This window comes from Lissotriton helveticus, chromosome 4_1 (assembly GCF_964261635.1).
Source record: "Lissotriton helveticus chromosome 4_1, aLisHel1.1, whole genome shotgun sequence".
In the NCBI taxonomy this organism is placed as follows: domain Eukaryota; kingdom Metazoa; phylum Chordata; class Amphibia; order Caudata; family Salamandridae; genus Lissotriton; species Lissotriton helveticus.
In genome coordinates, this window is record NC_136063.1 from 941123784 (window position 1) to 941412141 (window position 288358).

A 288358-nucleotide genomic window follows, 5' to 3' on the forward strand; every position below is an offset into this window, starting at 1 on the left:
GTAACTGGGCCGCAGTACGAGAATCTACTCATCACCTCCTCTCTGGTAAGGACCAAGATGCATTCCCTTCTCTGCGCAATCATTGAGGCGCGACACATCATTTCCCCTGAAGAAAGGATTCAACGCATCTCCAACTCTGCGAGCCTTTTGTTTGTTTTGCGTTACGAATCCAGGTACTTTTGAGAGAACAATGTCACATTTATCATCAACTTGAACAAAATGACTTCTACCATCTTTAAGTCTATTTTAAGTACAGTATTGTGGATTTTTGTCGTTTGTGGTCTTGTGTTAAGCTTATATAAAGAATACTTATTTTTTATAAAAACTGTGTTGTGTCCATCTGTATTGTTTTCACTGTATTACTGTGTGTGTTCCCAAATGCTTAACACACGGCCTCTGAGATAAGCCTGTCTGCTCGTGCCAAGCTACCAAGGGGGTGAGTAGGGGTTATCCAGTAGTGTAATCCCCTTTCTCTGACTTAGAAGCAAGGGTCCCTATTTGGTCAAAGGTGTATACCATTGCCAACTAGAGACCCCAGATCTAACATTGGTGGTCAGCGGCGAGGATTTAGACTTGCATTTGTGACTCATATAGAGTGAATGGTGTAAACTACTACTGAGTGCAGTCCAAACGCAACCACATACTATTTTGGTAGAATTTTTTATTCCATGTACTGTTATTTTCACTGAGAACTGTCAATTCTTACTGCCATGAGCAAAACAGCATCTGTTGCATCTATGGATCTAGATTTTGAGGAAGAGAGGTTGGAAACCTACAATTTGAAACAGCTCAAGCATCTCTGCAGAAAATTAACATTTGCTACCATAGGCATTTCCAAAAAGGATAACTACCAAAAGGCGCTGAAGGCCTGGGTAGAAGCAAGAAATGCCCCTGAACTGGTGGTGGAGCCAGTGGGGGATGCAGATGTGCAGCTGGATAGGCCAGTGTTTCCAGCTAAGGAAGGGGTACCGTCCCCACCTGGCAGTAGCGTCTCTTCCAAAGACCTGTCCCACAGAGAGCTGGAAGACAGGGAGAGAAAAAGGATGCACAAGCTGGAGATGGCTAAGCTTAAGATGGAGAGTCAGAGGGAATTAGAGAATAACAGGTTGTCCTTGGAAGGAGGGAGAATGAGAATGGAGCATGAGAGAATGTTGAGGGAGTTAGAGATCAAGGCAAAGGGCTTAGAGATCAATCCCTCTGGTGGCAGCGCACCATCTGTGCCCTCAGAAGGCAGGGTATATATATCCCCAAAGATGTCATCAAAGATTTTCATAAACATGAGGATATTGAGCAGTAGTTTGCAGCCTATGAGATAGCAATGTTGGCCCACCTGGTCCCTGAGAAGGAATGGGGAGCTGGGTTGTGGGGCTGCTTTGTGAGTGAGGGGAGGTATACTTTGTTAGACATACCCAGTGAAAATAGGATGTCTTATGCCCACATGAAGGAAGCCCTGATGACAAGGTATGGTTTGACCTCAGAACTCTATAGACAGAGATTCAGGAATTGTAAGAAGCTGGAGGGAACCACTTGGGTAGAATATGTATCCTTCTTTTGCAGAGCTATTGATGGTTGGGTGAAGGGTAGCAAAGTGGATACTTTTGAAGCGCTCTATGATTTGCTTGCATGGGAGCACTTGTCTGCTAATTGTTTCCCAGAGCTATGCCAGCACCTTATTGAAAGCAAGTTGACTAACCCTAGGAAGCTTGATGAGGAGGCGGACGGCTGGGTCAGTACCAGGGTCCACAAGGGTCATGTGGGAGACACCGCCAAAGGTGGCCCGGGTCCCAAGCAGAAGAGTGGGGAGACAAGAGTAAACAGAAGGAGCTCCAGAAAGGGCCTCAAAGTAATTTTCCAAGGGAAGGGTTCCCAGCCTCCCCCTTAGAAGAAGCAAGCGGCCCGACCGGTAAACCTGTTCATAGGGGCCCCTTCAAGTGCTTTACGTGTGATCAAGTGGGCTACCGTTGGTATGATGCACAGTGTCCCCTGAAGGATTCCAAAGCACCACCATGTACACCACCCCTTCAGATGGCGAGTGTAGCCCTGGGGGGACGAGATGGGTGCCCAACGTTGGTGGGGTCCCGCAGAAATGTCCCTTGTCTCTTTAGGAGACTTTGAGACGGTCCCTAAAGCTCAGCTGCTTGATAACACTAAAAAAATAGCAGAGGGTGACCATGAATGGCCATAGAGTGGAGGCTCTTAGAGACAGCCAGTGTGACAGCTGTCAGGTGTCACTTGGTGTTTGAAGAGCAGGTGGTCCCCAATGCATTCTTCCCATTTGTTGCAGCTGACAACACAGAGATCCACTGCAAGGTTGCTCAGGTTCCCTTTGAGTGGGGAGGTCTCCAAGTAGCTGTGAGGCAAGCCATGCCTGTTGATTGTCTGTTGGGCAATGGTTTAGAAAGCTCCCCTTGGGATAAGGTTGAGAAAAAGGCTCATTTGGAGATATTGGGGGTGTGTAACCACTCGGTCTATGGCAGCAAGTAAGGTGGTGCACGAGATCCTGGAGCTTGAAAGTATGGCCCAGGTACATGCCTTAACGAGAAGAGATAGGGGGGCAGGAAACCAGCCCACATTGTTCCCACGGCCCAGGAGGAGGTAGACCTTGAGGGGATAACCTGGAACCTACAGGGGAGAAAGTTGCTGAACTGAGGGACCTGCCTGAGCTGACCCATTGGCAGCAAGAAGGAGGTCCCTCCAGGGAGGAGTTTGGTGCTGAGAAGAGGAAGTGCCCTTCTCTTGAGGGTTTGTGGCGACAGGCCACAAACCAGGCAGCAGGTGATCAGTCTGGATCACATTGGATCTACTGAGAGAACGACCTTCTATATAGTGAGCCTAAGGTTGCTGAGCCTGGGTCAGAATGTGTAAAATCCGTTACGTTTGCGGAATTTGCGGATTTTTGGCAATTTAGCGGTCCGTGAATCCCGCAAATTTGCCCAATAATCCATAAATTCGCAAGCTGGCGGATTTTTTTGCTTGGTCGCGCTTGAAAAATACAATATCGCGCGCGCGGCATTAACTTACCGTGATTCTTTGTTCGGCGAGTTGTTTTTCTCCCGGTTTGCATGTGCTGCGCCATTTTGTATCTTGCGGCGTGATCGCGCGAGAGTTTTTCGACCGCGTTTACGTCATCGCGGCCCGCTATCTTGCACAGCGAGAGTTTGACAACGCGAGTACGTGATAAGGGCCCGCGATCACGCGTCGTAGGGGAAAACAATTCCAAACACGTAGATGCGGCACGCAGCAGACTTCCAGCGGGAGATTGAAACAGCTCTCTTTCCCGAACTTGCAAAAATTGCAATTCTGCACATGAAATCCACAACAGGCAGCATAAACCTCCTCAGATTGACATTTGGCGGTACTTTTTGGTGCAAGGAGTCCATTTTTGGGGGGGTGGGAGGAAGGAAGTGCCCCAGAGTCTCAGACTTCCTGTTCCTGTCCAGCAGACTCCTCCCAGTGCTTTGTCCATGTCCTGGTCACTTTTGATTTGGATCTGGAGCTGGAAGGATTACTTTTTGTGGCTGCTGCTGGATATTTGTATTTGAGGACTTTTTGGACTTTGGAGTTTGGATCACTTTTGGATTTGAGAGTTATCAAGTAAGTTGGTGTTGTTTGTTTGGGGCATTGCAAGTGCTGCAACTACAATTTTAAATCTTTTTTCAAAACTTTAACAAAAATATATTGTGGGTAGCCACAGTATCCAGTAGGCCCAGGGTTAGTCATGGGTGCATGACACAACTGTTTCTGTGAGTTTTTGTTTAACTTAAATCTCATTTATGTCATGGAATTTTAGCCCACTGTTATATTTGGATTTTATTTTTAATTTTGGGGTGCCTGTAAAGCCTCACTAGCCAGTATGCCCAGGGGTAGTGAGTGGTGCATAGACCAAGTCTTTCTGTGGGGTGTCTTGAATTTAAACACCATTGAGGGCATGGATGGCATTGGATTGTGGTGATTTTTGTGTGTTTTTGACTTTTTGCGATGTTGTTGGGGCCTGGCCATGTGGGTGGGGTCCATTTTGAGGCATGGTCCAGGCAGGGCCTGGTCATGTGGTGGGGGTCAAGGGGCCATTTTGAAGCAAGGCAGTGTGCTCAGGCCTGCACCCAGTTTGCCTTGATTTCAACCATTATGCCCAGGGGTACTCAGTGGTCCATGGACCTAGTCTTTTTGTGGGGTGTCTTGAATTTAAACATCAGTGAGGGCATGGATGGCATTGGATTGTGGAGATGTGTGTGTGTTTTTTTACTTTTTGGGTGCTGTTGGGGCCTGACCATGTGGGTGGGGGCCATTTTGAGGCCTGGTCCAGGCAGGGCCTGGCCATGTGGTGGGGGTCAGGGGGCCATTTTGAAGCCAGGCAGTGTGCTCAGGCCTGCGCCCAGTTTGCCTTGCTTTCAACCATTATGCCCATGAGTACTCAGTGGTCCATGGACCTAGTCTTTCTGTGGGGTGTCTTGAATTTAAACATCATTGAGGGCATGGATGACATTGGATTGTGGTGATTTTTGTGTGTTTTTCGACTTTTTGTGTGCTGTTGGGGCCTGACCATGTGGGTGGGGGCCATTTTGAGGCCTGGTCCAGGCAGGGCCCGCGCAGAGTGCTCAGGGCCCGCGCCCAGCGCCAGACCCCCTGGCCCTCGTACCACCCTCCTCACCCGCATTACATACGTCGCCTCCACCCTCCTAGCCCTAAACCCCGGTCGACTCCCCAACTGCGCCCAAGCCGCTCCTGGACACATCCATGGACCCTTCACATGCACCTTCTGCAAGTATGACGGCACCAAGACCAACTCCTCACCCACTAACACCAAACAGAGATCTGACACCAACCACCTAAAATGCATCCTGCTCAACACCCGCTCGGTCCACAAACACGCCATCGACCTTTGGAACCTACTAGACACCATCTCTCCGGACGTCGCCTTCCTAACAGAAACATGGATGAACGATTCCTCAGCCCCAGACATCACCATTGCCATCCCGGAAGGCTACAAGATCATCCGAAAAGACCGCACCAAGCAAACAGGAGGAGGCATCGCCATCGTTCATAAGAACACCATCCGCGTCTCAACCAGCTCAGATGACAACCTCGCTATCGCCGAACACCTCCACTTCCAGATCCACACCGACCCCAAGACCACACTCAGAGGCACCCTCCTCTACAGGCCACCAGGACCCCGTGCACAATTCAGTGAAGACATCACTGACTTTATCACCCCACACGCCCTCCCCTCCGAGGACTACATTCTATTGGGAGACCTCAATTTTCACCTGGAAAAGAGCAACGACAGCAACGCCACCACCCTTCTGGACAATCTCGCCAACCTCGGACTCAAACAACTTGTCAATACCCCCACTCACTACGCAGGTCACACACTCGACCCTATCTTCACCTCCAGCAAACATATCTCCTTCAGTCACACCACAGTTCTCCATTGGACGGACCACAGTTGCGTTCACTTTATCTACAAAAAGACCACAACCCACAACCATCCTCAACCTACTCTGCGAAGAAACTGGAACAAAATCACCATCGACCAGATCTCCTCATCACTTCTTCAAAACCCCCCTGCCCACTCTTCGAACCCCAACCAAGCAGCCATTAACCTCACTCAATGGCTAACCAACAGCGCCGACAACCTAGCACCTTTGAAAAAACGTCAAATCAAACTAGGCAGCAAAAACGCCCCCTGGTTCAACGATGATCTTAAGAAATCCAAGAAACTCTGTCGCTCCCTTGAGAGGGCATGGAAAAAAGACCCAAACACCAGCACCAGAGACGCCTTCAAAAACGCCACCCGCATACACCACCAACTAATCCGGACTGCCAAGAAAGCCGCACTCCAAGACCGACTAGACAACAACGCCCACAACAGCAAGGAATTATTCAACATCATCAAAGAGTTTACCAACCCCACTGCCAACTCCAACAACATCACGCCCTCTCAAACCCTTTGCGACTCCCTAGCTTCGTTCTTCCACGAAAAAATCGCAGACATCCACAACAGCTTCGACAACCAACCCGGAGACCTACCCACCCAACCTTCTATCGCACCTTCACCCCCCTTGAACATCCTTAATGACTGGAACCCAATCTCCACTGAGGACACCATCCGCCTAATGACCTCCATCCACTCAGGATCCCCCACTGACCCATGCCCTCACCACATCTTCAACAAAGCAGACTCCATCATAGCACCACACCTCCGAGACGTCATCAACTGCTCCCTCAACTCCGCCACCTTCCCGGAAAGCTGGAAACACGCCGAACTCAGCGCCCTTCTGAAAAAACCCACAGCTGACCCCACCGAGCTCAAAAACTACCGCCCCATCTCGCTCCTTCCATTCCCGGCCAAAGTCATTGAGAAAGCTGTCAACAACCAACTCGCCACCTTCCTTGAAACCAACGAATCCCTCGACTCCTCACAATCCAGCTTCCGAGCCAAACACAGCACTGAGACCGCACTCATCGCAGCAACAGACGACATTCGAACGCTACTGGATAATGGAGACACAGTCGCCCTCATCCTCCTCGACCTCTCCGCTGCCTTCGACACAGTCTGTCATAGCACCCTGTTACAACGCCTCAGAAACATCGGAATCCAAGGAAAAGCACTGGAATGGATCACCTCGTTCCTTGCCGGAAGAACTCAGAGAGTCCGCCTTCCCCCCTTCAAATCAGAGGCCACCGAAGTCATCTGCGGCGTGCCACAAGGATCTTCACTCAGCCCCACCCTCTTCAACATATACATGAGCCCCCTCGCGACCATCGCACGCCAACACAACCTCAACATCATCTCCTACGCTGATGATACTCAACTGATCCTCTCACTCACCAAAGACCCTCACACCGCCAAAACCAACCTACATGAAGGAATGAAAGAAGTTGCCGAGTGGATGAAGCACAGCCGCCTGAAACTGAATTCAGACAAAACAGAAGTCCTTATCTTAGGTACCTCTCCCTCCGCCTGGGACGACTCTTGGTGGCCAGAGTCCCTTGGAAAAGCACCCATCCCGACGGACCACGCACGGAACCTGGGCGTCATCCTGGACTCCTCACTCTCGATGACCAGACAAGTCAACGCCGTTTCATCATCTTGCTTCAACATTCTTCGCATGCTCAAAAAAACATTTTGCTGGATCCCCACCGAAACTAGAAAAACGGTCACCCACGCACTGGTTACAAGCCGCCTGGACTACGGAAACACCCTATATGCCGGTACCACTGCCAAACTTCAGAAAAAACTCCAACGCATCCAGAACGCATCAGCCAGACTCATACTAGACATCCCGCGTAATGACCACATTTCTGGTCACCTGAAAAACCTCCACTGGCTCCCCGTCAACAAGAGGATAACATTCCGCCTCCTAACCCACGCACACAAAGCACTTTACGAACTTGGACCCGAATGCCTCAACACACGACTTTCCTTTTACACCCCCTCCCGCCAGCTACGCTCTTCCAACCAAGCCCTAGCCGCTGTACCTCGCATCAACAAAACCACCATTGGAGGAAGATCCTTCTCCTACCTGGCGGCTAAAACCTGGAACTCACTTCCCAATCACCTTCGCCTCACCCAGAACCACCTAGCATTCAGAAAGCAACTTAAAACCTGGATATTCGACAAGTAATTCCCCACCCATCTTCAAGCGCCTTGAGACCCTCTGGGTATGTAGCGCGCTATATAAATTAATTGACTTGACTTGACTTGACAGGGGCTGGCCATGTGATGGGGTTCAAGGGGCCCTTTTAAGGCCAGGCAGTGTGCTCAGGCCTGCACCCAGTTTGCCTTGCTTTCAACCATTATGCCCAGGAGTACTCAGTGGTCCATGGACCTAGTCTTTCTGTGGGGTGTCTTGAATTTAAACATCATTGAGGGCATGGATGGCATTGGATTGTGGTGATTTTTGTGTGTTTTTCGACTTTATGGGGTGTTTAACTGATGTTTCTCTGGCTTCCTTTGCTTTTAGGTGCACAAGAGAACCACCAGTGCCAGGAAGAAGTCCTGCAGCGGTGTGTGCAGCACAACGGCACGTGACGTCACGTGTGGCCACAGACAACTCTGCAACTCGTGTAACTGCGGCCTGCTGTTCTGACATCTGAAGAAAATGGGCCCAAAGAAAGGTGGCTTTTTTTTGGGGTGCCTGTAAAGCCTCACTAGCCAGTAGGCCCAGGGGTAGTGAGTGGTGCATGGACCAAGTCTTTCTGTGGGGTGTCTTGAATTTAAACATCATTGAGGGCATAGATGGCATTGGATTATGGTGATTTTTGTGTGTTTTTCGACTTTTTGGGTGCTGTTGGGGCCTGACCATGTGGGTGGGGGCCATTTTGAGGCCTGGTTTTGGCAGGGCCAGGGCATGTGGTGGGGGTCAAGGGGCGATTGTGAAGCCAGGCAGTGTGCTCAGGCCTGCACCCAGTTTGCATTGCTTTCAACCATTATGCCCAGGAGTACTCAGTGGTCCATGGACCTAGTCTTTCTGTGGGGTGCCTTGAATTTAAACATCATTGAGGGCATGGATGGCATTGGATTGTGGTGATTTCTGCGTGTTTTTCGACTTTTTGGGTGCTGTTGGGGCCTGACCATGTGGGTTGGGGCCATTTTGAGGCCTGGTCCAGGTAGGTCCTGGCCATGTGGTGGGGGTCAAGGGGCGATTTTGAAGCCAGGCAGTGTGCTCAGGCCTGCACCCAGTTTGCCTTGCTTTCAACCATTATGCCCAGGAGTACTCAGTGGTCCATGGACCTAGTCTTTCTGTGGGGTGTCTTGAATTTAAACATCATTGAGGGCATGTATGGCATTGGATTGTGGTGATTTTTGTGTGTTTTTCGACTTTTTGGGTGCTGTTGGGGCCTGACCATGTGGGTGGGGGCCATTTTGAGGCCTGGTCCAGGCAGGGCCTGGCCATGTGGTGGGGGTCAAGGGGCGATTTTGAAGCCAGGCAGTGTGCTCAGGCCTGCACCCAGTTTGCCTTGCTTTCAACCATTATGCCGAGGAGTACTCAGTGGTCCACGGACCTAGTCTTTCTGTGGGTGTCTTGAATTTAAACATCATTGAGGGCATGGTTGGCATTAGATTGTTGTGATTTGTGTGTGTTTTTCGACTTTTTGGGTCCTGGTGGGGCCTGACCATGTGGGTGGGGGCCATTTTGAGGCCTGGTTCAGGCACGGCCTGGCCATGTGGTGGGAGTCAAGTGGCCATTTTTAAACCAGGCAGTGTGCTCAGGCCTGCACCCAGTTTGCCTTGCTTTCAACCATTATGCCCAGAAGTACTCAGTGGTCCATGGACCTAGTCTTTCTGTGGGGTGTCTTGAATTTAAACATCATTGAGGGCATGTATGGCATTGGATTGTGGTGATTTTTGTGTGTTTATCGACTTTTTGGGGTGTTTAACTGATGTTCCTCTGGCTTCCTTTGCTTTTAGGTGCACAAGAGAACCACCAGTGCCAGGAAGAAGTCCTGCAGCGGTGTGTGCAGCACAACATCACATGACGTCACGTGTGGCCACAGACAACTCTGCAACTCGTGCAACTGCGGCCTGCTGTTCTGACATCTGAAGAAGATGGGCCCAAAGAAAGGTGGCCGTAGCTCCTCTACAAAGAAAGTTGCCAGTGTCACTGCCAGTAAGAAGGAGCAGAAGAAGCAAGTGGTGCCACTTACTAAGGAGACTGGTGTGCTCACAAGTAGGGGCACATCAGGAAATCGAGATTCAAGCGGAGGTATCATCTGAGGAAGCCACTCCTCCTGAGGATGATCCATTGTCTTCCAGATCCCCAGCAAGAAAAAGGTCAAGGAGGGCTACTACACGTTCTTCTTCAAGCCCCCTTCCTTCTGATGATCTTGATCTTGATTAGAACCCACCAATGCAGTCTGAGAGGGAGGCACGTCATGAGCCGACAAAGGTAGCTAAGCCTAAAAGGAAGGTTACCGCAAGGCTTTCAGTTATGGGTGATTACGATGAACAAGAAGTGGTGTATTCTGCTGCTGATGAACAGTCTGACAACGACCCAGTCATCACAGTCATCACTCCAGCCCCAGCGGGCATGCAGCAGACAGACATTTTGACCCTATCACGAATGGCTGCTGAGCGGGATGTGGGCGGCGTGGCACTGGTACCACCACCAATGCAGTTAACTACAACACCAACATGACCTACAGCTTCCATATTTTCTCGTCAGAAGGGCCGTCAGGGACCTCCATCCAGCTCGACCTCCATTACCTCAAGTAGTGGTGCTGTAAGTGCACAACAGAGTTGAATTCAGCCACGCCCATCCTCCACTTCATCTGGCAATGAAACTGAAAGTAGCACCTCCACCACCAGCAGACATTTCCAGTCCCCAGTTTGGGGCTTCTTTAGTGTTAGACGAAAGGCAGAAAACATGGTTTTTTGTTCAATTTGTAAAAGTTTAGTTAGTCGGGTTAAGGTTGGTACCAACTATGGTACCGGAGGCCAGAGAGGTCATCTCCAAAAACACCACATCATTTGGGAGGCGCACCTAAAGAAGATCCAGGGAGCCAAAAGTACAACAAATCCAAATGTATACATTCATATTGCATCTGATGATGACGAGGGGCTGATCATGCAGGGAGGAAGTGAAGAAGTGACAGACATTTTTTCGGGTACACCCAGTACCCCTGGCAGCAGCACTGCAGTGGTAGCACCCACTTCCTCTACCCCTGCAACATGTATCAGGCACACTAAGAGTCTGTGAGAGACACCAATGCGAAAAAGTACATCAATGAGCCTAACTGGTTTGAAGAAGTCTGCATCATCATCATCACGTAAAATGGTCCAGCCCACCATTAGAAGCATGTTTTGGTCGGATGCGCCATTTGAACGCAACCACCCAACGGCACGTCTGTATATCACAAAGCTGGCTAAAATGCTAGCGCTGGACCTTCTCCCTTTTTCTTTCGTGGAAGGGGTGGGTTTTCTAGAATTTGTGTCAACAGTCTGCCCTAAATGGAAGGTTCCTAGCCGGTACTATTTTTTTCAGAGTTGCTGTTCCAGCACTACATCAAGATGTGCTGGAGGTGATTGGAGCAGCTATTCAGAAGAGTGCTGTTCACACTATCCACCTGGCAACAGACGTGTGGACCAGTTGCCAAGCCCTTGATTACATGTGCATCACTGCACACTGGGTCTCTTTTGCAGGGGTTAAAGACAAGTTAAAAGCAGGTGTTGATGCGGACACAGTTTTTCAAGCTACTCGGAAACATGCAACAGTATCCATGTTTGCCATGGAGAAATCTCATACTGCACCTAACTTTTTGGAGGAGTTTGACAGGAGGGTCTATGAATGGCTGCATCTAAGAAATCGCATGATTGGTTATGTTTCCACGGATAATGGCAGTAATATAGTTAAGGCCATGCATCAAGGTGGCTATTTCAGAGTGCCGTGTTTGGCGCACAGTATTATCATTGTTGTGCAAGATTTCTTGAAAAAAAAAATCATAGTCAGCAAGTTACTGACCACCTGCCGAAGAATCTGCACACATTTCAGCCATTCTTTTAAGGCCCCCGAGAAGCTGAGGAGCATGCAACATGAACGTAGACTGCCAGTCAAAGGACTCATCCAGGAGGTGGCAACACGTTGGAACTCAACCTTCTACATGCTTGAGCGTCTGTCTGAGCAGTGGGGGGTAATCAATGAGTATGTCTATGAACTGGGTTCTACTATGAAAGACATGAGGCAAGAGTTGGAAGAATGGAAGCTAGTTGCAAGCCTGACAGACATGCTTCGTCCTTTTGAGGTCTTCATGCGTGAAGTCAGCAGGGAGGACTGTTCTTTGGGCAAAGCTATCCCATTGTCGCGCATGCTAGAGCACCAACTGAAGGCGGCGTCTTTAACGTTCCGAGATGATGCTGAAAAGTAAGACGCATATCAGTTGGCGGAGAGGTTATTAAGCCGCCTAGTTGCCAATGAAAGGCTTAAAAACATACATACAGAACAACATTACATTTATGCCACTATTCTGGATCCACGGTACAAAAAGGCAGTGGCCAGCAAAGCATTCATTCCTTTTGATGAAGCAGATGTTTCAAAGTACAAACATTGGCTAGCTCTGTCAGCCACTCGGTTCGAAAAAGAGCGGCAAAAAATTGAAGGAGCCGGCAGAAGTACTACTGAATCAGCAGGCCATCCGGTATCAAGTTCCACTTCTGAATCTGTGGCCGAAGGGAGTCACTTTCCCTCACAGCCATTAACGACACCAGCAACCGTATCATCATCCTCACCTACACCAGGCCCAGCCATAATATTGTCGGAAGCGGATTGGCTAACTCATCAAGGGTTTGCTCGGTCCAGTTTTGCAAAGGCCACAGATGGTACGCAAAGTGGAGCAACCCTGGAGAACCTTGAGTCGATGGTGCAGGCCTATCTGGATGACTCAACAGAGGTCTTTGTCAATCAGAACCCATTGCTGTATTGGTATGGGAAAAGGCCTCTATGGCGACTGATCACCAACCTGGCTCTAAATTATTTGTCTTGCCCACTCGCAAGCGTGTCTTCTGAACGTGTTTTCAGTGCTGCTGGTGCCATTGTAACTTCAAAAAGGACCTGCCTCTCGCCCAAAAAAGTAGAGAGATTGACACTGATCAAGATGAATCAGCATTTCATACCACCAGATTACAAAATACGTGAATGCACATAGGAAGAAGAGGACACCGACTTAGGTGCCGGAAGTTCTTCTCTGTTAGCTGACCTACTCCCATTTCAATTCATAGAGTTTGAGGACGAGCTCTACTGCCCTGACACCGAGGCCTGAAAATTACTTCCTTTTTTCGTCCTTATTCACTTTTATTCCTGTGTGTCTTTTTTGTTTTGCAACTTTTACCACAACAAAACTCTAATCACCTAATCACAACAAGTCCATCAGCAGCACTGTCTTCATCTTATTTCCTTATTTATTTGAAGGTGCCACAGTCTGCATTCCTGAGGTTCACAAGTTCACAACTCAATCATGCTCCTCTATCCTCCTCCTCCAGACTCCCCCTATCCATTTCCCTCAAGGCAGATGGCTGGATTACGCAGAATAAAGAAACGTTGTCTTCGTAGACGAGTCCCCTCAAGTGGGACTGGAATTACTGACTACATGCTTGCTGATTACTGATAGTTACTTCTGAAATTGACAGGCAAGGCTGCCCTGTGGGCCCTCACTTTCAGAAGAAGATGCAGACAAAAAGTGGAACAGGTAATGAATAATGAGAATAAGATGGCATGCAGTGGACAGCAATGGCTGTCTGGCTCTGATGAAAGCAATTGCTGTTTGTTTGTTGTGCATGAAATGAATCATATGTCTTCTGTTATTATTTAATCTTTTACACGCTAAATGTAACTACTCTGCTATTTTTTTACCTTGTATAATTCAAATTGTACTTCAACTGCAGGCGCCACTACGTTGCATTTTCCAATATGCAAAATGTCCTTGGACTTACTGTTTGCCAATATCCCACGATGATTGTCTTGATTAAATAATATATCTTTTTTCTTTACAGTCACTCACTGGGATGGATGGATCATCAGCGTCGGTTTACGGAAGAACTATGGCCAATTCGTGAGTGGCAAACAGGTAAACCAGTCTACAACAACTACTACAGCAGAACTACATGTCTGTCTAGTCGTGGTATGGAGTGGTCGAGGCAGTGTAGTGTTGTTATGCCAGGCAGAGTCCAGACAGCAGTTCATGTAAAATTGGGGCTATGTGGCTTGCTGCATACAGTTAGATATGCTTTGTCTGTCTGTGACAAAGAGCCTAGGTATGCTACATCAGGTTGCTTCACTCAGAGGTGCCTGCCTTGACTGCCTGCATGGCCCTGCCGCAAGCATGGGCCAAAAATCCATTCCGCTCGCAAAATTTGCTGTTTTTCAGCGGCAAATTTGCAATTCACGAATCTCGCAAAATTGCAGAAAATTTGCAAATTCTTGAGCGTAACGGATTTTTGGCCCATCATTGCGGCAGGGCCATGCAGACGGTCAAGGCAGGCACCACTGAGTGAAGCAACCTGATGTAGCATACCTAGGCTCTTTGACACAGACAGACAAAGCATATCTAGGGTTTAGGGTTCAGTGGTTTTACATGGGTTTTTGGGTTTAATTCGGTAGGGTTTCCGCGGAGTCTAGGGCTCAGGGTCCAATGCAGGCTCGTTCATAATGATGGTGGCAAGGTTTTAGGGGGTTTGGTGTTTTTTGGTCCAGAATTGGCCGAATTTTGGCCTTTTTTGGTGTTATGCAGGTGCGTGTGTTTGGGTGAAAACTAGTCGTACACCTTCCAGTGGATCGATTTTGTTCTGCCTTGCTGAGATTCTTGGGAATCGCTGGAACAAGTGTCCTGGTAGGTTTCAAGAGGATCGAAGTAGTGGAAGTGCTGAAAACAGCAATTTTTTGTCAAGGCGCGATTTGCCATGTTTTGGGAATAGCAGTATTTCATGTTTTTGGGGGCTGCTTGGGGGTGTTCTACATTTTTGGGGGTGGGTTGAGGGGTCTGGGAGCACTGCTGGGAAGGTCTAATTTTGATTGCAAGTGGTTTGAAGAAAATCCATGGTGGAAAAGGTGGGTTCGGGCCTAGTTGCAGACAGCGTTTTGGCACGATTTTAAGTTAGGCCTAGCAGTATTGCATGTTTATGGGGGGCTGTTTGGGGTGTTCTAGATGTTCGGGAGTGGGTTTATGGGTCTGGAAGCACTGCTGGGAAGGTCTAATTTTGATTGCAAGTGGTTTGAAGAAAATCCATGGAGCAAAAGGGGGGTTTGGGCCTAGTTGCAGACAGCGTTTTGGCACGATTTAAACTGAGGCCTAGCAGTATTGCAGGTTTTTGGGGGGCTGCTTGGGGTGGTTCTACATTCTTGGGGGTGGGTTGAGGGGTCTGGGAGCACTTCTGGGAAGGTCTAATGTTGATTACAAGTGGTTTGAAGAAATTCCAGGGTGGAAAAGGGGAGTTTGGTCCTAGTTGCAGACGCGTTTTGGCACGATTTAAAGTGAGGCCTAGCAGTATTGCATGTTTGTGGGGGGCTGTTTGGGGGTTCTAGATGTTTGGGAGTGGGTTTATGGGTCTGGGAGCACTGCTGGAAAGGTCTAATTTTGATTGCAAGTGGTTTGAAGAAAATCCATGGTGGAAAAGGGGGGTTTGGGCCTAGTTGCAGACAGCATTTTGGCACAATTTAAACTGAGGCCTAGCAGTATTGCATGTTTTTGGGGGGCTGCTTGGGGGTGTTCTACATTTTTGGGGGTGGGTTAAGGAGTTTTTTTTGGCAGTATTGCATGTTTTTGGGGGGCTGTTTGGGAGGGTTTCAAGATGTTTGGGAGTGGGTTTATGTGTCTGGGAGCACTGATGGGAAGGTCTAATTTTGATTGCAAGTGGTTTGAAGAAAATCCATGGTGGAAAAGGGGGGTTTGGGCCTAGTTGCAGACAGCGTTTTGGCACGATTTTAAGTTAGGCCTAGCAGTATTGCATGTTTGTGGGGGGCTGTTTGGGGGGTTCTAGATGTTTGGGAGTGGGTTTATGGGTCTGGGAGCACTGCTGGAAAGGTCTAATTTTCATTGCAAGTGGTTTGAAGAAAATCCATGGTGGAAAAGGGGGGTTTGGGCCTAGTTGCAGACAGCATTTTGGCACAATTTAAACTGAGGCCTAGCAGTATTGCTTTTGGAGGGCTGCTTGGGGGTCTTCTACATTTTTGGGAGTGGGTTAAGGAGTTTTTTTTTTGGCGGTATTGCATGTTTTTGGGGGGCTGTTTGGGGGGGTTCAAGATGTTTGGGAGTGGGTTTATGGGTCTGGGAGCACTGATGGGAAGGTCTAATTTTGATTGCAAGTGGTTTGAAGAAAATCCATGGTGGAAAAGGGGGGTTTGGGCCTAGTTGCAGACAGCGTTTTGGCACAAGTTAAACTGAGGCCTAGCAGTATTGCATGTTTTTGGGGGGCTGCTTGGGGGTGTGCTACATTTTTGGGGGTGGGTTGAGGGGTCTGGGAACACTGCTGGGAAGGTCTAATTTTGATTGCAAGTGGTTTGAAGAAAATCCATGGTGGAAAAGGGGGGTTTGGGCCTAGTTGCAGACAGCGTTTTGGCACGAAAGTCCAATTGGTCGCACACTGCTTGTCCTACCAGCGTGTTGCCCCAAAGCATTGTGGTCCATGAAGTAAGCATCAGCGGGTGCGCCTCTGCCAGAGTCTTGAGCAAAAATCACTGTCGCGTTGGCCATCCCTGGACACGTGTTTCGAGGTTCTTACCTCTCGTCAGCAGGACACGATCCGCAAAAATCACCCATAGTTACTAATTACTATCCTTGAAAAGGAGACTCAGAGTACGCACTTTCGAAATGATGATTATATGTAATACTGTCACCTCTGAGACTGAAAGTGTTATTTTTGCACTACACAGCGTACCTTATATTCTTTTCACCGTGGTGTTTTAATATCACTTCCTGTTTTTCCATCAACAATTACAGGCCGGCTTTTACCCTGTGCAATGGAACAAACGATTAACTCAGGCTTACCATTAGCGATCCACAATTCTACATCAGGCAGGCAGTGGACAGTGTGTCTGGTCACCAAGATTGATCGACGGAGCGTCAGATGGAATGGAGGAGTAGCGCGAATAAGAGGAATGGCTGGATGCATGCAACTTCACAAATTCAACAGGACAACTACAACATACAGTTACAGTATCCTCTTAACTTCTGCTTATCTTTTAAATGTTATTGTTGTGAACTTGAACTTCTACGAGTGTGAGTCTGTGAGTTTGTTTGCTCTCTGCTTCAAATTCTCCCTCCAGCTATTTGATGAGTTTCTTTGCTATTTTTAAAACTAATTTAATGTACTATAAGTGTTTATTCTCTCTGAGGGCAGAGAGGCAAATGAAATTGCGTAATTATAATTATTACTGCAGCCCTGTATTGTCAAATTGTTTCTTCATAGTTACTAGTAAGTTGTAGTAAGTACTACTTTTCAGTAACCTAACCATCCATTTACCGAACAACTTCATGCATGCAATAGTGCACTTCCTTTATGTCCCTTAAAAGACTTATGGATATCTTTGAATCCAAGATTTGTTTTTCTTCATTTGTTGTTTGTACATGCTGTGTTTTTTTCCCTCTCTCCACAAAACTTTCCCAAAAAACCCCATTCCTATCCAATTTTCAAACCCTTCCCCCGGGCTGTGTGGTTTTTCATTGAGGTGTGACTAAATGACAACAATAAATTCCACACACTTGCTGGGGAGGATAAGGTCAAAGCAACAGAAAAATCATTCTAATCAGAATTTCATGTGCGCCATCGTGGATTGATCATCAACAACATCCTCCTCCTACACGTGACAAATCGAATTCCTAATGCTTACTTTGCTTTGTCCTTTGCCTTAATACTATTTCTTATAGTAGCCATACTCCACGCAACTAGTACTTAGTTATCTTTTGAATACTTTAGCACTGCTTAGGCTACAATTTATGGCACTGTTCTCTACCGTACTATCTATCGTACTGTTTCTAATGCTACGCTCAGGCCACTCAATGTTTCTTTTCCTTTTTTTTCATATGCTGCTACTGCCAGTGTGTACCTTTACTACTACCAGCACAACGATGATATTTCAACAATCCAGGATTCAAGTCAACACCCAACCTTAATCGCCATTTGCCATGCAGCCAGCCCTGTGCCTAGCCCTATTGTCAAACACGAATCAGAGGTAAGATAAGCATTTTGGGGAGGTAGAATAATGAGCTAGGACTCGGAGGAGAGGAGAGACTGATAGTGCCACAGTAGTAGTAGTAAAGTACTAGTAGAGCAATTAAATTCACTAACTCTGTTAGTGGCACTTTTGTACATGTTTGGACGTTTAGATAATTCATGCTGGTAAGTTTGAAGAAAGCAAACGTACAGTAACCCCCTCCCACCACCACACAAAATAATATGAACGCGTATGCTATGTTTAATTATGTAAAATAAATGAATATATTTCCGCTAACAAAAATAAACTAAAGCAACTCACCCCCCTCCCTAACCACAACCAATGTCCAAATGTCCTTCAAGTCCCTTTCCCCAATGCCCAATTCCCACCCCCCCAACAGTCTTTAAAAAAGGGGCAAGAGAAAGTCACTTCCTCTGGCGGTGTCCACCTGTGGACAGGTTCCCCACCTCTTTGCGGTGGTCCCGGAGATGGCGCTGTTGCTTCTCTGCCAATCGCTCCAGGTAGTCCACTCGCTTTCAGAGGTGGCGCAAACGTGCCATCCAGGCTCTGGGGGGGGCTAGCTGTTGTTCTTGCTGCTGTGCAGCGGCGTTGGGAGGCTGTCGGGCCACGGCGCCATTTCGCTGGAGGCTGCTGGCTGGTGGACCCGGGGGCAATGGAGGAGGATGCAGTAGTTGCCGTCTCCTCCTGCTCCGGAGCCCACAGCCGTCGATATTCGACGCAAATGGCCTCCAGCTTACGTGCCCTGGCCCGGACAGCCATCTCCTTGTGGGTGAGCTTTTTTGGAGCATCTATATGAAGAAACAAAGAAAAATACTGTAGCCAATAGTCTTTAACATTAAGTCAAAATAATTCAACAGAAAGTTGTCTCACAGTAACACTAGCAACTTGCAAGCACAGTATAACATTTTGGCATGTATCTTTCCGCAGTCCTTGTAGGCCTGTGACATTAGTGGGAGTTTCAGGAATTCTACTAGCAGCACTATGGACTCACTACTACATAGTCAGAGAGTCAGAGACTACACCAGTCTTCTTCTTTTTTTCTCTTGTTTTGCAAAAGAAATTACTTGTACGTGAACTTGTGGTAGCCGGCATAATGCCAGCTCACTCAGCTTGCACCCAAGAAAAACAGACACAAGCTATGATGACGCAGACTCACATTACTTTAAGCAGTATATGCAGGTGGGGATCGGAAGCTCTTACTTTTCTATAGGGGTGGCACTGGCCATACTCGGTTACATCAAGGGCTACTGGTCAATGTAATTTATATTTTGCACTGTCCCCCCAGGCCTTGACTACTACAAAAGTAAAATGAAGATTAATCATTTCTGATCATATATCCTGCCGATCACATGATCTTTGCTTATATGATGGATGACTTTAGGTGCTTTGTTTTGATAGATTGAGTGAACAACAGCAATAGTCCACCACGGACACAGCTGAAAGAAAATTATTAACATAGGGAGTGCGTGTGGTACCCATAATTGCCGGAGGCAGGGACTTGACTTGATAATGTCAGCTATACAATACATACACAATATATGCTGTGCTTGCAAAGTAAACTACTGTACCGTTAGTCAAGGGAGTATTTAAATGTTATGAACAATCACAACTTCTAGTATTTGGATTTCCTCAGCTTTGCTATTCTGGCACGGACATGCTGTTCAAAGTAACACTGTTCATCCTTTGAGCGTCTGCTCTACTACATACACCTCTGCTATCTATGAGGATGAAGAAGATACCATCCAGGCTTCCAAAGTAAATCATAAATGTTACGACTCGCTCGTCCTTCCTTTCACCCCTTCTTTCCCCTTTCGTTCTTCACATCCCTCAAGATCATCTGATATGACTTGCCTTCACGATAAAAGTTTCCCAGCTGAGTTGAAGTCAAATAGAGGGTACCATTGCTTACCCGAGAACTACAGCCGCTAATGCTATTACTAAGTCAAGGTTGACTGTCTTCTCCATGATTGGCAAAAATGTAGTTCTAAATTAGTAACTGTTCTTAACAGTACAGTGTACTTGTACTAGTGTACTGTCTACTGTACAGTACATCATACACTCCTTTGCATGCCTACTCTAAAATGTCAATAAGTAAGGAGTATAATAACTTACCACCGTCCGCCGCTGCTGAGCCATCCCCCTCAGCTCCTCCTGGTGGCACTTGTGGCACTGCCGCATACGCCCCTGGAGTGGACCCTCCGCGCTGATGGCCCCAGCACTGGTGGTGGGTAGTGCCACATCCGATGTTGTGACGCCTAGAAAAAACATGTCATATTTTTAGATGCCATACACCACCCCCTATTTCATCTCGTAATGGAAGAGAACATGTTAATACATATACAATTTTTAGTTATTGGGACTGAAGAAAAGTCATGGTTTTGGGGAGAGTGTTAACTTATATGCTTAACCATAACATGCAACACTTTTTGGCACAACTGATGAATGCTTGCTTTTTAACGTGCAACATTTTTCTAATTACAGACAAAACCAACTACTCCTCATCACCACTAGGAGGACTTGAAGTTCCAATAAGGTGAGGGCTCTCGAGTCCAATACAGTTACTTCTGACTGAGGTATGTGGAAAGTCGAACTGCACCTATCATCAACAATGTCCTATTTCTCTTGTCCATACTTCTGTATGTGCAGAATAGTCCCTGAAACACTAGCAGTATGGTATGTACTACTATCAAATCAAAAAGCCTACTATTAGCTTATTCTTGGTTGACATTGACATTTTGTTGTTGGAAATTGTCAAAGCACTAACATTAAGAAGACTGGAATACACAGCAAGGGCAACCCAGAGGACTGCACTCAGTGCCTCTAGAGCTATTGCTGGATCAGAGTTTTATTTAACACCGTTTGCCGACTGGGCAAGCTTAGCTACCTACACAGACCGACTCATAATAATAGTAAATAGTAGTAGCACAGAGAGTGATGGTAGAGAGGCAGGATAAGAATGTAGAAATAGACTACAAGAAGATCAAAGACTATTTTGTTAAAAATAGAATTAGGAAACAGTTTGGAATGAATAGGAGCTGTAAAAGTTAGGGAAATATAATTATATTAACAACAGAACAACTTACTGGGGCCAGCAGAAGAGCCTGCAGAGGACCGTTCCTGCCCACTTTGTTCCGCCGGAGTCTCAGTAGTCTTCTTGCCCCTGGGAGGTGCTGATGATCATGAAATAAACACAAACATGGATGATTGTTTTTTTGAAATATTTGATTTCTTTGACCACAATCTAAAATTATCTCGGGGAAACTAATTACCAACAATTGCTCTACATGTATTGACCTATCTGATCTGGTCAACTAGAAGGATAATATTACAGTATTGCTGGATTCGCAGACCGTCTACTTGGAAAGTTATGTAAATCACTAACTAAACCAACAACAAAAAGGTTCCACTATGACTGCCAGCACTCAGCAGCACGCAACGTGACAGACACAGTCCGTCATCATGATTGCAGACCACTAAAAAATGTCCTACTACTAATAACAAGTCATAATATACTCAAACTATCAATCCAACACTATCTCTTCTTCTTAGTGGCAGCAGGAGTACAACGGAAGGACTAGACTTGAGTCTCTAGCCTCTCTAGCATTACGCAGTTCTGTAAAGTACTACTACTCACCAAGGCCAGGGATCTCCACACCTAGCAGGTGGACCAGGTCCTGCTCACGGTCAAGGACGTCTGCCCACCGGTGCGTCGCTTGGTCATAGGTGCGCCGGACCCCCGACTCCCTACGCATGGCCCGGCACACCTTATCCCACAGCTGGCGATGCTCCCGGAGACCATACCCTTGACCGGGCCTGCCCCCTGCTGCCACGGTCTTCGGGAGGTGGCGCTGAACATAAAATATGAGGGCGGCCACCTCCACCGCGCTGAAAACCTCCCTCGCCACTGTATCCTCCCCCTCAATCGCCCGCAAGGGACCTGGGTATGGGGTGCGGGACCCTTCCCCTTGCTCTTCCCGGCTCCCTTTGCCATGGTCCTGGACAGCTGAAAAAAAATAGGAAAGAATAGGAAAAAAGAAAAGAAAAGAGTTAAAAAAAGTAGCTTGAAAGTAACCAAAAGTAGAAAAAAAAAACCAAAATATAGATGTAGAAAAAGAGAGGGATAGTTAATGAGTAAAAAAGATCCCAAAAAAGTTAAAAGAAACAAAGGATTGCAAAGATTAGGGGAGGATTGAAAAAGCATGTCCAGAACCATAGCAATGAATGAAAAACAAGATGGCCTCGCCCATTGAGGAATGCGTGGGTAAGTTTGCGCGATATTTCCCCGCGAGCATGCAAAAACGCACACGAACACATGAGCTTGAAAATAGCGCCCGGAAACGGCAATACGCAACGTGGACAAGAAGGCCGCTCCCATGTACGACCACATGGGTAACTTCGCGGTCGATGCGCTGCAAGCGGACCGCGAACACGCACCAAAAAAATCCGCAAATTCACACAATTTGCGATTATGTGGAACGCGAATTCGCTTTCGCGCGAATTCGCGTACCGCAAGTTCGTGCATTTTGCCCATGTGGTACCCCAGCGCTTCAGAGCCTTCCTTCTGGGTTTGGCTCATGATGTGCCTTTAGATGGACATCTGGGGCAGGACAAGACCTTTGAAAGGCTTGTCACCCACTTTTATTGGCCCCAGATGCAGACGAGTTGTAGGACATGCCAAACTTGCCAGGCAAGTGGGAAAAGTGGAAAGAAGCAAAAGGCTCCTCTCCAACCTTTCCCTGTAGTCAATACCCCCTTTGAACGGGTGGGCATTGATATTGTGGGGCCACTGGACCCCAAGACAGCCATGAGCAACAGGTTTATCCTGGTCTTGGTGGACCATGCTACCTGGTAACCGGAAGCCATCCCACTCAGGACAGTGACGGCCCCCCTGGTGGGATGTGCATTGATGGGGATTTTCTCCCATGTGGGGTTCCCCAGAGAGGTGGTGTCAGACCGTGATACCAACTTCATGTCTTATTATATGAAGTCCCTGTGTCAGGAGTGCAGTGTAACATACAAGTTCACCACTCCTTACCACCCCCAAGGTAATGGGCTGGTTGAGAGATTCAACCGGACCCTTAAAGGCATGATTATGGGTCTTGAGTAACCTATGAGGCGTAAGTGGGACGTCATCTTGCCATGTCTTCTTTTTGCTTACTGTGAGGTGCCACAGAAGTCCCCAGGGTTCAGCCCCTTTGAACGGCTGTATGGATACCCAGTAAGAGGACCTTTGAGACTGGTCAAGTAATGATGTAAATGTAAATGTAATTTGTACTTGTAAAGCGCACTAATACCTATGGGTGTCCAGGCGCTGTAACGCATACCGCCGTGGAACCCTTCCTGGCTTTTCCCTGTGAAATGTCCACTCCTGGGCACCCCCAAGGTGAAGCCAGGCATCCCAGCACTGTTGGGGCCGTTGTGGAGATTAAGCAAGCTATTGCCCAGAGTTGCAGAGTGGGACCCATGATTAGAATAGGCACCAAGGCGAGAATGATCAGGTCCGAGGAAATTGAGCCCAAGACCCGCCGAGGCGGGAATTGAACCCTGGTCCCGGGCCAGACCTTTGCATCAGGGTCTGCCGCTCTAACCATTGAGCCACACTTCTCCACGATGATGATGGCTCCATGATGGGAGCAATCTCCCAGGAAACATCCCCAGGATGTACATAGTTACATGCTGGCCTTCAGGAACCAGACACGGCGATTCAGACAACTTGCCCAGGTGAATCTGGCAACCAGCCAGGAGGAAATGAAGCGGTGGTACGATCAGAATGCCACTCTGATTGAGCTTTAACCTGGACTGAAAGTTTGGGTCATTGCCCCTGTACAGCCTTGTGCGCTCCAGGACAGGTGGACCGGACCATTTGAGGTGCTGAGCGCAAGAGTGAGTTCACCTATTTGGCGAACTTGCGGTCTCCTTGGAACCCTTTGCGGGTCCTGCATGTTAACCGCCTGAAGTCCCACTTAGAAAGGTCCGAAGTGGGCATGCTCCTAGCTACAGATGATGGAATGGAGGAGGAGACCGAGCCTCTTCCTGACCTCCTGTCTGCAACAGAGCAAGATGGGTCAGTGGATGGTGTCAGCCTCTCTGCCACACTGACCCCTGAACAGCAGCAAGATTGTCGCCAACTGTTGGGGCAATTCTCTGATTTGTTTTCCCTGGTTCCTGGTGTCACTGAGTGGTGTGTCCATGATGTGGACACTGGGGACAGTCCTCTTGTGAAACACAAGGCTTACAGAGTGACTGACAGAGTCAGAGCTTATATCAAGGAGGAGGTCTCCAAGATGTTTGCCTTAGGGGTGGTTGAGTCCTCTAACAGTCCTTGTGCCAGCCCAGTGGTCTTGGTCCCAAAGGCTGCCGTGCCTGGTGCCACACCTAAACTCTGGTTCTGTGTGGACTACAAAGGACTCAATTCAGTCACCAGGGCTGACGTGCACCCCATCCCCAGAGCTGATGAGCTCATTGATCGGTTAGGGGATGCACAGTACCTCAGCACATTTGTCTTGATGTCTGGGTACTGGCAGATCGCCTTAACTGATGGGGGCCCCGAGAGGTCAGCATATCCACACCAGATGGGCACTACCAATTCCAGGTTATGCCCTTTGGGATGAAGAATGCCCCTGCCACCTTTCAGAGGTTGGTCAACCAGGTGTTGGCTGGACTGGAGTATTTCAGTGCCGCCTACCTGGATGACATGGATAAACAAAAAAAAATGGCCAGGTACATACATTCAAAATATTAACATTTACACCACACCTAGCCAATAATCCTAAGGGGGCAACGTTTTTCTTTCTGATAGTTTTTTACTTATTTACATATTTTTTCAATTAAAAAATGTGCGAAAAAGAGACACTGTTGTCAAAAACATTAGACACCATCAACATATGTTACAAACAATAAACACATGAATAAATTAAATACATTCATATAACAACCAATGGAAACATAATGCAAAAACATTCATATAGACACCATATATAAACACAAGGGAGGGGGAAAATGCCTCCAAATTTTACATTTATGGGGCATCAGTCCTAATATCATATATAAAGAAAGACAAGCGGCCAATTAATAATTTTCATGGGCCTGCCTGTCAGCTACACTGGAAAACGGTTCTTTTATCAGGGTCTCATTTGCAAGAAAAAATTATTTAGACTGTATTTCTGCAACACCCATAAAAATTTTTATTCCAGCGTAGAGTCAACGCGTTTCGAACCCTCACAACATTCAGGGGTTCTCCTCAAGACAGGGACTGGAGGCGGCCTGTGTATCTTTATGTCTTCCTTTCAGTGCTGTTGTATTCAGAGAAGGGGCTGGACACCCTATGGCTTAAATCCTTGCTTTGTGTCGGGGTCCCTTCTCTCGTTAGTCGGTCGCATTATGTTTTGCACATGGTAGCTCTGCGCTTGTAACTTCTCATGTCGCCAAGTTCAAAAGGCAGAATGTGGCAGGTATACCTCCAATTTAAGGTGTACAGCAAATTTCTTCAATTATTTCGAGGGTAGCCGAGCTTGCTCTAACTTCCGTGTTCACTTTCAACGGCAACGCGCATCACGTGCCGTTGGAAGTGAACACTGGAGTATTTCAGTGCCGCCTACCTGGATGACATGGCAGTGTTCGGTACCAGTTGGAAAGAACACCTCTGGGAAGTGTTGATGGCACTGCGAAAGGCAGGCATCACGACCAAGGCGAGTAAGTGGTAGATTTGGCTGGGTTCCGTGGTGTACTTGGGGCACCGGGTAGGGAGCATCCAGGTGGCACCCCTACAACCCAAGATTGATACCTTCATGGCATGGGAACCCCCAAAGACTTAGACGCAGGTGAGAGCCTATTTAGGATTCACGGGGTATTACAGGCTGTTTGTCAAGGGGTATGGCAACATTATTGCACCCTTGACTGAGCTGACTTCCAGGAAGCAGCCCAAGAAAGTGAACTGGACTGACACCTGTCAGAAGGCTATTGATACATTGAAGACTGCCATGTGCACAGCACCGGTGCTTCAGGCCCCCAACTTCTCAAAGGAATTCATTGTTCAAACAGACGCTTTAGGGCATGGGGGCTATTCTTTCACAGATTAATGAGGAGGGCCTAGACCAACCTGTAGCCTTCATCAGTTAGAAGTTACTTCCACTGGAAACTTGAGGGGGGAAACATGGCGGCAGCGAGCTGAGCTGCCATGGTGCTCCGAGCTTGAGCTCCCGCTGTAGGGTATTTTCCAGCCCTTTTAGCTGCTAGAGATGTAATCTTTGAGGTCACTCTGTCTTTGGAGTTTGGGGGGACGATTTGTTGGTTTTGGAAGAGCCTTTAAGTGAATGTTATAAACATTTAGTTTTTCAACTTCATGGAAGTCGGCGTCTGTCTTCTGTTTCCATGTGTTTGAAGGTGTGTGGGTTTTCACCCGAACGCCTGCAGTCGGCGTTGCTGAATTTTCCGACTCCTCCGCCGAGACTGCCACCGGCCCCGTTGGGTCTCCGGCTTTGGTCCCAAGCCGCCCTGGAGCTTAGGAGAGGTAGAAGGCTCCGAAGTCTCCCACATGATTCCCGTTGCCTCACAACCGTGGAAGCTTTGGCAGCAACGGAGGTGAAGAAGGTACCCTCGTTCCGGCGGCCAGAGGATCTTATCAACTACGAGTTTCACAATGGTGAGGCTATTGTTTCTTCTGTCTCTCCTTTTGTTTCGGCGTTATCACCTCTGCCGTCTCTGCACGCAAAAAAAAAGGTAAGCGCGGGCATAAAAGGAAGGACGTTAGAGGGGTTGGAAAAAACAATATTGTTCCCACTTCAGACTTGGGCGTTAAGACTGAGTCTCTGAGGCCAACTCTGAGTGTAAGTCCTGACTCTGGAGTTGTGAAGAAAAAAACCTCTACATTTCTGTGTGCAGAAGTTAAAGCGAAACGCGCAAAAAATTGTAAAGCAGCTAAGGGTACAATACTGCTGCTAATCTTGGGTCTAAAATTCGCCATCTCTTTGGTCGTATTTTAAAGTTATACCACAAGTACTACATCTTTCAGAGGATCGGGTCGCAACTAAATCTGGTCTTTTGAGTTCTTCCTCTACCCCTGTGGTTTCCGAGTTACTCTCTCTACCACTTAAGACTACTTTGGATAATATTTTGGATGTACTTTCTCCTGAAGTTGGAGCAGGAGCTGTTGAAGGGTGTTCATTGCCTTCGGGTTCGGTGCCAGACATGTTGCCTCCGCAATTAGCTCCACAGGTTCCCCTGTTGCTGGATGAGTTAAGTAAGGTGCATGGTGAGATATCAAATATGGTAGCTGTAGAGCTAGTGGTGGTGGAGGAGTCACAGGGGTTACAGGTGGCACAAGGTCTACAAGGAGAGATCTTGCAGGGAAACACGACTATCCTCCTCAATATGTCCACAGAGAGTGCTAATACTGGCGATAATATTGACCCGATGACCACCTCCCCACAACTTATGTTTTCCGCCTTGTCCACTGACATCAAAAAAGGTTTTGACGTATCCACTGCAAACCAGTTGGAGATTAGGAATTTCTGTGAATCTCTCGACAACAAAATTGATGGTCTCACCTCTAGAACGGCGGAGGAGGCTGTCTTTTCTTTGCATTTAAATCAGGCCAGGGAGGATATACTAAGCTCAGGAGGGAAGATCTTATGCTGTCCGAAAGGATGGAAACATTGGAAAACAATGCTAGGCGCAGTAACATCCGCATTCTTAATGTTCCTGAGGGGAGTGAAGGTACTGATATTAAACAATATGTAATCAATATGTAATGCCGCCTTCCTCGAGACGAACGGACCCCTCGACCCCTCGCAGTCCGGTTTCCGAGCCAACCACAGCACAGAGACCGCCCTCATCGCAGCCACTGACAACATCAGATCCCTGCTAGACAACGGGGAAACAGCGGCCCTCATCCTCCTGGACCTCTCTGCAGCTTTCGACACTGTCTACCACCGCACCCTAGTACAGCGCCTCAACAACATCGGAATCAAGAGAAGGCACTGGAGTGGATCATCTCGTTCCTCGCCGGAAGAACCCAGAGAGTCCGCCTCCCCCCGTTCAGATCCGAGACCACCGAAGTCATCTGCGGCGTACCACAAGGATCATCACTCAGCCCAACCCTCTTCAACGTCTACATGAGCCCTCTTGCAGCCATCGCATGCAAACACAACCTCAACATCATCTCCTACGCCGACGACACCCAGCTGATCCTCTCCCTCACCAACGACCCCGCCACCGCCAGAACCAGCCTACACGAAGGGATGAAAGACGTCGCCGAATGGATGAAGAAAAGCCGCCTGAAACTGAACTCAGACAAGACGGAAATCCTCATCCTGGGATCATCGCCCTCTGCCTGGGACGACTCCTGGTGGCCCCCTGCCATAGGCACCACTCCCAAACCAACGGACCACGCACACAACCTGGGCTTCATCCTGGACTCCTCCCTCTCGATGACCAGACAAGTCAACGCCGTCTCATCATCATGCTTCAACACCCTGCGCATGCTCCACAAGATCTTCCATTGTAGAGTCAATCTAATTAAGATGACTATTTTACCTAAAGTTTCTTTTTTATTTAATATTATTCCTCTCTTCTTTGACCCGTTATCTTTATCAAAATTACAGGGAGAAATTACATCTTTTATTTGGGATAAACATATTCCAAGGATCGCATGGAAAAAACTCAGGCGACGCAGTGAGTAAGGAGGTTTAGCAGCTCCAGATCTGCAAAATTACGCATGGGCCTTTCAACTTTCCCATGCTCGCTTGTTACTAATGATGCCCACAGACTTTGGTATTGGAAGCATGTTTTCAGCTTTGCTTAAAGGGGAAGGAGTAGCTTAGTCGGATTTCCTGTTTAAATGTGGAGATCCCAAATTTTTTAAGAAAATCAAATTGGAGGTTTTGCAGGAGACGGCAACAATGTGGGCTAAGCTGAGGAACTCAATAAAGCTGGGAAACTTTTCTAGTAGGTCCCCTTTGTGGGGGGCACCTGGGAGCCCTGGGTGGCTGGAAGATAGCTTAGCAGCACCTTTGAGGGAGGCAGGGTTGGAGGTTTGGGGAGACCTGTGGAAGGGTGTCTGCTGCCATGGGAAATCCTAAAAGAAAAAATTGGGCCAAACTTTTCCAAATTTAAATACATTCAGATTGTTAGTTGGGTGCATTCTTATACCTCACAAGCTTCTTTCCGTAGTAGATTTCCAGTAGGTGGTGGCAGTCAGCTGGAGTCCCTACTGCTTGACAAACCCCCGGCCAAAAAGGAGATCTCCTTATGGTACAGCTTGATCTAAGAAGAATCGGACGGTGAATTTCAGCTGCCAGAGTTGCTGTGGGGCCCCTCCCTTGTTTGTCATAATGTGCAAGAGCTGTGGCTTACATCATTCAAGGTTTTATGGGATATCGTTAAGCCCGCCTGGCTACGAAGGAACCATGTTTTTACTCTACACAGAGCATATTATTCCCCACAGAGTTTGGCAAAATTCGCTCATGGCACCGCAGTGGCATGCGCCAGACATGACTTAGCAGCTGCCTCTGACGCTCATATGTTCTTTGAATGTCCCCTCTTGACTGTGTTTTGGGTCTCTATTAGTAGTTTACTAACGTCCTCATTGGGTTTCGAAATTTCGATCGATCTCCCCCTTGCAATCTTTGGAGTAATGGATGGAGTCCGGAGTCCTGCTAAAAACCTTCTTTTCTACTCCATCTTATTGGCCAGAAGGGAAATCTGGAAAAGATGGAAAGATCCTATACCACCTTCCCTTATGGAGTGGCGTGCTTCTGTGTTGCAAGTATCAAAGCTTTATCTGATTAGGGCAGGGAACCAAGATAAAAGAGCTTATTGGTACCTGCTGAAATGGGACAAATAACGTGACCGGGGTTCCCCCCCCCTGTCATGGCTCCAAAGCTACAGACTCACTGCACGGCCGCCGGGCATGCACGCATCGTCTTCACCTCGTCGCATCGAGGGAGCCATCTTATCACATCGCACCGGATTGTCGCATTGCATCTAGGCGCCATCTTGTCGCATCGTATCCGGGCCGCAGGAACAAGAATCTACGCATCACCTCCTCTCCAGTAAGGATCAAGATTCATCCCCTACTCTGCACAAGCATTGAGGCGCAACACATCGTCTCCCCTGAAGCAAGGAACCAACGCATCTCCAACTCTGTGTTACGCATCCGGGTACTTTAGTGAGAACTGTGTCGCATTTATCATCAACTTCAACTAAGTGACTTCTACAATCTTTAAGTCTTTTTCAAGTACAGTACAGACCCGGATGTAATCACAGCTAGTGTCGTTACCAAAGCCCTTCCTATGCTAGAAACATGCCTAAACTTGCACTCCACTGTCGATGATATTTTAACTAGTTTTATTAATATTGCTGAAGTAATTAGAAAATAGCTGCTTCGTAAGCAAAAGCAGACTGGGTCCCAGGAAAAAGGGTGGTTCAATTCTGAATGTCGTAAAGCCCTTTCAAATTTAAAAAGGGCTCTGCACAAATCCGAGAGGGATCAGCCCGAAATTAGGAAGCTGAGAAAACTCTATAATTTGGCAAAAATAGAATGCAGGAAGGAAAGGAAAAAAGATCTGTGGGCAAAGCTACATGAGAGCTGCAACGGAAAGGATAGTAAAATGTTCTGGAAAGTGGTCAACTCACCCTTCTTGAATGATGTGAACACCGGTCCTCGTATAGAGGTTGCAATTAATGCACATGGATGGGTTTCTTACTTTTCTAAAATATTTCTAGCAGAAGCTGTTAACCCAAGTGCAAGTACAAATATATCACCATACCCTATTGATTTAACCTTTAGCCTTGAAGAAGTAACTGAAGCTCTGACATCCTCGAAGTCTGGTAAAGCCCCGGGGCCGGACGGCGTACCGCTAGATATTTATACGCGCACACCCAAGAACTCTGGGCACCAGTATTAACCAGAGTAATTGAAGCAGCACTAAAAGGGGGCCTCGTAAAATCTTGGTCAACTTCTATCCTACTTCCCATTTTTAAGAAGGGTGATCGTAACAACCCGTTTGCTACAGGCCCATTTCCCTCCTGGATTCTCTTGGCAAAGTTGCAGGTCGTTTGATCCTAGATAGACTATGGATCTGGTCAGAGGATAACAACATTCTGACAGACCTGCAATATGGTTTCCGGGAGGGGCTTGGTACTGTGGAGCAGGCTCTGAACCTCTCCCTTCTACTTGGGAAGTATGTTCAGGCCAAGAAAGGTAATCTTCACCTGATCTATGTGGATTTGACCGCAGCCTTTAACTGTGTTTCCCATTCAAGGCTGTGGTCAATCCTAATAGAACTAGGTGTAGACCTCCCGATTGTATCCTTCTTACGCGAGTTGTACCAGGGAGCAATGGCCAGGGTCAGATTCGGGATGAATGGGGTGCTTACCCCCCCTTCACAGTTACAGAGGGGGTCAGACAGGGATGTGTCCTGGCTCCCTTCTTATTTAACCTTTATACAAATGGGCTTGAGAAGGCCATGTTAGAGGGGAGTCAGGACTTACCTGCTATTGCCCGTCGTCCTATTCCTGCGTTACTTTACGCGGACGACGCGGTGATCATGGCGCGAACCCCACTACAACTTCAAATACAGTTAAATTCCTACTGTAACTTTATGGCCTCATTGGATCTAAAGGTTAATATTAAAAAAACATTTGTTATGCACTTTGGGAAAAAAACAGCTAAGACAAAAGCGATATTTATTAAAGACTCTAAGTTGGAATGTACCAAGACATACCCCTACTTAGCCATTCTATTCGATGGTGATTCTTCGTGGAAACCGGCTATCGTTAGCAGGCACCTTCTATTCTCAAGAGCAACATCCGCCCTAATTGCTTTTTCGCGCAAAGTAGGGAAGCCTCCCCCAAAAGTACTTTTGCAAATATATTATGCGAAATGACTTAGCGTAGCTGTCTATGGCGCCGGGGTGTGGGGCTATGTACCAGTGGACAACTTGCAGAGGGTGGAGAATATTTTGATTTGTTATCTGTTGGCCGTTTCACAGCGTTCTCCAACATTTGCAAGTCATATTGAATTGGGTATGGATTATATAGCCGACTACATAAAAATTCAGCCAATCTTAATGTGGCACCGTATTTGGACAACAGAACAATGTAGTTTAACTCGTGCGTTAATTTTAGACTGCTTGGGCCTAGACAATTGGTCAAATATTCCGTGGCTGTCCTTTGTACATGATTTTCTCAGGGATTTGAATCTTTCTTTATATTTTAATGAACCCACGCTATTAAATACTGTTACTAGAAAGACCCTGAGATCAACATGCCTGTCACATTTAAGAGAGCTACGCATAGCCCAAGAAATTAATAAAGTCTCAAATCGACACATTTTAAATATCCAATGTATCCAGGGCATTCAACCGTATCTAACTTACTGTTTGACCAACTATGAAAAATATATGTTGACACGGTTTAGATTTAATACATTCTTTCGTCTGGTTACTTTTCCAAGGAGACAAGATTGGTCCTCCTTAATCACCCAGTGCCCTTGCGATGGTATTTCAGAACAGTCTAATATTCATGTAGTACTGTTCTGTAAGTTGTATGATCTACCACGCAAACGCTGGATAATTCCATTACTGTTGTCACAGGGCCTGAGAAGATGCCGCCCCGCCCTTCTGGCATTACAACATTTAGAAACAGTATCAAATGCCAAAAGTATAGCTATGTTCCTTAAAAATTGCTTAGAAATTCGAAGTTCCCCATGAATAACTATAGTCTTAATACTGTATTATAATATTCTTGCTGGAATCCGAACCATCTATAGCTTCTATGTATGTTATCATACAATTAGCTGGCTCTACTCAAACGTTTTCTCAATTGTAGCTATAAAAAGACTTTATTTGGTACTCATTTACAAACTGTTTAATACTATTTTTAGTCTATTTTTATGATTGTATAATGAAATTGTTTATTATGTATGTCGCTTTTATGATTTTATCTTGTTTTAAAATCGAATGAAGCTCTTTACTACTACTACAGTATTGTGCATTTTTGTCGTATGTGGTCTTGTGTGAAGTCTATATAAAGAATACTTACTTTCTCAAAACCTCTGTGGTGTCTATCTGTAGTGTTTTCACTGTATTACTGTGTGTGTTCACAAATGCTTAACACACTGCCTCTGAGATAAGCCTGTCTGCTCGTGCCGAGCTACCAAGGGGTTGAGCAGGGGTTATCCAGTATTGTAATCCCCTTTCCCTGAGTTAGAAGCAAGGGTCCCTATTTGGTCAAAGGTGTATACCATTGCCAATTAGAGATCCCCAGTTCTAACAGTTACATAAAACAAGTAATTGTCCATCCGCTAAAAGAGCGATAGAACACTCTTACAAGAACATTTGTTCGCTGTGACCCCCTACCCGCGTTGGTCACACAATCGCCATAGTCCACCCCTGGTACCTGAGGCTTTCTACCGCGACTTACTCCCGCATTCACACAAAATTCCCTATCACAAGTGAATCGTCAATAGCGGTACACGACACCCACAGTATTGGACAATTACAAATACTACTATCCCGGGATCTTGGACTTCTCTTGAGTCCGCTCATCAAACGTCCTGATCCGCATATGTCGAGACCAGTAAACCGATTAACCCACAATCACTCAACTTACATCCCAACTTTGCATGACATAACACCATCCATTCATCACTGCAATGTAACACACCACACAATGTCATACTCTCACTAACACCGTTTCCGCCGCACCATCAGCATCCGCCGACCTCCATCAGTCTTCGCCTTTGCCGTCGTCTACTCTGTGTCCAGAGCCCAATTGTTTTCCGAATCTACTCTAATTCCTCTTTCTCCTCTCTCTTTTAGAGCCAAACCATTCTCTGCTACCATTTGATTACGCTCAATTTTATCCTTGCCTTCCCTACTGAATCTAATACTGATGGTCTTTTATTTGCCTGCTAAAAGTGGTAGAGGGGAGCAAAACAATTTAAGATTATACTTACAAACTAGTCATGCTTTAAAGGACCACAGACTCTGGACTTCGTTTGATGAATTTATTATGAAGCCTAAAATAATTGAATATAAACATACCTTAATATCAGAGAATATAGGTACATTAAAATCAATACAGAGTCGAGTTTACAAATATAATTCATTCGGCACAGAAGGCATAATGTGATGAAGTCCAGACTCAAAATGCAACCCACAATAGAAGCTGAGTCAAATTCTCTTTTCATTGAGAAGAAAACGAAAGATATCTTTTTCTACATTGTTCTAAATGAGGGTCCTGCCTATTTTCCTTATCTCATACCCCAAAGGTGTCAGCATGTTTTGTCTTCCTAAGAAGTACTCAAGTCAAAATGGGTCTGATAGCTTAAGGCTATGGAGCTCACTCTAAGATGCTCCTTGTTCCCTGAAAAAAAAGAAGTCTCTCGAATCTGTCCCTGTGCATCATACAAAAAGGCAAAGTTCATCCCACAATACGTCACATAATGAACTTCTACATTGCAACATTTGTAAATGTCCACAGTTTTTTTAGCTCCTCTCCAGTGGCCTTGGTTCTCAGATATGCCAGACACTAAAGGCGTCCTCCCTTTTCGCTTTCCAATCTTTGTCAAAGACATTCCGGGTATCTCCTTAATCTAAGAATAACAAGGTTGAATTCCTGAACCTGCAGTAGGATGAGAACATACTGTCTTCTAATACAAAAAGGATTAATTTAATTATTTCTTGAGCAACCAATGAGAAACGAAACTCAAAACAACCCGCAGGTTGGGCCTACAATGCAGGCAACTTAAACTACACACAGTTACATTCTAGGAATATAATTTCATCATGCACATTATACATACAGGAATAATAAACTTTTCTAATACATACAAAGTCCTACGTGAATGTGAATACTACATTGCAAATGCTCCTGTGACATGAATAAATGCATTTAATAATCATGTAACACTACAAACAACAAAAATATATTTAAGTGCATTTGAACCATAAGTATAATGCACCCATACAATTTAGAGTGCTGTAAGCGCTCTATCAACAGTGATTAACCTATAGGATTTATCTATGGTTATGTTTTTATTGCATGCTTGCTATGACATATTCTTAATGGGATGGTATGTGTAGGGTGCACCTACAGGGCTCCATACACAAACCACCTGTTTGGATTTGAGGGTATCCTTAAAAACCCATTCACGACCAGCAGAGCACTTTTGAGAGGCCTCATCCCTAGAACACGTGACTTGCTGCAAAGTATCCCATCGCCTAGTATTATGAGTTCCACATAAACTCAGCCCGTAAGTGATTAAGTGGGAGACAAACAATTATTAATGTTTTTCTGTTATCTAAGTAAAGAAAAAAAGTACAGTGCACACCAATCTTTCGTCTTGACATAGTTCATCCAGTTTAAAAAATTTAAACTTGTTGCGTGCAGACATGGGTCACGTGATCCACCCTCGTTTCACGCATGTATGAATATTTACAATAGATGGAGTAAAGTAATTCTCCTCAAGCAGGTGAGCCAAATGCCCACACATAACTCTTGCGGTTTTTCAATTTCAACAATGAATGAATCCAACTAATCCAGTAAATTCCGTTTATTTATTTAATCTTCTTAATGTTACACAGGTAAGATGATAGTGTATTAAACAAAGTTTCTCATGGGACAGATATGCCCATCCGGGCCTTTTTCTGGGCACGCTAGAAATTACCAAACATCCTCAGTTATGAATGATATCATGCCCAATGCATTTCGAGCCATTAGTGGCTCTTCGTCAGGGGTTTACTTCGGATAAAAAAACAATGCTATTAGATTTATGATTCAAATTACTACTGTCTTCACAAACAGTTGCAGATATTATACATAAACCCAAGTCATGCTTTTGCAAATCACTGCACACTGCATTTTCCCTCTAAGAGTATAGTTATAGCCTCAAACGATTTACCCTGAGAATGCCTCAACTCCGCTCCATCTCGCTTTCTGAATTAACTTTCCCACAACTGCATGTGTCCAAGGTTATAATTACCCTCATCCCTGTACTGCCAACCTCTGAATGCTAGCGTGCCCAGAAAAAGGCCCGGATGGGCATATCTGCCGCAAGAGAAACGTTGTTGAATCTGTTATCGACTCAGAAAATTAAAGGTATCAAAAGTGCACAATTTGAAAAGTTTCTGTGAGCTAATTTATTCACATTTGTGTTAAACGCAGCTACAATGGCAATACCTTTTCATAGTAGTTTTGCCAAATTCCTTCTACTTTTAAACGCTGCCATTCAAACTGCAAAGCTTGTTTTTTAGGGGCATATTTATGTAGCTTTCATGCAGCACAGCGCACTACTATGCTGCAGCGAGTTAAAGGGAAAGGGTAGGAAAGCACGTATTTAACACAATATGGCACATTCCTGTCCTTTTCTTGCGCTGGCACCATTTTGGCTGCCTAGCCCCAACACAGGGGCCCTTGCACCATGGTGTAAAAGTGCCTGTCTTGTAAGCAGGATTGTTTTTGTGCAGGAAGGGGCTCCTTCCTGCACAAGAACAACCCCCTGAGGCATTTTCCTCTTTCTATATAGAAAGAGGAAGTAACAAGGAGAAATAAAGATATTTCTCCTCGTTTTGCCTCCCCTGGGGAGGGGTAGCATTTAACGCATTCCCACTGTTGGAGAATCTGGGAATGCACCAAAATCCACTGGTAGGTGCATGGGAACACACATGATCCACCCATGGAACACTCCCAGGGGCAGAATAATGCAACACAGTGATTTGCACTGCCTTATGTTACTCTAGATTTGGGACTTGATAAATCTAATTTAAGATTTGCGTTGTTGGGGGCATGGCTTGCACGCCATAGAGCGATGGTGGACCTTGAGTGAGCTCTGCAGCGTCGCGGAACTCTTCGTCGTCTCCCGAATCTCACTTGCCACCTACGACGCACTGAAGGATATGCAGCACCCTCTAATGATGTGCTGAACCAGATAAAAAGGTTTCTGGAAGCGCTTTCCTCTTTTTACAGCAACTTTGGGCTACCGGTAATTTCACCTGACTCGAGTCGCGGGTGGCCGCCATTTTATGGTCGTTGAGCCCGCGTCTCCTCCTACTGCTCCACCTTCATTACCGGTATGCCTCCTCTCTTTCTAAATGCTGCAATGCCTCTTAATACCTAGCTGCCTGCATGAAGAATATTTAACTTGCACTGTATTTCCAGTCAGAGTGTGATTAATGCTGCCTGTTTAGATGTGAGTGGCCGCCATTTTAGATTCCTCGTTCACATCGCCTCAAGAAAATTTGGCCGCCTCACGTTGCATTCAATACCGGTAGCAATTTCTTTTGTGACTTTTTCCACTTCTGCACCTGTTGACTTGCCATGTATAGTATTGAGAGCTCTGCCTAGTCTTTTTTTTTAATACTCTCTATTTTCAACATGCAATAACTTTGGAGGTTTTTTGATATTTTTTCCTGTTTGCTGGCTTTTGGAAGCACTTATATCCTCTTTATGCAACACTAGACTTCCTGTGATTATAACTGGTTTGTGACGCGGGCGGCAACCGTTTTAGGTCGCTGAGCCCACATTTCCTTCAGATGCTGCTTTTCTACCACCGGTTTGCCCCCTTTCTATGCAATTTCTTCGCTTCCTCAGACTCTAAATTTTCTACATGGAGGAGGCTTCAGTTACATTTTAATTTCAGCCAGATTTCGATGCACTGCATTCCTTGTAGGTGTGTGTGGCCACCATTTTAGGTTGCTTGCACCTGGTTTCCTCAAGGACATTTGCCTAAATATATTGCTATAAATACCACCAGCAATTTCCTCTGTGTCTATTCCTATTGCTGAGGTGCTTACTACATGCTTCTTGCGATGGCACTCTTCAAGCACATTATCCTGCTCTGCATTGGAAGTTAAACGATTATCTCTCTGGAATTTCTGTTTATCACTTAGGAATGCACCACTCTCTCACATGACCCCTTTTTTTGTCTCTCCTGTACATATGACAGCTTTCTTTACACCACTGTCTTTTTGTCATCATAACCTGTGGTGAAAAATCGATTATTCCATTGTTATGAGGCATTAATATAACTTCACATTTACTGCAACTTTACTTTTTTGAGAATCTTGGCATGCATCTTCTGATTACAATTGTCTCTCCTGTTTGGATTGGAGGCTCATATCTTACTTTTTCTACTGACTTTAACTCCTGTTCTACTATATGGTGATTTACATATTATAATTTCTGTACGCTCCACAGCTCGCCTCACATTGTTTGGTGCTTTCTGTAGTACATCAACATGGCTAATGATCCGCATTCTGCTAGATCATCAATTACCGGTACAAAATCAAAAAGGCATAAGAATGACCCGCCTTCTCCTATACATTCCTCTCAGAATCCAGTCTTGGACACTATCTTGGATGAAGTCCGTGGGTTTCAACCTTTTATGACTGCGACCAACGAAAAGCTTAACCAAATTGAAGAGAGATGGATTGTTATGGAGGGTAAAGTGGTAGACTTGGAACAGTGTGTCAGTGACCTTCAGGATGTCTCTACTAAGATACCAATGTTGGAACAAGAACTTCATAAATTAAAACTCCATGCTGAGGTCCTTGAAAATCGTAATCGACTAAACAACCTACGCCTGTATGGTTTACCAGAAAACGTTGAAGGTCCTGATATGGTATCTTTCCTACAAAAACTCCTTCCAGAACTTCTTGATATCCAGGTTTCTGCAACTCCTCTCAATATCCAGAGAGCACACAGGTGAGGTTGCCTAACAACTAATGCCTCTAAACCACGTGGTATCATGCTTTTCCTGGAATTCACTGAGTTGATGCGGGTTCTGAAAGCTGTAAAACTCAAACCTCGTCTTGTTTGGTCAGGTCATAATCTCTTCATCTCTCAAGATCTTTCCACTGCAACAAATGCACGCCGTAAAGAATTTCTTGCCTTACGTCCAAAGATGAGACTTCTCAACATCCAGTATGGTATCCTTCATCCATGCCTTTGCAAGATTACCCATAATGGTCGATCATATTCTTTTGACGATCCAGAACAACTTAGACTCTATCTTCAGGATTTGTCACCTCATGGAATGGACACTCATACCTGATCTTCTTTGTATCTCTGCAATGTCATGCTAAAATGCCTCTCTCATGCTTTTATATTTGTACTATTTTTTTTTCTCTTTCTTTCTTTACTTTTTTCTGAGGTTCCTTTCCTCTTATCTTCATTGTATTTTCTCGCTGAGGGCCGTGCCATTTGGCGTTAACATGCTTGCCATTTCTTGTTTCCGTCTTCTTTTACAGATCTGGATGTATTTCCTTGATCTGTTTACTTATTCTTCTCATCTATCCCTTTTCTTCCCTTTCTTTCTTCTATCTCTCTCTCTTTTTCTCTCCTTTTATTCCTCATTACTTATTGTTTTAACATTTACAAGTTATTATTTTCCTCACATTCTTTCTTTATGTGCTGTAATGTTCCCCAGTTTTGTGGGTTTTCTTGGCGGTTTGTCTATATATAATTTTTTTATATGGTGTGTTCTTTCTTGTAGTCTCATCCTTGAATTGTATCTAGTCCACTTGTTCTCCATCCTCCCAACCCCCCATCATGTGTAACTTTGTTACGTGGAACGTCCGTGGTCTTGGAAATCCAATTAAACGACAAAAGGTACTGTCACATTTATCTAAACTTAATTCCCAAATTGCTTTGCTTCAGGAATCCCATTGTACAGATGTGGAATCATTAAAGTTGAAAAGACAGGTACACAGTCAAAATATCGAGTTGTAAATATCGACCTACCAAAATATGGTGTTTGAAATTTCGAAGGTCATGAATATCGATGTCAAGAATATCGTTGGACAGAATATCGATCCTAAGGTAAGTAATATCGAATTTATTTATCTCGATGTAAGTAATAGCGAAGTTAGTAATATCGATAGCATATATATCGATGTAACTAATTTCGATGTCACTAATATCGATGTAACTAATTTCGATGTCACTAATATCGATATTAGTATTATTTTTATGTTTTTTATTATGTATGTGTTATATGTATTTGTTAACTATTTAAATTAATTTATATTATATGTGTATTTTTTTTTATATATTAATAAATTATTTTTTAAGTAAATTATATGTTTTAGTACCGGAGCGGGTTGTGGGTTTATAGGGGAATAGGGTGGGAAGTAATTTAATTGTAAATAATTAATGATATTTTTATGTGTAATTAATTTTTATTTTCATTATTAATTGGCAATTAATTATTTTAATTGATAAATTAATTATTTAATTGGTATTTAATGTGAATTTTTATTAAATGTTATGTTTTAGTACCGGAGCGGGTTGTGGGTTTATAGGGGAATAGGGTGGGAAGTAATTTAATTGTAAATAATTAATGATTTATTTATGTGTAAATAATTTTTTATTTAATTATTAATTGGCAATTAATTATATTAATTGATAAATTAATTATTTAATTGGTAATGAATGTTAATTTTTATTAAATGTAATTTTTTAGTATCAGAGCGGGTTGTGGGTTTATAGGGGAATAGGGTGGGAAGTGATTTTATTGTAATAAATTAATTAATTTTATGTAAAAATAAATTAGTAATTATTCATTAATTGGCAATTAATTATTGTAATTGATAAATTAATGTATTAATTGGTAATTAATGTTAATTTTTATTAAATGTTATGTTTCAGTACCAGAGTGGGTTGTGGGTTTATAGGGGAATAGGGTGGGAAGTAATTTAATTGTAAATAATTAATTTATTTGATGTATAATGTATTTTGCAATTATTTATTAATTGGAAATTAATTATTTTAATTGATAAATTAATTATTTAATTGGTAATTATTGTTAATTTTTATTAAATGTGATGTTTTAGTATTGGAGCGTGTTGTTGTTTTATAGGGGTATTGGGTGGGAAGTAATTTAATTGTAAATAATTTTATTTATTTAAACAATTTTTTTACTGATAATTAATGTATTAATTAAATATTAAATGGCAAATAATTATTTTTTCAAACATAATACATTTATTTAATTGGGAATTAATATTTTTAAATCTTAATTATTTTTTAATAACTAGAAAAAATCATTAATTAATTGGTAAACTTTTTTACAATTTTTTTATATATTGTATATTGTTTCTTACATTTTATTTGTAAATTAAATTAAATTTAATTTATTTTTTATTTTTATGATAAATAGTTATTTTTATTATTTTCATTATTTGGTGAGTAATATTTAATTATTATTATTTAATGGTGTTTGTTGTTAATTTATTGTCAATGAATTTTTTTAAATTTCATTGGTTTTATTAATTAGTAATTGTATTTTATTGATGTTGATGTATTTAAAAAATTATTTATACATTATTGCAAATATAAGAATAATTTATAAGTATGTTAAAATAAAATTCTACGCTATTAAACGCTTTCCCTGGTGTTGCACCCTCTGGAGTGTAAATAGTAATTTTTCCCCCTACCCTATCCAAATGTTTCCCTACTGTTGCACTCTTTGGAGTTGGAATAGTAATTTTACCCCTATGCTATCCAACGCTTTCCCTACTGTTGCACTCACTGGTGTGGAAATAGTAATTTTTACCCACCCGCTATCCAACGCTTTCCCTACTGTTGCACTCTCTGGAGTGGGAATAGTAATTTTTACCCACCCGCTATCCAACGCTTTCCCTACTGTTGCACTCTATGGAGTGGGAATAGTAATTTCCCCCCCTACGCTATCCAACTCTTTCCCTACTGTTGCATTCATTGGAGTGGGAATAGTAATTTTTACCTGTATGCTGTCAAACGCTTTCCCTACTGTTGCACTCACTGGAGTGGGAATAGTAATTTTTACCCACCCGCTATCCAATGCTTTCCCTACAGTTGCACCCACTGGAGTGGGAATAGTAATTTTTACCCGCTTGCTATCCAACGTTTTCCCTACTTTTGCACTCACTGGAGTGGGAATAGTAATTTTTACCCACTCGCTATCCAACGCTTTCCCTACTGTTGCACTCTTTGGAGTGGGAATAGTAATTTTTACCCACCCGCTATCCAACGCTTTCCATACTGTTGCACTCTCTGGAGTGGGAATAGTAATTTTTCCCTCTACACTATCCAACTCTTTCCTTACTGTTGCACTCTTTGGAGTTGGAATAGTAATTTTACCCCTACGCTATCCAACGCTTTCCCTACTGTTGCACCCACTGGAGTGGGAATAATAATTTTTACCCACCCGCTATCCAACGCTTTCCCTACTGTTGCACTCTTTGGAGTGGGAATAGTAATTTTTCCCCCTACGCTATCCAACTCTTTCCCTACTGTTCCACTCTTTGGAGTTGGAATAGTAATTTTATCCCTACGCTATCCAACGCTTTCACTACTGTTGCACTCTTTGGAGTTGGAATAGTAATTTTTACCCACCCGCTATCCAACGCTTTCCCTACTGTTGCACTCTCTGGAGTGGGAATAGTAATTTTTCTCCCTACGCTATCCAACTCTTTCCCTACTGTTCCACTCTTTGGAGTTGGAATAGTAATTTTACCCCTACACTATCCAACTCTTTCCCTACTGTTGCACCCTCTGGAGTTGGAATAGTAATTTTTACCCACCCGCTATCCAACGCTTTCCCTACTGTTGCACTCACTGGTGTCGGAATAGTAATTTTTACCCACCCGCTATCCAACGCTTTCCCTATTGTTGCACTCTCTGGAGTGGGAATAGTAATTTTTCACCCTACGCTATCCAACTATTTCCCTACTGTTGCACTCTTTGGAGTTGGAATAGTAATTTTAACCCTACACTATCCAACTCTTTCCCTACTGTTGCACCCTCTGGAGTTGGAATAGTAATTTTTACCCGTACGCTATCCAACGCTTTCCCTATTGTTGCACTCACTGGAGTGGGAATAGTAATGTTTACCCACCCGCTATCCAACGCTTTCCCTACTGTTGCAATCTCTGGAGTGGGAATAGTAATTTTTCCCCCTACGCTATCCATCTCTTTCCCTACTGTTCCATTCTTTGGAGTTGGAATAGTAATTTTACCCCTACACTATCCAACTCTTTCTCTACTGTTGCACCCTCTGGAGCTGGAATAGTAATTTTTACCCGTACGCTATCCAACGCTTTCCCTACTGTTGCACTCTCTGGAGTGGGAATAGTAATTTTTACCCACCCGCTATCCAACGCTTTTCCTACTGTTGCACTCACTGGAGTGGGAATAGTAATTTTTACCCACCCGCTATCCAACGCTTTCCCTATTGTTGCACCCTCGGAGTGGGAATAGTAATTTTTCACCCTACGCTATCCAACTGTTTCCCTACTGTTGCACTCTCTGGAGTTGGAATAGTAATTTTACCCCTACACTATCCAACTCTTTCCCTACTGTTGTACCCTCTGGAGTTGGAATAGTAATTTTTACCCACCCGCTATCAAACGCTTTCCCTACTGTTGCAATCTCTGGAGTGGGAATAGTAATTTTTACCCCTACGCTATCCAACGCTTTCCCTACTATTGCAGTTACTGGAGTGGGAATAGTAATTTTTACCCACCTGCTATCCAACGCTTTCCCTACTGTTGCACCGTTTGGAGTTTGAATAATAATTTTTACCCCTACGCTATCCAATATTATTTATATTTATTTATGTATTTAATATGTTACATAATGTATTTAATTAGTTTTTAAAATATTGAAAGTTTATTTAATTGTTGTTATTTATTAAATATAATTATTTATTATTATTTATGTTATTATTTTATGAGTGTTGATGTATTTTTAATTTATAGTATTTGTTAATATTTTTAAATAATTTAATAAATATATATATCTTAATTAAGTATATATTATATATTGTATGTTTAATTTTAATTAAATGTTTAATATTAAATATGTATTATTTATTCATTTTAAACATTATAATGCATTTTTAAATAAGTTTAAATTATATATAAGTATTATTTATTTAATTTTCATTTTTTTTTACTTAAAAAAAACAATATTTTTAATTACGATATTTTTAACATCGATATTTTATTTTCAATATTTTTGTACTTACCATGTTGTAGATAGGGTGTCGATATACTTGCCTTCGATATTCCAGCAACGATATTTTGTCTGTCGATATTTGCATTCTCGATATTCTGTCATAGATTCGAAAAGACAATGGGTGGGCCAAGTAGTTTTTTCTCCTGCATCTAACAAAAAAGGAGGTGTTGCCATATTGTTTCATAAAGCTTTAGCAGTTCAAATTTTGTCTTCTTAAAATTATGATGATGGTCGATGGGTAATGGCTAAGATTGTGATACAGGACAAGTCATTTGTTTTGCTTAACATCTCTGGTCCTGTTAAACCTGACCCCACAGTTTGGAGTGATGTTAAAATCCTTCTCTCTTCAATTGATTGCCCTAATACCACAGTTGCTGGTGACTTTAACTAATGGTTAGACCCTTACTCTGATAGATTGTCCAAATGCAAATTTCAGCCTGACACATCTCTCAAATATTTTCAGTTGGCCATTGCCTCTCGTCCGTTATATGATGTTTGGAAAATCTGTAACTCTGATGTGCTTGAATACACTCTTTTTTCAAATATGCATCATACTCGTTCTAGGATTGATTACATTTTGGTTAGCAAGTCCCTACTTCCCTCTATTCAAAAATCTGATATTTGCTCTATTTTTATTTCTGACCACGCACCTGTTTATGCTACTCTGGATCTTTCCCTTACTTCCTCCAAATTAAGCCGTTGGAAACTTAATACTTTCCTATTATCTGATACTGTTTTTATCAAAGATGTCACCAGTTTTATTAATGAATTCTTTACTTTTAACAATGCACTTGAAACTTCTGTTCCTAATAACTGGGATGCTTTGAAAGCCACCCTCCGTGCCTTCACCATCACCTATGTATCTATAAAGAAGAAGGTTGCCAGGAAAAAATATGAGGATCAACTACAAAAGATTAAGGGCTTAGAACATAAATATTCTACCTCTAAATCTCTGGAGTACCATCATGATTTATTTGTAGCAAATACTGAACTTAATAATTTAGCGACTATTGAAGCATGTAACATTTTGCTTAAAATTAAATCTAAATACCATGGAGGCCAAAATAAAGTGGGGAAGATGCTAGCAAACTATCTAAAAGATAAGTCTGAATGTAAATCTATTGGCCCTATTATCAATAATGCCACTAATAAATTAGTCTTGTCGGATGAAGATATTGCTGAAGTTTTTCACAACTATTATTAATCTCTTTATCTGATGATACTTTCCCCTCTACTCAAAATTTAAACACCTTTTTTTCTGGTCTCCCTTCACCGCCCTCTCTTCCTGATGAATTTGGAGCATTGAGAAAGACATTACTCTTCATGAAGTGATTAATGCCATCCACTCTTTGAAAAATTCGAAGGCACCTGGCCCTGATGGGTTACCTGTTGAATTTTACTCTACTTTTAACTCAATTTTTGCTCCCAAATTATTACAACTTTTTAATTCTTTTATTGGAGATGCTAAAGCTTCTGGGTCTTTTATGGATGCCTTAATTGTCATTATTCCTAAACCTGACAAGGACCATTCTTATTGTAAAAATGATCGTCCTATATCACTGATTAATTATGATTGCAAAATCTTTGCTAAGATTCTTGCCTCCCGCCTAGATAGCATTATCCCTTTTTTGATTAAAACTGACCAAGTAGGATTTGTGAAAGGTAGACTAGCTTCTGATAATGCTCGAATGTTTTCTAATATTATTTCCGATGGCAAAAAGTTCAGACCCCCTTGCAGCCCTCTCTTTAGATGCTGAAAAAGCTTTTGACAGTATCAACTGGAAATGTATGTTTCAAACTCTCCAATGGTTTGGTTGTGGGCCCTCTTTTATTTCTTACATTAAGCTTTTATACTCCTGTCCCCGTGCCAGTATTTTTTTAATAACCATTTTTCTAAGTATTTTTCTTTATCTAGAGGTACAAGACAAGGTTGCCCTCTTTCTCCTTTACTATTTATCCTTTGTCTTGAACCTTCTTTGGAGCGTATTCGATCCAACTCTCAAATTACTGCCTTTAAGCTTACCTCCGTTGAAACTAAAATATCTGCCTATGCAGATGATATCCTGATTTATATGTCTAATCCTGTTGACTTCCTTCCACATTTTATGAACGAAGTCCGACTTTATTCCTCTATTTTCGGTTATAAACTTAACTTATCAAAAACAGAAGTTCTACCTTTAAATTCTATTTGTTACAAATTTATGTTTAATGATACTAATTTTGCTTGGTGTCCCTCCAAAATTAAATACCTTGGCATTTGGTTTTCATCATCCCTAGCTGACACACTTAAATTCACATTTAGCGCATTATTGAAGAAAATCCAATCCCTCCTACACCTATGGTCACCCTTATATCTTTAATGGTGGCGCAGATTGGACTCTATCAAAATGATGATTACTCCTCATGTATTGTACACTGTATCTCTGCTTCCTATTAAAATCCCTAATTTCTATTTCTCTCGTGTAAATTCCATCTGTGTACATTTTTTTGGGAATAATATACACCCACGTATTGCCCTCAACAAACTTATTCGACCTAAAAACGAAGGCGGTGTTCGTTTTCCTAACTTTAAAGCTTACCACTCAGCTTTTCTGATTAAACAATCTTTTTCATTATCTTATGATTTTTTGGATACTGCTGTCCCTAGATGGATTCTTTTTGAACGTTTCCTTATTGAAAGATTTTTCTTTCCAACACATTCTTTTTATGTCTAATTGCTCCTTTTTGTCCAAAAATCCTGTTTTGAAATACTCCCAAACCTTACTCCATACTAATTTTTCTAAGGATTTTACTCCTCTTCAATGGTTTTTATCCTCTAGTGTATGGTATAATAAATTTCTTACTACAAATATTGGAAGGAAAAGGATATCTTTTTTGTCTATCAATTTCTACACTATTTTTCTAATATTCACTTTCATGAATTACAATTACACTATCAGTTACCTGATTCTTTTTTACGTGAATACAGTATTATTACTAATGTCATACAATCTCACTTATATACTTTTTCCCTACCTCCTGTTTCACCTTCTTTAACTCCCCCCACGCCTCTATACCCTTTATTTTCAACACATAGACCCAAAGCCGCCCTTGTATGTAAACTATTATTATCTACTATTACTGCTCGTTCTAAGTCAAATATTGAGATTGCTTGGGAAACTGATTTATCTGTTTCCCTACCTGTTCTAACTTGGGAGAAACTGTGGTCTAAGTTGTTTACAGTCTCTGCTGCTGCACGTATAACTCAATCTTTGTTTTTTATTTATCATAGAGCTGTTATTACTCCTGTTAGCATTTGTAAGTTTTCACCAACCTCTTCCCCACTTTGTTGGTCTTGTTCTAATGAAACGGGAACGTTAAAACATCAATTCTATGAATGCTCTTCTGTTTTATCTTTTTGGAATTCAGTTTGGAATGTTTGCATGTTAATATTTAAATTTAAAACTTCTTTATCATTATTGCATGTTTTTTTAGGATCTTTATCACCTGATATAGACGTTGAACCCTCTGTAGCACGACTGACCTTTTTATTGCTTTAGCTTTTAAAGTAATTTTATCATCTTGGAAAGGTAATTCTACACAGGAGGAAGTAAGATGGCAGACTGAAGCTGCCACTGGGGAGCAGCAGCAAGGGATCTCTCCCCCTCATGGGCATCGGCAGCGAGATGCTTTGAGTAAATACCAGTTACCAGTGTTAGCAAATGCGGTAGCTAAATAAACTAAAAAGATATTCCCACCTTTGGAGGCATTCATCGACATTTCACCGCTTCGCCGCGTCGAAGGTTTCAAGGGCTTGCTTTCCAGTTGGGGCAGGCCGGGCCTGGCCGGAGTGGAGCTGTGAGCGGGAGCCGCGAGAGCCGCAAGTGCCGCGAGCGACGTGAGGGCCGTGAGAGCTCTGTTCACGGGAGAAGGAGACGGAGACGGAGAGTGGCGCTAGAGACCGCGGACTCCCCGGATCTCTTGAGAGTCTGAATGCTGCAGGTGACGCGAGGCTGGGAGCCGCAGAAGCCTACGAACGAGAGTGTGAGGTTTGATGACACATACGGCTGGGGTGTAATGCGAGGCAGTGAATGCTCCTCATCCCTCGTTGCGCTTTCTATTAGCCGGTGCAACACTGTGGCTTCGTCTCTGAAGGGTGGGGCACAGTTTCTTCTGGCTGCCAGACTATTGTGATTATAATAGGAAACCATTCTCTTTTTTTTTGCTACATCATTTCTCTACACTACCCTGCTGAATGGCTGCATTGCTACATTGTTGCATTTTCTGACAGTCTCACTTGGCAGTAAGCAGTTTTTTTTAAATGGATAATTGATCACAATTGACAAACTCCCCTTTTTTTCTCTGGATTTCCAATCGGTGGTTGGCTAAATGTATGTATTGAGGGGATATAGAGACAGATATCCTTGGCTTGGGTCAGGCTAAATGATGGTAGGGACAGGCTAAACCGAGGGGGAGAAAATAAGCGGATGCTACGATCCAGAGGGACCCGTGTGTGGATACTTATGCGTCTGAAATACGGGTCTTTACCTAGAGACCCAGGCGGACTGGTGCGGAGCTCTATCTCTATTTCCACAGCTCAGACTCTGACCCGGACACTGACCTCTGCAGAAAATTTTACAGAGATAAGGGGTCAATATCTTCAGCATCACTGGAAAATGGCACCTACAAATCCTGCCAGAGCTACACATGCTGGCAAGATTATAGCAAATGAAGAGGTTAACAACCCTGGGAGTGAAGGGGGCATGTATGAGAAGACTGCTTATGATAAAATAGGACTGTCCTTAATTAAGCCCCCGATACTTCAGCCTCCTAAAACTACTCTACCATTAGGCAGCAAAAATGGAGCCAAAACCGATAATATTAGTAATGCTGCAACTCCAAAAAAGCAACAGAGTAATAATGAGATATTGGAGACATCTAAATGCCCATCTCACAGCGGGGTGTCTGCTCTCTCTGCTCTTGCCCCTAATCAAACTTCTGTTAATGAAGCTATTAAAGAAAATGCAGTGATCATTGTGGAACCAGCTGCAGATATAGGTGGTGCAGATACAGGCGGTGCTATATCAGGCGATGATGCCTCACTTGATGATCAGGACTCTGTGCTACTATCCACCAGGATTAATGGTGAACAATTCCCCCCGACAATCTCAAAAAAAGCTCAGCGTCAAAGGCGAGGGAAGAGATTGCGGTAGCTACAGCTATGGCTATAGATGGCACTATAATTGGTGATGACTCTCAAATTGACTCTGAACTCAACGATGATGAGTTCGGAGAAATAGAGGAGGATGTAATTATGAAAACTCATAGCATAAATAAGGACCCTGCTTTAAAGAAAACCAGAGGAAAATCAAAAAATAAAACTAAGAAAGCTATGCCCGGGATTAAAAACCAAACCAATCGCTGATAACAGCCCCTTGAGAAAATGGGTACAAGCCAAAGGCGGGGTTAAGTCAATGGTGTTAAGATTATCTGGAAATAGCCCAGGCAAAGGGAGCCGCCATTGAAAATCAGATAAACAATGTCAGCTTACCTGACAATTATACATCAACTACACCTTGCCAAAATACGCCTTTGACTATACCCAGCACTAAGAATATAACTGAAGCAATTCATAATATGGAGGGTGAAAATCTGGCTTTTAGCATGAATCAAGCAAGTGCCCCACCGCAGACTGACAACGGGGCGGAGAATGGTGCTAATAAAGAGGATGCATCACTTAACCTGATTGCTCAACTTCTGAATAGACAGAGACAGGAGTCCCAGCAACATTATACACAAATGCGTGAAGATAATGACAAAATGCAATGGTCCCTAACCACTTTAGAAAATAAACTTGGTGGCCTTACGTCAGAGATGACAGAATTGCAACAAAGGGTAGCGGATACAGAGGAGCTATCTGCACGCACAGAAATATGTGTTAATAAACATGAGACTCAGATTGCAAAGCTCCAAACTAAAGTCGAGGATATGGAGGACCGGCAAACAAGACAAAACCGCTGCGTCTTTGGTATACCAGAAGGGGCTGAAGGAGGTGATCCGGGTGCGTTCATGGTTCAGCTTTTTCAGAAGGCATTCCGAGATCTATCGGATTGGGATTGGGATTCACAGCTTCAAAGGGTGCACAGATTACCCGTAGCTCAACGGAATAAGGATAATCAGTATCCTAGACCATTCCTGATCTACTTGGGCAATTTTCTATTAAGACAGGCGGTGTCATTAAAGGCTCGACCAAGCAAACCTGTTACTATAGACTCCATAACTTTTTTTGTAAGGTCGGATCTAAGTAAGATCACTATGGATAAACGATGGAAGATGAAGCAATATATCGACCCAATCAAGGCCCTGTGGGTCCAAGCTTTTCTACAAGAGCCGGCTCGCCTTAAAGTATTTAAGACCGGTCATACATTTCTTTTTTTTGATGACCAGGAAGTGGAGAAAATGTTGAATAAATGGCAAAGAGAATCCACGGAAAAATCAATAGAGCAGTAGTATAGCGAATAATTATATAAAATGAATTTAAAATTGATATAGGTGATGTAGGTGGTGGTATTGGAATCTCTTGTATAAAGGGGGGAGGGAAGCTGCTTTTTTTATTTTGTGCTTTTTGTGCTTTTTGTTTCCCTCCTAGCTTTCCCCTTCCTTTCTTGATCTTCTTTCCTATCCTTCTTTCTCTTCTATTAGGCAAAATGAAGAAATGAAGAAATTTTACCTACAGGACTAAAGAAGTAATGACTTACTGACTTACTCTTCTTGTGCTCTATATGGCAATGTTTTGAGCTGCTTGTATTTGGGGTATCTGGGGGGGAGGGTCACTGCTGCAACTCTTCTGGCTGCCTAAACCAATGGCAGCTGGTTAAAGAGAGGAATCCTCCTCTAGGAAGAAGGGGATGGGTGGGTGTGGGGGGATGGCAAGGCTTGGGATGGGTGTTGGGGTAAGGAGCTTGGGGGCTCTGGTAGGTAAAAACAATCAAATTGACATGAGGCAAGTTCTTAGAAAGATAATGATGTGCAAGGTTTTTTCTTCACGATCTTATTTTTTTTTCTTTTGTGTAAAGGGCAAAGAAGAATGGGAAAGCAATTGTTATGGATAGAGTAAGATGTCTAGCATGGAATGTGGCAGGATTAAATAGTCGGAACAAACGGCGGTTAGTGTTTGAGGAATTAAGGATGTACAACCCACATATAGTTTTATTGACTGAGACACATATATGTTACAAGGACCGGAAAGTCCTCAAAGAATTAGGGTATAATGTTATTATAAGCTCAGATCTAAATGCATCAATCCGGGGGGTCGCTATATTACAAAATAATTTTTTTAAAGCAGGGGTGACCAAAACTTTCACAGATAAAAGCGGCTGATTGGCCATTGCCCAATTTATTATAGCAAGCAAGAAATATACGTTGTGTGTGGTCTACGGCCCAAATAATGATGATCCCACCATCATGGACAAAATTAATATGGAACTTCTTGAGTGAGAGGGAGAGCGTTTGATATTTGGCGATTTCAATTGCATCATGAATTACGATCTCGATACTACCAGACGTGGGGCATTTAGGAGGATGCGCAAAACACGTGCTGCTATCAGGGAAATAGAGCGAATCCATAACATCAAGGATGCATGGAGGGTATTATACCCTGATGTTGCTGGCTACACATATTATTCGGCTGCGCATAAATTATGCTCCCGTATAGATATGGCCTGGGCATCAGATATTATTCTGGAAACAAGCAATATGGAGATCTGCCCGCGGGTCACTTCAGATCACAACCCCATTATTCTCTCTTTCAAGACAATAACAAAGACATTAAATCACCGCTCTTTTTCATTTCCAAGATATCTATTTCTTAATGCAGACTTTATGATAAAACTGAAGACTCATATTAAAGACTTTTTACAAGTTAACCATGGATCAGCCATACATAACATGGTATGGGATTTCCGCAAAGCCAGTATTAGGGGCTTTACACAGTAATATATTTTTAGAGAAAATTTTGAGAATAAAAAGAAGACAGCTGATACTATAGCAAAAATACTATATGTAGAGGACCAACTGGCAGCTGCATTTTTACAAGGGTCTAGCTCAGCAGAAGAACTCGGCTGTACTCTAATTGATCTTAAGACCGCTTTAAAACAAACACTGAGAGAAAAGAGTTTAATTAAACTGCATAAATATCGCTTCTCTCAATATGAGGGTGGGGAAACTATAGGGAAAGTGTTAGCTTATAAGTTAGCAGAAAATCAAGCTAAAACGCTGGTTAGGACTATTAAAGGCCACGATAATGTGATATATAACAGTCCTCCTCAAATTTTGGATCAGTTTGGTAGATATTATAAAAATTTATACACCCCTGAATACTGTCCAGAAACTGGTGATATCAACCTATATCTAAAAACTAATCTAGTGAATCGTATTAGCAAGGATCAACTGGATATGCTGAATAAAGATATCACTTTAGCAGAGATCAGACTGGCAGTCTCTTCTCTACCTTCGGGTAAAGCATCGGGAGAAGACTCGATTCCAGTCGAACTTTATAAACACTGTATTGAGGAAGTAGCCCTTATACTTAGCCAGGTGATCGGACTTACGGGACAAGGGGGTAAGGCCCCAGAGTCTTAGACTATTACACAAATTATATTTTTTTTAAAGAAGGGTAAAGCGGCGGACGAGTGTGGGTCGTACCGACCAATCTCATTAATAAACACTGACGCAAAGATATTTGCTAAAATATTAGCAAATCGACTAGCTCCAATAATATCCACTCTGGTATCTTCACAGCAGCATAGCTTTGTACCAGGCAGGGACACTACAACTCATATAAATACAGCTTTGCTGCCTTTGATGTTGCCAGGGTTAGGTCCACCCCACTCGGTATGATACTACTAGATGCTGAGAAAACATTTGATCGTGTGGGGTGGGACTATCTCTGGGCTGTTTTGAACAGGATTGGCATTAAGGGTGTTGGAGGGTTTCAATGTCCTGAGGTGGCTTGACCATCCCCACCATGCCCAATCAACCAGGAGTAGCACATACACCCCCCCCCCCGCCCCCCGGAATCCCTGTGTATAGGCCTAGGTACTGCCTCAAGGTACTCTTTACGATATACTCTACTAGGCCCGTTGCTCATGAAAATAACTGCAGGGAAAATATATTTCTTTTTCGGCACAACACAGCGATACAGCTTAAGCTACCACAAAACCACAGAAACTTTCCACAGTTACAAGTACAGGTGCACCCACACAAACGGGGCCCAGCTGCTACGCCCTTGACATTTCACACGTAGTGTTCGCTTCATTTTTTACATATGCAAAAGTTCCAAGCCTCGCAGATGAGACCGCAGCAGCGCCCTGTGATGGCAACGCCTGCCTTTAAGTTTCCGGTCTCACATGTATTTTTTAGAGACAGGCCTTGACATTTGTTCCAAGCCTCGTAGATGAGACCGCAGCAGTGCCCTGTGAAGGCAACGCCTGCCGTCAAGTTCCGGTCTCACATGTATTTTTGGAGACAGGTACGCCTCGTATATCCTTTGTTTATGTTTTGCGGTCAGGCACAATAGACCACCCGCCCAAACTCTTGACACCCTGGCCTGCCACTTCAAGGTTCTCAGAACCTTAGCGCCGACACTGTAGGCGTGTGGTCATGCTGTAGGCGTGCGGTCAAGCACCTGCGCCATTACCTACGTCAGTGCGGTCTGACCATTTTTTTTAGCAGAATAGGTATAACAGGCCCGACACTGCCCAGAGCTCAGGACACTTCGACGAGTGCTCTGCACAGCGTCGTCCTCCCGGCCGGTGATTCTTATCTGACTTGGGACATCACGACTATCTCTCAGGTTGTAACTCCCAATCCAGATAACCTTTTACATTTTAGCTCTCTCTCTCTCTGACTAGTTGCAGTATTCTCATCTACACCCATTTCCTTGCATCTTTAAGGCCTCTTAGAATATAGATATATACATGTATATTAAATGTCTATTTTTACTTTAGAATGGTTTGCCTCTAGGCACTAGAATTTCATTGTGTATTAGTACCTTTTTGATTCTTTAACTAGTTCTAATTGCGCCATTTTTCCCAATTGTTCATCATTTACGCCAGTTTTATTCAAGTCTGTTTTGCAACCTTTTCAGTATTATAGAGATAAGAATGTGGCTTTTATCCTGACGGAGTGAAGTCAGGCTTCTTAATGGCTTTTGCTTAGATAGAGAAATGATATGCATTTATTGACGTGTTTTAACTTAGCAAATAAATTGCCACTTCAACATGACTCTTCGGTGTCTCACATCTTTCTTCCTTGGTTCTCAGTGAAGCGGTACTTTGGCAGCTCCCGACCACAGGTGACAGCTAATCAAAGGGCTTCAATCTCCCTTTGTCAGGTGGCAACCACGAAGTCCTCCTGCCACGACTGCTCGTGCCTGCGGTGGATCTGGAGTTCCCCGGCGGATTGTCCCGGAGAGTCCTGTCTCCTCTACTGACCACCGTGGGGTAAGTCAAGGATACATTTTCTTTTCCTTGAGTTGCCCTTGGTGTCTGATTGTGAGGTGGGGTCTCCGGGGCCTTTCTGGCCGGCTCCCGACTCGCTGTAGGCAGTCTGTCTGGCCAGGATGAGCCCTCTCTTCCTTTCTCTGGGTACTAGGTTGGCTGCTTCTAGGTTTTGTGGTTCATACTGGGTTTGTAGGTAGTGAGTTTGTAGTATTTTCTCTATGGCTTAGTCTGGAGGTGCGTCCTAAGGGTACCCCCAGGTGGGGTTTGAGTCCCCTGGTCTGTGTGGGAGAAGGGGTTCGAGTCCACCTTCTGGTCTGTAGGGGTTTGATTCCCCTGGTCTGTGTGGGAGAAGGGGTTCGAGTCCACCTTCTGGTCTGTAGGGGTTTGATTCCCCTGGTCTGTGTGGGAGAAGGGGTTCGAGTCCACCTTCTGGTCTGTAGGGGTTTGAGTCCCCTGGTCTGTATGGGAGAAGGGGTTCGAGTCCACCTTCTGGTTTGTATGGGAGGAGGGATTCGAGTCCCCTGCCCCCCCTGGTTTGTAGGAGAGGTGGTGGCTTTCCTCTCTCTGGTGCATGGGCGCTAAGGCCTTTACTAAGGCCTTTTCTTTCTATTGTGGGTTATGGTCCCATAGTTCGTTCACTGATGTGTGTTTCCACTGCGTTGTATTACGGGGTTTCAATGCCCTCCACACTTCGTTTGCTGTGCCCTTGGATCTCGTCCCTTTGACATCTTCTCCTGTTTTCATCTCCTCCTTCATGGACATCATCTTGCAAGGACTGGGTGTGACCCCATCCTATACGTTACCTTTTCTTCTATCGTTTCATATTCATTCTCTTTTTCTTTCTCTTTCCCCTTCTGGGTGTCGCTTCTCTTTTTTTTCACTACATTCTTCGCAGTCCCCAGGAGAGGAAGTACTTGTGGTCTAGTTCAGAGTCCTCCCTCCCTATCCCCCGAGGCCTCGCTGGCACAGCTGCGCCGTCACACGAGGTGCCGCTGCCTGCCACGAGAGGAGGAACTTGTGGTCTACTTCAGCGTCCCCCCTCCCTCTCCCCCGAGGCCTCGCTGCCACTCGACCGACAGCCCTTTTGCTTCATTCTCTTGCCCACGTCTTGCCCCCGTCCACCCCCCTGCTGCTACCTTGATACACTACTGAGAAATGCTGCTACCTTGTACACTACTGAGACATGCTGCTACCCTTTTTCCTGTGCCCACCTTTTTCCTCCTGTGTCTTACATTCCTGGTCGCGCCTCTCCCAGGGGTTGATCTAAGATTCCTTCCACAGTGTGCTGCCCATTCCCTGGGTTTTCTTTTTTAGTGAGATTTAATATCTAGGTCTTCTTTTTTTTTAGTGAGATTTAATATCTAGGTCTGTCTACCGTACTTTGAATTTTTTACAGATGCATCCTCTGTATTGTGTTATTATTTATTTGACACTAATATGTCCTGTTTGATATGTGTTTTTCGTGTGCCTTGTTCCCTTGTCTGCTGCCTTGCTATATTGCCTGTTGTGCTTCTGTCTGGGCTCTTGTGCATTCTATTAACACAGTGCATATTTGCCTTCACCGGATTTGCCCTGGCCCCACACCCCTCCCCTGCCTCATGGTGATCCCTGCTTCTGCACGCATCCCTTGAGCGCCTGGCCTGCCATTTCCCTGGTGCCCGGGTTGCATCCTGGTGTTCCCTCTCCACTTACTGCATCCCTGCTAGGTAGGCCTGGTGTCTGGGTTGCATCCTGGTGTTCCCTCTCCACTTACTGCATCCCTGCTAGGTAGGCCTGGTGTCTGGGTTGCATCCTGGTGTTCCCTCTCCACTTACTGCAGCCCTGCTAGGTAGGCCTGGTGTCTGGGTTGCATCCTGGTGTTCCCTCTCCACTTACTGCAGCCCTGCTAGGTAGGCCTGGTGTCCGGGTTGCATCCTGGTGTTCCCTCTCCACTTACTGCAGCCCTGCTAGGTAGGCCTGGTGTCCGGGTTGCATCCTGGTGTTCCCTCTCCACTTACTGCAGCCCTGCTAGGTAGGTACCGACTCTCTTTGTTCCGTTTGTCTACCAGTTGCCCAGGCAACTGCTAGCCAAAAGGGAAGGGTAAGAAAGACTCCATCCCCACCCCTCGCAATACACGATCACGCATCCCGTACCTCGTAGACCCCACCGCGCCCCACACCCGGGATGTCAAACACCCCCCCGCATATTGTCAATTGCACCATCCATTTTGTGTATGACACTCCTTCTGCTGTCCATAATACCACTATTAGCGAATTAACGCCCCTTACTGACGAGATCCGAGATATCCTAGCCAACGCCTGGGAAGTCCTGGGGGTCACTTTCACGCCCTATACTCAACTCCGCATATCTGCACTTTCCTTGACCGACAGATACAACACCCTCCCACATATATCTCTCACCCCACCATCTACTGACACCACCTGCCCCCACCTACTTACGCCTGACAGTACACCTAGCTCTCCCACCTTATCTATTCCCCGATCTGAGTCTCTTGAATCCCTAGGTGACCCCCACCAGTCTGCTTCCTCCTCCCCTATCCTTGTCACCGACGAGGAATCTTCATTGGATTCCACCCACTCCACCCAGTCAGTGTCTTCATCCGCAGCAGCCTCATACTCCCCCACATACCCCGATGCTCCACGTTCTCCCACACCCACTGACTCCGACTCCTATTTTTTTCACCCACATTCACAAGACCACCCAACACCCCTCTTGAGAGCACTACTGCACGACTGGTCACCAGACTCTGCAGACTACGCATCCCCGCGCGCCCTTGCCAGCCGACCTCATTGCTCTGATTCACGAAGGGTATGAACGAAAACTCTAATAGGCAAAACCCACCCCAACTCACGATATATTTACTCAACAACAACGTCGTGGGTCTCTCTGACGGTCACCCCTCATGCTTTATTTACGTAACACCCTTAACAAGTGCTGTTCTGATCACAATTTTGCAGACATTGGGCATTGACTACAGTCGTACCCGTCAAATAAGGCTCTCAATAGCACCGGCATTCTCACACCCCCGCACATCCCGAACGGGGACTTCAAAGCACAACGAAGAGAGATAACAGTATCTCCTATTACACCTCCGTGCACAAACCAAGCAGATTGTATCCACATACATATCCGCCCAGTACCCCGGGGCTTAGAAAAACCCACCGCACTTACTTCCCCTTGGCCCCAAGACTTAGTGCATGGCATATATGCTAGTGTCCCTATGAATAGGATACTGAGTTCTACTGTATATAAAACAACTACTGGCTTTCACATATATTTTATTTTACAACTTGAAAGTTGGGAAGGCCCAACAATACTATCAAGTCTTTTTCCCATAAACCCGGTCCAGTCCAAAATAGCGGTCGCCTGCTTTGGCGGCCAGCTTCAGTTCCCGGGCTGACTCCTACACAGGAACACAAATTACAAGAAGATATATATGTCCGTGTCCTTGAAGGGGTAGGAGGTGAACTCGTATCAGATCTTTAGGGAGGTGTACACGGCAACACCATCCCCCATTAATAGACCATTCCTGCATTTACACGTTCAGGTATCTCATTATGGCGACGCCCCTCCAGCACGTCCTAAAGACATTCGGTGGGCAGGAAGGACGCATACTAAAACATTGTAGGGAGCTTCACAGATTGACCAAAAATTTGAATTTTTCATGGCCCTCCGAAGGGACTTTTGACAAAACTGTTCTCGACCATATGACCACCTTCCTGGACACTAGATACTCAGGCACTAAATTACAGAAAAGGAAGGCCACCCTAGATCTCTGGCGTATCTTTAAAGACAATACACAGGAACACACCGCTACTATAGCGACTGCTCCTCCGGCGCCTCCACCATACCAGGCTAGCGGCATGTACACTGCAATACAGCCCACAATAAATGCGGAATGTGACACACCAGACTTACATTGCACCACAAATAATCAACCAGCGGCGGGATACGCCCAACTCCCACCTGACCTTTGTAACCCACCAGGCCCCCTTTCATCTACTGCAGAAGCAGCACATACTCCCCCGCAAGAGTCACTCCCATTGCCACGTGACACCGACAACGGTCCACCAATACCTGCATCCACACTAGGGCCAACTGTCCCATCTGTAGCGCCTACACCACCTGCCCTCAGTGGCAGTGGCGGTGCATTCAGCGGCAACCCAACAATACACGCCACAGTGCCAGGATTGCCAGGACAAATAGATGCGCAATTCACGCTCAAACTCACTCCCACCCCCATGGCCATCCCACCACCCGGGGAAGATAACGAAGGATCCGACAATGAATCCCTCGCATCCTCAAAGGATTCACACACACCGTCCCACCACTCGTCAGCATCATCGCACCATTCACCTCACCACTCACTTTTCCTCTACCCTGATCTCAGCAGCCTCCAGAGTACAAAAACCCCACCTGTCACCCAGGAACACAGGCCAGTTTTTGGCGCAGGCACCGACAACCAACAAATAACGTTCACCACGGTCCAACAGCAGTGTAAAGATAGGGAACTGCAAGCTCCCCTCCCCCCGGCGGTTGTCCCTATCAACTATGAGCAATGGAGGGCCACAGGCGATAACAGAAGCGTAGAAAATAGTCCAGATGGAAATACCACCTTAGACCTTTTTGGTGGTTCACTAATGCCCAACACCAACGCCGATTACATGACTCACTCACTTGGACAAGTAGCATCACCCGAGGACAATAGTGTAACTCACTCGCTGCGACGCATGTCATTAAAAATTGAGAAAATGCATGAAAAACTAACTGAGACCATCAATAATGCCATCCTTACACCATCAAAAACTCAAGCAACAACAGACACACCACAGCAAAACTCAGCACCAATAGATCCCTTTAAAGAGATCGGGAGTGAAGAACTGCACCACCCCGAACGTCCTCTATGGACTGAGGGAGCAGTCACTAAAACAAAAGCGCCCGCCCGCCACAACAGCCCAGGTCCATTTCACACCACAAGGAACGCCTCCACAAAGCACTGCCGCGGTAGATCCATTTGCCCAACACCTTCCCGCACCTACAACAGACTCTCATCATACCCCCCGGGCCCGAGGGCCGACAAATCCATTCCGTCAGGAACAGGAACGTTTTGGTGGTGCAGGAGGGAGAAGGAGGACTAGGCTGACCGAGGTAGACAGACTCAGGATATTGGGAACGCACGGGTGTCCAGATGACATCGCTTACGATGTCTCGGGCTCCGCTTCCATGCGTAGCACCCGCGCAAGCAAGAGCAATGGCATGTTTCTCAGCAGACAACACGCCCCGCCGAACAATGACCTAACGCCCAACGACATAGTGATACTAGGGGAAGATTCTGATTATGCTGTCATCCCCTTCACCGACGATTTGGCTGGTTGGACAGAGTCCCTAGCACCACAAATGCTCCCTTGGCCAAGAATAGGGTCCTTTGAACCATAGCATATGGCAACAGCAGTTGAATGTATCCTACAAGGTACAGGGGATGAGGACTGGGACTATGCCTATATGCGGGCAAGTCTGAAGATTTGGCAGAAATATGCCAGACTACATGACCTCACAAGGCCAAAAGATACAGATATAGGAGTAACGCGCCAGATGCCTCTTTTATACAAAAATGCCACTGACCCCCCAGTTTATAACTGTTGGTCTTACGCAGAGAAGGAGCACGTTAAGAAGAACCTCCCACCCCTGACGGAGGGTGCAAGTAAATGGATAGTGGCCCTGGAGAAAAGCACGACAGGTCACAACATAGGGATAGGCGATATGAAAAGTTTGCTCATCTCCCTCATGGGAGGGGAAGCAGAAGAGATTTTCAAAAGCATTAGTAGAGGGTTAATAACAATGAATAACACCAAGTACGATGGAGAACAATTTGACAAAATAAGACCAGCAGTCTGGATGAAATTACGAATGAAATACCCTGATGTCCCTGACATTGGGTCTCTCATGTCACTGACAATGCAAGCTAATGAGGATCCGATCAGCTTCATTTCCAGGATGAAAGAAAAGTGGCACCAAGAGTTAGGTGACTCTTGGAACACCACTGGAGGGAATAGCCGACTTTTCTACCATATGGTCAAGAGAGGGCTGCCAGAAGATGTCCAGGAAAGATTAGATGGAGTAGTAGCCATGGAATCTAAACCATGGCCTGAGATCCAAGACCACATCATACATTTTTGCAAAAAGAAAATAGAACAGGAAAAGAGCAGACAGCTAGCCATAGAGAACGCAGCTGCCAAATTGGTTCAACAGAAACTTAATAAGAGAAAAGACACCTTAGACACTCTCATGCTGGCTGCACCTGTCAGCCAGATGACAGCAGTTACCACGTTCCCACAGGCCGCCCAGAACGCACTGGCACCTAACACACAGCCTGTCCCTCAGCAGATGCAAACACTGCCCCAGCAGCAAATACAGCCAGCCATACAATATGTGCAGTCCCCACCCCAACAAGCCGTGCAATATGTGCAAGCTCAATCACAACCTGCCGTGCAGTATGTCCAACAGCAGCCCCCAGTACAATACATACCAGCACAACCTGCCTACAACAATGACCAACAACGACAATACATCAACTACAAAAATGATACAAGTAGAAACACAGGCATGCAGGGAAGAGGCAATGGAGTAGGACAGCAGAGGGCCCCACCACAGTGTTTTTACTGTCACAAGACGGGCCATATGCAAAGAGAATGTCGATCCAGACTCCGAGACCAAGGCCAGCAATCCATGGGTCCCGCCCACCAAGCGCAACCACGCTTCCAACAGCCGCAGCAAATGTACCCACACCAACCCCAGATGCTCTATGCCTGTGCTCAAGCTGCCCCACAGCAAGACATGCAGCTAGTGCCACTCCAACCTCCCATGATTGTCCAGACCCAGCAGTCGCCCCCACAGATGCAAGCCTCCATGCAGCCTCAACCGCAGACACCAACATACCAAATGATGCCCCAAGCCCAAAATTCTTCGCCCCAAGGCGGAGTGGTGATAGCCACCAACAACCCGTTCACACAAGGCACCATCCAGCAATACCAAGCAGGAGGATACTCTCACTAGGTCAGCCCACAGACAACCCTCGTGTGCCCGGTTTTATCATGCACCATGTGCGGTGAAGACGACCCCACCGTCCTGGTCACGATAAACAATAGAACGTACAGCTTTCTCATTGACACAGGCGCTACGTACTCCTGCATTACAGGCGGGCCTTTGCCCATTTCTGATCAGACAGCGGACACACAGGGATTCTCTGGGGCAATAGCTAGGGTCCCTTTCACTAAGCCAGTACCCATACAAATAGGAGACCGTGTGCTGGAACAGCGGCTGCTCTATTCACCACACTCTCCAGTTAATCTTTTAGGGCGCGATCTCATGGCAAAGTTGAACATGACCATTCACTTCCATGACAACGGAACAATGATCTGCTCTATACCAGGCACATCTGTGGCAAGGATGATGGCACTCACCACTGACTCTTCTTTGAAGGATCAAATAAGGGCTCGCCCTGTGGATGAGCAAGCCTTCGCCACTGCAGTGCATCTCATTGTAGCCAACACCCCAGAAGTGCGCAATCGCACTGTCCTGCTCCCAAAGGAGTTTCTCTTTCGCCCACAGTCCGAACACTCCCAGACACCAGACAAAAAGATGATCCTAGGGATACAGGCTCTTGAAATAACACCTACATACGGGGCACTTCAAGCAGGTGATGACCACATGTGCACCTGGGCCTGCGTTATTTTCATTGAGCCTGGACAACTAGTGAGGAACATTTCAGATGAGCAACTCTTTGGCGATCCTGATGAGTATGCCAAAACAGAGATCATTTACATGAACGATGTACCCCTCTCAGTGACAGTGGAAAAGAGAACGCCCACTGCCATACCAAGGTATGATTCTGTGCGTGAGGCCGATTTGGCTCAAGTCCCAGCACACCTGTGGACCACTGGCCCACACGATGTGGGCCTTATCCATTCTGCCACCCCTTTTAGAATAACATTGAAACCAGGTGCAATTTTACCCAGGATTAAACAATACCCACTATCTAAGGAAGCTGAGGAGGGCATTTCCCCCACCATACAGACCTTGTTGGATCAGGGGGTCATATACCCATGCACGTCCTGTTGCAACACATGCCTTTTTCCGGTGCGTAAGGGCAAAACAAATGAATGGCGTTTGGTACACGACCTACGTTCTATTAACAACATAGTGATACCAGAATTCCCCATCGTCCCGGACCCTTCTGTCATCCTCACAAACATTCCTCCAAGTGCAAAGTACTTTTCCGTGATCGACCTGAAAAATGCGTTTTTCAGCATCCCCCTTCACCCAGACAGTCAATACCTATTGGCATTTCAATTCCGTGGGGTCCAAATGACTTATACCAGGTTGGCACAGGGGTACTGTGAGTCCCCAAGCGTTTTTAACAGAGTCGTCAAGGACGATCTATCAAATTTCCAATGTGACAGCACCTTGCTGCAATATGTTGACGACATTCTGCTCTGCAGCACCACAGAACAAGAGTGCAGAAGAGACACGTCTCCCTGCTCACTACCTTGGCTCACAGAGGCTACAAAGTGGACAAAAACAAACTACAGTACTGCCAAACGGAGGTACAGTACCTAGGCCAGGTGATATCAGCATCAGGGAGGCGAGTCACGCCAGGCAGAGTCGAGGCTATAAAAAGCACCACAGAACCCCAAACTGTAAAAGACATGCAGAAATTCCTTGGACTAGTCAATTATGTCCGTCAATGGGTCTTTGACTTCTCCACGATAACAGCTCCCTTACTGAAAGCAGTTAAAACTGCCAAAGACAAACGCAACAAGTTAGATTGGACACCTGAAATGACAGCTTCCTTCAAACTACTTAAAGATGAAATAACAAACGCACCAGTGTTAGGCACACCTGACTACACAAAAGAATTCTACTTGTTCACCCACTGCAATGGACAGGTCATGACAGCCGTACTTACACAAAAATACCCCATGGGCCATAAGCCCATTGCCTACTTCAGCGGCATGCTAGATGCAGTCATGAAAGGTCATTACCCCTGCGAACAAGCTCTTGCTGCTGCAGCGTTTGCTGTAGAGAAAAGCACCCCCATTGTTATGGGATCCCCACTGACACTGTACACTGAGCATGCAGTCTTTGCTATAATTCAGAAAGCCAAGACAACATTAACAACACAAAGAGTATCAGGCTACGAAGTGATATTGTCATTACCCTCTCTAAAAGTTGTCAAATGCCACACAGTCAACCCTGCCACGTTCTTCGCTCATCCCATTGCCACCACAGATGATGACACACATGACTGCGCCACATACTGTCCAGATGAGTCAGGAGCAGCGAAGGAGGACCCCTTGCCAGACAGCACAGTGTATTTTGTTGATGGGTCCTCCACCATTGACCAGGAAACAGGGATAAGATACACAGGAGCCGCAGTGGTTAGAGCCCAGCAGCATGAATCCTCTGATTCCCTAAACATTGTACAACAAATTGCATTGCCCCCACATTACTCAGCCCAAGCTGCTGAGCTAGTGGCACTCATTTCCGCTTTAAACTACGGGGCAGACGACCGCATTACCGTTTACTCAGACTCCGCATATGTCACAACAACAACACACTCAAGCATCTTACGCTGGAAGAGGCGTGGGTTTCTCAAATCAGATGGAACACCTGTATGCCATAAAGAATTGCTGGAGAACTTAATTGAGGCCCTCACACTTCCAACTGAGGTAGCTGTCGTCAAGTGTGCTGCACACACAAATGGACAGGACTTTGTCTCCAGGGGTAATGCTCTGGCAGACTGGGCAGCTAAAGCCGCAGCCAGAGGCCCCCCACCTGCAACTGCACCAGAGCCTCGAGACATCCCCATCCTACTTGCGCAAGCAATGGCACCAGTAGAGCAGGCAGAAGAGGCAATAGCTCCAGCAGAACAGACAAACACGCATGAAGTTAGTGTAGCTCCAACACACAGACATGAATAACGAAATTCCAGACATGAATACTACATACTGTGTTGACAACACACAACAATACGACCACATTGCCCAACTACATCTCAGAGAAATACAAGAAAGTGCACCACATCAAGAGAAAGACCTCTGGAAGAAGAGGGGAGTACAGCAGGACCCTGCTGATTTCATTTACAGGCAAACCATGTCTGGAAAGCCTGTCATGCCACAAGCCCTACTGCAGGTGGCACTGAACCAACTCCACCTTCCCGCACACGTCTCCCGAGATAACATGTCCACAACATTGCAAACAGACTGGTTCATCCCCAATGCCCACGAACTGATACAACTTTTTGTTAATAACTGCCTCATCTGCCAACAATATTCACCAAACCCAACACTCAAAACAGTCGCCTCCACCATCCCCAAACCTTCTGGCCCCTTCAAAGAACTTCACCTTGACTACGTCGATATGATTGACCGATGCCAAAACTACCGATATCTCATCGTGGTAGTATGCCCATTTTCACGCTGGATCGAAGCTGGACCATGTGTCCATTGCGATGCCAAAGCAGCAGCCACATTCCTACTCCGTGACGTCATTTCCCGGTTTGGAATTCCCGACGCCATCAGAACTGACAACGGAACACATTTTTCAAACGCCATCTTTTCCTCCCTGACCACAATGCTAGGCATCCGACACAAGCTGACATCCGCTTACCACCCCCAAAGCAATGGTATTTGCGAGCGCCTCAACGGCCTGCTCAAAAATAAAATCAGTAAAATTAGCGCCACCATTGGTAAAAAATGGCTCTACTGTCTCCCACTTGCCCTCTTCTCATTAAGAAATTCCCCAAGCTCGGATCACCACCTCACGCCCCACCAGCTCATCACAGGAAGATCCATAAATATCACTGTCCCCTCTACCAGGCCCAAAACTGATAGTGAATCATCCTCTGAGATTGTTAAAGCTGAGCTTTATGAATTTTTGTGCACACTAACCCGCGCAGCGCAGTTCCTTTCTGCCCAGGTATCCAAGAGGAAAGGAAAGGGCCCCAACGATCCTGAGCTCCCACCGATTCGCCCAGGGACCCTGATCTTCATCCGAAAGCACGTCAGGCGCTGGAAGGACCCAAAATTTGAAGGTCCATTTGCCGTTATAGATTCATCCCCAACTGCCGTCCGGATAGCAGAAAAGAAGGCATGGATCCTTCGACGGGATGTTCGGCTCGACCCTGCGTCTTCACAGCACCAGACAATGGACTGACAGAGTACAATGCCATGCCCATGGCCCCCCTGAATGAGGACAGTGGCCTTCCTTCAACTGTGGACCAGAAAGAAGAAGAAGACACTCACGTGCGGGTCCATGAACGCACCAGCTGTAAACAAAAGATATGTATATCTACTGTATTATTGTTGTGTATCATTGTTGGAGTGGCACTAGTAACATTTAATTGGTATACTCTTTTTCTTGCTATGCTTAATTGCCATGATATAAGTAGCGAAAATGCCTTAGTATCTACCGCTCCATCCATCATACCAGCGGTCACCCACCCCCGGAAGACCATGACACGAAGCAGACTAGGACCCAGATTCCTTGATAAGAGCACTAGAGATACACACACCAGCACGTACTCCGAACCACCAGCTTCCATCCCAGATAGCAGAAATTACACACGGAATGGGACAGCTAGAAGATCAGAGCTACAAACACTTCGCCAACGGCTTCCCCACCACCATAGAGCCCGCCGATTTGCTTTTGTCCCATACAAAACAAAGCCCCGTGTCCCCCGCAAGCCTATACAAAAGACAGAGCATAAGACATTCCAACATCTCGTGGAAATTCAAGAAAGTATGGGGCCCATACTAAGCATGCAGCAGTCAGTAAGAGACCACTCGGTCCACTCATCCCTAATGCACAACTCATGGTATAGGGACATGACAACAGTAGGGAAAGCAATAACAAATGACTCCTGCTATGTATGTTCATACATCCCCCATGCGGTAGGAGCTGACAGACTAATTTTTCCTAAAGAGGTTCCACCACACATAGTGATGTGCCTACTACACCTGTATCTTTGCCGCGTGGAGGGACCAGTCCAAATAGTAGGAGGGGTGGGAATATGGATTGGATTTGTGAATACAACAGAATGGGATAACAACAAAATCATATTCAAGGTTACCTCTGACAAAGCAGAAATAGAACAGATGATACGAGAGAAGTACAAAAAAAATATACCCAACATGGATCACCGAGCGCAGCTGTTCAGGCAAATGAAATACGTTTCAATCGCAACACCACTAGCAACATGCGACACACACCCACGCCTTCATGGCCACCGCCACCCGGGGGGCCTTCCCGGCCCACACTGTCAATGCCAGAACAGAACACTCCTGGAAGTACTAGCCCGAGTATATTACAAGAATGAGTGGCTCGAAACTGGCCACATATATTGCAAAGCAGCGTCCCTAGGTCCCCCTTGGACTGGCGAAACAATGTGGGAGGAAAATATTGACTGGGATGTAGAGGATAACTGTGAACAAATTTGGAATGAGGCAGCAAGCAGATACACCTGGGGTGGGGAAAGAATGTCCGAAAGTAAAAAAGCATTTAAACTAAAAAAACCCTCTCTTTGTTTCCTAGGCAATGGCTCCGTCTCTGTTGGGCGTAACACAGACTGTAATAAAACGGTCTTCAACTTCGATATGCAGTTTGGCACCTCCGCATTAATGGACTACTACTGGGCTTGTGGAGAACGCCTCTATCCCCACCTACCTCCTCAGTGGCTCGGACTATGCTCTCTGGTGACTTTGCGTGAAGTACATCTGGTCGTGCCGGCATCAAATGCCTCTCACATACTGACACACCCCATGTCAGGAGACGTGACATTCCTTCACCGCCACCGGCGAACAGCGGAGTACTTTGCAGGCGAAGCTCTTGGTAAAGTTCCAGAAGAATTCCGCCTCTTCAACGAGGCCCAACTTTTCTTTGGAGGAGCAGTCCCAATGTTCCAAACTCAGGCTAATGCTCGCTGGCTGGAAGTGACGCGCTATGAGGTCATGAAAGCCATCAACAGCACCAGAGACGGACTAAACGCCATTAGGGAAGAACTGCGCCCATTGAGACTAATGGTTCTGGAACATCGCTACTTCCTGGACATGCTGACCGCCAAAGACGGTGGTTTGTGTCACCAAATAGGGAAGTCTTGCTGCACGTTCATACCAGGAAATGACGAGGATAACGGATCCATCTCGAGGGCCATTGAGGAGCTGACGAACTTGGGAAAAGAGATGACCGACGAAGGAGGTGCCCCTGCGAACATTATTCCTACGGACTGGTTCGATTTTGGCTGGATGCCCTCATGGCTGACAGCAATCCTGAAATTAACAATGCCAATAGTTGGCATTGTGTTGCGCCTTTCAGATGGGGAGCCATTGTATTAAGAAATTCAGTACTAAGATAGTAGGGATGAATTATACTAACACAGGGACTTGCAAAGAGGCAGACTATGAAGACATGGATCGAGCACCTGGGGATGGGACTGGGATACAATTAGAGATGAGTGAGCGAGCAACATCTACCTCCCACTACAAAATACCCACGGCTCCCCCACTTCCCCCAGGTAGAAACACCCCACGTGGGGGCCCTGTATCTGTTAGATATGAACGTCTGATTAATAAGCCAGGTGGGGAATATGCCGAAATACTCAGTGAATCAGACGGAGAGTATGTCGAACTAAAGGAAGGAAAGCAGTGCGGGCTAGAGTGCTACGTTAATGACACACCCTGCCCCCCCCGTCCCAGCCAAGAGATCTCCAAGATACTCCGTAAGGAGTGTGTTCAAAGAATGAACAAGAGGAGGGGAATGTTGGAGGGTTTCAATGTCCAGAGGTGGCTTGACCATCCCCACCATGCCCAGTCAACCAGGAGTAGCACATACACACCCCCCCAGCCCCCCGGAATCCCTGTGTATAGGCCTAGGTACTGCCTCAAGGTACTCTTTACGATATACTCTACTAGGCCCGTTGCTCATGAAAATAACTGCAGGGAAAATATATTTCTTTTTCGGCACAACACAGCGATACAGCTTAAGCTACCACAAAACCACAGAAACTTTCCACAGTTACAAGTACAGGTGCACCCACACAAACGGGGCCCAGCTGCTACGCCCTTGACATTTCACACGTAGTGTTCGCTTCATTTTTTACATATGCAAAAGTTCCAAGCCTCGCAGATGAGACCGCAGCAGCGCCCTGTGATGGCAACGCCTGCCTTTAAGTTTCCGGTCTCACATGTATTTTTTAGAGACAGGCCTTGACATTTGTTCCAAGCCTCGTAGATGAGACCGCAGCAGTGCCCTGTGAAGGCAACGCCTGCCGTCAAGTTCCGGTCTTACATGTATTTTTGGAGACAGGTACGCCTCGTATATCCTTTTTTTATGTTCTGCGGTCAGGCACAATAGACCACCCGCCCAAACTCTTGACACCCTGGCCTGCCACTTCAAGGTTCTCAGAACCTTAGCGCCGACACTGTAGGCGTGTGGTCATGCTGTAGGCGTGCGGTCAAGCACCTGCGCCATTACCTACGTCAGTACGGTCTGACCATTTTTTTTAGCAGAATAGGTATAACAGGCCCGACACTCTGCCCAGAGCTCAGGACACTTCGACGAGTGCTCTGCACAGCGTCGTCCTCCCGGCCGGTGATTCTTATCTGACTTGGGACATCACGCCTATCTCTCAGGTTGTAACTCCCAATCCAGATAACCTTTTACATTTTAGCTCTCTCTCTCTCTGACTAGTTGCAGTATTCTCATCTTCACCCATTTCCTTGCATCTTTAAGGCCTCTTAGAATATAGATATATACATGTATATTAAATGTCTATTTTTACTTTAGAATGGTTTGCCTCTAGGCACTAGAATTTCATTGTGTATTAGTACCTTTTTGATTCTTTAACTAGTTCTAATTGCGCCATTTTTTCCCAATTGTTCATCATTTACGCCAGTTTTATTCAAGTCTGTTTTGCAACCTTTTCAGTATTATAGAGATAAGAATGTGGCTTTTATCCTGACGGAGTGAAGTCAGGCTTCTTAATGGCTTTTGCTTAGATAGAGAAATGATATGCATTTATTGACGTGTTTTAACTTAGCAAATAAATTGCCACTTCAACATGACTCTTCGGTGTCTCACATCTTTCTTCCTTGGTTCTCAGTGAAGCGGTACTTTGGCAGCTCGCGACCACAGGTGACAGCTAATCAAAGGGCTTTAATCTCCCTTTGTCAAGGGCCTATTTCTACAATGGATAAAGGTTCTTTATGATAACTCTCGAGCCAAAGTATGTTATGCAGGGGCACAATCGGATATATTCTCGGTCCTGCGTGGAACCTGTCAAGGGTGTCCATTATCACCTTTATTATTTGCTTTGGCTATTGAGCCTTTTTTAGTGGCATAACAAAACAATAGAAATATAATTCCTTTTTCATCTGGTTTAGATACTCTCAAGATGATGGTATACGTAGACGATATTGCGATTTATTCTACAAATATAGATGAAGCTATGACTGGGATTACTACGGAGGCTGGGAAGTTTGGCATAGTATCTGGCTACATGCTGAATACTAATAAAACTCAAATATTAATGAATTATAAACCAAAGGACTCTATCCAGGGGGTGTGTAAAAATGCCATCTATCTGGGAGTTAAAATTTCCGCGTGTCCAGAAGAGTCAGCCACACTGAATTACAAACTATTGCTAAAGGAAACAACCATTACTTTAAAAAAGTGGCATGAGTTTCCACTTAGTTTAATAGGCAGAATTAATTTAATTAAAATGAAGATTCTTCCCAAGTTTATTTATTTATTTCGGTCTATTCCGCTGCGCATTAACAATCCTTTTTTTAAGCGTCTAGATGGTATACTAAGTAGCTTCATTTGGGGGTATTAAAAAAGCACGGCGTGCAATAGAGTTACTTAAACTACCATATGTAAATGGTGGCTTGGACTTCTCTGATTTTAAAACATACTTCTGGTCAGCATTTCTAGGGCGTATCCGTAGTTTGATACACCCTGCTAAAGAACCCTTTTTTTATTATACATTTATGTTGGGAATAGAGTCTAAAATGTTCTTATATAGTATCAATGACCCGAATTATTTTAAGCGGATCAAATTCAAGATTGCACGAGATATATCATATATATGGAAGGCTATTGTCAGTAAATTTCAAATGCCGATATATCACCCAAAACTACCATTATGGGATAATCCAATTCTCCCCGGTATTTTTCATGATAGGGCAGGGAGACAATGGGCACAATGTGGGATTAAAGACTTAGGGGTTCTATATGACAACACAAGCTTTTTAACGTTTGTCAAACTTCAACTTTTGTATAATGTCACAGAGAACATGCGTTTTAAATATTATCAAATTAGAGATTACTTTCAACGTAATCTAAAACTTACTGAACTGACTGATTCTAGTATGTGGGAATGTATTTGCTTAATAAAAGATAAATCATTGATCAGTTCTGTATATAAAAAATGTAATTCTCAAAAGGAAGGTGACTGTGGGAAATTAGCTTTACGCTGGAGTCAGAAGTTGGGGTCTACTATTTCTGCTAATTTAATATGTCTCTTATTTGATACTATTAAGGAAACAGTTCATTCCACTAGCTTAAGGTTACAATCATATAGAACTATATGCTTTCTTTATTATACCCCTGCACATATTTCAAAATGGGCAGTAACTAATTTAAATAACTCAGATAATGATAGGACTAGATGCCCAAAATGTGACCTATATGCAGCAGACTTAGAGCATATGTTTTATACGTGCCCATCATTAGTACCTTATTGGGGTGGAATAGAAAGGATTATGTCTCAGAAACTTAAAAGATCTGTTTCTTTTACGGCTATAGACATTTTACTCGGTCCACAATTTTGTAACCATAATTCTAAATTATCGTTACTCACTTGGTGGAATTTTATTTGTGATGAACATAGGATTGCTACTGTTTCTTCTTCTTCTGTTTCTCAAAAAATCAAGACTGATCTTCTTTTGCTTCCCTTCACTACTTACCTTTCCTCTAATCCTCCTTTACGTTAATTCTTTCTCTTTCTCTCTAACTTTATTATTCTTTACATCATTTTGACTCTTTCTTTCCTTTCTTTCTTTCTTCTTCTTTCCTTCTCTTCCTCATTTCTCTCTCTCTTCTCTTGCTATCTTTTCCCTTCTCCTTCTTCTACTCATCACTTTATCTTATATTATATGCCTGTATGTTTTTTTTAGGATATTCATATGTCTTAATATGGCTTTTGTTTTGTATTTGAAAATCTTAATAAAAATTTCTTAAACACAAAAAAAAGAAAAATATATTTGCGTTGTTCTTTTGCCCCGTTGTGTGGTGCAGGGCGATGCAACTGAATTATTTCGTTTAGCTACTAGAACAGCAAAGATATGTTCATGTGTGTTAGGAAACCACAGCATACTCAGGTTTTTTTTTAAACTTGTCGTTCGCTGAACTTTGAGATTTGGCTTAATGACCAGAGCGGTCGACTTTGGAACTGGCAACCAGGTTTTAGTCTTAGCATCGGCTCAACATCCTGTGTTTCTGGTCACATCACTTAATCTCCCCATGCCTATCAAAACTGAATGTGTTGTTGTGTTATGTAACTGATGCTCATGTAAAGCCCTTCAGGTCGAGTTTGTGCTATACAAAAAAACTGCAAACTTGCCATGGTCGTTAACCCTTTTCTACACAGCACAGGGCGCTTAACGTGTTCACAGCACTTTATTGTATTCAGTTCCATTTTTAAATGTCCCATACTACACTTGGGAAGCTGAGGTTTATTTTTAAACACAAAGAGCTTTTTTAGTTGCAGGAAAGGTTGAGCTGCAGCGCACTCAGGTCACTGCGTGGAAATTTGTCACAGTGCCAGGAAGCACCCCTTGGCAGCACTCCAGAGCAAACCGCTCAGCAAAGAAGACAAAATGGCGCAATTAGAATACTTTTTTCTTTTTCATAAAAAGGTCAACTCCTTGTCTTTGCAAGGAAGTTGTGGCAATACATTAAAGTAGTTTCCAATTTTGATGTTGATGAAGCGCCTTTCCATGCAATGCCCCCTCTCCTTGTCCAATCCCTTGTGGAGAATGATCCAATTAATTCAACATGGGGCTCAAAGGACAACTCTGAATGATCTTAGAAATAATTGTGGGCATTATGGTGGCGCCCTGGTAAAGTGGAGAAAAAACAAAGACCATTGACATTTATTTTAATCCATCAACTTTAAAGTGAACCCTTTTTTCCCGAGTCGGCATGAATACTTCATCTGCCTCTTACATATGAGCTCCTCCCCTGTACCTCCCACACACACCCTTCAGATCATTTCAACCAATAATGAACAAGAACTGTGCTGTCATTGGCTAGTGCCACTAACATACATGATATAAATGGATGGTTGTATAGACATGTTATCACACTTAAAGTGGCTCTGGGTAACTTTTCATATTAGTGCACAGGGTGCAGATACTGCAGATTTAAACATCTGTTAGTATATATATCTTCTTAAGTAGGACATCATTTTAAGCCTTGGTTTAAAGAGGTGCAATGTTTTCATTGCCTCGATCAGCTAGATCCTGTAAGAAATTCAGATGGGCAGACAGCTTTATGCATCATCATCCTAAATGTTTTCCCAATTTTCTGCGAAAACCTGCTAAATACTTTCCAGCACAGCTTCTGGCTGCCTTCTTCCATTCAAAGGCTTTTCATCTTCCTCAACAGTCACTTCAGAAAACCTCTGAATCCAGATGTCCAGCTCAGCATTTGCCTTTCTCTTCCCTCCCAGGTCCTGCTGACTGGCCGTGCGTGGGCAGCCTCCTAAATGTTATGTGGCATGGAGGGCTGAAAAAACAGCATGAAATTATGGTAAGTTATCTGGAACTCTTCTCCTCTTGGCACTTTAAAATAATCTATGGGTTGGCAGCATTGGGGCATTATGTGAGGCAAATGCATTTTCCTCTTTTTTCTTCTTCTTCTTCTTACTATTATTATTATTATTACTATGATGTGCTGTTTTATTGGTGTTGTATTTAGTAGTAGTGGACGAAATGGATACTCGTATTAATACCATCAGCAGTATTAATAATTTCAGTACGAGTTCCAGTATGATTAACTGCATTGTAATTGTTTCTATTTTTTACAACCATTTCCTCTAGTTTTTTCTTTGTATAATTGGTTGATAATTAAATATTAATATTATTTAAAATATCCATTGGAGAAGGACGAGGAGCTGAAATATTAGAAATTAAAATTCAATGCTAAATATTATACTGTGCCTGCAATTCTGTTTTTTTTCTATAATTCCTGCTTTGAAATTATTAATTAATTATTGTGACCATTACTGTATTTTCAGGAGTCATACTCATAAATATTTTTCTTCCTTTTCTTCCTCCTCCTCCTACTACTACTAGTGATACTGCTACTACTAATAATAATAATACATATCACTGCTACTGGTGCTATTAATAATAATAGTACTTCCATGTATATTAATACAGCCACTAATTATATTATAATAACATTAATGCCAATAATAGAAGTTTCTACCTATGTATATATTATGTATCCTTGAAGAAACCAGTGTTCTGCTAATTGATGAATAGATGAAATCTAGTGAAATGTAATTGAAGTGATTGCATTTTTTTTTAATTCACACAGTTCCAGAACCACAAGAAATATGGGAAAATATTTAGGATGAACCTGGGCACCTTTAAGTCTGTTCAAATTGCAGACCCATCTCTGGTGGAATCATTCTTTCGAAGTGAAAGCAATTATCCCAAACGACTGGAAATCAAGCCCTGGAAAATGTATCGAGACTACAGGGGTGAAGCCTACGGCCTCTTAACACTGTGAGTACAACTGGGAAATCATCATGGGACAGGGTCACAAAACACGACTGACTGGCGCTGGCTAATGTGAATCCTTTGTGGTAACTTAATGCAGTGCTTGCTCCAAACACCTTTTTCAGCAGTGTTATGAAAACAAGGGGGCATATTATCAAGAACAGGTTATAATTATCGCCACTTTAGCGGCAGGAAACTGCTGCTAAAGCGGCGATAATGGTCTTGATAATATGCCCTTGTGAATTCCCGTAGAAGCCTATTATCAAGCCCATTATCGCCGCTTTAGCAGCATTTTCCTCCCGCAAAAGCGGCAATAATTTTAACGCCGTTCTTGATACTATGCCCCAAGGTTCTGGAGATGGTAATGGATCACAGGAACGTTTGTGCATATTTCTTGTGCGCCATTCTTTGTGCTGGTGATGTGTTCTCTTATTTTTTGTGTTGCTTTACTTTTATGTTGTATTCCTGCAATGTGAGTTTGATTCTGGTGTGTTGTATTCCCGTTGTTGTATTGCATTCTCCTTTGATGTTTCTTGTGATATGCCCTGTTATGTTTTAATTGTGTTATGTTGCTCTGTGCATGCTATTGTGTTGGGTTGTTCATGCTATATCTAGTAATGCGGCTACATTTACACCCAAAAAGCAGCACGCCTCTGAAGTTCCTCTGACATACAAGTATTTAGCACTATTTCAGCTCCTTACCTCCTTAAGACACCAGTCCGTGCATAACTCAGGCAGACTCTGTGTCATAACTTAGCACCTGCAGTGTGCTCACTTTGCATAATTCACCCCCAGTGTTTAAAAAAACAAATTACAGAAAATCAAAAAACTGTTTTTGACACGAACAGTCCCACATTTCACTCGTGTGCGCTACAGACAGTTGTCCATTTTCATAATCTGAATGGCTTTTCCAGCACAACGTCCCACACAAAACGACGACACAAGGATAACGAGCGCTATATCTGACAAAACAGCGCATTCGCTGCTCCGTCACGTCGCTCGCGCGCACCTTTCCCGCTGAGCGCGAGACACGGAAGTGTTGACTTAACCCAGACCCTGCTAGTTCCCTCTGAAAGGAAACTTTCATCAAAGGCTGCGCCGTCGCTCCCAGGCTGGCGGGCTGCCTTCAACTCGTTGCTCCCTACACACTCTACAGCTGCGACACTACAACTACTACTGAGTACCAGAACTCGAACTTTAGTCAGAATATGACAGTCGGTTCGATAAACGGTGTTCAAGCACTGCGGCCTCACCGCACTAAATTGCATTCCTTACCAGAGTACTGCAGATTTCCCAAATACATGCGTTTTCTTGAGTGCGGGGTATTCCCTGGCACCACTCCAACCTCTCTACCTCAGAGGCCCAGTCAAGCACTGTCACACACTAATTAGACCCTAAAGAAGCTGCTGGAAAGTGGCAACAGCAGGTGTCTAATTATAGCACCCCACTTTGGTAGATTATAACAGGGGATCCTCCTGCAACTTTTTTGTATGGCGTGTTTATTTTGGATGCTGTGAATGCTTTTCCTGGTTTCTGCTGAATTTAGCAAATAACTATTATCTATGTGGCTGAGCGGGTTCTGTAGACTTGGCGATACTGTCAACTGCCCATTCTGCTTCACAGGTTCTTGTGTGTCGGGGAAGTGATCACACCCTGTACCGCCAGCTTTAACAATGCAAGGCTTGACCAGTTACTGACTCTGTCCAATCTCTGCTGGCATTCGAGAAACATTGCTATGTCTGGTGATTGACTGCACTGTGCCGTGCTAGCCTCTTGGAAGAATCAGCCTGAAGTGTTATTTGCTCTGTTCCCACACGACAAAACGTCCTAATGAGCAGAGTTTGTGGTTTATTCGTGCCAGGTTTTTGTACCCTTCAGAGGCACTGACATAACATGGGATCACAATTATGGGTGTGCCTAAAAGCTGCATTGTCCCATATAAATTCCCATAGTTTGTTTTTGGATAGAGTGAAGCCAAAAACTGCTAATTGAATTCGAGAGGGTGCGCCTGGGAAGTTTACTGAACATTGTGATCACTAACAGATAATGAGAGATAGTGAAATCAGTTGCACTCTCCCACTGTCAAACTTCACACACACATGAGCAACTGATTACTCTATGATGTTTCAGGGAATACATCCAGTTCCCTCTTCTTGTTAGGATGTCAGGTGTTCTCTCTGATTAGTTCTTACTTCTGAGGGGGTATCCAAAGATATTGGAGTAGACTCCTAACTCTTTTATCGTGACATGCTTCATCATCAGTGCCAATCTAAAAACCCTGGTAAGATGGTACTACCAGATCGGACTCAACCATAGATGGAAATAGGAGTTCTTGGATAAAGCAAAACTGGTTAAGTAGGGACCTAGAAAAGTGATATATTAAAAATACCTCAAGGTATACCCATAAGTTTTACTTTAGTAGAAGGTACATGAGGTATGAATATAAACGTGAATGTGGAGAGTTCTTTTGAAAGATAATAATTCAATTGTACCCTCGTCTTGATGCCCATCAACTTTTGGCTATACCTTGAGGTATTTTTAATATATCTCTTTTCTGGGTCTCTGCTTATACAGTGTTGCTTTATCTAAGAACTATCTATGGTTGAGTCCCCACTGGTATTACAATCTTACCAGGGTGTGGATAGGTGCCGATGATAAAGCATGTCACAATAAGTGAGTGAGGTGTCTACTTCAATATTTTTGGATACCCCCTCTGAAGTATGAATTAAGCAGGGAGAACACCAGACATCCTGACAAGAAGAGAGAACTGGATGTATTCTTTGAAAAATTCTATAGTAACCAGTTGCTTGTGTGTGTGTAAAGGTTACTGATCACACTGTGTACCAGAATTACTCTGTGGCCAGACCCCAAAAGGAACTCCTGATGACTGGGCCTCCGGAACCTGCGGGACAAGCACAGGGGATGCTGTGTGCTGCACTCTCTGCCCAGTAGGATCTGTGAACAGACGGAGTAGTGGCAGGTCATGGCCATACGTCATGCATCGACTGCTCCTTCGCAAAGGCAGAGGAGCATCGCTCTACTCCTTTCAGCAGTACAAAAAAGGAAAAATAAAATGATAATAACACAATGCTATTATCATTTTATTTTTCAGTGCTGAAGCCAGTTTTGGGGCAAGGCTTGGCTGTCATCACAGACACCAGGGGGAGGGGTGGTTGGTGCACTTAAGTGCACATGATGGTTTAGCCGGCTGCCTTGTGCCTGACAAACAGTCATGCGCACTTATGTTTTTACCTGGCTGTATTGCACAGCCTGGGTGGAGAAAATGCACAGGCTCCAACTCTCTGTCTGAGCACCGAACAAGGCCGCTCCGACCAAACACAATGCTGCTGTCATGCTGGTGACAGCAGTGTCATGATTTGCTAGGAGAGTTTGGAAGCCTGTGTGCTTCCATGCCGCCAGGAAGGGATTTGGACAGAGGAGATGTGGCAGCTTGTCGGCTGCAAGTAAGTAATATATACATTTTTTAACCCCATCTCCTCTCCCTGCCCCACCACTACTACCCTGGAGCAGTCAATTCTGGTTGTGGCCTCTGCGCAGATCCTGCAGGGTGACGTTTAAGTTCACGCAAAACAAGCTCTGATGACAATGGACATGTGTACAGTACATAGTCGCTGGCTACAATCTGTGCCCAGAACCCACAGGACACGGAGAAGTGAATGCCCAGCTCAATCAGGAACAAGGCTCCTACATGAAGGGCATGGCTACAGACTCGATGCTCCATGCCCTGTGCCACATGCATACAAGGTTTATATGAAGGCTGTACAAAGCAGATCCAGGGGGTAAGGAAAGTGAGCAGAGGGCATGGCTTTAGATCCTCCTTTTTGCCAGAGGGTACAAAACACAACTGAAAGACAATCCCAGTGACCTCTTGGGCAAGGGTGGTGCACAAAGGGGGCTAGATTTATCATGGTGTTTCTTCACCCTTGCGCCACTCAAGGGGTGCAAGGGCAACCCAAAACGTAAGTGAGATTTGTCAAGCCATGCAAGGCCACTTTGCATGATCCTGCATGGCTTGATAAATCTAGAGTAACGCAAGTCAGCGCAAATCACTGCCTTACATTACTCTGCCCAGGGAGGCTTTCTGTGGGTGGAGTGTGAGTGTTCCCACACACCCACCCGTGGATTTTGGAGCATTCCCAGATTTGCCATTAGTGGTAGACCTATGAATGCGTCAAAATGGTACTCCTCCCCAGGTGAGGTGTAACGAGGCAAAATATTTGTATTTCTCCTCATAGTTTTGTCTTTCTACATGCGCTGTATTCTGCAGCGTACTGAGAAAGAGGAAAATGCCTCTCAGCATTGTTTCTATGCAGGAAGGTGTCCCTTCATGCAGAACAACACTTCTGCCTACAACGCAGGCACCCATGCACCATGATGCAAGTGTGCGCGAGTTGGTGCTAAGCAGCCAAAAGTGTGCCATCACTAGGAATAATGCTAAATACGGTACATTCCCGCACTCTCCTTTTCCCTTTCACGCAGTGCAGTGCAGCAAGGCTTGCTGCATTGCACTGCGTGAAAGAATGATAAATCTGCCCCATGGTGTGGCCATGGGCTGCAGGCACATGGTATATATTTAGGTTATTGCCTGAATGCAAAACAAAACTCTGATGCCAAGGGAGCTTTGAGGTCAGGAGTATTGCGTGCAGGTTATGGCCACAGCTATCAGGGAATGGTGATAGTCCATGCCCTCCTTGCTCTGGGCCAAGGATCCTTAGGTGTGAGTGCACATAACTCTTTGTTCATTGCTGGATAGTTTGTCTATTGGGTCTGGGGGCAGTAGAAGCACGCTCTTTTAACAATCTATCCCTAAAACGTGCGTAGCAAGATCAACAAAATTTCCCAGGGGGCAGTGAGGCAGTGGGAGCTGGAACGTGTCATGATATGGCTTAAAAAGGCGTTCAGTGGTCCTGGGGGTAGTGGCTTTAAGGCTGGAGGGCAAAGGGCATGCATAGACCAAGCCTTGATCTTAAGGTCTGCTGGCCATTGCTGACCGTCATGCGAAGTAGGTTCTGCTGCTGAGGGAGAAGGTATAGGGCATGGATATTGAGACCATCGGCCATGGTTAGATATAATTCCTAGTTGTCTCTGTGGTAAAAAAAAGTGGGCTCGTGGAATGGCAATAGTTCAAGCTTTATAACGTTAGCATAAAGAGTCCGTCACCAGGTCATAACTAGGGGATACTGAACACCAGGAGACATCCCACCTACTATCCAGAAGTCTCTTCTTTGGATACGTTGTATCCAAAGTCCACAACCTTTGTCCAAGATACATAAAGGGCAGGGTGAGAGGAACAGAGAATAGTGATGCAACATGTAACATTAAGCACAGTATATAATATCGTATGTTAGACATCAGTGCAAATACAACCATTTATTTTCAATATTGTTTCTGAATATATATGTTATAGACGTCTGTCTAGACTAGTAAAAGGATGTGAGGGCTCCTGTTATTTATCAGTAGAACTACATCCTTTGCTATCCTATGCCAGTTAAATGGCTGCCTGTTGCAACCATGTAATGTCTGGGAGGTCAGAGGAGCAGCAGTCAGAGTATTCAATGTAATGTCACTGGTACTATACCCTTTTTTATATTCATTTATCTGAACGTGTCAGGTACATTAGTGATGTCTTCAATGGTCTCATTGATGCTGTGATCTATGATGCCATGTGTGAGTTTATGAGCAGAGCTTAGATGGAATTGTCATTGCATAGTTAAAGAATTTCAGCAGTTTATTGATTTTGGATTTAAAAACAAACAAACAAACATTCTACTTACCTCTGTATTGGCATTTTTATATTGTGCCTTTTGTTATGCCATTTGTACAGTACATCTGTCAACACAACATGCTGCTCATGGCCTGCGTCCATACGCAATGGCCACTCAATACAGTAAGACTTAGCCTCATTGTTAAACGGCAAACCCTGCTAGGACAGGGCAAAGAAACAAAATTACCCCTATCTAAGGACCAAGGCCATGGCCTGGGGTCAGGTTATGTGCCCGCTGCCCTCACCTGGAGTAGAAGTGCACTGCCCAGTACCGCAGCTCAGTACCACAGAGAACTGTCAGCCACACCCTTTGAACCATACACTTTTCTCCAGTACCCACTCAGCATGACCTGTCTCCATGTTCAGTACACCAGTTCCCTGTACCCACCGAGCAAAGCAGGTGGCCATGCCATCATATACCAGGCAAGCTTCATTGCTGTCTGCCACTGGCTGCACCCAATGCCTATGCTTGCAAGCCCAGATAGCCCTGTTGAGCAGATTGAACACAGTGCTCATACAGTAGTCCTTCATCTAAGTAAACGTGTGCCTGCTAGGCTATTTAAAATGGGCCTAATGGTTCTTAAACCTTATACCGATTGACAGAGCACAGCACAATAAAGTTAACAACTGACTCTACTAAGTCAGAATTTCGTTTAGTACAAATGGCACAAAACCAATAGAGAGAATGACAAAGCATATGTTGTATTCGCAGATCTTCCCCACTGTTGACACGTAGATACAACAAAAAGAAAGCTGACGTATTTCGTCGTGAGACGACTTTTTCAAGGCTCAAAGCTATGTTTGTGATGGTTACAACTTATGCTTTGTCATTCTCAATATTGGTTTTGTGTCATTTGTACTAAACGAAATTCAGACTTTGTAGAGTCAGTTGTTAACTTTAGTGTGCTGTGCTCTGTCAATCGGTATATTGTTTCATATATATAGAGGGTTCCCTTTATATAGATTAGCATTGTGGATGGCACAGTGTTAGACATTAATCACGCTGGAGAATATTTTGTCCACTTCACAAATTTGAGGCAAACTAGTACAGAGGTGCTGGCTACTGTCGTAAACCACTGCCATCAATTCTCTCTTTTTCAATGTGGTTCTTAAACCTGTTTGCAGTCTTTAAATCCTCAGGAGTCTGATGGGAACAGAGTGGGCAAAATAAAACAATTTTAGTTTAACTGTTTCAGTTTTCAGATATGTGAACTGTCCCTCTGGTTAGACAAACTTCAGAGGCGCCGAATTTAGTACTATTAGAGGTCTCATAATTTCAGAAATCCAAATATCCGTAAAATATCATCACTATATCAGGCTCTGGCGTCTGTCAGCATGGTTGTATCATTATTATTATTATTATTAGATCGGTTTTGTACAGCGCACGGTTACCCTGAGGCATCCCAGCGCTATGCCAGAAGGATTAAAGGACCAAACAGAAAAGGGGGGAAGGAGGTTAGCAGAAAAGAAGAGTTTTCAGCTGTTTCCGAAAGCGCATAATACAGGGTTCTGCGCATAGGCCTAGGGGGAGGGCATTCCAGAGGGCGGCAACATTGACGGCGAATCTCCTTCCTCCTGAGCGGGCCCTTTTTACTCTGGGGACACAGATCAGGTGTTGCTGGTCCGAGCGTAGGCTTCTGCCGGCTTTATATGGGACCGCCAACTTTTGCAGGACTGGGGGACCTTTGCCTTGTAGGATTTTGTGTGCAAGGCAAAGAGATTTAAATTTCACCCTTTCCCTTATGGGCAGCCAATGTAACGCCCTCAGAGTTGGTTTGGCCGAGCGAGACATGTGGATGTTGTATAACAGTTGTGCGGCCGCGTTCTGAATTTGTTGGAGTCTGTTCATGGTTGCCTCAGGGGCCCCAAGGTAGATTGCGTTGCTGAAGTCCAATCTGGACATGATCAGACCCTGTATTAGAAGTTTCCGGGCTAGATGAGGAATCAGGGGCAATATTTTGCGCACCGATCGGAGGAGGCCAAAGCAGAGACCGGCTAGTTTGGAGGCCTGGGTCCTAAAGGAGAGGTCCTGTTCCAACCAGATACCCAGGCTCTTGATCTCAGCCTTGGGTTCGGGAGGAGATCCTAGACAGCCAGGCCAAGCCGAACTGGGGAGGGAGGGGGATTTAGGACCCAACAGCATTATCTCCGTTTTGGACCCATTCAGTTTCAATGCTGAGTCCCCCATCCAAGAATGGATTTTGGATAGGCACGCATGAAGTGTCTGAGAGTTCTCCACGGATTGGGAGAGGGCGAACACCAGTTGGGTGTCGTCAGCGTAGCTCACGATCTTGATGTCAAAAGGGGCCACCACTTCCTCCAAAGGGGCCATGTACACGTTAAATAGTGTGGGGCTCACCACAATGGAGGTGGGTGGATATTGATCGTGAGCCTCCTTCCCAGACCTGGTAAGATCTTTCGCTGAGAAATGATCTAAGCCAATTCAGCGCAGTCCCCCTTACTCCGGCCGCTGACAGTCGCTGAAGTAACACTCGGTGGTTGACGGTGTCAAATGCTGCACTGAGGTCCAGGAGGATCACTGCCACTGATCCTCCTGAATCCAGAATGCAGCGTGCCTCCTCAGTGACTGCCAGCAAGGCGGTGTCAGTGCCTTGGCCGGGACGGAAACCTGTTTGTGACCTTTTTAGCACCCCATTGGACTCGAGGAAGTTGGACAGTTGACGGTTAACCAATTTTTCCGTGATTTTGCTGAGTCCCGGAAGGAGCGAGATGGGTCTATAATTAGCCATGTCTGAGGGGTCCAAGCTTGTTTTTTTTAAGAGAGCTTTCACTATTGCCCTCTTCCAATTGGGAGGGACAGTACCCACGCCCAATGAGGCATTGATAACTTCAGTGACAGGCTCCACGACAGAGGGGGCGATCATTTTCAAAATTCTCATTGGGACAATATCCCGAGGGGAGCAACTCTTAATAGAAAGGAGGGCTTTAAGGGCTTCATCTTGAGTAATGGGGCCAAAAGATTCCAAGATCTTCTGGGGCAAGCTCTCGTTCTCAGGGGGCTCGGGTCCTATCTTGGGTTGAGGTAGGGAGCTCAAGATTTTTTCGATTTTCAAGTGGAAGTACTTTGCCAGATTGTTACATTTATCCTCTAGATTCTTCGAGGGGGCAGACGGTGTGGGAACCCTCAGAAGTTCTTTAACCACCAGGAATGTTTCTCTTGCAGAATTTGAAGCCTTACTACTCATAAAAGGTTTATCTATATAAATGAGGAAAGTTTCCATCTTCCATAAAAGCAGTATGTGTCTTACAACCCATTCAAACATCTACGTGAATTCTTATACATAGATCTACAATTAACTATAACATGAAAAACATCAGTTTAGCATTGTCTAAAATTACCCAAATACAGCTTTCAATCTGGCTAAATTCATTCAATTCCACAAAAATTGTGAATTTCTAAGGCCAGAGTCCCCATTACTTCTAGAATGTCAATGATATTGAAAGGAGGGACACCACACATCAGGGCCATAGTGATACATAAAATACACCAGCATCATAAAGAGCGTAATATTGAAGGGGCTTGAAACTAGACATGAAAAGTGATGGCTACCATATGCCAGGTGCGGTGGCCATGGGCTCTGGTCTATAATATCGAGTATTCAATATTGAGATAACCTAATTTTGTTACAGACACTTATCTCCTCCACACACAAACACACCTACCCACACAAACACACACACACACACAGGCACACACACAAACATACACTCACACAGACATACACATATGCACACACACATATACAAATGCAGAGACACACATGCACATGCATATGTACATTCATCATAGTCCCTATCAATGCAGGCAAACTCAGATGCCTCAGTGTGTGCCACCATTACAGCTCCTGTTGCCCTAGCTAGACCGATTCCATCCCCCATCATTGCAATACCACTCTGTTGATACTTATTCAGCCCACCTGCCAGTAAGAGACATAAGGTTGGAAGCAGACAGTAACAGTCCCTTCTTTCAATTCACAGCAGGCTCATTGTGCTCATCCATGCAGTGTGACTGTCATCTTAGGGCCTGCGATGCATTGACTAATTCAAATGTGGCTTACTGGAAGCCACATTGTGATTGGACAAAGTTTTTCAGACACACTCTGACAATCGCTGCGCAAGTGCGAGACTGCAGTCATAGTGCGTGTACATGTCTGTAGACATTTTGAGCACCAGTCTTTTCAGTTCATGAGCAAATAAATAGATGCAGGGCCAGGGCTGATGGGAGAACTGCTCTATAAAAGTGAAGGCTGCTTTCTTGGATGCATGAATGTTGCCCCATTGGAAACCCTTGGTGTCCCAAGAGCCCAACCGTGGAAGACAGCCATTTGCCTAAATAAAAAATAGTGTGCGCAACCTCCAACTCAAAACCAGGTAACCCCCCTAACACCACTGAATTTTCCTCATCTGTGAGTATTACAGTCGATTTTTCAAGGATGACTTGACACAGACTGATTTCATCTTCATTCATAAACAAGGCCTGTATTTTATCCTTGAATAGAGTTTTAAACACTAGTTTGGGTGGTCCAATAGCAACTATCACCTCAGAAATTCCTAGCCTTACCAGATCACGAGATTAAGATTTTGCCTCATGCACATTCCATCAGCGATGATGTACTAGCAATCTCACTGAATAGAAGGGTTAGAAGAGAAGCTGAGTGGTTGTCAATGTGTGTGACATAAAAAACAGAAAAATACCACAACTAGCCATTTTCTTTGGGAAATACAAATTAAACTCTTGCTACTGCTGTCATCTCTCCACTGGCACTAATTTTGTGGAGTGCTCCTTCTTTAATATTACAGTCAAATTCAGGGTTAGAGAATAGGAAGTCAGCTTAAACCAGAGCATGATTTATTTGACCAGAATGGACATTCATCGTTGAGGTTTGGTTTAATCCCCTATAGTTCTGATGTAGCATATTTTGGGTCCATCTTGTAAACAGTCAGTTAGTGGACCCTTTCCAAGTTATCCGGTCATTACATGTGTGAGCCTCACACAATGTAGTATTATATAGCAGGGCCATATTTGACAACGCATCTGAGCCAAATGATCTGTAAGTTTGAATTACATGAACAATACATATGTATTTGTTCAGTTTTATAGAGTAATAAATTGAACTGCTAGTATTGGAGCACTTTACATGAGCACCAGTTACTTTACACAAGGCCACAGTCATTTTTGTGTTTTTTTAGACATGGGGAGTTAAGTGATTTGCCCAGAATCACAGGATGGATGTTGACTCAACACAGACTCTCAGGGCCAGATGTACGATCGTAGCATTTTGTGACCCGTAAATTGCAATGAATTGCGAGTCGCAATTTGCGAGTAGCGAAATGCTATGTAAAACAGTGTCTGAGACATTGTTTGCGATTCCCAATGGGGTCGCAAATTGCATGCCTCATGAATATTAATGAGGGTGTCGCAATTTGCAACCCCATTGGGAATGGCTAACACTTCCAGGGATGGTGGCCTGCATGTGTCAACAGACCTCCATGTCTGGGACTGCTTTTAAATAAAGCAGTTAAAAAAAAATACAGCCTGTTTTCCTTAAAAGAAAACAGGATGGATTTAAAAAATAAAAATGAAACTTTTCAGTGTGATTTCTGAAGGACAGGCAATGGTCCCTGAGACCACTGCCTTCCCATAAAAAATAATTGCGCAAGCATTCCCAAAGGTGAACTATCAGTGCGGTCGCAAAACATTCATACATAGGTTTTATAGTCGCTATTAGGAAGGGACGCCCTTGGAATGCCCCTTCCTAATAGCGAGTCGCAAACCCTATTTTGCATGTCGCTAAATGATTAGTGACTCGCAAAATAGGGTTGGTACATGGGGCACAGGCTTTTTGCGTTCGCAAACGAGCCTAATACTCCTTTGCCACCGCAAAAAGCAGTCGTACACCTGGCCCTCAAAGCTGGCCCCAGTTCAAAAGTCTGCTGCTCTGGTCGTTACGCCATATCCTATAGAATAGTTGTTTTTGGTTACTATGGTCACTTCAACAGAAGACTCTGTAGGCTGTGGACTATCATAATAGCATAACATATATTTGATTTTATATATGTAGCAAGATGTACTCCAATTTTCACACTGACGCTGAAAGGCACACGTTTAACATTTAATCAGAACACTCAAAGGCATGAATTTTGGTGTGTGACCCTGTTCGTGATCCATCCAAACACACGTGAACTTGATCAGAAGATGGTGCCCAAATGGCACATCAGACCCAGGATGCACAGCCATAACACCATCACTCTGTCTTTAGATATTTACATATTTTTTTTAAAGTTTCATCATGGTTTTGTCATAATCTTAGATATTGACCCAAACAAAATGAGGAATTCCAGATCTTCCATATTTTATTTGAGAATAGTAGTATTCAGAAAACATGCACAGTGTCGCTTCAAGCATATTTCTACAACATGTGATGATGTAACTGTCATCCATTCTAACATATACCCAATGTATTTCGGCAATTATCCCTTCGTCAGGGTTAACTACAACACAAAGGTAAAAAAATCCTGTCAGCACACAAAGTACATGAAGTTTGATTAGCAAAAATCCATAATTAAATCAAATCCCTCTTGTGTGACACATAAATTCAAGAACAACTCATGCATAATCCTCCCAATAATCCATGCCCCTGATCACATTAAAGAAAAAAATGAGGTTTGAGCCCAAATAGAGCCCATAACGTGATATAACACATTAAACACCCCACCCCCCGAATCAATAAAACAGAAACTGCATGTTTAAAACCCTATTTATGTGCTGTAAAAACCTGTGGCTAAACAATATTAAACTTGTATGCTGACTTTTGCTGACTTTTGCTGCCTATACTGCAAAGTGAAACACCACAGAAAGACCCCAGTAAAAGTGCAAAGCTGGTGAGTTATAAAGGGGGAGGCGGGTGTGTTTGCCCTGAGAGATGTTGATTGGCCCAGGGACCCACCTCCCAGGTTCCAGTATGGGTGGAGTATCCCAGGAAAAAAATTGAAGTTTGCTCCTGCCACACAGGAGCAGTAACAAATGGGTGCATGGTATTTTCGAAGTAGGACATGTATTCTTACGTTTTGCATGTCCAGGCAATGAAAAATCTACAACATCTTTTTTCACTATGGCAAGGCTGGCTCTCCCATAGAAAAAGCACTGGGTTCCATTATAATAAACAACTTCAGTTTGGAAATAGCTAGAGCCATGGCTCAAGCACTAAAATAATAGGAATTTGAAATCCAATCTTATGGCCAAGCCATATTGTGAATTATAATTTTGAAAATGTGACATTTAGAAAGTTGGCATTTACTTTCTTAAAGCCTCTATTAGCCTTTTCAGAGTTAATCCACAACTGTCACCTGGCACCTTTCAGGGTGGTGTTATTGGGTAGAGGAAAGGGAACAAAAGGGCCTTGTCTAGGAGGAGGTGTGACCTTCCCCTGAAAGGATGGCCTGGTAGATGTGCCCACCAATGCAAAAGCTTCAAAGGGCATTCCTTGTCACTGGCAGATGTAACTCACACGTAGGCTTGCTCCAGCCATTGTCCAAGTAGCCAGAATGCCACCAATCTCAGTTCGGGGAAAACCTGTTTCAGAACTGGTTTGCAGTGGGAGTTCCTCATTTCCCTAGACACATCTCAGAGGTGTTCCTAAAGCTCTGACCAGAGGAATAAAGATTCTTCCATGTTGGATTTTGGAAGAGCAGGGCACTGTGGGATTGTTTAGGGCCCAACCCCTAGGGTATTTTGACAAAGTCAGTAGGGTTGCCTTTTATTGGACACTGAGTTTCCCTAATCCACAAGCTAGTGCCAGGCATAAATGTTGCACCACTGGGTACAATCTTCTGAACAATGCCAGACCTAAGGAAGATTAAAGAAGACTGCACTTGCTGAACTCTGACTACCAAAAGAGGATTACACCTGATGTAACTGATGGAGAGAACCCAGAAGGGCTGAAACTGTTCCCTCTTTAATGCAGGGTGGAAGAGTGGACTCCAAGGGCTAGTTGGATGGCCTGTTAAGCTCCCGCAGCACAAAAGCTGCAAGAAAGTAAGTCTGGGTGAAGTTTACAGAGTTTCGCTCTGCGGAACTTCGCGAAGTGGCAGAAAAACCCCACTGCGCTCCTCGAAGTCCTGCCAAAGGAAGAGTCTATAAGTCGCATTGCTCGCACTGACTTTCAGTGCCAGGAGTTTGTCTTGTGCTCTAAAATCAGTGCGAACAGCACTACGCGTTGCGCCAGAGGGTGCTGCTTCTTTTCTGCCGCTCGAGTAGACATTCTACTCGAGCAGCAGCTTCCTCAACAGAGTGGCAGACTTCTCAACGCGAGCGATCGTGACCTGCCGCCACTACCCACGATGAGAAATCTCACTTGGAGGAGTTCTAGTGCTTTAGTTTTTCTAGAAAGTGCTCAAGAATTTACCATTGGCGAGCTAATTGCGAGAAAAAACTCTGCTCTAGTCTACTTTTTGGAATTCTTTGGAACTCCGCATGGAGCACGGAGCACGGAGTGGGCAACACTTTGTGATATCTGCCGGCGGCGGAGCGAAATTCTTCACCCATCCCTACAAGAAACCTAAGAATCTTCTGAGCTTAGCAGAACAGTTCCAACTGAATTTGTCCTGGACTCTGCTGGGGGATTATGGGGGATTGAGCCTTTATTTTATAATGGTTCCCAACTGGTTCTGTCCCCTTAACTGCTGTTAGAGTTTACTCTTCTCCCCCCAAAATTGTAAGACTCTATACTTAGAAACATTTTCCAAACCATTTGCCAAAACAACCAGATGCTTTCAGAGGACTGCTGCAGAGCAACAGCTGGCATCATTGAACTGCTTGTGGGATTCAACTTGTTGGTTTGCCCCACTGAAAGAATTTTGACTTTCAGAAAACATTCTAAGGCCGAACATAGCAGGATTCCACTGAGGCTGATGGTGGGGGGCAGGCAATCGCAGACAGTCTTTGAATTTGCCCGCTCTGATCTTTCCTGCCATTACGACTCCCACCAAAGTCCTGCACTCTAGCCGGCTCATGATGACAAACCCTACATCGGACCCAGACTGCCACCTGTCCCGCCAACTAACTCATTAACAAGATTTTCCCCTCAGAAAACTATTAAGGTTAACTTTTCTGCAGGTACAACATAGTCCCTGTATCCGACCTGCAAACCATTGCAATTGGCCCTACTATTTTTATAAATTGGAGTGAGATTTTTTTGTGATGTTTTTTGACTTTCTAACTGCTTTGATCCTAATTAATGCTTTACACCTTTTCCTAAGTTAAGCCTGTTTGCTCTGTGCTACAGCTACCAAGTGTAAAGCTCTGGTTTATTTATTGAGACCTAACCATACCTACTGTGGTCTGGTTAGGTGTCAAAAAATGTATTTATTAATATATAGTGCTTGCATAGTCTTGTCACCAAATATTTAATTACAAATGCTGCTGTGATGTTATCACAGACGTTATAGACATGTAATGAATGATGTAATATGGGAGGTAATTAGTAGTGCATGGTAAGTGTGCGAGTTATAATTACTGTAAAGCACAATAATAATCACTTGAGATAACTATAACTGATGAATTTCAATGGTTTTGTTAATTTAAACCAGCATGTTTTAACTGACATTTTCACCAAACTATAACGTACCTTGAACCTTAGTTTTTTTTCATGGAGTTTCTATGTTTTTTATAGTAAAGTAATATATAATTACAATTACATTCCTAACTATAACACCATATTTAACCATTGGTGTTTTCATTGAATTGTTAAAGTTCTTTTTAACATAAAGTAAGATGTCCAATGCTGTGTGTGGTTGGGGGGAGGTTCTGGCTTGTGGCCAGGCCCTACGCTAAATACTCCTCACCCCACTAGTCCTCAAACCATGGCTGTGCATGACCTTTGGCAATGCGTGGTGTGGGTTTGGGTGCAGGGCTTGGCATGTGGCTAGGCCCTGTCCCCAACCCCCGCTGGTGCCCAACCTCCTGCACTGCATGCTCTTTGGCCATGTGCAGCGGGGTGTTGGGCACAGGACCTGGCACCCAAACCTCCGTGTGCATGCACGGCTGACTATGTAATGTTACAATATAAAGGAGGTCATTTTGGAAAAGACAGACTCACTGACTTTGTTAAGGGTCAGAACTCCAAAATATAAAAAGTGGGTCTATTGGCTTTATGAAAAGTTTAGCATATTAACGTACATAAAGTATAATTATTATCTTTGTAAAAAATTCCCCAATAATTATGATCAACTGTACTTTATATAAACTCATACATTGCAATATATTTTTAAAAAGTAACTGTCATATTTTTTTAAATAAAGCTTTATTAAAGAATAAGCCGTTGAGTCTTGTTTTTAACATTTTTCAGGCCATAGAGTGCAGCCATAGAACCAACCATAATAGGTCCCCAAACTTCAGCTGTAGGTCATACAGCTCTAGCTTGGAGTGCTTAAAAAAAAAAAGTATGGTACACCCTCTTGTGGTCATTAATTTAATGACTCATGAGACATAAAGTGTTTTTTTTAATGTTTCCAGTGGGCTGCTGCACTCCTTGCAGTCCCCATAAACTTAAAAAATATGCTTGGCGGTGTCCTTTCTAAGAGCAACACCAGGTTCCAATAAATATATTCAGAAAGAAGGAAAAAAAATAATAAATTAGCGTTCCCTGCTGCTCATTTATTATTTGTATTATTTTTCTAGATTTTATTTTTGCACGTTTTTTTTAGTTCCCTTATGCCTCCCCTTTTTTAAAGGTTGGAGGCCTCAGGGGATCCCCAAGGCCCCCATTGTCCTGGCTGGCTCCCCAGCCATCACAGACGGCTAATTTTGTTTTTGATTTTTTATAGCGGGTGTCCTAGTTCCCACTCAGGGCACCCACATGACTAAATCATTGGGGTCCATGGCGGGATCTCCAGTGCCCTCAAGCACCTGCCAGGTTTCCAGCCAGCCCCTGTTGTGGTGCTGGAAGAACCTGGCTCCATTCTTCTTTGACACCCCTACCCCATAGATGGCAATAGCTGTTTTCACAGGGCAGGCCCACAGTTGTGTTTTCTGCCCAGGTGAGTGCAGGCAGTATTTGTGTGGAGTTTTTGGGGCAGAAAACAGCTGTGTCCAATGGGATGGGATCCCCGGGACCCTGCTTGGATCGGGCCCCGGATGATGGGCTACTAGGGACGAACCAGAATTTGGGAGGGTAGCTGCACATCCCCTCCCCAAATTTTACAAACAGAGAATGGAAAAAAGCCCCCTCTGGCAATCAGAGCCTTCTATTTCTTTTTAGTAGTGTTATTGCAGGACTCTCAGGAGAGAAGCAAAGTTAATTGCTCAAGGTCAAACACAGGATAGAGTGAGCTGGCACCCAAATCAATAAACTCCTGGTGCTTACAGAACTCTCGGTGCTTACAGAAGGACGCAGTCTGTTCCACTCATTCATACATGATTCTGAAATAAGAACAGGCTAATCCCCCACTTCCTACAGATGGATATTTTTGAGGTTTTCTCCCATGTATGGTAAAACTAGCCTTGACCACCAGTACGGATGCAAACACAGAGAATGCAATGGGACTTTTTTTTAGATGCCTGCATTCGACAAAGGCACTGTCCTATTGCAGTGATGAAATATGCCCTAAATGTATCAATGTCCTAGCAGGTTTTAAACATTTTTAAAGCCTATTTTAGACCCTCTTTTGTCAATATTCTGATGAAGAGCAGATTACCTATTTTAGAGTCGTTTTTTGTAGGCATTTATGAAAAACTTTTATATTTTACCTGTTTCAAAAACATTTAGGTTCATCTTCAACCTGGCCTGACCACCACCACCCGTCCCCCCTATTTTGAGGGTGACGGCGGTGCGCGACAATACCACCGCCTCTGCTGGCTTCAAGGATCCCATTGGGGCGGAGGTCTTCAAAGGGCCTGAAGATACTGGCTGTGCCAGCACCATAGAGCATATCACAACCTGCATTTTCACCGCCCATTTCATGGCAGGGACTCCTCCATGAGAAGGGTGGTGGAAATACAGGCCAGCAGAAGCTAGCTATGCGGTGCTTGGGGGGGGGCACAAGTTGTACCCACCTGGAATTGCACCTACGTTCCTGCACGGTGTGGCACACACCATGGAGGAACGTGCTTCAGGGTCTCTTACGGTGGCGGTAGGCTTGTTAGGCTCTCCTATGAGCCTAACATGCCCCCACCCTGAGACCACTGCAGCAATGCCCACCCGCCCTGGATTAAACTCATAATCCGGAGGGCGTGTGTACTTTAGGATTGGTGGTCTTCTTGGGACCGTAGCAGTGGTGATCCCAGCTGAAGACCACCACAATTCGTAATAAGACCCATAATCTTCTCAAGAGGACAATATACACACTTTCCTCCAATCTGTGGACTTCTGGGGAATGTGTTTCTAGAGCATTTACACACAATATTTGCACAAACTAACAGACGAAATCCAGTAAACATGTCGCACCTACATATTTATTTTAGATAATTTTGGGTTCTGTAGCACACATGGCAGGCAGCTACTGGCACAACCCAAAAGCTTGGTGGTAGTTGACATCATAACTCATAGCAAATATTGCAAAGTCTAGGCAGTTCTGTCTCCCCCCTCCCCCACTTCCCTGCCCACATATGCTATTTTGAGGGCAGTGTTCCACTTTCATTTCATAACATTAATACTGCTGTTGTGGAGCCCTCAGGCTGTAAGATTTCTGTAACCTGTCTGTGATTATACATGCTCTTGCTCATCCAATCATACAATCAGCCATCTCTCTTTTCAGGCACTCACTCATTCTACCATTCCTCCACTAATTATCCCTGAGCTCAGTCATCCATTCAAGCACTCACTCATCAATTAAACTGTTACCTCTTTTGCAAATTTACTTGCTCATCCATTGTTAGACTTGTCACCCTGGGCGTGGGTTCCCCTGACCTTTTGCTTTTATTTCCTTTATTTTTAATGCTGTGCTGGATTTTGTTTTTGCTGGCTTAGATGCTATGGGCAATTTGCCAGTGCTGATCAGTGTGAAAGTGCAAGTGCTCCCTGTGGAAATTGTTACTATAATTGGTTATCCATGATTGGCATATTTAATCTACTGGTAAGCCCCAGGTAAATTGCACTGAGTGTGTCAGGGCCTGTAAATCAAATGCTACTAGTGGGCCTGTAGCACTGATTGTGTCACCCACATGAGTAGCCCTGTAAAGGTGTCTCAGACCTGCCACTGCAGTGTCTGTACGCAATGTTAAACTGCCATGTCAACCTGGCAAGTGCACCCCCTTGTGGTGCCCAAACCTTTTCTTTTCTTACATGTAAGACACTCTTCAGGTAGGGTCAAGGTACCCCCATCGACAGGGCTCAGTGTAAGTGTAAGGTAGGACATGTACTGGTAAGTGTGACTTGTCCTGATAGTGAACTACTGCCTAATTCATTTTTCACTATTGAAAGGCTGTTTGTCCCATAGGCTAACCTGGGCGTTACTTTGTAACATCTTACAAATATAGTTTTCCATTGGGACAAGACAGAGAAGTGGAGTTTAGTTTCTCAGAACTCAGAATTTATGAGCACATTTCACAGTTTTTGAATTGTGTGTTCGAAAATGCCACTTTTAGAAAGTAGGCGATTTCTTATTTGACCATTCTGTGTGCTTTTACTGGTTTGTGTATTGATGGTCTTTTTTTGGAGTGACAGGGGCTGAGGTTGTGCATTCACTGTAGGCAGTCACAAGGGGGGTTGAGGTGCCTTTCCTGGGTGACTCAGAGCTGAGCTGAATAGACCTTGGCTGCATTTAGAGTAGTGGGAGGAGTTTCACTTACACCTGAATTGGCAGTGTCTCCTCTGCACAATGCTGTCTCTACCTTCTGTGGTCATGCTGCCCCAGAGAGGACAGAACGGCCACAAAGAGATCAGAGGCAAAATGGAGTATAAGTAGAGGACCTTACATTTCAGAGAATTAGATCACTTCTGGACTCAAGAGGAACTTTTTGCCAAGGAGAAGAGCTGGGAGCTGTAATGAGGAGTACTGTTTGTTGTGTGCTTTGCTGGGTTGGCCCACAGTTGCTGCTTCTGCCAAGGACCGGGTAAAGACTAGAACTTTGCTGAGAACCTGCTTGAAGAAGAATCTTCAAGGGCCTGTTTGTGCTGGCCTCCTGTTCTGAAGTCTCAGGGATGCAAATACTTCACCACAAGCTCCCTTGAACTCCACTGCTGAGAGTTCTGACCTGCCAGGAGGTGCCTGTTCCAGTTTTTGGCCTCTGGAGGTTGTTCCTGCTGTTTGGAGCTGAAAAAAACTTTAAAAAAGCAAGAAAAACAACTCTGACTCCCTCAGCGTTGCCACCAGTGATGCCACAACCTGCAGTGAGGCCTTGGGCACCGCTCGTGAAGTGCACAACGCACCACCCCAACTGCTACGCAGCTCCGATGACCTTCGACACCTTTCAGCGACTGCATTTATCAGCTTTCCCAGTGCCAGCACTCGCACTGATACCATCACCGCCAGTGCCAGTATCCCATTACCGCGGAGCCGATAATCGACGAGGGTGATTTTACAAACTATTCAGCTTGGCATCACCTCACCGGAACCAACCTCTAACGCCTCAACTCTACAACACTGTGCATCATCCACAGACTTTGTTTTTCCATGGTATTGTTGTTTGAGGATCGGCATGACTTCATGCCTGATGCTGCGCACCTCTGGATCGGTGCCGTACTTTGGATTTATGCCTGTTGTGACATCGTAATACCCAAAGTGGAGCTATTTGTATCTACAAGTACTATTTTTGCAAGTAACAGATTTTAAGTGCTATTTTGATATATGTATGTTGGATTTTTGTCATGTTGGTCTTGTTTGGTTTAGATGAAGATACCATATTTTTCTAAACTGATGTGGTGTTTTCACTGTGCTACTATGTGTTTTGTGTACAAATACTTTACACATTTCCTTTGGGATAAGCCTGTCTGCTCATTCCAGGCTACCAAGAGGGTGAGCAGGGGTTATCTCAACCGTGTATCTTATCCCCCTTACCCTGACTACAGGCAAGGGTCCTTACTTGGACAAAGGTGCATACCTATGCCACCTAGAGACCCCCATTTCTAACATCCATCCGCACAGCCACCCACAAAAGATCAACAACTAAGCAATTCCATGTAGAAAATAGTGAGGCCTAATGGCTTTTTTAATGCTTGATAGCATGTAGTCTTTCAGAATGGGATCATTTGGGAAAAAACTCCACAGCCTAGCTTTTCCTCATTTATGTCTCTATATGTTAAGTACATTTGCATGTTCTTTTCAATTTAAATAATCTCAACATTTCAGAACTATCTTTAGCTTTAAATCAGATATTGAGACAACCATTGCAAAAACAAATAGCTCTGGCTGCAACACAAAAAGAAATAATTTGCTTGTGGGCAAAAAATTAAGCATGCATGAAGTGTGCAAAAAGAACAGCTCTGGACGAGTTACTGTCAAAGAGAAAACAGTAGTGTTTTGCTTTTAATAAGAGGTGACCAAAAGGTGTTATATTAATGTTGGTCACTCTTTGCTTGCCTGAATATGTCTGTATTTTTTTGCTGTCAGTTTTTAACACCTGGTTTTCTGTGCATTATGGTTTTTTTGCTCATTGTTTGTTTCAGTTCATTGTTTTTTCCTCTCTGAATCTTTGTTTTTTAAATTATTCCAACTGGGCTAATTAAAATTTTCTTTAGAATTTTTGTGATAAAATTGAACACTTTGATCACTGAATCTGTTTATGGAACTGATTTTTGCATCCAGAACGACTGTCATTCATTTTTTGTTAGGGGCCGTTGTCTCTAGAATTACAGAGAGCCTACAGAGAATGTCCATTTCAAAAGTTTAAATCTACAGAGGGAATCTGAAAATTTCACCCATGGTTTGCTACATTTGAGGCCCAATTCATGCTGAGAAGCATGTAAACAACATGTATGTCTTTTTTTAGATTTGAACTTATGTATGGATTATATTTATGACATTCTGAGGCCATTTTACAGAAATGCCCCAGGGGCACAATAGGTATTAGCGCCTGCTTTGCGCAACCTAGGGCACTTTGATATTACAGAAGGGGGCCGCAGATTCTAGTGACACCCTTTCTGAAATAGTGAGCACTGGTGCACATAAAGCGTAAGCAATATCAGAAGAAGGTTTCCCCTCACTTTCATGGAGCCATGGCCCTATGCAAATTAGGGTATCCCGTTGCCTCTGCACTCATGCCATTTTATAGACATGGGGAGGGCAGAGAAGCTGTCAGGAGGTGCTCTGACTGTGCGCCACCTAAAATATGCTACGCTAAATATGGTACACTGTTTATGTGCCCCCTGACAGCAGCTCTTTGGAGAGGGGGAAGGGGAGACTATAGACCCCAGAAATACCCTTGCAGGCAAATGTAGCCACTCACTGCACCCACCTGCAAGGAGATATCTTTCCCCTCTTAAATGTGCAGGCGGTTTGCCTCCTTCACAGTAAAACAAAGAGCAGTTGCTTCAAAGCTGCTCCATTTATTCACTTGAATGTTCTGCTCCCATGGCAGCAAGACTTCCCAGCTGCCCTTGGGTCAGACCATTCAATGTAATAAGGTGCACTTTCAATGTTTGCACCCAGCATGCCTGTTTTAAGGTGTGCCATGGCGTAAACAGAGAAAGTGTACCCTGTCCCTAGTATGGCGGAAGTATTCACAGATATGTCAGCAATAATCTAGCAAATCAATGACATTCCCAGATTTCCTGGAGTACTATGTCCATTAAATCTGAGCACACAGGATGTCTACCAAGTTGAAAATTCTGCAAGTATAAATCTGAAACAAATATGATTTTGCATATTTAACTTTTTCTACAACAGAAGAATTCTTTTTTTCTACTCACAATGAATTAGTGACGTCTCCATTATCATCCTAAAAACACACCTATTCCTGCATTCCAGGGTACAAAAATACCTGCAAACTGTGTTGATCTGACTGACACAGGTTGAATATGGAATCTTTATCCACTTTACACACGTAAAATTCTTTGTAAAAGGTTTCAGAATTTGAAGTCAACATTCATAAAATATTTGTGAATTTGGCTCTGTGTGTTACATTAATAGAGACAAAAAACAATAGGTACTTATTGATTATCTGTTATGAATTAGATAATTTTGTTCAGAGCCATTAGTTATTGAAATTAGTATTTTTAATTTTTCAGTTGGTCTATTAATGAGGCAGTTATTTAGGTTATCTAAATTTCATGATCTATTTTTAAGTCTTAGTGGAAAACCTCCTACCAGCACATTAACCACATTTTAAAATATTTCAGTGTTCTTTATATAGCCCTTGAATAGTAACATATAAATCTTAATCAGAAAGTTACCACAGGAAGATTTTGAAAATCATAAATGCTTTAAGATGTCACAAATATTGTGTGTATGGTATTTTGGGATAAAGCATCAAAACGACAACAACCACATGACAACAAGCCAATGGAATGGTATATAGGGTTATGATAAATATAAATAAAGCATATTTTGATAAAAAATTACTCAGATTGCAATCCATCAAGCACTGCGAAAACATATTTGAGACTATTTTGGGATTCCACATAGTTCAACAGGAACCGTCTCAGTTAATGTTTGGACATATGTGAAAAACTAGAATTCCTCAAGTGCTAAAGTCTTTTAACAAAGAACACATTACCTTTTATGAAAAGATCACCTTGCAAAGGCAAGAATGAAAGAAGATGCAGATCTCAGGAGAGATGCCAAAGTGTCAAATATTGCTCTAGATTGTTGTATAACAGATCCAGAGAAGGAAGACAGATCCTGTATTTCATAAAGAACCATTGCAGGCCACACAAGTCAAAGGATGTTTTCTGCAGAATCTCCATCCAGGTCTGTCCCCAGAAATGTTACCCATTTCAAGAAAATACCTGAACAAGATCATGGAATAAGATAAAATGAATCACTTAGAGAGAATGGTGGAACTTGAAGAATCAACAGCACAGCAGAATACAAGTAGAACTGAAGAAGATGTAGTCAGACAATGTCCAAGTAGAGTTGTGCACTGTCCACAGCGTCTAATAAGCATCCAATAACTTGATTTGGATTAGTCTCAGTAAAATAATTTTATTATTTCATAGTTGTTTGTTTCTTGTCTCTCTTCTATTTTTTTAAGTGGGGAGGATGTAATGCCAATCAAATATATTTTAAAAAATCAACAATTCATGCTTACTTCTCAACACTAGTTTATTGTCATGAAAGGGATTTTGCTAAGTATAAAGTGTATTTAAAGCATGGTTTCATCTGACCTTTCACATACGAATTCTGTTGACTTATATGTTTAAGTGTAGGTATAGTTTGCTCTCGCACTCTCCCATCTGTGTTTCTATTCCCTCAAAAAACTCTGCTGCACTGTGTTCCGCTTTGAAACCATTGATTAGATGCCACCTGTCAGATTGCTTCAACCCATGCTTCAGCTACTACATTTTTTTTAATACACATTTTTCTTGTCCCATTTTATCTTCTTTTCCTAGTGAGGGGCAAGAATGGCAGACAATGAGGAGGGCATTCCAAACAAAACTCATGAAACCAAAAGAAGTTGCAAAGCTGGATGTAAAAATAAATGAGGTAATTCAGTTCTACGCTGTTATTTGCTGCTGGCAATGACTAATGTGGCAATCTTCAATATCTTACATAATAATAATGTTAATAGTAATAATTCATATTTGTAAAGCGCAAACATATCACCCATTAAGGGTTTCATGGAGGTGGGAGCTGTCAAGGAGATTAAGTCAGATATCGCCCTTAGTCACATGATGATGAGCTGAGCCGCCGCAGGTGATCAAACTGGGGGACCAGCGCTCCGGTGTCAGCTTCTCTGGCTGCTGCGCCACACCTCTCCCTCATCTTTCATATGGGTCACGGTTTCATGTGCAGCAACCCTTGAACTTTCTGGAGGGACGGGAGAGGTGCAGAATTCTTCAATTTGACACTTTGAAAATATATATTAGTTATGAGGGGCTTTTGTGTTACAGTTGCGTAGAGTTGTGAAAGAGTTTCACATAGTTCGAACGAAACTGAACATTTTGGTCTGTTCCCCAGCATTAACTGTTATCTGGTCGATAATGCAATTAACAGCAACACTTTTTTTAAATAGAGGCACTTGCCTTTGTATCAGTTATTTTTCTATGTAAAAGTCAGTAAAAGTCGGTTTAGCCGATATAGGGAAAATCTTTGCGACTTTATCTTTAGGAAAAACCCCACTTTCTTGCTGTTTTTAGTGATTTAATAAATCTCTACCTCTAGACGTCATTATGTATGCAAATACAAATAGAAAGATAGGTAGGCTTCTGTGACGGTTTATAAACCTGGTTCACACGCAAATAGACTAAGGTCGTGCTAAGAGTTTATAAGATGGGTTACACTGTCCAAACTGTGAAGGATTTATGGCACTTGAATAAGGCAGACAGGATATGCGTCACATTTTTGACAAGTAACCCAACCCCTAAACTCTAAATGAGGCCTCTAATAGTCTTAAAGGCAACAGACCTTACTGGACTGGTGTTCATTTCATTCTCATTCAAGCTATAGTTACAAATCAGCGATAGAAGTGACGAGCATTGCATGCATGATCTTGCCATTGCAGAAAATTTGCCAGGGACTCATTTTTATCCCTGAACTGCTGATGCAGGACTTTAGTGCGCATAATAAAGTCTTACTTCTTCATAAACCAAAAACAGTAGGACAGAATGAGCTTGCTGTCTACAGTACCCTTTATTTCTATGTAAATCAAGTTCGAAATTCGTTGGGGCAGGGATTTTTCTCTTTTGAATATGTTCAATTCCATTAAAATAAGCATTGGAGGTCGGATCAAGAAATATTTTAAATGTACACTATTACAGGTCCATGGTGGTATTTATTTAAATGTTTACTTACCTGGGACGCTCCGTAATCCATACATTACTACCCCCCACCCTGCACCTCCCCCTCCCCACGTCACCGCCCTGCAGGTACTCCCACTGCCGGCCACGGCTGCCTCACAGTCACGAAAGGGGTCCCGCACTCATGGTGGGTCCTCCAAAATGGAACACTGCTGCACGGAGTTCCTGCCACTTTGATCCAGAGCAAGAAAATAAACACAGAAGAGGAAAGAGAAAGGTGAAAGCCTATCACAAACAGAGAAGCAGGGATGAAAAAGAACCTGCAAAAATGAGATAAAGGGGCATGGAGTGTTTGGTGAGGTATTAAAGAAGCATGAGGTGGAATTACGACAACACTGCCTTGGTATTCGGCACTCTAACATTCAATTGCACTGGCCATTGAGTTCGGAGCAAAATGTTTGGGCTTGGCCCTTATTCATTTGCAAATTAGGCACTGCAGACACCTTACACCAGTGCAGTATAAAAGCAAATTTCTGGAGAGGGTAATGTGAAAAAAGAATATTTTTTACATATTGTTGTGTGGCATTCCTGTGTGATGGTGGCGAGATGTATTTTTTTTTAATTCGTATGTTCTGCATTAATTCAATGTGGTATTGATGTACTGTATGATGCTTGCTGTGCTGAATATATTTTATGACTCTTTGTTGTGCTCTGCCTAGTTATGATTTGTGTTGTGATGTTATGTTGCATGGTGTCTGTTTTTGTGTTATGCAATGATGTCAACTACTTCTTCAGTGATGTCAACAAATACTGCTTCATATCCAGTCAAATGCAGCATATGCCCTTAAAGCTCCCATGACAAGCAAACATTTACCACTGATTAAGGCCCTCATAATGAGCGGTGCAGTTAATTGCAATGTGGGCTTTAACTCCAGTTACCAAGCATATGGCAATTATGAGTTCTGATAAACATTGGAAGGTCTTACCCGTTGATATTTACAAGGGAATAAATGTCTGGTATTTACCATCGTAAAGGATGTTGGTGAAGTAGGCACCAAATCAGCATGTTGTTCTCCTAAAACTCGTAATTGGGTGATATTCATCCAGCTGGGTCCGGCGCAGGTAAGCGCAGTGATGGAGATGGACAGCCGCGATGGGTAGTGGGAGTACCTACCGGCGGTGACGTGGGGAGGGGAAGGGGCAGGGTGGGGGGGTAGGAAACTGTGGATTACGGCGGTGTACAGGTAATTAAACATATAAATAAATAAAACGAATTTCGTTGCGTGCTCTGCACCCCCAAATGCGATGCAGTGCGCGCAACAAAATTCATTTTATTTATTTATATGCTTACTTACCTGTAAACCTCTGTAAGCCATAGTTTCCTACCCCCCACCCTGCCCCTCTCCCTCCCCGTGTCACCGCCCGGCAGGTACTCCCACTACCGTCTGCGGCTGGAGGTGGAAGCCGACAGACGACGGAAGATATACAATTAAATAACATCTATTCCATTGTCTTTCGAGTCCCCCCTCCCCCTTACGCTCCACCCCTCACCGCTCTTACCTGTATCGGCCAAGTCTGTATTTACCATACCTGTATGTATTTTACTGGTTCACTTATAATGAGGGCCTATGTGAGTTAAATACGGCTGCTCCAGCTCTTTAACCATTTAAGACATGAACCAGCACAGGACTGTATGTAGAGACTTGTAAACGAATGCTTACAGTATTTGGCTTAGTTGTAAGTGTTAGGGGGTCCTTAATTTCTTACAAAAAGGCATTTGTGCAAGGATATTACGGTCCGGATAGTATACATCTCGTTTGAGGGTCATTATATGTTTTTATGTTTCCTCAGGTCATGGCTGATTTTGTAAAAAGCCTTGGGCGAACATGTGATGAAAATGGATGCGTTGACGACATATACTTTGAGCTGAATAAGTGGTCATATGAAAGTAAGCTTTCAGTTTCATTTTGTCATTACAGCCATTTTAGCATCTTACAGCTGGTGTTCATCCAAAGGATGCACTATCACGTATCTTTAGAGGTTTATTTGACACATGGCCTTTACTTATGTAATTTTCCCTTTTCAACTAGCTATTTGTTCGGTACTCTACAACGTGAGATGTGGGCTGTTGCAAGAAACGTGTGGAGAGGAGGCTCTGCTCTTCATAAAGTCAGTTAAGAAGGTAATTTTTGTGAATCTTTGACAACCTTTATAAAGGGTAAGAGAACTATACTTGCAGATCTATCGATATAATATAAGTAAATTGCATGTATACCATAACTGTCGCAATATTTCAATTGTACATTTTATAAAAGCATGTTATGCTTGCGTTTTGAACGGGATGGAATCAGATCCATTTTTATTTAATTAAGATTAGAACTAATGTTTTCGTTGGCTTTTCTATTTTGATGGCTTTTTAACACAACAGTTGTGTGTCAGGTTTTGCAAACTGAATTCGTCATTAGTGTCTATACTACTGAACTCAGAATCTGCATGTCATTTTCTGTCAGGGGACAATTGGGGACAAAGTGTTACACTTACCGATTCAGATAACGTCGGACTGTATTGGCGCAGATGTACAAGCATTCTGACAACCAGCATTGGGAAAGTCAAAAGGTCTCGCAAATGAAACCTATTTTCATCCCTAGTGCTTATGTTGCCCCCTAGAAGGATGCAGTGCAAAGTGCAATGCCATCTAGAAAAAAATAGCCTTTTCAGACTTTATTTTCGTGAATTGGGCCCTTAACATTTATTTTAAAGAATAGAGGCATTATGACCAAAGGTAATGAAGGGCAATATCGTAGGAGCCTCCTGTGGCATTCAAAGCATGGTAGTAATTTTGAATTAGAATCTTGGAACTTTATCATTTTAACGTGTATTAATAAAAACGTTATTTACAGTTTGATAGAGACGCATCTCCATATACGTTCTCTTTAAGCATGTCAGATGAGAATAGTAAATGCTTTTCACCGACATGTGTGATTTTCTCTACATTAATTGACAAGTGAGTGAAAAAAACCTATGAGGCTGATTCACCAGCATTTTGCACTGTGATTGTGTCACAAAAATGAAGCAAACAAGCAGAAAATATTTTTTTGGGTTATTTACTTTCCGGTACAGAACTTGTTTTGCGCTGGAAAGTTACCTAAAAGTAACGCAATAGAGCATGAGGCAATTCTTTACGTTACTTAGCATCACAGGGGCATTACATGGATGGTACATAAGTGTTCCCAAGTAACCACCCATGCTTTTTGATGCAAAAGCCTATCTACCAAAAAATTGAGACAGAGATTTGCATAAAAATTTAATGCCACTTGAAAGCAGGCGTTAAAAGGATAAATGTTTTAATTTTTTCTTTCTCTTCCAAATTTGCATGCTTGCTGCACTGTACAGTGCACATACAAAGTAGGAAACGTTTTTAAAGTTTTATAGGCATAGGCCTTTTGAACTGGAAAGGAAACCTTCCAGTACAATACCTATGCTAAACTTACACACACAATCTTGCACTATGGCGCATAAGGTCTGTGCGTGGTGCCCCGCAGTCAAATTCTGTGCTGGCACTAGGGAGAGGGGAGGAGAGAGCCATATCTCTGCTGAGATGCAGCTCTTCTGCTCTCTCCTACTCCCACAAAACAGTGCAGCATGTTTTGCTGCTGTGCTGCATTGCATGAGAATTGAGTAAATCTGTCCCTTTGCTTTTAAGGCTGAGGTGCTACAACATAGAAACTTAGAGGTAGATTTACTGACATTTTGCACTGGGTTGGCATCACAAAAGGGATATTAACCAGCACAAAATGTTTTTTTCCTAATTTACTTACCGTTTGTACTGGAAAGTACCCTGAAACTAACTGCTTTGCGTTACTTAGCGACAAGGGGGCATTACATGGGTGGTACCACCTATGCCTTGTGACACAAAACCCTATCTACAAACAATAGTAGAGAGGTTTTAGCGTTAAAAAATATGTTTTCCCCTTTCTTTTCTGACTTGGCATGCATGCTGCACTGCACAGCACACATGCCCAGTAGGAAAAGTTTTAAAAGTGTGTCTACATATAGTATTTTGTACTGAAAAGGTCCCCTTCAGACATTGCCGGTAAAGGTAAGAGTTGTGGGGTGGGGGGAGTTGACATACAACGGGATTGGGAAAATCAATAAATAAAGTAAATAAAACCACTTACCTTGCGCTCACCGCATCGCTGAGTCGGCGATGCTGCAAGTGCAAAGTAAGTGGTTTTATTTATTTTATTTTCCATATCCCATCGTATGTCGACTTCCCCCTGCCTGCCCCACTGCTCTTACCTGTACTGGCTGCGCCTGGTCCCCTTCGAGTACAAAACCTATGGTAGACCTAAGCACCTGCCCTAGCACTATGGCGCACTATGACGCACCATGTGTGCCTGGCGCACAGCAACTAAAATCAGGAACGGCGCAAGGGAGAGGGAAAGGAGGGAGCCTTATCTCTGTATATATGGCACTTTCCTTATCCCTCCATGTCACGTAACGCAGAGCAGCATTTTTGGCTGCTGTGCTGAGTAACCTTTTTGTAAATCTGGGTCAAAGACTGTTAACCAAATAATTTTGTCCTCAGTTTACCAGTCTGAGGGAAAGCTGGGGTATTTTCACATGACAGTCAAACTGTACCTCAAATGTGTGTGTGTTGGACACTGTCCTTTGTTGACACTGCAAAACCCAAAGATGATGGACGGAATGTTGCACAATGGCAAAACATTCACCCCCAGTCACAGATCTGGGTTTAATCCATCATTATTTTGCTCACCAAGCTACCCCTGTTCAGACATGGCCATATGCCAGTCAGCCAATCCACTTTATTCGATTAATTAAACACATAAAAGTACAAAAGACAAAGCACAAACATAGACAATATAACAAATAAATTTGACTTAATAATTAAAATACACAGACAAGATTTCTGTACACTTACATGAAAATACTAAAACAAGATCATACCCCTTGTCCCATAAAATTACAATAAAAATTATTATCTTACTTAGGGAGAAAACATCTTTAGGTTTCTTAATTTCTTTAGACTCACAGCAGCTGCCAAAAAAGATGCAATGTTAAATATGCCATATGCAAATCAGTCTTGGCCCTGTGCCTCATGGGAACAGTCCAGCCTGAACTGCCAAGCCATGTCTTCCCTGGACCGGAATCAAGCATCCTAGGACCGGTTTCTGGCTATCAGCCGTCTTCAGCCAGGCTAGCTTGACTCCAGTGGCGTAGTGAGCACGGGACCCACGTCTGGGCATACTCTTCCCACATAGGGTGAACAGCAAAACACACAAGATGATGGACAGAATTTTGCACAATGGCAAAACATTCACCCCCAGTCACAGAGCTGGGTTTAACCCATCATTAATTTGCTCACCATGCCACCCCAGTTCAGACATGGCTATATGCAAATCAGTCTTGGCCCTCTGCCTCATGGGAACAGTCCAGCCCGAACTGCCAAGCCATGTCTTCCCTGGACCCGAATCAAGCATCCTAGGACTGGTTTCTGGCTATCAGCTGTCTTCAGCCAGGATAGCTTGACTCCAGTGGCGCAGTGAGCATGGGACCCACGTCTGGGCATATCCTTCCCACATAGGGTGAACTGCAAAACACACAAGACGATGGACGGAATGTTGCACAATGGCAAAACATTCACCCCAGTCACAGATCTGGGTTTAATCCATCGTTATTTTGCTCACCAAGCCAACCCAGTTCAGACATGGCCATATACAAATCAGTCTTGTCCCTGTTCCTCATGGGAACAGTCCAGCCCGAACTGCCAAGCCATGACTTCCCTGGACCGTAATCAAGCATCCTAGGACCGGTTTCTGGCTATCAGTCAATCAATCAATCAAATCATTTGTAAAGCTCACAACTTACCCGTGATGGTTTCAAGGCGCTGAGGGGGGGGCGGGTGCTGCTGCTACTGATCAAAGACCCAGGTCTTGAGTTGTCTCCTGAAGGTCAGCAGGTTTTTGGTTTGTCATAGATTGAGGGGGAGGGTGTTCCAGGTCTTGGCGGCACGGAGGGAGAAGGACCTGCCTCTGGAAGTGGTTCTACGGATGCGCGGGACCGTGGCCTGGGCATGGTCAGCGGAGCGGAGTTTCCTGTTGGGTACGTAGAAGGAGAGTCAACTGTTGAGATAGGCTGGCCTGGTATTGTGGAGTGCCTTGTGTGTGTGGATCTGGATCTTGAAGGAGATTCTTCTGTCGACGGGGAGCCAGTGCAGGTTCCTCAGGTGGGGGTGATGTGGTCGCGGCGCGGGACGTCGAGGATTAGACGTGCAGAGGCGTTCTGGATCCTTTGCAGTCTGTGGATGAGCTTGGACGAGGCTCCGGCGTAGAGGGCGTTTCCGTAGTCGAGTCTGCTGCTGGCTAGGGCTTGGGTGACTGTTTTCCTCTTGTTAGTCGGGATCCATCTGCAGATCTTGCGGAGCATAGGGAGGGTGTTGAAGCAGGCGGAGGAGACTGCGTTGACTTGTTTGGTCATGGTGAGTTTCGAATCGAGGATGACTCCCAGGTTGCGTGCGTGCGTGGTTGGTTGGAGCCGGGGGTGTCCCCAGTGATGCGGGCCACCAGTAGTCGTCCCATGCTGAGGGGTTGGGCCTGAGGATGAGGATCTCCATCTTGTTTGAGTTCAGCTTAAGTCGACTTTCCTTCATCCAGTCAGCGACGGCCTTCAATCCCTGGTGGAGGTTGGAATTGGCGGTGAGAGGGACCTTGGTGAGGGAGAGGATCAGCTGCGTGTCATCGGAGATTATGTTGAGGTCGTGCTGTCGGGCGATGCGTGCTAGTGGGGCCATGTAGACGTTGAACAGCGTCAGGCTGAGGGAGGATCCCTGTGGAACGCCGCAGATGATCTCAGAGGCTTCGGACCAGAATGGGGGAGGCGGACTCTCTGAGTTCTGCTGGTGAGGAAGGAGGTGGTCCAGTCCAAGGCCTTGTCTTGGATCCCTGCGTTGTGGAGGCGCATGCATAGTGTGTGGTGGCAGACGGTGTCGAAGGTGGCAGAGAGATCTAGGAGGATGAGGGCCGCCGTCTCACCGTTGTCTAGCAGGATCCTGATGACGTCTGTGGTGGCAATGAGGGCGTTCTCGGTGCTGTAGTTGCTGCGGAATCCTGATTGGGAGGGGTCCAGGATGCTGTTGTCTTCGAGGTGACGGGTGAGCTGGATGTTAACTATCTTCTCGATGACCTTTGCTGGGAACGGGAGCAGGGAGATGGCCCGGAAGTTCTTGAGGTCGCTTGGATCCGCCTTGGGTTTCTTCAATAGGGTGTTGATCTGTGCGTTCTTCCAGGTCTCAGGGAAGGTAGCGGTCTCGAAGGAGAGGTTTATGGTGTTGCACAGGTGGGGTGCAAGGGAATTGCCGGCTTTGTTGAATATGTGGTGTCGGAGAGGGTCAGACGGGGATCCGAGTGGATTGTGCTCATGGTCTTGATTGTGTCCTCGATGCTCACGTTGTCCCAGGTTGTAAGGGAGTTGTGGTTGGTGGGGTGCGGTGGGTCCGGCGTGTCGAGGCTGTAGGGCCATCTTCAGCCCGGATAGCTTGACTCCAGTGGCGTAGTGAGCACAGGACCCACGTCTGGGCATACCCTTCCCACATAGGATGAATAGCAAAACACACAAGATGATGGATGGAATGTTGCACAATGGCAAAACATTCACCCCCAGTCACAGATCTGGGTTTAATCCATCATTATTTTGCTCACCAAGTCACCCCAGTTCAGACATAGCCATATGCAAATCAGTCTTGGCCCTGTGCCTCATTGGAACAATCCAGCCCGAACTGCCAAGCCATGTCTTCCCTGGACCGGAATCAAGCATCCTAGGACCGGTTTCTGGCTATCAGCCGTCTTCAGCCAGGATAGCTTGACACCAGTGGCGTAGTGAGCACGGGACCCACGTCAGGGCATACCCTTCCCACATAGGGTGAATAGCAAAACACACAAGATGATGGACGAAATGATGCACAATGGCAAAATATTCACCCCCAGTCACACATCTGGGTTTAATCCATCGTTATTTTGCTCACCAAGCCTCCCCAGTTCAGACATGGCAAAATGCAAATAAGTCTTGGCCCTGTGCCTCATGGGAACAGTGCAGCCTGAACTGCCAAGCCATTTCTTCCCTGGATCAGAATCAAGCATTCTGGACCGGTTTCTGGCTATCAGTCGACTTCAGCCAGGATAGCTTGACTCCAGTGGCGTAGTGAGCACGGGACCCACGTCTGGGCATACTCTTCCCACAAAAGGTGAACAGCAAAACACACAAGATGATGGACGGAATGTTGCACAATGGCAAAACATTAACCCCCAGTCACAGATCTGGGTTTAATCCATCGTTATTTTGCTCACCAAGCCAACCCAGTTCAGACATGGCCATATGCAAATCAGTCTTGGCCCTGTGCCTCATGGGAACAGTCCAGCCCAAACTGCCAAGCCATGTCTTCGCTGGACCGAAATCAAGCATCCTTGGACCGGTGTCTGGCTATCAGCCGTCTTCAGCTAGGATAGCTTGACTCCAGTGGCGTAGTGAGCATGGGACCCACGTCTGGGAATACCCTTCCCACATAGGGTGAACAGCAAATCAATCAATGATAGCAAAAAACTCATGGCATCAGAAAATGTAAACACCCACATTGTATAGCATATAAGCTCAAATTCAAATTATCTTTATTGTTTGATTACTTAAAACCATAACAATTTTAAAAACTTGTAATTAATGTATACAAAAACACATTTTGAAAAGACAACACCTTGATACTAAAAGGGTGCAATAATCTTATAAAAAATGGGTTGTGATTAAAATGTCCAAAAAATGTATTGCCGTTAATGTTCGAAGCCTTAGATGTCAAAAGGATCGTAGCGTCATTTTAAAAATCTGGTAAGGAACAGCTTGACATATATCTTCAAAAAGTCATTTAAGGAGCTGTGAGCAATTCATATTGGGCAAGAAACGATTTTTGAATAAACAATACCTAATGATCAAGAGTTCATAAACTGATCAGAGGGCGGTATGGCGGTGCAACCAGAGGCAAAGAGATTTGCAGCCTTGTTTTTCCCAAGTGTTTTGGCTGCTCTGATAAGAAATTTGGTGAACCGAATGTTCAGCTTCGTGTTTTCTGAGTTCCTGGCAGCTATTAGCCTGTTGGCATGTATAGCATATAAGTAAAAATGGTATATGCCTATCCCAGAAATAGAGCAATGCAACTTAATTCCATTTTCCTGTTAGTGTAAAGCGCAGTACTATGCTTTCTCTACGTACATCACCAAGTCAGGTGTTTTCCTTGTGTTCTCGAGATCCCTCCCAACTCTTCCATAGCCTGTTTACTGGGGCATCCTTTGGACTCATATATGGTTTTTTTCGTATGTGACTCTATCCATGCCTCTTTTCCATCAACCCAAACATCTGCTCTATTACGACTACCATTTGGAGAGGTTCTCTTTAATTAGTGTGTCACAAGCTGAGTGGCTCTGAAAGCAGACAGGTGGGTGATTTATGCCAAGGGGGCAATGACTGCAGTCTAACAGGTGATAGACATCTCATGGTTGCAAACGATTGCCTACTAATAAGAGATCTCAGCATGAAAGATTCTACAGATTTGAAAGGCAGGGCGGCTTTTCACATATTTCTCTGCACATGAGGACTTTTGTCCACACCTAGGTGACCATTTCTATCTGGATGGTATGCACCAATGTCAGGTGGAAATCTCCACTTATTAAAATATTTACCAAGACTACACTACTTCAGATGGAAATTCCTACCACAGAAATTACAACCCTACAGTTACTACTATTAACTTTAACTGATGAATTTCTACCATATGCCTGTTTGGGGAATTCTCAGCACCAGTGATGGAGAAATCCGCTGTCGGAGTGGAAAACGGAATGAAAGGAAATAGGGAAACATCAAACACACAATGTAAATCTCACTTACATGACACACAAATATAGCATATAGTGGAAAAGGACTGTGATAACTACTTTGCATTAGTGTTAAAAGAGAAGTTGTTTATACATTTGCTAAGTCCAATTAGTGTTGATCGTGTTGGAACAATGGTAGCCTATGGACATTTTCACGTTGCATTATCTCCCTGAAGGCGTCAAGGGATATTGGTGCCTTAGTACTAGATCACAAATTAACTCCATAGAGTAGATGCTTCAGGTCAGCCTGTTACTCTAGTCTTGTTTTTCTTAGTGAAAGCAAAGGAGCAAATTTAGGAATACAGGTGATCTTGCATAGAAATATTTTGTAGAACATGTAAGGAATTTAATGTCTTTGGCCCTACAGCTCAGGTCCATGTGTAGCACTAGACTAAATCTTAGCTTGAAAGGACATAATGGTAGTGGGATAGCAGAAAACCCAAAATCGTAAAACAAAAAAGTGATACACTTAGGACCTGTTGGCTCTTTTATATTTTGGGCCAACCCCTTAACTCTTTTGTTAAATGCAGGTCCTAAGTAATGAAAATCTGAGGAGGACTCTGGAGGAATAACATGAAATTAAAATTGTATGCAAGACTGTCCTATTACTGGACCCTTACATTTCGTACAGTTAGGATTTAAATGTTTGTATGTTCAGAATTATTCAGAATTTACTAGAAGCTGATGTAAAGTGGTTTCATAATGTCCTATATGTATATAATCATCTGCATTCATTAAACATTGTAGAGATGAGCTGTTAAGTGAAGGCATATCCAGTAAAAACTGAGACAGCACAGATTGCAGACTCTCAGTGAGGAGGTCTGAGCATTGCCAGGTTGAGAGGAGCCTGCCATGTAATCCATAAATGATTATCACAGTTGAAAAGTACAGATGCACTCACAGAGAAAGTGTATGCCAGTTTATCGCAAGTTGCGCAATGCACAAACACTCAAAACGTTTAGACTTTCACCTTGGTCACAAGTGTGTTTTATGTGTGTGTGTGTGTTTGTGGTGTGTATGGTTGGGTGAGTGTGTGTGTGTGTGTACATATAAAAACAGTGGTTCAGATTCAGTGTTTCTTTAATCATTAAACATAATTTGAAATAATTATGTATTAATTATACAAACTGTTTCACTGTTTTTTTATAAATTACATAAATATTTCTAGAATAATTAAAACAGTCAAATTACAACAATACCAAGTAATACAAAATGATGCAAAATACTTTATTAAAACCAGTCCTATAAAGATTAACGAAAAGCCAACACTGGATGGGGAAATATGTCATATATACTACTCTACATCCAGCCTCACAAACATTGAAGACAGTATAAAAGAACAAGGAAATATTGACTATTTCAACTCAAATCACACAAATATGGTGGGAAATGAAAGGGAATTCAATTCTAACTACTACTAATTCCAGTTACTATTCTAACTCTAGGTCAACACACATTGGGGAATGTGCATAGATTAGTTGGGTTAACATTTAGTATTGTAACACCAGTTTGGAAAAGTTGGGTAAAGAGATTTTGAGGGGAAATAATTACTACTCTACCTCCAAGTGCAAAAACTAGGAATACATACATTTGGGGGAGGGAGGCTAGCAGTGAGATTAGCTATTCTATATATTCTATATGTAGGCCAACAAACAACCAGGAAATGCATTCATTTTGAAGGGGTCGTATGCTGAGAATTTGTAAAGTGCACTTTACATGACGAGCTGGGCTCGTCATGAGCGTGCGAGGAGGCTACCTCATGACGAGCCCAGCTCGTCATCAGCGTCGAAGGGGTTAAATGAAAAGGTATGAAATTTACTATTCTAACTACAGTCAAAGAAAGATAGGGGTGAGTACATAAAAAGGGATACGTCTACTATTCTATCCCCAGTCCAAAAAAAACATTTTTGAGAAAGTGCAATATTCAGGTGGAAACGGCTCAAATCTACTTTTCTAACTCCAATCCAACTAAAATTGGGCAAAGAGCAAAAATGGAAGCTGGAAAATGTACTTTATTTTTCTAACTCCAGTCTGACGATACCGCATTACAAGTGTGCTGAAAGCGGCTCTGGGGATGTCTGTCCTCTTTCTGGAATCATTCTTGAAAGTTATGGAGGTGAGTTGATAACCTAGATGGAGGTTTACAAGTCTAGCACAAGGTTTTTTATCTACATTTCTAGTTTACTCTGTAAAAACTCAGGATACAAAGGGCAATGAAAAACTTACATCTCCTATCATAACTATTGGATGGGAGCTAAACGTCTTGTAGCCCGTAGGACAGATCCTTAATAATCCATGATCCATTCTTGTTAATATCAGCAATTCTTTGATTTTGTCCTTAGTCTCATTCACAAAATATGCCACAATATATGTATTATTACAACTAGCAAACTACCGCCCAATATGCCTTCTACCCTACCCTGCCAAAGTGATGGAGACAGCTATGAACAAGCACCTCTCCCACCACTTCAATGCACACCAGCTCCTGGAACACACACAACTAGGTTTCAAACAGCACTGAGACTGCCCTCATCACAACAACCAATGACATCAGGATATTCCTAGACCATGGAGGGAAAGCAGCCTTTATATTACTCGACCTCTCTGAAGCCTTGGACACGGACTCCCACTCCACCCTGATTAAAACACTGCACAAGAAAGGCACACTAAGACCCTCACTCAACTGGAATTTTTCCTTCATCACAGGAAGAACACAAAGAGTCAACCTTCCACCCTACTAATCAGTCCCCTAAGGAACATCCCTAAGCCCTACACTATTCAACATCTATATGACTCCGCTAGCAGACCTCATCAGATCCTACATCAGCATACTCTCCTACACAGATGGTGCCCAACTGATATTATACCTGTCAGACAAGACCCCTACTACAAAAACAAATGCATGACTGCTGTTGGAAATTGGCCCCATAGTGGAGGGCCTGGAGGGATGGGGACCCTGCTAGGGATTTCCAAAATCACCTTCCGACAGCCTTTCTATGTCGGAAAGGCCGACATGAAAAAGCTTTCGGAAACCGACATTGTAATCCCAATGGCGGAGCCGAGGTTGGCTCCACCATCATTCAAGGGATTACAATTCTGCTCCTCTTCCCACGGGTCCACTGAGCCCATCAGAAGAGGAGCAGAATCCCCCCACAGGTTTCCCTTCAACCACCATCATCATAATACGGTGGACTGAGGGAAGTCCTGGATGTCGGGCGCAAAGCCTCCGACAGACTGTTGGATGGCTTTCCTCCCAACACCCAAATCAGGCCCTATGTGAGATAGTGGGAGACAGGTCTGCACAGAAAATATATTGCCAAGATGCATTTTCTTCTCAAAATAAAAGCAAAACATATTTCAACTCAAATGCTTATTGTCATCAAATCTCATTAAGTTTTATGACAAAATTATGACATTCGCACATCTATACATTTGTAGTGCCGGTAAATGGATTCATAATGTGTTTTTAATATTTATTGTGCTTGTGTGAATTCTACCGACAAATAATTACAGTACATATTTTATTCTATAAAGAAAACATTAAAATGTTTGTTTTGTCTCACAAATGTGTCTCTTTTCTGAATAGATGATGCAGTACTTGGGGCCCTTGATGGTAACTTCTGTTAGTCTTCACAGAAGACTAAATACAGCTCAATGGCAACAACATACTCAAGCGTGGGACAATATATTTTCAACAGGTACTGTGCTATGACAACTGGCTGATTCAAATATTTGCCATTTTGAAGTTGCATTTGAAATGTTAATTGCATATTATTCATTAGTTGGGGTATTATGTAGTACTTAGGACTGGATTTAGAGTAAGACTGTCATGGAAAGTCCTCCAATTTGTGTAGAAGTGGTAATTTCCTCCCAATGGAGAACTATTTGGCAGTATAACTTCTGCCACATGGATTCCGTGGCAGAGGTAATTGTGCCAGGATTTTTCTCCAGTTGGGATGCTTTGAGTGGAGGATTTACGATTTCCTCTTCAAATTCTTCATTACCCGGAAATCCAATTCAGGACCAAAATGGAGCCCACAGTGTAAGGCAGTGAGCCACATGCACAGTGGGATGGTTTTATGTGGGTAGCATGGAGGAAGATACTAAGGGAGTTTCAAATGGGAAAGAAGACTTGAAGAGATGATGTTCTAGCTATTTCAGCAAATAAAGGTGGTTTACTTTTGCATCTGGGCTTTTAGTGACAAAGCTCCAAAAATGGCTCTATATCTAGTCTGTCAAATACTTTTTCCTTTAATTTGCTCTTAGGGCTAACATGTCAGCTGAGTTTAATCATAAGGAATACATATGGCTAGTAGGTATGTGGGATCTATCAGTAAATGTGGGGGATAGACTAAATTTGCAAATCTATGTGTAAACAAAAAAGGAACCCCATTAGGGAAACATCCTCCATGTAAAGCAATATTTAAACTTAAGAAATATTTTATCCTGATCCAAAAGACATATCTTTAAAAAATGGCATTTTAAAGGCCAGCTAAAGGCCACCTGATATTGAATCATCTTCTGTCACTTGAGAAATAACGACTGATTTAGCGTGGAGTGGCAACCAAGTAAAATTACTTGTGAAGTGGATGCTGAATTGTTATTTGAAGGATTTTCCACCGGTAGAGAACTCTTATGTAGAATTACCTCTGATATAGCAATAGTGAGGGTTTTTACTGTACTGGCTGCAAATTCAGTGAAGGATTTAGGACAGTCTTCACAAATCAAAGAACTTAATATTATATTACAACTACACAGAAGTTATGGTCGTAGCAATTTAGACATGACATGGAGACAATAGGAACCCCATTCCATTTCTTCTGCATCCTTATTTCATTGAAAGGTGTTTATATATTGTTACTTTAAAAGTAATATCAATGTACTTTTCTCCATGAGCACAGTTTCCGTTTGGCTGTTTTTCTGCCAACACAATTATCATTGATATGCTGTATTACATATAAAGTTAATATACTTTTTAAACCTAACCCCTGTATACAGATATGCAGTTCATTCTTATATCCAACAGGCAATATCTTTTGATAATTACATTATTTAAATTAACTATCTAAGTTATCTTTGTATTGCATAACTAAACTCTAATACAGTCTTGGTTTGTGAAACCAAGGAATTTTGGGCTAGATGTTCGTAATTGTAATTTACTGATTCGAAAATACCGAATTTTACCGATTCGGTATTTTCGAATGGGTAAATGCAATGTAGATAACAAGTCGGTAAAAAATACCGAATTGTTAAGATTCGGTATTTACCGAATCGGTATTTACCTGGAGGCCCATAGGAATGAATGTCAATTACCGAATCGGTAAATAGGGAAAGAGTCAAGGGTGGCAAGGTGTCACTTTGACACCCTGTTGCACCCCTGAATAGTGCTGGTGTGCACATGTGGCATACATACATGCCCTAAGGGCATGTATGTCTGTCACATGGCACAGGTGTAAATGCACAGATTTGCATTTACAGAGGAATTCCTTATTTACCACCAACTAATAGTTGGTGGTAAATAACGAATCCTTAAAGCACAAAAGCACTCTTTAAAGTACGTCCTACATCTCATTTACCGATTCAGTAAATAACGAATCGTAAATACAGATTCGCTATTTACTGAATCGGTAAATATACCACCTACATCTGAAAAGGCTATTACCGGTCAGTAACGGCCGATTTCGGCCGTTACCGACCGGTAATAGCCTTCCTACATCTGGCCCCAAATTCTTTGCTTAGGGTAACCAACTTAGTAGTTTCAATGAAACATGGAATCTGAATTTTTCTTTCTTTTCTCCTTCTATTTTAAATTACTTTTTTAGGCAAATGGAATGAACACCAATAGACAATTTTTAGGTTTAATCGACAGACTAAAGTAGAAAATAAAGGATCTTGTTTTTTGTTGAAAATTTGGTTCATTCTTCAACCTGTTTAATCAATAAATATGGGATTACTAGATTCAAATGAGATGGTAAATCCAAACAGGTCAGATTTAATAGAACAATATAAGTATCAGAGGATGGAGGTTGGGCACTATGCTACTTTGAAAAGCATTATTATACTGATGCCTTACAATATTTACATCAATTGGTAAATAAGGAATTATGCACTGTTTAATACATGACTACTTTGAAGGTTATGCTTCCGAATTATGATTTGCAAGATATCCTTTTAAAATTCCAAAACCCTGCATTGCTTTAAAAAAGACAAGAAGTTTACAATTCCATCAGGGCAACAGGATATTTGTTATAACCTGTATTCGACCTTCCTGGATTGTCATGAACTCTCTCCTCTCTGGAATAACATTACTGCTCCAAATGTGCTTAATTGGGGTACAGTTGCAGGACAGAATACATTTGACAAGTTTACAATTGTAAAATGAGTAAAAGAGAGACAAATGCACTACCATTCAGATATTGCTGCTATATTTGATGTATCCATGGGGGAATTGTTTAGGTAATTTAGTTTACACCATGGAAAATTAAGCCACAATTTCAAAATCAAGATCACAGAATATTTTAGTGGAATCATGGAATTATTTTGTGATTTTTGTTGTTGCTTTAGGGTAGAATGTTATATTTTAACAACTTTAGGGCTTCTTATAAACATTAGCTTCATAGATTTTTGGGGTGGCCTGCATCACCAAAGTAAATCTGCCTAAGTTATAATCAACTCTGCAGGGCTGTAATTAGTTTGGTGAGATGATCCATCAGTAAAAGAAATAACACATAGCATTTACAAGTTTAGGTACAATTTGCTGGATCTGCATGTATGTGCATTGGGGAAGCTGGTCAAGGGCTCAAACTGGATAATCTGTGCATGTCATCCAGTGTGAAAATACTTGCTTTAGCAACTGACTTAAGTGAAGGAAGGAAAGGTTCGGACTGAAACTTGTAGGAGAGGGGACACCTTTACAGGTATGCTAATGGTTTAAAGGATTTAATCTTGGTTTCAGCACAGGGCTATTTGAGTAGTAAAGATGGCATAGATTTACAGTGCATAGAATATTTGTTGAAACATAACTAGAGGTACAGTGTAAAAGGTATGGGAAGAGGTGGCATTCACTTCTTTTGAAACAGGGATGAGTGTACATTGCTTGGAGCAAAGTCATCAAACATGTTTGCAGTGGGGTGTGGTTGGTGCAATAGAAGTTTGAAAAATGTACTTGCGGCAGACCCATTTAATTTGACAAAGTGAGGAAGGAATTTTGTTGTGCGCTAACTAGAAGGACATTGTAATGTTCTAGCTTGCTTGCTAACACAGTTTTGAACAGCTTTTGGAGTTGTGAAAGGATGGGTGATGGTGAGGTTTCCATGTACTAAGTAGGTGGAACCTGAGGGAATTGGTGGAAGTGATGAGTGATACCAGCCTTAAACTCTATTCAATTCTCATGGCAAGATTTCTAGTGAAGCTAAAGGAAGTCAAAGTAGAGGAGTCTGGGTGTGTTGTTAGGTACCTTATTACACTTTAGGTTAAGTTAAGCTTGGGGCAGCTGATGTTTTCCATTCTCCTATGACTTTAAGGTGTCTCGCATTTTAGATTGAAGGTGGTGCGGTAAAGGATGTGAAGGCAATTAAGACCTGACCTGAATGTTGGAGATACAGGATTCATTTATAAGCGAGGTGTTTCTGATTGGTGGTGGTGATCAATGTGGACGTTTATGTTACTAGTCTGGTCACAGGAGAAAGGTTCTTGGCTGAATACTGATTGTAGTGAGTTTAATGTTTTTTGGAGGTGAGGTACTGCTGAGCACATTTTGCATTAACCATTAAAGTGTTTTTGCAAATCGGTGAATTAGTAGATAGGAGTAGCAGTTAAGCTTTGAGCAATTGGATTGGCATGGCAGACTAAAGTCATTGTGTGTAGGTACTCAAGGGTAAGGGGGGTTGTCCAGGAAGTAGCATCAGATACCATATCTGGCTGCTCTGATATTTTCCACTATCTTGTGAAATTGAGTATAGTAGCATAAAGACCTAATTTGTGCATCAGTATTCATACACCTTTGAGAATTACGAATTTGCACACACAAATAGAGGGCACGTTAATTGACAAGACCGCTATTTTATAAATATATAAGCCATGTTCTGAGGTATTTGTGGGTGTGCAGAATAAGTTATGCACACGCATGCTTTGTTAAATGACTACATTTTATATTAAATTTATACTTGTGCACATGAAGGTCACAAGTCAGGGAATTATTGTACTTTTGCCATTTATTTTTAAAAAATGTACTTCTGCTAAGTTATTCTTTTGTTCCTGACAAAAGTAAAATCATCCTATCTACATAGTGTACATTCATTGATGTACTCTCAGTGTTTACTCTAATTTCATAATACTGTTTAACGGATCACAACCCATTTCTTTTCGTAGCAAAGAACTGTATCAGCGAAAGACTTGAAAATCAACCAGACACTTCAAAAGAGGACATACTGAGTGCAGTGTGCCAAGACAGTCAGTTGACAAGAAAGCAGTTATGTGGCATTTTCTCAGAACTTCAGATTGGAGGTGTTGAAACGGTACGTATTGCGACTTATATAGCGCACGTATCACCCGAAGGCATCAAGGCGCTTGCCTTGGGAACCCGTCCTGGTTTTCCCTGTGAGATAACCCTTACTGGGTATCCCCAGGGTGAAAGCCAGGCATCCCGCAGCGGGTGGGCCGCTGTAGTGGAGATTAAGCAACTATTGCCCAGAGTTGCAGCGTGGGACCCCATGATTAGAATAGGCACCGAGGCGAGAATTATCAAGTCCGTGGACATTTTTGGGCTCAGGACCCTGCCGCATCGGGGATTGAACCCTGGTCCCGGGCCAGACCTCTGCATCAGGGTCTGCCGCTCTAATCAGTGAGCCACACTCCTCCATACGTTTGTATAAGCAAATTTACGTTTGTATAAGCAAATTTAAGATGAATCAGTGATACAAAAGTTGCACATTTAGTGTTGATATTAAAACTGTGCAATGCAACATATTAAAATTAAGTAATCTTAGCTGGAAATCAGTGTTGTGAGATTTTGGCATTTCTGAGGCTGTATAAAAAACCTACTTCTAAGGTAACATATTAATTTGAGAGGCCTGGTCCATGCAGAAAGATGGGTACAATGTATGTTATCTTTTTAGCTTTGGATTCTAAGCCGTAATCTTTCAAACTCCTAAGATTACCTGGCAAAATAAGTGTGGTACCAGTACTCGAAATCCTGATCCTACATGTTATTTTTCATTCCTTTGCTGGAAAACATACGATGCAGCATTTGTGCCCAGTAATCAACCCACCCCTCATCATTTTGACAGGGCATTTTCAATGAGGCCGTAAGTAGATTGAAGCACAAAAACAATTTGTTCTGTAGACTTTTGTGTATCCCGGCCACCAGAGTAAGTACTTTTTTTTTATTTTATTTCTCAACACAGTTCCAACAACATAGGAGAGATAAGACACCACAGAGAGATCAAACTGTAAAGAATATTACATATGACATAAATACAAAGACTTAAATTAAGTTAAGTTAATCAAAATAGGATTACATCATGTATTCATATAATCAAAAAATTCTTCCCATATACAAAGTCCAATTTTTCCTTTCCGGGCCCCCTTTATAGAGTAGAGGCTCAGTTCAAGATTTATTAAATTATACATTTTTGCCCGCCATGTCTCGAACATTGGGGGATCAGGACTTAGCCATTCTGCGGCTATACATAATCGAGCTACAGTCATTGCAACAAACAGTAAATACCGATGCTTATACAAAAAGCTCTCTTTCTTAACCACCTGTCCCATCCCTAGAAGCATTAAGGCAGGCGTTATTTTTAGCGATTGCCCAAAAATATTAGAAAAAAACTTTTCTATACCCTGAATGAAAAAGTTAAGTTTAACACAGGTGAAAAATATATGTAAGCTATCTGCATTTTCACTCCCACAACGATAACATCTTCCATCATAACGAATTATGTCTTTGAGAGATGAAACACGGGAGGAAAGTCTGAGAGTGCAGAACTTGTGCCGCAAACTTCAAAATTCTGTTCGTAGGCTTGCAAAATCACAATCCGATTTTGCCTCTAGATTCACTGAGGCAGAATCTCGGATATCTGTTCTAGAAGATGAAACCGCACTACAAAAAGCCAAGAATGAGACTTTGTATGGTATTAAGGAGGACACACAATGGAAACTGGCCGAATTGGAAAATAGATCTCGTCGAAATAACTTGCGAGTGATACAGATTCCAGAGGGAAAGGAGGGGCAGGATCCTCGCAAGTTCATCGTGGACTTATTCAAAACAGCATTTCCAGAACTTAATAAATGGGACTGAGATAGGGAGATAGAAAGGGCCCACCGCTTCCCTTTTAATATCCGGCTCCGAGCGGGCCACTCTGATCTTAAACCTAGGGCTATTTTAATTGCCCTTAACAGTTTCTTGGCCAGAGAGGAGGTATTCAAATTGGCCCGCCCGGATAAAAAGCAAGCTGGTTCAGATTTTGAATTTTTTGTCCCACCTGATTTTTGTAGATGTACGGTCGAGAGTCGTTGGCAATTACGGCAGCTAATTTCTCAATTTCAGGTCAAAGGAGCACAGGCTTTTTTACTTAATCCAGCTAAATTGAAGGTTATTTTTCAGGATCACACACGCTTTTTCACCTCTGAGGGTCCTGCAAAAGAATATTTGAATTCTATTAAGGCTTAATGGTGTTAATAGGGTAATGTTGGTTGTAGAAAATTTGGTACACATTTCATATCTACCCTAAACTTTCTTTAAATTCGCATATTTATATTTATGTTTTGCAGGCCTGCTCTTCATGATAACTTTTTTCATATGGAGTTAGTCGGTAAATTGAATGGAATTGCAGTATCCCAAGCACGTAGGATGGGTCCTTTTTTTTGGGACAATATGTAGGTAGATGCAGAGACAGGCGGTAGCTGACATCTGCAGGACAATAAGTCCTAAAGCCTTGTTACTGGGAGGGGGGGTGTTTGGGGGGGATGAGAGGAGTAGGGGTGGTTGGGGTGTTGGGGGTCACGGTGCTGGGGTATAAAGGGGGAAAAATTCCCAGTTCGAATTAGGGAGAAATATAAAGACAGTGGAAAAACTCAGATGCAAATGGGTTGCCTTTTTTACTAGCGCAGTACTCAACTTTGATTCTTTATGGCTGCTAGTGGGATGAAAATATGCTCTGTGAATGTTTCTGGCCCTAATAACACTAAGAAAAGGAGGAGGATGGCTGCTGAACTCCGCAATATCCATCCGGACTTTGTTTGTTTACAAGAGACACATATATCCTGGAGTAAACAACAGATCTTAAACGACTTAGGGTTTTCGGTAATTGCTGCATCACAACAATTAGGCACGGTTCGGGGGGTCACAATTTTATCAAAATCTAACTTATATAGGTGTATTCGTAGTTCCGCGGATAAACTTGGTCCGTTGGCCATTGTGGAATTTTGTAGGGGCACGCGCAATTTTAATTTTACTTTATGTACCATTTTTGGATCAAACCTATTTGAGGCTAAAATTTTGGAAGATTTGAATATCGAAATAGCGGCTTGGCCAACTCCGCTGATCATCTGTGGAGATATAAATATAAATCTAACTAATCAAGAACTGATGGGCTCCCAAGATTATAAAGGACGGAAACCCCGGTCTTTAAGACTCTGGTTAATTTGTTAAGGGATTATGGGCTATTAGATGCATGGGGAAAATTACATGCAACAGACCCAGGATATACTTTTTACTCTTATCCTCATTAAAAAATGGTGAGGTTAGATTATTTTTTTATATCCTCCGATTTACAGACCGGAGCAGAAATGCAGATATACCCTAGAATTTCGTCAGAATATGCCCCTATTCTACTAGTATTGACTGGCACAGGAGAGATGGCAAGGCTTAAAAAATTCACTTATGACCGGAAATTGTGCCTTAATGATCAATTTAAAATACACATAGCCAGATGGCTGGAGGAATTTTTTGAGAATAATAGACAATCGGCTAGAATAGATATAGTATGGGATACATTTAAGGCCTGTTGTAGGGGCGAAGCAACAAGCTTTGGCCTGTTCTTTCATAGTAAAGTAAAGAGGGAGATGTTAAATCTCTTCTCTGCTTTGAAAGAGGCAGAGGAGAAACTGACCCAAGGTATAAAACATCGAGGAATATTCAACAACTTGAAGATGATGTAGCCAGGAAACGTGCTAAAATAAGGGGGGTTTGGGATCAGGAAAATGCAAGGAAATATCAGGCCCATCGGAAGCAATGCCATGAATATGGTGAAGCAGTTGGGAGATGCCTTGCCCTTAAACTACGCAGGAAGGAAGCGACTAGACATATATCAGGACTACAAGACAGTGCAGGATCAGTAAGAACTGATATACTAGGTATTTTGGCTATCTTTAATCAGTTTTATACTGATCTGTATTCGCAACAAAGTACAGGGTGTGAAGGAATAGATTTTTTGCTGACCCGAGATTTTCCTGAATTAGATCCAGATGTGGCAGCGCAGCTTGATATTCCAATTACTATGCACGAGTTGGAGTGTGCAGTTAAGTCTTTAGCGATGGGTAAAGAGGCAGGTCCGGATAGCATTCCGGGAGAGATTTATAAACTTTTTTTAAGCAATTAAAGGATATGTTGGCAACATTCTGAGCCGCTAAAATGGGTATGGCTCCTAAATCTTGGGATGAAGCAATACTAGTTGTATTTAGTAAGAAAGGCAAACATCCAGAGTTACCTAGCTCATATCATCCCAGCTCATTACTTAATTGTGATGGGAAAATGTACTCAAAGATTTTAGCTAATTGGCTGTCCAATGTTATAGCTTCTTTAGTGTCAAACAGCCAGCATGGATTCATTCCCGCTAGGGGTACAGTTTCACATATTAACAAAGTTATCACTATGTTTGATATCGCTCAAACTGAGAAGCGACAGATGGGGCTCATTTTATTAGACGCAGAAAAAGCGTTCGACCGTGTGGAGTGGGGGTACTTATGGAGTTTGATGTCAAGGGTAGGTTTTCAAAAAGGTTTTATGACCGCTTTGAAGGTTTTGTATTCATCCCCAGTTGCGAGAATAGCGGCAATGGGTATGATTTCAGATCCGGTAAAAATTACTAGAGGGACAAGGCAGGGGTGTCCTTGGTACCCCTTATGATTTGCTCTATATATCAATCCCTTTGTCGATATGCTTTTAAAAAGTTATGAGATTAAGCCTTTTCTAGTTCACGATGCCCCTTATTCTGTATTTGCTTATGCAGATGACATTGCAGTGGTCTCAGAGGATCCGGCTACAGCATTGCCAGAGATAGACGCTTAGCACTCGAATTTGGACAGATGACTGGTTATAAATTGAATGTTAACAAGACGCAAATAGTATGTACAGAAAATACTAGATTTCAAGATCCAAGAGTAGTTACTGAAGCTACATATCTGGGTATTAGAATTAGGATATCAATGAGGATTTAGTATATGCAAACTGGGGGGCATTATTAGGGAATGTTAGAAATTCTTTGGAAAGGTGGGGACGGCTACATTTTACTATAATAGGTAGAGTGAACATTTTAAAGATGAATATATTACCTCGGGTACTCTACCTGTTTAGATCTATTCACTCGAGATAACGCCACAGCAACTGCAAAATTTGCACCAGAGTAAGTACTTTATAGCCAACGGTAGAGGAACCAAGTAAAGAGGAAAAACAATTATCTTTGTAAATGAATGATATTTTTATATATATCGTGCTACTGCTTATAGGCGTCTTGGCACTAGCAAACTATCATGGATAAACTGAAACCATGCTGGACAATTATAGGTTAGAAAATAGCCATGTTTGAAGTAGTTTCTTGAAATAAATCAGGTTGGTCTGAGATTTAATGTACAGAGCAAGACTATTCCACCGTTCTCCGGTAGAAAAGATTAAACTTTTGCCACTTCAAGAAGCCTGGTTAAATTTAGGTAACACCATATTTTTTGTGAAAGTGAAGCATAGCCTTCTTTTGGGGATATACCACTGAATTCTGAGCTTCATATATTCCAGACCACATTCATGAATAGCCTTATGGGCGATGCATAAGGCCTTAAAAGCGATCCATTTCCTAACAGTAAGTCAGAGAAGTTTCGATAAAGCCTGGGAAACTGACTGAAACTTAGGGATACCTAAGAGAAGGTGTCCTGCTGTATTTTGAAGGGTCTGGAATTCATTTAATAATCGTTGTTGAATGCTGACTTATAGCACATTGCAGTAGTCAATTCTAGATAACACTAGAGCAACTATAACTGTTTTCTGCAGCTCAAAGAGATGCAAAGAAGAACCTTTTTTTTTACTATTCTCAGAATATGATAGCAAGATGAAGTGACTTGATTGATTTGATATGAGAAGGTCATCTTGTCATCAAACATAACTCCTAGATTGGTAGTGTTTCTGGAGAGAGATAGAAGAGTTACTAGATCCTGAGGCCACCAGATGAGGGATCAAAAAGAAGTGTACTTTATCATACTGCAAGTTCTTGCCACAAAGGTCTACGTGCATGTCACAAAACCCCCATGATCATGCCTGTCTGCCCCATTCAACTACCTGGGGATGCTGTAACGATCCCATGATGGAATAACATCTATGGAAGAAACTAGTTGTCCCTGGCTTCTACTATGCCTGTCATTTAGTCAGAGTAGAAACTGGAGGAAAAAGGTAGAATTTAAAGAGAAATTTTGCATTTATTCTGCTCAAGCTACAGTACTAGGACATTATCAGCTATTGCTACATTTGAAGCGTCTACAATGGATTGCCTCTGATGTTCCACAATGTTTGGTAATAGATGGCCATGGCAGCCGAACTGAGGCAGTGGTGCACAAAACATCATATTTTAATGTCTGGCAGAATATTGAGCAGTAGGCAATATGACCAAAGTTACAGACTCTATAAAGATACTTCATAAAAACAATGAAAACCTACTGTACCAGTTTCCTTATAGTTATTACATTTACCTCTGCTCGACAGGTCCAATAAAACACATATATATATATATATATATATATATATATATATATATATATATATATATATATATATATATATATATATATATATATATATATATATATATATATGTACAGGAATTTATATAGCGCAAATCACCGAGCGGTTTCTAAGCGCTTGCTTAGGGAACCCGTCCTAGTATTCCCCTGTGAGATAACCCCGGCAGGGTATCCGCAAGGTGAAAGCCAGGCATCCCGCCGCGAGGGGCCGTTGTGGAGATTAAGCAAGCTATTGCCCAGAGTCGCGGAGTGTGAACCCGTGAATCGAGTAGGCACCGGAACGAGAATTGTCGAGTCCATGGACATTTTAGGACTCAAGACCCCGCCAAGCCGGGAATTGAACCCTGGTCCCGGGCTGACCTCTGCTTCCAGGTCTGCCTCCTCTAACCAGTGAGCCACACTTCTCCACACTATATATATATATATTCACTAAAAAAACCATAGGTTATAGACCATATATAGTTAGGAATTAGCATTTAAAAAACCTTATTTTACTCACACAAAACCATTGAAATTCCATATATAGTTAGTTGCACTAACTATATATCGCGCACCCGCAATCCACTGCTGATCATGTCACATATTACATCATTCATGACATGGTCAGTGACATCACTGATGACATCACTGATGACATCTCAAATGACATCACTGATGACATCACTGATGACAACATCCAGTGACTGTATGTTTCTGTAAAGTTAAAATATGTCTTACATATTGAAGAATGAGTGGATGTATAAGTGTCTGGATGAAGGATTTAGTAGGTGCGTGACTGACTGTATGAGTGAGTGATTAAATGTGTCTCACTGAATGCATGGGTTAGTGACTAAACTGTCTTAATTTGTGCATCATTATGTCTGTTGTGATGTAAACTGCTGCATGTGTTGATCATTAGCTATACGAGAGGCTATATGTGTTATTAATTGGTTGCCCAAGTATTTCTATGGGAGATTGAGTTTGTGTGGGGGTGGCTGGAAGGTGTGTGACTCTATACATAGATGTGTGAGCAGTTTATTCACTAGGTGTATGAGTTCAAGAGTGCATGTGGAAACAGCTACATGGGCAGTTGACTGTGTGCATGAGTGTATTGATGAGTGAATGGATATCTCAATGCTACATGTCATAGTAAGTACATATGTAAAACACAGTACATGTGAGAGTTGGCATATATAAATAACTGTGCATGAGAGCCACTGAATGAGTGAGTGGTTGTATCGATCATTGTGAACTTGTATCAGGGATTGTATAAGAGAATAAATATGTGTTAGTATATGTTTCAATAAGTAAGGTGTGTTTAACTGTATAGTTGAAGAAATGGAGGTGAGATTGTTTCTTTGCATGACTGACTGGGTGTGTGAGTAACTCCATGGATGAGTGGCAGTGTGTGAGTGTCTGTATACACTGAGTGTATCTAAGGTTATATTAGAGTCTGAAGAGGTTTATCGTATTAGCACAAGAATGATGTCAAATGAGATGTCATCAGTGATGTCATCAGTGATGTCATTTGAGATGGAGTAGTGTGGCTCACTGGTTAGAGGCAGCAGACCCGAGAGCAGAAGTCAGCCCGGGACCAGGGTTCGATTCCCGACGCGGCAGGGTCGTGGACCTTGGTCAGCGGACTCGATAATTCTCACTTCGGTGCTTACTCTAATCAGGGATCACACTCGGCAACTCTGGGCATTAGCTTGCCTAATCTCCACAACGGCCCCACCAATTCCGGGGATGCCTGGCTCCACCTTGGGGACTCCCAGCAGGGACCATCCCACAGGGAAAGCCAGGACGGGTTCCCCAGAGTTATACAGCGCCGGGACGCCCCGTTCAATCAATCAATGAGGAACGAAATGATATCATCAGTGATGTCATCAGTGATGTCACTGACCATGTCATGAACGATGTAATATGTGACATGATCAGCAGTGGATTGCGGGTGCGCGATATATAGTTAGTGCAACTAACTATATATGGAATTTCAATGGTTTTGTGTGAGTAAAATAAGGTTTTTTAAATGCTAATTCCTAACTATATATGGTCTATAACCTATGGTTTTTTCAGTGAATTTCAATGGTTTTTTAATAGCAAATATCATAAGCTGTCGAATGTCAAGTACGTGGTAAGTAAAAACATTTTCGTGTTTATGCACACTGATCCGCTTTGAATGCTGCCCCCCACCCCTCATTTCTATTAGGAGTACTCTCTCTTTGCAGATAGTGAAGGGTAGTTAACGCAGGCCTTTGCCCCCGTTGTAATCCGTCGTGCCTGCTTCTCTCTCCATTTGATTGATTGTTCTCTTTGGTTCATTCTCTATTTACAAACAAGCACAGAGTCGCAATACTCTGTTTAGTCTTTGCAGATAGCGAAAAATCGTGTAAAAAAACAAAAGGAATCGAGCAAAATCAGTAGGCCACTAATGGGATCTCTTTTTGACCTCCCTAAAATAGAAACATTAGGAACAACCTGTTGATAATACCAATGTGTATGTACATAAGCGGCGTTCATTTGTGTTCACAGTGCCCCTTGTTGATTGTTTGAATCGAGCATTGAATTGTTCGAAGTTGGTTCTCTTAAGAATCTTCTCTGCCTGCAAACGAGGAAGAATAGGAATATTCTCTCTCCCTTTGCAGATAGTGAAGGGTAGGTAACGCAAACCTTTAACACGTCGTGCCTATTTCGTTCCTCATTGATTGATTGTTTCCCCAAACATTGACTGTTTGGGAATTGGTTCTTTTTGGAGGTATTGCCTGTTTGCAAATATACGTAGGAAAATCTTTGCAAATAGTGAAAGGGTACGTAATGCGGACCTTTCTCCCCCGTTGTAATCTGTCATGCCTATCTACTCCCCACTGATTGATGCACCTGTTTCACCCGGACCATTTACTAGAGATACGTCATCTGGCCCGACCAGAGAGCACCCCTAGTGAAAAGGACATATGCAATAATAACGAAGTGATCACTGTATCCTGTTAACAGAAACTTTAGCATGAAACAACCTGGAAAGAAAAGAATAGGAAAACGAAAATCAGTAGGCCACTGATGAACATGAACTTTTATTAAACAACGAACAAAGAAACGATAACATAACGTAATGATAAAACCTATTAATGTCCTAGAAACAAGAAAACGTTAAAATATGCCAGTGGTGAGAGACCAGAAAAACAGTAAGAGAAACCAAATCACCCCTCGCTGTCCCACCGCCTGCCACGCCAAAAAATCGATAGACTAGGGAAAATGCAAGTCAGTAGAACATCCGCCCCCACTCTGGAAACTTCCAAGGTGGGGCAGGGTTGCGGCTACGCCCAGCCGGGAGCAGCCCATATAAGGCGGGTCCTGCTGCCACGCCTCGGCCAGGAGATCCTAACGTAGGGTGTAGCCGGAGGAGAGGCCGAGGCCAGCGGGACCCGGCCAGGGGATTGCCTTTACAACGCTGAAGAGTTGCAGGGAGGGAATATCTCCTCGACCCTCCCCTCTCTCTCCCAGTCCGGCCGCGGTGGCCCTTGACAGTTTCAGGTAGTCCCGCCACATGCTCTTCCGGTCCGGCCACCAACGGTCGGGGGGCCGAGGCCGACGGGATCCGGCTGCAGCCGATAAACCAAGGAACCCGTTCATGGGGCCAGAGCCAGGGGCGTCCGGCCGACATCCACCGGAAGCCCGGCCCGAAGACGGATGGGACACTTCTTCTTTCTTGAATAATGGCTGCGACAACACTGGGGGGGGATGTCTTGCACATGCCTCCGACCCCCCCCCCCTCGTCCTCATCGCCTGGTCCGGCCATAACAAATCTCAAGCGAGACGCCGTGGGGTGCACTGGGAGGGAGAGACGGTGCGAACAGGCCTCTCCCGCCTCCCCAGGTGGAGGCTTCCCAGCTGCACCCTCAGCGCTCCAGGCGCCCGGAAAAGGGTTCTTCCACTGTGGCCATGCTGCAACGTCTCGCCCGGCAGGGTGGAGCCCGTCCGCTCATTTGACCCCGCGATCGCCAGTAGCTACCGAACTCTCAAAATGGCGGTCGACCTGGCAAGAGCGGGCCCAGCATAAAGAAATGGCCCGGTCACTGGTTGACTCCACCACCGTAGTCCTCCACGACCTTGAAGATTCTAGAGGAGCCGCGGGAGTCTCCGACCCCCGATGGGGAATGACTGCCATGATCGCCCGTGGAGTGAGGAAACTGTATCCGCGGGACGTCGGCGCTCCCATGCTGGCGCCAGCCTCACTTTGAATTACTAGAATCCTGCAGACCTCAGTTCCGGTGAAAGCACAGTGTGACCCGGTAGGACAAATTGTTGCACCCCCTCCCCTTTTTGACTGATAGTTCAAACCACCGATCCTTTCCTTTGCCCTTTTAACGGAACTTTGGACTGCCTCCCCCTCTTTTACATTTTCTAGAGAAAACAAAACATTAACCACTACATTAGCATAGCAGTTGACACCAGAACTGTTTTCAAATTGAAAACCAACAACATCTTCAACAGAATCCTTTTTGTTTCTGCTGTGACCCTGCTACAGCACAGGCATTGTCCCCAGCAGTAATTCTGCAATGCCGGTAAGAATAGCTGTGGTGCCTACTGGACTCACTCACCCCCGCGGCGCCCCACGCCGTTATTTGCTGGGCGGCAACTTACTAGACATCACTTTCGTGCCATCTAGATTTCAACGCCTTCTGCTGCCTTGGAACTATTCGCACAACAGACTGCTACTGACGACCCACCCCCAGGCAACATCTTCTGAATTTTCATAATTTGAAAGAACTAGTAACATGTCCTCATCAGGAATTCAAAAGAAATTGCCACGGTCTCTTCGTTGTTTAAATGTTTTTACTGTTTTTGTTTTGTTGTATATATTTATATGTTATTAAAGTGTTATATTCCTACTACTTTGTTGGAGTGCTATATATTTTTAATGTGACACATAATTGTAAAAACTTTGATGTACAAAGAGTCATTCCTGGAATCTTCCGCTTCAGGCTCGGTCCCCTCCCCAATCACAATACAGGATGTTTTTCAGATAGTAGGAACACGTGTGGTGTGACGGATCTCATTGGGTGTGGGCCTTGATCTACTATAACTCCTTTGAAGAGGGGTGATTCTTTACAGCTGGAGCCATAAACTACATCTGCAGGGCTAGCTGATAGCCTGGACAATCGGACACAGAGGAAGAGGAGTGTCAGAGGGTGCGGTAGTGAATAGGGCGAAAGGGAGGTGTCGGGCAGGCACAGAGTGTGATTCTCAGGGAAGAGCAGCGCAGATGGGGGGAGGTTTATTGCCCATGCATAAGACAGAGAGCGGGGGTGACCAGTGCCTGGGGAAGATGCTTGCGAGGGTGGGGAGCCATGCTACGAATCGACAGCGTGCAGAGAGTGGGTCTGGTCAAGGCATCTAAAATGGCTGCCGTGCACGACAAAAGTGTGGCATTTCAAAAAAGGCAAGATGTCGCAAACAATGTTTTTCAACACTTCCTCATTTCCTTCGAATCGAACGTTAACAGACGTTGGTGCATATTACCAAAGTTAAGCGATATTTATCGCTAACGATGCTTACCAACGAATTTTTTACCGCTAAGCATCGTCAGAAATTATCGAAGATAAACCTTGCTATTATCAAGGTTTATCGCAAATGCGATAATAAACGGCCGCAATGCATGAATATCGCTAAAAAGTCAGCGATATTCATGCATTACCGAGCTAATGCTCTTAGCCATGTTATCCACCTCCCATTGGATAACATGGCTAAGAACTGCTCAGGGCAGGTGTTACTTTTTGGAGATATTCGCGCTTAGCAAATCCATTCAGCCGTTCGGGCTAAAAGTGAGGCCAACCGCCCTATGGAAAACTCAATGTTAAAAACACGTTTTGGGACCCCCCTTTTTTCTCGACCCCCCCTGGACGAACCCCCCCCCCAATTTTCAGGGGCTGCTCAGAAACAAAATGTGCCATTTTCCTGAAAATTTCAGCCAATTCCGTCCACAAACGCCAAAGTTATTAGACATAGAATTTTCAAAAAACCCATAGAGAAAAAATCCTAACTATATATACCTACTGGCGACCGCCAGTAGGTAATATATGCATATTTATATATATATATATATATATATATATATATCAAAAGTTCAAAGCGGATCGTCAATCCTTACGCTCTCTGTGAAAACAAGACCAGCCTTGTTCACGTTACTGAAGTGCAGTGCACACAAGACTAATAAAGTTTACAGGTTCACAAAGTTAAAAATAAACATAGGACTGCTGTTAGAAATTCACAGTGAAAAATGAAAAACGCACCCGCCATCTTGGAGTGTACTGTGCTATGTACAAACTGTCCCATGTATTAGTACACAACACTGTTGTACGTTACCACATTGAATATGTGCATTCGGTAACTGGTTAAATGCAAATGCGCAGTTACTGTATAATACAGTATTAACAAAAATTAATATAAAGTAATGCAATATACACAGATAATGTGAATACATGTGCGCATACATCGCATGTAACCCTGCGCTCACTCTGATCCTGTGGTCAGAAGAAAAATGAAACATAAAGATGGTTGTCGCGTAAAATACGTTATGCTAATGTGAGCATAGTGACGTAGTCTACCATGAGGAGCGTTATCTCAGAACATATGTTCAGTACGCGCTAGAGCACAATCTCATACATTTGCATGCACGATGTACACAGATTTGTAAACCGGTCTGAGATCGATCTGACATCAAACTGATCATGTCATGTGTCGAACGACCAAAGGCAGTTACATTGTAAAATACACAAAGGCAATTTAACCACTCTCACATGCTGGTGTGGCCCTACTGTAACGGGCTCATGGAAAGAAAGAGAAATGCTTCAGTGAGTGAACTCAGTGAACATTCGTACTTAGCCCTGGACTGTGGTGCGAATAATCTACCAACGCAGTGTCTATAAATAGAAACTTAGTGGCCCGTGCTTATCAGTGTAGGCGTGTTCATAGGTGACATGATGAGAAGATTCTGGGGTGCCCGTGAGTAGTGGGTGAAGTGAATGGGCCCTTTTCGTTCCTCTCCTGTAAAGAATTAAGATCCGATTAATAATCAATTAAAAACCATAAAAACACATGAACAACTGATTGGTGCACATCATTGCAGGAGTAATAGAATTGAAGTTTTTAACACAGATCAATAATCCTGAGAAATGCATATAATGACACAATAGGACATTCGAGAAATGCGCATCTCTAAAATGTCGCGCAAAAGCGTATTTTTCATCCCCATGGGTGATCGCCCGATAATGCTCGAGCACACGCTTTTTGGCTTGCAGGGTGGTGCTCCCAATACACCATTTCCCACGTGGGCATATAAGGGCATAGATGACACATGTGGTGCTGCATGTTACAAACTGTTTGATGTCTTTGGTGACCCCATTATAGGTTATTTTGTTAGTGAATGTGCTGATCTTACATGCTTTGCAGTGGCCGCATGGGAAGAAACCCATTAGACCATGCCCTGACTAGCTGAGTGTTTGGTAATGTCACTGTGCACCAGCAAATCCCTAAAATTTCTACCTTTTCTGTAGGTCACACTTGGTCTATTGGGGATGCTGTCGCCAATGACATTGTCACATTGTAAAATGTGCCAGTTCTTAGCGAGTATGGATTCTGCATTATAGGTCATAATGAGTCGTGTGTCGTTTTCGTTGATCTCATCATCTGCACAGGTAGTGTCTGATAACGTTTGTGTTCTAGGAACCCTGTCTGCTCTTTCTTTGGCCCTTCGCAAAACCCAATGCGGGTAACCTCTACTCTTGAAACGTGCTTGCATTTCCATGCTTTCTTGTTGATACGCTGTTTCTGTATTGCAGTTTCTTTTCGCCCTCAGCAGCTCACCATAGGGAATACTCCATTTCAGAGTTTCTGGGTGGCTGCTGAAGGCATGTAAGACACTGTTGCCCGCTGTGTTTTTTCTGAAGAGTGTGGTAAATAATTGATTGTCTCTGATGTCAATTTTCACATCTAAATACTCAGCTGTGGTCCTGCTTATGTGACTGGTTAGAGAAATATTTTTGTCATTAACATTCAGCTGACTAATAAAATCAATAGCCTCACGCTCATTGCCGTTCCAAATGACAAATAAATCGTCAATATATCTCCACCAAGTGGTTACATGTTCGAGGTGTCCTGCATAGGTAGGGTTGGCAAAGATATCACGCTCCCAATGGCCCATGAAAAGGTTTGCGAAACTTGGGCAAAACACGAACCCATCGCGGTACCAACCACTTGCCTATACAGGACACCATCAAACAGAAAGATGTTGTTGGACAGACAAAAATCCATCATGCTTATGAGCATCTTGCTGTGTTCTCTGAACCTGAGCGGTCGATGTTTGAGGAAGTGATTACAAGCCTCCAGCCCCTGATGGTGATCTATGATGGTATACAATGAATGGACATCCAGTGTGATTAGTAGGTTATCCACATGCCATTCTACCTCCTGAATTTTAGTCAGGAAGTCTTTAGTGTCCTTGATGTAGCTGGGTAGACTGGTCACCCAGTCGTGTAAATAGTGGTCCACATATTTTGAGATGTGTTCAGACACACTACCCCTGGAAGATACTATTGGGCATCCGGGAGGGTTGTTCCAGTCCTTATGCAATTTGGGCAGTAAGTATAAGACAGGGAGTGTTGGTTGATCATTTTTTAGATTGTATATGTCTGTACAACAACAGCATTATAGAACTTTGGAACAGGCTAGAAACTTGGAAGGACACAGGCATTTTGGAATGGGAAGAGTTCAGGTATCTAAAAAATGATCATCCTGGTTTCGGAAGCAAATGTTGAAACCTAGACTAATCGCTGCAGTACTTAAGAAGACCCTGTCTAAAGTTAGTGGGTTTAACATGTGAATACCTGTGAAAATTCACAGCATTAGAATGGTGTGGATTGTGACAACATTTTTGAAAAGTGCTTCCGATATTGTTTTCATGGATTGAGAAAGGGAATGAAATGCTCCTATCCGTCATCAGAGTATAAATTAAGTGGTTTCTCCAAAGAGAAATATAATGTTACTAAGGCGAAAAAAACGGGTTGTGAAAAGTGCAAAGCACACTTTACCCCTTCCTTAAACCTGCAAGTCGACCTCTGCAGAATCCTCCTAGTTTACATGTAAGATAAATAGCTTATTACTGGAATGTTATGAAAGTCATGGATTCTCAAGCTTAACTTAAGGAAATTCTGTGATTACACACAATTTGAAAATCTAAGTCAAATTAGACATAATTCTATGCACCTAGGTTTAACCATTTTTATTATGAATGAACGTTTAGTTTTCAGTTTTCTGAATACAACTGTTTGGGATGTATGGCTCATGGAACCTACCCCATCTCTATATATAAAGGATCTGTTAGAATAAATATAAGAGAGAAATATAAGAGCTGGTTGTGAAATGACTGCACAGTTTATATTCTTCACACTTTCCTTCTACAGTGCATATTTGGATGTTTTATATCTTGATAAAAAAAAGTGTACGACGCTTAAAGGAAATAGTCTATACCAGTCTTGACAAGCAGATCTTATAGTAATATTTCAGTGTTTTTTATAGCTTCAAACGGTTCAAAACCCTAACAAATGATTTTTAATAAAGTATGTAATTCAGGTTTCTCTCTCTTTTCAGACGGCAAATTCGCTGATGTGGGCCATTTTCAATCTTTCTCGAAATCCTAGTGCTCAAAGTAAACTTTATGATGAAATACAGAACACGCTGCACCCAGGAATGTTTCCCACTGTCGAAACATTAAAAAAGATGCCATTCCTGAAATCCTGTTTGAAAGAGTCAATGAGGTATAGTTCTTAACAATAACTTTGCAATGTGGGTTTAATTTTAGAGGTTTCATCCTTGAGTAGAGAAAGCTGCGATTTTTCAAAGAAACATCATATTCTTTCCCAGGCTGACACCGACAATCCCCTTTACAAGTCGAACATTAGAAGATGATGCCAGTGTTGGTGGATATCTGCTTCCCGAAGGCGTAAGTCTTAGTTCCTTCTCTCTAGAGTTTTCCTCGTCTTTTACCTACAGCCTAATTCTCTATTTTGGACTGTTCTGCGCGTTGCTTCCTGATAAGTGTGATATCTTCTTTTAATTGTCCATGACACATCTGCAATTGAGACAACTTTTCATTTCATGTGTGCGTAACTTGCATGTGTTCTATTTCAATTATAAAGGAGGATAGAGAGATCGTGCTAAATTTGCAGCCAGAAAGGCTTTTAAAAAATGAAAATAAAACTAGAAAAATCAACTGGAAAGACTATAATGATCGTATGAGAAGAAAGGTGATGGAAGGGATATCATAATTAGAAATGTTGAGCATACAAGGGAGTAGCCCTTCTTAAACGCATGAATTAAGGACAAGAGGAGACTGATAGGCTGGTTTAGAGTGGAGTGGCTTAGAGTGCAGTGGCATACTGTGGAGTATCATAGAGTAAAGTGGTGTAGAGCATTGACTGTAGAGGCATACAGTGAAGTGGCATACAGTGTAATACAATAGAGTGTAGTGGCATAGACTGGAGAGGTGTACAGTGAAATAGCGTTAGTGGCGTGGCACAGAATGGAGTGCCAGAGAGTGTGGTGGCATCACTGGAATAGCGTATAGTGGAATGATGTTCACTGGAGTGGTATAAAGTAGAGTGGCATACAGTGGAGTGGTGTACAATACAGTAGTGTCGAGTAGAGGGTGGTGGAGTGGTGGAGTGGAGTGTTGTAAACTGGAGTGGTGTACAGTATAGTGGCATACAATGGAGTGCCATAGAGTGAAATAGCATACATTAGATTGGTGTTGAGTGGAGTGGCATACAGGAGAATAGTGTTGAGCGGAGTGGCATAGAGTGTAGTGTAGTAGAGTAGAATAAAGTGGAGTTGTGTAAACTGGAGTGGCATAGAGTTTAGTAGTCTACAGTGGAGTGCCATACAGTAAAATAGCGAAGAGTGGATTGTCATAGAATGGAGTGTTATACCAGGAATTAGTGTACAGTGGAGTGATATACAGTCTAGTGCTGTAGAGTGGAGTTGCTTAGAGTGGAATAGCGGAGAATGGAATAACAGACAGCGTAGTGGTGTACAGTGCAGTAGCACACAGTGAAATACCATACAGTGGAGTGGCATATAGTCGAATTTGGTAGAGTGGAGTGGTGTACAGTGGAAGAGCATATAGTTGATTGGCATGGAGTGGAGTACAGTGGAGTGGCGTGGAATGAAGTGGCTTGTAGTGGAGTGGTGCAGAATGGAGTGGTATAGAGTCTAGTTGAGGGCAGTGGAATATCAGACAATAGAGTGGAGTGGGGAGGAGGGGAGTGGTGTAGACCAGTGCAGTATTTCACAAACTGCGGTCCGCAGACCCCCAGGGGTCCTTGACAGATTCCCAGGGGGTCAGCAGGCAGCAGTTTTAAAAGCACTTCAAAGTTCCTTGCAGAATTAGCAGTTTTCGAGCAACAATAAAAGTGTCAAGATAACATCAGTGATTAATGTACCTGCTGGAGAGAGAGAGGAGAGTTTTGTCCAGTGGCAACTTCAACTTATCTAATATAGCACAGAGGGTTAATATGCCTACTGCAAAGAACATGTACCATGCATTTAATTTTTTTAAAAATTTTATGTGCATAGGTCATTCGGTTTCTCACTGCTTTTGTCAGTAACTTATTTTTCTTCCCAGATTGTCGTATCCTGGTGCATAATAAGGTCTTCATTTACTATTCTTTAAAAGCTAATACAATTCAATATGTAATGATAACGGTGTTGTAGACTGCACCATAGTGTCCCAAAAACTTTTGGGGGAGAGCATTCCAAAGCCCCCTCTGTAGTGGCCAGGCTCACTCATTGCACTTGGTATGCTCCGTATGGGGACTGGTGTGAAAACATTTTCTAGGGCTGCTTTTGGTTTCCAGTCTGGCCTTGGCAGGAGCAGGAGCCTCGTATTGCAAAATAAAACCAGCCATGTAAAAGTTTGTCACAGGGATGTAGCACCAATCTTCCCATTAAAATATTTAGTTTTTTGTAAATTCTTTCAATATAAAATTTTAAGAGGGTTATTTACAACAGAAGTGGAGGAGCGTGTCGTTAGCCTCCTTGGGTTAATGACACGGTACACCACTTCGGAAACGTAGGGCTGCACCATATTTACAAGAATATGGTGCAGCCCTGCGTTTCCCCCTGCGCTAGCGCTAAACTTAGCAGGGTAGCGCCAATGCAGGCACCCTTGCACCATAGTGCAAGTGTGACTGCGTGCAGGGGAAGATTGTTTATGTACAGGAACATCCTCCTTCCTGAACATAAAAAACCCAGGGCGTTTTGCTTTTTCCATGTGTACTGCCTAAGGCAGCACACATGGAAAAAGCAAAATCGAGGAGAAATAAAGCATTTATCCTCGTTTCGTCAAGTTAAGTCCAGGTGTTTCCTAGTTTTAATTTTGACGCAGCCTCCTATTTACGCTGCCCTTGTAAATAGGAGGCAGCGTTAAAAAATCAATGGGTGTTGCAGTGGAACGCCCATCGCAACACTCACTGCCCACCTCTTTCACATTAAGTATTGCATGAAAGGGGTCTTATTTGCAAAGCAGCGTTAAGCCACAGTAAGTGGCTCAACGCTACCTTGTACATAAGGCGAAGCCCTAATCGCCACGGGAACATCGCAAAAAGTGACATTTCCATGGCGATAGGGGCTTGTAAAACAAAATGTCAGTAATACGAGTTTTTCTTTTGTGTACACCTGTGTTTATTTTGTTCGAATTACTGTTTTAATGTTTGAAATTCAAATCCTACAAATTGCTTGGGGGTCCCCGGCTTCCGATGGTGACTCAATGGGGGTCCACAGGAGTGAAAAGTTTGGGAACCACTGGCGTAGACTGATGTGGAGTTGAGTAAAATAGCATACAGGGCAGTGATGTACAGTGGAGTGTCGTAGAGTAGAGTATGGAAGTGTGGAGTGGCATAAAATTGAATAGCGTACAGTGGAGTGGGGTACAGTGGAGTGGGGTAGAGTGGAGTTGCGTACTGTGGAATAGCGTACATTAGAGGTGTGTATAATCAAATAATGTACAGTGGAGTGGCATAGAGTGGAGTGAGTACAATGTAGTGGTGTAGAGTAGAATTACATACAGTGGAGTGGCATAGATTGGAGTGTCATAGATTGGAGTGTCATAGAGTGGAATACATTGGCATTTATTGTCGTAGAGTGAAATTGAGTACAGTGAATAGCATGGAGTGAAGGAATGTAGAGTGGTGGGTCAAACACTGAGTGGCGTACAGTGGAATGTCATAGAATGTAGTGGCATAGAGTGGAGTGGTTAACTTAGACCAAACGTATACATTTACTACCTTTCAGTATTCTCAAAGGTAAGTTGCTACTAGTTAAGTTAGACATTTGGTCTAAGTTTACCTTTGTAAATAAAGAAAAGTAGTAAAGTTAGACTTTTGGTCTAAGTTTACGTTTGTGAATACCGAAAAGTAGTAAAGTTAGACTTTTGGTCTAAGTTTATCTTTGTGAATACTGAATAGTAGTAAACTTACGCAAAAGGGTAAGTTTACCTTTGCGAATCAGGCCCTAAAACAGCATGGAGTACAGTGGAATAGTGTACAGTGCAGTGGTATACCCTAGAGTGGTGTAGAGGGGAGTAGCATAGATTGGAATGGCATAGAGTGTAGTGTTGGAGAGTGGATCTGCTTACCGTGGAATAACATAGAGTAGAGTAGTGTATAGTGGATGGGCATACAGTATAGTGGTGTACACTGCAGTGACATAGAATGGAGTGGCGTAGAGTATAATAGCATACAGTGCAGTAGTTTAGAGTGGAGTGACTTAGAGTAGAGTGTGGTAGAGTGGAGTGGCATACAATTAAATAGGATACAGTTGTGTGGGGTAGGGTGGAGTGATATTGTACGGTGTGCAACAGCATGCAGTAGAATCGTTTATAATCAAATGGTATACAGTGGAGTGGCATAGAGTGAGGTGAGGAACAATGTAGTGTCGTAGAGTGTAGTATTATAGAATGGAGTGTCATAGAGTGGAATAGTGTAGCGTGTAATGTCTTAGAGTGGAGTTTAGTACAGTGGTATAGGATTGAGTGAAGGAATGTACAGTGGATGGTTGCACAATGAGTGGCTTACAGTGGAGTGTCACAGAATGAAGTGGCATAGAGTGGAGTGTTATAGAGTGAAATAGCCTAGACTGTAGTAGTGTGCAGTGGAGTACTGTACAGTGGAGTGGTATACAGTGGAGTAGCGTACAGAAGAGTGGCGTTGAGTAGAATAATGTTGAGTGCAGTGGCGTGCAGTGGATTGAAGCAGAATTGAGCACCATATAGTGGAATTGCATAGAGTTGAGCTGTGTAGAGTGGCATGTTGTACAGCGGCATAAAGTAGACCTCTTGAGCGTACAGGGGAGTGACGTAAATTGGAGTGGATTGAGTGGTATAGACTGTAATACCGTACAGTGGCGTGTCATAGAGTTGAGTGACAAACACTGAAGTGGCATAAAGTGGATTGGCGCAGCGTGGAGTACAGTGTAATAGCATACAGTGCAGTGATATGCATTGGAGTGGTGTAGAGTGGAGTGGCTCAGACTGGAATGGCATAGAATGTAGTGTTGTAAAGTGGAGCAGCCTACGGTGAAACAGCAAATAGTGGAGGGCCATACAGTGTAGAGGCATACACAGCAATGACAGAGAATGGAATGGTGTAATGGCATACAGTGGATTGATTGAGAGTGAATTGGCTTAGAGTGGAGTGTGGTAGAGTGGACCGACATACAGTGGATAAGAGTACAGTTGAGTGGCGTAGAGTGGAATTGTGTGGAGTTGAGTCGATTAGAGAAGAGTGTCATAGAGTGGAGTGGCGTGAAATTGGGTGAATGGATGTAGATCTAATGTGCCAGAAATATAGATTATGAGATGTAAGTGCTAATTATTGTGTAAATAGTGTAATTATTGTTGAAGTTATATGTGTTAAAATAGTAAGTAATACATTGTCCCTCAGTATACCGCAATAACATTGTGGTATACTGTAGCACATGCTGTTAAGACTGCAGTATCAATTGGCTAATTGCTGTCTCCACAAAAAGTAGAAAGCAGCCATGTATAGTTTTCAGCACACAGTTGATGCATTGTTGGTTGGGGCCTTATATACAGGGATATATTAGGTGTAATTGTGGTCCCTATATAAAAGTGATAATAGTTAGAAAAATGTATTTATAATTTTCTATATATTTTCCCAGCAGTTTAGGGAGAACTGCACTTTAAAATGAAAAAATAGGTATTGCGGTCATTTTTAGATAGTACCCTGTAAACATTTTTGTAAAGATCAAAATATGTTTACAATTGAAAATACACTGCAGTATACTATATTTTTATAATAAAGTGTAGCACAGTGTATTTTCTATTTTTTAAAGTATTTTTTTCTTTTCTTTTTTTTAAGTACCTCAATATTCCCGAGGCAGTACAGCATAGAAACGTACAAATATGTTTTCCTACTTACTACCGCTTTAACAAAGTGGTAATAGAGGAAAAATATCAAACCTAATACTTACTTATATCTGTGAGTGAAAACAGAGAACAGTGCCAGAGTGTACCTAAAAACAATATGACTGCCTTTAACTTTTGTGAAGGCAGTCTTTAGCCAATCACATAATGACTTGTCATCGCTATGCACTGTGGAACTTCTGTGAAATACCTCAAAAAATCTATTACATTTCTCAAACGTACATCAACAACAGATATCACTATAATAAAATGCCTTAGAACTTTAAAAATATTTACCCTAGTTACCTTGTTGTACCCAAAGGACCATCTGTGCGCTATAATTTGCAATCCTGATAAATGTCATTGAAATCCGACTGGGCACTGGGATGCTATGCATAAGTACAAATTCTATGGAAACATGCATTGATGCCTAAAGCATTTTGGGACCCCCTTCTAACTTTGCTTCCCTTTGACCAATCACCGTGAAACTCTCCATGCTGCGCTAGTCTGTGAAGTTGAAAATATATATATATATAAATAACAACTTGACAAAGCCCTACGGCGAAACGCGTCGTTGCTGTTTGTTCCGCCGTAATAAACTGGTTGGAACAACCCCCTGCGAGTGCTGCTTTCCTTGGTACTTTTATTCTCCGGGATTGTGTTTGGACATATATAAATATATATATATATATATATTTCAACTTCACAGACCTAGTCACTTTTCCATATTAGCACGGCATGGAAAGTTTCACAGAAAAAATAAAGGTTAAAGTAACATTATAGTTAGGTGAAATGTTCAATAACAGCGGAACATTCTAAACTCAAAAAGCCACAGCAATTTACCAGGTATAGTTACAGCTATTTCAAGTAAATGTAACTCATGTTCTAAGGTAACTATAACTTGCACCCCAGCCATGCACAGTTTTCTCCTGCTGGAGGCGGGAAGGTGGAAGGGACCACAGAGGGATTTAGGCTCCAAGTGGTCCCCAATAGTGCAGACTGAGTACCCTGAATGGGCTCCAAGGCACCCAGGGTGACAAGGTTGGACCCTGGTGAATTGAGTCCCCAGGGCTGAAATCAGCCCGGGGATGGGTGCTGTGGTGGCCCGCCTTTTCTTCTATTTCTTTTGGCCAGGCCCCAGGGGATGGACTTCCTAGGGCCGAAATCAGCCCCGGGAAGGGACCACGCAGCCCCCTTCCCCAATTATTTTTGGAGCTGGGGGATGAGGTCCACAGACCAAAATTAGCCCAGGAAGAGGGGCATTACAGACCGTCCCTTCCTAAATTTTTTAAGATAGGGACCATTATGCTCTCTTGTAATTACCCTATGTATGTAAATGCCTAAAAACACCTGCAATCTCTGTCCATTTGGCTACGCCCCATTTTTCTTAGTAGTTTGCAAAGGTATTTCCACCTTTTCCCAGATTGATGGACAGCTCTACAACAGGCCCGAGTGCATTTCCAGCCAGTTTTGGTGGCGCGCTATTGATAGAGAGGAATATGAGGATATCTCCACTAAACAAAGAAGCAATTACGTCATTTAGTTAAGAGGCAGTCTCCCTGTTTGGGGGGATTCACCCCTCTATAGTCTTGTTGTCTTCTCTTGGCTAGGATTCACATTATCACAGATTTGTGGATGAAGACGCTTGAGGAGCAATCACATTGCTGAAATATCATGCCCACAAAGTCACTAGAAACATTACCTTGTAGTCCTTTAAGCGGCTGTAGTGTAGAATATGCACAAGACATTTACCCAACAAGGTAGCACTTACTAATTAACCAGATGAAAGAACTCCAGTTGGGTAGACATTTTCAGAAAAAGTGTGCAATCTTCTTCGAAAATATTAGGTTCCATTTGGGCTATGATTCTCATTTCACAGAAGTTCAAACTCAAGGGGAAGCACTTACAAATATAAACAGAGCAAGTACCCCAGCTGAAGCTCCACTTCAGTTAAGCACAAATGATCCTAACTTATTTGCCTTCTTTCCTCTTGTATTGCACATTGAAAAACAATATGAAATCCTTAATGGAGGTGAATGCATTGTTGATGTATTGGAGTGAGATTTGATCTGTAGTGACTGTGACGAGTGGTTTCTTTCTTGTCGTTTCCTGGTGATAACAGAGTACATGGTTCTTTCTTTTAAATACCCTAAGTATGCAAATGCCCAAAATCCAGAGCACCACTCACACAACCACTGACAGACACACACAGGTGCTCACACAACCACTCACAGACCCACATAGCCACTCACACACCCATTCACATGCCCATAGTGCCACTCACAGACTCAGCCACAAACACATACCGGCCTTCATACACCCACTCACAGACCCACACAGGCACTCACACATCACTCACAGACCCTTATAGCCACTCACATATCTACTCACAGACATATACACCACTTACACCCACTCACTGACCCATACAGCAGCTCACACAGCCACTCATAAACCCACACAGGCACTCACTCACACACCCACTCATATACACACACAGGCACTCACACACTCACATATAGACCCATACAGCCACTTACCCACCTATAAAGCTACAAAACACAATCACTGGATGATGTCATCAGTGATGTCATCTGAGATGTCATCAGTGATGTCTCTGACCATGTCCTAAGTGATGTAATATATGAGGTCATGAGCAGTGCATTAGAGGGTGTAAATTATAGTTAGCTCAGGTAACTATAACTGCTGAATGTCCCTGTAACCTTTGCTTTTTTCAGTGAATATATATATATATATGAAAAACTTAGGAACAACTCCGACCTCATCATCAATAAAGCCGATAAAGGTAGAAATATTGTGATCTGGCCGTGTACCATGTATATGGAGGAGGCGAACCAACACTTGAGTGATAAGGAGTGTTACAGGAAGGGCACTTTCAATAACATCAAATGCCTCAAAGACAATGTGCACAAAGAATTGAATCAATGGAGAAGGGAGGGGATACTGAATAAGCAGGAATATAATTTCCTTCATAATGATTTTCCAGTGACCCCGACCCTTTATTTTATCCCCAAGATTCACAAACAGGTCACACCAGTCCCTGGGCGCCCCATCATCTCTGCCCAAAGGATTGTTCTTGAAGCAGTCTCAAAATACGTAGATTATTTTTTACATGATTTTGTAGAGAGCTTACCATCATTTATAAAAGATACTGAACATTTTCTGTCTAAACTGGCAAACATTGAATGGAAAGATGACTATGTTTTAATTGCTTTGGACATCTGGGCCCTCTATACAAGCATTAGACATGTGGATGGACTCAATGCAGTGAAATATTTTTTGGACCAGTGTAGCATTATTTATAGACAACATAATGAAATGATTTTGAAAATGATACAGCTCTGTTTGAGTAATAACTTTTTTCTTTTTAACAAAGAAATTTATCAGCAGCAAAGGGGTGTCACGAAGGGGGCATGTTTCTCCCCCACCTATGCATGTTTACATCTAGTGTGGTGGGAGGAACATGTCCTCAGGGGGACACATAAACTGCTTTGTGAATCCAACATAGTCCACTTTTGGAGATTTATTGATGATATCTGCATGATATGGAAGGGCACGGAGGAGTCAGCCAGAAATTTTATTGGGTTGATAAATGACAATGATTTGAATCTCCAGTTCACGGCAGACATAAGTAAATCAATGATCCAATTTCTAGATGTTGAAATTTATGTGACTAACAATGTAATTACAATGAAATTGCATAGGAAGAAAACTGCCGGGAATGCAATTTTGCATGCCAAAAGTGCGCACCCGGGCCACTTGATCTGTAGTATACCATACGGCGAATTCTTAAGAATGCGCAGAATTTTGTAGCTCTGAAGTAGACCTAGAAATATGTCAAAAACAAGAACATGAGAGATTCCTGGCTCGTGGGTATTGCCCTAGAGTATTAGAGGAGGCTAGGAACAAGGCTAATAGTCATAGTAGAGATGAATGCCTGAACACCTTGGCGGGATCTAGGAAGAAAAGCATAATGACTGATACATCTGATCCCACCGCTAAACAGGAACAGATTAGACTGATCACGACGTTTAATACAGAGGAAAGAAAAGTTCGGGGATTATTAAAAAACATTGGCCTTTGTTAAAAACTAACATTACCCTAGCACAGCTACTACTTGAGGAACCAGCAATTACCTTCAGAAGGGCGCCCTCTATGAGGGACGCCCTGGTGAAATCTAGTCCAGAGGTGGTCAATCCCACGAATTGGCTATCCAATAAAACAGGGTTTCATAAATGCATATCCTGCAGAGCGTGCAAATTTGGTGTTAACACCGGTGAATATTTTTATTTATTTAAAGATTTCTAAAGCGCATGGCTGCCCGTGAGCGTCCCATCGCTGACAGAAGATCTGAAGGATCAGGCGGGAGCAAAAGATAGTTAAGGGAACAGCCAAGTCTTTAAAGACTTACGAAAGGGCAGAAGGTTAGGCTGGGCACGGAGGTCCAATGGAAGAGCATTCCACATCTTGGACGCATGAAGGGAAAACCGCTGGCCTCCCGAACGTGCTTTCTTAATCCTGGGAATTTGGGCAAGGTGGGTATTAGAGGATCGGAGAGTTCTAGTCGTGCTATGAGGGACAACAAGGTCCTTAAGGATAGGCGGGGCTTTTCCATGAAGAATTTTGTGGGTTAGGCACAGGGTCTTGAACTGCACCCTTTGCTCCACGGGCAGCCAGTGTAGTGCTCTAATCGCAGGTCTAGCTGAGCAGCGATTTTTAGTGCCCGTGAGAATCCGAGCAGCAGCATTCTGCACAACCTGCAGCCTAACTGTGACTTTCTTTGGTGCACCGAGGTATAGGGCATTTCCATAATCCAGTCTGGAAAGGATGAGGGCTTGTAGAAGAAGCTTTCTTGACTGGAAAGGAAGCAGGGGGAGAATCTTACGAGTAGTGCGTAGTAGGCCGAAGCAGGTTCCCACCGTTTTCCTTGCCTGGGTGTTTAGGGTGAGGTTATGGTCTTACCAAATCCCCAAGCTTTTGATGTCTGTTTTGGGGGTTGGAGGAGGGCCCATACACGGGGGCCAAAGAGACTCCTGACGGAAATGGGACTGATTGCCCATCACCATTATCTCCGTTTTTTCCCCATTGAGTTTTAGATGGGAGGAGTTCATCCAACTCACTATGTCTCTCAGGCATGACAGGATGATGTGGTTGACGGTGTCGAATGCCGCGCTGAGATCCAGGAGGATCACTGCCACTGATCCTCCTGCATCAATGATCTTCCTAGCCTCTTCGACCACCGCCACCATCGCTGTTTCGGTGCCTGTCTGAGATGATTTTAACGGAGCATTGGCTTCCAAATAGTTTGAGAGCTGACCATTGATGAATTTTTCGGCCAACTTGCTTATGCCAGGGAGAAGAGAGATCGGCCTGAAATTGGCCAGATTGCCAGGGTCAAGGTTGGGTTTTTTGATTGAGGCTTTGACCACAGCCTTCTTCCAACTTGCGGGAACCGTTCCAATTTCTATGGAGGTGTTTATCAGGTTCACCATTGGTGCTAGAATGGTAGACGCAACCTGTTTCAGATGTCTGACTGGCGCTGGATCGTGCGGGGACCCACTTTTAAGAGATTGAAGGATGGGCCCTAAGGTTGCCTCACTGATGGGAGCGAACTCAATTAGTTCTGTGTCCAGGTTCTGGCACTGCGGTGAGTCAGGAGGTGGGGGATCCACCGGAAGAAGAGGGGGGAGATGTTGAAGAATATTTTGTATTTTCAGGTCAAAGAACGTGGCTAACTCATTACAATGGTTGTCCGAGAGATAATGCATGACAGTTGGATCCGGAATTTTTACAAGTTTTTTCACGATTTGAAAAGTTTCTCTGGACGAACAAGAGGCCTCGCTAATTTTTTCAGTAAAAAAGAATATTTGGGCATTTTTTAGGGCTTTTTTGTAGCTGAGAATAGCCCGTTTATAGTCATTTTTACTGTTGAGGTCAAAATCTTTCCTCCATACTCTTTCCGCTCTCTTACAAGTTTTCTTCAAGAGGTGGATCTCGTGGGTAAACCACGGGGAGGTGGCTTTTTTCCTCGGTTTCCGGTATGGTTTTTTGGGAAGAACTGTATCTAAGGAATTTGCAATCCAGGATGTGAAAACCACGTCTGCAAGGTGAGGGTTAATTTCGGGAAGTGGCCTGGTGTCTTCAAGTGCTTGTTTCCATTTGTCGATGTCGAGTTTCGCCCAAGGGCGGGAAGGTCTACCAGGTGCTTGGGTGGAGGGAGGAGAGGCCTGAATTCGCCACCTGAACGGGATGAGCAGATGGTCGGACCACGGCACAGGAATCGGTGTTCCCACCACAAGATCAGGAAAGTTGCAAAAGATGGGATCAAGCAAGTGTCCACGATTATGTGTGGGAAGATCGTTTTGTAAATAAAGTTGGTGGGCTGCCAGGTCTGAGATCAGTTCTGTGGCTATTTCATCTTTACTATTGTCAAAGTGGATATTAAGGTCCCCTAGGACTAGGAGATTGGGCCGTATACTGGCCATGGCCAAGGAGCATTCCAAAAGAGAGTTATGGAATTGCCCCATGGCTCCTGGTGGACGGTAAATGAGAACTCCTGAGAGGGAGATACTAGGGGACATTTGGATGGTGAAATGCGTATTTTAACAGTCCGTCAGGGGGCTGTCGAAGAATCTACATGAGAAACACTCTTTAAAGATAACGGCAATTCCTCCTCCCCTGCCCTTAGGACGGTTCAGGTGTTGTATCAGGAACCCGTGGGGTAGTGCCTGTACTATATCAGTGTCTGAGTCAGGCGCTAGCCATGTTTCGGTAAGAAACAGGATCTCTAGGTGATGTTCTTCGATGAGTAGATGTATTTCATGAGCGTGTTTGTGCAGAGACCTGCAGTTGATCAGACCCATATTGATGATCGTCTTAGTGTGGTCCTCGTTTATAGACGGGGTGAGTTTAAAAGGACAGTGGGGACAGTGAGTGAAGCAGGAATCTCCTCTCAGTGATTGGGAACATAGCGGTAGAACGGGCAACTTGAGATGGCATAGGGAGTCCCTGGAGTAGGAAATCCTCGACTGAGCCCCCGGGCCAGGCTCCTGGCTCGGTCTGGCGCGGACGGGCGCAGACGGGCTTGCCTTAGGCGCGCCATCGTCGCGCCCGCTGCGCTCGTCCGCTGCGCTTCCGGTAAGTGAACATATTTTATGGAAGTGGGGATGCTGATTGAAAGGGGGCGTGGCCAGCCAAAGTGGGCGTGTCCGGCGGGACCAGGAAATGGCGGCAGGAATACAAACACTCACCCGTACCAGCGCTAATTCGGCTGTGCGGGGATGTCTGTTTAGGTTTGTGGCTACAGGTATAAGTGCCCAGCAAGTAAGTGAAGTTAAAAGCAAATAATCACAATAGAGTATTAAAAAACACGTGAGCGTTGCTCCCGGCTTTCCGCCTCAGGAGGATTCTGTAAACACTGCGCTCGCACTCAGCGCGGGTTTAAATGTCTAATAAAGGGGGCGTGGCCAGTTCAAGTGGGCGTGTCCGGCGGGACCAGGAAATGGCGGCAGGAATACAAACACTCACCCGTACCAGCGCTAATTCGGCTGTGCGGCGATGTCTGTTTAGGTTTGTGGCTACCGGTATAGGTGCCCAGCAAGTAAGTGAAGTTAAAAAGCAAATAATAACAATAAAGTATTAAAAAACACGTAAACGTTGCTCCCTGCTTTCCGCCTCAGGAGGATTCTGTAAACACTGCGCTCGCACTCAGCGCGCGTTTTAATGTCTAATAAAGGGGGCGTGGCCAGCCCAAGTGGGCGTGTCCGGCGGGACCAGGAAATGGCAGCAGGAATACAAACACTCACCCATACCAGCACTAATTCGGCTGTGCGGGGATGTCTGTTTAGGTTTGTGGCTACAGGTATAAGTGCCCAGCAAGTAAGTGAAGTTAAAAGCAAATAATCACAATAAAGTATTAAAAAACACGTGAACGTTGCTCCCGTCTTTCCGCCTCAGGAGGATTCTGGAATACTGCACTGCATTTGATAATAGTCCCATTAAGATTAAAGGACTATTTAATTGCCGTACAGAATATGCGGTTTACGTACTAGAGTGTACGTGTAGGTTAAAATATATTGGCAGCACGAAGCTGCAGGTTTTTAACCGCATTCTGCAGCATTTACGGGCAATTGTGAACTCGAATGACAGTTATCCAGTGGCACAGCATTTCATATTGGTCCATGATAAGAATCTGAATGACCTGAGTTACTTTATCATTGATGCGGTGCCCACAAATATAAGGGGGGGGGCAACAGAGAAAAGCAGCTCAGGCAGTTAGAATCGAAGTATATTCTTTTATTGGACACAAGGATCCCTAAAGGTTTGAATGCGGGGGAAGACCTACACAATTTTCTCTGATTAGGAAGTTGTGGGAATGTATCACCTATGTATTAGTGTAATCTGTACAGGAAGATGAGGGATACCCATCCTGTTGGGATTTTCTGTGCCAGGATCACCAATTAATTACATTCAGTGAACACATTAGTTGTTATGCTACACCTGGCGTTGCAGATACGAATTCCCCAGCCTTAGGATAAGGTATTAGTTTCTATTATGGGCATTATTATATGTCACATTAGTACAAGGGGAGGCAGATCAGAATTATGAATTTATAATTGGTGTGGGGCTGGCCTCTATGAATAAGACAAATAGAGATTCATGCACTTGCACTTTAATTAGTATGAGATTATATAATCTGTTGGGATGTAGAGTTATGATATATTGAACTAATTTTTTAGCGCCCGCTATAAACTCAATGTATTTTATGACATTTTTTAAACCCTGGAATTTTGATATGCATTTTTAATATTATTTTATCTGATGCATTTTGAACTTTGCACTATTTTGCACCTTAAATATTCATTGCACTAGCACTTTATTAGTTAGATCAAATCATATGGTGATTTTTTTTGGAAGCATTAGGATAAGCATAGGATCTATTGTATGAAGTCGATAATATCACACCACTTGGCTAAAATTTGAAAGTAAATGAAATTCAGTTGGTGATTCTGTGTATTTGGTATGAAAAGATAATGACGAGAATTATTATTGTCTTTACCTTGTTTTACAGACTTTAAACTGTTTTTCTTGGTGTGTATGACCCTAAATTTGTTGTGGTTATATTTATAAGAATTTTAATTATTTATATATTACAATTAGGATTGTGTTTGATCCAGGTGTTTTTTCTATTGAAAGCGATAGTATTTTGTTTAGCTCCATAAACCATGTGATTTGTTGAACCAGGAAGTCACTATTTAACACTGTAAGAATATCCGGAGAGTCATGTGATCAAGGCTGCAGTGATGCAGCCGAAACGCGTTATGCTTATACACGGAGGAATAAAGCACTGAAACTTTAAATCTACTGCGCGTTTGTGGTATGTACCTGGGATGGCTGAGAAGTGATAGCTGGACTCAGGACTGTTGGGAAATATATATATATATATATATATTCATTGAAAAGAGAGAGAGAGATAAATAGATAGTTAGATAGATAAATAGATAGATAGATTTGATATATCTATATTTAATTGAAAAATCAAAGGTTAAAGTCACATTATAGTTCTGTTTGTTAAGAAATGTTTAGCTATATAAAACTTACAAATTCACTGAAAAAAATAGAGGTTAAAGTCATTTAAAGTCAGTTATAGTTTGGTGAAGCTGTCAGTTAAAAATACAATTTCAAACTAAAAACAAAACACCGATATTCACACACCAATTTTGCATTGTTTATGCCCTCACTGATCACATCATTCATGACATCTTCAATTTTCATTCTAAGGTTTTTATTAATATAAACTAAGATCTTATTATCCTACCTAGTTACAATGTCACTCTAACCTTTGGGCCTCAGTTACAAAGCCAAGCACTTTTTCATGCGCACCGGTGGCACAGTGTGCCTGCCCATACTTACAAGGCCATGTAAAGTCACCCTGTGTGAATATTCATGGCCTTGTAAATATGTGCCTCTTTCACACACTACTCTGCGTGAAATGGGCATTTGGTGCATGTTGCTGTGGGTGGTCCCCAGCAACATCTATGGAAACAGACACATTCCCAGATTTACAAGTTTTGTGAAGCTGTCAATGCGGCAGAATCCTACGCTTCCCCAGAGTGGCACAATGAGAAGAAATACTTTTATTTCTCCTTGATGTTTCTTCTTTCTATGCATACTTCATTCTGCAGGCTGTATAGAAAGATGAAAATGCCATCAATGATTGTTTTTTTGCTGGAAGGTGTCCCTTTCCACACAAAAACAGTCAGCCCGCAATGTAGGCACCCTTGCAACATGACGCAAGGGTGCCTGCGCTGGTGCATGTCAGCCAGTTGTGAGTCAATGCAGGGGAAAGCAAATGGCTTGTAGTGCCACATTGCGTCATTTTTTTGAAAATTAGGCCTTTGTTTTTTCAGTGACTTTCTAGTTGTTTTGAAATGCAAAGCTTGATCTTAGTACCATTGCTAACTATAAATTCACTGGACTATGGTGTACAAATTCTGCATCCAACCCTACTGGGGCAGTCAACCCCTCCCTGTTCATGGCCAGCCAATAAGAGTGCTCATCATATTCTCAAGGGGGTGGCGCATAAATATATAAAAGGCTGGTGTATTGGCTTTGTCAAGAGGTGACCACATCAATATACAAGGCAAACCATTTATATCATTACATAAAGGCTCACCTATTGGCTTTGCCAATGGGTGGCCACATCAATACATAAGGCAAGCCTATTGGTTTTGTCAAGATGTCACACCATCATTATATGAAGACCAGCCTATTGGCAATGATAAGGGGTCACCACTGTCCTGGTGCTTTCCCTCGGCAAGGTCAGACATGTGCAAGGGTCATACACGTCACTACATCCCTCTCTGAGCTACTGCAGTATGACTGGCAGGCGAATGGGTTTAGCGGACTAAATGCTCCAGAATCCTTTGGGAAAGGAAACAAGGGAACCCTACTCACTTGGAGCCTGGGTGAAGGTTTTAACAAGAAACAATGGCTCCTGTGGATAAATGAGAACTAATTCTGATAAAGATAACGCACAATGGCAAGGGGGAAGAGGACACACCGCCGGGATCGTCCGTGCATCACGCATGAAAAACTAAGAGCCAGCATCGTCTGAGCCACACATACTTGACTGAAAAGAAGTCCTTTTATCTACATCGCCAGCCATATCAATACCAGGAGTGCCCTTGTGTGTTTCCTGTCCCGTGCCTCTCCTCCAGCAGATCGATACTAATTATTATATGGATCTGCGGACTGACATTCTATCTCGTTTGCCTGCTTACTTCACACCCTCAGAAGGGGTCCCGGACGGGATCCCTGTAAGTTCTTATCTTCACCTTGACTTCACGGTGCCACACTTGCACGCTCCCTAAGCAGCGCAAACCCTTATCAGTTGCCCCCCCATTGAACAGTCCTGAAGAGACCTGATACCCAATTCAGGTCGAAACATCGTCGATAGAGATAAAGAGACAGACCTTTTGCAACAGTTGTTTATACATTTCAACTGCTGTACTTCAATTGTTTATACTTATAATTGGGTCGTCTCTTTCCAACTGAAATGTACACTTGAAACCTTATGTTGTCTACACATTATTATGTTTCACCTTAGCAGTTTAGGTTCTTTTTTGGTTAAATTCACTTGGGACACGCCATCACCTTTTTGATTGCAGATGAGTTTATAATGCTACGGAAATTTTGTATAAACTGTTGATATATATTTACATAAATGACTAATACATTCTCATTGTGTGTATACAGCTTCCTTTTTTAGACATCTATATCAATCACCCTCATTGCCATTGTGCATTATCTTTATCAGAATGAGTTCTCATTTATCTTGTAAAAGCCAGAATCCTTTGGGGCGCTCAGGGGAAACACGTGTTCACATTTGGAGGAGGAGGGGGATATAAGCTCCTCCTGAACACTTCCCCTGTGCTTGCCAATGTCTGTTGACAGCCCGTGATCCCAGTTTGAAGGACTATTTCATGTTCTACGTTCCTGCTCCCGTTTCTCTGTTTCTCTCTCTCGCGTGCTTGCTTAGGAAGCACTACTCTGCCCTACAATGGGGAGCGAGCTTCAGTAGGCAGTGTCCCTTGTTCACAGCCTGTTTCTGGAGAACAGATCTTGCCTGCAACCCCTACACCTTCAGCGTGTCCCGCGTGTCTGCCAGAAGGATTAGCGGCAGGACGTGGAGTTTCTGGCATGCTGGATTCCGACGCGCCTTTGTATGGGAATGGCGTTTACCTTCAGTCCCCTTCTTCTTGTGGAGACCGTCGAGAGTGCAGTGGTGCCTTTTGGATATTGTCTAGTAACTGATTCGGCTCCTGTGAAGTAACAAGGAGCTTCCTTATCTCTTCCGTCCCTGCCTTGGGAGTTTACAGCACTTTACTTTTTGGATGACTTGTGGAGCATTCCAGTGTGCACTCGCTCCAGAGACTGTTCTTTGTTCATTATTTTGAGTGCTCTCCTGGAGGAGAGAAGTGACTGTAGTCTGTGAGCAATCCACTTTCAGACGTGTGGTCCCCCACTTTATTTTCCCCCAATTACTGCCTAGTGTTGAAGTGGCATTGGGATGTGCTAGTAAAGGGAGGGGACAAGCGTGTAGACTGTTGTTATCCTTCTTCCTTTGTTATACACAGGCTATCCTGCACAACTCTGAGGCTTCTTTCCGCACTTTGGTGACACGCCTTCTCCAGAGGGTTTCTGGACGTGGCTGCCGTGGCAGTAGGCAGCATTTTCTGTTTTCTCCTTTCCCTGTTTTTTCCCCGGTGTGCTTACACACAAGAGCAGCTGTGTTTTAGTTCACGCTCAGTGTGGTAGCACCTAGAGGAATTAGGGATCAAACAGCTTCCATCCTCCCCTCTAGACGACCTTGCAGGTTAGTTTATGGAAACGTGGCCTGACAACCACATAGTTATATGAAGGGAACTCTATTGGCTTTGTCAAGGGGTGACCACATCAGTATTCCGGGCACACCTATTGGCTTTGTAAAGAGAACTCCCATTCATTATTGATATACAGGCCAATTGGCTTTGGCAAGGGGTGACCACATCAATATACACAGCAAGCCTAAATGGCTTTGTGAAAAGGTCAGGCCAAATATTATATGAAAAAAGCCTTCTAGCTTAGTCTAGGGGAGATCTCATCATTATGCAAGACTTACTACCATTGTCAAGGGGTCACCACATCATTATATGAATATAGACCTATTAGCTCTGTTAAGGAATGACCATATTAATACATGAAGTCTATTGGCTTAGTCGACAGCATGAAAACATTTTTACACGTTTCAGGCCACATAATGCAGCTGGAAGACCAACTAGAAGAAGCCCTGCAACCCCCAGCTAAATAACAAAGACTCCATCTCTCTAAATGCTTATAAACACCAGCCTTTCCTTGTGTCATATTGATATTCACTCTATGAAGCATAGGGATCTTTTCATACATCATTTCCAGGGGCTACTGCTCTCCCTGCTTAGATTGGGGCAGTACAGAGCAGAAAACACTATGCGAATTAGCTCATTAAGGGCATTGGGGGGGTCCTGGCTGAGAGCAGTAAATAATAAATTAGCCATCGCAGCCAATCAGAAGGGTTGAATTTTTTAATTTCAACCCAACAGTCCAGATATCTATAACATTTTAACCTTAATTTCTCAATAAACACAATGGCAACAAATCACAAAAGCCCACTTTCTGAGCAGAGATTAGAGTTGCGTGTAACTCACATAATTTTATGTAGTGTACTTATGCAAAATGTCAGCAAAATTTTGCAGAATTAGTGGAATTATGTGACTAGCGTAAACTAGCATTTAGTGATATTTTCTAAGCACAAAATGCAACGCCTTCGTATGATTCAGAGATGGGTAATGTGTAGGGGTAGTAAGGAGCTTTTAAGATTCAGGGTTGGGTGGTGTCTAGTGATAGTAAAGAGTTTTTAGGTTTAAGGGATGATTAATACATAAGCTAATAAGAGAATGCCAATGCTTAGGGATATGTGATATAAAATTAATTTATAATTTTTAAATGAGTAAAATCACATCAATTACAATAAATTTGAATACAAGAAAACCCACAGAAAGTCATCAGTTATAGTTAGCAGCACTAAATATAACTTACGGCCCTGCAATGCACTGCTTATGACCTCACATATGACATCACTCATGACATGTTAATTGACATAATTGATGACATCGCTGATGACATTTCAAATAACATCATTAATGAATTAACTGATGACCACATCCACACTTCTTTTACACACACTGCTCTTTAAACAGATAACCCATTAGAGCTATGAAAGCAAATGCAAAATAGCTCAGAATAATATGAAGCGTCTTTACTGCTATCATACATCCAACCCCTATAGGCAAAGCAAGCTTGTGTTGTTTGCAACATTTACCCTATACCATGCACTTTATGGGTAGCTGAATACATGTTCACCATGAACCACAGTTAAAAGGGTAACCTTTCCTATACACGGTGTTCAATCTGTATACAACTGTTCAGGGAAAACCAAGCTCTTCAAGTTACATAACTAATGCTGTACTATGGAAACTCTTTACCTGTATCAAGCCCCTGGCAATCACTGAACCTACATTGAGATATTAAATGGATATAAGTAGAAAAGTGGGTACTGCTAACACTGTTTTATTCATGTAGAGCGTTTACTCTGTAATGCACTGTTTGCAGAGGTTGTATGACGTTATAACTAGGGCTCCTGGTCTTATGGTATTTATTTTTTTGCCATTACCGTCTGTATTTATCCATATTTAATTTTTGGGCATTTTTTCTGTATTTATCCGCATTTATTTTTGTCACAAGCAAAAGACGATGCAACAGCTAGTATTTTTCCACATTTATCAGTCCCAAAAAAAACATGTGCAACTGCTTGTACACGGACACAAGAGCTGAGGGAACAACAAACGAAATGGCAACAAACTCAGCACACCCCGATCACAATGCAAACGGGCCACCACAAGCCCCCCACCCACATGAGAAATCATATGCAAGTCATACACCCATGCATCGAAATATGCTTACAAACAACCACACACGAGTAAGGGCACAAAATCCAGCTGTTTAAAACAAAATAGAAACCAACGGGCAGTCTTTAATTTGATAGTGCATGGAGGCAAAGGAAAGCACAAATGCAGTTTACCTGAATCAGCACACTACAGCCTAACCTGTTGATATGCCAGTTCTCTATTCCAAGCCCAGCACTGTTGCTGTAATGCCATTCTGTCAGATTGCTCAACAAGTTTAGTGGTGGTTTCTGACATAGCATAAGCTCAAATGCCAGCAGTCACCTTAGTCTTTCATCTTTCATAGGATGGTAACATTAAAGCCATAACGCTGGTTTGGTTTGCATTCGTTTTTCAGAGAGGGTGCTAATTTTTACAACGAGTACAATGTCCAACATGTCTCTTTAAATATTTTATTACCCCAACGGCGTGCAGGCTTTCAGCAAGGTCTCAAAAGCTGAGGTGCTGTCATCACCTCACTTCAGGAAAGTGTATCTTTTTAAGATCAGTCATACAAGAGCTTTCAACATGAAAAATACAACTATTTGAAAGCACAGCTTGCAGAATACAATGTCCAAATCCTTCGGCTCAATGAAGGTTAATTGCTGATTCAAAACCCCCTGGTGTTGCCTGTTCATACGTGGTGGGGGGTGCCGGATCGAGAGCCCGAGGCTGCAGCAGGGCAGACATTGTGAAAAGCAGCATTCAAGGGGTCGCCATTTATCTGCCCCCTGAGGCCACAGAAATACATTTATCTTATGAAATGGTGACGGGCTGGTTCAGAGCTCACTCGAGCGGCGGAGCCCTGGAGATGCCCAATTCAAAAGAAGGGCTGGGGGCAGCAACAAAAGGAACAGGGGTGTGGCAACTCTGGGCTAAGCACGGCGGTGATACAAACTTTACTAGTATTTTTCCGTTTCTACATATAAATACAGATAAAGGAAACATAATTTCCCGTCTGTATTTATATGCAAAAATCCGTTTAAATGGAAAACCGGGAGTCCTAGTTATAACGCATTACGTTGCAACGCATGCCTTTACGACGCATGCGTTACAACACGAATGCCATTACCACGCATAACCTTTACCACGAAAATGCCTTTACCATGCATACCTTTTCAATGTTTTTCGTTGTAAAACCATGCATGATAATAGCATATTCATGGTAAAGGCTCCGATCCCCTGCCCCATTTCAGCGGTGGGATTCAGCTGTGTTACAAGAATCTATTTTCTTCACTAGATGGCACATGCTGCATTTATATGCAGTTTACTTTTAAGAATGATCTGTTTTAATTCATTTTACAATTCATTTCGATATAACAATTGTTACAAATAAAAAGTTACTTCGCCCCCATTCCTTCTAATAAATACCCCTGCCCTTAACACTTAAAATGTTCCCCTGCGCGACAGGACCCCCTCATCTCTTAATTTTTTTTAAAACTAAAATTCCCCTTACCTAAATACCCCTGCCCTTAACACTTAAAATGTTCCCCTGCGCGACAGGACCCCCTCATCTCTTAATTTTTTTTAAAACTAAAATTCCCCTTACCTCTCCAGGACCTCTCCTGTCCATGCTCTTCCTACGTGCGTTGTACGTTTTAAAAAGAAAGCAGAAGTGTTTTTCCATTTCCTCTAACGATGTCGATTGCTCCACCTCGCGACAGAAACAGGTGCTTTTTTGGGGGGGAGACCTCCTCAACCCCCAATTTTTAATCGCATGCTTTTATTTTTTTATTATACCTTTAGCACACATGCCTTTACAACGTATGTTGTAGTACCCGGTGCACGCAGTCTTCTGTGTTATGTAGAAATTACCATGCTGACACACCTCTGTCTATTAACTAAAGGTTGCATACAATATTTAGCATGCTGTAAGTAGAATATTTGCCCTGTTGCTAACTTTTTACTACACAGCCTAAAAACATGTGTGGAAAATAATGTACACAAGTTGTCAATTGTCACCTCCACACAGGGTCACTCTTCAATGCAAACATTTATAATGTCTTCAATACCTCAGCAAACCTATGATGCACTAGTAGCACTAGTTCCCACTTTTGCTGTTTATCTTCTTAGTCGTATCTCTTTGTTTCTTATTATTTTGTTGTTTCTTTTGTTGTTTATCAAAGGAGGGAGGAGTGTGATATTCCTTACAGTGGGTTTACTGGCAATCACAGCTGGGCCCTGTTCTGGCACAAGATGTGATTGCCACTATGACGTCAAGTGCTGTGGGGTTACCAAGGGAATGGAATGTGTTTGCTTGAATGTACTGGTCAGTTGGGAGCTGCCCTGCTGATGGATGGCTGGGATCTTCTGTGAATAAACCTTATCCTTATCACATCTCTGGCTCCTCTACTTCATTTGCCTGTGAGGAAGACGTCACTTAAATTATTACACACATTCATTTTGTAAAACAGTTACACCCATTTGCTGGAACCTGGTTGTACAAATAATAGGTCGACGAGTAATATAGTAGTAGCTCACCACTATGTAAACTATAAAACTGGCTAGAACACTCATTGGATGATGTCATCAGCAATTCATCAGTGATATCAGCAATGATGTCATTTGAGATGTCATAAGCGATGCCATAAATGATGCCATGCCATAGAACATGTCATGAGTGATGTCATATGTGGGGTCATAAGCAGTGCATGGCGGGAGGGAAAGTTGTAGGTAACATTTCTAATTATAACTGGTGAATTGCTGTGTTTTTTTGTTCAAAACCATAATGTTGTCACTGACAACTTCCACTAGCTATAACATTAACGTTTGTTTTTTTCAGTACATTTCTGAGGCTTTTTTTTGTTGCCAAAAAAAATATCTTACAACACCTAACTATAATGTTGTTTTAACCTGTTTTTTAGTGAATTCTAATACATGTCAAAGACAAAAATGGCAATGGTCCAAAGAGTTTTGTCCTAAGATTGAGAAGTCCAGAACGCATGTTAATAAAACAATGTATGCATTTCTCCTTGAACATGACTCTATATATCATAAAAATATCTGTTTGATATGGCAGGCGTCTATAGGGAAGATGGAGTGGACGTCACTGCAGAAGGGAACAGGGTCTTCCTTAATAACATCAAGAAATGCATCTTGTTTAATGTGTAACTGAACACTACACAAGAGCCACCCAATTCATATATTATGTGATTCTTTCATTTTATAACTCTCTTTTTAATAGAATACTGGCACCCGCAAGACTTTTGTGAGAGCAGGAGCACCCAAATGCCTGCCTCCACTCGTATATTTGTCCTACTGTCTCGAGAGTCTCACAAGCTCAAACACTTAGGTAAAGGTAAACTTAGACCTGAAGTCTAAACTTAGAATTCAGGTCTAAAGTTAGACTCCAGTTCTAAAATTAGACTTCTTGTCTGAAGTAAGACTTTAGGTCTAAACTTGGGGGCCTATTTATGAGCCCCTTGCACTGCTGCAGTGTCACATTTTGTGATGCTTTGGTGGCACAAACTACAAATTCATATTGATGAGGTCACACAAAACCACTTTGTGTGGCTTTAAATGTCCTCATAGATATGAAGTAAGGCAAAGCAGCACAAATTGCTGCCTTGCCATACTCTACACAAGGGAGGCATTCCGTAGATGTTGCAGTGGTTTTCTCCACACAACACCCATGGATGTTGATGCATCCCCAGATTTACAAGAATTTGTAAACCTAGAGATGCACTAAAACCTTTAGTCTCTCCAGGGGAGGTGTAATGAGGAGAAATACCGTTATTTCTCGTTGTTGTTTCTTGTTCCTGTGTGTGCTGCATTCTGCAGCACACATAGTGAGAGGAGAAAGCCTCCCAGCATTGTTTTTGTGCACAAAAACAATTCTGCTGACAACACAGGCACCCATGGTGCAAGGGTGCCTGCTTTGGTGCCAGGCTGCCATGACGGCGCAAGTACTGGGGGAAAGGACAAGAATGCACCTTATTAGATAAATACGGTGCATTCCTGCCCTTTCACTGTGGCGTACTGCAGTGCAGCAAGGTGACTTGCTGGGCTTCCCTATGCCAAATCCCCATAAATCTTACCCAAATGCATCAAGTCTAAAGTTAGACTTCAGGACTAAGTTTACCTTTGTATATCAGGGCCTTAGCATATATCTCATGGATAACAGTTCTGTATTCTTGGGTGTGGGAAGTAGAGTGTGCAAACACATTAGCCTCTCTGCTGAGACCTCTCTCTTTACCCAGATTTTCTCTAATCCTATCTACTATCTTACGATCTCACGAGGGATCAGAACATTCTTGTGAGGAAAGAATTTACAAGGTCTTTGATTACATTAGTTAGACTTTACAGTTCTCAATACTAGGGTATGAGGAGAAAGGGGCCCTTCCACTCAGAGCTTTGCAGAGTATAACAAGAGTGTATGGTAGGGTGTAAGGAGAAACTGCCTCTCCACTGACACCTCTCCCAAAGGCGACCATTATGCATAGTAGTGTGTGGGAGGGACCGGCCTCTCAGCAGAGAATTCTCACTCAGATGACGGGTGTGTGTAATAGGGTGAGAGGAGAGACTAGCCTTTCTGCTGAGAGCACTCTCTGGATTGTAAGGTGTGCATAGTAGGGTGTAAGGAGGTACTGACCTCTCTGCTAACACCTTTCTCTAGTGTTTTCGCTATGCTGGGGGCGAAAACACTGCCCATAGACGTTCCATTTGTTTGTAGGTAGAGGGTGCCGTCATATTCAAAGTAGTTTTCTTTGAGCGCTAGAGTAGCGCAGGCCATTACAAAGTCCCTAGGGTGTGGTGATGCCAGGGGGCTGCCATGAGGATATCATGGAGTACCGTGAGAGTGGCATCTTGTGGGAGGCTGGTATACAGACTCTCCACGTCCAAGCCTACCAGTAGTTGTGTGTTAGGGTTAAACTCTTTGTTGTTTATGACCTGTAGGAGGTGCTTGGTGTCTTTGATGTACGTCGGTGTTTGTTGCACTAAGGGGTTCAAGAAGAAGTCACAGTATCGTTACAGCGGCTCCAATAAGGAGTTAATGCCTGACACGATGGGTCTGCCAGGAGGGGGGTTGACGCCCTTATGTACTTTCGGTACAGTATAAAAGTATGGGATCCTGGTATTTTGGGGGCAAAGGTAGTCTGCTTCCTGTTTGGAGATGTGTTCAGCATCTGCTGCCCTTTTGACTAGTGTGTGAATCGTGGTTCGTAACTCATCTGTTGGGTCATGTTCCAATTGTCGGTAATTTCTGTTGTCGCTCAGTAATCTGCGACACTCCGTGTCATAGTCTTGCAGGTCTTGTAAGACGATGCCACCCCCTTTGTCCGCCGGTTTGATGACAATCAAGGGATTGTCTTGTAGGCGTTGTATAGTCTTCCTGTCTTCCCAGGATAGATTGTTGAAATGGTTAGTAGGGTTTAGTCTCTCTACGTCATTGTACACAGCCTGTTCAAATGTCGTGATTTCAGAAGGGATGGCGGAGGGAGGTGGTACAAACGTGGATTTGGGTCGGAAGCCAGTGACATTGGGGTTGTCATTGACTTGTTCTGTTTCGGTGGTCGGTTTTTCAAAAAAAGATTTTAGTTTTAGTTTCCTAAAGAATTGAGCCAATTCTATGTGTAACTTGAATTTGTCAAGTTTTGTGGTTGGAACAAACGATAAGCCTTTTTCAAGGACAGATTGTTCTTTGGCGCTTAGGGGTGTGCTGGACAGGTTAAATACCAATGAGGGTTGGTCGTTTGGCCTTATTGTTTGCTGGTTCCCGGTGTTGCCTCTTTCGTCTTCTGGCGTGTGTTCGAGCTGACCGGGTTCTCCTCTCCGCCCCAGTGGACTTGTGGTTGTTGTGGGTTTGATCTTCTTCTGCCCCGTGCTCTTCTGCCCTGTCCTAAAAAAGGAATGTGAGGCCCCTGGTTGCCTGCGAATAATGGCATGGGCCCTGGAGGATACATGGGCGGGAAGCCATAGTAGGGATTTTGTATGGGGCCGAAGTTCGGTGGGAAACCGTGGAAGTGTCCTGGTTGTCCTCCTTGCCAATTGTTGGGCCAGCGTTGTCCTCGTCTGCCACGTCCTCCCCGTTTTAGTGATCTTGAGAAGGGAATCCCCCCTCTCACACATAGATAAACACTTTAGGGCGTGTAGACACATAGTCTGAACCACACACCCACTAGTTTAATTACACCCACTATTTTACTTAGGTCCTGAAGAAAGCCAGCATATACATAAGGCACTGGCTGAAACATGTTGACCCATCGGATGTGGGAGGTCGTAACTCGCCTCTAACATCCCCCAGCCTTATATTTTTTAACCGCTGACGGAGGCCCAGGTATTAAAGTCTAATTTTACCCTCGGGTACTGGGACCCCCGCCAAGTCGTTTTAACATCACTTCCTTAACAATCTTCACTGCACACTCAGCAATATACCTGCTCCGCTGTAATCAGGCGTCGAAGCACACCCGGGGCATGCTAGGTGCCACTGGGTGGGCCCGATGATGAAGCATGCCACCAACTAGGTTGGTGGGTGAGGGCTTTATGAACACACTCACCAGGTGTTCCCACCCCCATGACGAGACATACCCGAGTCTTTTTTACTTTTTGTAATCTAATATAAATCGTGTGCTAGTCTCTTTTTGATTAAATAACATATTACCCCGGGGATAAGGACTAGCTTTCTGGTCCTCTCTCTCTCTCTTGATTTCGCAACAATATATTGAAGCCATGGTATTTTTGCATAATTATCCAGATCAAGACAATCCCTGATGACACACTGATTAAAGGCTGTCTCCTCCTTGTGCCAAATTGCACGCCAGATCATTAAGGGCCTTAGTAGGATGAGGTCACTAAAGTGGGCACTCCCCACTTCCCTATGGATCAAATCAGTTGAGGCTGATGTAGGTAGGCATAGAAGTTTTTTGATGAAATTATTTTCTTCCCTCTGCAGGGAGCCTACATTGGTGTAGCCCCACATCCCCCCCATATAATGCAATAGAAACACTCCTTGCTTTATAAATTTGCATCATATCCCTGATTCGTCTGTTGCCGATCTTAGAGGCGAATTTAAATACACCATAGGCACTTTTTATCATCTTCGACCTGACATTTACTAGTTCCTGAGTCCAACTACCATCAGACATAAAGGTAACACCCAAATAACAGAATTTTTCCACCTGCTGTACTTTCACCCCATCAATAAAAAAAGCGTAGCTTTTGTTGCTACTACCACCACAGATCATGGTGTGAGTTTTACTCTTGTTGATTACCAGCCTCCTTTCTTTAATAAAGTCAGAAAACTGATTCATCAGGCGCTGAAGTCCTATAGGTGTCCGGGACAAAAGCACAGCATCATCTGCATAAAGCAGAACTGGCACACCTGATGCTTTAACCTGTAGTGCATCGGCTTGGACTGTCTTTAAGAGTGAATCAACAGCATTAATAAAAAGGGTAAACAACAGGGGGGCAAGGACACAACCCTGTCTTATTCCGCGCTTGACACTGAAATTTTGGGTACATTCCCCACTTACCCTGAAGCGCACACATGTTTGCATCTTGTCGTACAGTCTAGCTAAGAAAAAAATAATAGCCTCTGGTGCCCCAAGTTCCAACAAGACTGGCCATAGTATCGAGTGGTCTACCAGATCAAATGCGCTGCTTAAATCGGCAAAGCAAAGATATAAAATACCAGGCTTAGCCTTAGTATACTTGCCGATTAATAATTCTAAATTCAGGCATTGATCTAGTGTTCCTCGGCCTTTCCTGAAACCATATTGAGAGCTAGCAAGAATCCCACACTCGTCCGCCCACTCTTCCAGCCTATACAGCAGTACTCTGCTCATGATTTTCACCGACGAGTCGAGCAGGCTAATAGGGCGGTAGTTACATGCTGCTGACTTGTCACCCTTCTTATAGATAGGGACAATGATGGAATCCCCCCATGTAGATGGAATCAAGGTTGTAACTGCAGCATTTAATACCATGGTAAGTATTGGTCCCCACAACAGTGGGATGGTCTTAAATACATCAATGGGTACTCCGTCAGGTCCTTGGGCCTTACCCCCCTTACTGTTCTTAATGCTAAGCTCAACCTCACACACGGAGATGTCTAAAGGGATTATAGGCCAGCAACTATGTTCCTCGTCAGAGGGGCCTGTGGCTTGGAATATAGCTGAAAAGTGAGTCACCCAGGCCTCACTACTAACATTGGATGCAAGTTGTGGAACTTTGTCATCCCTAAGGAATGGGGAATTGACCGTGGACCAAAACAAGCAACTATCAGAAGTCTCGGCCGCTTGTGACAGGTTATCCCATGCTTCTTGCTGAAGCTCCCGCTTCCTTCTAGATAGTGCCATTTTATATTCTTGTCTCAGGTTTTTCACTAGGTTCTTATCCCTGGGTCTAAGTACTAGAGCCTGTTTGAGTTGGGAGAGAAGGGCTGTACAGGCATGGTCAAACCAACCCTTTTCACGGGCGGCCTTGCTATTGCTTTTTCCAGTAAATATGTCATTGATTATTTTATTGATTTTAATAAAATAGTTCACAGTGAAAACCGAGGCATCACCTGATGTTAATAAACCTTCAATATCGGCAAGGATTTAGATATAATAGACGTCATTACTGTTGCTGATTTTTCCCCCTTCCACCTTAACCTGATTCCATTTGGCCTACCAGGCTCAACATTACATAGGGTTCTGGACACCCGCTGCCTAACGCAATTCCAGATCTCTGTTCTTAATACAATGTGATTATAATCACTTAGAGTTGGATCCTCAATTACAAAGGTCGAGCAACTAGAGACAGTGTTTGATGAGACCATAACATGATCAATATAAGAATTAGTTTGCCTCCCAATATACATTGGGATAGTTTGGCCACCAACACCTTTAGCAGGCTGCAATAGCTCTAAGTCATAAGTGGACATAATATTGTTTATTGCCTCGCCGTAGGAGTTGTGGGGAAAGTGTGATGTGTTGTCACCGCTATTGTTTTGCACCCCACTGGCCCTAGAAAGCGACAATGGGCAAATCGGGGAGTTAAAATCACCTAACCAGATGTAGTTAAAAATACATTTTGCTTCTGTTACAAGCTTCACGAGGGCACTTTCTAATTCCTCGATAACAGTGTGCCGTGTGTTATCGAAGATATTATTATAAAAGTTTATTAAAAGCACATCCGGGCCTTCCTCTTGTTGTACCCATAAGATTTGTGAGTGGGTTCCTACTGTTATATATTTAACAACTGTCAACAATAAATCCACGGATAACAAAATAAGCAAACCACCTTTAGCTCTACCATGTCTTGACTCTGAAGCTTCTAGACTATAGCAAACAAAACCATAGATACTAGGTTTGGTTATGCACCATGTTTCTTGGAAACATAAAATGTCATAAGACCTAATCAGATCCTCCCATCCCAATATCTTTCCTTTAGACGCCCAGCCAGCTATGTTCCATGAAACAATAGAAATTCCCCGTTCTTGGCTACTTTTAGATTGGCCTAGTGCATTAATACAGGTAGCAACCTCCATATGGGGTCCGTACTCAACTTGACCAACAATTATATTCTCAATACATGTTGTTAGCTGATCTTTTACCGTTCTATCAACAGCATGAACAGTTTCAGAGTTTTTGCCACCACCCCCTGCTAATCCAGCATTATCAAACTCAATGCATGTAGGTAACTGATCTTCCACCACCCTCTCAGCAACAGAGACAGGTTCAGGGCTATTATCGTTAGTCACTACAGGAACACCATTCGGAATTGGCTCCGGGGCTACACCTGTCCCATTCAGTTTGTTACTTCTAACTTGCCGGGTAAAACTCAGGCTCTGCCTACTAACCTTTAGATGTCACTCGTTCTAATCTAGAGAATTATAGCAATGGAGTATCCTCTTTTCTGAGAACTGTGTTTTTGTTGATTGGTGTGGATTGGTGAATGTGTGGGCCCACAACTTTTCCTCAGCCCTCTCTCCATGGGGCAGGCAATTGTAGTAGGGTGTACACATGGACACACTTATTCACTGAACCTTCTCTCCAGAGTCATGAGCATATATAGTAACATGTGTAAAAGAATTGCCCTCTCCACTATCACATCTCCACCAGCTGATAGTAGTCCAAGGTAGAGTATGAGGATGCAGTCGCCCCTGAGCCAAAACCTCTACCTTGTATGAGAGGTGTCTATACCACAGAGTGCATACGGACTCATCTCTCTCTCCCGAGACTTTTATAATTAACTTCTCTATTAACAAGTTTATGTAGCATCAATGATATCCATAGTACCATATAGATACAGGAGCACTTCTGCAGTTCTTGGAGATGGAGTTGTCAGTTTTAGTCAACACTGCTATACTAAAAGAATATTAAAATCTATAATAAATATTAAGCAAAAAATGTCAGTAGTAACTTTAAACTTTCTTAGGGAAATAATAATAATTTAAAATTACACAACTACAACTATATTAACAAACTATATTAGCCACTGCAAAACAAACAAAACAACCAACTTTAATCATTTATAATATTTTTTTGAACTCTGCAAAAGGAATATTCCATTCGTTTTGCTTTATTCCTTTATTGGTTTTTGCTGCGGGTACATCTTCTTGGCTTGCTCTGTTTCCCTTTTGCCATTCCTTTGCTTAGCCATTGAAAAGTATCTTCACCGCATTCTGAGGGGCAGCCTGGTGCAGTTGCAGCACCTCCGCCTCCCAAATAATCTTTTGTATCACTGTATTTTGATATGAGACCAGGTGGCTAAAACAGTTCAGCAAAATTTGTGATATGCAAAGTTTGTAAGAAAGAGTTCAGCCAAGAAGCAGTAGAGCATAAGAAATACGGGTATCATGTGGAGGCATTTAGGATCCATGCATCTATGAAGTCTAGCTCGAGCGGAGTTACCTCATGCAGTTGAACCGGAGAACTCTTCAGGTGCATTCATATCCTTTCAACCTGGAGACACTATGCCTGGTCAGGTACTTACAGCTGAACAACACAATAATCCTGGTGGTGGCTGGGGTAGTCTGCACACAAAACACAAGCATTACAAAATATCTATATGTAAAGCCCATTGTGCCAATGTCAATATGTCCGTTGGTGCTCTGGAAGAGGGAGAACAACCTGATCTTCCTCAATTGGGAGGAGGCCTTTTCCAAATCAAATTAGAGGGAGTTCTCTAAACACTCAATAAATCACTTCTAATGTTAAAGTCAGGGTATCAACTGTCCTTTATTAGAACATCCAATTAATCACAGTTATTTCTGCACACAAGATGTTAATAGCAGCCTTCATCAGGGCATCCATAAGTATTCAAAACGTATCTTAGATCCAAGATATGGCGATATGTAATGGTCAGAACAGGGTAACCTAACAACCATGGGCGTCCGCAGACATTTTTCCAGGGGGGGGGGGCAAAATGTTAACGTCATCACAGTCCTCCAACATGATGTGTGCCAGGTGGGGCACAAGAAACACTGGGCCGCAGAACTGGGATAGACTCAATTAAATGCCAGGAATCCAGGACATGTGACTGACCCTGCCACAGGCCAACAAACACCACCTGTAGGGAAAACGCTAAACTTTCTGACAAGGTGCTTTATCCATGTCTGCTAGGTGTGCAGACTTCCGGGTCCTCGATCCAACACCAATCAAGGCTGTCTTCAGCACGATTCGATTTTTATCAGAATACTTTAAAACAGCCTATGATTAAAGCACCAGATTAAATATACTGTATGCACAGTGTATGTTAGGGATAATTTGTAGCACACCTATTTACCAATATTGGCTTCTTGGTGCTAGAATTCATGATAACTTTTATCCAAAGTTAAAGCACAACGTCAAAGTTAGTAATAAATAATGCATCAATAACACACGCTAGTGATTCGCCAATGGGGGTTCCCTTTACTAGAATTCCCCGGGCATTGCTAAATTTTACACACATTCAATTAATTTATACAAAATAAAATGTATAGGTCCAAATGTTAGCTATATTTTTTAAAAGAAACTTAGAGTCCCTCTACGTGTAGTCAATGTCAAACTGACAACGTGCCCAGGTTTAGGGACACAATAATGGCCAGCTCCCTTATGCGGAAGCCCGGCTCCGTAAATGTGTGGCACATGCGGCGCCCGCAGCGGCGGCACATCACAGGTCCAGGGATGCTGAGTCTTACACAGTGGTCGAACAACATCCTGGAAAAAGCAAACACTTATAGGGAATGCAAAATTTAGCAAACCATGGGAAATGTAAGCAGGAACAACATGGTTACCTTAATGCTTTTGCACTCACTATTCAGAAATCAGTGAGTGCTTTTGCCTGAAAAGTTAAGGACACGACTACAGGGCCCTGAATAAACCCATTTCAATGGCCATTGCTTATATCCTTACAAAACGTAAGCAGTATGGTAAAAAGACCACATGCCTGGACGCAGAGCTGCAGCACACATTTTGTTTTCCAATCCACACATTGCAGTCCCTCCAGGATTGGTGCACTAGTTCCAAGTCCAGGGAAAACAAAGACAAGAAAACAAAAATAGCGCTTCACTGGCAAACTCTGTAAAAGTGGCGCTAATGTGTTTCAGTGTGAATAAAATAAGTTTGGCCAGTTTGCTACCACTCTGTCTTACTTTATTTAGTTATTTATTTTTTAGCCTTTTATTCCCAATGCTGCAATGTGGAATTAAATTTTCTGAAAAATATGACATTTCCAGCAAAAGTGGTCTTTCTTTTTTGGATCCATTTCACAGGGAAGCAAATAAAGGAAAGGAGAGGAAAGAGAATGAGAACCCCGTCTTGAAGTCACGGTTTTCATGGGCATCTGCAGGGGGTGCAAGGAGCATGCTCCAAGGGGGGCAAGTGCCCCTCCTTGCCCCCCTGCAGACGCCCATGCTAACAACATATGTGTAAATTCTTGTACACCCAGAGTCAATAGTAGAGACTTGGTGCAAGTAGTAATAGTGGCAATGAATCTCGTAAAATTGGTGGTCCTGGCATGTATCGGGTCTTTGGCGTGCTGTTGAGACCTCTCGTTTGAATGACAGGTGTGTTTAGTAGAGTGTGGAAAAGGACTGGCCTCTCCTTTCAGACACCTCTTAGATAGCAGGTGTGCGCTATAGGATGTAGGGGGACGTGTCTCTCCCTTCAGACGCCTCTCTTGGATGATGGGTGAGCATAGTAGGGTGCAGGGAGGGGCTGGCTTTTCCTTTCAGACCACTTCTCAGATGACAGGGGTGCATAGTAGGATGCGGGGAGGGATTGGCCTCTCATCTGAGAGACCTCTTGTGAATGAGGGTTGTGCATAGATGGTGTAGGGAGTATACTGGCCTCTCCTTCCAGACCCTTCTCTCAGATGATGGTTGTGCATAATAGAGTGCAGGAGCGACTGGCTGCGTTTCCTTTCTGACCCCTCTCTCAGATGACAAGTGTGAATAATAGAGTGTGTGGAGGGACTAGCCTTTCTGTTGAGACCCCTCTCAAAGATTATGGGTGTGCATACTAGGGTGCGGGAGGGTCTGCCCGGTCCACTCCGACCTCTCCTTTGGATGATGGGTGTGCATAATAGTGCGTGGGGAGGGACTAGCCTCTCTGCCTAGCCCCTTATCATGGGTCATGGCTATGCATAGTAGGGTATCTGGAGGGACTATCCTCTCTACTGAGACCTCTCTCATGGATGAGGTATGTGCAATTAGCGTGTGGGACGGGACTGGCCTCTCTGCTAAGACCTTTCCCTCTGATGAAGGGTGTGCATAGGAGGGTGAGTGGAGGGACTGGCCTCTCCGCTGAGACCCCTTTCTTGAATGATGAGTGTGCATAGTAGGGTGTGAGAAGAGCCTTTATTCTACTCACAACTCCTTCCAAGCTGATGGGCATAAATAGTGGACTCTGATAAACAACATATTCACTCAGATTCCTTCCTACAGTAACAAGCTTGCGTAAAAGAGTAGATTCAAAGACCACATACGCCTTAATATTTTTCGCAATCCAGCAAAAGTCTTGCGAGAAAGTAAAATTTAAAAAAAATTACCCTACTCATCACAGTACTTATGTCTTACACACTTCCTCTCAATAACAAGGGCCACAATATACAATTTTCCGAGCAGAGGGTATTCAGACCTCACCTACTCCTTTTCTGTATTCACAATCCTACAAGAATCCCATGACATTGGATTTAAAAAAAAAAATCAATATTCATTTATTTTCATCACAGTGGTTATGTCTCAGAGACCTCCTCTCCAAATCTAGGAGGACAGAATGCCTTTCTCCTGCCCCATCATACAGCTTTTTTACTTTGTTTCCACAACAATTGCAATTTTTCTCAATAAACAGTAATTGCTGCCATTTCACTTCCAATTCTCCAACAGCCAGTCAATCAGAGTGTGTGCTCTCACCGGACTAATGGGAGGTTTTGGCTGGATGGATATACACCATGTCATGAGTGATGCAATATGTAAGGTCATAAGCAGTGTATTGCATGGTGTAGGTCATAGTTTGCTCAGGTAACTTTACCTGCTGAATTTCTCTGGTATTGTACATGTGAAATCTGATCCTAATTATAACGTCCCCATCAACGTTGTTTTTTTCACAACGTGTTTTGTAAAAGGTGATAGTCATTGTAGTATACTTTCTTCCAGAAATAGATGTTTGTCCAGCTTTGACTTTGTAATCTCTGTTTCCAATTTCCTTCCATTAGCTCGGCATCGGTGCCACATTAATATAAGGTACTTTTCACTTCTTTGCATATGTAAAGTGGACAAATGATATGATCAACACTTTGAGCACCTATTGTCTTGGAATTCGGTAGTCTGAAATACAGAAATTGCTCCAAATCTATTTGTATATTTGACGTGAAAGAACAAACTTAACACTCATGGTTCCATGAGTAACTCAGTCCAAATAAGTAATCAATATTTATTTCTTCTACTTCTAAAACTCCACCTATAACCAATATAAACTCCTGTGCATTTATTTGATAGTTTTGAGTAAATTGTTCTAAGCCGCTACATGTATCTTCAAGGTCTCTAATGCCTAAAGCACAATGTGTTGTAGTCCTACCACTAAGTGAATGTTGCAACGAAGCACACAGTGTTGGACACAATCTCTTCTGTGATTTCTGTTCAATTGCATATACAAGATGAGGTAGTTGAAAGTGAACATTGAGAACAGCATTTGTATAGCAGGATTTGACAACTGGTAACCTAGAATATCTCCCTCATTGTCAAAATGTTTCTTCTTAACAGCTTCCTTCTTCTGTATCATTTCTCTCTTTCCATCAACATCACTACACTCCATTGGAAGTTTTTGTTTTGGACAGGTTATATGTTTTTCATTAATGGAATACTGTCCTAAATGAGGAGCATATATACTTGTTAACCAATTGTACTCGTTGACACAACTTCGATCAGCACTTTGCTTTGATCAAATTTAATCAAAAACGTGTCCGAACTTGAGATTATGCAAAATATGATATACCTTCTTTAAACACTGTACTACCAATGTTAATACAATCTGCATCTAGACTTAAACCTTCAGATTTATGGATAGTCACAGCATATGCTAGAGAAAGTGTAAACTGCTTCAGCTGAACATATAAGTCTTTAACCGCTTCCGCGCTACCGCAAATTCCCGCTTTGCGCTGGAATTTCAAAAATCGCTTGTTTATGACAAAGCCAGCTCGTCATCCGCGTAGCGCAGGTAATGCCCATGACGAGCTGGCTTTGTCATTAGCGCAGAAGGGGTTAACAAGAAAACAACATACAATACACCTTCTAATGTGCTGTACACCATTAACCTGATCAGCTGTTATTGTTAAGATGTCAACCTCATTACTATTTGGAAAGATAATGAAGTCAATCACTTTAATCATAGCACCATTTACTAATCCTTCCTCAACATTTACATTTCTACGTAAAATTACCCTACAGTTCTTGCAAACACTTACACATTTCTCTACTCCCGCAGGTATGGATTTAGATTTTTCCAATGAATCCAATTTTGCTTGTAGTTTTTCATTTAGGACTAACATCACACCCTGTTGTTCCATTTTGTGATTGCTGTAAATTGCAAAATATCTTTTTTGCCATTTTTAGCAATTATTCGTTGAAAGAAACACAAGCACACTATGGATTTTCCTTCTTGAATAAAAAAGAACATTAGCTCTGCTGCTGTCTTATTTGCAGGAAACAGTCTCCTAACAAGTTGACTTTCCAAGGGACGTTTCCCCTCTTTTGAGAGAAAACCTACTCTGACATCCTTGAAACTATTTCCGAATTCAACGTCATATGCTTTGCTGCATATTTGTAAGCAGTTCTTTGTATTGGAAGTTTAACCAAACATGTATGTTTCCAATACTTCCCAATGAATTTTGAGTTTTATCATGGAGAAGTGTCTTGAACACCGGGTGTCCTTCCATGGGGTAAGTTGTAGAAGATCAGCAAACGCAATTAGTGCTTTCCTCCAAACAGCACATCATAGCCAGGGCCTTATATATGGGCTTTTGCCATAGGGCAGGGCTGCAGGCCTCCCTGCTGAGCTGCCCAAAGGCAAAAAGAAAGGGCACAAATGCGCTGTGTCTAAATGATACTGTACATTCCTGTCCTTTTTCCCTGTACCGGCGCACAATGGGCTGTCGTCCGCCAATACAGGCACCTTTGCACCCTGGTGAAAGAGTGCTTCCATTGCAGAGATGATTGATTTTGTGCAGGAAGGGCCACTTCCTGCACAAAATCTATCCATACAGGCGCTTTCTATTTTCAATGTGTGCTGAAGAATGCAGCACACATAGAAAAATGAAAGCAATGTTTTCATTTCTCTTCGTTGTGCCTCCCTAAAGCCACCTCTGGAGTGGCATTAGGCTCTGATGCATTCCCAGGTTTACAATGCCTGGTAAATCTGGGAATGTGTGAGGTTCCATGGGTGTTGCGACACTCATGTAACGCCCCTTTCATGCAGTTTTCTGCGTGAAAGTGGCACATATTTCTAAGGACATGAAAAGCCGCATAAAGTGGCTTTACATGGCCTTATAAATATCCGGTGGCACATTGCACCTCCGGAACGTCACAAAAGTGACATTTTGGGGTTGCAACAGTGCTGGTAGGTCATAAATGAGGCCCCTAGTCTTTAGAATCTATTACATTCTCAAGTGTACAAAGGCTGGCATTAAGATTGAGACAATCCAGTGAGCGCTGCTATTACACATGACAAATTAGTGTCTGTAGTCCTTTGTAGGACAGCAGAGAGAACTTCTCTTAAAAAGCTTTTCCCAGTGCCAGTGACCACCAACATATAATAAAATTGGCTGAAATTATGTGAATATATAGTGTTTCCTCTCATGAAGGGATCCATGCGCTATTTCTCTTATTGACTTCCATTTATATTTCTTTTTGCTTGTCATTCAGTTGTCCAACTAACTGTTCCAAATAAACACGTTCCTATCTTGGATGTTGCATTGCACTTTCTACCTCATTCACGGCTATGGCAGCTTCATTTTTAATAATTGATTGCGCAAGAGGATCTTGACTCAGTGGTCCTCAACTTTGGCTGCTTTGTGAACTCTCTTTAGCTATCCCTGCTGTAATTTTTCTTCCTTTTCAATCTCATCATTTAACATTCTCTAATAGTTTGGAACACTAAATGCTGTCTTTCACAAGAGTCTTCATAGCAGTCATAGTCTCTGAGTATTTCTGATTCAGAATGCCAGTGTTTGAAGAGTTGCAGAAGTGCTGCCAAACTGAAAAACTCTCTTTTATCAAGAGTTTGGCAGCTAAGTTTTCTATGGTTAATTAGACTTCCTTTTATATGTTGGACCAAACAACTGCCAAAACCAACTACTGCATATTTCCATTCATCTACATTTTCTGTTTTCTTGGATAGTAAGTGCCCAACACATTTATATTCACAATGTCTGTACTTTCTGGCTCGATCGCTGCTAGGTCCTGAATTTCCTGAAAATACTTCAACACTGTATTTCTTGTACTTGCAAGGCCTATACTTACCCAGGCAATTCCCCTTGACTTTGAGTACAACTTGGCTGAGCTCAACTGATCACAGCATTCATAGTAACCGATTTCCCTATAAGAAAACATTTTCAAAGTGAAGCTGTATAATTTCAGGTTTAGAGACTTTTCAGTTGAAATCTCCTACCACATCTCCTATTTTTCTGTTTTCTATGATTTTGTTATATAGGAAGGTACATGTCGAGCAACAGCTATGAAGTAGTCTGCCACAAATGTTATATCCATATTAACAATGCACATTTTGAGAATCGCCGGTCTATAGCCATTCATATATTTGGCGGCCTCTGTTCTTACGAGATAATAAGTGTTTTTTAGTGATTTTTTGAGCCAGTGTATGTCTCACTGCAGATTAAAAAACTTCCTTTGGAAATCACAGGCCTTGGAAATCTAAATTTATACCTTGTGTAAAATGTTTCTTTAGGCCTTTACATTTGACGACAGTACTTGCCACATCTATGTGCTTGAAAGTCAGAACTTGCTGTTTCCAGCCTTTTTCACCACTGGCAGGATTGCACATATCACATACTGTTCTAAGAAAGAGTTTTCAGATTCATCACTATCTGTTCTGAATTTTGCTGCATCTTTTATCCATACCAGCTTGTGAATATGAGGACCACCTCTTGCTTGGTAATTCTTATGCCAATTGAAATCAGTTACTTCGCTAAGAGGAGGAATTGTTTTGTTGCAGATGAAAGACAGCATGGCCTGCAACCTATGGTTAAAATATCTACAAACACTAGCAGGATCCAACAAACAAATTTCTCTTGCTGTATTTATATTTATGTCCTTAATGTTTGAGTTTGTTTCTCTCAAAAACTTGAGTAAGTCATCCCATGTGTACTTTGCACAACTTAGTGTCACAAACCAAGTAGATACACCTACGTTTCGCAACATACATTTTAGTTCTCCATGATGACGATACCGATAATCATTGGTCCCACGTTGATATGTCATCAAATTGCATTCCAACTTTTCATCCTTACTATGAACTTTGTCAACAAATTCCTTTGTGGAGAGATTGTGTACATTAACCCATGTCTTCAGTGTGTGGTTACAGCATATTATAGTCCAGACAAGTCACTCTCAAATACATTGGCAAAATCTAGCATCCTCTGAATATAATCTGGTTGACCTGTACTCAGCCGCTGGTATTTGTATGCAGCGGTTATCATACCGGCCACCTGCTCCAGTGGGAAATAGTTTTGGAAAACAGCGAGCCGCTAAACCTTTCTCCCACACACTCATTGAAGCTCCTTTTTCTGGTTACATTTGAAAGAGATCAATAGCATCACCAGTAGGTTCCTTGGAATGCCATAAATAGATACTATAGTGTTCATATATTTCTTCTAATTTGGATCTATCCACTTTTTCAGTCTGTCCACGTGATGGTAATATTTTATCCTCCATGCAACTTCCATCTGTGAGTACATATACATCTTTGCACACCAGTTATTAGAATTCTAAGTGGTTCATCAATATATCTCTATACACCCACATTTTCAATATTCCATTAAAATCCAAAGGTGTGTAGACAACTCTTCATGTAAGGCCTTTCTGCAGCATGTTTGGTGGTAATTTCCCAGTCTTTGGCTCCACACAAACTATTGCTTGAAAAGGGTATATACATTGTATGAGAATGTATTCATAAATCTTTTGTTCTCAAAGTTCTTCTGGAATTCATACTAATTCTTACTTGTTATGTATTGCTCTAGCTGGCATTTTTTTGTCCTCTCACTTATCATAGCAATACTTGCATATAATTTGCCATGCTGATAAATCAAAATGTTCCCCTGCAAGTAAATATAAAGCAAATTCTTGGCAGTTATCTCTTTTTTCTTGTTCAGTATTTGGGAACAAAACAACAATGCAAGTTTGGGTTTTGTAGTGAGGTCATCAACAAATAAATACAAATAGTATGTTCGATTCTCCGAAGAAACTGAGACAAGCTTTGCAATCTCTTGTGTAAAGTTATCAATACTAATAACTGTGTCCTGTCCTTCTACACCCACACATACCAACTCCTCATTTTCCCTAGACTCCTCTTCAGGACAAAAGAAATTAAACAGAACATCTTCAAAAACGTTTTCTACCTCTGCTACTGTACAATGCAATAGAGCTCTATTCATTCCTTTTCAAACATAAGGCAAAACTTTTCACAAAGTGAAGTCATCACATAAAATTTCACATTTTAGAGCGATGAGCAGTTAACATTCTGAAGTGATGAAAGGTGCTTCTGCACAATTTCTTTGATAGATATACCAGTGAATGCCTCTGCAAATATGTATACTTCCTCACTTTGAATAGATCTAATCCATGCAAAGTTGCAATTTTCCATTTAACACTTCTATCTGTAAATTGACGTAAAAAATGTCTTAATATATCAATTGATTCCTGTTGAATACTGCAAATACTGCTACAGTTCCATTTTTATGCAGGATCCTTTCTACACCTTCCTTGTACCTCTTCAGCCATCATTTCCTGCACATTCCTAGGAATCATCTCCTCTTTTGCAATGGGAGTACAATATTTCACCTCATAACATCCACTAGTTGTTCCAAATTCATGCACTAATGTGTTCTCTTAGAAGTAGCTTTCTTCATTAAAGAAGGCGCAGTACTAGATGTATGTTTCCATTTTCCTCTAAAAATATGGCAAATGCTACTTTTACTAATAAGCATTTTTTAGTTCTCTTTTCTTCATAGACAACACTGTTTCATTCAGTGTTCTCATTCTATTTAGTATCCGGATAAATATTTTACGCTTCAAGGCAAACACTTCAACTACTAGTTTCTATGTGTTATTCTGGCTTTGATGCTGCTGTTCTTCTCTTACACTGCTTCATATTTCTTACTAATTTTTGTATTACCCTACTTCTAAACATTCTTCTTCTTATGTCTTTAAATTGCATTTGCCTTTTTGTCAGATGAGCTGTTTTTTAGAACATTTTCCACTTTGAACATGACTTGCTCCTTTTTGTTTTCAAGTTGTTGGCATAGCTCTATTTTTATTGACCATAATTTTTCAGATTTTTCTACACAATTTTAAGAAACTCCTTAGTTCTCTTACCAGCAGTTGTTTTTTCCCGAACTATGGTCTGTCCATCATCTCCTTTTTGTTCTCAAATTTTTTGCTGGTAGTACTGGTTCTTTAGTTTTTATCTCCACTGTTCTTTTTCTTGCCATTGTAAATTTTTCTCTTTGAAGACAAGTAGATACCTGAAAGCAAAATACAGCATTCATTTTTCATTACACACCTCAAGCAACTAAATGCCCATATGATTCATTATATCAGTATTTTATTCTATTCCACAGGTATTAAACATAGCAGTTCTACTCCATCTCAAACTACGTCTTTCCTCCTATGCAATACCACCCTACCATACAGCCTACCTACGGCCTAATTAAGGGGCGACTAACATGAAGTAGAAGAAGAGTTTAACGCTTGGCAAGGGGCTTTAAATGTCAAGCCAGACTGACAGTAAAACTACACACACAGGTTCTGTAGTAGCAGGCCCGAGACATGTTTAAAGTGCTACTTGACTTGATGGGTCACTAGGGGTGTCCATACTTGAGTACATATTTGAGTGAGTGTATCAATCCATCAGTAGGTATGTCACTAGATGTGTAAGTAACTATATCGGTATATGACTGTCTCTCTTATTGACTCTATGGGTCTCTAATGGTGTATGGAAGTGGCAACAGATTGTTTACTGGCTGTGTTAGTGAGTATTGTACACGTAACTGTGTGTGCAACTGGCCCTGTTATTGCTGAATACATAAGTGGTGTGTGGGTGTGTGACGAAATGTGTAAGTGCTTCTTTCACTGTCTGAATGGGTGTGGGAGTGTCTCTATGCTTTTGTACATAGGTATATGAGACACTGTATGGGTCAGAAACTGGGTGTGTAACAGGGCATATGGGTCTGTAAGTTTGCATGTAATTCAATTAAACTTAAAAGTACATGTCTTACGGTTTAAACACATAGCACCCTGCCCTGTGGCCTACCTATGACCTGCCTTAGTGATGAATTATATGTACAAGAAGGTGAGTTTAAAGTTTAGCAAGGGTTGTTAAATTCCGAAGTTGAAATGGCAGTACAATTGCACACACAGGCTCTGCAGTAGGAGGCCCAAGACATATTTAAAGGGCTACTTGTCTACATGGGTGACTAGGAGTGTCAGCACTTAACTACATATCTGAGTGAGTGTATGAGTCCATCTATGGATATGTGACAGGATCTGTAAGTCACTATGTTGGTATATGACTGGGTCTCTTAGTAACTCTATGCGTCTCTAAACGTGTATGTATATAGCTGCATGGATTGCTTACTGGTTGTGTTAGTAAGTATTGGGTTATGTACCTGTGTGTACAATGGTCTCTGTTACTTCTTCATACATAAGTGGTGTGTAGGTGTGTGAGTGAATGTGTAAGTGCCTCTGTCACTGTCTGACTGGGTGTGTGAGTGACTCTATGCTTTTATAAATAGGTATGGGACTTGCAGTATGGGTGGGGACTGGATCTATAGGGTGTATGGCTCTGTAAGTGTGCATGTTACTCAGTGAAACGTTATCTTACATATATTACCTTTTAAACACATAGCACCCTGCCCTATGGCCAACTTACAGCCTACCTTATGGGTGACATTTCTGTATTAGAAGGAGGTTTTAAGACTTAGCAAGGAGTTTTATATGCCAAGTGAACCTGGCAGTACAACTGCACATACAGGCTCAGCAGTAGCAGTTCCAATACATGTTTAAGAGCTACTTGTCTGGATGGGTGACTAGGAATGTCAGCACTTGAGTACATGTCTGAGTGAGTGTATCAGTCCCTCTGTGGGTGTGTTACTAGATGTGTACGTAACTACGTCTCTCCCTGGGCGAAAATATTCCTTCAGGCATAAGCTCTCTTGAGTCACTGGATATAGCCCCTTCTAGCCTTCTTTCGGATTTTCCATCTCTGTCTCTGGAAGGATTGAATCTTCTTCTCGACAGGATGAAATCCTCCTCTCCATTGGACCCATTGCCTCTTAAAAAGCTAAAAGAGTGTAGGAGTAGTCTCCTTCCCTCCTTGCTTGAGGTGATGAATAAGGCGATTGCCCAAGGCTCTTTTCCATCGGTATGGTAGAAGGCCATCGTGAAGCCGCTCCTTAAGAAGCCTTCACTTGACCCCGGCCTCCTGAAAAATTTTAGACCCATTTCCTTGCTCCCTGCACCTGCAAAAATTCTAGAAGCACATTTGAATCGCCATTTATCTTCTTTTCTTGAGGCCTCTGAGTATCTAGACATCACCCAACATGGATTTCGAAAACATCATAACACAGAATCTGCTCTCACCTTTGTAGTCGATAACATCCGACGCAAAGTTGATGCTGGACAAACTACTGTTCTAGTGCTATTGGACCTCACGGCCGCATTTGACACATTGTCTCCTGCCATTTTAACATCTCGGCTTAGGGAGGCAGGTGTCCCTGGTTCGGCCCTGAGCCTCCTCAACTCCTTTCTCCTTGATAGGGAACAGAGAGTGATGCTCGGCAACCACCTCTCCCCAGCGAATTCTTTGCAATGTGGGGTGCCACAGGGGTCGGCATTAAGTCCGACCCTGTTCAACATCTACGTGGCCCCCCTTGCTAGGCTTGTAAGATCGCAGGGGATGGAGGTGGTATCATACGCCGATGACACCCAGATTATGGTGTCACTCACTCAGTCCTCTGTCATAACATCTGCCTCTAGCTTCAGGTCCTGTATGCAACATGTTGCAGACTGGATGGTTATCAACTCCCTGAAGCTAAATGGCGACAAGACTGAGGTCTTGGTCTTTGGGAAGGACCAAGATGTCTGGTCGAGTGAGTGGTGGCCTTCCTCTTTCGGCACCTGCCCCACTCCCTCTCAATCTGCCAGAAATCTGGCTGTGGTGTTTGATACTTCACTCTCGATGTCTCTTCAGGTGAATCGGACTGTTGCAACCTGTTGGGGTGTGATCAGGACGCTCAATAGAATTCGCAGCTATTTGTCTCTTCAAGCACGTAAGCAGATTGCAGTCGCCCTTGTTGGCTCCAAGTTAGATTATTGCAACTCTCTCTACATGGAGTCCAACAAGGGCCTTATACATCGGCTGCAAATCGTGCAGAATGCTGCTGCACGTTTTGTCCTAGACCTCTCTAGGGCTTCTTCTGCTACTACTACGAGGAGAGACCTCCACTGGCTGCCTATTCAGCACAGAATTTATTTTAAAATTCTGTGTCTGACCTACAGAGCTCTCGAGGATGGACCTAAAGGCGCTATCAGCTCCCTGCTTACCCGCTACCATCCTACAAGGTGTCTTCGCTCTTCGGGACTATTCCAGCTTGTTGTCCCTCATTTCAAGCTCACCAGATGGGGAGCCAGGGCCTTCTCTGTCGCTGCCCCCCAGCTCTGGAACATCTTGCCTATGGAGATCAAGACCCTACCCTCTCTAGCGTTGTTTAAAAAGGCCTTAAAAACGTGGTGCCTCTCAAGAGCCTACACAGGCTGAACCGCAGGGTTTTTGCTATGAGCTGGCTCTGGAATTAGGCGCCTTGACGCCCATTGGGCTAAGTTTGCGCACGATAAGATCCCTTTATTATTATTATTATTATTATGACTGGGTCTCTAAGTAACTCTATGCATTTCTAAATGTGTAGGTAAGTAGCTGTATGGATTGCTTACTGTTTGTGTTAGTGAGTATTGGGTTATGTAACTGTATGCATACAAATGCCGTGTGTTAGTATGTGAGTGAATGTGTAAGGTCCTCTGTCACTGTCTGACCGGGTGTGTGAGTGTCTCTATACTTTTGTGATTAGGCATTTGAGACACAGTATGGGTGGGAAACTAGATGTGTAACTGGGCGTATGGTTCTGTAAGTGTGCATGTAACTCAGTGAAACTTAAAAGGACACGTCTTGTCTTTTAAACACATAGCACCCTGCCCTATGAGCTACCTTAGGGGTGACTTATATGTACTAGAAGGAGAGTTTAAGGCTTAGCAAGGGGCACACACAGGCACACAGACGCTGCAGTAGCAGGCCCAAGACATGTTTAAAGGGCTACTTATCTGGATTGGAGACTAGGAGTGTCAGTATTTGAGTACATATCTAAGTAAGTATATCAGTCCCTCCATGGGTCTGTTATTGGATATGTAAGTAACTTTATCAACAGAAGACTGGTTCTCTTAGTATCTCTATGGGTCTGTATATGTTTATGTAATTGGCTGTATAGATTGCTTACCGGCTGAATTAGTGTATAGGCCGATATTTGCGTCTACAAATGCCCCTGTCACTGCTGGATATGTCAGGGCTCTTGAGGTATGTAACTGAATGTGCAAGTGGCTCTGATGCTCTCTGACTGCATGTGTAACTCACTCTATGGTTTTATAAATAGGTATCTCAGTGGCTGCATAGACAGCTGACTGGATGTATAACTTGGTAAATTAGTATGTAAGTGTGTTTCTATCTCACTGAAACGTCACAGCATGTTTTACCTTTTAAGCACATACCATCCTGCCCTATTGGCTATCTACACCTTTCCTTAGAGGAGATGTATATGTTATAAATGGAAAGCTTAAGAGTTGGCAAAGTGTTATAAATGTCAATTCAAAATAGCAGTGCAAACTACATACACATGTTCTGTAGTAGTAGACCTAAAACATATTTGAGAGGCTACTACTTTGGGTAGCACAATCAGAGCTACAATGCCTCTAGGACTATTTGATTTACATACCCTGGGTACAACTAGAGGAGAGAACTACAGGCATGCAAATAAATTCAATATACCAATTGTGGATAAGTAAATGAAACCATATTTAAAGGATAAGAACATGAACTTTACCCCTAATACACTTTCCAGTCTCCTAATACCAACTGGCTGTCTCAGTATGGCACTGGACTTCTCAATGACTATTTAATTGTCTAAATGCATTTATAACTGACTGCATACATACATATATCAGTTACTGTTCAAATGGGTAAGCACTTGTGTTAATACTTGAAAATGGACAGAATTGATTAAATCAGTGCCTCCTTTGGAATGTGTCTGGATATGTAAATAACCTTCACACTTTCTTTACTTACCATGTACTCATAACTCAGTATATACATATCCTTTTAAAAGTACACAGTTATTGACTCACCTGTGAAATCTATTTACTGTTCTCCAAATTTTAGGTCAGTAGCATTTGAAATCTTTTCTCTCACAAAACCTCTAGACTAAAATACAAGAATGGTATACCATTCTCAGTACAAAAAGAACCAGTAATGGCAATCTTTCCCACTCTTTTTCACTGATGCTGACATAGCAAATCATAACCTTCCTTTAATTTTTTTTGTCATTTAATTTCATCTCTGGTCAGTTTTTTTTAATCTTTCTTCGACTTCTTCTAAGAATCTCAGTCTTGTAGTGTTTGTGGATTGATTCGCGAATCAGTCATGATGCTCAGTGCAACCCCCCTGTAACTTTGTGACCGATTTGCGAATCTTCACGCAAGTCTTAACACTTAACAATGTACAGCTAAAAGTTTGCTTCTATATTTTACTTTGTAAGATGGTAGTGAGTACAAAAATAAACACCTCATAATAAGCAGTGTCTCTAAACAAGTCTACTTTTAGCTAACAAATTACATTCTCTTTTGACCCCTTCCCACTCAGAACTTTTGGCTCCATTTCCATGGTAACCATGTTTAGAACACTGACTGCTGGCACTAGGTCAAAAGATAATACCCCTTTTTCTGAACATCATACTACCTTTAAATCCAACTCTAGCAGGTATGGATGACTGTGTAAAATGATGAGTATCCCAAACAGCATAATTTGTATTTTTACTTTTCCATGTCCAATCACGGATCATCTTACTTTTTGCTCAAAATCACTACCTAATTTTAAGTACTTGCATATCTACATCATCCACTGAAATATGTTCTAATTTAAAGTAGGTCCTATCCTCCATTTTAACTGCCTTCCATTTTGAAAACATTCTCATAAGCTCCAGCCTTCTGTGTGCTACTTATTTTTGCCTTCAAAATGGTTAGAGTGTGGATTGTGGGTCTTATCTTGGTGTTTTGGGACAAAGAGTATAATAGAAAATGTGACATTGACAGGGACTTGGATTTGCCTAATGTGGACATTACTTTGGTTGACCAGAGAGGGTTCAGGTGGCATCAGTGCTACCTTTGGTTGAAAGCATTGCGGATTGCCAAAATCCAGACCTCATGATTGTGCACTGTGGTGGAAATGGCCTAGGCACTCTTACTCAGGTAGGACGGGCACTCCTAATGAAGGATATCTTTGGTCAATCAATGGCATTTTTCCTTCACACTGCCTTGGTATTCCTCAACATTTGCCAAAGGCAGAATGGAAGTGGTCAAACACATTTTGTCCACAGATAGACAAAGCCATGAAACATGTTAATAAAACAGTTTCTGCATTCCTCAGAGACCATAACATGAGCTCTATATGGCACAACAATTTATGCTTTGACATGGACGGTATATAATGAAGTGATGGAGTTCATTTCACAGAGGAAGTCAACAAGGTGTTCCTCAACAAATTGAATGACTGTATCCTGTTTTATGTGTAGCTATCATCTATATACAATAAACACAAAGGCTCTTTTCAGAGCATCCTCTTTTCGCAAAACCTGGTTAATTGTCTTATTAAATCCCTTTTTAAATATTTTTCTGAATTCACCAATCTGTAGCAAATTTGCAAAGCAAAACCATACATTCAATACACAACAACACATTTAGGATCCACAACCCTGTGTTTGACTCCTAGCATCTGCTAATGGCTCGGTGAGTAGCTGTATGAGTATCTGAGTAGATGTGTGAGTGGGTGCATGAGTTTCATACTCGGTCTTTGAGTGGGTATGTGAGCATCTATGTGGGTCAATGAGTGGATGCTTAAGTGTCTGAGTTGGTGTGTGAGTGCCTGCTTGAGTGTCCGAGTGGATCTGTGAGTGTTTATGTAAGTGTTTGAGTGGACCTGTGAGTGGGTGCCCGAGTTTCTGTGTGAGTGGGTGAATGAGTTTCTCTGTGTGTCTGTGAGTAGATGGTTAAGTGGCTCTGTGAGTGTCTGAGTCGGTGTGTGATTGTATGTGTGAGGGTCTGCATATGTAAGTGGGTGCATGAGTATCTGAGTGTGTCTGTGATGGGTGAATATGCATCTGAGTGAATTTGTGAGTGAGTATGTGAGTGTCAGAGTTTGTCAGTGGCTGTGAGAGTGACTGGGTGGGGTTGCAAGAGGGTGTATGAGTTTCTGAATAAGTGTGTGAGTGGCTCTGTGACTGGGTGTCTATATGTCTTTCATTGGGTGTGAGAGTGTCTGAATGGGTTTTTGAGTGCGTGCATGAATATCTGAATGTGTGTGAGTGGGTGCATATGTGTTTTAGAGGCTCTGTGAGTGGGTGTCTGAACATCTGTGCGAATCTGTCAATGGGTGTGTGAGTGCCTCTGTTGGTCTATGAGTGAGTACATAAGTATCTGAGTAGGTCTGTGAGTGTGTGCATGTGTGTCTGAGTAGATCAGTGAGTGGGTGCATATGTGTCTGAGTGGGTCTGTGAGTGGATGTGTGAGTGTCTGAGAGGGTCTGTCATTGGGTGTGTATGTGTCTGAGTAAATCTGTGAGTGGGTATGTGAGTGTTTGGGTGTATCTCTCTGTGGCTGTAAGAGTGCCTGAGTGGGTCTGTGAGTAGGAGTAAGAGTGTCTGAGTGGGTATGTGAATAGGTGTATGTTTCTGGGTGAGTCTGTGAGTGAATGCATTAGTGTCTGAGTGGGTCTGTAAGTAGGTATCTGAGTGTCTGTGTGGTTCTATGAGTGGGTGTGTGAGTGAGTGGGTCCATGAGTGGGTATGTGAGTTTCTGAGAGGGTCTATCAGTGGCTGTGAGAGTGTCTGAGTGGGTGTCTGAGTGATTATGTGAGTGAGTGTGTAAGTGTCTGAGTGGATCTGTGAATAGGAGTCTGAGTGTTTGTGTGGATCTGTGAGTGGATGCATAAGTGTCTGAGTGGGTCTGTGAGTCAGTGTCTGAGTATCTGTGTGGTTCTGTGCGTGGGTTTAGGAGTGTCTGAGTCAGTCCATGAGTATGTGAGCAGTTGTGTAAGTGTATAGGTGGGTCTGTGAGTGGGTGTCTAAGTGTCTGTGTGGGTCTGTGAGTGGGTGTGTGAATGTCTGAGAAGGTCTGTCAGTGGCTGTGAGAGTGTCTGACTGGGCGCATGAGTTTCTGAGCGAGGCTGTGAGTGAGTGTGTAAGTGTCTGAATGGGTCTGTGAGTAGGAGTCTGACTGTCTCTGTGGGTCTGTGATTGGGTGTGTAAGTATCTGTGAGGGGGTGCATGAGGGTCTGAGTTGATCTGTAAGTGGATATGTGATTGTCTGAGTAGGTCTATCATTGAATGTGAGAGTGTTTGAGTGGGTCTGTGAGTAGGTGTTGGAGTGTCTCAGTGGGTCTGTGAGTGGGTGTGTGAGTGTCTCAGTGGGCCTGTCACTGGGTTTCAGAGTGGGTTGCTGAGTGGTCTCCATGAGAGTATGAGTTAGTGTCCACTATTTTATTAATATTTTTTTTGCTAGATTCACAACTCTGCTGAGAAGTTACACGTGGGCATGCTGAGCAACACAACGGTTTCACAAATCCCCGTATGTGGAAAAAAACTATTCTTGGCATTTTCTTGTCCATCAGCGGTCCCTCACAGACCCCTATATTACCCCCAGGGGGTCAGGGTGGGTACCTCTTCCCTGCCTGCTTCCACTACATTTCATGTTTATTTTTGCTGCCAGGGACTGTTCTTCGATGTCTAAAAATGGAATCCACAACTTTAGACCCACGTTGCGCCACCCAATCACGGAGAAGTGCTGTTGGTGCATGGTTTGCAAAGCACCAAGATGGGTCCGCGGAGGATTGGCGTCCCTATAAATTCAAATTTGTTTTTCCTTTAATATCTCAAAAACAACCAAACGGATTTACACCAAATTACAAAGAGCATACTTTCTGGACCAAGATCTAGCTTTCTGCTAAATTTCCTGTATTTCCGTTCAGCAGTTGGGGCTGTAATGTTGTCTAATATCTCTTTTTTTTTCTTGAAAACCATATAGAATACATCAATTTGAGTCCAGATATACATCCATTAAAATCCATCATTGACATCCGAAGAGGTAATAAATAGCACTAATTAATCAAGAAGCAACACATACAGTAATCAATAAGCAGGGGATCTTAAAGAAACATTATTAAGCCGTAAGATAAAAAGAACGCCTAAAATCTTGAAACTTATGTCCACTGCCTCAGAACAATACCAATTAAGCAAGACGTTGAATTGACGATATCTAAAATACATGTAAAATAGTTAAAAAAACAAAACAAAAAAACATGTAGCTTAGTCCGATAGGACTGAAAAAATGACTTGAAGTATACTACACTTGCTAAAGTGCCAAGTTGTGAGATACATAAAAGTAAGGACAGTTTGGAAGAAAAAAAATGGCAGGTTATATACTAACTTTAAAAAATCACAGTCAAAATACAGTGCCCAGATCTTCTCAAACTTCTTTAGTCCACCAATTTGTGAAGCATAGATTAGTTTGCTTCTTTTAACTTGACCCATTTTCCGAACCCATCCATTGTTATATGGAATTAGATCCGTTCGCCATCTTTGAAGTAAAAGTGATCTGGTGACAGCCATTCCAATATATAGTAATTCAATCAACTTCTCTGGTAGCCAAGGATCTGGGTCATAGCCCAACTCTATCAGCCTAGCATTAAACCTAATCGTTATCAAACATTCTGTTGCCAGATATTCAAATATTCCAAAATGTATGGATCGAGGGGCACTGTAATATATACTATGAGTTGAATTGGCTGGGGGTGAATATGGCACTAGAAACACTGCCCAGATTGATTGGGATAAACCTTGTTTACATAGCAGGGGTTTCTATACAGTAACCACTTGCTGAAATATAGAATCCTCTGCCAGTTGGCCCCTCTAACTGAACTAAAATTTGGGTTATTAATTGTAGACCACATATTTGGAGTAATTTCCAGGTCCTCATATTTGCCCCATTTTGTTCTGATCTTGGCCTCAAGATCTATCCCTTTAATTGAGGCTAAACACTTTTTCTATTCCCCCGGCATTTTCACTACCCTATCTTCAAGCAAGTCATACACTAACTGTTTCTGGCTGATAATCTGGAGCAGATCAAGTTTGCTATGAACTTACTGAGAATATTATCCATATCTCAGCGGGAGGCAAGATGGCGGCCGCTTGAGTGGCTGGTGCAGAGCTGCGGTGAGGACGCCGACCTGATGAAAGTCCAAAAGTTTGGCGCATGACGAAGCCTGCTTCTGTATAATCGCGGATGATAACCTACCCGTGTTCGAGGCTTCCTGTATGCTGGATCGGCTGGGTTAAGTGCAATGCTGGTGGCAATCACCTGTCACGGTGCAGCGAAGCGGACATTGAGGGCGGTTCTGCGGGTTCTGGAGGCTTTCATTCCTGACTGCTGCGTCTCGGGAGGAGGGCGGAGCCAGTGATTGAATCGGACGCTGGGCACGACGCGGAGCCGACGGACCCGCTGCAACTGCAGGAGCGAGGTGAAGCCGTACAAAGAGATTACAGGCGATTGTAGCCGGCAGAGGAATTGGCTCCTGCGGTTCCAGGGTAGGATGGCACCGAAACAGAACCTGGGGTAGAAGACAGGCAATTCAAAGAAAAAAGCACAAAGAGAGGAAGCTGATATTGTAGCGTCAGATGCTACATGCGGGGATGAATTTCCCCAACCGGATCAGCAAAGAAAGAGACAGCAAGGAGCACCTAAGACCCGGCTGGCAACTGCCTCCGTTTTCGAAATGCTGGTCAAAGCGGGTAAGGAGAAGGGGTCTAAGGACTTGGGAGAGGGGAATGTCTTAGATGAGGCTCATGATTTGGGGGCTCATACTATACCCCTCCCAACCAAAGTGCACGAGGAAATAACTGTGACTGTAGCTGATGGCCTAACAGAGGTGGTAAAGCCCGCGCCCACTAGCAATGAGAATTTAGAGGCTATGGTGCCCCCCTTGGGGCAGAGAAGCCCGCTAACGCCTCACACACACAGGGGAAATGTACTGGCGAGGTTAACATCGCTGATGAAGCAGAGACAACTGGTACATTAGAGTCCCCTATAGCCGAAGAAGCCGAAGAAGCAGTGCTAGATGGGGCAACAGGAGGAGTTTGCTGTGAAAAAGAAAATGATCCAAGTGAGGCCTTCTTCTCTGTATCGGAAGGGGGGGCAGAGTGGTCCGAAGAGGATGAGGATGAGGAACTTTGGGCCAGATGCATCAAGCTAAAAACCGGTCGCAAAGGGGCAGATTCTCAGAATCTGCCCCTTTGCGACCGGTATTTTTGCATTTGGGATGCATCATCCCAAATGCAAAATTCGCAAATAGAGAATTCGCTAAATTGTGATTGTTTGCATTTAAGGAATCTCAAATTGAGATTCCTTAAATGCAATGCATGAAAGTTTCAAAAATAGCGAATTCGCTAATAGGGCACGCAAATTACCACGAAGTACAACTTCATGGTAATTTGCAAAAACGTTGAAAAATGCACTTTTGTGCATTTTTCAAAGTTTCATGTTGCGCACACACATACCCTAAGGGCATGTGTGTGCGCAACATATGTGCACAGATCAAATTCAGGGGTGCAACAGGGTGTCCTTTGGACACCCCTGTACCCTTGAAATCGCAATCTCAATTTGCGAATCGCTAATTGCGATTCGCAAATTGAGATTGTCTTCCCATTCATTCCTATGGGCCTCTGGGCCCATAGGAATGAATGGGGAGGTATTCCTTAATTGCGACTCGCAATTTGCGAGTCGCAATTAAGGAATTCTAAGAAATCGCTATTTTGGTAGTGATTTCTTGATGCATTCCATTTTGCTATTCCTTATTAGCGATTCCTTATTTTTCGCTAATAAGGAATCGCAAAATGGATGCTTGATGCATCTGGCCCACAGCTCCTGTGTGGGTTCAGATACCGATCCCGAGGACGATATGCCAGCCACTGCCATGAAATCAAAAAAGGCTGCCTGGGGTCAAGATGTGGTACAGCGGGAACTGAGTTGGGACCATTCTTCAGCCCAGCCCCTCCTAGGTAGCCCCGGGAAAGAACAGACTCAAATGTCCCTGCTTGAGACAATACACCACGAGATTCTAGCACATAGGGAAGAAACACGACAAGACAGTCGGAAATCACAGGCTGCAATGAGAAAAATGCAGAGAGTGGTGTGGAAACTTTCTAAGGCTTGTGCCACTACGGGGGACAGAGTGACAAATTTGGAAGAGCGGGTGGTGGCTACTGAAACCGAGATGGCAGAGGCTGTATCCAAGGTCGACGCTCAATGCTCCCAAGTGATAGATATTCAGTGGAAGCTGGAGGAGATGGAAAATAGGCTACGAAGAAATAACCTGAGAGTCTTAGGAATTTCGGAGGGAGTGGAAGGATCAGCCATCAGAGCCTATATCATAAAACTTTTCCAGCAAGCCTTCCCCGAGCTGGCTAGTTGGGACTGGCAAAAGGAGCTACAAAGAGTGCACCGCACCCCTTTTAAATTAAGAAGGAACGATAAGGAAGGGGACAAACCCCGGGCGGTGTTGATATTTTTGGGCAACTTTGTACTCAGACAGGCGATAGCGGAGAGGGCAAGACCGGATGCCAAGAGAAACTGCGATGGGCTGTCGTTTTTCGTCCACCCAGATTTTTGCCACGCGACCGTGGAAAGACGTTGGCGTCTTAGGGGGTTGATAAAGCCCTTTCAAGACAAGAAACTACAGGCTTATTTGATAAATCCTGCCCAGCTAAAGATTATCAATGAAGGAAAAACAATGTACTTCTCATCGGAAGTTAAGGCCAAGGAATATCTTGATAGTCTGGGCAAATAGATACAGACAATAGATTCACTTCTTGGGGGGTTATCCAGTTTGGTGTTAATGAGTATAATGGGTGGAAAGAGGATACTAGATATTGGATAGGGGCTTCAAATGTGTGGATATTTTTCAGTTTTTCCTTTTTCCGGTATATGGGCTTTTAGGTACTAAAGAGGAGTTTTTGTACTGTCCTCACCGCATAAACTGCACATCCGTCACATGCACAGACAAGATCTGGGCGCCTCACTGAGTGGGAGGGGGGTGAAAAGGGGGGTGGCTTGGAGGGGTGGGGGGGAGGTGGGGGTGGAGGGGTGTGAAAAGCTGAAAATCGAAAAAGGGAGTTTAAAATGCATCACGTTGGTTTTGAATGTATTCGGACATGGGGAGCAGTTGATAATGATTAACGGACTTAAGGTTCATGATTTGCTGATATGTCAAATTAAAAGCCAGGATGTTAGACATTAAAATCTGTACAGTAAATGTGGGGGGGCTAAATGACTGGAGGAAGAGACAAAGATTGTCTCACTTCGTTAAATTTAATACAATTGATATTCTCTGTCTCCAGGAGACGCATCTCCCCTGGGCATAGAGGAACCTTCTGTTTTTAAATGGGTTCGACTTGGTTGCCTGTTCATCGCAATCCTCAATGATCAGAGGGGTAGCCATTTTGGTTAGGAAATCTTTGGGAGGTGTTAAAAGGGTGAAGGCAGACAATTGTGGCAGATGGGCGATTGTAGAACTTGAATTGGGCTTTACCCTATGCGCAATATATGGCTCAAATGGGGACGACCCAGAGATTTTTGATCTTCTGGAGGTTGAATTAGCTGGCAGGCTGACACCTGTAATAGTATGTGGAGATTTAAATATCTCAGCTAACTGGAGCGAGAAGGTAAATTACGTTGGCCGGAAACCCCGGGTCTTTAGGGCAATTAGAGCATTGATGGAATCGCTGGGTTTAGTGGATGTTTGGGGTACTAAGGAGCCCCAAAACCCTGGTTTTACTTATTTCTCAAACCCAGCTCAGAAATATTCCAAGTTGGATTATTTGTTTATTTCCTCTTCTGAAATTAATAGAGTTGTCACATCTAGGCTGCCGAGGGTGCTCTCGGATCACAATCCCCTGATAATTATATATAAAAGGTTGTGTAGCGAAAGGGCAAGATCTCCATGGTCCTTTGAGACGAGATTATTGGAGGATGTCAGATTTGTTACACATATTAAGAGCTGGTCGGATGATTACTTTTCTGCCAATAGGTATAGCTCATCCCGCAATATGGTGTGGGATTCGTTTAAAGCGGCCTTGAGAGGTGAAACTATTAGCTTTTCAGCGAAACTGAGGAAAGAGGACAGGATGGCTGAAACTCAATTATTAGATAGGCTTACAAATATTGAAGAAGAGCATGTCAAGGCTATCTCTGTTGGTGGGGATGGTAACAACAGTCACAATGCACTTACAGCCATTAAAGCGGAGCTCCAGAAAATTATTACTCAGAAGGCGATTGGGGAATACCAGGCAACAAGAACCAACCGGTACGAAACAGGAGAACACGCCGGTAGAGCCCTGGCTCTTCGTCTTAGGCAAGAGCAGTCTAAAAATGTAATCACGAAGATAGTTGAAAACGGTAGGGAATATACAGAAGTAAAAGAGATTTTACAGGTGTTCAGAGATTTTTATCAGAGATTATATGAGGAGGAGACAAGAAGTGGAGGACAGCAGGTAAATATGTGTGACACAGGTCCACGCCTGGAAGCCTCATTTCAAGAAGAACTTGATAGGGACATCACCGAAATGGAAGTGAGGACTGCCCTTCAGGAGTTAGCCTCAGGGAAGGCCGCCGGACCCGACGGCATTCCCTTGGAAGTGTTTAAACGCATTGAATCAGAAATTATTGGTTTGCTGGTAGATCTCTTTAATGGGATTGTTTGTACTGGGCTGATCCCGGATTCTTGGAAAGAGACGAACATCATTATATTCCATAAAAAGGGAAAACCTAGTGAGAATCCGGGGTCATACCGACCAATCTCATTGATCAACTCCGATACCAAGCTTTATTCTAAGATCTGGGCCTTGAGGTTTGGCAGGATTATTGGCGGTCTCGTCTCCCCTTGGCAGCATGGGTTTGTCCCCGGTCGTGGCACGACGGATCATACCAGTAGAGCGATTGCTCTATTTGACGCCCATGCTGCCAGGGGAGAGGAGATGGCCATGATCCTGCTCGACGCAGAGAAGGCTTTCGACCGTGTGGTCTGGAGCTTTCTCTGGGGGGTTTTGGCAGGAAGAGGTTTTGGGCAGAAAACCATGAGAGCGCTCAGAGCGATGTATCAAGAGCCAGTTGCTAGAGTTACGGTCATGGGCAAGAAATCGGAACTGATCTCTATAAAGAGGGGAACCCGTCAAGGATGCCCTTGCTCTCCGATTCTGTTCTCTCTTTATATTGATCCTCTTATTCAGGCCATCTTAGGGTGCTCTAGACTAAGACCAGTTGTCATTAATGGGTTTGAGAACAAGATTTTAGCATATGCTGATGATCTTGCTGTATTTTCCTCCGATCCCCAACAGGCAATGATTATCCTGTCCGAGTTGACAAAACAATTTGGTGCTAGCTCAGGGTATTTATTAAATGAAGCAAAGACCCAGATTATCTGCACGAAATATATGGTTAAACTAGATTCAAGATATGTGGATGCCGCTGTATATTTAGGGGTGACAATTAATGCCACAGTCGAGAAGATAGTGGAAGGAAATTATTTACCGCTCATTAAATCAATAGAGACTGATTTGAGAAGATGGGATGGGCTACATCTCTCCTTGATTGGAAGGGTAAATGCTGTCAAAATGACGATGTTCCCTAAGATATTATATCTCTTCCGGGCCATACCTCTATTTTTGGACGAGAAAATAATCGCGAATCTTGAATCTATTTTTATCAAATTTATTTGGCAATTTGGGAAGGTAAGGCGATACACAAACCTTTTGTCTCTTCCAAAAGAAAGGGGTGGACTAGCGTTGCCTAATCTAAGATTATATCATTGGACATGCCTCTTGACCCAAATGACCGTGCTTTTCCAGCCAGTGGCTTCCCACAGTGACTTAAGCCCCAAAGTACGGCAGCCCCCTTCTATTTTTGAGTTATTGCTAGGATTGAAAGGCAATGGGTTTGTTGCTGTGTGAGGTGGATCGAAGATTCTATAAAAAAGCAAGATTTAAGATTATTGATGGTGTTTGGAGGGTCTGGAAGGCTTGTAGAAATCTGTGTTACATCCCCAAAATTAATCCATATATTCATATATATAATGCTAGTCTTTTCTCAGGGTTAGGTGCAGAAAGGATCTTAAAAGTTTGGAGTGGGCTGGGCATTAAGACTCTGTCGGAATTATTGGACGGAGAAGGGATTTTAAGCTTCGAGGCTTTACAAAACGGTTTCGGAATCCCAAGTAATCATTGGTTTGTCTATGTCCAACTGGCTCGCTCCTTGAAGGCTATAAAACCAAGACCTCCTCCTCCTCCCGATAACAGCCCCCTTTTAGATGCTTTGTCGAGTGGTTGTAAAAAAATCAGGACCCTTTATAACATTCTTATCCAAGAGATACAAGACGATGTTGACAAGACTGAGGTAGCTTGGTCTAGAAAACTGGGAAACCCAGATATAGATGTTGACTTGGCCCTGTTATTAAATAAAAAGGTTTTTAGAGCCACAAATTTAAGAGCCCAGCATTATAAAACTGTGTTTAACCTGTATTATACACCAGCGAAATTATTCGCATGGGGGTTAGTGCAGATGATACGTGTCCAAGATGTGGGGATGGACAAGCTGACTTATTGCATATGTTTTTTAATTGCAGACTATTGACCCCAGTAAAGAATGAGATTGAAAAATTCTGGGAGGGGCTGCTAGGTCATAAGATCGATCTATCCCCTACCCTTATGATCTTGGGAACAGACTCTAATTTATATCTGGGGAAAGATGAAGCAGCTTTGATGTTTATATCCGTGGCTGTGCTCAGGATTTTGATTTCAGCAGGTTGGAAGGATGTTGTAGCACCTACCTTTCAAATGTGGCTCTCTAGGCTTCTTGGAATCCACAACATTGAAACATGTCTGTATGAGCGAAAGCGGCGGAAAACACGGGACTTTGGAAGAAGGTTTTGGCCCCGGTTACAAATTGGAGGCAGTCCAAGCTAATAGCTTGAGTCGCATGTTTGCACTCTACCTGTTTTATCATTAGGTTTTATCTAAGTCTTGTTCCATGAACTTTGAACTAGTTGATTCTGGCCTTGTACAAACTCACCGTTGGAGGTTTTATGCATTTTTTTTGTACTATCTGTAGGAAATATCTATTCATTGAACCTTTTGTATCATCTGTAGAGAATATTTATACATTAAGCTTGTTGATTATTTTATGTTTTTATGTCCGGACTAATTTATCAATGTTCTGTGTCTATTTCTGTGATGCATTTTGATTCCCAATAAAAATATTTAAATAAAAAAAAGAGAATATTATATGTCCCAAGGAGGTGGAAATCGCCGGGGATGAATTGAGATATTTCACTAATATTCAGCCATGTATTGTTCCGAAGAAAATCGTAAAGTTTATGAAAGCCAGCCTTGGTCTAATTTTGTATAATTAAAAATGAATCTCTAATTCCTGCTGATACGAAAAGATCAGCTATTGGGGTTGCGACATTAATACCTGGAATGGAATACCGTCTAAAAAAAGCCAGACGTTTATGAAAGAACCAATAAAACACTTATATCTTACTAATTTAGGAGATTTAAATATTGATAATGATCAGTGGATCGGATTTTCTTTACATATTAAATTCATAAAAAAATTAATAGAAAGACCTGGATGTAAACCCTTCTTAAATATATTCATGTATTGTGCAAAATATGCAAAGTAGTATTCCCTCAAATTGGGGAGGGCTAAGCTGCCATCTTCCAGTTTCTCATATAAAGTGCTAATTGCAATTAGGGGAACTTTATTGCCCCTCAAGAACGATGTAGACATTGACTCTAATTTCATAAAGAAGGAGTTCACTAAAACACAGGGAATTGCTGAAAAGAAGGAAATTAAACAGTGGAAGCACTGACATTTTGATCAAAGAGTCCCTACTGAGAATGGTTAAAGGGAGAGAGTTCCATCTCGAAAATAAATTCTGTACTTTTCGTAACAATGGAACAAAATTCAAATCATATAATTCCAAAATTAATGGCGAAAAATAGACACCTAGGTATCTCTTGGAATTAGAATTTAAGCACCGAAGAAAATCGTGGTGTAAATCCCTAGATGCACACCCACACAAAATTATTTCCGTTTCCCTTTTAATAATTTTGTAACCACCAAACGACTCATAGAAGTAAAAAATTTGGAAGGCTTTTGCCTGGACTTCCTCCTCCGGCTTTATAATAAGCAAAATGTCGTCGCCGTATAATTTAACTTTGCCCATGGTTGGAAGCGGAGGGCAGATATCCCCAGTATTCCTGATTGCTATCGCGAGAGGCTCAATAAAAAAGGCGAAAAGCACCGGGGATAACGGACATCCGTGTCTGGTTCCCCTTTTGACTTTTACTTGGCCAACCTCAGTGGCATTAATAATGATATTGGCCTCTGCATTCAAATATAATTTCTCAGCCAGTCCTATAATTTTAGAGGGTATGACAAATTTTGCTAAAATACAAAATAAAGTCTCCCAAATCACCAAATCAAATGTCTTCTCGACGTCTAAAAAAAGTACTAATGACGGTATCTTCCGGTTCTCAAAACAGTCTAGTGCCTCCACTAAAAAATGCGTATTGGTTCTGAGCTGCCTCCCGGCTTTAAACCCTTTTGATCCGGGTGGATTTAATATGAGGCGATCCAGTTAAATCGATTGGCTAAAAGTTTAGGAATTAATTTGAAGTCAGAATTCAATAGCGTAATCAGACTATATGAATTAGGGTCTTCACTGTTTTTGCCTTTTTTTCAAAAACTGACAACATTCCCTTTTCTAAAACACTGAGGTATGAGTCCTCCTTCAAGAATTGAATTTACCAATAAAAGAACATAATCCACAATTACACTAGCAAATGTTTCAAAGAACTCGGCAGGGAGGCTATCCGGCCCACAGGCTTTACCATTCGGGAGATTTTTAGTAACCTCCCCTAGCTCTTCTTTTGTGAATGGTCTCACCATGTTCCTTTTTTATAAGTATGTTAAGATAGGTAATTCATTTCCTGAAGAAAAACTCCCAAAGATGAAATATCAATGGATTGTTGTTGGCCATATCTCCTCTTATAATGTTGTAACATTATGTCTCCTATCGCTCCCAAGTCCTCCAAACGAGAACCGGAAGTGGGTCATCTCAGTGCTACTATTTGGTTACTAGCAGCCCGTTCCCTTGCCTGCCATGCCAGAAATCTACCTATATAATTGCTTTCCTCATAAATCTTTTGCCTATCATTCTGAAATAGGGATTCACTTTTAGCATAATATTTTTCGGCCAGGTTCCGCTTAGCCTGATCCGGCTGTCGTCAGTTCACCCCCGAGGGACCAGAAAGTAATATGTTGTAAGACCTTTGAACTTTTTGCTCGAGTGTTTGCTTCTCCTCCTTCCTATTGCTTGAGTTCTCCGCATCTTTCCCAATAGCAAGCCCTCAGAAAAAGGCTTTAAACGAGTCTCAGACCACATGCAGTGGTGCTGAGCAATGATTTCGCTCAAAGAACTCTCTGATTTCTGATTTGATAGAAGACACCCAATTTTCCTCTACTAAGTATTTTCGATTTAACTGCCAACTTTTGGAGTTCTAACACTAAAATGATCAGTGCATGGTCCGAGAACCCACTCTGAAGAATTTTCTGCAAACTAAAAACCAAACACCTGGAGATAAGAAAAAAATCAATAAGCGAGAAAGTATGGAATCTCCCTGAAAAGCAGGTATAAGCTATTTCAATGGGAAATTCAGCCCGCCAAGGGGCGCCGATATCGAGCATCGAGCTATAACTTTGTAAAATTTTAAAAGATTTTCGCTTTAACTGTTTTTTGCCTTAGATGAGGAATCAATTTTTGGATTCATTAAAATATTGAAATCGCCTCTCACAATTAAATCACTTTATACTTGGATGAATGATTGGAAAAGTTCCTTGTATGGGGTGGGAATATCCTCTACTGGGGCATAAATACTAGCGAGCATCAAGGATCTGTGTCCTAAATTACAGGTGTTCCAACACCATCTTCCACTTTGGTCACTCACCAAACTGACTACCTCCACCTGAAATTTTTTACTAAGAAAACCTGCCGTCCCCCTGTGGGCTGCAGAAGATGAAGAGAAAGCCCTAGACACTGCCCAGGACTTAAACATTGAAAAATCTGCTGTTTTCCCCGCTGGTATATGGGTCTCTTGTATAAGGATAGCAGAAGGATTCTCTGTCTTAATCCATGCCTCAATGGCCCTCATTTTCTTCTTATTATTGAGGCCAATTACATTAAAAGAAACCACCTTCAGTATTTCCTTATTTCCCTTATGCCTTATTTCCAATTTGCCATGTACAGAAATGAGGCAAAATTCTAGATACCCCAATAATCTGATAAAGAAAATAGATTTCCCACTTTGGTGAACAGTTTTCAACATAGGGCAAGCCAAATAAATTGGCAACCCTTCTTCCTTTCTAAATAGCGATGGACAGATGAATTGTGACCTAGAATATGGTTTTAGTTTTTTCCCACATGCTCCCTTCCCACCCCCGTGTCCCCACCCTCGACCCTTTGTCCCCCTGAGCAGATGGCCACCCCTGCTCAGAGCCAGAAAACCTAGCCCACCCACCCTTCTACTGGCACAATGACTTGGTTCCTAGTGCTGCCGGATAGCCTCCTCCCCCCTCCCCTCCCCTCCCCTTCTTTGACGAAAAAAGCAACATTTAACAGCATTAAACATCTAGAAAAAAGCAGAAAAGAAAAAAAAGCAATAACAATCCTCTATACAAAAGGAGCTCTTTGCTTTTCCAAGTGAGAAAACCCCCAAACACCCAACTGAAGACTAACATATTGCCATTAGGGTTTAGCCATAGAAATCTGTTGCAATGATTCCTGTGCATCTGGAACACTGCAAAAGATGTGGAATCTACCCTTGACTAACACCTTCAGCTTGCTCTGCTGGGCTATCATAGTTTGCGCCCTCTGTGCCTTAAACAAATGTAGCATTTTGACAAATTCTTTCCGTCTTTTAGCTGCAGAGGCTGAAATGTCTGAAAAGATGGGACATAAAGGGACTCCTTCTGAGGAAAACTGTCTTTATTTAGTGTCTTTTGATAAAATCTGTTCCTTGACCCTAAAGTCCCCGAAGTTAACCAAAATAGTCAGTGGGAATTTAGAAATTAGGAGGAAGGTGTGCTGGAACGCGATGGGCTCTCATTATCATCAGATCACCATTAAATTCTGGGAGGACATTTTTCTTTAGAAATGAATCAACCCATTATAGAGTCTGCTGACCCTCAATGCCCTCCGGGATGCCAAAAATACTGAGATTTGAGCGTCTGGAATGGTTCTCTAACTCCTCCTGCTTGTATTCCAATGTGGTTCTCTGGGACTGAAAGGTGGCGACTTTGAGATTCATAATTGACACTTGATCCTCCAATTGCGAAATCCTGGTTTCGGCCTCTGACAGCCGTACTGGAATATGAGCCATATTTTCCTCAATCTTTGTCAAGCAGGCATGGATTACCGCAATCTCAGCAGATTGGGTGGTTTTTAATTCACATATTTCTTCCAGAATCAAATTAAGAAGACTTGTAGTGTCCCATTGCATGGAAAAAGAGCTACTGTCTAGGGAAGGATTCATCTGATTTACATTAGGCCTGACCTCCGCCTGCAAACCCTCTGGATCAAGAAGCACAGACTCCACTGGTATAGAAAAAACAAACATCTCTGGAGCAACCGGAATAGAAGGATACACGGACCCACCTCCATCAGATGGATCTAACACACCCGAGGAAGAAAGGGAGGGATGACTACCTAATCTCGGAATTTAAAGTCTCTAGACCTGAGTCCGATGAATTATCAGCTAATAGGAGGTCATTCCCTACCATCTCCTGCTCAGCTTCAGCCAAGAGCCTACCCTGTTTGGCTTTAAAAAATATAGGGTACTATCTAAAATCTGTAGTTTCCCCCGCTGCTCCATCAGGTGTCATGTTTACTTTAGTCGAAGCTGAAAAAATTGGTGAATCCGCCCTTAAAGAAACCAACCCACTAGGGCTAATGATAGAGTCCAAATCTGCCAAGGCTGTTTTGTGATGGTCGTGTTTAGTGGTCTCAGTATATGCCATCTCAGCAAATTCAGTAGGGAGGGGAAGGTCCTTTCTGAAGGCGGCTGCGTAACTAGACCGATCTGTGGCCTGACCAACTTGCTTGTTAACATATTGGTCCTAATTTGGAGACTCAGACTGGGCACTCCCTTTAGCTCCTTTGGTAAGCTTTCACATATTGTACTGATCTCAAAGCCCCCCTAGAGATCGCTGACCTGAATTACTGCCAATTTTACTTGTGGGACCTCCCCAGCAACCCTCAACCGAGGTGAGTAAGGAGTAAGGATGAGACCTTCACTTACCCCCTCATGGAGAGAAACCTGGAGTCCCAAAGATGGTCCCCAGTCCTCCAGTCCGGGGGCCACAGCAGTCCCAGCGTCCGTAGAAACAGAACGAGACCAAATATGTCCTGGCTCTGTAGCCCAGCAGGGAGTATTTTGCTTGCTTTGCGTTTTCACCAACACCAGCTCTAGTATAATCCAGTGCGTGCACGAGGCACCTAGAACCACTTGGCTTGGTTTGCAATCTCAGAATAGCACAGCTCCAGAGTCATCCACTTCCAGCTCCTTGTGCTAAGTGGAACTGGCAGGATAAAGCATTGAGAAAGGTAAGACATAGAAAAACCCATTTCCACGTCAGAGAAACCAAGGACTCCGCTGCTGTGACAGCCTGCCCGCGAATGCATCCGGAAACAGGCTTCTGAAACTCTGCGGCTCCTCTCAGCGGCAGCTTCGACGGGCTCGCGTGTGGCTCCTCTCAGCTGTTTCTTTGGTGTCTGACATCAAGGGGAAGTGAGGCGGAGTGGTTGCAGCCTCTCTTAGCCGATCAGCATCGTTCCGATTTTGTCTAATATCTCAATGGGAAATTGCATGGAAAAAAGCATTTTGGGACCCCCTCTTTTCTCGTCCCCAACTTGACTAATCGACCCAAAACTTTCAAGAAAGAAGCTGAAGTGAGTGACATGTATATATCCTTCCATATATACACACATGTAAATGTATATTTGCTTTTAAGATTAAATAAACGTTTATTTTTATGCAAAGGAGAAATAAAAACCTCCGTATAGTTCTCAGCTCCTTTGCAAGGGATGCACCTACAACTCCATCAACACTGTAAATCTGCTCACCTTTTCTAACAGACATTTTAGCATAGGATAAGCCCAATGCTATCCATGCTGAGCTATAAAAGTAACAAAGCCTTTATTTTTTAACAAATTCTTTAAGCAAATATTACCTATATTGAGCCAAAGAATGTCAATTACCATTCCAGGCACGTATTGCAGCTTGGCATTGATAAATTGCCTTCCAAGCCAATTTGGAACAAGAAACAGCAGCCTATAACACATATATTTCACTTACGGTTGGAGCTCATCAGAGAAGCACAACTTATTTCAGACACAAAGGAGCATCCAGACTAAAACCGACCCATGTCCTTGCAGGCTCACAGGGCTTCACAAATCACTTGAGGTGAGCAGATTTAGAGTGTTAGTGGTGTTGTAGATGCATTCAATAAAAATAAGCTGCTCTCCACCTAACGTCTGAGAGTTCCCTATTTCTCTTTTGCATAATTTATGCAGCACTAGCGGCAGATCTAGCACGAACAGCACTGAACCTCTTCAATATTTTAGAGTCGGATCTACCAGGCTCAGTGATTATACGTTTTTTCCTCCAAAACTGAATGAAGACGTTTTGCTGTACGCATGGATGCCAATAATAGGATACTATTGCAATCCATCTCATTAATATGAAAGCATACAACAACCATATACGAATGCTTTTATTTTTAAAACAAAAGCAAGACCATACCACATATACACAGCACATCCACATGTATGAAGTAAAATGCACATACATGCATTCTAGTCATCTGGGGAAAAAAACAAGCATTAGAAATTCAATAGGCGTCATGAGCAAGACTTATGGGCTTTGGCAATGCTTGCTTATATTGGCACGTAGGTTCTGTATTTTAAAACATATGAGTAGACTTACAGTCACACAAACAATTTAATACTCAAATAGATTTTAGATATGCTTCCACACAATGACATCAGCTCTTCAACCCATTCCTACTTTCCCATGTATAAAAGCACATAAACTTGTGATTGTTTTAAAAAATGGCTCAGATTGTATTAAAAGAGATGACATTAATAGAAAAAATTGTTCGATCAGTCTATTTCGCATACCTCTTCTACCTTGCTTGACCAAAACATTCTCTGGATGGCCCTAAAACTAAATGAGCACTATATAAATGTATAACATAGTATTAACATCAGTCTGATTTCAGTCCAAAGGATTTTAACCATTACTGGTAACATTTCTAAGTTAATTGCCATTTCACTAATTCAATCACTAATTAAGTTTAAATGCTACAACTCCATAGTTAGGCTCACATCACAAGTTATTGGACAATTCTGAACTCTGAGGCAAACTGGTTGTACAAGAGAGCGTGCGCCCAATTTTTTAGTTGTAAAAATCTATTTTGCATGTAATCCCAAATTCTGATGAGAACAACTTTGACTAGGGTGGTGAAATTTTTTCTTGGAAAAGCCACAGATATAGGAACAGATTGAGGGCCTGATAATGAGTCTGGTGGTCCACAGACCCCCAGGCTAACTGTGTTGCGGTGGGGGCAGTCCAACAACTGCAACACTAGCGGTTTGACTGCCCCATTACAAGTTGGGCAGTCAGATACCCATTGCACCACCACAACAGCCAGGGACCAGAAATCCCTGCCAGTGGTGCGGCGATTTGAGGCCCTGATGCACTGCCAAGCATAATACGACTTTCCCCACTGCCATGAAACTGCTGGCAGGGAGGAAAGAATGGGGCCCCCCTCTTGCCCTTGTGCATGGGGGTGCATGCAGGGGGCATATGTTATGTCCGCCTGTAGTTTTGCACCCCCAGTTCCTGCACAGGAAGGAATGTATGACATGGTGCATTCCTTCCCTGGCAGGAACGTGCACTGGCGGTCCTGTGGCAGTGCAGTTTAAGGCTCATCATGTGCCTTTAAACTGCACCTCTGAAGTACTGCCACGCCATCCGCCCACCAGACCACACAAATACTTGTAATCCAGTGGAAGGAAGACAGGGAGTTTTGCCGGTGCAGGAGAGTGGAGGTGGCATGCCGCGTGCACCGCCAAAACTCATGATGAAGCCCTTACTGTTAAAGGCCCAAGGGCAACAGGTATTTCCAATTGAGCCGGTATTGCCAGTTACTGGACCATTTAGAAGATCCCCACGAACACCAAGAATCTGTTTTGTTTCACTTGAAGTCTAATCACTGACAGAAACCACAGCCTTCAGATGGGAGTAGCCTTCAGGTGAAAATACTGGACACACTGTGGAACTACCCAGAGAATTGCACAAGTAATTACTAATATCCCTAGCAATTGCTCATTACAAAGGGGACACTCCGGGTCTCACTTGTAATCCCTCGAGTTACTCGTAACTGGGGATGGGCGGGAGATACCAGGACAATTACCGGGTACATATAATGATGCCCTTAGACTTATAATCTAGGTGTAATTCTTCAGAAATGGTATTCTTCTATCACATTTAGGTATTCATGACATTTCATTTTATTTGTTTATACGCTTAAAGGCTTATGGGTGATTGATCTGTTAGAAATGCAACTATCTCTCTGCGACTTTTGTAAGCCTTTCTGTGGTGTTTAAAAGAGTTAACCATTTAGAAAATGTATATAAAAATTGATATCATGCTTTTTTACATGGTTTGACTAATTCTATGCCTTATATAACGAAGGGAAGCAACATTGTGATTGAGTTTTGTTTTCTTACATTTCGTGCAACGTTTTTAATTTTGTACCTATTTTCCTTCAATTTAGACAGTTGTGATGATAAATTTCCATGCAATGACTTGGAACGAAGATTATTTTTCTGATGCTAAAGAATTTAAGCCAGAACGATGGATGAAGGAACATCAGATGTTAAACCCCTTTGCAAACACACCTTTTGGTATTGGGAAAAGAATGTGCATTGGGCGACGTTTAGCAGAACTTCAGCTCCAATTGGCCCTGTGCTGGGTAAGTTTTAAATATCTAAATCTATAAATGTGTTTTGTAGGAAGAGAGTTCTGTATGTGGTAAGATTTCAGCTGTCAATCATTCCAAAATTTTGGGTCCAAATCACAAAGCTAATAAATACACATGTTTTTATGTACTCCTACTCCTATGTGTAACTCTCCACGGTTTTGCTATGCCCCATTTCTGACAGGAGACGTACACTTAGGTGCAGGTTTACCTTCTTCAACTCCCTCAAATGAGGGGGTGAAGCCTCCTACAATAGAATTTACAAGTGTAAAGTTGGTACTGCACCACTGGAAGGGAGAGCTCCCTATGGGAAAGTATAGGGAAATGCAATAAAATATAATAAAAAATAAAATATTTAATGTATCATATACATGTAAATTAATTCAAAATAATTGATAATAATCTGAAAATAATAATAAAAGAAAACTTTACAGCATGTTACAGCGTCAAATTAAATGTGCATTAAATAATAAAATAATTTAAATATATTATTTAGGTTTAAAAAATTACTCACATTCAGTAACCTTCTTACTTTTATTTATTATTTAGTAAACTTGGTTAAAAGTTATATATTTCATTACTTTAAAAACGTTTTACTTAAAAAAAAATAAGTAAACACATTTAAATATATTTTGTTCAAAAATTAATTATTAGCTATATCAGTTTTTGTTACTCAAAGTATATATATAAATCCTAAATGTCAGGTGACTTTAATTTAATTGACATTAGTTCGTATGGGTTTTATTTTATTCCCTGCCTTCATTGTTTTCTGTGGGTGCGTATTGCAGTTCCAGTGGTTGGCCATGTGTGGTGCTTGAATGCTCCCTGTCTTGGCTGAAGTCGATTTGAGACTGTGTTGATACTTTTATGGCTCTTACCTTCTGACGTGTGTTTGGTTAATTAGAACTGTTTTACTCTTATGTGGTACTGTGTTTGTGTTATCATGTCTCTCCTAACCGACCCCTCAAATTTCCCTAACTCCCTCCCCTTAATTAGCAATTATTTTCTATATTCCCACCACTCCCCAGATCCCTCACACATTTACTAATTAACATACCTACATGTGCAGATATCTCCACCACTGTGAAATAATAAGAGAGGCGCTGGTCTCCATCTGAGGTTTAGTAAATTGAATTTTGTAGTGCTACTGTAGGAGTGCTTTTTGGACTACAAATAAAGCAGTTTGTGAGTAGGCCTCAATGTTTATTATTGATATATTTACACAGCCTAAACATTGATAAACTGATCCATAACACCCTCTGGCAAATCTCAAAAATTAAGGCACTTAGAATATTTTTATTCTGCATTCTCTCCTCTTCTAAAGTCATAACCTCATTATTTTATTTCAAAGGCTCCAGTTCCCCTTTTGAATTCATTTTTTAAAATATTGTTTGTAGCATCTCAAGCATTTTATTTTATTGGAGCATTGAGCTAGCAATATAAGTATTTGCCCTACTTGATGTTAATGATCATGCATAGATAACAAATCAACTCTTGGAAGAGCAGGAAACAGAGGAGAGATGTTACATTTGGGCGTAAATGAGGCAAGGAAGACCAATTCAGGTGTACGGATACGGATGCATCAGTAATTGCAAAAAATAACTCATAACTCATCCCTTGGTACTGGTGTGTAAGTAAATTTCTTTCAGTCTACATTACCAGCAAAAGACAGCCCTAACTCACTGCTGAGTTAACAATAATCTATTAATAATAGCCAGAGGGCCTGATTCACAAGTCAATTTCTGGTCATAAATATCAGTTTACAGATGAACATGGATCCATTTTTACACCCGCCGGGAATCCATGGAAGAATTTCTGGAAGTCGTAAATGGTTTTCCTACTGCAAATTTCTACACCATGATCGTGTATACAATAGAAAACCCTGCACAATGGTTGCGAAAAGCAAATAACACAAATTAGGTCTTACCTTGCCTTGAGAGTGTATGAAGCCCACATATTTGTGAGTTTGTTGGGATCCACAAACTCTTCCCCGACTCCTTCATATCCTGAAAATTGTCAGAGATTTACTCCAGAAAAAGGCTGCTTTAACTCCCCTTTCTGTGTGCAATGGGAGTCGAAAATACTCAAACTTTGTTACAGTGCAGTGGAAGTGGTTTCTCCTTGGGGAAATTATTTGCCCATAAAACAAAAATGAGAAAGGAAAAAAAATGTGTATTTGCACAGTGGGTTTTATTTCCTTGGTTCAGAGTTATACCCTTTGCACAGTTCTGCACTGTTGAAATATCAGATGCCAAATTATATGCCCCATAGTACTCGTAGAATGTTGCGACTGGTGCAGCATTCATGCATATTTCTAGGAAGGTTTGTGCACTCCTAATAGTCATACATTGACACCTGTTCTTCGGTGAATACCAATGAGTGTAAAGTGCTAGATACTATCAGATTTGTGGTGAACATGAGGCAGTCAGTGTTGACCACTTCTAAATTTCAGAAGATAAAGTAATGCCACATTAAATTGCATTTGAAAATTATTAGCAGGACAGAAATGTGGTTGACCTCAACAGGGGGTTTGTGGGTGTTATTTGGGCCTTGCATGATATGTGAGAGGAAATTCATTGAGATGTAACAATAACGATAAAAACAAAATAAAATGTAGAATACAGAAATCTCTTTAATTAATAGGCAAGCAATGAAAATGTGGATAAACTGCATTTCCAGTTGTGGAAAATGAACAGAATACATTTGAGGCAGTTGAGCAAACGAGGGGTAACAGAATGAGCACTAAGTGCATTATTTTGATTTTTTGGCAAAACGTTTCTCCAATTTTTCAGACGTGTAATAAAATACACGACATATCAAAGGGAGGAAGGTGACTTGGAAAGCCATATTAGGAGAGCTATTGGGACCGCCTATTAATGTTTCTTAACCTTGCATTAATGTCCATGCAGGAGCAAAGTGTAGCCACTAAAGTAAGGGGATCTGCTCCGTATCTGCCTGTGACGAACAACATAACCATAATCAGAAGACACACTGGGGCTTATTTACAAGCCACTTGCGCCGCTGGTGCGCCACTTTTAAAATGGGAAAAAGTGACACAGTCGCCCCACTCGATCAAAAATATGACTATCGATGCAAGGGGCTGCCCCGAAATTGCCACTGCACCATTGCCCTGGATGTGCTGGTAACGAAGGAAGGTGCCACTAGTTCGGTCGATGCCTCTCTTATTTGTAAAGGTCCTAGTTGTACCTTAGACTTCTTACTGGTCAGATGTCTCCTACCTATCATCACTAGATGTACATCAGATAGCATATTCCCCTCTGGTACATCACTGGGGCATTTTACCTCAATGAAATATGCACAGGGCCGGACTGGGAACCAAAACCGGCCCTGGCAAAGTGCTTGGCCGCCCCCCCCGCCCCTCGGGCGGGAGGGGTACGAGCGCTTTGCCAGGGCCGCTTTTCAGCCGATTTTGTTACAGGGCCGATTTTGCAGCTATGCTGCAAAAACGGCTCTGCAACAAAAACGGCCCCCAGGGCCCAAAACCGGCCCCCACCCTTGCGGCCGACCGGGGGATTGCCCGGTGCCCACAACGGCCAGTCCGGGCCTGAATATGCATAGATGTTAGAAGGACCCATAGTTAGTTGGTGGTGCATAGGGCAGGGCTCACACCCATTACAGTCATCACAGCAGGTGCTGGTAATTTGAGGTGGGGTGCACTTTCACACTGTTCATTGAATGGGAGAGGGCCAATTGCTTCCTCAAGTGCACCAGATAAATTATGGCACTTGTGCTCGAGGTGATAAACATATTGAGAAACACAGAGGGCGCAAACCAGCCAATATGAACTGAAGTTGTGATGGTCTGCTGAACCCTTTGCTGTCTAGGGGCATGCTTCTCATTGACAAGACAGTGAGAAGTTGCAATGTGCAGCAGGTGGACGGATTTGTTGAGCTCCTGATGCTCAGCATCCATCTCATTCCTCGCATGCTAAACCTAGTTTTGTGAATCCGTAACATCATCTGTGTTTTAGTTTACGCTCCCAATAAATCCCCCAGAATTACATCTTTATGGATCACTGAGAGGCAAGCAGTGCTGCTCATCCTGATGAGTATTATCTATTCCTGAGGTATGCCATCTGATAGCATATGCAGCCAATCCACTTGAACCATGATCACTATTGCTTTGAGAGACTACGTCAAAATTCAGGCTCAACCAAGGCTTCCCTGTGGTAATATTTAGATAATCAAACAAAGGGTACATTTATACAGGTACGTCTCACTAGAATGTCTATTTGAAACCGACTATTTAAGGCATGAACTTTTGTTCCTAGGACGATCTCACTCAAAATGTTTCAGTTAAGGATAACTGAACATGCAGAAAAGTAGGCTAGCATGATTTCAAAATTTTGATGAGATCTTCAGCAAAACCCCCATAGAGTATCATTGCATTATGAACATCCCATAATTTAAAAGCAGATGATAGATACATTTGCCCTCTATCATCAATCTTTTGTTTTAATAATGTGGTCTCTTTTTTGGATTGAATCATTATAATTGAGTTTAAGAAATGAAATGCATACAAATCAGAAGACATGTACAAAACAGTGTACACAAGAAACACATCAACCTAAACCAACTACAATGAGGTCAAGCACCACTGGAGGACACAACTCCCCACCAGGATCATGGAGACATACATGATTATAGGGTATGCCCAAAACAACAAAGGGAGGAGAGTATGCGGATATGAGAATGGCAGGCAAGCCATAGAGAGCTCATGGGATGGGTAACCAGCACTGTGGCTGGTGGAATGAGTCTGGGGAGCAAGCAGGGATAACGCACTGTGAGGACAAAGAGAGACATACCCTAGCAAAGTGCAGCAATGATGGGGAAAAGATGGACAAGAGAACGGCAACTAGAGGACAGAGCCCTCAATGGGCAGGACAGCCTGTCAGGATCAAAAGAGATACAAAAGAGGGTGGTGATGGACGGAGCATCTGAACCAATCAAACACTCACACCCAGTCAAAAGATCTGGGTTTGATCCATCACCGTTCTTTAGCCCACTCTGCCACCCCAGTTCAGACATGGCCATATGCAAATCAGTCTGACCCTGTGCCTCCTGGGAGCAGTCCAGCCCGAACTGCCAAGCCATGCCTTCCATGGACCGGAAACAAGCATCCTGGGACTGGTTTCGGATTCATAATCCTCATCAGCCAGGCTATCTTGAATCCAGTGGCCAAGTGAGCATGTGGACATCTTTTCTTTCCGAAAATTCCAATAATTGTAGTTCATTACTACACTGTTTTGTCCCCATTGATGCTTCTTACACACAAAATCTCATTAGGGTAACCTTTACAGTTACAATGAATTGTGCCACATAACACAGTGCCCACTCTGACCAATTCTTTAAATAATTACACACCTGTGTAGATATTGTCCATGTATAAATGGTGACCTTTGTGAAAATGTGCTCTGGCAAGTTCCCACTCAATTGTTTCACTGACTCTAAATACCAAACGACAGACAGGGGGAATCAATTGAGAATCCTTAAAAGTATAATTTCCAAAATTATACACATATCCAGTGGCACTTTCACACAACATGCACAGCTTAATAACATAATGTGCTCTGTTGCTGGGTATAACTGAAAAACAAACAGCTCTTGAACAAGACCATTGACTCATCTACAGCTATATCTTGACCAGGAATGACCAACTAATTGGTCAAGGACAGGCAGAATATTGAAGAAATTTTCACAATCAGGGAGATCTCATGGCAACCCTGGCACATTATTCACAAAATGCAGCACCCACTGCCAAAGCAAATAACTATCTTGATTCAAGGTTGTTGGAAAAAAAGCAATTGCCATGAAGAGATTAGTAGATGTATATAAAGACAATGTCAGCTTCCTTATCAAGCTCATCAAAAAGTTAAACCCTCTTCTCACAGAGATTTGTAGGAGTCCACCGGGTAGCTTTAGAGTGAGTCTTAAGTGTGGTACTGTTGTCTCTTGTATACTGATCTGCGTGCAAATTGGTCTGCTGAACAATATTCTTCAAAAATGAATCCTCAATAAAGAGCTAGAAGAAATTGATAAAAAAAAGTTGTCTGTATTACAGCCTGCAACGCCATTAAATGCAGGTAAAACAGGCTGCATCATGTATGGGGTAACCCGGGGTTCAGAACTTCCAATGAGAAGCCTTCCATGCCCTGCTTGCAATCCAGCACTGCAGGTACATCATTGTCCTCTCCTAAATATGGCACTTCATCAGTGCCAATAGTGGATTCATCATTAGATAATTGCTCTCTGACAGAACATTTACAGCCAGAATCTTGCACTTGGACCCCTGCCTTAAATCAAGAGTCAGTCTGAAAGCCATGTTCGGAGGCAGATTCAAAAATCTAACCACCAACCTGCTGGGTATTCTGCATTAGGGCAGCTATCATGCTTACTAATAAAATGGCTACAGTAAAAAACAGACAACTGTAAATAACAGCTTTAAATTAGAAATCAACAAACTGTGGCTGTATCAAACAGAAATTAAACTATAGAAATATAATGATCTGCAAAGAAACTATCAATACAAACCACACAATGAACTTTCTACTACAAAAGCTATCTCTTACTTGCCACTTACAACTAGACTGAGGATCATCTACACAGACACAGCAAGCACTAAAGGTATCTCACTAGAAATTAAAAGCTAAACAAAAATACACACAAGGCAACCCATTACAGATCTTGCACAAATTCAAACATGAATTTGAAACACAATAACACATAAGATAAATGTGCTACAATTATTACAACTGTCAAAACAACATTCAGCAGCGTGATGACACTCATTTGAAGTACACATTACGAAAGAGTTTTCCTGAAACATGCCTAGTATGCCTCCAGGGGTAGTTGAAAAACAAACATGTATGGTCAATGCTGGAGAGCTCCTCTTTCCCAAGGAGACACTCCCCAACATACATAAAGTAAGAATTCCCTGGTGTCTAGTTGTTTTCTGCCTCCCCTCAAATCTGTGATGCAAACCTGCCAAAAATTGTTAGTAAATCTGCCCCTAAGAGCCTGATTCACAAAGGCCATTTACATTTTTGAGTAAGTTTATACTTTGGAGTAAGTTTATTACTTTTGGTATTCACAAATTTCTAGTGTAAACTTACTACAGTTGTATATGTTTCATGTTTCCACCCCAGAGTAATGCAATAGGCTTACCCTTATGTGGGTGGTTGAACTGATAGAGCGCGCGAGGCCACCCGACCAATAGTTTTCGCCGTTTCCGGCTTCAGGGCCCATATACTTTTCAAATCACCATATACATCGATCAGGTGACTTCACGAGCTCTACCAAGTTGGTGTGTGTGTGTTCCCTGCTACCAATTTTCGGTGCACCCGACTTACCATCCACCGATGCGGGTGCCTAATGACCACAATGAATCAGGGAGCTAGCTGTAAAAGAAAGGCAGCAAAATACAAACCCAACCAATAACATTCAAATACTGTTTAAAATGACCACGGACAACTGGAAGTTTTAAAATGTTTATCTAAAGTTCATTATTTTCTTGCATGAGGTACAATAAAACAAGGCAATCAATAACCAAGATAACGTAAATCACATATGCATAAAGAAATAATGACAGAGTAATCATCAAAGTACTAATAAAATGTAACGAGAAAAGATACTATGCAAGTCAGTATTATCTAAACAGGGATAGCCTAAGTGTGAGTGACTATAGGAGAGCTTATAATGAATAACACGCTTCACTTAAGGTGAAGGGGCCTTTGAACAATCTAGGCAACGAAGTTCTAGACCATATCAGGAAATGACACACTGCTATGCAAAATATAATTTCTAACCAGTGAGAAGACATAAGAATAAACTTATGGAAATTATAAATGACTTTCAATAGTTGCAGAAAGGCATGGAAAATATCACATATGCAATGTTGAACTTTATTAAAGCAAAAGTTAGAAATTCAGAAGGTGCAAGATTTAAAGAGTTTTCAGAGCAATATTTACCTAGAAAGGTGTGGAAACCAAACCCTGGCCACGGGTCAGTTAAGGACAGGAAACCCTCAAGGAAGGATACCCCTCAAGGACGGCAGGTGCAGATTGGACACCCAGGACAGGACAGGATACCCTCGGAATAGGAATCAGGACAGGACCCTCAGGACAGGACAGCAAACCCTCAGGACAGGACCCTCTTCAGGACAGGACCGGAACCCACAGTTCGGAAGCAACGCCTGCGCTCCACCCGCTCTGCAGCTATCGATCAAGACCCCGATTGGGTCAGCGAACTCCCAGCTAAGTGCTTTGCCAGCACTTTAAGGTTCAGTAGAACCTTAGCCTATGGTCAAATTCGGACAGAGTGCTCCGCAGCGCTCTGTATCTTCAGTCACCTATTGAGTGCGTTGGGTCAGTGACAGGTCAGCTAAACCAGACAAGTCGGACGGTTCACTAGGTGAACCCAGGGTAGATATACAGTTTGGGGACAGTGTACCACCCCCCAATGTTGCAAAGTGTCAGAATCCCTCAATTTCGATTGGTCCTAAGGTAGGATTTGGGTAACACACCAATCACAATACACGATTTGAAGCCTTCATTAACATATTTGGGTACCGCCTAGCAGGTTTGGGGTTCTCATGAGAACTGTGCAGGAAATTAACATTGTAACACATGAGGAGCAACATTCGCCGTTCTCGTAGCGCAGAGGTGGCTTTCCCAGGCGCATCTTGACTGTGGCTGCCAGCTGGCTGAGTTCCACTGTCCAAAGTGGCCACTTTTCAATGCTCCCTGGTCATGCGCAGAAGAGACCGTCAATATGGCTCCCAATCAGTTTGGACCCCCATTCCCCGCGGTACATGAAAAGTAAGCGAAAACAAATTAATACATAATAATGTCATTATGAAAACACATCACAGGGTTTGTACTTTTAACTCATCATCAAGAAATAAACTTATTGCATCTAAATGTTAGCTACATTGATACGGGCACAAGAGCAGTGGCACGAGCAGTACCACATGATAAGCACAGCTATGAATTACGCATGCGCATAACTTTCCCTCCACTTCTGCAGACGCGTCAGGACACGTGAGTGTGGCTGACGCATGCGCAGTAACTAAAATACAAGCGGCGGCCATATTAGAGGACACGGATTAAATTCATTAGAAATACACATAGGCAAGCTTCGGGAACTTTGCCTAAACAGAATAAATGTTAGTAAAACATACATTTTGTTACCTTATTACACATAAACGAGGTTCTTGACTTCGGCAAGCCGCAAAATATGCGAAGCTTTGCTTCATCAATCCCCTCTTTGATGATATTTACTATCATCACAAATTATAATGGAACCAGATGCCAACTTTCTTTCATACTTTATAAAGTTCTATTTCTTCCAGCAGCCGTTCTAACTTTTCTCTCTCAGTTTTAGCAGGGTGAGAAGTCTTCACCTTTTTGTATATCTGATCATTCACCTCCTCTAATTCAATCTCATCCACACTTCGTTTCACTCCTCTTGCATTTACCTCGTGCTTTTTGGTACGCTTGCGGTATTTACAGCATAAGAAAATGGAAAGTATAATAAGACCTATAATACCAATTGGCATCAGAATTTTGAATAATAAGCTTTTACCCATGCTAGCAAGCCAATGACCTACATTTGAGAGACCATCTACCAGTCTCTTCCAGGCACTATCAACCTCGAGTGGTTTGAGTTCCTTTGCCAAATTAGTAATGTTTTTCACATATCTTTTGATCTGTACACTTTTATCCGGAATATAAGTGCAACAATGTTGCGCCTTCAACATCCGGCAGACTCCGCCCTCTTTCGCTAATAAGGTGTCAAGAGCAAGTCGATTTTGTAAAACCATTGATCTGATCGCAACCATTTCGGTATTGACCAGCAGAAATCCATGAGCCGTTTCAGTAGACAGCACATCTACTATAGTAGACAATTTGCAAATTCTGTGAGTGTTCAGAACCACTCCCACTCCAGGTATCAGTGCACTGAAAATACTACCCATAATTTCACCTATACTTTCTCTTTTACTACGCACTAAGCCATTAGTATCTTCATTGCTTCCAGCTTTTCCATTCACATGGTATATTTTCGGGAAGACAATGCCAAAGTAGCAGCTTCCATACCAGTGGTCCGGCAATTTGAAATAAGCCTTGTCCCCACAAATATAATAAATTCCAGGAAACACAGGCTCTGACCCATTTTTGAAACCCCAACCCCCAATTACCTTGTAATTATGTTCGCATTCACTGGAACCAATGAAAACATTATTATAATAGCTAGTCTTCTCGCGGTGAAGACATAGCTTGCCTTTCTTTTCAAAATCCAGCAACAGAGCAGGACCCGCTCCACCAGATGAGGTGCCTTCCATGTTTTCTGCCCACTTTGGCTTTTTCTGACTTTCGTCATTAGCCTTCTTTTGAATTTTAATTCTCCTTTTCTCTGCCATGTTCAGGAACATCTTTTCCTGCTCACGCAAAGAACAAGTCAAGTTATCTCTGTGTGCGTCTGCTATGTCAATGTTACCTATAGTCAGAAAGTAGTCTCCCATATATCTTATGGTGTCAGTTTTGGTATGTACAGGATTCAAGTTCCCACGTATAGGAAGTTCAGAAAAGATCACGTCATTGTTAGAATAATAATACTGTAACGGTCCCCTTTTGTAAAATAAACTAGCTAAAATGCTACAGGAGATTCCATATGTCAATGGCAGATGATGGTATGTCACGCCCTCAGCCACCGAAGTAGGTAGCTTCATGCAGACATAGCAATCTTCAATTTCCATAGTCTCTACATAGTGTATTAACAAGTTTGCGAAAACGTTTAAGTGTGTCTTGTTCTTAACTCCATGATAATGTAGTCCTCCCTCATCTGATGCTTCTAAGTTCTGTTTTGTTTGTCTCAAAGCTCTTTCATGTCGTGCTACACTCTGTGTTGTTAGCTCCTCATTATCGGTATTTACAACTTCAGTAGGGACAATGTTAGTATCTTTACTTACAGCAAAGGGAATGAAAATTGTTAATCCTATCCAGATAACTATCAGTACTACTACACTACATATACACACCTTGCAACACGTCTTAAAACGGCTGCAACTAGGTCTACCATTCACTGTTGAATCAGACATTTTGGCTCAGAAGGAGTCTCTCGAACCCCTCTTTTTGGCTTCACACAATTAGCTTACTTTGTGCAAATTCACGGTGGTTCGTCTTCCTCTTCAGCTGAGTACTCTGGGACGGGTTCTCCGTCGCTCACGTCAGTTATATCAAGATCTTCAAGTTCCTCCAAAACCAGTGTCCATTCAGGAGATTTGTACTTTTTGTTTTGTCTTTTTATTCGTTCACTCCTTCTTTTGGAAGAGTCTTCTTCTTGCTCTGCTATCCGAGCACTTCTTCTTGCTTCTGCACGTTTTTCTTCCACTGTCTTTATCCTAAGTCTCAATCTTTTTACAAACCTAGGCTCAAGGTTGTTTCTTTTCTTTAGTCTCTTAGTCGGTACTTGGACTTCACTTTCTTTTCTTATTCTCTTGTTCTCTTTATCTTGTGGTAATTCTTCTCCACTTTCTTCTCCTACTTCCCTTATCTGGCTAGTTCCAGGGCTAGCATCAAATTCTTCTGCCTGGTTGCTAATCTGGCCTTGTTCAGGAATATTTTGTTTTTGGCTTTCGATTGTCTCTGTTTCTGTTTCCTGAACCCGTTCTTTTAACCCTCTCTGATCCTGTTCAAGCACTTCGATCTCTTGATTTTCTTCTGCTCGAACTATCACTCTATTTCTAGTCTCTCCCTTATCTGCATCAGGTGTTAGCGGTGGTGTATCGAATACCTGCTCTGTCCCTGTCTGACCTTCTCCTTCCTCAGTTTTGATGTGAATCTCAAGCGGCTGAGGTTCTTCGCCTGTGCCTTGCTTTTCCTGACTAGTCCACTCTCTACCTTCACTAAGTCGTTCTCTTGTTCTGATAGGATCTTCGGTCAGATCAATCATCGGTATCCATTCTTCTGGCCATATGCTTGGCAGCTCGTCTTCAGCTACTCCTGGCTCAGTTTCCTGGACCTCTTCAGCAGGCTGGATTCTTGGCAGTTCGTAGTCAACTACTCCTGGGCCCACGTCTGCTGTTCCTGCAACCTGACTGGTGCTGGGCTGCTCGTTGTCAGTTGCTTCTGGTCTGGCTCCTTCAGGGTCCTCTGCTGGTTGCCCTTCTTCTTCAAATCCTCTGTCTGGTAATACCTTCTGGGTGTGTCCAGCGTGGATCCACTGAGGAACACCTGCGACCTTCACTGCAGTGGTTGTTACCAGGATTACTTGGCGTTTCTTTCCCCACCTTGGTGCCAGACAGCTTGATCGAGTGTGCTTCTTTATTTTGACCCAGTCTCCTGGAACCAAGCTGTGGAGAGGAGTCGTTGGATTGAGGATGCCGTCGTCTCCAATCTGGCGAGAGATAGAACGCACTTGGTCACCCAATCTTCTGCAGTATTCAAGCACCAAATCATCAGTAATACTCAACAGTTTGCTTCCTGGCACCCATGCTTGTCTCATCACTCTTCCCATAATGATTTCATGGGGACTTAGGCCTGTCTTGCGGTCAGGAACACTTCTCAGTCCCATCAGGACCAGGGGCAGGGCCTTCACCCAGGTCATGCCAGTAGCATCTGTCAGCTTTGCTAGTCTGTTTTTGATAGTTCCATTTACTTGTTCCACTATTCCAGAAGCCTCTGGGTGGTATGCACAATGGAGTTTCTGCCTTATTCCAAAGGCCTTACACAGTTCAGCCAGTATTTCATTCTGGAAATGTCCACCCTTATCTGATTCAATAATGTATGGTATTCCGAATCTAGGTATCAGTTCTTTTAGTAAACACTTCGCTACTGTCAGTGCGTCACTTTGAGGAGTAGGGTAAGCTTCTACCCATTTTGAAAATACGCAAACAATGACAAGGACATATCGTTTCCCTTCACAACGGGGCATGGTGATGAAATCAATCTGTATCCTTATAAAGGGACCCCCTGATCTCCCAATCCTGCTCAGTTCAACCATTGTCCTCTTGCCTGGGTTCATCTGTTGACATGACAGGCACCTCTGGCAGAGGGACTCTGCTACCTTCCTGAACTTTTTACTGTACCAAGTCTGTTGAAATACCAGAATCATGGCATCCCTACCAATGTGTGATCCTTCATGTATTAATCTTGCCATTGTGCCAAGCAAGTGTCGGGGTAACACAGGCATACCAGTTGGGCCCAAAATCACACCATCCACACGTCTCGGTCTACACCCATCCTCCTTCCATTTCTCTCTTTCTTGCCAAGGAGCCGATTCCTGCCACTCTCTCACTTCATCCCACGTAGGCACTTCTTCAAACACCTGAAGCTGGCAGCTGGTTCCTGGCCCCCCTCGTTTTGGATTTACAATATACCGATCTTTGGCACACCATTGGGCCACTCGATCAGCATAATCGTTTCCCAGTGATACTTTGTCCATGCTCCTTTGATGAGCAGTACATTTTACCACTGCCAGTTCTTTGGGCAACTGGATGGCCTCTAAAAGGTCATGAACAACCTTTGCATTCCGAATGGGAGTACCTGAGGAAGTCATGAATTCCCTTTGTAGCCACAATTGGCCAAAGTCATGCACAACTCCATAACAGTACTGACTGTCAGTATACACTGTTATGCGTAAGTCCTTCCCAATTTTGCAAGCCTTTATCATGGCTATCAATTCGGCTACTTGTGTAGACTTGATGTTATATAGGTAACCTGCTTCTTCAATTTTGGTGAAAGACACTACTGCATAAGCAGCACTCAAGCCTCCTAGTTCATGTCTTAGACAGGAACCATCCACAAATAGTTCTTTATCATGCTCAGGCAATGGTACTTCTTTTATGTCTGGGCGTGGCTTAGTACTGAACTCTGTCAGGTCAATACAATCATGTTCATCATCATCCCCACCTTCTATTTCCAAGGGGTCGGGGAGTAAGGTGGCAGGGTTCAGAATACCGCACCTAACAATGCTTACATTTGCTGCACCCACAAGAATCCTCTCGTATTTAGTCAGCCGACTAGGGGTGAGATACTGTGTTTTAGTTCTGGTCAATAGAATTACCACTCCATGTGAAACATACACGGTCACAGGATGTCCCATGACAATGGACTCACTCTGTTCCAAACTTGCACAGGTAGCAGCTACTGCTTTCAGACAGCCTGGTAACTCAGCAGCTACTGGGTCCAATGTGGCAGAGAAATAAGCCACAGGCCTTCTGGTCGTGCCATGTTCTTGAGTCAGGACTGACAATGCGCAATTATCGCGAGTGTCACAGAAAAGGGCAAACTCTTTGGAATAATCTGGCATTCCCAACGCAGGGGCTGTACACAGACAGTTTTTCAGTCTTGTGAAAGCCATTAGACTTTCATCGTCCCACTCTACAACATCTGGCATTCCTCTCGTGGTCATTTTTATCAAGGGCCTGGCTAAAGCTGCAAATCCCAGAATCCACTGTCTGCAGTACCCTAATACCCCCAGGAACATTCTGACATCTTTTTGAGTACGGGGCAACTGCATCTTTTGAATTATTCTCACTCTTTCTGATGTGACTTTTCTGACACCCTTTTCTATCTGGTGTCCTAGATATTTTACTGATTTCGCACAGAACTGTAGTTTGTCAGGGGCCACTTTATGCCCTTTCTCACACAGATGATTTAGGAGGGCAATGGTGTCAACTACACAGTCCCTGTGACTTTTAGACGCCAGTAGAAGGTCGTCTATGTACTGTACTAACACAGAGTTCCCAGGTAAGATCAAAGTCTCTAGACATTTTTTCAAGATCTGATTAAAGATAGAGGGGCTCTCTGTATACCCTTGAGGGACCCGGTTCCAACAATACACGTGACCCTCGAAGGCAAATGAGAAAAGAAATTTGCTGTCGGGGTGCAGGGGTATCGAAAAGAATGCATGACATAAATCAATCACAGTGAACCATTCAGCATCCCAAGGGATCTGGTACAATATCACTGCAGGGTTTGGGACAATAGGGCAGCAAGGAACTACAATTTTGTTAACCTTTCTCAGGTCCTGCACTACCCTATACTTGCCACTAGGCTTTTTGATGCCCATAATCGGTGAGTTGCATGGGCTGCTCATCACTTCCTGTATGATGTCTCCTTCTAATAATTTTTGTATTTCCAGAGTGACACCTGCTTTCACTTCAGCATTCATTCGGTAGGGCCTAGTGTTAGGATATACTGCATTGTCCTTGATGGCTATCTGTATGGGGTCCACATCTTTCATCAACCCCACATCCTTTCCAGTGAAATCCCACACCTCTGGCTTTACGGCTTCCTGTAGTTCTTGGGGCAAGTCCTGCAGGGTCAATCTTTTAATTTCTGAGTCAGGTCTAAGTAACAATAATTTATAAATGCCATCTTCATCTGGGGTCTGTATTTCCACACCTTTTGGTGTGCAAAAGATGGTACAGTTCATTTTGCACAGCAAATCACGACCCAGTAGATTCACTGGACTGGTGTCACAGACGACAAATCTATGCATCTGTTTAAAATTTCCAATTGAAATCTCCATTGGTTCGGTAACAGGAGTACTAATCAATTGATTAGATACACCCACTACTTGGATATTTTCTCCCGAGAGGGGTAGGTTTGGAACGTCCACTGTTCTTACAGTAGAACGGGTAGCGCCAGTGTCCAACAGAAAGGTGACATCATTTCCGTCAACCTTTCCTTCAATATATGGTCCAGACTGGTCTACCGGCAAGGAAGCGCCAAGTACGCACTCCTCGTCCTCCCCTCTCAGGCCCCGTCAGTCCTGATCATTACAAAGGAAGGTATCATTCAGCAGATACTGCGAAGTTGCTGTATTTCTGTTCTCCCCGCTTTCCCAAACCTCTATCTCTTCATCTTCTGCCTGTCTTCCCCTGTATACCTGCTTGGGTGCTCGAGGCACCTGAACTGTTTTTACCTGGGGTTGAGTCTTTCTTGGTCTTTCTTTCTGCGTCTGTGGAGTTAAATCAGGAGTTTTTTCATTAACATCGACTAATTGGGGACACTCGTTTCGCCAGTGTCCAATTTCGCCGCACTGATGGCAGGGAAATTTTTTCATAGCCTCTTCCCTGCTAAATTTGGGCCGGGGCTTTCCTCCACCCCCTCCCCCAGGACCTTTGTTCTCAGCATTTTTAACCATGTTACTCAATTGTTTTTCCTGCTGTTCTGCGAGCTTCACCTGAGCCCACATCACCTTTTCCTTAAGGGCCTTTTTCATCTCTGCCATCTCGTCCTCGCAGTACTTAGCGTACCGCAGGACCTCATCCATTTTTTTTGTATGCCAACAGATTTTATTATCTTTTATCCACTGACAAATTTCAGGTCTTAAACCATTTACAAACCTGTAAATAAAGTGCGTCATATCCTTCAGGTCGATGTTATCAATACCACTGTATGTTTTAAATACCTGCAATAACCTCTCATAGAAGGAGTGCACTGTCTCGTCCCTTTCCTGTGTTGTTCTATCTATTTTTGTCCAATCAGTTTCCTTTGCGGGCACCTTTTCTTTCAAGTGCTGAATTACCTGCTCATATTTTCGCATGACATCCTTTGATGGCTCCCCTGTTTCTTTATTTCTTGGGTACTCCTCACTCGGCCAGTCTATGTTTATTTTACACTGGGTCCATAAATCTACTGGAACCACAATGTCGAAAAACCCATCCAGGTCTTTCCACAGACATTTCTGTACCTTCACGAACCTCTCCACCTGCCTGTACCAGTCAACTGGTTTCTCTCGTAATTTTGGAAAATCGTTCGTGAAGGACACAATATCCTGCCTAGACCAGGGCACATGCACATATTTCCCTCCTGGAACTTCGCGCATGGGGCATAACTGCTCAGGTTTTTCTACCTCTCTTAAAGCAAACTCAGGAGTCACTTGTCGGGAGCGAACCTCTTCCCTCTTTTTCGCCCACCTGCTTCTCCATCTTTCCACATCTCCCCATTTCTGCAGTACCCCCATTAATTCTTTAATCTGCAACTTCTTCCCTGCCACATTCAGGTGTTCTATATCTTTGTCTGAGAAGTCTGCTCTGTACGGTTTCTATAAGGGCTTGGATTTTGAGATATCTACCCCCATACTAACTGCTGTTTCGGTCAGTTTTTCGTGGAGCACTCTGGTGTTCCTTGTAAAGCTTTTACATATGAACGACAATTCTTCTTCAGAGTAGGTATTCAATCGATCCAACCCCACATTTCCTGCCATTAATTCTTCTATTTCAACCCTCAGCTTGTAGAGGTCTAAAGGTTTTGTTTGCGGAGTCTGCTTCTCTAATTCACGACTCCAACTCTCAATTTCATCCGGAGTTACCAGAGAGACATTCCTAGTACCTGTTGCTGTCTCTAATTTAATTTCTTTTGTATTAAAAGGGTTATGCCTCTGCTGTATTCCCTTTCCAGTCTGTTTGTTTGGCAATTCCAAAAACGCAACTTCAGACTCGCACTCACTGGACTGATCATCTATGATGATCGGTTCCTGTCTCGGGGTTGCCATGCCTGGGGTCATAACTGGAGTAATCGGATTTCCCTGACCATTTCCGTATAACGGGACCACCGGTCCAATAGTTACTGGAATAGTCAATGCCTCAGGACTGGTATTTAACTGGGAAATTTTCTGAATTATTTCTGTTCTTTGTCTAGCTAGAGCCTCTTGCTCCTTTTCCACTAGTACCCTTCTTAAAGTTGTGTCATGTAATATCTGTGGGGTCAACGGAGGAGTAAAACTCGGGGCAGTAGGATGCGTTTCACTTGGTCCTCCCCCATAATTTGGTTTCGGGAATAAAGTTCCAGTATTAAAGGACCTGCGCTCTTCCCCATATGGAGGTTGAACAAAAGGCAGTCCTGAATTCGATGGTTTCTCTTCGCTTTCATACAAGGGTCTGGGAAAAAAGATTTTCGTACGTGAGTATTTTTCTTCCTGGCTTGCGGGCACTTTGGGATATATATCCCTTGTTTCCGTCGGTTCGGGTTTTTCAGGATAGGGCAATACTTGACCACCCCCTCCCAGTCCCAGGGACCTGTCTTCTTCCTTTAGGAAGTGGCGTCGGGGAACATCTCCTACACTGGAAGGTCGGGTTCCCTCATTGTAAGGTGGCGGACTTCTGGTACAGATGTCATCTATTAGTTCATCATCTGAATCCCCCAGGGCCCCCCAATGCTTACATTTTTCAGTACTTTTCTCACCCGCTCCAATGTTATGACATGCCGGCATCATGGGAAACAGACCCTCAACAATCATGCTCTGTCTCCACTGTTTCATCCTTTTATCCCTGGACTCCTGTTTCTGCCTGGGGTACCACTTGGTCAAACCCTTGTCCATTCGGGGTCTTTCTCTTTCAAAAGCCTCAATCTCCCATTCCTCTAATGCCTCATACTGCGTTAGTCTCGGTCTGGGATGCAGTTCATTCATTCGGGTTCTTAAATTAAATAAGATCCTACCATTGAAAGTACCATCTAACGGAAAAGCCAATACTCCGTCATCTTTTGTGTACTTCACCCAATTTTCCAACCACACACAGGTATTGTACCCTCGGTCAAACATCATGAATGAGGCGGGAGTATTGGGTGCTGGGACAAGAACACCTTCCCTAGATTTAATCGGTTTGTCCGTTTTAAAATAATTTTTCACCTTACTTACAAGGGACAATTTTCTCTTGGTTCCGTACATAATATCGTATCTATTAGTTTTCCACTGATCCCTTTCAAACCCTAGGTGCCTTGGATCAGGTCGAGTTCCTGTAGTCTGCGAGTGCCACATACGACTTCTACGCTAAACTTTGTTTACAAACTACCTCCAATCAGAACGCGCTTCAGAAATCCGTGCGACCAATGGGTGCGCGGCTCTGAATAAGCTCCGCCAATGGGTGCGCGGCCCCTTCGTGAGACAGTTCCCACGCTCCGGCGCTCACCCCTCCTTTACAATTCCAGCTCCGCTACCCGCCCGCTGCTTCTACCAATCCCAGCGCGGCACAGAGTGACGTCAGAGGCGCTTCGCGACTGACTCCCTCCCTTCACAAGGTAACGGAAACTTTCTTTCTTTTAAAGTGCTCAGTGCTTGGTTAATTTACAACAAATACACATTCGCCACAGTGTTCAAGTGTCTAGACAGAGAAAGAATTGTTTTACTGCAAGTAAACTACTTCCATTTACTTTTCACGCGCTGCGGGCAGATCTCTTCCGCCTACCCTTCACTCTAGCATCGGTGAACCTGTTATTCCCCTAAACTCATCCACTTCTTTCCGGGATATATTCCGAGTTTAAGGTTTCTCAGCGGACCCCTCTGCTTTCACGCTAGCTCCGAGGAACCTGCTACTCTTCCGATGTGACCCTTACTAGGTTACGCCACTATGGGAATTTTGCCAATGAACCCCGTTACTGTCATTTATTCACACATGTATTCAGAAAACCCTAGTTAGTGCTTCCCGGTTATCCTAACCTGCACCTAACTTTCCTCGAACCTGTGACCTCAGGACAATGGATTCTATTCACCACTTGCCCTTTCAATTCCCCGGGGAGTTCGGACAACATACAACTAAACGATTGACAATTGCATGGATTAGTACATATAACAATATAAGAACAAGAATAATGGCAATACAGTAATTCATGAATTATTTTTACAAGATATTATTCGTGCGTATTCACAAGAGATTGATCAGGTCTCTTAGAACAGCCGCTCTTCTAGCAGCATCAATATACTAGCAGCTTCCGACTCAACTAGTCTAACTGGTCCTACCTAACCTTTAGCTAGTCCCTAACCATCCTCTGATCTACCAGAAAACTGATAGAGCGCGCGAGGCCACCCGACCAATAGTTTTCGCCGTTTCCGGCTTCAGGGCCCATATACTTTTCAAATCACCATATACATCGATCAGGTGACTTCACGAGCTCTACCAAGTTGGTGTGTGTGTGTTCCCTGCTACCAATTTTCGGTGCACCCGACTTACCATCCACCGATGCGGGTGCCTAATGACCACAATGAATCAGGGAGCTAGCTGTAAAAGAAAGGCAGCAAAATACAAACCCAACCAATAACATTCAAATACTGTTTAAAATGACCACGGACAACTGGAAGTTTTAAAATGTTTATCTAAAGTTCATTATTTTCTTGCATGAGGTACAATAAAACAAGGCAATCAATAACCAAGATAACGTAAATCACATATGCATAAAGAAATAATGACAGAGTAATCATCAAAGTACTAATAAAATGTAACGAGAAAAGATACTATGCAAGTCAGTATTATCTAAACAGGGATAGCCTAAGTGTGAGTGACTATAGGAGAGCTTATAATGAATAACACGCTTCACTTAAGGTGAAGGGGCCTTTGAACAATCTAGGCAACGAAGTTCTAGACCATATCAGGAAATGACACACTGCTATGCAAAATATAATTTCTAACCAGTGAGAAGACATAAGAATAAACTTATGGAAATTATAAATGACTTTCAATAGTTGCAGAAAGGCATGGAAAATATCACATATGCAATGTTGAACTTTATTAAAGCAAAAGTTAGAAATTCAGAAGGTGCAAGATTTAAAGAGTTTTCAGAGCAATATTTACCTAGAAAGGTGTGGAAACCAAACCCTGGCCACGGGTCAGTTAAGGACAGGAAACCCTCAAGGAAGGATACCCCTCAAGGACGGCAGGTGCAGATTGGACACCCAGGACAGGACAGGATACCCTCGGAATAGGAATCAGGACAGGACCCTCAGGACAGGACAGCAAACCCTCAGGACAGGACCCTCTTCAGGACAGGACCGGAACCCACAGTTCGGAAGCAACGCCTGCGCTCCACCCGCTCTGCAGCTATCGATCAAGACCCCGATTGGGTCAGCGAACTCCCAGCTAAGTGCTTTGCCAGCACTTTAAGGTTCAGTAGAACCTTAGCCTATGGTCAAATTCGGACAGAGTGCTCCGCAGCGCTCTGTATCTTCAGTCACCTATTGAGTGCGTTGGGTCAGTGACAGGTCAGCTAAACCAGACAAGTCGGACGGTTCACTAGGTGAACCCAGGGTAGATATACAGTTTGGGGACAGTGTACCACCCCCCAATGTTGCAAAGTGTCAGAATCCCTCAATTTCGATTGGTCCTAAGGTAGGATTTGGGTAACACACCAATCACAATACACGATTTGAAGCCTTCATTAACATATTTGGGTACCGCCTAGCAGGTTTGGGGTTCTCATGAGAACTGTGCAGGAAATTAACATTGTAACACATGAGGAGCAACATTCGCCGTTCTCGTAGCGCAGAGGTGGCTTTCCCAGGCGCATCTTGACTGTGGCTGCCAGCTGGCTGAGTTCCACTGTCCAAAGTGGCCACTTTTCAATGCTCCCTGGTCATGCGCAGAAGAGACCGTCAATATGGCTCCCAATCAGTTTGGACCCCCATTCCCCGCGGTACATGAAAAGTAAGCGAAAACAAATTAATACATAATAATGTCATTATGAAAACACATCACAGGGTTTGTACTTTTAACTCATCATCAAGAAATAAACTTATTGCATCTAAATGTTAGCTACATTGATACGGGCACAAGAGCAGTGGCACGAGCAGTACCACATGATAAGCACAGCTATGAATTACGCATGCGCATAACTTTCCCTCCACTTCTGCAGACGCGTCAGGACACGTGAGTGTGGCTGACGCATGCGCAGTAACTAAAATACAAGCGGCGGCCATATTAGAGGACACGGATTAAATTCATTAGAAATACACATAGGCAAGCTTCGGGAACTTTGCCTAAACAGAATAAATGTTAGTAAAACATACATTTTGTTACCTTATTACACATAAACGAGGTTCTTGACTTCGGCAAGCCGCAAAATATGCGAAGCTTTGCTTCATCAGAACTACTTCCTTAAACCCCTACCTGACCCTGCCTAAACCCCTCTAAAATCTCCCTGAGCGTATCCCCTTTTGCAGTAAGTCTGCCCCTTTTCCCAACCACTCCTTCCAGTCCCATCAACATGTAATACTAAAGTGTATACATAAGTGTGCAGAGACTCCACAGTGGATGTGGAGAGCTCCCCTCAAACAAGTACAGGTACAGCAGATGCATAAAACATTGTTTGTCGTATGTGAACTGTAGAGCACAGTATGTTTCATAGTACCACAAAATGTACTACAAGGTGCAGTCAATGAATTCGGCACAGAGTGTCCAAAGCAGCCCCAACACCCACCGACCACGCACGCAACCTGGGAATCATCCTCGACTCAACGCTCTCAATGACCAATCAAGTCAACGCCGTCTCCACCCTCTGCATGCTCCGCAAGATCTACAGATGGATCCCGACAGATACAAGAAAGACAGTCACCCAGGCCCTTTTCAGCAGCAGACTCGACTATGGAAATGCCTTCTACGCTGGAGCCCCGACCAAGCTCATCAAACAACTACAATGCATCCAAATGACTCGGCACAACTGATCCTCAATGTACCACGAAACGGCCACATCACCCCCCACTTGAGAAACCTGTACTGGCTCCCCGTCAACAAGAGGATATCCTTCAAGCTCCTCATCCACGCACACAAAGCACTCCACAAGACCGGCTCAGCCTACCTCAACAGACGGCTCTCCTTCTACATCCCCAACCCCTGGCTACGCTCCGCTGACCTCTCACACGCCACCATCCCACGCATCCGAAGAACAACCACTGGCATGAGATCCTTCTCCCACCTCGCTGCCAAGACAAGGAACACCCTCCCATTGAGCCTACGACAGACCCAAGACCTGCTGACCTTCAGGAGGGTACTCAAGACCTGGCTGTTCGATCACTAGCGGCCCCGCCCCCCTAGCGCCTTTAGACCCTCGCGGGTATGTAGTGCGCTTTACAAATGATTGATTGATTGAAGTAGAAACTTTTTGCTGAAGGATTGTGAAGGCACCAAAGTATGCAACTGATTGCAATGCAGCAGACATTCATTTCTGTTAAACCTTTAAGTTTACTTGATCTTTTTTGTTCTGGAATAATGTTGATACCTTTGTGAAATATGTTTTTTTAATTGTTCTGTGTATTACATATTCCATTCTTGGAGTTTGGAGATTCCTGGTATATAATCTGGATAGGTCTTGCCTATGCCGATTTTGTGCCCTATTTCTCAAAACAGTTGTCCATCCTATCTGTGTTTGTTCTGATTTGTTTTATTTTGCTATAAAAAATACTCATTATTAATGAAGAGTTCTGCAGGATGATATAAACAAATAAAAGGATTTTTGTTTCAAGGTTAGATATAATAGATTCACCAATGCAAATAAGAAATAATGCAACTGCCCAGAAAATACTGAAGGGGGACAGTATAATTTTTTGATTTGTCAATTTAGCAATCACTGGTTTTAGGATATAGGGCTATTGTTGTCAGCCGTGGGTAATATCAATTTCTATCAGCTTTTGTTTGGCAGCAAATCCAGACGCTGTTGAGGCTTCAAACATTAAATGAATCCAACGTCTATCTTTATTTGCAACGTTTGAAGTGAAAAAATATTGAATTATTGATCTTAAATCATAAACTGTACAATTATATTGCCTATTTGTATTTTTATCAGCTGATTCAGAATTTCAAGATTCACGCCACAGATAAAGAGCCGGTAAAAGCACTGTTTTCAGGAGTGATGATTCCAAACAGAAAAATTCCAGTTTCGTTTGAAAAGCGTTAGGTAAGAAGCAACCTGTTTTGAGCTGAAAATGCAATTTCCACTATGATGACCACCTTCTTCCAGGGCATTACAAACACTGTTTCCAGTCCTGGATATTTGTGTCATAGTGTAATGCATTCTGGGTTTTATAGGCTTTTTCTGCTTCTATTGACACCTGAAAACAAGAATTTGTAGTTGAAACAATCAGGACAGGAGACCTTGGGCCTAATTCACAAAGGTAAACGTACACTTTTGCGTAAGTTTATGATTGTTTGCTGTTCACAAAGGGATTTACGAGTAGTATCTTTACGAGTGCATAGTCTCTGCACATAAAAAGATAGGACAGTCCTATCTTTTTACATGCGGGGACTCCACACTCATAAAGACACTTCTTGTAATACATTTGTGAATAGTAAACAATCATAAACATACACAAAGCGCAAGTTTATCTTTGTGAATCAGGCCCGGGATGCAGTAGCGGTTGCCAGTAGGAGTTTCTGCAGGGCGGTGACGTGGGCAGGGGGAGGGGCAGGGTGGGGGGTAGTAATGTATGGATTACGGAGTTTTACAGGTAAGTAAACATTTAAATTAAAAAAACAAATTTCGTTGCGCGCACAGCATCAAATTCGTTTTATTTATTTAAATATTTACTTACCTGTAAAGCTCCGTAATCCATAGATTACTACCCCCACCCTGCCCCTCCCCCTCTCCACGTCACCGCCCTGCAGAAACTCCTACTGCCGACCGCTACTGGTGGGATGCATAATGGCAGTGCACCACGTGTTATGAAGAATATAGTCTCTACCATTGTGGGGTCACATAGGATTCGTAAAGCACGTGCTATTCAAGTATTTTCTGTGTTTACTCCAGCTTCAATTCAAACACTTTACACTTAGGTGTGAAGCTTGTTAAACCATATCCTTATTGAAGGGTACAAACCTGAGAAAGGTATTTAGGACTACAGTACCAAGGTCATTCATGCGTGGCCGGTTCAGGTAAGAGCGATGGGGCGGTGGGTGGGGGGTAAATCGACAGGCGACGGAATGGGGAAAATAAAATTCAAAAATAAGTAAAACCACTTGGCAATGGGGCGAGCGCATGGTGAGTGGTCTTATTTATTTATTTATTTATTTTGTTTTCCCTGTTTTGTCATCTGTCGACACCGTCCGCTTCACAGCTCTTACCTGAACTGGCCACCCCTGAGGTCATTGCTTATAAAACATCTGGCATGGCGAGGTGTGCAGTGCCCTCCTTTCATTATGACCCATGTTTATTTAGTGGATGGAGGCACATAGGTAGATGCAGTATGGCCAATTCATTAAGTCATTTTTGTACCTGAATTTCAACTAAGGTGGACAAATAGCATACTTTATGAGTGTACGTTCATGGTTGAAACCCGCACAATACGAATTCACCCCATATATTGATTTATTTGCAGATATAGTAAACTAGCATAGTGTAATTTATATGGCAGTTGGTCTCCTGCCATGGATGGGAAATGGCCATTTTGGAAACAAGAATGCATTGGAGGGTTCAAACACCCATAAACTTGTAGACATTTAAGACCTGTTTCATTGCTCATTCCCCACTAAGCGTACATTCTTGGATTTCTTATCCTCAAGGGTAGGAGTCCATCCCTATCCGTAGTATATATTGAGAGCTTACAGTCGGTGTGGTGAAAGCAGTTTGCCAAGTATTAAAAATATTTTGCCATTAAAACAAATAAAGTAAAAAAACAAGCAGCTGCAAAAGCACTTTTGCTAAACATGTACACATTCGTACACATACATGGATGTATATTTCTACATGTGTAAAAGCTTATGAATATGGCCACTCCAGAAATTTACATTTACCACAACATCAAGATAGAAGTGCTCGCTTATTTTCATAACAATCATTTAAAAATCCTAAATGTAATCCAAAAAAGGGTACATATACAGGAGTATGTATATTTGTGAATTATGCCTGTGTGCTTTTTCCTTCAGACCTCTGAGTGAGACCTGTGGAACGTCGGAAGGGTACTTTAGGCAAGCTAACATATGTCAACAAGAGGACTCACCATCTACTATGAAATAGGCAATTTACAAGCGGCTATTTTGTAGTTTGGTGTCAATCTGTGGTGGTGCTTTAACTGTTGGTTCACATCACATTAGGGAAACACTAGCACTGGCCCCTGCAGTCTGGTAATGCCTTGCAGTGCTGAGCAATCTTTTCAGGCTATGTCTTTTATAAGTCTAGGCTGAGGTGAAAAGGGAGGAATCTCAAGTAAACTTTAGCCATTTTCATTTATGGTCAGAACAAGGACGAGCAATTAGGAAGTGCATAAAGTCTGTTTCACAGCTTTAGTTAACACTTTGCGAGTCCCACTCATGTGCATGTACCGTTCTTTTTTAAAGAAAAATTCAACAATGTGACTTGTTCAAATGACAAAATACACTAATTCTGTTTTTCCCCCCACAGGGTAAAGAAAGCGCTAGAACAACGTGGAAGTGTATATTGTAAAAACATGTTATTTACAGGATATATCTGATATGATGTACAGTACATAAAAAACACTCTGGGCCTGATTAATAAAGATTGGTGTATTCGTAGGTGTGAATTACCCTTCAAGCATCCCTTGCTTAGTCGTTTAATCCAAGAATAAACCATGATTACTCTTGGCTTACTCCTTAAACCCTAGAGTAAGCCACAAGCAAATTTCAACAGAATCTTTGTGTTCACTGTTTTAAAACATGACATTTGAAATACTAGCTAGTTCGCCAGTTGAAATAGGATCATGTATAAGCAAAGAAAACCCATTCAGTTATCTCCAGCTCCCCAGAGTGGAATTATTTTTCAATTATCAATGTTAGACATAAATGTTACTATGATATTTTATATAGCATTCCCAACCCGGTGCACTGAAACATTTTTTCAAATAAATTCTAGCTGTATGTTTTTTGTGTGAGGTAAGATCTTGTTAGGGCTCTTTTTTCTTTATTAAATAATCGGGAGAATTGTGTATAAGGAGAATTACATTTAAACATAACCTAAATGGACAATGCGTGCATTATGGGAGCTTGCATAAATGACGGGACCAGTGGCTGGTGATGATAAAGCCAAAAACGGGTATTAACAATACTACAGTAGATTAACTCTGTTAAAACAGACAGAATAATTTCCCTGAAACCAACACATTGACCTTCTTTAATGTCTAGTTATTTAACCATACAGCTGTAACACAAAGTACTGAACATTTGTAAGGAAATTGAGAATCAAAATATTGCATAATGTAATGAGCTACTCACACAGAGGCTTCCACATAAGTAAATCTACTCATGTATGTGGGAAGTGGGTGTTCCAAGGCTGGACGGCCTAGAAGATTCGACACACCCACAAACTTAAAGGCTTGTGATTGTTCACAAACCACTTACCTCCCCTGGTTAAATATTTACTTTTCTCAAAAACAGGAGTAAATCATTTTTTAGGGCTGGATACAAAATGGAAATATACCTCGATATTGTTGGAGGTATGCAGCTGCACATCCTCTGATTTTGAACACTTGTGAGAATATACTCAGGTCTATTCTTACATGCAAGAGCAAAATTATCAGAACATTGCAGGTTTACGGGCATAACCTACAAAGGTTTTATGAGTTGCATAAATCAGTTAAACTACACTGTGTGAGGTTGTAAACCCTTTGGTTCAGATTTACTCACTTCTTTAATACATGTAAGAGCCCCATTGGGCAGTGATTTAAGAGCTTGTGACAAGTAAGGGGTGACCACCATTGACAGGGGTAGCCTTAATGGCCAGTTTTCTATAATGATGAGCACAAGAAGGGCAGTAAGGGAGGCTGTGGTACAACAGCTAGGATTGATTCTTATTTTTGTTTGGATATGACAGAAATATGCAAGAAGGTGTACGGAGAACAAAATTTGATTTACTCAGATAGTAGCAGACACCCAGCAATAAATAGGCATATGTCTCTCAATAATTCGTCTTAAATATTTGTATAAATGTGTTCTAGAGATTTTAATTACATATAGATGTTTAGGACCCGTTCAGGGACTTTGAGGTACAATATCCTAGTCAGTTTATGATCATCGCACAGATGATTACCTTCTGTCACTGAAAGGAAAGAATCAAGGTTTCGCAGTATAGACATGTGGTAGTTGTCTGACCTTAACAATTTTGTTTTCTCCTTTGGATGGTGAGGTGCACATGTATACATCTTTTGGAGACCAAGCGAATACATTGGGACTTAGTGTTATACCATTTTCAAAGATATTCGAAATTAAATCCTCCATAGATTTAGGATGACTTAATGAATCAAGAGAACTCTTTCTTTATATTTGGTGCATGGTGGGCTGCTGACTTTTGTTTTTATTACCTTGCTAAACAAAGGCCTTTAAATAGTGTGAATGGATTAACAAATACCAATACACACTGGGGGGACTTCATACAGAGGTGGGGTTAATTCAGAAAGGAATTTACCCACTTGATACGTTGCGACCAGCTAAAACATTTTTAGTAGACATGGTATGCTTTAGTGATAGAATAACTGCATTTAAGTACTAATTATTGCTAGTGTAGAATTGTGTATAAAATAACTTAAAATGGTTAAGCTGGATAAAGAAAGCTGCATTTCTATAGTTGTAACATATGGTAGGATGCAGAACATGTTGCTGATTAGAAAAAGAAACCTTGTTACACAGCGTTCAGAAGAATTGTTGATAAAGTTGGTTCACGACATGTTCTAACACATACTTTTCTAACAATTAGTCATTGTTGTATACCCTCCAGCTATCAGATGACAGATTATGGCTATGGCTAAGAAGATGAGATATTGTTTTAGGAGGTGAAATGAGGAGGGCAAATTTATGGGGTGGTCTTAAATGGAGGGCTGTTAAGTGAGGTGTTGGTTAAAGTGATGATGGACAGGGACGTGACTAGCTTATGCCCGAAAAAGATTCATTCATGGGCAGATCTGTGAAATGTAGTCTTCATTTCAAAAGTCTGGCTCAAGTGCTGGAATGAGTAAAGTGAAACTACAAAGTGGTAGAAATTGTATTGGTGCTACAAAGGTAAAGTGAGGATATGGAGATTTCAAAAGCATCAGCAATATTTTGATTTCTTTGATTTGATGGCAGTGCTACTATATCAATAAAGTTGCCGGTGGGGCTAATATGATGCTGCGGAATGGGGACTGAGAATGTTAAGGATAAGTTTTAACACTAATAAAGTAATATTAGATATGATTTGTAGGGTTCAGGGATGCGGTGGAAGGGAGAGAGAGAAGGATACATTTCAGAGAGCCATGTAATTTCATCCAAGATGGTCAGTTAGAGGATCTGGTGACACCATAAGCCACAAGTGGTTTGGAAATGTCACAAAAACTCTGAGACTGGAATATACGGCTATGTTATACAAGCTGCCAGATATATATATATTTTACATATTGGATGTTTAATTGAAGTCTTTTGAAACAGGGAAACGTTTATTGAAAACAATCATATACCAGACTTTGCGGTTTGGTTTTCTACTGAAATAAGATGGGAAGAATACATACCTAGGTAGTTAAAAATGTAGGATTTTTAGAAAAACGATCTGCTTTGTTATGCAACATTTTGGAGCCAATCAACAGGGGTATTTTCGGTCTTAAATGTGTGTTTATGGATTAAACTGCAACCCTTTCTGCACGCCAGGAATTCACTAAAGGATTCATGGGCAGCATAAGCAGTTAACTGGTTCATATTTCTCTGCTAATAGTGCAATAACATAACACACTAACCCTGATCAGTTTACTACATAGTGGGCAGGTAGGAAGCAAATGCATAGGAGAAAACAAATTATAAAAACACGGGAGTTACTAAAGTAGTTTAAAGGGGTTAGGAGAAGCAATCCATATAAACATCCGTCCAAATTGCCCTGACAAATATGTAGAAGGGTGGTTCCATTATCAAAAGAAGTGTTTGTATTTTTTAACATGGGGAAATTCACATTTTTACAGGAAAAAATATTCCGATTTGTCATCTATTTTGGATAATTGTATAATTCGGTGGTAAGTACGAAGCCACATCTAAGCCAATATTTCATTCTCAAATGCACGTTTAAAAAGCAAATGCTCTTGCACGAGAATTAACGGATCATTTTAATTGTATCACAAATACTTATAATTCTGCACCTCGAAAATAAAATTTACAACATAGATTACAGACCTAGATCTTTGGTAACAGTACATGTGAACAAGTATTTATAAGGGACATAAAAAAAATAAAACAGAATGATCACAGAAAATTTCGAGGAACCCACATACTTTCAGATTCTTCCTCTTTTTAATGTGCCCAAAAACAATTTTCACATCATTTCACTTCGTAAGTGGAAATGAATAGCTTGGTTTTTCTTGTTATGAAATCGAGCTTTCCTTAGGACTAAATAATGTATTAAAAACTTCTGAATCGTCAGATAACCTAAGAGGGAAATAGGCAGAGAAATACTACATTTAAACCAGGTAACCACGTACTGCAGAACCCAGTCCCATACAAAATAAAGCAGCAGCAGTGAGGCCCCATAGCAAGGTCCACAATGAGATGGATATGCCACACGACTAAGCTGGGACACATAAAGGTATTTTCAACTTGAGAATAATTCAAATAAATTATACCCTGATACTTACAAGTTATCCTATAAATCCTTTTACCAGATACATCTGGAGTGGATCTCCCGTCGGTGTGAACGCTGAGAAATGTTTGTAGAAACAATAGATTGAAAATTTGATGGTATGTTCACAGATTATACATTTTGGCAAAATAGTCTTGCAAACCTTGTCATTCATTGATTGCCTCCGTGAAAGTAAGCTTCTTTCCAAATGATAAGAAAGAGGCCAGTTTGACAGTTGTTCTGATAGTTGTCATTGTAACATTTCGCATGCCAATGATCTTGCACATTAATCTACAGAGTATTGTCACTATTTACCGTGTAAAGTAAGGCATTAGGGAAAATCAGGAATTAAATTATGTTCCAACTATGAGATCATTCAACATATATTACATTGTTATTTGTCAACTTCGCTCAAGGTAAATTGCTTCCACTGTGGAGTCATATTCATGACTGAGTTTTCTAAGCATTAACGAGAGTCTGTATTTATTTGTGTTTGTTTCATATTTTTTTGTAAATAAAATTATCGTTTTTTATATGCAAATTTAGAAATATTGAGGAAATGGTATTGTCAATAAAGGAGTTCCACCTAATGTGATGGTCCAATTATTTATATTGAATGTAATCACACATTTTAAAAGATGTTTTTTTGAAGGAGACTTTTTTATTAGATGCAAGGTTCTCAATTGAGAAACATTTGAACTTACAATTAGAAATGCAAAATGTATTCATAACATTAACAGAGAAGCCAACATTTCAGCAGAATGCAGTGGTGGCCTTTAATATGATCTTGCCTCATGTGGATTCAGCTGTAGTTATTGTATTGCTCACTACAACAAAGTAACATCCCACCCGGTCCTCTATTGCGAATATGTTACAGAGGGACCTTTGCTCGAATTGCTGATCAGCTTGTTGCATCCATAAAGCCTTTTCTGCCAATCCTTTCATTCCTATGCAAGGGCCTCACAGGGCTCTTCCTTTGGAGGTTAACCACTTTTTAGAATAATGTTATAGCAATCATCCAGCAAGTGTTGCCTTCCCCAGTTTACCTTTAACATTTGAGCAATCCAACAACCTTCAGACTTCCAGTGGCTACAGTAGGGATCCCTGCCATCCACGCCCATCAAAGCTGGTTCATACCCTCTGCTCTCACTTTGGTTGTGATTTTTTCCCCACATAAAATATGTTACTAACCTCATGAATTGTCTTCGACTTCTTTCAGGCCACATTGATAACACTACGGACGAAGTTTATCTGTGTCTCACGGATTCAGCAAACTATTGTCTATTTCAAATTTCTAGTTTTTCAGCAACATTTCTGGAGGAAGTGTTAATTTGGCAACATCCGATATGAATGGGGTGCTATGACAGGTCAAGCCACACATGACACGGGATTTAGCAAAAATCTAGTGCTTCACTCCATTCTATATGACCTTAGATTAAAGATCTTGGCTATGTAAGTGCCCTGAAATTCAATATACATGACAACCCATTCTTCTTTATCAACTCTTACAAATCACTGCCACATCTAGAGTTCTAAACGAATTTTTTTTTCTGGCACATTACAGTATTGTTAGGATCACATAATTGTATTCATTCCCCACTGAGCAAATTTTGAGGTCAGTTCCGATTCTTTGCATTTATTTCAACATTTTTGTGTCCTCTGTCTTGGCAATTATCTGTCTTTCAAAGGTTCTCGTGGGCAGGTTAGACCAAGATTAGATATACTTCCCTCATGTGTTTCTGTCCCCTCTCAGTTTTTTTCCAGTTGCTCACATATATTGTTCCCAGACTATTAACTGAAGGGATATGCAGATCATTTATCTTTAAACTCAGGATCAAAGTCGGTAAGGAATATTGCCGCTCATCCTTCCAAAGGAGTCACACCCACAATATACTGAAGCTGGCTTTAAGTAAAAGATTTTCCCAATTAATGTGTCTTAATTTGGACTTATCCCCAGAAGTATGTTGCTGCTAGGCTGAAAATTGCATCTACTTGGTGGTGACCATCCGCCTTGTACTAAAGGGAGCTTTGGTCGACATACTAGTGATTCATACAGGCACAGTATGTGAATCTAGTCCCCTAGCGGTACGTGAAATCACATGAATCTCTTTTGCATAATTAAGTGAAATTCCGCAAGACAAGTACACAAAATGATGTCTGATGAGAAGCCGACATGCAGCCCGATTAGCCGATATCAATATGCAGAGTCATGAATGAGAACACCGTACAGAGGCACTCTAAGAAATATGAGTTAGGGTAATGTGTTCTAAAAGCATGTGGGGCAAATTGAAGACCAAAACAGCAGCAGTTGTGCATTTTGATGGGGGTGTTCCCAGGTCACAAAAAGATAAAGACTCAAGGCCTCATTTATGGCATTTTGGCATAGGGCAGTGCAGTAAGGCACCTTGCTGCATTGCCCTACAACAAAGTAAAAGGGCATGAATTTAACATAATTAAGCAATATGGTGTATTTTTGTACTTTCTGCCTGTGCTGGTGCCATTTTGGCAGTCTAACGCCAGCGTAGGCACCTCTGCACCATGGTGCAATGGTGCCTCTGTTGCAGGCAGGATTGTTTTTTTGCAGGAAGGAGGAGCACCTTCCTGCTCAAAAACAATCCTACGAGACATTTTCCTCTTTCTAGCTGTGCTGCAAAGTGCAGCACACTTGGAAAGAGGAAATAAATTTGAAGAAATTAACATATTTCTCCCCATTCTGCCTCATCTCGGGAGAAGTTCAGATTTTACGCTTCCCTAACTTTGCATCACTCTGTAGATCTGGGGCAGCGCCAAATTCCATGGGTTTTGCATGGGACAACCCGCAGCAGTGCCATTGGAATGCCTCCAAGTTGTAGAGTGAGGTGACACAGCGATTTGCCCTCAAAACTATGCAGAGTGGCTTTGAAAGTTTTCATAAATCTATATGGGGGCTAGTAATACATGACAAACATACTAGCGGACACACGTCTCTTTCAAAATATATATTTCATAGCAACAGCCAACCTTCAGATTTATTAAGGAAACATTTCAAAGTATAGTAATTATGATATTTTAGTTTGAGCTAAACCTGTATGTTATGCTGACATGGTGGTCTCTAGTTGGCAGAGGTAGGTAACTTTGTCCAAGTAGGGACCCTTACTTCTAGTCAAGGTAAGGGGTATACACACTTTGGATAATCCCGGCTCGCCCCCTTGGTAGCTTGGCACGAGAAGAGAAGCTTATCCCAAAGCAATGTGTAAATATTTGTACTCAAAACACACAGTAATACTGTGATAACATCACACATGGACACCACACCAGTTTAGAAAAATAAAGTATCTTTAGATAAACGCAACGAGACCAAAATGACAAAAATCCAACCTACATGTAACAAAATATGACTTTAGAACAGTTATTGCAAAAATAAAGCTTATAGAAAATAAATAGCTCCACCTGGGGCTATTGTGATATCGTGACAGCAATAAATCCAAAGTACGGCACTGACCATGAGGAGTGCGTCATCGAACACGGAGTCACACAGAACCCCAAATAAACAGTACCTGGGAAACAAAGTCTATGACAATCCACGGCATCATGGAGGTCAGGCGTCGGTGCTGAGGAGGCGACAAGTCGAGTCCAGGACAGGGGAAGTCGGTTGTGTCGGCGGTGAATCGTCGTAACTCAGGCGTCCGCAGGTGACGAATGATGTCAGAGATGCGGTGCAGGCCCTTCGGTGCGTCGTGAACTTCACGTGCGGTGCGCCTGGCCTTGGTGCAGGTTGCAGCATCACTGCGGCTTCACTGACGGCGTCGGAGACAGGTTTTCTTGTTTCTTTCAAGTTGCTTTCAGCACCCAACAGCAAGAACAACCTCCAGAGTCCCAAAACTGGAATAGGCACCTCCTGGCAGGTCAGAACTCTCAGCAATAGAGTTCAGCGGAGCTGGGGTGAATTCTTTGTGGCCCTAAGACTTCAGAATATGAGACCAGCACACACAATCCCACGGAGACTCTTCTTCATGCAGGTTAACAGCAAAGTTCTATCTTTGTTTTTTTCTTGGCCGAAGCAGCCACTGTAGGCCAACCCCACACAACACACAGCAAAGGGACAGTACTCTTCCTCACACCGGTCAGTATCTTCTCCTTGGCAAAGGTTCCTCTTAAGTCCAGAGGTGATTTAAAGTTCTGGGGTTTAAGGTCCACTACTTATACCCAATTGTGTCTTTGTTCTTGTTGTGCAAGGGTCTCTGAGTCCATTCTAAATCAGCTCTGTCCTCACTGGTGCAGTATGACCACAAGGGGTGAAGACAGCATTGTGCAAGGGAGACAGGCTTTATTCAGGTGCAAGGAAAACTCAAAAGACAGCCAAGCTCCATTCAGCTCAGCTCTGAATCATCCAGGAAGGGGGGCCAGGCACACCTCAACCCCCCCATGGCCTTCTACAGTAAATGCACACACCCAGCCCCTGTCACTCCCAAACCAGACAGACAATCCACAACCAGGCAGGGGCACACAGAATGGTTAAACAAGAAAGTGCCCACTTTCTAAAAGTCGCATTTTCCAACACAAATTTTAAAACTATGTTTACTAAAAGATGTGTTATTTCAAGTTCTAAGTTTAGAGAGTCTAAACTTTGTCTTTATCTGTCCATATGGGAAGTTATACTTGTAAGATGTTTAAAAGTACCTCCCATTCTATCCTATGGGACAGATAGGCTTTAAATATTGAAAAACGAAATTGGCAGTATGGGGTACTTTAGGCCTAACTGAGGAGCATCTTACATGTAAGAAAAGGGAAGGTTAGGGCCTGGCCAGTGGTTGCACTTGCCAGGTTGACATGGCAGTTTAAAATTGTGGGCAGACACTTCAGTGGCAGGTCTTAGTTACCTTTTCAGGGCTACTACTGTCGGGTGGCACGATCAGTGCTGCAGGCCCACAACTAGCATTTGATTTACAGGCACTGGCACACTCACTCACTGCACATTACAAGGGGCTTACCAGTAAATCAAGTATGCTAATCAGGGAGAACCAATTGTAGTAACAATTTACACAGGTAGCACTTGACCATTGACACCGATCAGCAGTGGCAAAGTGCCCAAAGCATCTCAACCAGCAAAAACGAAATCCAGCAGGGCATCAAAAATACAGGAGGCAGAGGCAAAAATTCAGGGGAAACCACCCCAAAGATGCCAAGTCTAACAGGATCATAATGGGCTGCATTTAACATGTTAGGTTTTGTTTAATTTTCTTTGATTCTTGCGCTTAGTGTAAGTTTGATGAGGAGTTTTCTGTTTACTAATCACATCAGTTGCAATTCATTGAACATTGACCCGATGATGAATGTTATAAATTCCGAAATGTATTGAGGAAAATGAATTAATGGATCTAAGGATCTTGGAATTTAATATGATTATTACTGATAAACATGAATTTCATTGCAATTCAGTGATTACAAATACAGTTGGAAACTAACTGAATACATACATAAGGCATGCATAAGGCAATTTGGTATTACAAATTAATGGACTCTGGAGTTTAATTGGAATCAGAGATTGGCTTCAAGAACGCAGTGCTGCATGGCACCAACCCTACTACATAATTGTAAGGAAATGCATCTTTTTGCATGTTCACGCCACATTTTTGGATTGATGCTGCTGTTTTTGTTTACTCTGAGAGTGCACTGAGACATGCTAACCAGAATACAGTAGCATAGTTCAAACCCTATACCAAAGATATACTAAATTGGATATATCCAATTGGTGAGTGCTGACTTACTAAGAAGTCCTTAGTATTTGGTACCCAAGGCGCTCGGGGCATGTAAGGCAAAGTGTTCACCCAGGGCTGCAGGGCTGCTTGTTCCACACTGCACGTGTCAAGGACAAACTGGACCCCCAGCCTGCTACAGTAGACTGAAAGGACAGTGTTATATTTAGTTTAAAATACGTTATTTAGATAGTCAAGTCGATCAAAGTGACACCAACATAAAAAATAAGGTGAGAGTAAGAACAATGCATTAAGAAAAAAACAGGAGACGTAAATGACACAATATATTCATAGGTGGTTAAGACATTGGTGGTGCGTAACATAGTGTGTTGTAAACGAGTGGCTAACAAAATATCTTACCAATTAGCATTAAAATGATGACAGAATGCCAAAAGCAGACAGACTAAGTCATACATGTTGTGCACAATATAAATTCAAAATACTGTACCCGAAGACCTGATGTGGCCTAACAGTCGACCTCGAAGATGGGTTACTGGGTTTGAGTCTTGGCAGGGGTGCTCAACATCCCAGAACATCAACTCTGGGAAAATCACTTAATTTCCCAGTGCCTAAAAAAGGAATGTGTCCGTCTGTAACGCAATTGGTGCTCATGTAAAATGCTCTGATACCTACGGGACAAGTTTGTGGTATATAAAACTTCAAAAAAAGCTAAACGGTGTTCCAACTCTGTTAACACACTTAGTTAAAAACTTGATTGGGCCAGGTGAATAAGCTCAAGTGCCTATTTGTAAAGTGCCATGCACTATTATCGACCCAATAATTGTGGGCAGTGGGGCTGAAAATGTTCTTTGTCTAGATCAGGATATAAACAGCAAGATCCAAGAGAGATGGGGAATCAACATTCGTGGAGAATGGGCAAAAGTGGGTTCAATTCAAATACAGATAGTAGGTGCAAAAGCTGCTAAAACTAGACTCATACTGTTTTATTGTCAAGAGTACAATTTTTATACAAAAATTGATCAACGGGCAGGGATTTGTACTTAAAATGCAAAGACATAAAAGTGCCATGTGCTAAATAGTCCTCGATAATAACAGTAGCAGTAATATAAAAATGCCATTACCTACATCTGGTGCCAGGCTGTGGAAAACTAGAAGGATAGTTTAGGCGAAGTTTAGTGCGAGGTCAGAAAGCAATGGTGGAAAGACGTAGCTTACCGCATCTTATTTACAGAGTTTGCCTAGCAGCCTGCCCATACCGTTTTCCCATTAGCATGCAAATTTGAGACTCATACACTTGGAGCACATTAGGAAAGAATTCCTGCTACAAGCACACTCCAGGATCATAACCCTCTGATCCTGAGGATACTGGTTGTGAGACTAAGTGTGTTACACTGCTAGTTCAACTTTGCCATTACACCTAATGGAAAAACCACTGCCTCCTTTAAGGATATATGTAAGTCTCCCATAAAGAAGGCCTATGAAGCCCTATGGAGGGAGGTATATATTATTAAATAGGACATATGGGGCCGTATTACAAGGAGTGCCCCTGGGGCAGAATGGGCATTTACGCCTGCGTTGCAGGCCCCCGGGGCACTTTGGTATTATAGAAGGGGGCGCAGGTGCTTGTGCATCCCCTTCTATACTACTGTTAGCACTGGTGCACTTAAAGCGCCAGTGTTACCTTCAGAGGGTGTTCCCTCATTTGCATAGGGACGTACCCTATGCAAATGAGGGAATTCATTTGACTCTGCACCCACGCCATATTACTGATGCGATTATTGTGTCAAAGCAGCACTCAGGAGGCGCAGTGACAGTGCGCCATTTAAAAGGTGGCACACTGTCAGTGCGCCCCCTCAGAGTAGACCTGTGCAGGGGATAAAGGGGGTCCCATAGACCCCCAGACATCCCCTTGCAGGCAGGTGCAGCTGCCTGCAAGGGAATCTCTAATCCCTTGCACTGTGAAAACACGGAGCAGCTGCTCCGTGTTTTCACATGCACGCGCTGCCCTGAGGGAAGAATGAGTTTGTGGCTGCCCTGGGGGAGACCATACACGCATACATCATAATAGGGCGCACTGTGATTGTTTGCGCCTGGTGCACCTTTTAAAAGGTGCACCAGGCGCACACAATCACAATGCATAATATGGCCCATGATTGTTAATATGTCTTAGCAGCAAAACTTCCAAATTGTCATTTTGCTGTGGCGAGGTTAGTGGCCCTTTGGCTAACACCGGGTTACCAGCTGGTATTTCAGCCTGGCTAACCTCTAAATGTGGCTATCTAACAGGGTCAAGTAAGGTATGAGATTATTCATGGCACTGAATGAAACCTGATGCCCAGGCCAGATTTAAAGTCACTACTATAGTTTGTACCTTTTAGAAAGTTGCCACTCTTCACTGCAGCTATTTCATTGGCCTCGCAAAGGCCCTAACACATAGATAGAGTTATGATTGCCTGGGGAGAGGTGTGAATGACTCCCAGCCCCAGGAACAATAGCAGTTTCCACAGAAAAAGGTGAGACCCCCTCTCCCAGGTTCACCGCTCAGAGTGTTAGCTCAAAACATGAGCTTCAAAGGGGAAGCCCCTTTGAAGAGCTGACTGCAACAACACCCACTAGCAGGATGCCTTTTCTTCCTGCAGACAATTAGGAGACAGAGTCAGGGAGGGAAAACCTGCCCCAAAATTGGTTTTCCCATAGGCATGTAGCCCACTGGTAGCCGCATCACTAGGGTGGGCTACCGTGCTCCTGACAACCAAGAAACAGTTGTGCCATTTTGAAAGGGGCAAGAATGGGGCTCTCTGGGATAGCTAGATGTCACACATTGCAGAAAATACATTTCTAGGAAGGATGGGAACCAGTAGCCCAATGTCTATCAACCAGGCAGTCACCTATGGGTTCTTTTCTGAGATTAATATGGCAACCCTGGCACCCTGGCAAAAACACAAAACCTCTCCCTAGCAATAATTTTGACAAATGGGTATTACCTCAATTCATTACATAAACATCAATATTGTCCCAAACCAGAATTATATAAACAGTTCTTTTTTTATTATTAAGTCATAAGTTTTAACATGCTATTTATACCTTTTACACATTAGTTATCTGTACATCCTAAATATTTACATTAAGCCCCAACTACAAATATATACATGAAGGTTATTCCAATCCTACTCATTCCACACATACCCACACACGTCAATCAAGCCATACACAACACAAAATACATCAAACTAAGATACATAAAACATAACAATATACTCCCTTCGAATCATGGTAGGAGAACGACGTTCGTACTCTAGTCTGGCTGCTTTTCTCCAGTGCAACGTCTTACCGAGAGAAGAAGTGGTATGTAGAACACCACACACTGTAGATAGTTTTCATTTAGTCACTAGGTCCTGAGGAATCGCCAACTGATCTATTAGAGAAATTTTATAGGCGAGAAACATGTTGACCACTAAGGGGTCGAACGTAATGTTTGTCAGATTAAAAAGTAAAAAGAAGAAGGAAGGCGACTATTTTGTTTTAATCAGGTTGTGACCTCTCCAGAATAAAAATGATTATAGAGGAGTCCCTTACTTGTTTTAACCCACACACCACATCTACATCTTATCAGGCCCCTCACACCCATGGCACCTATATGGCAAGGAACAAAAGATCTCCGATAAAGAGCCCCTTTATGGGTGCACATTGAGTATTGCAGCGCCGGTTCGATCAGGAGCAGATCCATATGACATGTAGCTTGCTGGGTGTGTGAGGGTCCTAGTTCCGAATGGAGGTTTTCCCCACCTCCCCACCACTCTCAGGTACTCACCAGGTGGCCAACTTGCCACCCAGGAACACTGTACCTATTTTATCTTCTGGCACTTGGCAGGAGCCACATAGCTTAATTTATAGTTTCATACTGCATTGTTAGAAATTAGCTTCCTGGTTGGCTGAGGCATGCACTTAGGCCAGGCAGGAACCACCACTTTAGTCAGGTGTTAATATTGAAAAAGTTGATGTCAATGTAGGAAATGATACTGTGAATATAAAAACGAGATTACATCACAATTGTTGAAATCACCCGACAGGACCCCTCCATCCACCCCGAGTGAGACATGTGTGGTCAGGCAGGCCATTCGACAGGCTTGAGGCAACTGATTGGCAGATCACAGGTGGGGTGGGAAGTAGCCAGCATAACATAAACAGGGAAAAACCAGATCAGTCCCACAGATAGGCAGTAAAATCATCACAGTGGAGATTGCTTTTGGTTCCATTATTAGGTGACATTTATAGAGCGTGCTGACACCGTGAGTTTCCTGGCGCTGTAGAACAAAGGGGGAACAGACTGAGGAGGTTTACAAGGATTAGCAGGGTGGGGGGAAGAGGAAAGTTTTGAGCTGTTTCCTAAAGAGAAGGAGGGAGCTGCTGGATTTAATGGCCATAGGGAGGGGGTTCCAGAATTTTGGGGCTAAGGAGGCAAACCTACGTCCACCAAATTTATTGGTTCCTATTTTGGGCATGACAAGCTTTTGGAGATGGGAGGAGCGTAAATCGCGAGTGGGGCGATAAGGGTGGATGAGTGAGGTTATAAAGACGGGCTGGTGCCATGAAGTGCTCTGAAAGAACACATGGCCGGAGGGGTGCGAGTGTTCCCAAACCACCATAAAGTTAGATGCCACATGATGTTAAGAACACCCAGCCAATTAGGGCACAGGACACACTGCTCACAAAGTGATCATGTGCTCCCCATGCCTGACATCCGGACATGTTGCCCACTGGCCCTCATTGTGTCCCGCAAGGTCGAGACCCACCTACATTTGTTATCAGATGGGATTAATGTTTGACCCCTTGACTAAGCCTGCATTCCTCTTCCTAAAAAGGATCTTTGAATTGTTTTATGATGCTCCAAGAAATGTAAATAATGGCGTTCAGATTGATTGTACTTTCAGGCAGTCCTCAGACCCCGACTCTGTAAGGCTGAAGAGTATGTTTAGACCCACTGTTTCTGTTTTGCCAAACACCTCTTGTCTTTTGATTTTTCAAGGTCAATTCACATTTGAGCAACACAGTGTAAGCTATATACACAATCAGATAACCTGTGCTCACCCACTGGTAGCTTAACACAGAGCAGTCAGGCCTATCTACAAAGGCATTGTGTAGAATATGTGTGCAACATGCACACACTCAGTAACGTAATGAATACACCACAAAAAGATTCCACACAGGTTTAAAAATATAGATTATAATTATATGAATAAAACAAGACCAAAATGACCAAGATTCAATAAGTGGAACTAAATATATGCATTTTTAAAGAATAAATTAAAAACGTGCCTAGAAGTCCCTAACGCTCGAAGGCTACTTTAAGTCTGGGGTAAATCCAAAGTTCAGGCTGACTCAGATAGAGCGTGGGTCAAATACAGTTTCAAACAGATCCAGCTGAAGTTTTACCTTCTCCAGCTGAGCCAAGAGCTACCTTCGCTGGGGGTGGATGGTACCTGGGTGCAAATATGTTATGTTATGTTACTGGGATGTTTAAAGTGCTCTGTTACCCTGAGGTGTCCTGGCGCTGTACACTACCAACCCATAGAGCATCTGTGACTGTTAGCTAAGATGAGTAGAGCATCGCTAGAGATGATCCTTCAGGTGTGAAGAGTCAGCTGGGCATTGTAGATGACAGGTGGGGCTTTGCCGTCATGGGCAGGGATGCTTGCTGTGCAAGAAGACTATGTTGCCATGGCCTGTGCTGGGCCTTCAAGTGAGTGGTGGAGTCCCAGTATGAACGGGCCTGTTTGTGGTTGCACAGAGCCCAAAAGCATGATTTAAGGGACCCACAGCTGTAGGTGATGGAATTAGCTGTAGAACCCACTTCTGAGGCCCAGAGCTTGGAGGGGGCACTTCAGGCAAAGGTAAGACTCACAGCAGGCAGGGCCCAGCAGTATCAGCAGAATTATAGGAAGTACTTTGCGTCTATAAGACTTCAGAAAACAGCATGCAAGCAGCAAGCCCTTGAAGATCACTTGGGGGGAAGTCGGAGTCCAGCTCTCCTTCCAGCAGAGTCAGGAAGCAGCAGGGTAACAAGCACAAAGGCAATCCTTCCAGAAAAGCAGTCACATTGAGTCCTTTAGGCAGCACAACAGTCCTTCTGACAGAGGCTGAGTTCAAGATCCAGAAGTGTCTGATTTTAGGGGTTCAGAAACCCAGTACACATACTCCAATGTGCTGTCAATGTAGTAGGTGACTTCAACGCAGCTCTATAAAGTGCACAAGATTCTCTTTCAACCCAGTCCTATCCGCCTGGCTATCAGTGGGGGGGGGGGTGGTAAATCAGTGATTTGCGTGTGGACAGGACACTGCCTATTGAAGTGTAAGTGTAAGCCTCTCCTATTCTTTTTTGTTCAGGAAGACCCATCATAATGCAGATGGATGCAGATGAGTGCTCAGAATGCAACTGAGTCTCACCTTTCAGTGTTTGTGGCTGTCTAGAGGGAATGCTCAAAGTGTAGCTGTTGCCCACCCCAGATATGTATTGGGGACAGGTTATCAGTTACATAGAGCAGTAAGTGCAGAGAAATGCCCAGCTTCTAAAAAAGGCATTTCTAAAACATTAGTGTTAAATCCAACTTCACCAGTAAGGATGATTTATCATTATGATTCCAAAGATAAAAAACATTGAAAAGCTACTCCTCTCTGATCAAGAATTACAGCTCAAACGTATATTAAGGAATTCCCAATACTGGCCTATGAGAGGGGTAGGCCTCACAGCAGTGAAATATGAAATGAGGTGATTGTCACTACAAGGACAAGCAAAACATAAAGGTACATTTCCTACCTTTTGCTAACATAGCACTCTGCCATTTGGGCTGGCTACCTAAGGCCTACCTTAGAGGTGACTCATATGTAAACAAATTGGAGTTTAGAGCTTGGCAAGAAGTTTTAAATGCAAGTCGAAGTGGTAGTAAACACGCACACCCATGCCCTGCAGTGGCATGTCTAAGACAGATTTGAAAGACTACTTCAGTAGATGGCATAATCAGTGCTGCAGGCCCACTAGTAACATTTAATTTACAGGCCCTTGGTATATGGTATACAACTTTACAAGGGACTTACAAGTACATTAAATATTCTTAATAGGTGTAAATCCATTCTACTATGTTTAGAGGAGAGAGCACATGCACTTTAGCTCTGGTCGCAAGTGACCAAGTGCCCAGAATCTTAATCCCAGCAAAATGAAGCTCAGGAAAAGAGGAGTAGATAGGCAAATAGTTTGGGGTGACCATTCAGAGATGGCCATTTTCTAACATGCATGCATGGATTTTGGCACAAAGTCATGCCTACTATTCTTGTAGATAGGGATGTGCATCAAATTCCATGGGTGGATGAATGGGAATGCCAATTCTCCACCCATTGAACCCCCCCTTGGCACTAAGTAACAAAAGGAGGAGCTTTGCATCTACATTGCATTACTTTGGTTAAACAATCACCATTTGCGTTGGTTTGTAAACACTAACATACATTTTGCATCTAGTCAAGTAACACAAACCTGGTGCAAAATCTTGAAAAATCAGGGCCTATGTGTGCTGGCTTGACCACCATCATGCTATTGAAAGCACAAGTAGTGCAAGTGTAGAATTGCTTACATGTCTGTGTGTCGTCCTAGAGACAAAGAGGAGCCTGAAGCCTGCAACAAAGTTCCTGCATGCCTGACCTGCTCTAAATCAGTCCCTTTTAAAAAAACATAGCTAGGCTGGCTGGATAAGGGGTTAATCGGATATAATTAACATGACATACTATATTTGTGTTCCAATACCTTTATCACCCCCTGTAAGTCTGATTGCTCAATATTGCCACCTTTGGAAAGACAGGTTTTTAAAAGAAATAATTCTTATCAGAATTAAATGAAACATTTAGGGCCCGATTAGGATCGCGGTGAATCCGCATCTTCTGGGCCGGCGGAAGCCACCGCCGGCCCGGAGGATGCGTATTCACCGCGGCGGACACAGAAAAGACCCCCCCAGAGATTAGGATGGTTGGGGGATAATTTTTTCGTCCTCCGCTTTTCCGCCGCGGTCGCCTTCCGACCGTGGCGGAAAAGCTCTAATATGGTGGCGATATCTATCAGACACCGCCGGCCATATTAGGATGCCGGTGGAGATATGCTTTTCCACAGCGGGTTTTCCGCCGTAGAAAAGCATGTGGAGTTTGAGTATGGGGGCCCGTTGCGGGCCCCCAGGGTTGTTGGGGGGTGCACATGGGGGGGTACCTATGGTACCCCCCTGCCATTGCATGCACGAAGCGGCAGGCACCACGCGGTGCCTGCCGCTTCGTGCATGCAAAGGAAAACATGCACATTTAACCTTGCGGCGGGTGCTGCTTGAAGCAGCATCCGCCGCAATGTTAAACATAGGGGATGAGACCGCCAGGGTGGCGGTCACATCCTAATTCCGATAGAGGGAACGCCGCAGCCCCTGCGGACGGTCCCTCCCCCTCGGGGGTGGCGGACGGACGCTGGTCCGTCCGCCATCCTAATCGGGCCCTTAGTTTTGAAACAACTATTCTAAACAGTGGTATCCTCCCCAGATGCTGCCAATTAATCACCTGTTGACCCGACCCAAAGAAAAGGTTTCACAATATACTTCTGCATTTTTCCTCTCATAGAAAAATACTGTGGGGCATTTGATAAAAAGGTAGCAAAGATGTCAGAAAATGTCATGACATTTTGAACCTGCTGAAGGTTTTCTGAACAGAGAAAAAACACAGCTTTTTAGGTTTTATACTGAGAGGAATTATAATGAGGTAAGCAAGATACTGCTATGGCTCGTGTGTAGGCATGATCTCTAGATCTCTGGACAGGACATGTGCAAGAAAGGGTCCCAGTGAGAATGAGATTTAATGTAAAGGTCCAGAGGAATAATAGAGTACACAGCACACTTATTGAGGATGGTTTAAGATCACAAAGCTTTGTGAAGAATGACACATGCATCTCAAAATGGAGACTTTTTTTTCATTGATATGGAATATATAGAGATAGGAAGGTGCAAACTTCAGCAGAAGGCTCAAATACTGGTTCAACAATATTTTACTACCTCTCCAGTTTTTTTTACTGATTCTTCCCAAGTACATCAACCTCTCCCCTCCATACTGTACATTTCATGTAATCTCTTGCCCAACCTATTGCCTCCATTTGCTGGTTCAGCCCCCTTATGTCATCACATTAGCCCCGGCTAGGAACACCACCATTTTACATGCACACTATATAAGTTGCCTTTTTTCTTAAACATGATGACATTTGACACACATTTGCTTGTGTGCCAGTGTAGGGTAGTAGTCTCTGAAATCGCTTTGCTTACATTTCCACTTCGTAAACATATTATCACAAAACCTTGAACGTTCTCTAAAAGGGATAATTTCACTGCACAAAGTGTTGTTGTTTGGTCTGTGCAGAGCTATCGCAAAAGAATCAACAATAGCCATCTGACTGGGACTTCGGCACAGCAACATGGATAATGTTTACTATATAAACAATATCACTCCCTTGTTTATACAGAGGCAAATTCCACTGGTACTGAGAGGTCGATCATGCTAGAATTCTAACCCGGCGGATTACTGTTTACCTCCTCTGAGGGATGAAGCCCAGCTCTCCACCAAGACGGGCTCCCTGATGACACTAACAAGTAACGGGAGAATTAGATCACCCTACAGGAATTTGGCAGATTCACCCACCCTAGGAACATTAGGTTAGGAACCGCTTGCTCGGAGCATAACATATAACAGTGTTTGTATACAAGTATATATTCTCTGTTACGGCACAATGGTTGAAATATGTATCTTCTTCACCATTCTGGTAATGCTGATCACATTATTCTATTTCCTTCTAGTGCTTGTTGCAGCACAAGTATTGTACTCAAGAATCACAATGCTTCTATAAATATTGAAATGCCTTGGTGTGTATTTTTTGTGAATTGCTTTGGGCATGCATAAGTATAAAAACAAAAATGTTTCTACATCAGTTTCTATGATTTCCTTGGGGAGTCAGGATTTTCATGTTCTGATGTTGCACAATACATTTGTTACATTGTCAGGCTTCGGGTACAGATGGTGCACTGTGAGCTAGAAGGACTAAGGACAACATATCCTGATGCTATGCTCAGAATCAGTCGTGCACAGTTATAAAGTTTATGTTGTCCAACAAATGCACAAAAGAAAGTATACATTGTATGACACCCTGTTATATCCGCATAACCCCTGAAATATCTCCTGTTCAGCTCTCATCTCGCCCCATGCATCTTCCCTTCTCTTTCTGGGTTCTACACTCTTACATCATGTATTTATGTTATGTGAATTTGTAAAGTGCCCTATCACCTGCAAGGCTATTCTGCCACTGATACAGTGTGTGTGTGTGTGTGTGCCTAACCATGCCTATATTAGGTTGGCTAATTAAAAAGCTGGTATTAATTTCCTTATCAAATTCAAAAAGATAGGAGAACACTGTGTGTGGCATGGATGACTGTTTTCTGCTTTAGCAGAGATGTAAGAGATCACCCATCCTCCTAATCTTTTCTCTGTGTATGCGTGGGATGAGTGGGAGTGCTGCAGGGAGAGGTATCAGGGTGGTTGGAGGAAGTAAATGTGACTGTTCAGGTTGGTGGGGCCTCCGTTTTGTGAGGCCTTGAATGTGTGTGTGAGTGTGAGTAGTTTGAATTGCTAACGTTTGTGTATCTATAGTCAGTGGAGTTCCCTGATGCGTGGTCTGGTGTGTTATGTGTGATAGGGCTGCTGAATTCTGGATGGTTTGTTGTCTTCTAGTGACTTGCTTGGTGATCCCGCTGTTGGACCTGGTTCTCTCTGTAGGCCACCCTCCAACATTTTGCCTTCTTCCTCCTTCTTGTTTGCTGATCTTGCTTTTGCTGGCCTTAGACTCTGAGCACTTTACCACTATTACTAGCGCTAAAGTGCTTGTGCTCTCTCACAAAACATGGTATATTTAATGTATATGTAAGTCCCTAGTACAGTGGTACTGTGTGTATCTGGGGCCTGTAAATTAAATGCTCCTCCAGGGCTTGCTTTAATGATTGTGCCATCCAGGAAACATCCTTTACAACGCACCTTTTACCACGCAGTGCTATTACAACGCAGGTTTTACAGCAAAAACCATTACAACACATTGCGCTGGGGGGCGCTCTAGGATAGGGAATAGATTTAATTTACTATCCAACACCTTCCCTAGTGTCCACGGGGACTGGAGTTGGAATAGTAAATTAAACTATTCACTATCCAGCACCCCAAAGCGCTATGCGTTGTAATGGTATGCGTAGTAAAACCTGCGTTGTAACAGCATGCATGGTAAAAGCATGCGTTGTAACGTCATACATCCGTGCCATCCACTTAGGTAGCCCTTTAAACACATCTCAGGCCTGCCACTGCCACCTGTGTGTGCAGTTTCAAGCTGTCATTTTCACCTGGCAAATACATCTTTTGACAGGCCCAAACCTTCTGTTTTTAATACATATAAGTCACCCCTAAGGTATGCCTGGAACAGCTCAGAAGACAGGGTGCAGTGTAGTACATGTACTTTTAAATTGTATACGTCCCGGTAGTGAAAAACTCTGAAATTTGTTTTTCACTACTGCAATGCCAGCCTCTCACATAAGATTGACATTGCAGTTACCTTATTACATTCAATAAGCAGTAACTTCCAAATGTGAACTGGTAACCAGTACATTCTTGGTGTCTTTGGAATTGTAAGGATAAATCCTCTATTATGGTAAAGTCACATTTAAAGTTACAATTTTGAAAATATCACTTTTAGAAAGATGGCATTTTCCTGCTTTAGCCATTTAGTGCCTGTAGGCTGTCTCTAGGTCCCATGACTGGGTGTAGCTGACAGCTGGGCTTTGTGTATTTCTCATAGACAGCAACACACACTATAAAGCTTAGGTGTGCCTAGACTGGACATGACTGGCATGATAGGAGGGCAGAGCTTAGCTCAGCCTTATTTACACTTAAATAGAATGTGTCCTGCCTCCACACAATGCGCTGCGTACCCCTGTAGTTAGTCTGGAGCCTGGGCAGGGGAGGAAGGAAGCCTATGAACCTCAAGAAGAAACATGTATAAGCTTCTCCCACTTCAAATGAAGGCCCAGGTATAAATATTGGATCCCAGACACCAGCTCTTCAGTACCCTTCTGGACCTGTGGTAGACTGCTAAGAAAGACTGCTGTGCTGCTGAAAGAACTGCCAATCTTTTGGACTACTGCCCTGAAGGACTACTGGTGACCTTGTTAAACTGCTGCTCTCTTGCCTGGGGGGAAAGGACTGGACCTGCAAAGGACTGGACCTGCAACCTGTACTGAGGACCACTAGAGTGACCCGAAGGGTTAACTTCTCTTGCCTGGGGGGAAAGGACTGGACCAGCAACTGGTCTCTGCAACTGTGAGTGCTAACCTTCCAAGTGGTGTCAACCCAGTCCTAGACCCTTCGAAGTAGGCCTGAAAGTGCTCTGCCAGCCTCTCTATGGATCCAGAAGAACTGACACATCTCCTCTGGTGCACAGAGGAACCCCGAGCAAAACAAAGGATCACCTCTGCTACAAAGAGTCACTCAAGCAAGGACTTTGCATGGAACTCGCAGCCTGCATTGGAAACACCATTGTACGAAGCTTCTCAAAACAAGACTTCTCATTGCAAATTTTTTATTGACGGCAGCCTCGACGACAATGCAGGTTCTCGCATTAACGCCTATCAGCTCCTAGGAACCAACTCGTCTCCTCAACTGCACAACGCGTCCTTGATGCCGGACTTCGCATATCATGCACTCATTGGAGGGATCCTCGGTGACAATGCAAGACCTCGCATTGAACATTTGCAGCTCCTCAGAAATGACACATCGCCCGGCTATGATCCACAACCAGGATTTAGGATACTCTTGTTCAGCAGGCGTAACTGGGTTCCTGAAGCCAACCCACGCTCCATTGCCATCAGCCTCAACTTGTGACTTTTTCCCTTTTGGTGCAACCAGACTCAACAGTTGGTGCTTAGGGCTTTATAGTGCTATTTCCACTTGAATCTTTATAGATTAGATGTTTGTCATTTTATTCTTGTGTTATGTATTAAAAAGTGTTATTTTTTTTCAAATCAGTTGTGGATCCTTTTGTGGTGAGTTTTCATTGTGTTACAGTTTGAAGTGGTGCACAGATAATACTGTACATATTGCCTCTGAGTTAAGCCTGATTGCTCCATGCCAAGCTACCCAAGTATTTAGCACAGGTTAATTTAGGGTTTGCTTGTGACTTCACTAGAAAATAATTGTAGTTTCTACTGGAGTGGGATTCACCCCTCTAAGCAGTAACCCAATTTCTTACACCCACCACAGAGGGTGTACCCATAGTCCAACTTGTTGCTGACTAGGGAGTGAGTGACAGTTTTTTCTGTTACTAGAGAGATATGTGAAGCTCTTCCTCAGCATCTTCAGGGTGTGGAAGCGGGATGCAGTGATGGTGTTGACTTGTGCAGTCATGTCAGGTTTGCTGGTAATTATTTTTCCAAGGTTCCTCATATGGGTTCTGGGTGTGGGTTAGAGTTTGGTTTGGCCAGCCACCAGTTGGAGTCCCATGGTAAGGTGTTGAGACATCTTTACCCTCAATGCTTGACTCCTTTACTCTCTTCTTCCAGCCCAGCCTCTCACCTTCTATTGCCTCAACATTTTTTTATTGTACTGCCCCCTTTACATCAACTTCTCCCTTTTCCCTCTCTGCTCCCTGGTCAATTCAAGGTTCTCTTGGAGCCTGGAGCCAAAAACTACCCAATCTTTCACAGCAGGCAATGTGGCCAAGTGGCCATGCATCATGGGGAGCCAGGCTTGAATCGTTGCCTGGCACCATCATACTGTGAATCCAGGCAAATCTCTGAGCTGAAAAAGATATTAACGGAATCTGTTTCAATTGTGAAGATCTCTGATGCCTATGGCCAAGTAAGTTTTGTGCAATGTAAAACTGCCAAAAATACAATGTGGACCCTTCCATTCACTCAGACTTTGATTTCATCCTCCAAGAATTAAAGACAAAACATTAATCTTTAATGGATTAGAGAGATACTGATGTATTGGCTGACTTGCACAGGGAGACACTGGAATATCTGTGTTCATTACTGGCTTCCCTGCTCGACCAAAATGTGTGATCCTAGGCAAAGGCTTTATTTCACTAACTTAAATTTTTTTCATTATCACACACAACACACTTTCAAATATATACATTCATGGTGTGCACAGTACAGACACCTCTTGTGTTTGATGTAATAGACTATAATTTTCCTCGATGTTAAATAGGGATCTAGCCCACAATAGGGTACAAATAAATCCCGACATGCCTGTTAGTCAGGGACAATGGAATTATGTGATTTTGGTGTCATTGCACTTTCTAGATAATTATGTTTTGCTGTATTTGCCGCATATGCCATCTTCTGCTGCTTTTATAAAACAAATGCGTTTCTAGCTCAAATGGCTCAAACGTTACTAAAATGTTAGCAGCACTTGTTACTGCCTTGTGGAAAGCCATTCACAAAGCTTGACTGGTCATCTTTCTATTGCTCATTGCTGTATGTGGGTGTCAGACTGATACTAATGAGATGACATCTTTGCCCAAATAGTAATAACATGTAAAATTTACAAAATAATGAGGTAATACTATTACAAAATGTGCTGCGTTATGCCACATCATTTTTCTTTTCTTGCTACCTAAGTTAGTGTATTCTGCTGCCTGATTTGGTCGTTTCCAGCCACATAATTCCAGTGGTCCTACTCTTAGTTTACTAATACCATTACCATGAAGCTCTGGGGCAGAAATGTTTCTCAGGTGATGATTGAAAACTCATGCTTATAATAAATACATCCCAATTGAGTGATTTAATCCAGTATATTAAGGTAAAACGCTTCTGTGTGTTAAAGAAATATGTGTTTTTAAATTTTTACGGCACGTTTCCGTTTCCTCCATCCAAGGCGAGTAGCAAACATTGGTGATTTTGTTGTGAGCACTGCAAGACACCCTGCTTTTCATTCACACACAAGGGCATGGCTCACATCACACCTAAGGGCACTTCAAGCACCCATCTAATACCTGTTACAAAGCAGATGAAGCAATTAGATTTCTGTAGCTCTTACAGCCCATGGCTGCAAGACGAAGGGGAGAGGGTCCCCTCTCTACCTCCTGTGGGCCTCGCAGCACTTAATCTCTGCTGCTCTCTGGGGCTTGTAACATTGAAGTAAAGACAGTGCTCTTATGGTGCCCCATGGTTGTGAGCAGGAATGGGCCCTGGGCAGCTGCCCACAGTGCACATGCCAGCGCCTGCCCTGGCAGTGGCATACATGCCAGTAGACGCGATTCAGGCGGGAAACTCTAGGGACCTTATTTATGGGCTTTTGTTGTAGGGCAGCGCTGCAGGCCTCCCTGCTGTGCTGCCCTACAGCAAAAGGAAAGGGCAGGAATGCACTGTATCTATATGATATGCTGCATTTGTGTCCTTTTTCCCTGCGCTGGCGCACAATGGGCTGCTGTGCGCCAACCCAGGCACCTTTGCACCATGGTGCAAGGGTGCATGTGTTGCAGGGATGACTGATTTTGCGCAGGAAGAAACTCTTCCTGAAAAAAATAACTCCATTCAGGCACGGGGAGAAATGTTTTAATTTCTCTTTGTTGAGGCATTCCTGGGTTGGCTTTAGGTTCTGTTGGACTGAAAATGTGTCTAGCAGACTCCTAGCATTGTGCGAGGTAAGTTAGCATTTGCGGCACCATTTTGTATTCAGCTGCCATCTTGTACCATGATCAAAATGAAGCTTCTGTATCATACTGTCTGCCTCAGCAGAAAGTAGCCTTGAATGTTTCTCTTTAATATTCAAGGTTGAGCTTTGCTGCACTAATAAATAGATTATTCTGTAACTGCATGCCTTTTCCCTTTGATAGGTCTGCTCCCACTGTCAGGAAGATGTGCAGGAGCAGAGTAACCTTGAAAGTAAGGTAGCATGTACCCGGTCTCAGGTTCGTAGCTCATCCTTCTGTACCTCATTTGTTCATCAGATCCCAGACTGGAAAATTGAAGTCTGGGCGGGTCTTAGGAGTGTTGGAAATGTATATCTGACTTTACCTTGTGGACGGGGGTCAGTCTCTCAGCAGTTATCTAAGGAGGCTGGTCATACCGGACTCCACTCGAGCGCATACTAATAAATATCTTTGGTTTTGTATTCTCTACTGTCTGAACAACTCTTTATTTGTATGGAAGGCTGAGAGGTGGTTGCGAGTGACCCGGGTGGCCCTAATTGGGTCACCTCCTTCAGTTGGTGCCCGAACAGGGACCCCATTGGGTCAGTGACCCTTCCTTGCCTACAGACAGGTGAGGAGGATGCGGCCACGGTGGGTCGGACAGGCGGACCGGAGATCCCTGCTGGAGAGAGTCTGGTACTCGCAGCCGCCCCTTCGGTGAACAACCTTTACAACGAAACCCTAACAACGCGGTACCATTACAACGCAGGTTTTAGAACGAAAGCCATTACGACTTTCGCTGGAGGTCGCTCTAGGATAGGGAATAGTTTAATTTACTATCCAACACCTTCCCTACTATCCACGGGGACTGGAGTTGGAATAGTAAATTAAACTATTCACTATCCAGCGCCCCCCAACGCAAGTCGTTGTAACGACTTGCGTTGAAAAACCTGCGTTGTAGCGGTACGCGTGGTAATACCACACGTTGTACCGACATACATCCGCCCCTTCTGTGTGACCAGGCGATGCCTCAGCGAGTGGTCATCCTGGCTGGGGTCCTGAACGACAAAACCCTTGGATTTGACTGTTTGGTCCAAAGAGTCGGCAGTGGAGAATAACTTTGTTTGAACTGTGTGCTACAGGTGAGTTTGCTTTGGTACTTTGTGGTTATGGCGCAATTTTCGTTTGTGTTTGGCACGATCCGAGTATTGGTTTGGATGCAAACTGTTTGTGAACACTTTCCCAGGCAACACAAAAAAATTGGTTTACTTTTGAAAATGCTTGGGGTTAGCCAGCTTTTGGTTTGTGGTACCACTTTGCTTTGTCCCTTTGGTACGATCTGAGGATCGATTTTTGAAAAAGAATTTGCAAATACCTTGCCAGGCATAAATTGTGAATTCTGAGAATGCCGGGTATAAGTGAACAGGTTTCTTTGTGCTGTCGTTGTTCTACTGATGCTGAACTAGAGGTAAGACAGCCTGCGCCTCCAGAAGGCATTCTGAATATGCATAGGTATGTGTAGGATGGCCTTGACCCTATGATGTTTAGTGCCTTCTGGCACAAATATACGAGGCACAATGCTGAAGTTGCAGTGGCCATTGACAGGCACTTTTGATGAACAGAAAATTGTGTTCTAAAATAAAAAAAATAAAAAAGAGGAGGAATTACTTGCAAAATGTAGGCAATCAATGTTTGATTTCCTTAGAACATGGCAACACGAAGGTAATGAAAACAGAGAAAGAGGCCGGGAAGGGAAAAGTGACTCCGTAAGCTGTAGCGCATAAAAAAAATAATAGAATGCGTGAATAGGAAGTTTTGATCACAAAGTAAAAAGTCTCAAGTTGCCCAAAAGAAAAAAGATATGTTTATGGATGAACTGTTAGATACTTGACCTCCACCCCATATGCCCTGCAAAGAATATTCCCTGCCATGCCCCAGCCTCAGCCATCCGCTTCTTCTGTCTCTGCTGTTTCTGTTTATTCTATTATTGATTCAGCTGCTTTGGGCACCGCGCCTCCTGTCCTGTCTTTGGCTTTGGCTTCTGCGCCTATGATGACTGTGTTTCTTTTCGCTACGCCTATTGTTTGGCATAGCTTTCTCCAGCTCTTCCACCTACGACTCAGTCGTTAGCCACATTGGTGCCTGCTCCCCCTGTTACTACTCCTTCCCTTTTTCTTCATTCCCAAACAGTACTGAGTAGTGGGACACCCGTAGTTGGACTAGGGGACGGAGATTAAGTGACTGTTAGGGAGCGAATAGGGTGGATATTGATGCGATCTGATGTGGGAGGTAAAGAGACAAAGGGGGTAGCTAATAAGGTCGCTCAGTGGGCTTCTCACGCCATTTACAGTGTGGCGAGTGCTTGGAGTGTGATGAAAGATTATGAGCTGTTTGTGCAGCAGCATGCCCTTAAGAATGTGTCAGATACTTTGATTGGACTGTGGGAGCAGTAATCCAGTGATGTAGCACCCCAAATAAAAAATTATATCAGGGAGAATGTGTTTGCTGCTGCTATGGCATCTGGTAAGGTCGTTGGTAATGCCGCAATGATGGTCACTTATTGAGGTTTGCTGCTTGTGAAGAGCCTGAAGACAGCATGCAGAAAGTCATGGGTTCTTGGGGACAAGGTCGTGGAGCATGGCGGACAGGACAGGACAGAGCTCAGCATGCTGCCGCCTCATAGGATCGTTCGGACAGTAACAACATTGATGACAACAGGGGTGGACAGTTTTATCACGATGACTATGAAGTTGGTTATCGTTTTGTGATTGATTTGCATGAAATGAATGTAGCAGTGATTTTCCAGTTTACAGCAGGTACTGACGTTCAAGAATATTGTGACTATGATTCCTTTTTCTGCTGCTTTCTTTTCTGTCCCTGACTAGAAGAGCATGTTCTTCAGCATTTCTATTAATCCTGCTAGCGGATATCTGCTAGGGTTCACCTGGATTTTTGGGTTCACATGGGTCCACCCCGCTGGTAGTGGTTTTGGGTTTTGCTGTCCTATCCCGGCTATCCCGGTATCACAGATTCAACAGGGAAAAGTATTTCTTTGTGCTCCCCACAGATAACGCATTATTTCAGTATATCGACACGTAGCTAAAGATGACCATAAGGTATCCCTTTCTAAATATCAATACTGTTGACAGGAGGTCACCAGCTTAGGTCACCTACTGTCGAAGGAGGGTGGGGGACTGATCCTGCTGTGCATCGATGCATGTTCTGGACGCCTGAGTGTCATCAGTTTTTGAGCAATTATATGTGGCACTTTGTTTGGCTTCTGTGCTTGGTTCACCTAATTAGTCTTTGTGCTTGGTGCAAAGCAGTTTGTGTTGTAAGTACATGAGACAGCAGGTTATGTGCTACCTGTTTTAACACAGGCCTTTGGAGTTAAGCAACGACTGTGTGCTTATTTTTTCTGCAATGCTTAACACTGCCGTAAGAGCCCTTCCAAAATGTTTAAGAGTGGTCGTTCCCGTGGCAATCGGTTGGTCTCATTTTTGATACTGATCTCACAGTAATGGTATTCCATGCTGTGGATACATTTTTTGAATAAGATAAAGACACGTCACCTTACCCATGCATGTCTAACTGTTTATGAATTCATTTGGTTCACCTTAAACAGCAAGATTGACAGATGTGACACTCTGAATTTAGCCATGTTACCACCACTTCCTTCTGAGGAGAGAAGAAAGGACAGGTAGTCTTGATTGATGTTCCCTTCTCTGACCCTCCAAGGGGAACAATATGTCGATGTCTCCTGTTTTGAATTATCAGAGGCCACAACTACTGCTGCTTATGTTACTGCAGTTGAACGGTACGTCCGAGCAACAGAGTTAGCGGACCCTATTAGAACATGGGAATTGCATGTGTAGTGTCCATCAAAAAGTCACTGATAATGTGGGAAGGGATAATGCATTTGCAGATCAGGCCACTAAGGAAAACGGCTTGAAAAATGAAGAGGATGTTTTTAACAGGCCCTACTAGGTGGGTGCCTGAAGTTATAATGCTTGAGGACACATTTGAGAATTTGAAAAGAAGTACAGGGTGAGGCCACAAAAGAGGAATTTGCAATATGGCAAGAAAGTATGGCACAATTGAACGACCCTGTATAGCAGAATGAAAGTATTTCGAGAAACTGCCCATCTAGTGAAAATACTGTGTGGTGTGCATGATCCATAATGCTGGGAAAGATATCCTTGTACCACCCGGTAGTTCTACAACACGCACTATGTTTAAGTGTTCAGTAAAAGGATTATGGCTTATTTCACCACTTGTTGTGGATAAAATTATCTTTGCCAGTAAACCAAAAGTTTGTATTCTATTCACTCGTAAGTCTGGGAAGCCCTACCAGTTATACAAGAGGGGCTCGGAAGTGATACCCAGCCTGGCTCTCTATTATGGGCTAATTCGAGGTGGCTGGGACAAAGATGGATTTACAGCATGATGAGGTATTGCTCGCAGCAGTACCACCAGAAATGAGGAGAGGTCCAGGAGTCATTGTTTACTGATCCCTCTCTTCCTCAAGTCATCAGGTACAATTTGCACCTCGATGGAGAAACAGTGCACCAAAGGAGAAGTCAGATTAGTAGGGATGGTTTGTAAGCGATAGGGTGTACCTTGCCTGTGGTACCAACAGCACCGGCAGTTTAGGAAAAGGCAAAATTGGTGCATTGTTTGGACATTGGACAGGATCGCTCGAGTGTGCTCCCCCGGGAAGGGGAGTGCCTCATCCTGTGCAAGTGGGATCCCTCAAGAGCCAGTCCGAAAGTCTGTGACACTGCTCCAATTATGTTGCAGAAGGACATTCTCAAAATGAGGCAAATAGATGAGGGCATCTTTGGATCTACCTCATCCGTTGCAACATCTATTCCTGATACTGAATATATGGATAATTATTAGTGTTTATGTCCCTTTGCATCTCAGACCACGCCCCTAATGACTATGCAAGTTTCTCAAGACTTAGGGGCCAATCTGGTAAAATCCTCCCCGAATCGCAGTATTGTCAGTTTTTCCCATACGATTCGTACACCTACACCGTCCCCGTACGTACGATGAAGTACGATCATAACCCAAAGCATTTCAACATACGATTCGTAACAAACACCATGCAAACGAAAAATACATACCATTCCTATCCGGGTCACGCTGTACGCGCCGTCCGTACGTAAACATACATCAGTTTCCGGCACAGCAAGTACGATTTGTCTCGGCGACACTCGGTACGACACTACTGCTACGGGAGCTGAAAACTACCGTAAAAGCAGAGTCCGGTCCGAACCGCACCCCGGTACACCACAGACACGCCATGAACCCCATCAACCGTGTCATCCCAGTCCTGTACGCCTACGACCTGGTGCACAGAAACAGACAACGACGCAGACGGTGAGTACAACGTACCGCAACAACGGAAGTGTACATGTACGTGCGTCACACGCTCGCGTATATCACCATTCCAATAGTGATACGAGCCACACACACGCCATGAATGTTGGGCTACGGTACGTCACGCACTCGCGTATATCACCATTGCAATAGTGGTATGAGCCGCACACACGCCATGAAGGTTGGGGTACGGTGCGTCACACGCTCGCGTATATCACCATTGCAATAGTGGTACGAGCCGCACACACGCCATGAATGTTGGTCAACGGTGAGTCACACGCTCGTGTATATCACCATTGCAATAGTGGTACGAGCCCCACACACGCCATGAATGTTGGGGTACGGTGCGTGACATCTGAGGGGTGGGTGTATATGACTCCCAGCAGTGCCCAACAGTATGGGGGTGGGTGGATATGACTCCCAGCAGTGCCCAGACATGACAGGGGTGTGTGCAGAGGACTCCCAGCAGTGCCCAGACATGACAGGGGTGGGTGGATATGACACCCAGCAGTGCCCAGACATAGGAGGGGGGTGTGAATATGACTCCCAGCAGTGCCCAGACATGACAGGGGTGTGTGCAGAGAACTCCCAGCAGTGCCCAGACATGACAGGGGTGGGTGGATATGACTCCCAGCAGTGCCCAGACATGACAGGGTGTGTGCAGAGGACTCCCAGCAGTGCTCAGACAAAGGAAGGGGGTGTGAATATGACTCCCAGCAGTGCCCAGACATGATAGGGGTGGGTGGATATGACTCCCAGCAGTGCCCAGACATTACAGGGGGTGTGGATATGACTCCCAGCAGTGCCCATAAATGACAGGGTGTGTGAGAGGACTCCCAGCAGTGCCCAGACATGACAGGGTGGGTGCATAGGACTCACAGCAGTGCCCAGACATGCCAGGGGTGTTTGCAGAGGACTCCCAGCAGTGTCCAGACATAGGAGGGGGTGTGGATATGACTCCCAGCAGTGCCCAGACATAGGAGGTGGGTGTGGATATGACTCCCAGCAGGGCCCAGACATGACAGGGGGGTGTGGATATGACTCCCAGCAGTGCCCAGACATGACAGGGGTGGGTGGATATGACTCCCAGCAGTGCCCAGACATGCCTGGGGTGGGTGGATATGACTCCCAGCAGTGCCCAGACATAGGAGGGGGTGTGGATATGACTCCCCGCAGTGCCCAGACATGGGAGGGGGGTGTGGATATGACTCCCAGCAGTGCCCAGACGTTCCAGGGGTGGGTGGATATGACTCCCAGCAGTGCCCAGACATAGGAGGGGGGTGTGGATATGACTCCCAGCAGTGCCCAGACATAGGAGGGGGTGTGTGAATATGACTCCCAGCAGTGCCCAGACATGACAGGGGTGGGTGGATATGACTCCCAGCAGTGCCCAGACATGACAGGGGTGGGTGGATATGACTCCGAGCAGTGCCCAGACATAGGAGGGGGGTGTGGATATGACTCCCAGCAGTGCCCAGACATAGGAGGGGGTGTGGATATGACTCCCCGCAGTGCCCAGACATGGGAGGGGGGTGTGGATATGACTCCCAGCAGTGCCCAGACGTTCCAGGGGTGGGTGGATATGACTCCCAGCAGTGCCCAGACATAGGAGGGGGGTGTGGATATGACTCCCAGCAGTGCCCAGACATAGGAGGGGGTGTGTGAATATGACTCCCAGCAGTGCCCAGACATGACAGGGGTGGGTGGATATGACTCCCAGCAGTGCCCAGACATGACAGGGGTGGGTGGATATGACTCCGAGCAGTGCCCAGACATAGGAGGGGGGTGTGGATATGACTCCCCGCAGTGCCCAGACATAGGAGGGGTGTGTGGATATGACTCCCAGCAGTGCCCAGACATAGGAGAGGGGTGTGGATATGACTCCCAGCAGTGCCCAGACATAGGAGGGGTGTGAATATGACTCCCAGCAGTGCCCAGACATGACAGGGGTGGGTGGATATGACTCCCAGCAGTGCCCATGCATGACAGGGGGTGTGAATATGACTCCCAGCAGTGCCCAGACATGACAGGGGTGGGTGGATATGACTCCCAGCAGTGCCCAGACATAGGAGGGGGTGTGGATATGACTCCCCACAGTGCCCAGACATAGGAGGGGTGTGTGGATATGACTCCCAGCAGTGCCCAGACATAGGAGGGGGGTGTGGATATGATTCCCAGCAGTGCCCAGACATGACAGGGGTGGGTGGATATGACTCCCAGTAGTGCCCAGACATAGGAGGGGGGTGGATATGACCCTTGGAAGTGCCCAGACATAGGAGGGGGGTGTGGATATGATTCCCAGCAGTGCCCAGACATGATAGAGGTGGGTGGATGTGACTCCCAGCAGTGACCAGACATAGGAGGGGGGTGTGAATATGACTCCCAGCAGTGCCCAGACATGACAGGGTGGTGTGGATATATGACTCCCAGCAGTGCCCAGACATGACAGGGGTGGGTGGATATGACTCCCAGTAGTGCCCAGACATGACAGGGGTGGGTGGATCTGACTCCCAGCAGTGCCCAGACATGACATGTGTGCAGAGGACTCCCAGCAGTGCCCAGACATAGGAGGGGGTGTGGACATGACTCCTAGCAGTGCCCAGACATGGAGGGGGTGTGGATATGACTCCCAGCTGTGCACAGACATGACAGGGGTGGGTGGATATGACTCCCAGCAGTGCCCAGACATGACAGGGGTGGGTGGATATGACTCCCATCAGTGCCCAGACATGACAGGGGTGGGTGCACAGGACCCCCAGCAGTGCTCAGTGAAAGGGGGGTGCATTATCATTATCATACAACAACTACTTGTGTGTATGTTTACAGCCCTAACCTGTGACAGTCCTGATAGTGCCATAGCAACACATCACTTACAGCAGTGTCCCACTCCATGGAGGTCTAATACCTGTCACACACTGCGTGACACACCACATGTGGGTGTGATGTCTGATCACACATGCTGATCCACCCATGGACGTTGCAGGCAACCTACACACCCTACCATCATGACTCAATAGTGTATAGTCATGTAACAGCCCACCAAAAAATTAGAGCAGAACGGATAAACACACTGTCATGTATATCCCGGCCCTGATATGAATGTACAGGTGGTGAAACATGTACTGTTTCATGGAAGGAACATGGTTGAAACACCTCAGCTACAAATCAATAAATTGGGAGGTGTGTGCACAAATTCCCTGCATTACAAATCCAAACAAAAGGGTAAGTCTGTGATCACATATATCTGCATAGTGTGAACAAGGCAGAGGGTGTCCATGATGGCATATATACATACTACTAACACAACTACAGTGAGTAGCATGGATGGCACAGACCAATGAGTACAACTCATCTGTGAGCAGGCATGGCCATTGCCGAAGGGAAAGTCCAAAAAAAGGAACTCTGCATAAAAGTAACCACAACAATTGTGCAACAGTCTGTAGTGAAGATCTCATGTGTCACTGAGGAAGGGACACTCTTTCGGACAATGTCTGTATGCAAACTGCACACACACTAATCAATATAATTTGCTGCAACATTGGGATGGCACATAGATACCATGGTCCACCTCATTACCATCAGAAAAGAGACATCTTTCACAATTCCAAAACATTTACATGACACAAACTCCTATGCACAGAGCACCTAAAGCAAGTACCTCAAATGCAATAGTTCAGAATGAAAAATAAAATGCTTTATTCAGCTCAAAAATTTAAAAGAGTAAATAAATGAGTTCAGGCTCAAAGAAGGCCAATGGCCAGTCCAAAATGCTGTTCATTACAGTGGTGACGTTGTGGAGGTTGTCACCCCCAAACTTGCCTGCACATGGTGGATTTAGAGGTCTGTGGACCCATGGGGGGCATCATCTGGGTCAGTGACCGGCACCGCAGGGACAGGAGAGGGAAGGGTAGGTGTTGTGGGTGCGGGTGGGGAGGATTCCTCCACAGTGTCTTGTGCAGCGCTAAAAGGTTGAAAGATATTCTGCGCTGCTCACTGCTGCCAGTTCGGACAGGCTACCACCTGACCCTGGGGACACAATGGGAGTGGAGGTAGAGGGTTGTGAGTCAGGTGTAGTGTGTCCGTGGCTGCATGACTGCCATCTGTCCCCAGCCTTGTGGGTGGGCCTACATCCCCATGAGATTGTGTGCCTGGAGAACTGCGCCTAGACTTCCGTGGTGGTGTTGGGTGTCCCTGTTGGTGTGCGTGCCCTTGTTTGCGTGTTCTTTGGATAGGTATGGGAGAGGGGGATGTGGATGGGTCTGAAGGAGTGGAGGGGAAGGACCGCTGCAGGAGGGCAACTGCTGCGACGATACACTACGACGTTGGTCAGACATGTTAGCTGACATGCCCTCCATGAATGACAACAACTGTGTCAGTATTTTAGTGTGGCCATGGAGGACAGTCAACGTTGATGTCTGACCAACAAGAATCTGCCGGAGTAGGTCCACAGACTCGGCAGTGAGGGCAGCAGGAGAGACAGGGGCAGGGGCTGCGGTGCCGGGGACGAAGGATACATATGGGGCAGCACGGACAGAAGGGACACTAGCAAGTGGGATGGTGGAGATGGGTCTGGAGGAGTGGGGACAGACACAGAGATGGAAGAAGGTGTCGCCGCGTATTCCCCCTCCACCAGGGAGTCAGATGACGATCCGTCCGCATTATATGAAGTGTTGCCTTCAAAAGGTACGGACGGTTGCCTCCCCTCACCTTCCATGCCACTAGCTTCCTCCAACTCCTCAGCGCTGGTGGCACTGCGGCTGGGTCCCTCCTCCTGGTCCGTGCTCATGTCTCCTCCTTCTGGCTCGGGTGATGATGCTGTGGGCAAGGAGAAGAAACAAAAATGCATCAGTCACCTGTACACATATGACACATGAGCACAAAATCAGTTGGTCACACAGCAAATCATGGCATGCATCATGAGTAACAGCCAGATAGCTCTGCACATATTTGAGACTAGTACTGACCAGTTGGTATTGACACAATGCTAGTTGGACACAGGGATACCATGAACACACAAAGCCCCAACTTCAATGAGAGTTACACTTAGAAGATTCTGTTGGTTTTCATGATAGCAGACCCATACAATGAAGTGATGCACTTAAAGTTCACTAATAAAAAAACATTTCTGGTGGCCATCAGTGCAAACTAACCCACCTCACTTCCCAAGGTGACACCACACTCAGAGCCCTGTAAGTACATTTGGGTGATCAAAAATGTAAGAAATAGTGTACATCTTGTGACTCACAATACTTCACACATTCAACATGTATTGAATGTGTACATTCTCAAACTTGTGAAGAGAACACGTATGTGCCTGCATGAAAGGACACTCACAAGGAAATGCACCCAATAAACATAGACACATTCACCGAAACAGCTGGCACCCGGTCTGATGAAACCCTGGTAGGAATAAATGGCGTTGTAGATTTGCCATATACATGGCCCAACGGAGGTCTTGATGGCTTGACACACATTAGTCTATACAATTGAGAACAAAGGAGTTGCAAGACCCCAAAAGCACTGTGTGGACATGTATATTGAGATCAACGCACAACCTTAATCACTAACACTGGGCTCATTCAAAAGCTGCCAGCTTGTAACACAAAATTTGCTAATGTTGTTTTGTGTGCACTACCTTGTGAGACAACTATCATGCAGGCACATAAGTGTAACTTACACAAATCGTCATATGTACACATTCAAAACATAAAGAAATAATGAGTCGTTTTTGGGAGTGCCATGGTAAAATCATTAATGTGAGTCAACTTGAAATATGTCAGTCCTCACAGGGGCATCTGGTACCTGATCATGCTGATCATGCAGTTGCTTGCACATAAGTCCTACTGGCTGTCATGTGAAGTGGCCCACAAGTCATAAATCTGGACAATGCTCAAGCTAATGGGCCTGCAAATGTGAAAGAACAAAATCATACCTGCATCGTGGACACACCCTCACCCCCAGGCTAAATGACAACACTAGTGTGCACACTAACACAAAACAGCGTTCCACCACAACTACATACATGTGGGAAAAAAGAATGAGGCACAATCATGTTTAGAAAAAAATTACATAGGCTGTCAAGCATAAAATGAAAACACTGCCCACCATCACAGGGGAAGTGCATGGTGAAACATCAGCCATCCAATGCCCACACACAGGTCACACACAGGTATACCAACATACCTCAATGTCAGGTGTTACTTTCCGTGTCAGCCCTCCTGCAGAGATACCCCAATGACAGACCAGATGGATTTATACTGCAATGTTTGGAGGTTGTACTCCTGAATAACTATTTTGACTTCAACGGGTCCCTTTTTAAACAAGTAAAAGGCACAAGCATGGGGGCTTCTTGCGCCCCTAGTGTAGCGAACACGTACATGGGGGAGTGGGAACTGAAAAATATATTCAATGAAGCCGCCCCATTTTTTGAGAATGTTTTTTTATGGAAGCGATTTATTGATGATATTTTTTTTGTGTGGCGAGGTGATGTGAAGCAGTTGGAAGATTACATTTTATTGTTGAATACAAGTGATCAAAACCTGAAATTCACCTCTAACTACAGTACAAAACAAGTTGAGTTTCTGGACATTACAATTGATGGAAGTTGTGGTATTTTACAGGTGAGCTTATTCAGAAAACCGACTGCCAAAAATACAATACTACAATTTAGTAGTTTTCACCCCCACTGCCAAAAGGATTCAATCCCCTTTGGGGAATTCCTCTACATTAGACGCAATTGTACGAACCTGGTTGATTATGAAATACATGGCGAACTACTTAAACAGAGACTAATAAACCGAGGCTATCCACATCGCCTCATATGTCAAGCCTTTAAAAGAGCTACATTTTATGACAGGGACGCCCTCTTGAGGGGAACCAGATGAGAACCACATGGTAAAATTACTTGTGTTATTAATCATTCCTCGTTGAATTATAAAATTAAAAATGCCATCAACAAAAATTGACGTATTCTGGAAATTGAGGGTGAGGAGATACAATTTCCCAAACCATTGATTGCCTACAGAAGGAACAGGAACCTCAGGGATCTGTTGGTTCATACCAGAAATAAACCTAGACCACAGGCTATTCAAACAACAGTGACAGGTTTTCCGGTCATACTAGGAAACCACAAATGTGGTTCATGCCATGCATGTGATGCAGCAATGACAACAGACCATCTCTGTTATAACAGCATAAATATTAAATTGAGATCGCTTACCAATTGTAGAAGTAGTAACATCATTTACTTACTACTATGTCCATGTGGACTGGCCTATATAGGGGAGATGGGCCGGGAATTCCGGACCCGTTTCAGTGAACACAAGTCCGCAATAAGGACTAAAAGAATCACAGCCCCAATAGTACAACACTGTTTGGATGTCAATCATAAAGAATTACGAACTCAAATGGTGTATACTAGAAAAGGTGCAAAACAAAATGGGCCAATTGATGGAAATCACTCGCAAGAAACGAGAAAGTTTCTGGATCTTTCATCTTGACTGCATCCGAAAAAGATAAAATAAGGAAATAGCATGGTATGTGACCAAGAATTCCTGATAAGAGACGTTTTGGTAGAGAAATATTAATCCTTTATTACATAGTCTCTCAACTGCCATGTTACTGTTGATTTAGAGAAAATTGCATCAATATTTGAAAACTTGACCAATAAGTTAAATGTAACTGGAAGCAATTCCTTACTCTGAATCAACAGTCTGCCTAACTGTATGAGTAACAAATGGATGTACCCTGCATCTATGTTTATATTTTACAGGATGCATATATGAACCATTCCCTGACAGAGGCTGGCAATTAGTAGTCGTACCAAGTACTATTAAGATGCAGGGTTATTTTGCTTGGGATCCTGATATTCTTTTGGGCATCGTGGTAAAGACATGATGAACAAGACAATATATTCACTATTGGCAAAGGTTGGTCCCGTATGGTCGTGTCATATTTGCATATGTTAAACTTATTCGAGATTATCTTTAGGAAAACTAGTAGGTAAGACATCAAACCTCTTAGAGCATTTAGAATGCCTAGGTCATGGAGTTTTCCATACAACCTACAATAATTGACATTAAAGATTGGGTCACCATATCCTCATATAAACATTAAATATGAGATGAAATTAAAGTTAAAATCAAGTTCATTTACCTTTGAAAAAAATGTTCCAATGAATGGAGGGATAGAATCTATCTATGTCTATTATGATTGAGAACAGAGTCATATGATTAACAATGAATTAAAAAGTCGACAAAAGCTGCTTGGGAAACAACTGATATACATATTAAACTTCTTTCGCCCAATATATGTATTCAAATGGGTGATAAAACTAGAGGAAAATAGATCTAACCTTTGTCACATTCGCCCTTACAAAATGGCGCTCACTAATACAAGTACAGCACATTACCGTGGTTTTCCGGTTTTTATGTTGGTAGTAACGGAGCCACGTGATGATTAGTTTCGCGCATGGCGATTGATTTAAATACCGAACGGCATCACAGTTAAAGTGCTGGCGTTTTTCGAGCGGACTGAAATAACCCTTCACGAAAAAAATATATGGTAAGCATAATACTGCGCGAAATCGGAACCCGTTTTTTTGTTCCAAATGGTGCTGTCTTCGTGATTCTTTTACTTGGTGAGATAAGACTAGTTTTTCTGGACAACAGTTAGCTTAATTTGGGGAATTGCCGCCCTGGGCAATGTTATTGATATAGTGTCTCTCTCCGGTTTTTCTAAAAAAAAGCACTTGGTGTAGGTACTTTACAACTAGATAAGTAGTAGTCTGCCTTTGTTGTTTGAAGCATTACTGGGGCAATAGGAAGGAAGAACATATAAAGTATAACAATGTCGCTTCATTGACTCTGTGCTCCCATTTGTAATAAAGCAACAAATTATGGTATGTAGAGACTGATGGTTTATCATTCTTAAATTCACTACAATCTTTAGAAACAACTACAGTAAAACACAGTTATTGGTGATAGAGACGTTTCTAGTGATTAATTTCACGAGGCTTCAAGATAGATGCATTCATACCAATACTTTGAAGTGTATCGTCTTACTTTTTTTAGGTAAAACTGAAAAAGGTGTGTTCCTCCGTATAAAATCTTCCCTGACTTTGGCAAACAGAATGAAGTGAATTACGAAGAAAGAGATACATGCAGACCCCAAATGAATACAAAATAAAAGGTTAGTGTGCAGTTGTCCCACCCTTCAGCGTTTTGAAAACATCTTTATTAAAATAAACTTGTCAAAACTTACACAATGATATACATTTTAGAAATACATGTTGGAGAGGAGATTTGTTTAAAAGCTGAAAAAGTGAGGTCGCTCTGAAAAATAGCTTGGATTAAAGATCATGGCTACGATATGTGGTAAGAGTTATTTCTTATTTTTTTACTGTCAAGCAAGCTTCGCTAAGATCAGTATCTCTGAGACAATATGTACTTCTATTCTAGGAGCCTAACTTAACATGAGGTTCCCTGGGACAAATCACGTGGCTCATAGTCACATTAATTGAAGAGTAAGTACAATTCTTTGTATCAACATTGCAATTAGATAGAATTATGCAATAGTGACCAGTAGGGTTCCTCGATATTACAATATCCTTTTACATTGTAGTGATAGGACACTTGGGATTTGGCTATTTACTTTAAAACCTACTGTTTTTCCCCTTTGTCTCAGGTAGAGAGACCCATGAAGTTCAGTTGGGGTCTCTTTTTCTGAACAGCTATAAGACATCATATTTTCTTCTGTGTAAATATTTTTGACTACGAGTGCTATTTGTAGAATATGTGTGCCTATGTACTCCAACAAAGTCAGAGAATTGTAGAAATGAAATTTTGTAAGTGACTGTCCTTCTTTAATTGCTTTGATTAAGGGTATGCGCAACAAGTTGTGTTTGTTATTACAGATATCCTGTATCCACCCGCTATGCAGAAAGTGATTCGGTCGAGGTCCTGAGGAAGGTGGTACAAGCCCACCGAAACGCGCGTCGACCTGGCGTGTAATCCCACATAACACTCTGTGGTTGCTACTCAGTCAGAGTTGTTCTCTGTTAAACCTTATGTACAGAAGTAGTAGGTGGTTGTTAAATGAATTGTATGCAAGTGTATGGATGACTGACGGGTGAATGTGATCTAGGTGTGGATAGCAGGGTAGTTTTATAAAGTTTTTGTACACCATTAAAAAATGAAAAAAATGTATTATGATGATGAAGTATGTTTTTATATCTGTCCTAATTGCCTTAAATACGTATAAGGAATTTGTAAGAAAAGAAATGATGTTATATGAAAAAAGTACAAAAAAAGTATTGTGATATATATACACTTACTTTTTCCCAAAAAAAGAAAATAAAATCTGATAAATACATGAACACTTGTTATTGGCATATCTTGAAGGACTTATAATAATTCTTGTGAACTAAGATACAATGGATAAAATATGAAAGCCACAAGGGAAATTTGCTAATTTTTGGTGTATTGATATTTTCCCCTCTTTTCCCTGGCTATAAGTAAATTGAGAGGGGGTCCCCATTTTCATACTATTCCACACACAGGTCACACCTGGCAAGGCAAAATCAGCCAGGCACATTAGACATCCCCTGCACAACACCCCATCCCTCAGTCAATGTGATTGATACAGATCAAGAAGTGAAAAATCGGAACCAGGGTACACAAAACTGTGCAGCAACTAGTCCAAAAGTAACACAAGCTCACCTCGTGGGTATGGCAATACATATTAGTCACAAACAAACAACCACAGATTGTTGTGAATAGGCACACAGGCACTGCCCAGTGTAACCATGCACAAGCCAAATCTTGTATCCATGTTCAGTGGGAACATGTAGCAGACACTGAATTCATACAAACTATGCCAGGCTCCAATGCCACTGAGGCAGAGCCATGATGAACACACATTGAATGGGCAGAGTGTTGCATGACACAAATGACTAGGAGTCCAGGGTGTGTCTGGTGACTGTAGTGGGCACACTGATCTGTGGTTATGGAATGAGCTGACTGTACCATCAATAACCGTCATGGCACTATGCATATCTCACAAATGATGTACATCAGGTCTGAGAACACAACATGGGTCATGCATGCTGCAAGGGTGTGCATTTCAAACCTCACACTACTATGTTGAGACGCATCATCAGGGCAACAAATATGAAGTACAAACACAGTGCACAGGTCATGGCACAGGCAAGGTACCAACACATGTCACAGACCTCCCTCCCACATGATGTTCAAATCAATGTGCAGTCTAATTACCTGGCACCCTAGAAGAACTTGTGCAAATGCCCAAAAACACAGACCAGGGGACACATGTGGAGGAAGGGGGTGAGGGATGAAAACAGACACCATCTGAATATGGGGAATTAAAACTACAGTGCACAAATATCCTGGCTGACCAGACACCCTAAATGTGGGAGTATTTCCAGGCTTCAGAGCACCTCAAGTAGCAGCTGACACACAACACTACAAACAGCCATGTACCTACCCCCTTCTTGCTGCTTTCTTTCCTGCAACTGCCTATGGAGGTCGGGAAAGACCACTTCCAGGACCCGGAGCATGTGGGGGGTGAGATGACGGCTTCCACCATGCCGGCGTGGAGGTGACAGCTTCAGTTGGACCCGGGCGATACGCTGGGTCCAGCACCGGATGTCCTGCCACCTTTTCCTTATGCTGGGAATCCCGCGGCGAGGGCCGCCCACAGACCTGACACCCCTGGCAACGTCCACCACATCTCCCCCTTCTCGTAGGCAGTTACCTGTCAGGAAAACAAAGTGAAACAACATCACTACACCTGCTCCATGTCCCAGAGACACACACGCACTACATTAATGATGAGAACAGGCCATAGGATGCTGACAGGACTTGCATCATTGTACATGTGAATATGGCCTGTGGGCAAACCCCAATGTACTACATGCCTATGAAAGACAACAGATGGCATAAGGGGGGCAACACACTCACTGATCATGGCACACACTGTACAACACATGCAACTACATGGTGTGGGATAGCACGTGGCAAGCAGTCACATTTCCTAATCCACCTAACAACCCTCAGCAGACCAGACAGATACACCCTGGCACAGATCATTTGCCTGTCACTGACCACAGTAGGCACAACCATCACTTTGCACATGTGCCACTTCACATAGAGGTATCACAGGTGTCATGGTAACTTTGCTAGTCAGGCACACAGCACTGCTCGCTTGTCACATTAGATGGGCAGAGCTGATGCATACGCCATGCAGCTGCGGTGGAACACATCACATACACACTCACCCAGATGACAAGTAACATTCACATACTTCAATGTCCATGTGGTCAGAAACATCATTTCTTGAATATCACCACAGGTCCCCACAAGTCATGAACTTCTGTGAGTACATTCAGCTGTCAGCCTTGGGGTAACACTGTTACATCTCAGGACATTTGTGAATAAAGCCACCAAGGTATTGCACGCCTAAATGTGTCTTTCACAATGCATTGAATGTCACAGTAAGCACAATGCAAGTGAGGACTGAACACACATGAACTACATCATGCTCTGCATGAGAGACACCACCATGTACACCCCATGTGACTCTCTCTAAACCACATAGCATGTCTGTCCCACCAATACACAATGCCTGTTGTGACACGCACACAACAGGTGCACAGTCAAAGCTACTGCATTCAGCACTCACCTGCTCCCCTGGTCTCCCATACAGCTTGCTGTACTGTGGTAGTAGGGCATCCAGCAGGACCTGGTTTTCCTCATCAGAGAAAGCAGATGCCCTCTCCACCGTATGCGACATGATGGTCCAGGGAATGCAGAGACAGCAGCAGTGTGGTCCACTCCAATGTTGTGCAGGCAAGTGCTCTCTCACAGCCACATGCAGCCTTAAATCTGTGCTGCTGAGGGGCTTCCAGTCTCAGGAGTACAGTGTGATAGGCCAGTTCACTTGCATCCTACCTCTCATCCAATCCCTTTAAACTTAAGGCCCTGACACACATTTGCATGGTTTACAATTTGAGCACCAACTCCACAATCGATTTGCAACATTGTATTTTTTTGACCAACTGACTTTTGCAGGACACCTGTAGCACACATCCAAATCTCAGTATCCATGACAACCCGGCTGCATTCAGGGCCTACTACTTGTCCCCTAGGTGTACCCAGAGTATTTTTTGTGATCCCCTCATGTGTACAGTGCGTTTCACGTTGCGTATGGCACCATTACAATGGTGAAACGTCCCGCACACATGCACGTACTGTCGGGGTACGGTCCGCTCGCGTATAGCACCATTACAATGGTGAAACATCCCGCACACACGCACGCAAGCCCGAGGTACACTCCGCTTGCGTATGGCACCATTACAATAGTGAAACGTCCCACACACATGCAGGTACTGTCGGGGTACGGTCTGCTTGTGTATGGCACCATTACAATGGTGAAACATCCCGCACACACGCACGTACTGTCCGGGTACGGTCTGCTCACGTATGGCACCATTACAATGGTGAAACATCCCGCACACACGCGCACAAGCCCGAGGTACGGTCCGCTCGCGTATGGCACCATTACAATAGTGAAACTTCCCGCACACACGCACGTACTGTCGGGGAACGGTTGGCTCGCGTATGGCACCATTACAATGGTGAAACGTCCCACACACACACACGTACTGTCAGGGTACGGTCCGCTCGCGTATGGCACCATTACAATGGTAAAATGTCCTGCACACATGGCAGGGATGTCGCTGTATGGTTAACACAAGGATGTCTATCTAGTTTTTGTCATTGCATACTTACATGAGCATGCCCTAGGTGTGCCAGGCACTGATATAGCACAGGATATCAGAACACGTTGCACAATCAATGTGTGTTGACCTGTTGACATATGTGATGTGTGATGGTGCATTATGTGTTACACATCAACTTTCAACTAGTCCCATTGGTATCATCATGCACATGCTGTCATGCACATCAACACTGGGATGGCACAGTCAGCCCTACGGGCACCTGTCTCATGATGCCAGCGAACATGGCACTTTTGCACTGGACTATTTGAGGCTCACCAGGTCCTGTATGTAACAATGTAATGTGTGTGTCATGGTAAAGATTGAATTTTCTCTTTGTGGTCTGTTAAATGCATCTGCTGTCGGTGCATCTATTATGGGTCTGTGTTGTGACTGAAATGGTTTCGCATGTACGGACACTATGCCACATGTGCTTTGCCAATGGCTTTTGTGTCTGATGGCATCATACATCAGTGATCACCATGGATACATGACTGCATTGTGACAATTGCTGTGGTGGTGCGTTGTCACATACACACCGTTATTAGCAAGTTCTAGGATATGTCCAATAGATATTCCCTGTAACCTGGCTCTGTGCCTTGCCTTGCAGTCATCTGTCTGTATGGGATGACAACCTTCTAATGCAGGTCTGGTGACTTGTGTCACTCCTCTGACATCTTGCTCTGCTCACTCAGAGCAGCCCAGCAGCTCTTTGGTGTGCATGTAACTTTTTGTTCTAAAACAACAGATGTGTCTGGGATTTGTTTGGAGTGCCAGGAAGCTGGCATATGTGTCCAGGATTTATTGCATACACCAAACCCCATAGTAACTTGATGTGTAGTAGCAGTGTTGCATGTGCCATGTACATTGGAATAGTTGTTGTCTGACAGTTGTTATCCATTCTTCAAAAATATTTCCTGCAGGGCACGCCCTCTACCAAGACCTTTTCCCGACTTGGAGACCATGAGGGAACGTGATTGCATCAGATGGTACAGATTCACTTGCGTTTTGATTCAGAACTTGACGGACAGGCTGGAACCACATCTCCAACCGCGACACAGGTATCCAACTGCACTGACACCAAAGCTAAAGGTGATGGCAGCCCTACATTTTTTTGCCACAGGTACGTTTCAATTTACCATTGCAGATGTGGGGGGTATGTCCCAAACCATGTTCAACCGTGCCCTACGTGATGTGTTAGCTGCCATGTTAGAGCACAGTGCTGAATTCATCACATTTCCTAAACCTGACAAGTTAACAGATGTAAAGGGTGAATTCTATGCCCTGGGTTGGATGCCACATGTCATTGGGGCCATGGTACACATGTGGCTTTGGTGCCACCACAGGCTCAGGAGTAGGCCTACCACAATAGGAAGCATTACCACTCATTAAATGCCCTGGTGGTGTGTCTTGCTAACATGCTGATTTCCCATGTTTGTGCACGTTTTCCAGGATCGTGCCATGATGCTTTCATCATGAGGCGTAGCAGGGTACCACAGATGATGCTGCAGCTGCACAACGATCAGGCATGCCTTGTAGGTGGGTATACTCTGTTTGTCCTGTATGTTTCATTTCTTGTTTGCTCTGACAGAATGGCATTACCCAAATTATAACACAGTGTATATTTGTAGGAGACGCGGGAAATCCCTACATGCTGTGGCTCATGACCCTGCTCCGCAACCCAAGAACAGCGGCAGACCAGCAGTACAACAATGCACAAGGACCGACCGGGCGAGTGATAGAGTGTACGTTTGGACTCCTGAGGAGCCCATTCCGGTGCCTTGATAAGACCGGCGGATCCCTCCCCTAGGCCCCGGCCAAGGTGTGTAACATCTTCATCGTGTGCTGCATGCTGCACAACATGGCAGTTGAGAAGGTGTGCCACTCTATCTGGATCCTTATGAGCTGGAACATCCACCCGTTGAGGATGTCGTCCTTGGCCACGAGGAAAGTGATGAGGAGGAGGAGGAGGATGATATCCGGAGTCGGCTCATACGCAACTTCTTCTCTTAATGGTGAGTCACTGAGCATTTGTGTGCGAACTAGTGGCATTGAGTGGCATGTGTTGCATACTGTGTGTCCAGCCGACTGTGTGCGAAGTCACTTTGATGTTTGTTGTGATGTATCACACAAGTGATGATGTCATGACACACGCATATGTGCAATGAGTGAATTCAGAATGTACATGTGTACTACATTGTGATTTGTTTTACATGACCATGTCTGTATGGAAATATTATTAATGTGAACCCTTGTGTACCTGTCATTTCCCAGGTTGCTCTGCCTGTTGCCTGTTTGTGTCATCTTGGTACTCCTGCTATTCATCCTGATGATTGCAACGTGTGTCGAATCAGCGTTCCATGCACAGGCATGTGGAAATGTCCGTTTGGGTAAGATAGCTAAACAGGATTTTTTGCGTTGGTATGCTTTGGGAATGTGTGGGAACTGTTTCTGTGCATGTTGTAGAAGCATACACACATGTGTCATAAGCATGGATCAAGACGTATGTTGCAATACTCCCATGACTGGACAGTCACCCTTATTGTCAGTCATCTGTTGTTGAGTGTTGACTCTGGTGAATGCATCAATGTGTTTAAACCTTGGGCCAGACACATTGCGGATGTCACCGGTTTACATTGTGTGTGACATCACAACCACAGGCTCTGTGTGGAATTGCACCGTCACTGTGTGCAGCAGGATGTGTCTGCCTAATCACATTTATGTTGTGGGCCAGTACAGTATGGTTTACTTAATGACATGTTGTGAAGGTGTGGGCCAGTGTATGTCCCACATGCTCTGACAACTGTCCAGTGAGTCTGTTCATATGGATGCATTGCCCCTTGAGCCAGTATGTAATGTCACTGTCACGTCGCTACATCAGGGCCGGTGAAAAACTCTGATTTGCAAGCATTCTTGGTAACTTCATGTTAACTTTCAATTTCCATTATCCCAGGAATGTTGCACTAATGACGTACCAACGTAGTGCTCTGGAAAATGTTAACACTTCCGTTACACCAGTCGGTTGACGTTAATCCCAGCAATCTCTTGTGCCGTGCTGCATATCCTAGTAACGGTAGGGGTGGTTTATTGGCTTTGTGCATCATTACTCTCTGTCGAGTTTGGTCACACCTGCCTGTCATGTTTGGCATTGTAAGGCACAGTTGGAAGACCCAATGACTGGCTCTTGCTAGACTTCATTGAGTTTCAATAATTCCCTTCCTCCTTGCATGAGCTAAGTACGGCTCTTGCGGGTGATGTGTATGTTACATTCATGACCCTCACTGATTCCCAGGGCTGACTAAAGTTTTTTGGTCATGTGTGAGTAGCAGTGCTACACATTGAATTTACTTATCTCTTGGAGCCTCAATCATACACTGTAAATAACTTGATGATCGCATGGTTCGAATTGCATTGAAGCAGGCTGGTGAGCGTTAGTCCCCCTTCATTTATGTGAAAAACTCTGCTACCTTTTATGTGTCCCAGTTCAAACCTCAGATGTAGTATCATTTCAAAGCCTGTGCTCACAAATAGGCTACAGTGGCTGTGGTTAAAGTACACAGGTGTTACTGTTAAAGTATACGTCATACGGTATAATGTGATGCAGTGCCAAGATTTGTTGAATTGTTATGCTTGTATACCTTTGTTTCAGATCTCCCTCCCTGCTGTTCCCATCCTCTCCTTCCCTCACCTGATCATCCTATTGAGTCTGTTAATCATACTCAGACCAATGGGCTATCTGGAGATGGACCCCTTTCAGCATCACACAAATCCGAGGGTCAATGATACCAACAGTCCCGGACAGTCGTGTGGAGATATTATCAGCAGCATTAAAGGTACCCTCATTGCATGTCATTCATTTCCTACAGAGCTATGCCACTGACCATGTACATTGGCTACAGCAGAATGGCCTCAGATGAACTGGAACCATTTCGGTTGTAAAAGTATTTCCAAGTGTACATTATGCCCCATTACTGTTACTGCAGATATCTTGTCAGTCTGCATGCGTCATCTATGGCATACTTTACAATGTTAGTGCATATGTGGTTATGTGTACTGTGTCAACATGCATGGTGTTTGTGATAGGTCATGGTCCATTATGTGATTGGCATACATGGTTCTGTATGTATTTTTGTTTTGCTTGATACCCACAACGGCCATGCAACACATGCTGACGCTGTTTGGCCTGTGCCCTGCTTGGCCTTTTGGTGCATGACCCTGTGCCCGTCATATTTGGTGATTGTTCACCCATTTTCTAGCAGTGACCCATGAGTAACCAGACACTCCTTCCTTTCGATACACATGTCACATGTTGCTTTGCAAATATCCTTGTCTTTGTGTGCTATTTTTCCATGGTGTCTCACACCTTCTGCCATCATGTGTTCACACATTCCTGATGCAGCTTCCGCAGTGACACTGCAACACCCAGTGCCCAGATTGTGCCATACACACGCCTCCAATATGCTCCTCCATCCATCCGTCCATTGTTAATGGTGGCCGCAGCTTCCCTGTGCCCCAGTTGCAACATCTCCATGGCAAAGGCAGGTCCGTCTGTGCCCAGACCGCGCACAGCGCAAGAACCCCTGGACCACAAAGTGCCCACTACATCAGACTCCACTACGAATCCAGCACCCTCCACGCACTCAACCCCTGGCGCAATCCTTCCTGCTACCGGGCTACCCCGGAGCACACCCAAGGGCCCTTCACCTGCCGCAACTGCAGCTTATACAGCATCCGGACCACAAAAACATTGAAGAGAGACCCCACCACCTCCGCTGCATCCTCCTCAACACCCGCTCCACTTGCAAACACGCCATCAAACTCTGGGACCTCCTAGACTCAACCACCCCCGACGTTGACTTCCTGACTGAGACCTGGCTGACCGTCACATCCGCAACAGACATCACCATTGACATCCAAGAGGGGTACAAAATCTCCAGCAGATACCGCACCAACATAGTCGGAGGGGGAATCGCCATCATCCACAAGGACTCCCTCGGTGTCACGACCAACACCGACGACACCCTCACCACCGCTGAGCATATGCACTTCCAGTCCACACCAACCCCAACACCACCCTCTGAGTAACTGTCGTCTACAGACCACCTGGACCCCGAGCACAGTTCAGCTAAACCATCACCTACCTCATCAGCACCCATGGCCTCACCTCCACAGACTACATCCTCCTCGGGGACATGAACTTCAAACAACAACGACGCCAACTCCACTGCCCTGATTTACAACCTCGCAAAACTCTGACTCAAACAGCTCGTGATGACACCCACCCACGCCGCTGGACACTCACTGGACCCCATGTTCTCCGCAAGTCACCACGTCTCATTCAACCACACCACCAAACATTACTGGACTGACCACAGATGCGTCCACTTCACATTAAGGAAGCCAAACAAACAACACCGCACACAACAGTTGCCACGCCTCTGCTGGGTCAAGCTCATCAAGGACCAACAGACCACCACCCTCGCCCTGGGACCAACCAATGACCCCACCAAGCCCAACGCCTTCAAACTCAAACAGTGGATCAACAACTGCACCAACACCCTTGCCCCACTCAAGACCTCCACAACCAATCACACCAACAAGAAAGCCACTTGGTTGACCGAAGACCTCCAGGCCTCAAAACACACCTTTCGGAAAGTGTATGAGAACTGGCTCCACAACCGAACAGCACACAGCTGCACAGCCCACAAGCACAACACCTACAAACACCACCAACTCTTCAGGACTAACAAGAGGACCGCCTTCAGGGACCGCCTACTCAACAACGCACACAACACAAAAGGGCTATTCTACATCATGAAAGACCTCTCCAACCCCAGCTCCAACCCCAAAGACATTCCACCATCACAAGACCTTTGCGATTCACTGGCCAGCTTCTTTGAGCGCAAGATCGCCGACATCCACAACAGCTTCAACACCGACACCCCCGCATCATCCACCAAGACCACCATCCCTGCGACCACCTACCGCACCATTCGCCTGACCGCCTGGTCCAACTTCAGCAAAGTAAACACCATCAAGACCATGAACTCCATCCACTCCGGATCCCCATCTGACCCATGCCCTCACCACGTTTTCAACAAAGCAAGCACAGCCATCGCACACCATCTCCAATAGACAATAAACTTCTCCTTCAAGACTGCAACCTTTCCGGAGAGCTGGAAGCACACCGAGATCAACGCCCTACTGAAGAAACCCAAGGTGTACCCCAATGACCTCAAAAGCTTCTGGCACATCTCCTTGCTCACTTTCCCGGAGACAGTCACAGAGAAAATTGTCAACAGACAGCTGACCCACTACCTCGAAGGAAAAAACATCTTGGAACCATCCCAGACCGCCTTTTGCAGCAACCACAGCACCGAGATCGCCCTCATCGCCACCACCACCAACATCTGGTTCCTGAGGGACAAAGGAGGAACAGCAGCACTCATCGTTCTGGACCTATCAGCAGCCTTCAACGTGGTGTGCCACTGTACCCTAACAGCACGCCACCACAACGCTAGGATCCAAGAGAAGGCCCTGGCCTGGACCACATCCTTCCTCTCCGGCAGAACACAGAGCGTCCGCCTCCCACCCTTCCGCTCAAATACCACCGAGATCATCTGTGGCGTCCCACAGGGATCCTCCCTCAGCCCGACGCTGTTCAATATCTATATGGCACCCCTCGCCCACGTCGCTCGACAACACATCCTCAACATCATCTCCTACGCCAACAACACCCAACTGGTCATATCCCTCACCAATGCCCCCCACACCACCAAAGCCAACCTCCACAGGGGAATGAAGGCCGGTGCAGAATGGATGACGGTGAGCTGGCTGAAGCTAAATTAAGAGAAGATGGAGGTCCTCATTCTCAGCACCACCCCATCATCCTTAGCCGACTCCTGGTGGCCAACATCACTAGGAACAGCCCCAGCACCCATCGACCACGCACACAACCTGGGTGTCATCCTCAAATCCACCCTCTACATGACCAAGCAAGTGTACGCTGTCTCCGCGTCATGCTTCAACACCCTCCGAATACTCTGCAGGATCTTCAAATGGATCCCCTCCGACACAGGAATAAGCATCACCCAGGCACTCATCACCAGCACACTGGACTGCAGGTACACCCTCTATGCGTGAACAACAAACAAGCTCCTGAGACGGCTGCAACGCATCAAGGATGCCTTGGCACCACTGATCATGGACACCCCCCGACGCAGTCACATCACACCCCACCTGAGAGGCCTGCATTGGCTCACCGTCAACAAGAGGATCACCTTCAGACTCCTCATCCACGCACACAAAGCCCTACACAATGCCAGACCAGCATACCTCATCGACCAACTCAGCTTCTACACCCCCACCCCCAGCCTCCACTCTGCTAACCACGCGTCCGCAACACCACTGCCGGCAGAAGATCCTTCTCCCACCTCGCCGCAATACCTGGAACACTCTCCAAACCAACTTACGCCAGACCCAGGACATGTTGGCCTCCAGAGAACTCTTCAAGACCTGACTCTTTGATCAGTAGCAGTCCCCTCCCCTCCCCCAGCCCCTTGAAACGCTCACAGGTATGTAGCGTACTTTACTAATATCCTGATTGGTTGAGAGTCCCGCTGTCAACTGCAGGATCACCTTCATACTCCTCAGCCACACTCAGTAGGCTCTCCACAACCACTGGCCCAAAAACACCATATATGGACGACTCGCATCCAACAACCCGTTGCCTGTAGTCCATCCAGCCTGCCTTGCCCTGTGCAACATTTATCACTTCCACAGTCCAAATGCATGCAGGTGATATTTCGCACACAACAACAAAGAGACCTGGAAGTCCCTCACTGGAGACAGACACATTACCCATGACCTGTACACCTTCATGAGACTCTTCCGTAACTGTCTGTCAGAGCAGTATGGCAAGCCAGCCCACCCCCGCCCAACAGATAGTAACCATCACGTGTGAGTATTTCACTCCATGGATGTAGTTGATCATACATTGTGACATATGTGTGTCCACAACCCGACTCAGATCCCACTGTATGGATGGCTTGAGTTTGTTCAGCACTCTGGAATACTTTGAGATATCCCTACACGTATGTCGTTGACTCACGTCAAAAATGAATCAACATCAATAAGTATTGTGTTAGTTATTTTTGATTCTCCATCTTGTGAGAGAATTGTGAGTAAGGGTTAGGTGCTGTACAAACATGTGGGGAATCCAAAGCTCACAGAGGGAGATGTGATGCCTTGCAGTTTTAGTCAACAGAGTCCAGACCACAGTGTTTGGCATCATTGGTGACACTGCGACCAGCAAGTTCATGTGGGAGAGTCAGACAGTCAATAAGGTGATGCTGTTGCACACAATGGCAAGATGCCAGATCAGGTGACCTGGGAGATGCGCATGGCCCTGTGCCTCTCAACATCTTCTCCGTGGACGACCCACCTTCCTTGGGGGACCCTCATGTGCAGACCTTGACGATTCCTGGGACTCTCCGTCGGATGATTCCACCTCCTCCTCCCTCCCTGTGCCTCTTTGGAGTCTTTGCCTTGATGTTTCTGGCCTGGTGACACAGGGAGGGTGCTGCATGTTGTCAGCAATCCGACAGAGTGAGTGTCTAATGTCCCTATGCACCGCCAACAGCTCAGCCAGTGTTGCCTCCATTCGTCCAAGTTGTCGTAGTTGACTGGCGTGTTGCTGGGCCTGATGGTCTTTTAAAGCGATGAGGGCCCCCACTCCCTGGCTGAACTCCCTGGTGTCCCGCCGGTAGTCCTCCATGATGTTTTTGAGTTCAGATATACCGGGCCCTGCAGCTTGCTGGTCAGGTTCTCGCCTCCGCCTTGAGCCACTCCAACCACCCCTGCCCACACGAGCCAGGCCTGCTGTACCAATGACGGCCTTGGGACTAATTTTTGGCCAGCCCCCGCGCCTAAAACTCCACAGTGACGCATCACATGCGCCACAGGGCCGCTTACCCACTGCTTGAAATGGCCCCGCTCTTGAGCAAGTGCTTCTGCTCACAGAAGGCGCCACCACCGACGTCAGAGTGGTTTCTCCCTGCGAGGGATGAATTCCTGCTGCTCGTGACCCCAGCGCCTGCAGCTGTGGCAGCAATTACTTTGCCCTCCTCTGTGATGTGGACAGCAGAACTGATAGACGATGTAGATTGGCATGAGCTCCGGGGAATACACCGAGGGTATGTACTACAATTCCTAATGCGCTTTAAAGATACAAACTGCCACAGTGGGGCCGGGGTCAATTGAGGGCATGATGTGTGAATGTGTGGTGTGCTGTAATGCTGTGAGTGGCTCTCTGCACCAGTGCTGCAATCACATTTTATTGACTTGCACAAGTGCCACCATTGCCTACGTAATGTTTGTTCTTGAGTGTCTGCCATATATTGCAGTAGTATACCTCTAACTGTACTTTGTTTTCTCTTGTAACCTGCACACATGTCACTTTTTCCTCCTGTAATGCACCGTTTGCTACCTCTTGTATTTGTTTGCTCACGATTGTCACTTTTGCCTCATGTAACTTAACGTTTGCTTTTGTAATTTGTTCACTTGTAAATTTCTCCTCATGTATCAGTACTGTTCCTATTTTGAAGCGCTCTGATGCCTTTCTGTAAAGTCAGCGCTATATAAAAACACATAACTAAATAAATAAATAAACAATAGGTAATAGGTTATCGGAGAGCAGCCTCTAGGAGTTGCCCGAACCTCCTTCATGCTTTGCTAACCATGTAGATGTCGTAATTCAAAGTGGGCTCTCTCTTGAAAGCGTTCTGGTTGAAAAGTCAGGAATAGGTATGCATCTTAAATTAAAAACAGAGGTCCCCTGACTTTCCTTATGCTTAACTTCATACCTCCTAACAGAAAGACGTTTCATGTGTATGTATAGAGGGGTGTAGCTATCAAGTGTGCAGCAGGTGCGCTTACACCAAGATCCAAAAGCCTGATGGGCCCAACCGAAACCGAGTATTGCTGTATTTCATTACCTTGACAGAATGTAGGGGCCCATTTTCATTGCAAGCCGCCCTGCCTGCGCCCCTGGACGTATATTGTGTCAGAATAATTTAACATGTAATACACATATTAATTGATTGTGCTCATGAAGTAATTGAACAAAAAATATTTGTCAATTGATGATAAAAGAAATTGGATGACTTGCCCGAACACGAAATTAACCCAAAGGTATCAAAAAGTTACACGAGCACCAGTTGCGTTACAGACTATACATTCATTTTGTGAAGTGATTTGCCTAGAATCGCCGGATGTTGAGCTGTTCCTGCTGCGATGCAAACCCGATTGCCTAGCTTCCAAGTCAACCGCTCTTGCCGTTTGGCCACAACTTCACCCCATGTACTTTTCCATTCTGATTTGATAAGCTTGAATATGCGGCTTCTTAAGGCAGCAGGACTGAAAGATCAATCACAGCAGCCAAAAGAATTCTAGGAGAAAAAATATAAGAAAAGCATCAATGCAGTAGCAATGCTTGGACTATCATGTAGAGATTGTTGCTAACTTTGAAGGTATATCCCCAATGTGGCAATTTTGTTTAACAAGATAAGTGAGATATTGCCAGTGATTTTAGCAATTTCTCCATCTGCACATTAATGAGTAATAATTAGAAGTGATTATAATTAAATGAAAGCTTTCAACATGTTTTTGTAGAGGAATTAATCTGCAATGTTTTTCAGTGAACACTGCGGTATGTGATTCTATACTGTGCTTTGTTATGCTATTTTACTATATGTCATGTTACCAGCATTTGTATAGTGCAATCTACCATCTGCATGGCACCGTAGCATATTTTGCTCTAGACTTATCATATGGCTATGAGTTTTGATTGATCAGTTGTGTATTTTTTTATTTTTTTTATTTTTTTGGGCCGCGGATGATTATTAGAAGCAATTTCTTTTTTTTTCCCAAACCCTATTTTATTTGTATAAATGGTTCACGTGAAAGTAAAATGAATCACACCCACATCAAGAGCTTTCTTAACAACTAAAGAGTTCAAAAGATGCCTACTTCCGCGACATACTCTGGGGCGGAAAGCTCTATATCGACCTAGAGAGACCCCAATTAGGAACAATGAGAGCGATATTCTCCAGTTTGGGAAATTGGGTTAGTTACTGAGGGGAGTGGACGCCACACTCAGGAAGCAACCACATGGGGAGCAGGATGGTGGTCGGCTGAGGTGACCGCTCACAACACCTTGATCTATTGAGACCCCACAATGTGCCCTGTACTAAAATAAGGATGCTATTGGAAGTTTTGAACACTTTGCTGAAATTTCTGAGTGAGGAGGCCAGCAGCTAGCTGCACCCCCACTTGCAGAGTTGCGGCCGGACATGCTGAGCTGCTTTGATTGCTGTTGCTTGGAGATGCATTCTCCAGTCGGGATGAAGCCAAAGGGGCAACCAGTAACTTGAGGGAAGACCGGGCGGCTCCAGCTGCTGGCAGTCCGTCATTAAGTGTGGCCCGACATCTGTCCCCTCAGTGACTGAGATATGCGCTGGGACAGAGGCAGTGGCTCGACTGCCTGGACGCCAAGGGCAAACTGGGACCCGGAAGACCGACAAAAGTGAAAGCTGAGAAACAACCCGGTCAATGTCCTAAAACAAACGACGATAAAGTAATTCTCAACTACTACATTTTGCTTTCTTATCATTCGGTTTATGGTTTCATCTTTTTTAAGGCAAAACTTGGTAGAAATTGAAGAATATACTTAGTGTGCAGCACGCGCGCAGCACAGCCTGTACTGTATTGGACAACAGCTAGGGCAGTGGGACTTCATGATGCACCTTTCATTCCTCTCAAGTGCTCGCCGTCCTTTTTACCCAGCACCCCCACCCGATCTGAGGGTTAGCCCCGGGCGACAGAAGCTCTAGCTACACCCCTGGAAACGGCTACAAATACGAATCGTAGGACTTTTTCCTTCCCGAATCGGAATCGACCCCTTAATGTCCATTAATGAGGGTTTTTTAAAATATTGATAAATGTGTGCGTTGATATATAATGATAGTCTTTTCCATTTGCATGTAGTTATTGGTCTCCTAGCACTGGACAAAATTGTTAGCAAATGCTAATAGGACGGATTAACTATTATCTTTATTTAAATTATAAACTTTTTAAATTATATAAAAATAAAGTATACACATATATAAATAATTTAAAATTAAATAAAATAGTCTATATTTAATTAACACATTAAACTATTAAAAAAAGAATAAAACATTCATTTAATAACAAAATAAACACAGTAGTAGTGAAAACGTTAGATAGCGAGGGGGTAAAAATTACTAGTCGCAATCCAGTGAGTGCAACAGTAGGGAAAGCGTTGGATAGCGTAGGGGTAAAAATTACTATTCACTCTCCAGTGAGTGCAGCAGTAGGGAAAGTGTTGGGTAGTGGAGGGGTAAAAATGACTATTCCCACTCCAGTGAGTGCAACAGTAGGGAAAACGTTGGATAGCGTAGGGGTAACAATTACTATTCCCACACCAGTGAGTGCAACAATAGGGAAAGTGTTGGATAGCAGAGGGGTAAAAATTTATATTCCCACTCCAGTGAGTGCAACAGTAGGGAAAGCGTTGGATAGCTGAGGGGTAAAAATTACTATTCCCACTCCAGTGAGTGCAACAGTAGGGAAAGCGCTCAATAGCTTAGCGGTAAAAATTACTATTCCCACTCCAGTGAGTGCAACAGTAGGTAACGCATTGGGTTCCACAACAATAAAACACAAAAACATCAGCATTTTTATTAAATTTAATTTCCAATATTAACATAATTAATATTTAAAGTAATATATATTATTATTAACAAAGATATTAAAAATCATTAATTACACATTAATTAACACCATAATATCCACAACACACACCTAAAATTAATTACATAATTAAAATTAATAATTACAAATTATTTATTGGAAATTAATTGATAAATATTTATTAATTAATCAAGAAAAAAATAATTACTTACCACCCTTCACACCATTTACACATATAAACACCACAGCAAACACCTCAAATTAATTACACAATTACAATTAATAATTAATAATTTATTAATGGAAATTAAAGTTTTTTTTAATAATTAATCAATAAAAAATAATTACTTACCACCCTTCACACCATTTATACATATGCGCACCACAACACACACCTAAAATAAATTAACATAGATAATTATTAGTTGATTAATTGAAATTAATTAACAACGAATTATTACACTATTATTACTTAAACAATTAGCACATTAATTATTCAATAAATGTTATATAATTGAATTACTTCCCACCCTATTCCCCTATAAACCCACAATCCGCTACGGAACTAAAAACACAAAATTAAACTTTAAATACATTCATAACTAGTAACATTTTAAAACATATAATAAAATGACAAACAATTCTCATTAAAAACACTAAAATACATAACATAATTAATAATTTATTATTTTTGTCAACTTTATTTTTGTAAACGATATTTAAGATTTCGATGTTTTTTAAATCGATATTACTTACCTGTCAGTCGATATTCCTGTCCACGATATTTTTGTTCTCAATATTTCTTGCCCACGATATTTTTGCGGGGATATTTATGTCCCTCGGTATTTATACTTCGATATTCCTAGTCTGCACCCCTAATCGGGTCACCTCCTTGAGTTCTGACGCATTCCCAGCTTTACAATGACTCAGAAATCTGGGAATGTGTCAGGTTCCATTGGTGTTGCGTGGGAACACCCACAGCAGCCCCTTTCATGCAGTTTTCTGCGGGAAAGGGGGGCATATTTATAAGGCCATGAAAAGTAACGTAAAGTGGCTTTACGCGGCCTTAAAAATACGCGGTGGCATATTGCGCCACCGGAATCTCAAAAAAGTGACTTTCCAGGGGTGAAAAAGTGCCGAAAGGGCCTCATAAATGAAGCCCCCGATTTCTGAAGACAAAAAAAGACTTTATTTTACGCTGTTTTTTGCCTCAAATTGCATCTACTTCAATAGAAGTCAATGAAGAAAATACATTCTCCCGATTTTTGTTTTCAAAATCTCCCACTTCCCTGTTCTAAAATTTTGCCATATATTCATTCATGCAGCATCTACTCGTTGTTTAACGCTTTGTAGAGCAAACATAATAAGTAAAATCCAGAAGTTTTACAAGGCGTAAATCAGGCGAGCATTTAGGAGAAAGATTTGTGAATCCGGTATTTCAAACACCATAACTGTTTTTTATCAATTTTCCGCACGATGGCACCACAGACCAAACTTCGCCATTTCTTTCCCAATTGCGTTTCACTTTAGGACTAGATACACACCTACTGAACGCTAGTCTTTAGCTGCAGAATAATGCCGATAAAGATGTAATATTCTTAATTATTAATCACGACAACACAATGAACATGAATAGAATTGTAATGCAATTCTTGACACTGAACATTTTTCATTTTAATATGTGTAATGTTGTTTTCTGCAAAAACTCCTCTTTCAATGCAACCATTATTCCAGGGAACGATAAACTTATTACTGGAGACATTACAATAGAGTCTATTCTGAAAATACTTCAAACGAACAAATCGAGGAATGACCGCCTCAGATTTTGCAAATGTATAAACACACTATGATACTTGGGGCTGTTCAAACTGGTGGAAATGACAATACTATACCCGTGTGTGCAAGTTTTTATCATTTTGTTGGGGTTTCTGTTAAATGCCAGGAATTGTAACCCTGCCCCAGTTCTCAAATCAGGATTGCTTCTGAGAACCATGGGGCAGATTTACAAGCCCGTTGCGCCTCATTTACGCCGCCGTTGCGTCACTGTTGCGACGCAGCGGCGGCGCAAATCCTGCTCCATGGTGCAGGGGTACTTATAACGTGACGCATCTGGGAGATGCGTCACGTTGTAATGCCCTGCGCCACATGTAGGCGTTTCTGTGCAGGGGCGGGGGGGCGTTCCGGTGCAGGAACGCCTCCTAAAAATGGCTGAGTGAAATCTACAAGATTTCACTCAGTCACTTTTAGACCCATGCTGCGTCAAAACCCTGCACCTGCCTGAAGCAGGAGTAAGGATTGACGCAGCATTAACTAGATAGGGCCCCCAGAGCATTGCTGGAGCTGCGTCGCGCTGTGACGCAACTCCAGCAATGCGTCACTTTTACGGCACAGATGCGTCACGCATCTGTGCCGTTTTTGCACCATGGTGCGCCGCATTGTAAATGCGGCGCATCCATGA

General features: G+C 43.4%; 1 protein-coding gene across 1 annotated transcript; it reads left to right on the forward strand.

The window, feature by feature from the left end:
• Positions 1-67562: 67562 nt before the first annotated feature.
• LOC144828094 (1,25-dihydroxyvitamin D(3) 24-hydroxylase, mitochondrial-like) lies at positions 67563-228443 on the forward strand. Its single transcript, XM_078686224.1, has 14 exons — positions 67563-67920; positions 69584-69762; positions 72870-73013; positions 73806-73996; positions 98282-98375; positions 101480-101576; positions 101719-101810; positions 113147-113258; positions 117931-118076; positions 134188-134354; positions 134461-134539; positions 202013-202210; positions 225792-225902; positions 228342-228443. Exons 1-13 carry the CDS (start codon positions 67563-67565, stop codon positions 225900-225902), a joined length of 1968 nt encoding a protein of 655 aa, XP_078542350.1. The 3' UTR covers positions 228342-228443.
• The last annotated feature ends 59915 nt before the right edge of the window (positions 228444-288358 follow it).

What these genes read in the sequence shown, in the direction of transcription:
- LOC144828094 (XM_078686224.1), top strand. Translation starts at nt 67,563, where the DNA reads ATGAATTATACTAACACAGGGACTTGCAAAGAGGCAGACTATGAAGAC. An exon ending in AAAAACAGCATGAAATTATG is followed by an intron (nt 73,014 to 73,805) that starts GTAAGTTATCTG and finishes TAATTCACACAG; the next exon opens with TTCCAGAACCACAAGAAATA. An exon ending in TCATAAAGTCAGTTAAGAAG is followed by an intron (nt 101,811 to 113,146) that starts GTAATTTTTGTG and finishes TTTTCTGAATAG; the next exon opens with ATGATGCAGTACTTGGGGCC.